At 50.6% G+C, this 212,663-nt stretch overlaps 2 protein-coding genes and 2 long non-coding RNA genes across 23 annotated transcripts, besides 26 other annotated features; 2 read left to right on the forward strand and 2 right to left on the reverse strand.

Moving 5' to 3' along the window:
- Nucleotides 253–975: an enhancer, noted in NCBI's record as "H3K27ac-H3K4me1 hESC enhancer chr7:155201209-155201931 (GRCh37/hg19 assembly coordinates)". NCBI's record gives its function as "activates a minimal SCP1, AML or CMV promoter by ChIP-STARR-seq in primed H9 embryonic stem cells {active_cell/tissue: H9 hESC(primed)}" and the evidence as "EXISTENCE:reporter gene assay evidence [ECO:0000049][PMID:30033119]".
- Nucleotides 6,439–10,568, forward strand: LOC105375594 (uncharacterized). Of its 2 annotated transcripts, none has more exons than XR_928238.3 (4): nucleotides 6,439–6,669; nucleotides 6,958–7,106; nucleotides 7,674–7,744; nucleotides 9,132–9,261. It is a non-coding gene; the product is annotated as an uncharacterized LOC105375594 (long non-coding RNA). The 2 variants fall into 2 exon arrangements; XR_928239.3 differs by lacking the exon at nucleotides 9,132–9,261 and adding an exon at nucleotides 10,135–10,568 and having other exon boundaries at nucleotides 6,442–6,669.
- Nucleotides 10,569–12,944: 2,376 nt separating this feature from the next.
- EN2-DT (EN2 divergent transcript) lies at nucleotides 12,945–48,857 on the reverse strand. The gene is made up of 3 exons (NR_186580.1): nucleotides 48,729–48,857; nucleotides 42,906–43,061; nucleotides 12,945–13,212 (listed from the first exon to the last, which is right to left on the reverse strand). It is a non-coding gene; the product is annotated as an EN2 divergent transcript (long non-coding RNA).
- Nucleotides 32,271–32,486: a silencer, noted in NCBI's record as "fragment chr7:155233227-155233442 (GRCh37/hg19 assembly coordinates)". NCBI's record gives its function as "represses an EF-1alpha promoter that drives an FKBP-Casp9 reporter gene in an ReSE screen in HepG2 liver carcinoma cells {active_cell/tissue: HepG2}" and the evidence as "EXISTENCE:reporter gene assay evidence [ECO:0000049][PMID:32094911]".
- Nucleotides 45,555–46,080: an enhancer, noted in NCBI's record as "H3K27ac-H3K4me1 hESC enhancer chr7:155246511-155247036 (GRCh37/hg19 assembly coordinates)". NCBI's record gives its function as "activates a minimal SCP1, AML or CMV promoter by ChIP-STARR-seq in naive H9 embryonic stem cells {active_cell/tissue: H9 hESC(naive)}" and the evidence as "EXISTENCE:reporter gene assay evidence [ECO:0000049][PMID:30033119]".
- Nucleotides 46,081–46,606: an enhancer, noted in NCBI's record as "H3K4me1 hESC enhancer chr7:155247037-155247562 (GRCh37/hg19 assembly coordinates)". NCBI's record gives its function as "activates a minimal SCP1, AML or CMV promoter by ChIP-STARR-seq in naive H9 embryonic stem cells {active_cell/tissue: H9 hESC(naive)}" and the evidence as "EXISTENCE:reporter gene assay evidence [ECO:0000049][PMID:30033119]".
- Nucleotides 48,530–49,521: an enhancer, noted in NCBI's record as "H3K27ac-H3K4me1 hESC enhancer chr7:155249486-155250477 (GRCh37/hg19 assembly coordinates)". NCBI's record gives its function as "activates a minimal SCP1, AML or CMV promoter by ChIP-STARR-seq in primed H9 embryonic stem cells {active_cell/tissue: H9 hESC(primed)}" and the evidence as "EXISTENCE:reporter gene assay evidence [ECO:0000049][PMID:30033119]".
- On the forward strand, nucleotides 49,868–56,570 carry EN2 (engrailed homeobox 2). The gene is made up of 2 exons (NM_001427.4): nucleotides 49,868–50,801; nucleotides 54,110–56,570. Exons 1-2 carry the CDS (start codon nucleotides 50,117–50,119, stop codon nucleotides 54,424–54,426), a joined length of 1,002 nt encoding a protein of 333 aa, NP_001418.2. The 5' UTR covers nucleotides 49,868–50,116; the 3' UTR covers nucleotides 54,427–56,570.
- Nucleotides 61,343–61,538: a silencer, noted in NCBI's record as "fragment chr7:155262299-155262494 (GRCh37/hg19 assembly coordinates)". NCBI's record gives its function as "represses an EF-1alpha promoter that drives an FKBP-Casp9 reporter gene in an ReSE screen in phorbol 12-myristate 13-acetate-treated (for megakaryocytic differentiation) K562 erythroleukemia cells {active_cell/tissue: K562(+PMA)}" and the evidence as "EXISTENCE:reporter gene assay evidence [ECO:0000049][PMID:32094911]".
- Nucleotides 62,698–63,897: an enhancer, noted in NCBI's record as "BRD4-independent group 4 enhancer chr7:155263654-155264853 (GRCh37/hg19 assembly coordinates)". NCBI's record gives its function as "activates an origin of replication core promoter dependent on BRD2, P300/CBP, MED14 and CDK7 cofactors, and independent of BRD4, by STARR-seq in HCT116 cells {active_cell/tissue: HCT116}" and the evidence as "EXISTENCE:reporter gene assay evidence [ECO:0000049][PMID:35650434]".
- Nucleotides 62,698–64,853: a biological region, named in NCBI's record as "VISTA enhancer hs1418".
- Nucleotides 63,091–64,853: an enhancer, noted in NCBI's record as "VISTA enhancer hs1418". NCBI's record gives its function as "enhancer in: hindbrain (rhombencephalon)[4/5] | midbrain (mesencephalon)[4/5]" and the evidence as "EXISTENCE:transgenic organism evidence [ECO:0001131][PMID:17130149]".
- Nucleotides 73,970–75,169: an enhancer, noted in NCBI's record as "MED14-independent group 3 enhancer chr7:155274926-155276125 (GRCh37/hg19 assembly coordinates)". NCBI's record gives its function as "activates an origin of replication core promoter dependent on BRD2, BRD4, P300/CBP and CDK7 cofactors, and independent of MED14, by STARR-seq in HCT116 cells {active_cell/tissue: HCT116}" and the evidence as "EXISTENCE:reporter gene assay evidence [ECO:0000049][PMID:35650434]".
- Nucleotides 74,248–74,748: an enhancer, noted in NCBI's record as "H3K4me1 hESC enhancer chr7:155275204-155275704 (GRCh37/hg19 assembly coordinates)". NCBI's record gives its function as "activates a minimal SCP1, AML or CMV promoter by ChIP-STARR-seq in naive H9 embryonic stem cells {active_cell/tissue: H9 hESC(naive)}" and the evidence as "EXISTENCE:reporter gene assay evidence [ECO:0000049][PMID:30033119]".
- Nucleotides 74,493–74,542: an enhancer, noted in NCBI's record as "active region_26897". NCBI's record gives its function as "activates an Ori minimal core promoter by ATAC-STARR-seq in GM12878 lymphoblastoid cells {active_cell/tissue: GM12878}" and the evidence as "EXISTENCE:reporter gene assay evidence [ECO:0000049][PMID:35858748]".
- Nucleotides 76,119–76,619: an enhancer, noted in NCBI's record as "H3K4me1 hESC enhancer chr7:155277075-155277575 (GRCh37/hg19 assembly coordinates)". NCBI's record gives its function as "activates a minimal SCP1, AML or CMV promoter by ChIP-STARR-seq in primed H9 embryonic stem cells {active_cell/tissue: H9 hESC(primed)}" and the evidence as "EXISTENCE:reporter gene assay evidence [ECO:0000049][PMID:30033119]".
- Nucleotides 81,625–82,358: an enhancer, noted in NCBI's record as "H3K27ac-H3K4me1 hESC enhancer chr7:155282581-155283314 (GRCh37/hg19 assembly coordinates)". NCBI's record gives its function as "activates a minimal SCP1, AML or CMV promoter by ChIP-STARR-seq in primed H9 embryonic stem cells {active_cell/tissue: H9 hESC(primed)}" and the evidence as "EXISTENCE:reporter gene assay evidence [ECO:0000049][PMID:30033119]".
- Nucleotides 83,158–83,227: a silencer, noted in NCBI's record as "silent region_18847". NCBI's record gives its function as "represses an Ori minimal core promoter by ATAC-STARR-seq in GM12878 lymphoblastoid cells {active_cell/tissue: GM12878}" and the evidence as "EXISTENCE:reporter gene assay evidence [ECO:0000049][PMID:35858748]".
- Nucleotides 85,757–86,306: an enhancer, noted in NCBI's record as "H3K27ac-H3K4me1 hESC enhancer chr7:155286713-155287262 (GRCh37/hg19 assembly coordinates)". NCBI's record gives its function as "activates a minimal SCP1, AML or CMV promoter by ChIP-STARR-seq in primed H9 embryonic stem cells {active_cell/tissue: H9 hESC(primed)}" and the evidence as "EXISTENCE:reporter gene assay evidence [ECO:0000049][PMID:30033119]".
- Nucleotides 89,123–89,826: an enhancer, noted in NCBI's record as "H3K4me1 hESC enhancer chr7:155290079-155290782 (GRCh37/hg19 assembly coordinates)". NCBI's record gives its function as "activates a minimal SCP1, AML or CMV promoter by ChIP-STARR-seq in primed H9 embryonic stem cells {active_cell/tissue: H9 hESC(primed)}" and the evidence as "EXISTENCE:reporter gene assay evidence [ECO:0000049][PMID:30033119]".
- CNPY1 (canopy FGF signaling regulator 1) lies at nucleotides 92,868–138,298 on the reverse strand. Of its 19 annotated transcripts, none has more exons than NR_163158.1 (5): nucleotides 125,499–125,601; nucleotides 100,633–100,836; nucleotides 98,356–98,855; nucleotides 94,760–94,844; nucleotides 92,868–94,614 (listed from the first exon to the last, which is right to left on the reverse strand). NR_163158.1 is itself a non-coding variant. In NM_001393663.1 (5 exons), exons 2-5 carry the CDS (start codon nucleotides 137,666–137,668, stop codon nucleotides 94,807–94,809), a joined length of 438 nt encoding a protein of 145 aa, NP_001380592.1. In that variant the 5' UTR covers nucleotides 137,669–137,682; nucleotides 138,168–138,298; the 3' UTR covers nucleotides 92,868–94,806. The 19 variants fall into 19 exon arrangements, 8 of the variants coding, with proteins under 8 accessions (NP_001380592.1, NP_001356743.1, NP_001356744.1 ...); NR_163160.1 differs by lacking the exon at nucleotides 125,499–125,601 and adding an exon at nucleotides 101,464–101,901 and having other exon boundaries at nucleotides 98,759–98,855; NR_163161.1 differs by lacking the exon at nucleotides 125,499–125,601 and adding an exon at nucleotides 101,464–101,901.
- Nucleotides 98,656–98,705: a silencer, noted in NCBI's record as "silent region_18848". NCBI's record gives its function as "represses an Ori minimal core promoter by ATAC-STARR-seq in GM12878 lymphoblastoid cells {active_cell/tissue: GM12878}" and the evidence as "EXISTENCE:reporter gene assay evidence [ECO:0000049][PMID:35858748]".
- Nucleotides 100,567–101,414: an enhancer, noted in NCBI's record as "NANOG-H3K4me1 hESC enhancer chr7:155301523-155302370 (GRCh37/hg19 assembly coordinates)". NCBI's record gives its function as "activates a minimal SCP1, AML or CMV promoter by ChIP-STARR-seq in naive H9 embryonic stem cells {active_cell/tissue: H9 hESC(naive)}" and the evidence as "EXISTENCE:reporter gene assay evidence [ECO:0000049][PMID:30033119]".
- Nucleotides 101,415–102,260: an enhancer, noted in NCBI's record as "OCT4-NANOG-H3K4me1 hESC enhancer chr7:155302371-155303216 (GRCh37/hg19 assembly coordinates)". NCBI's record gives its function as "activates a minimal SCP1, AML or CMV promoter by ChIP-STARR-seq in naive and primed H9 embryonic stem cells {active_cell/tissue: H9 hESC(naive and primed)}" and the evidence as "EXISTENCE:reporter gene assay evidence [ECO:0000049][PMID:30033119]".
- Nucleotides 133,826–134,626: an enhancer, noted in NCBI's record as "H3K4me1 hESC enhancer chr7:155334782-155335582 (GRCh37/hg19 assembly coordinates)". NCBI's record gives its function as "activates a minimal SCP1, AML or CMV promoter by ChIP-STARR-seq in naive H9 embryonic stem cells {active_cell/tissue: H9 hESC(naive)}" and the evidence as "EXISTENCE:reporter gene assay evidence [ECO:0000049][PMID:30033119]".
- Nucleotides 139,913–140,414: an enhancer, noted in NCBI's record as "H3K4me1 hESC enhancer chr7:155340869-155341370 (GRCh37/hg19 assembly coordinates)". NCBI's record gives its function as "activates a minimal SCP1, AML or CMV promoter by ChIP-STARR-seq in primed H9 embryonic stem cells {active_cell/tissue: H9 hESC(primed)}" and the evidence as "EXISTENCE:reporter gene assay evidence [ECO:0000049][PMID:30033119]".
- Nucleotides 172,331–172,390: an enhancer, noted in NCBI's record as "active region_26898". NCBI's record gives its function as "activates an Ori minimal core promoter by ATAC-STARR-seq in GM12878 lymphoblastoid cells {active_cell/tissue: GM12878}" and the evidence as "EXISTENCE:reporter gene assay evidence [ECO:0000049][PMID:35858748]".
- Nucleotides 181,202–182,023: an enhancer, noted in NCBI's record as "H3K4me1 hESC enhancer chr7:155382158-155382978 (GRCh37/hg19 assembly coordinates)". NCBI's record gives its function as "activates a minimal SCP1, AML or CMV promoter by ChIP-STARR-seq in primed H9 embryonic stem cells {active_cell/tissue: H9 hESC(primed)}" and the evidence as "EXISTENCE:reporter gene assay evidence [ECO:0000049][PMID:30033119]".
- Nucleotides 186,029–186,775: an enhancer, noted in NCBI's record as "H3K4me1 hESC enhancer chr7:155386984-155387730 (GRCh37/hg19 assembly coordinates)". NCBI's record gives its function as "activates a minimal SCP1, AML or CMV promoter by ChIP-STARR-seq in naive H9 embryonic stem cells {active_cell/tissue: H9 hESC(naive)}" and the evidence as "EXISTENCE:reporter gene assay evidence [ECO:0000049][PMID:30033119]".
- Nucleotides 190,554–190,848: a silencer, noted in NCBI's record as "tiled region #10004; HepG2 Repressive DNase matched - State 4:PromP". NCBI's record gives its function as "represses a minimal TATA promoter and a strong SV40 promoter by Sharpr-MPRA in HepG2 cells {active_cell/tissue: HepG2}" and the evidence as "EXISTENCE:reporter gene assay evidence [ECO:0000049][PMID:27701403]".

Below are 212,663 nucleotides of genomic sequence, written 5' to 3' on the forward strand. Positions count from 1 at the left end.
GTGTGGGAGTGTGGAGTGTGGGGTGTGGGAGTGTGGGGTTTGGGAGTGTGGGGTGTGGGAGTGTGGGTTGTTGGAGTGTCAGGTGTGGGAGTGTGGGGTGTGGGAGTGTAGGGTGTAGGAGTGTGGAGTGTAGGAGTGTGAGAGTGGGGCGTGGGAGTGTGGGGTGTGGGGTGTGGGAGTGTGTGGTTTGGTAGTGTGGGGTGTGGGAGTGTGGGGTGTGGGAGTTTGAGGTGTGGGAGTGTGGTGTGTGGGAGTGTGGTGTGTGGGAGTGTGGTGTGTGGGAGTGTGGGGTGTGGGAGTGTGGGGTGTGGGAGTGTGGGGTGTGGGAGTGTTGGTTATGGGAGTGTGGGGTGGGGAGTGTGGGGTGTGGGGTGTGGGAGTGTGGTGTGTGGGAGTGTGGGGTGTGGGTGTGTGTGGTGTGGGAGTGTTGGTTATGGGAGTGTGGGGTGTGGGAGTGTGGGGTGTGGGAGTGTCCGGTGTGGGAGTTTGAGGTGTGGGTGTGTCGGGTGTGGGAGTGTCGGGTGTGGGTATGTGTGGTGTGGGAGTGTGGGTTATGGGAGTGTGCGGTGTGGGAGTGTGGCAGGCCACCCTGAGCTGGAGAGAGCAGCGACGGCTCCACCTTCCCTCCAGGGCTCTCTGCTTCTTCCCGCCCCAGCCACCGTCTCCTTGCCTGGCCCGGCGCCCCTCGGGACCTGACAGTTGTCAACCCCTTAGTGTAGATGTTCTTGACCTGCTGTACCTCCTGGGAATAAAGGAGAAATCGCCTAAAGGAATGAGTGTGTAATAGTGAAGTTCCAGACACAGTGGCACCTACGGCGGGGAATTCCTTGGGGTGGGGCAGGAACCCCCTACTGCCTTCACGCTAACCCATAGTGCCGCTCACGGCTGTCAAAGCTTGTCTGTGGCGCAGCTGTGGAGTCCTGGCCGCAGTGGGGAAGGGAACTGACTGCCGAGGCCGGAGGGCAGCCGGCCTGCCGAGGGGAACAGCTGGATCTAGGTCCAGGTCATGGGTAGGTGGGCGCGCAGGCAGACTTTCGTGATGTTGTGCACTTGACGTGTTGTGCTGGACTTCCACAGCAGACAGGAAGGGTGAACAGAGCAGCCCTTCAGAGAGAAGCACTGGGCAGTCACAGGGATTTGAGGGAGGGTGGAGGACACCCTGCAAGCCCTGCGTGGCCACCAACAGGCAGCGCCCTGCAGCAAGGGGGCCACCGTGTCCCAGCCTCTGCCGCCGCTTCTGTGCCATGAGACACTGGTGGGGGCACGTCTCCTGGGGGATGCAGAGCGCAGCACGCGAGGCGGGCTGTGGGCTCACGGGGCTGCCCCCTCCTAGCCTGGCCCCCAGTATCCGCAGAGTCCCTCCTCCCGAGGCTGTGCTCACCTGGCTCTCACCTGGTTGGTGTTTGCTCAGCACCTCAGCCAGGGGCCAGGAGCCGCACAGACAGACTCCCAGGGTGCAGGGGTTTCATTTGAAAAGATCAAGAACGAAACCCAAGCGGACTCGGTTGCTCAGAGCCATCAGGCCATAGCTTTGAGTGGCAGTCCGGGTGGTTCAGTGACTTTGAAATGGTTTCAGGATGGTGTGTGTGTGCTTGTGTGTCTGCACGTGTGTCTGAGTGTGCTTGCGTGTCTGTGCTTGTGTGTGAGTGTACTTGTGTGTGCTTGTGTGAGTGTATCTCTGTGTGTGAGTGTACCTGTGCTTGTGAGTGTGTCGGTGCTTGTGTGTGTGCTTGTGCGTGTCTGTGTGTGAATGTGTTTGTGAGGGTGTGTGCGCACGCATGTGAGAGCGCAGGTGTCTGTGTGTATAGAAGAGTGTGTTGTGTGAATGCATGCATGTGCTTACCCTTTGTATCCCCCACCTGCTTCCCTGCCTTGCCCACGCTCATGCGGGGAGGGGGCGCGGGGAGGGGGCGCAGGACGGGCCTGGTCCAGGCGCACAGGTATCCTTGGAGAGGGGCCACGCTCCAATGCCCAGGCTCCACTTCACGCACCCTTTGGGACTCCCTGAGGACCCTGCACCTGGGCCAGCCAGCAGCCTGGTGACGCGGGGATCATGCTCCCATGCTAAGGAGAGAGCCAAGGGTCAGGAGAGAGCCAAGGGTCAGCAGGAATGCACAGATGGCCGCGTCTGAAGCCACGGAGTCAAGTCTCCCCTTCCTGCCCTGCGTCACCTGGCTGATGACTTACCTGCACCGCACCATGCAGAGGAAATTGCTCAGATAGCATCTCTCCTGGAAGCAGGGCTGCAGAGATCTGAGGGGTAACCCATCCCCTCTGCTCCCCTGTCCCAGAAGCAGGCTAGTCCTTGTAAGTTGCATTGCCTTAGGGGAGATGACATTCCTCGCCAGATGCCCTTCTTCTTGTAATTACCATGAATAGGAATGCAGCCCCCGCTTCTCCAGACCTGGCCAACTGGGGGATAGCTCCTGGCTGGAAGCCCTGTTGCATATTGTATCAGTTTCCTAGTTTCCTGTGGCTGCTGTAACAAATTACAAGCTTAGTGGCTTGGAACAGCACGCATGCATTACCTTACAGTCCCGGAGGCCAGAGGGCCGGCCCAGGTCTCACTGGGCTAAGGTCAAGGTGTTGGCCAGGCTGGGTCCTTCTGGAGGCTCTGGGAGGGGAACAGTTTCCTGCCTTTTCCAGCTTCTCGGGTTGCCCACATTCCTTAGCACATGGTCCCTTCCTCCATCTTCACAGGCAGCAAAGTTGCCTCTGTCTGGCCATCTTTCCTAGTCACACCTGCCCCTGGCCTTAGCTAGGAAAGACCCAGGACACTCTCCTGTCTCCAGGGCCTCAGTCTCATCTGCAAAGTCCCCCGGGCCACACAAGGCAACAGACCCACAGGTTCTAGGGATTTGATCATGGACATCATGGGGAAGCCATTGTTCTGCCAACATCTAATAATAGAGACCCCCAAGTTTCCTCCCTCTTCTTGGGCCAGGAGTCCCCTGGGGCTCCCTGCCTCCTCACTAACCACTGTGACCTTGCTCCAGGGCCCGTAATGTGCCTCTTCCTCACTGTGACCTTTGCCAGTTCCCGACCAAGGCCTCCCCACCACTCTTACCTCCTTTTCCCAGGAAGAGGGGGTCCCTCCAGGTCATCTGGGGGGTCTCTCCCCTCCTGCTTTCCCACAGCCTCCCTCTGAGGAACTCGGTGAGCCTTCCTCAGAAGGCCTTCCAGAGACCCCTTGCAAAGCCCAGCCCTAATGTGCCGTCCCCCACCTACCACTGAGGCCCCACAGGGCTCACCCACAGCAGACACTCACTGCAGATGTGGAGGTGCCTTAGTGCCTCCCCCTTATTTGACAGTCTTAAACATATGCCCTAAAACCCAACTGTCAGCCCCAAAGATGACCACCACCCATCCACCACATTGCTGGAGCCACAGAGCGACCAAGGGCTGACCCCTCCAGCCAACAGTGTGATCTGGGGAGTTACTCAGTCTCTCTGTGCCTCAGTTTTCTGGTCTAGGAAATGGGGATGATAATAATAGTATCAACCTCATAAGGCTGCTGCGAAGCTTAACTGAAATAATATGAATATTCGGCATAGCAACATGCTCAGTAAAAGTTAGCCATCATCATCACCATCATCATGGCCATCATCATCACCATCATCTTCATTGCCATCATCTTCATCACCATCATCATCACCATCATCTTCAATGCCATCATCATCACCATCATCGTCATCGTAATCTTCATCACCATCATCATCACCATCATCATCGTCATCTTCATCACCATCATCATGGCCATCATCATTGGTATTATTATGAGAATGCAGGTGGTCCCCTGCCAGGACCCGGCCACACAGAAATCAAAGGAGCTAAATGAGAAAGAGGAGCCCCGGGTCTGAGTTGGATTCTGCCACCAACAAGTGCTGGGGCCTGACTGCGTCACTTGTCCCTTGCAGATCCTCCTTGCCTGTGAAGTGGAGTGATGATGCTTTGCCCATGTCACGTGACGGGGTGAGACTCACACATACTAAGCCTGCAACAAGGTCTGAGAAGCCAGAAGCGCAACACAAATAGCGTGGAAGCGAGAGGTGTCCGGAGCAAGGCAGGGCGTTAGAGACGAGAGCAGGCCATCCCACCCCAGGGCCTCACAGCCCGGGCATCCCTGGGCATCCCTCCTTGGATGCTTAGAATAGTCAGGAATGTTCTCACCTCATTCTGTCACCCCTGGAGAAACAGAGGCACAGCAGGGTAGACTGCATGCCTCAGGCCCCCCAGCTGCATGTGGAAGAGCCAGGTCTCCACATGCCGGAAGCAATTCTTGCCTCTCTATGCTGCATGTCGTTCCTGTGACGACAGTGAGATGTCACCTCTGCAGACAGGGACAGCGTGTAGAGCGTGGCTCCATCCCATGCAGGAGGTGCCTGGAGGGCTTGGGACCTGGAATCACCCAGGCCCTGCCCCGGCCCTGGAGAACCTCAGCATCACGCGGCAGACCTGGATGTGGACCCGAATGATTCCAATATCCTGACATGGAAGGTGGCATCGGGTGTGCACACCCTGCCAGGGAGGACGTGGGAGCGCTGCTGTGCCTTGTGTCTGCAGGCACAGGAAAGCCCCCTAGAGGGCGCTTGATCAAGTCCGGAGACTCGCATCTGCCTGGCAGAGAAGGTGAAAGGGAGAGGTGGTCCCCTGGGAAGTCACAGCTGCCGGGGACCAGTGCACCTGCCGCACAGTGTGTGGTGCAGGGGTGTTGGGAGCCAGGCTGGGAGGGCAGGCGCGTGGCACCCACAGCTTTGCCATTCCCTCTGAGGAGTTTGCAATCCATTCTGTGAGCCATGGGGACCGGCTCACTTCTTAGAAGGCTTACTCCAGCAGCAGGGTGAGGAAGGACAGGGGAACAGGCTGAAGGGGACCCGTTCTGGGCTGCTGTGGTGACAACAGGGGAGGAACCAGAGCAGCCACACCAGGTACCGAGGAGGAGCCGCACCCTGAGATGCGGTCACTGCAGGGAGTGGTTGCTGTTCCCGTCCATGACCTAGGGGTAACCCGTGTGCCTCAGGCCCTGGCTCTGAGGCTGATGGGACATGTGTGTCCTGCCAGGCGTGTAGTAGCTGGGCATCAATGGTGGCTGTGATTCTGATGATGACGAGGGTCTCTGGGGAAGGGAGGCGTTCATTGTGGACGGTTCCTGGTGGCTGGTCAGGGAGTGGACAGGCCCTGGGGTCAGAGAGGCTGGTGGGCCCGGTGGACAAGCACAGGAAAGGCAGGGTGCCAGGGCGGTGAGGGTGCTCCGGCCGTCCTCCAGGAATGAGGCAGAGCACCAGCTCAGCAGGCAGAGAAGCCCTCACCTCTCAAAGCGGTTTCTCGTCCAGGTGAGGTTCTAAGGAAAGCAGCCGCTGGGCAGCAGGGGTGGCACTGACGCCTCACCGACTTCTTTCTCCAATGCTGGGAGCCCACCTGGGTGGGGAGCAAGTCCACGGGAGGGGTCCCTAACTTTCCTTTGTGATGTTCACTCATTCCGCAGATACTGGGTGAGTGCCTGCTGTGAGCCGAGTGCTGTGCTAGGAGCTGGCGGTCAGGGAGGAGCAGGAACGATGGATAGAATGAATGAGCGCGTGGAGGACTCGGCCTTGTCCAGTTCAGGAAGAACGCAATCTTGTCAAGTGTTTGTCATCCATGTGTTCATGCACTCATTAGACAGACATTTACTGAGGCCTCCTCTATTTGGGGCACTGCAGTGAACAAAACAGACAAAAGTCTCTGCCCTTGGAGCTTCAATTCCAGGGATTAAAATGAGTAACGATAACCATTGTTCTTCTGACGCTTTTTTCAGAGCAACCACAAGGTCTTCATCTATGTCTGACTCATCAACGAAGCAACCAAGACCCCATGAGCCACTTCATGAGCTCCAGGGAATAACCAGCACTCATGGGCGGAGTCTAAAACTAATATAAATGCTTAGAAATAAAAATACATGATTTTATCTCTCCTTTTTCCCCTAAAATGTTGGTTTCTAAGGAAACGGAAACATGTTTGACTCTAAAACTTCGATTTTAGTGTTTAGCATTGTGAACCCCAAAATCTGAGACAGGTCTCAGTCAATTTACGAAGTTTATTTTGCCCAAGTTAAGGATGTGTGTCTGTGACACAGCCTCAGAAGTTTTGACCACACGTGCCAAAGGTGGTCAGAGCACAGCTTGGTTTTATACGTTTTAGGGAGACATGAGACATCAATCAACATACGTAAGATGAACATTGGCTTGGTCCGGAAAGGCGGGGCCTCGGTGACATCAATCAACATATGCAAGATGAACATTGGCTTGGTCCGGAAAGGCAGGGCCTCGGCGACATCAATTAACATATGTAAGATGAACATTGGCTTGGTCCGGAAAGGCGGGGCCTCAGTGACATCAATCAACATATGCAAGATGAACATTGGCTTGGTCCGGAAAGGCAGGGCCTCAGTGACATCAATCAACCTATGTAAGATGAACATTGGCTTGGTCCAGAAAGGCAGGGCCTCAGTGACATCAATCAACGTATGTAAGATGAACACTGGCTTGGTCTGGAAAGGCGGGGCCTCAGTGACATCAATCATCATATGCAAGATGAACATTGGCTTGGTCCAGAAAGGCGGGACCTCGGTCCAGAAAGGCGGGACAACTTGAAGCCAAGACAGGAAGCAGGAAAGGGGCTTCCAGGTCACAGGTAGAAACAAATGGTTGCATCCTTTTGAGTTTCTGATTAGCCTCTCCAAAGGAGGCAACAAGAGATGCGTTTATCTCAGTGAGCAGAAGGGTGACTTTGAATAGAGTGGGAGGCAGGTTGGCCCTGAGCAATTCCCAGCTTGACTTTTCCCTTTAGCTTAGTGATTTTGGAGCCCCAAGATTTATTTTCCTTTCACAGCATGTGGCGGTTCTTTATTCTCATAAATGATTTCAAAACATTATGCACTTGGGGGATTTTATAATGAAAAATCGCGGTGTCCTATTAAAGCACAAAGAGGCAAAGCAGAAGCAGCAGACAGGACGTCAAAGAACCAGTGCATGGCTGCGCCGGGCCCCGGGGCTTCCCACACGGGTTACTGTCATCCTTCCGAATCACTGGACTTGAAGCCCAGCATGTTGCTGAGTTTTGCTCCAGAGGTGAGTGGACAAATGTGTCCTGCACCCCCACCCTCCCGACCAGGCCTTAGAGGACCGGGCTGGGAGCATGGGCAGCGTCAGACTCATTCCCCATGAGAGGTGAAATGAGAGACTCACTGACTTGCCAGGGGCAAAAGGCTTCAAGGCCAAGAGGGAGAAAGAATCTGTAGGAAGTTTTGAGGTTTGGAACTGGATTCCTCTTAAGACTGTGATTCTCAGATTCTCTGCAGAACTACAAGAAAATGTCCTCCTTATTGAAAGACAAAATGTGGTACTATGATGAGCAAGCCAAAGTATATATAATCACATATATAGCACAGTGTCACAGCCCTATGGTAAACATCATAGGCTCACTCTGTACCTGCAAGAAGCATTAGCAAAAGGGAACATTTTCCTTTTTCTATAAATTTCCACTTTATATACCCAATTAAATTTTTTTAAAGGTAGTTCTATATGGAATTTTTGGAAAGTTCCAGAAATTTGCAGCCTCAGTTTATCCCACTGTCCTGATACATGGTCCAGAATCATTTTCCTTTCATTTCTCTTTTTTTTCTTTTTGATTCTCAGACAATTGCCATTTGTTATTTAAGTGACAAAGGTAACGCATGCCGGCGGGAAGCAATGCACAAAATGTGAAGGTGAGTGGAGACCCTCCCCAGACCCCCCACCTCTGCCACCACCACAAACACGCACAATCCAAGTGTATCCATGCTTCTGTAGACTGATTTTTGCTATTATTTGTTCTTATAAACATGGGGTCCATATACCAGCTTCCGAGGGCTACCTAACAAAATATCACTGACCAGGTGGTATAGACAGCAGAAGTTTGTTTTCTCCCTGCCCCAGAGGCTGGAGGTCTGAGATCAGGGTGTGGGCAGGGCTGGTTTCTCCTGGGGCCTCCCTGCGTGGCTTGTGGACGCTGTCTCCTCCCAGTATCCTCCTGTGGCCACCCCTCTGTGTGTCCGTGCACTCGCCTCTTCTCGTAAGGACAGTCAGATTGGACCAGGGCCCCACCTCATGACCTCATTTTAGCAGACTGTGTGAGAGAACTGTTGCCCACATTCTCACCAGACAGGCGTATGGTTCTTTGTTCTTTTCTCAACTCTTTCTAAGGAAAATCTCAAACATACACAAAAGTCCAGAGAACAGAACAACGAACCATACTCACCACCCAGCTGCGACCACCATCAGCTTTTACTAATTGTATTGCATCTGTTTCCCTGGCCATTTTCTGGAACATATTTAGAACAAATCCCTGCCAAACATTATGGTATTTCACCAACAGACACCCATACGCATTTCTAAGGCACCAAGAGTTTTTAGCAACCTAGGTGCAATCCCGTTAATTCCTCAATATCAGCAAAGGCCACAAGGCTTCTGCTAGTGAGTGTTAGGCTGTGGAGCACTTCAGTAGGCCTCAATTCCATCTCCCTCTTTGCTAGCGTGGTGGGACCACCTTCAGACCTTTGCTTTTGAGGTAGGAGGTGGGACCTGAGTCCAGAGGCGGGGCTCTTGGACACAGGACCAAATTGAAGACTAGCTGAAACAGGGAGGGGCAGAAAACCAGTGTGCCATGTCAGTTTACCATTGTCACGGCAATACCCGGAGTACCACCCCTTCAATAACCTGACAACCCGGAAGTTACCACCCTTTTCCTAAAAGTTCTGCATAAACCACCCCTAATTTGCATATAATTAAAAGTGGACCTAAACATGACTGCAGACCTGCCGCTAAGCTGCTACCCTGGGCGCACTGCCTATGGGGGAGCCCTGCTTTACCAAGAGCAGTCCCTCCGTTGCCGCCGCTGTGCACGGGGCTTCCACAAAAGCTTCTGCCTCACACCCCTGGCCCGCCCTGGAGTTCTTCCCTCCTGGGCAAGCCCCGATTTTGGTGTTTGCCTGTCCTGCATCGCTTTCATCTGGATTTCCTCCCATGTGAAATTAGCTGTGCAGATCCTTCCCTTTTTTTTTTTTCTATTGAATCATTTTCCTCTTATCAATACGTATGTTCTCTTTCTATATGAAGTTATATGCAGATTCAGAAGAGAAGGCTTCAGGCAAGTTCCTTCTCCAGCCCCTGCTCCCATCTCTCTCTTCCCTGTTTCTCTGGCCCTTGCTCTCATCTCTCTCTGCCCTGCTTGGAGGCATCCAGCCTTCTTCACCACAGGGAACATGGAGCTCAAAAGATAACACACACCTTAATGCTGTTGACAGCTGCCCCAGTGGCAAAGGGACATGTTTTCATCACCTACACCTTGTTTGGCCAGTTAGAGGGCTGTGTTTCTCAGAGTCAGGAAGTCCTGGGCCAGGTGGAGGAAAGAAATGGCGCAGCCACCTCTGGCCTCCTCCTGCTCCTCCTGGATCTGGGAGATGGCGCCCAGCCAAGCCCTCCATGCCCTGCCCGTGAGTGGGATGTCTGACTGCTCTCACCGTCTCTCCTTCTCCCCTTAACCCCAGGCCCAACCCCTCCGGGCTCACTGCTTGTGGTTTTTCTGCTTAGGAATTGGTCCCTGGGTGTAGCCCAGGCTTGTAGGGCCCCGTCCTCCCCAGCCCTGCTCCCCACTGTTCAGGGGCAGCCCCCCCACTCCTCCCACCTGCCGTGGCTCTTTGCTGCACCCTCCCTGGCCCAGTCTTGGCATTCGCCCTTATCAGTTCTCCGTCTTCTTTGAAGCTGAGACAGAGTATTGTCCCCCACTTGCTTGCAGATGCTAAGATGGAGTTTAGAGCACAGGATATTGATCAGGGACCCATGCCTGGGAAAGGGGCAGAGAGAGAAGCCCAGCAAGATGCACCCTGGCCCAGCCTCGGCACCCCCAGGGAGCCCTGGGCTGTGGGGCCTGTTAGAGTTGCTGCAGGTGGGCGGGAAGGGCTGGGCATTCATACCCCCCACAGCTGGTCCCGGGTAAGGTGACCATCTGCAGCTGAGGCAGCCTGAAGGAGGGACAGCTGGAGGTATCTGAGGCTGCTCTCCCAATGCTGGAGGGCAGGGCCTTCCCTGGAGGGATCCGAAGGGGCATTTCCATGCCCAGCTCATACAGGAAGCTTATTGGAGCCTCACATCTGGAAAGCACTACAGACCGCACCGCAGACCGCACGACAGACCGCACCGCAGACCGCTCTACAGACCGGCACATGCGCAACCCTGCCCGGCTGCTCTCCCTCCCTGCCTGGCTGCTCTCCCTCCCTGCCCAGCTGCTTTCTCTCCCTGCTGTGACCAGGCCATTTTGGTGCATTATCTGTGCTCAGCGCTTTCCTCCTCTATTTGATGACTTTTCCAGGCAGTGGGCCTGGGGGTGAAGTCCCCTTGACCTTTGGGCTCCACCCAGGCACCTGGAGCCCCTGGGCTCTTCCCCTGCAGGGAACTGTTAGCATCCTGCACTTTGCCCTCCTCCCATCCTGCCCACGGGAGATGCAGCGTGAACTCCTAGTCCTCAAAAAGGCTTAAAAATTGCTCTACATTTTATGTTTAACGTGTGGTTATGTTAAAAAATTCATAACTAATGACTTGAGGCTTTGTTCTTCTCCGTACTCCACCGGTGAGTCCCTGTGGAGCTGGGCACGTCCCTTGATTTATCTTGGTTTCAGTCTCCTCCTCTGTGAGGAGGTGGAGGAAGGAGCGCTTCTCTTCCAACGCAGGGAGTCACCCATGGGACAGTCTCTGGTCTGTGCACCTGGCTGCTGAGGAGGGAGCAGGAGGGCTGTGGAGGGTCTTCTCCAAGGCCCCAGAACCATGTGATGAGGGCTTCCCGCCGCCAGCACCCAAGTCCTGCTCTGTGGCATGGCAGGCGGAGCCGAGCCTGAGGCAGGGCTCCCAGTTGCTGGATATGAAATCTGTCCTCAAACACTGCCAACTGGCTCATCCCCATGTCGGTGGAAGGCTGGGCCACAGCTCTGTGTGCAGGGAGAGTGGGGGCAGGCGGGCAGCTACTCCCATATGGACCCATGGAGCAGGGCCTTCTGATCCCATTATCCCAGATCAGATCTGCATGAGAGGATCTCCCTCTGCCTGGGGAGAGAAACATAGGAGGACAGCCGTGTTCCCGTTCCACATGGACGCATGACCAAAACATATGCACACATGCCACACGCATGCATACATAGGCATTTGTGTTTACACACCATGCTCACACAAAAATAGACATGCACACGCACTTGCACATGAACACCCACACACACACACGTGCAAACACACAATGCAGCCATGTACACACATGCACGTATGCTCACGCATGCACAATACACATCCATAGACATGCATTTACACATGAACACACACATGTGCACACAAACACACACACACACCCAAAAGCTCCAAGCTCCAAGTAAGCAAAGCCCTGAAAGCATGGGGTACATTGCAGAAAGCCCAGAATTCTCCTCCCCACTTAAGTCTCCAGAGCCACCAGGGAGGCGATGAGCCAGGGGAAGGACTTACTGCCTCTGGGTACCTTAGCCAGGCCTCTAAGAACTCAGCAAACCGGGACAGGGGATATATTTAAAGGAATTTTATTATGTTTTTAAAGATACCTTTTTCCTGTCAGGCCTGTGGTTTAATAAATACCTAGGGCTTACCCTTAAACTCTCCAAGGCTCAGGGCTAAGGACTTCATGACAGGTTTGCCCCTCATCTGCGAAGTGGCCTGAATCCCAGCTGTGAGAGCTGATATCAAAGCTCACTCGTCGGCTCCCAAACAAGAGAGGAGCACAGAGAAGCCGGCAAGAGAGATGAGGAGGGTTTGGGAGAATTAGCTGAGGAGACGGCAGCCACACATCAGGAAAACGCGCCAAGAGAAGGGCTTCAAACATAAATCTTTGAGGATAGACAGTCCCTCTAGTTACAAAGCAAAGATGTGCAAAGCTTGGTTCTCTGTTTTCACAGAAGCAGCCTCTTGGGCCCCAGCACAACTGAGCAGGCTCAGTCACGGTCAGCTCAGGGATGAGTAGCTACATGGACAGGCTTCCCATGAGGCCAGGTGGCCGTGGCAAAGGCTCCTGGCAAGGCTGCCTCCCCTGCCCACAGTGCAAATTTCCGAGCAAATTGCCGAGGGCCCTTGCCCTGATTTCATGATCAAACTCCTTGCAGGCGGAGAGCTGCCCTCCCACTGCTCTTCTGCATGTTCCTGGGGCACATGAGGGTCCTCAGCCTCCCTCCCCAGTGGCTCTTCTGGTTCTCTTGCCAACAAAAGTGATGTCTCATGATTTACACAGCTTTCCCATGAGTCTCACAATGGGTAATTGTATGTGTCACCTTGACTGGGCCACAGGGTACCCAGATATTTGGCTAAACATGGTCTGGGTGTTTCTATGAGGGTGTTTCAGATGAGATTAGCATTTGAATCTATGGACTCAGAAAAGCAGATGGCCTCCCCAGTGTGGTGGGCCTCATCCAATCCATTTGGGCCTGAATAGAACAAAAGACTGGGCAACAGAGAATTCACTCTCTGCCTGACTGCTTGAGCTGGGACATCTATCTTCTCCTGCCTTCAGGTGGGGACATATGCCATCAGCGCTCCTGGTTCTCTGCCTTCAGTCTTGGACTGACCCACACCATAGCTTCCTGGGTCTCCAGTGTGCAGACAGCAGAATGTGGACCTTCTAGGCCCCTGAAATAGATGAGCCAATTCCTTATAATAAACCACACACACTCACACATACACACACACTCACATACACACACACACTCACACACACACATTCTATTGCTTCTGTATCTCTGAAGAACCCTGAAAAATACAAGTGTGCGTTTCAGAACCACTCTCTGAGGGCATTCACAGACTCACCTGTGCCATTGCTGGCCGAGTCCACATCTCTCATATGGGGTCTTGCCCTCCTTAGTCCTCTGTCACTTGGGGCACCTGCCACGCCTCTTCCTTCTGCCTGTGATGTTCACTTTCCAGCCAGCTCCTTGTCTCACTTCTGCTAATGGCCCTGCTGTCTTCTTGGGTTGAAACCATGGCATTCTCGGTACCTCTAAAAAGATCCCATCCATTATGGCTGTCTGAGCCTCTCAGCTGGACCTTCTCCGAAAAATGGCCAGGGAAACAGATCCTGCCTGCCACATCCAGTGGAGTTGCAGGTCACTGCTGGCAGGACTGCCTGTTGGCATCAGACCTAGAAAGGGGAGGATGCAAACTAAGCCATTACACCTGTCCTTCTCGCCGTGCTCAGGAATAATCACAGCAACACGTGTACAGCGAGCACCTACTATGTGCAGCTCATGTATTTTCTGACTCTCTGGCTAATATTTTTCTTCTGTACAGGGAAGTTAGTTTTGGCTGCCAGCAGCTTTGTGGGACACAACCACAAGAATGGAAGATACATGGCCATTAGGATTCTCACCTCCGGGACCAGAAGGATCTAGACTCACTAGCTGTATAAATGTAGTCAAGTAATTTAAACTCTTAAAACTACACATGTCCTTGTCTATAAATTGAGAATAATAGTATAGTTGTGAAGCTTACATATTTTAGGTAGAATGTGATTGTTGTTCGGCACACAGGAAATGCTCAATGCATGTCAACTCTTATTACTGTCACCATCATGCATCTACAAAGGGCTTGAGTGACTAACAAAAATTAAATCAAGATTTGCCCTATCATGAGTACTTACCTGTGTTATCAAACTACACTTGAATTCACCTATTCATGAGGTTGACCCTGTCACTCGTGTTCCATTGTGGGCTTTGGGGGGTGGAGTTCACCCGCACACCCTGGGCAGAGCTGTGAGTGCATTTATAGCTTTGTAGTGTAGCCTCCTAAAATGGAAGGGCTAGAGGTAACCTGAGCCATGATCATCTCCGTGTGAAAGATGGGTGCTGACGTCCGCAGACAGCACAGGGAGAGAAGGGGCCGCATTTTCTTCAGGCTTCGTGACTCAGTATGGAGCCACCAGCAGCACTGCCCAAGCTGTCTTGAGGAGCTGGGATCCGAGGCTGACACCCAGTGCTGCCATGCTGGTTACTGCTGGTTAGCACTGTTGGCAAACTGCCACCAGCCCAGCCCCCGAGCACTGCCTCCCCCACTGCTTGGCGGCTGTCCCCACCCTCTACCCCCATCCCAGCAGCGTTGGGGGTGCAGCCTGCCTGAGGCCAGCATCCACTGGAGCAGCCTGTGCCACTCAAACCCTGGAGCACTTTGTGTATCGCCCCTCCAGAGACCCTCAGAAAATGAGGAGATGATGTGAGGGAGCACCGTACTGCCCTTGGAGCTCCACGACCTCCTCACCTGAACATGAAACTCTTATTTTGAGGGAACATGAATTAACACTCCCAGAACAAGTGCGGGGAATACTGTGTGAAATAAAACTCCGGGGCTCCTGTTGGGAGAAGGAAAATATAAAAGAGAGGAAGTGAGCAGGATGTGCCAGGAGACGTGTCAGAGGCGGCTGGGCTCCCAGATGAGGTGTGTGTGGACCCCGCAGGGTGCAGCAGGAGCCTGCAGGACTTCTCAGGGCCTTTCCTGCACTAGGAGACGGCAGGGCCCACAAGGGAACGTGTTCTAAAAATGAGCGTGCTCTTCCGTGGGGCCTTTTCAGGCTCACTCGCTGCATTTTTTGTCTCCAGGCATTTGCTGTATTTTGTGTATGTGCAGTTGGTGGCCTGTGATATCCTGGGCAGTGCACTCAGTTTGGGTGCTGTCCAGTGCCCCCTGGTAGAGGGCCCTCCCGCCCTACACACCCTCAACCTTGAAGCAACCTCGACATTTGGAAACTGAGATGTCATACTGGGCACTCCTCCACATTGGCGACCATCCACAGCCCTGCCTGGTGCTAAAGGGTGGGCTGCATCCCTGCTACCTCTGTGAGCCTGGGAAAGCATCGGCCCAACCACCTGCCAGAGAGCCCCGGCCCGCCCTCCCTGGAGCAGCCCCAGGCCTTCCAGCCCCATCGCAGAATGCTTCCCAAACTGTACCTGCACTGCGGCCTTATCTCCACCACCCCCACCGCTCTGTGCTCCAACAGAGCCCTGTGGAGATGAATGGCTGGAGAACACATTGCTGTCAGGCCTCGGAAAGGCACTGAGACCCAGGTCCCCACTCCAGCTCTGGCAGGTGGAGGCGAGGGAGTGGGAGGAATCTTACCCAGACTCGAGCTTGCCTCCCAGCATGGCTTTCCACGGCCAAGTAACCTTGCACTGCCGACTTCATCACTGTGAGCCTCAGTTTCCTCATCTGTAAAATGGAGCCATGGATTCTGAGGCCAGGAGTTGTGTGCAAGGACGTATTCAGGAAGTGACCCCAGGAGACTGGTCAGAGTGTGGGAGAAGCAGAACGGGGAAGCAGAGGGGGCCGGGCAGGGGGCACTGCCAAGGGCGCCTTCAGCCACGGGGAGTCCTGGGGAAAACTGCCCAGAGTCACCCTCGGCAGAAGCAAAGGAGATGGGCAGCCACAGCCGGCACTGGCCATGCAGGGCCCTGAGGATGGGGTGGAAAGCGGCCTCTCAGGCCTTCCCAGCTCCCCGTGTCCAGTGGGGTCTGGCTCCTTTGGCCTGAGATAAGGTCTCCAGGGAGCTGCCCAGGTGATGAGGTCTCCAGGGAGCTGCCCAGGTGCTGGGCTTGAGAAAGGAAAGTTCACAGAAGGGTAGGGTTTAGAGAGCAGCAAGAAGGCAAGGGTCAATCCATGGAAGCACGGCCATCCCCCACCACTGGGACCAGCCCGCCTATTGCCAGGACCGTGGTGAGGGCCCAGGAAGCTGCCCGCTTCTAGCTGAGGGGCCAGCACACAGGATGCCCCAGCCCCGGGAACTCCGTTCCCCTCCAGGACACCCTCGTTCATCACAGTCTGGCCTCGTCTACATCAGCAGGGTCGGGCATGGGGTGGGCCTGGGCTGTTATTAACAGCTCAAAAAACAATTTTCATTCTGCAAGTCATTTGGCCTGCCCCCCCACCCCATTTGCCCGCCTGTCCATTACAGGTGCCACTGAAGATGAGACTTAAGCTGACCAGCCTCAGACGAGACTTCCAGCCAAGGTTTGGTCTTCACGGACGGGAGGCCTGAGGCCTGTGCCAGTCCCGTGGGGACCGCAGCCACCAATTCACCGTGCGCTCCTCCAGCGTGAACAGTCCTGGCTCCCTCTCTCCTGAGCTGCACTCAGGGGAAACCCGAACAAGACCTCTCGCCCCTTGGCTTGGTTGTGATTGTGGTTGCGGCTCCAGGACAAGCTGGGCACCATGCACTCCCTGGGGAAGTTTCTGGGTAGGCACCATGACGTGGGGTATCCGAGGCCGCCCACCTCAATAGCCATGCCTGGTCTGCAGCTGGACAGTGTGTGTGCATGAAGGTGGCCTCTGGACTTAGGGCCAGGAGTCACCAGTCAATGATTCTGTCTGGGTCTGGCTATTTCAGCCATCTTTGGGGTCCACTGCGACCCCTGTCTGGGATGGTGAGATCCCACCAATTATGTTAAATTGACCAAAAACAAAAAACTGTGAGACTGTTGACTGGACAGACTTGCTATCCATTAGCAGACCTTGAGGATGTCCTTACCCAGCTGAGGCTGCAGATGAGGGGCCACGGGCCCCCCACCGCACTCGTCGGCAGGAGAAGAGAGTCAGTACGTAGAAGTGCACAGACACCTGATGAATCTAAGAGCAAATGAATCTCTTCTTCAATACTGCTCCTTCGAACCAATCCTGCCTAAACACCGAGTCTATCCACCCAGCAGACACTAATGGGTCCCCTCCGGCCTGCCTCATACAGCTGCAGCATGGCGCGTGCTGTACCATTACAGATGGGTCAGCCTAGTGGCCCTGGACCTGGAGACAGTGCCCGCCCTTCTGCTGCAGGACCTCACCTTAATGAATTACATCTGCACCAGCCCTGCTTCGCGGTACATTTCTGTTGTCTGAAGCTACCAAGCTGCAAACCTGGGCAAGGAGTGGAGCTTGGATAAGAATCACCTGGGAAAGGAGTGGAGCTTGGAATAAGAATCACCTGGGCAATCACTATAAACTGTGGCTCCCGAGGCCCTGCCAGAAACCCTGATTTAAGCTGCAGGCTGCAGGTGATCGTGATGAGAGCCCGTTCTATGGAATGGAAGCCTTCCGGCACTGTGCTGGGCAAAGATCATCCTATTTGTCTGTGGGCTTCAGACCCTTATCCTTGCCTGTCAGCCCACAGTTCTCTCTCGATTCTGACCACTGGTCACCTCTGGTTACAACCCAAGCCCCCACCTCAGCCCAGAGCCACAAACACCCCGAACTCCTCTGAGATGGTCCTGAACATCCGCATGTCTGTGCTTCTCCGTCTGTCTATGTATTTACGATGCCTGCTTGAGCCATATCACACCTAACCAGCAGGTGCCTCTGTGCCCAAAATGAAAAATTAATTAAGTTTAAGGCTTCAGGTTATGTAAAACAAATTAGGTCTCTGCTTCATCAATTTAAGTCCCCAAACCTTGCCACTAAGTTTACGTAGGTTGTGATATTGTTCAGTCAAATAACACAAACCTTAAAAAGCAGAAACTGTGTGTATAGAGTGATGACACAAGCTCATCAACTGTAGGAACTAGGTCAGAAATAAGCTTTTCACCCCACATGTGGGAGACTCTGGCCCTTGAATTATTCATGCCAATGTGTGCTCCACTGCTTTAAACGAGCCAATTGAGCATTGGTTTGGAAGGTCATTAACACCCAGGAAAAATGCAAATGGTTTTTTCTCCTTGTTAATTGTCATAGTCTGAGAATCACCCCACATGGAAAGGAAATGAAAGCAGGTTCCATCCCTGGTGGGGCAGACAGGGGCTCCCGCTACTGACAGACTCTTCTTGGATGTCGACTGGAGAAGGTCCCCGTGGGCAGCTGCCTCTCCATGGAGACCCCGGCTTGCTGGGTGAGGAAGCAAATTGAGGTGCTATTTAAAGCGACGTCTAATAAGTGACTAATCGGGACTCTTTCTCGGATAGGGTGGAATTGGGGTCAAAGCTCAATTAGCCTAGAAAACTTCCCCTCTGCCTGACCACTGGTGAGAGCGATCCTCAGCAGAATCTGCAGCCGAGGGAATTCATCCAAGCCCTGCATTTTGGAAGCCCACGGAGGTAGTGGGATTTGCCCAAGCTACTCAAATACTGAATGACAGAGATGAAACCAGAATCCCTCCTTGTCCCAAGCCCAGTGCACCTCTCTCCACACCTCCTGTCCCTGGGGAAGCCCATATTTGAAGGTTCATGGGAAGTAACACTCCATATCAGTAAGTGCAGCTGGAGGAGAGCAGGCTTCCACCCTGCATTGCAATCTGGAGGAGACTCCAAATGGGAACCACAGTGTTGTTCTCCAGATCCCTTCGGGGTGGGACAGAGGGGTCGTGGGTGTGCTGGGCTGGCCAAACAGCTTGGCGTGGTGCTGGTCTCCAGCTGAGAGCCGCCCCCCTTTCCACCCTGGCTACAGCCTCCAGCACAGCCAGGAGGTCAAGGTGCTCCTCACTGGCACTGCCAGGCTCCAAGTGCCGAAACCACGGGCAACCTCGGGAGGGCCCTTCCTCTCCTGTGTCTCGTGGTCCCAAAAAACACAGGTAGTGAGTAAAGAAAACAGGAGCATGTTCACTGATACAGGGTGAGGGGTTAGAGAAGGCCTCAAACAGCTGGTTCCAGTTTTGCTTATCAACAACACATTCTGTCTAGAATAGAGGTGATCAAATCTTAGTGTCTGTAAAACTTACCCAAGAGGCTTCTGACCTATAGGACCTGGAAGGATGATGTGTGGTTTCAAGTCCTGGCTTTGTGGTGATTTTTTTTTAACAGTGGTTTGTTCCAGCAGCCACAGGAATCCCGAACACCCCCCGGTGAGCACATTCGGAGTGGCTCCTTCCCCACCCACTGCTGACTGGGCCTCACCGTGCTCCACTCTGCCTCCAGGGAGCTTCCTGGCTTCACTTCACTTGACCAACAACCAAGAGAGGGCTCAGGGTGTCAGTCTCGGTGCTGTGGAGACTGGGGTGTGGCCACTGCTGCCCGTGGCCTTCCAGCAAGTCCTGTCGCCCTGCGGGATGAAAGCCTCAGGGACGGGGACTCCTCGTTCCACACAGAGCTCCGCCCAGGAGCATCATCGGATGGGGACCAGCTTGGAGGTCAGGCTGCTCCCTTGTCTTAATGAATCCACACCCAGGAAAAAGTGAAGTTCTTCTTGGATCAAGAAGTTAAAGCCGGTAAGACAACCCTCCCCCCAGCAGCTCCCCGGCCGTCCTTCCAAGTCCACATCTGTGTGGCTGCTGTTAGCGTGGGGGGCAGGGGCTCCAGCATGGGGTGGGGGCACTGGGCCTTCTCCAAGACAACGTCAGGCCTGCTGAACTGCAGCCCCAGTTATAGCAGCAGCACCGGGGCTGAGCACGTGTTCCCCCCAGCCACACTCCCTACGGTCTAATCCCACATGACGGGCCAGGTTCTTGACTTAGGTAAGGTCAGTGCCAACTTCGCCTCGCCAACCGCAACCCCCACAGCCTAATCCCACATGGCAGACCAGGTTCTTAGGTAAGGTCAGGGCCAACCTTGACCCCAAATCCTGCCTTGTGGATCATATAGCCCCACACCTGTCACAGGGCCGTGTGCCCACGGGGTGAAGGTATTTATGGAATGAACTGTGTGGAAGGAGTTCGCTGACTCCCCCCAGTCTCTGGGGACTGCGTGTGGCTCCTCTGTCGTCTGTTCCTTCACTTCCCCATGCACTGAGGGGCTCGCCACGGCACGGCTCCTCAGAGCTATGCTGTTTCCTGCACTTGAGGGGGGCCTAGTCACCTCAATTGGCCCCATTAGACATGGGAGGAGAGAAGAGCTAGCTGGTGAGAAGGTGACTTCCTAAACCCCAGCAGCTATAGGAAATTCAGCAATTTCTGGCAGGCGCCTTCCTCCACAGGAGCAGGAACCAGTGTGGCACCAGAAGGAGATCTGGTCCTTGTTTGCAGGATGAAGTGCTGAGGACCAGGGTGGAGAGGCAGCTCACACATCACCCCACACCTTTTCCCATCTGGCCTCACCCGGTCATCCTTGCTCATGCTGCAGCTTGTGGGGTCCAGAAGCTGAGGTGCCGGGTCAGGCTACAGACTCTCAGCTTGGTCCTGCTTTGAGAAGCACACAGGAAATGCTTGCACAGAGCCACCATAAATAAGACAAGGTCCTTTCCTGGTAGGACTCACAGACCAGGACAACCAGAGGAGGAAACAGAAAGGGACCACGCGGGGGACCCAGGCCGCTTGGATTAGTAGAGACGGCTCACAAAGGCTTTGTGGAGAGGGAGACGTTGCCACCAAGTCTTGTTCTGAGCACTCGGGGATCTCCCTGGAGGGGCGGAAGGCAACAGGAGTGTGTTCCCGGCCCGCCCCACCACCCGCAGGCACTCCGTGTGGGTCAGTGCACCATCCTTGGAGGTTCACTGTGGGAGAAGCTAATGGAAGCTGGATCACCTGGAAATACAACAGGGCCTCCAAGATTAAGCACTAAGAATAGCTGGCAAGAGATGGAGCAAGATGGGATAAGCCACCCCCTAGGAGTGACATCAGTGCCAGGGAAAGCCTTCAAGCCAAAGGAACCTGCAAAAGTGTCCCCCCAGCCACACTCCCTGTGTTCATAGAGTCGGTGCAGGTGGGGGGACCCAGAGAGGAGGACGACGGGGAAGGGGATATTCTAAACCTGTGCATGAACCCAGACAAAGCTGTGCACCTCTAAGCTGCACAGGTGTGGCAACAGAGCAAGGGTTTGAGGGGAGACTGAAACAGAGCAATGGCAGGGAGACTGAAACCCCCATCCAAGTCTCTGATCAACCCGGGAGCGACAGGTGTGAGACACACTCAAAGCAGCATAACAAATGCCTTGAGAACTGAGCTAAGATCCTAACCCACTGTATACCGCTCAGATTGGCCCCTCGGTGAGCAGGCACGGCTGAGACAAAGCAAAAGAGCGATGGCTTGGAAAATGAACACAGAGGCAAGATGAAACTTACAGCCTCAACTGCGTGCACTGATTGATTGCCAGACAGGGAAAGAAACCTACATTCTCCAGAGGTTTATCATAAGACCATAAGACCCAGAGTTCATACAACACGACATTCACAATGTCTGCAATACAATTCAAAATTACTAGACTTACAAAGAATCAAAAATATATAGCCAATTTCCAAGTGGAGGTGGCAAGGAGGCCCTAGAACAAGTGCCAGTGATGGAAATGTGGAACCCATGGGCACAGGAGTCCAGGCCCAGGGACCTCTGCAGAGCAGCCTCCAAACTTTGTGCCTTTGTGCAAATTCTAAAGAGCCACCTTAAAGAGAATATTCTTAATGGATGTAGCAGTGCACGTGAGCTTCCTGCTCCTGAGGAGCTTTGCAGAGCCCCCATGGATAGCATTCCTGGTTTACTCCCAGCTACCCTGACTCTTGCCTGCTCACGGATCCCAGCCTCCAGGCATGTACAATGTCTGCAGGTTAGCTGAGGGTCAGGTCGGGGGTGTGGGATGGAGCCCCTGGGAACACCAGTCAGTGAAGACAAGTGTCTTTTGAGAAATCCCAGAGGGTCATGGGAGCGGAGGCATCCATGCACGTGTGTGTGTCCCCACAGGTATGGGCTCGGCCATATGTGCTTGTGTGAGTTTGTGCAGGATGCAGATTTCCTCTGCTGCTTCAGGACTTGGCAGGAGGTGCCCAGAATGCCCACCACCTCCCTCCCGTGCACTGGCATGTAAATTGGGACACCTATATGGTGTGAACTGTGCTGCCTTACACATGGTGTCCTGGTGGGGTGGGCAGACTGACGCCTCCACCCAAAGGCCCTGGGAATCCCTGGGACAAAGGCAGTTTGTGTGTCCCCAAAGAAGAAGTGCTTGCATATATTATTTGTTATTGTTAAATTATTTAATGGAGACTTGTACTTCACACATATCTCACAAATTGCTTCATTGAAAAGAAAGAAAGACATCAAGCTGCAGTGGACCTAGGAATTTGGGGAATTGCTGCTAGTGTGGCACACCTGTCTCTTCTGTCTCCCAGAGATCTGTGCAAGAGCCATAAAACCATCTTGCCTGAGGACCTGGGGGAAAGGGGTCCAGTGTTCAGGCCACACAGCAGTAGCTTCACGGTCTCTTTATCTTATCCACCCAGGGACCCTGAGAGAGACGCTGCCCCCAGGGCCCAGCCAGCAGGAGCCTCCCTAGTAGAAAGGTTTTCTCCTTGAAAATGATGTTGCGGAAGAGAGGAGGGCAGGGGTACGGGAGGATGGGAGGAAATGAGAACCTTCCTTCTTAGCATAAGCAGCTGTTTCTTAAAACTCGGCTGTTGGGAGCAGTTTGAAAACGTGTCCAAACATTCAGTAAGCATTTGTGGTACACAGATCATGGACTCAGTAATGTGGTGTTGGGAGGTGGGAAGCGAAGGGGGTACAGAGGGAATATGTGCTGCTCCCCCTGCCTTTGAGGATGTAGCCCAGGTGCCCAGACCCGCACAGGAAGGCTGTGGAGGGGACAAGGACCCCGCACGGGTGGCAGCCAGGTTCAAGGCTCAGCTCTCCTCACTCATCTCTTGCCCTGCAGCTTTTTGGTCTGCAAATGGAAAGTCAGAAAACCTGCCTGACAGTGTGAGTGTCGGGAGCAAATTAGAAGCGAATAAGGGATGGGGAAAGAGTGCTCATCCGCTGGGGAACATCACACACCGGGGCCTGTCGTGGGGTGGGGGGCTGGGGGAGGGATAGCATTAGGAGACATACCTAATGTAAATGATGAGTTAATGGGTGCAGCACACCAACATGGCACATGTGTACGTATGTAACAAACCTGCACATTGTGCACATGTACCCTAGAACTTAAAGTATAATAATAAAAAAAGAAAAAAAAGAAAGAGTGCTCATCCGCAAATAGCAGGGGGTGGCTGTTATCTGCACGAATGTGTAGGCAGATCCTGTGTTATTTCTAAGTTCCGCCCCATGCCTGAGCCCAGGACAACCAGAGGAGGAAACAGAAAGGAACCGTGTGGGGGACCCAGGCCGCTTGGATTAGTAGAGACGGCTCACAAAGGCTTTGTGGAGAGGGAGACGTTGCCACCAAGTCTTGTCCTGAGCACTCGGGGATCTCCCTGGAGGGGCGGAAGGCAACAGGAGTGTGTTCCCGGTCAGCCCCACCACCCGCAGGCACTCCGTGTGGGTCAGTGCACCATCCTTGGAGGTTCGTTGAGGGAGAAGCTAATGGAAGGGGGGGACTGATGAGGCCAGTGGTTTTCTCACTTAAATGGAAAGTCCTGTGTCCAGGACCCAGGCATCCCAGAGGCATTCTAAAGTCTCCCCAGCATGCAGCCGCTGGGTGGCAGCCAGTGTGAGGGCCATGTTAGAGGAGCTTTAAGATTCTATTATTTGGGAGTCATCCTAGGTAGATGACAATCAGGGGTCCGGGAACATCTTGTGTAGAATAAATATGTAGGTCAAAGGCGCTCCTGCCACGTGGAAGGGCGTGTGAGAGGGTGTGAGCTGGGTCAGGAAGCTCCTTTCTGAGGCCTCTCTCCAGTCTGGTGTCCCAAGAAGCAGCGGCACGCAAGGAGGAGCGAGACCAGCAGAGACAAGAGCAGGAAGGAAGAGGAGCCGCAGTGAGAAGGTGGACCCGACGCCACTCCGTGACCATGTTGGTCATACAGGGACCATACAGGGCCTTTGTCTACATGTGGCGCAGCCTCTGACCATGGCATTCTCCAGGGATTACTCTGAAAGGCAGGCTCCCAGCCCTGCCTCAGCACTCAGAGCCCACGTAGTCCCGGCCAAAAGGGTCAAAGAGACATTGAATGCATAGGTACCGTGAAAGAAAGAAAGAAGGAAGCACAGCAGGGAAGGAAGGAGGGGAAGAGCGAGGGAGACAGGGAGATGGGAAGGGAGGGAGAAAGAAGGAGAGAAGGAAGGGAGGGAGTTAAAATTTCACAAGGGATCTATCTGGGTAAAATGTATGCCAGAGCCAAGCATCTACAAACACATAAATGCCCCCATTTTCCTGACATCTGTTCAGGAGATCCTTAACAGCCCTGACGATCTGAGCCAGCTACATTAGTGGATGTGTCACAGAGCTCAGGAAGAGGCAGTTTGACTATAATTCTGTCATCATCTGGTCTCCTGATGAGACCACAGCACTGCATGGCTGTCTGAGGCTCCTGGGCTCTGAGGGACTGGGTAAGGTTACTCGGTCTGGTGTCTGGTGGTTCCCAGACCTAGCTGCATGTCACCTTGGGAACTTGCTTTCCCCCATATGTTTTGGGTAGGAAGACTTGCTTTTTATTGAAGTAGAACGATCCTACAGAAAAGTGCACAATCTGAGTGTGTGGCATGGTGAGTTTTCACAAACTAAGCACACCCATGTAGGCAGCACCACCTCCAAAGATAACCAAGGTGGCTTCCAACGTCATGGTCTAGTTTTGTCTGTTTTTTACCTTTATATACACAGAGTCATGCACTCTGCACCACGTTGTGCCTGATGCTTCTTCTTCTTCGCGTTTATGAGTCTCGTCCATGTTGCACGTTGGGTGTTTTAAGTCATGCAGTGACTCATTTGCTGTGGCACCTGTGCCATGCGAGGTAAGGTGATAATGTGGAGAAACTAGACACAGGGGTCCAGGGGTCCAGGAGCACTCTGCACTGTCTTCACAGCTTTTCTGCTTATTTAAAACTATTACAAAATCAAAAGTTTTTTTTTTTTAAAATCAGAGGGAGGATTGAGAGGTGAGAGAGGAGACTTTGATTGGGCGTAGAAACCTTTTCTTTGGGGGAGAGAAGGTGCATCTAAATAAGTTCTTTTATCCATGAGCCTTTCTCTAGTGTTGCAGTGGGAAAATGGGATGCTCCAGATAGGCCACTACAAGGAACTTAGCCAAGTAATATGGTATTATGCTTCCAAAAATGAAGATACTGTGGGAGTATTATTAACGGTGCCATCAATGACACTATGCATAAATCATATCATGTACTATATATATGCACACACAGTGACATAGTTTGGATCTGTGTCCCCACCCAAGTCTCATGTTGAATTGTAACCCCCAGTGTTGGAGGTGGGGCCTGGTAGGAGGTGTTTGGATTATGGGGGTGGATCCCTTACGAATGGCTTGGGCCATCCCCTTGGTGTTAAGTGAGTTTGCTCTGAGTTCAGAGGAGATCTGGTTGTGTGTGTGGCACCTCCCCCCTCTCTCTCTCTCTTGCTCCTCGTCTGGCCATGTAAGACGTGCCTGCACCCCCTCCACCTTCCACCATGACTGGAAGCTGCCTGAGGCCTTCCCAGGATCAGATGCCACTATGCTTCCTGTACAGCCTGCAGATCCCTGAGCCAATTAAACCTCTTTTCTTATAAATTACCCAATCTCAGGTATTTCTCTTTTTTTTTTTTTTTTTTTTTGACAGAGTCTTGCTCTGTCACCTAGGCTGGAGTGCAGTGGTGCAATCTCAGTTCACTGCAACCTCCACCTCCCAGGTTCAAGTGGTTCTCCTGCCTCAGCCTCCTGAGTAGCTGGGATTGCAGGCATGTGCCACCATGCCCGGCTAATTTCTTGCATCTTTAGTAGAGATGGGGTTTCACCACGTTCACCAGGCTGGTCTCAAACTCCCAACCTCATGATCTGCCCATCTCGGCCTCCCAAAGTGCTGGGATTACAGGCGTGAACCACCACGCCCGGCCTCAGGTATTTCTTTATAGCAATGCAACAATGGCCTAACACACACAAAATATACAGAGCTGCATGCATTCGCTTAATGAGGCCTTCAATAAATGATGCGAGACCTAAATAGTGAAGTGGCCTTAAAAAATGCGTGAGTGTGTATGCAATGAGTATGTTCAGGGACGTCTTCTGGTACAGAATACGCCTCCTGGGGATGAACTCCACACCCGCAAATGGTGTTTTCTTCTATATGATGGTTCCTTGCTTCATTTTGTTTTGTTTTTACACACATAGTATCAGCAACTAGAGCCCCCAAGTTATTCAGCAGATTAGACTCCAAATGACCTGACATTTCAAATATTTAGAATCACTGTCAAAAAGAAGCACCTGCAGAGGACTCCCAGACAATGCAGTGTAGGCCTGGCTGGCACCAAACAGTGGCCCGGCAGGACTCTTCGGGTGGCAAGTGTTTCTCCTGGTTTGTTGTTAGTGTTCTGGCTTTATTTTGTTATGTGGGAATCATAACTGTTTTGTTGCAGATTTACCTTTTTTTTTCTTTTATGGTGTTCAGGTCTTGTGTCTTGTAGAGAAATAGGAAATAGAAAATTTCCCTACATCGATGTTAGTGTTTTGTCTATTTTCCCCATGCTTATTTCTAGACATTTTGTGTTTTCTTTTTACATTTAAATCTGCAATCCATCTGGAATTTATTTGTAAGAAGTAAGGTAAAAAATCCAGCTTTTTTTTTCAGGTAGTGACCAAAGGTAGTTATTTAAACGCTATTTATTGAATAACTCATCTTTTCCCCTGCTGATTCAAATTGTCACTTCTACCATAAACCAAAATCCCATATATATCTGTGTCAATGTCTAGACTCAATATTTTATGCCATCGACCTTTGTGTCTATTCAAAGTCAACTACAGGAGCTTTATAATATGTTTAATATCTGGGGCTACTCTTCGCTCAGCATTCTTAATTTGCAGGTGTTTTCTGGCAGTTTTTGGATGTTTATTTTCCACAAGAAAGTCAATGGCAACCTTTCTAATTTAAAAAGTATCTTGGTATTTTTGGAAGGAGCTCAAACATGATCTACTATATGAGAAGCAATCTCTGCACTGATTGAAGCATCCTCATCTATCCCCCATCCAGATGTAAATAATAATGACTGTAGCTGTGGCACATGCCTGTAGTCCCAGCTACTCAGGAGGCTGAGGTGGGAGGATGGCTTCAGCCCAGGAGGTCGAGGCTGCAGTGAGCTAGGACTGCACCACTGCGCTCCAGCTTGGGCAACAGAGCAAGACTCTAAAATACTCTGATGATGCTACTACTGATGATGATGATGATGATGATGATGATGATGATGATGATGATGAACTATAACACAGGTTCTCCTATGTTCAAGGGCAGCATCCATTCTGTAAATCCATAGATTCTGCCCTTCTGTCTCTCTCACCAACCTCCCCAAACCCCAGCCTGGCCCTCAGAAAAATCAGTATTGACTTAGAGAGCTATATTTTCTCCAAGGTCTTAGAGGGGCTGTCGGGAGGCAGGAATCATGGACCCCCAGCAACAAGTTAGACCCACCCATCCCAGGCCAAATGCAGAGAAATCATTCAGAGTCATTCAAGATGAACTCGAAGGGTGTTTCTGAGGAAGCTGTTTACATGATCAACGCAGGCCCTGCTGCCATCAGTCACGCAAGGCAGCTCCCGCCCAGGTTAGCTTCTCAGCGCTGTCCATATTTCTCCAGACTGTATTTTCCTTGCCCTTCCCCCAGCTTCTCTGCCCCAATTTTAAGACCCCTGTCCTCTCCTGCTTGCTGCCTTCTGGACATCCTCCAGGCTTTCAGGGTCCCTCCCTCCCTGTCCACCTTAACACAAGAGGCTCAGAGCACATACAGCTTCCTGTTCAGATGTGGTCTGAGCAGTGGACATGAAAACGTCACCTCCATGGTCCAAGCACTGATTTCCTTATTGTCTTTGTCCTCTCTGAATTCCACCAACTCCCTGCCCACCTGAGCTACCTCTGTCCCCCTCCCCATGTCCCAGCCTCCCCCATGACACTGGACGCCCCAGGGTCATGCTGGGCTTTAGTCTGGCCTGGACCTGAACAAGGGCTGCCTGGGACCTTGGTAGACCTCCCATCATTGGCCAGGGGCAGGAAGAAAATGCCGAAATGGGCCAAGAAAGAAGATCATGGAGGACTCACCTGGCCACCTCGTTCTTTGACATCCCCTTCTCCAATAATAACTGTTCGTCTATTCCACTTGGCCACCTGCGCCCACAGTCACTCTGTAAAGCAACCACCTCCAAAACCTCAGCTCCACTCCTGTTCCCTCAGAGCCCCCTCTTAGGCTCAAAGCTGTGGCTGGGCAACCCCCTCCCTCACCCTCTGGAAGGCTCCAGTCCATTCACCTGCCCCCCTGGGGCCTCCCCAGCACAGACTCTCCCACCATCACTGGGATCTTGGAAACACTCTTCCCTGGCTAGCTTCTCTCCTCCATCATTCTCGTCAGACCGAACTCCTGCTCCTGCTCCCTGCCTGCACCCCTTCTCACTGCTTCTGCCATCCCACCATCCTCTCTCACCAGGACTCATCACTGACTCCCTCCTTCCACTCCTGTCCACCTATGTTCAGTACAGCAGCCAAAATGATCTTCTTCCTATAAGCAAATCAGTTCCCTTGGATAAATCCTCCAGGCACTTCCATCCACCACCCTGGACTTCAAGCTCTACCCCAGGGCCTGCAGGGCCCCCCTTCCCTGCTCCCAGAATACTTCCCATCGTACCTTCTGGCACTCCGTCCCCCTCACTGCACCCCACTCCCTTCGGCCTTTTTATTTTCCACAACAGCCCAGGCTGGTTCCCTCTGAGCCCTCTGTACCTGCCCTTCTCTGGCTGGAATGAAGCCTTTCAGTGTTCCTCCAGGTCTCAGTCTTTCCCATCCTCTGGGCCGTCCCCAAATGTCTGCTCCTCAGGGAGGATTTTCCTGACCACCCAACCTACAGGGCCCCCACCCAGCACTCTTGACCATGACACACGGCCCTGTTTGCCTTTTTTTAAGCTTTTGGCAGCATGAAGCTCTCTTGTCAATGTGTTTGTCTGTTTGATTGATGGCTGGACTGTGGGGGGCTAGAAAGAGCCCAGCTCCCTGGTGCAATCCCAGAGCCCGCATCCCAACCCTGTGCTGGCTTCCTTCTGATCATAGAAGAACTCTTAATTAACTGAGGGGACCACTTGGGGGTCCAAGTGGACACAGTTCCTAATAATGCGGGGCAGGTGAGTCCCAGAATTGGGGCTTGGCCCAGGAGGGTTCTTGGCTTCACACAGGCAAGAATTCAAGGACGAGCCAGTGGTGTTGGGCAGCAGCTTTTATGGGGGCGGCAGTGCACAGCAGAGGCAGAGGGGCCACTCCTTGCAGAGCAGGGCTACGTCATAGGCAGTGCACCCAGAACAACAGCTCAGAGGCAGGGCTGCACTCACCTTTACACCCACTTTTAATTATATGCAAATTGAGGGGCAATTTATGCAGAAATTTCTAGGAAAATGTTGGTAACTTCCAGGTCATTGGGTTGTCACCATGGAAAGGGGTGGTAACTTCCAGGTGTTACCATGGCAATGGTAAACTGGCATGGCACACTGGTGGGTATGGCTTATGGAAAGCTGCTTCTGCCCTATCCCTTTTAGCTAGTCCTCAGTTGGGTCCAGTGTATGAGCCCCACCTCTGGAGTTGAGTCCAGCTTCCTGCCTCACTAACAGAGGTGACTCAGAGCACCCACACATTTCCAGAGCGCTAAAGCTTTCACGAATTCTCAAAAGATGGGAAGTCATTTCAGAAGGGGAGCAGGAAGTTTTAGAGCATCTTACTGTGGGCTCCACTTTGAGGAAAGCAGAACCTGAAATGACTCCAGGGGTCCTGAGTAGTCAAGCCTTAAACAAGGAAAAGAGGGGGACACAGTAACAGGTGAGCATTCAGACCTGGAGTCCAGAGGTGAGGACAGCCGACTCCAGGGGACTGCGGGGACTGCAGCTTCCAAGGAGCCCAGAGCCAGCACTGGCCCCCCACCTGCCTGCACCTTTTTCCAGTTAAGCAACTGCTCTAGGCAAACAGGAAATGCACCCCCACATCCCAGGGCTGTGTGGTGACACCTGAGGCCAGGTGAGGAAGGCGGGAGACAGGAGAAGGGTGAGGAAGAGGCTAACAAGGTGCTGGGTCAGCTGTGACAGCCACATCCACGGGGGCTTAGATTCCTGCAGCAAGTGCCATCTGGGAGTCATTTATCCTTCCAGTGGGCTGGGCGCAGGGTTCCCATCTATTCCTCAGATACATTACTAAGTGTAAGCCTGAGTCTTGCCTATGGTGAGGCAAACACAATGGAAGATCTGCAATTAAAGGTCCAGGCCTCAGTTTCCCTATTGGGATCATTGCCGGTGGCATTCTGGACCCTCCCTCAGGGGCCACCCTCCCTCTCCAGTCATCAGATTGGCTTTGCCCCCCACCCACAGCTCCAGTTGTCTCTTTTCTGCCTCCCATGGGGGATCCAGGCTTCAGGAAGGGCTGACATTCCTGTAATGCCCCAGAGGACTGACGGCGGGGTGGAGGAGTCTAAAGTTTGCAAATTAAATGCTTCCTTTTTTATTCCTCTCACCCTCTGAGCTGAACATCAGTCTCTTCCATGCAGGTGCCTGTGTCTTTCTCTGACAAAGGAGAACCAGGAGAAGCCGGGTTTATGCAGCATAGGGGCAGAGAGCTGGAGACAGGAAGGCTAGGCCACTCCGAGTTGTGCCCCCGACTCTCAGGGCCATCCCACCAGGGCCATTCCCACCTCAGGGCCTCTCTGTCCCCCTAGGAAAGAAGGACACCCCCTCACAGTCAAGGGCAGCACTGGAGGGGTTTTCCAAGCTCCCTAAATTCACAAGCCCTTGGCCGTCTCCTTTTCAAGATCAGCCTGATCACGCCATCAGTCCTCTGGGCTAAGCTATTAACTTCTCCTGGTGAGCATGTGACCCAGGCGTGGGGGAGGTGAGTTTATCAAGCGATCCGACCTTGGCTGAGATTCATTTCTTAGATCAGATGAGGAAGGGCATCCTGGGCCACAAGACAAGTGAGCCAGATAAGGAGACCGTGGAGGGAGGTGAGGGTGCTGCGGTGGTGCCCCAGGAGGGCCAGCTACTGGAGGGGCAAAGAATGGCCCTAAATATGGACTTGACACCTTCTCATTTTGTCTGGGGCAGCATGACCAGCTGTGGCCACAGGACAGGCTCGCCAGGAGATAGAAGAGAATGTGCTGTCCTGTCTCTGCCCTCCAGGCTGAAGTGGGGACTTTTTTTTCCCCAACACACATCCAGTCAGTTAGGAGGAACTGCCAGTTTGCTTGTGGAAAACACAATTGAAAAATAAAAAACACCCAAAACACTACCCATGCCCAGTGATTGCTCCCAGGGGAGGGGGAGGTGTCAGGTCACTCTTTGGCGCGGGGCCTCATGCAGGGAGTCCCTTGGGTGGCCCTGCCTGGGCAGTCCAGCTGTGGGAATCCAGGGGACCCAGCACCATCTGTCAACTGCACCCGGCACCAGCAGTCAGGGTGTGAGGAGGGGCGGTGCCCAGGACTTGGCATGTCCCCATCACGGGCACCCTCGGTTTCTGTAAATAAATCTCCTCTGATGTTAAAAAACAATCCGGAGCACCTCACTGCCACCGTAAACCCCGAGAAAAGCTAACCCCCCTTAGGTGGGCGGGAGCACAGCAAATCCTGTTCCCGCTGAACTCTCCTCTGAAGCTCGGGCCCCAAATGCTCAAAACGAACACTGACTCTGCCAAACGCCCGCAGGACCCATGGGCCTGCAGCTGGCACCATGGGCTTTTCTCCGGCCCTTGTGACCTGGCAGGAGCAGCAGCGACTGTCTGATGGACAGTGTTCCTGGTCACAAAGGACCACTCAGTTCAGGTGAAACTTGGGCTCCAAGTGACTGCTCCCTCCTGGAGGAGCCCAGCAGCCCGAAGGCCCCCACCTGGGGCGTGGATTGCTCTAGGATTGAGGAAACCTCTGCAAGAAACAAACGGCAGATGCCTCCCTCGATCTCTACTCCCACCTCTCTCCCCAAAGAAAACCCTTCCAGGGCCCTGTAGGCACGAAGATTCTCAGCAAGTGGTGGCCAGCTGCAGTCTGCTCCAGGAGGGCTGCAGTGATGGGACCCAGTGGTAGGAGCAGCGGCCACGTCAGGTGACTTATTCCTCGGGTGAGCTTGGCTCCGTGGAGAGGCCAGGGCATCACATTTGAGGCTTTGTAACCACACAGAGAGCCTGGGGTCACTTCCTTCCACCTCTGCTGAGTACTTGTTCTGACCTCTCCCCACTCAGGGCCAGCACCACCCAGCCCCTGTGTTGTCCCTGCCAACAGTACCCTCGCTTGACAATGGCAGGTGCATTTGAAGGAAGTGACCGGTTTGCAGGGAACTGCACCACCCTTCTAAAGCGCAGCACCAGACGTTTCCAGACCTTACTGGGGTCCCATCATCTGGGGAATCTGTTAAAATGAAGGTTTCCAAGTCTCATGCCCAGGGAGTCAGGCCCAGTCGTTCTGGGGTAGGGCCCGGGAACCTGCATTTTAATATCCTTACTTTAGATCTGATTTGAGCCTAAATGATGAGTTTTCTGTGTTGACTTGGCAACACAGTACCCAGTACCCAGTGATTCATCCAACACTTATCTAGGTATTGCTGGGAGGGTACATTGTGGATGTGATTCCATCCACACTCGGCTGACTTTAAGTAACAGAGATCCCCTCTGTGATGTGGTGGCCTCGTCCAATCAGCTGACAGCCTGAGGAGCAGAAACTGAGGGTTCCCAGAGAAGAAGAAAGTCAGCCTGAAGGCGGCAGCTCAGCCCCCCATGCTGGTCTGCTGCAGGCATTTTGGATTAACCAGCCCCATAACCACATGAGCCAATGCTTTCAAATACACCTCTCCATACACCTGTGGAGCTCTTCCATCTGCCGTTTCTCTGGAGAGCTCCTACAGATAAGCACCCCTTGGGGCTGTCATGAGGTTGAGTGAACCACAGCCTTCACTCCCCGAATGTGTGGCTCATAAAAAACATGGACACCTGTGCACTGATGCTCTTACAAAACCAATAGCCTGCGTTAATTGTAATAGACAAATAAAGTGATTTGTAATAAAATAATACATAAAAATAAATGTGTAACAAAGTAACACATACTTCCACATGTAATTGCCCAGGCACATCTGCACCAGACGATGTAATCACCAGAGAAAGGGGCATCCGGGCTTTCCTAGCCCCTCAATCCCCAGTGGTCCTGTTGGCGGAGATGGGGTTGTCCAAAAGGAGAGGTAGCCGTTGGTGAAGTTCTAGGAAAGCCCAGCACAGTAATTCCATGATTCCCCGTTGCTTGCATTCATAGCCTAGATCAAAACCACGCAAACAGTGCTTTGTAACTGCGACACACCAGCTCAGAGCATCGCCATCAGCCCCCTTCATCCAGAGTCCAGTGGGATATTCGTCGAGGCATAGACAGGCCTCACTGCACGGCTGTCCCACACATGTCTGGGAAGGGGCCCTACCCGCTAAACGCCAGTGGCATGCCCCTACTATCGTGGCAATAAGAAGGTCCCTGCAGGACGTGAAGATGCTCCCTGAGTTCAACCGCTGGGCTCTTAACCTGGGCTCAAATCCACGTCCTACCACTTCCTCACCCTGCGAACTGGACAAGTTACATGGCCTGTTGTTTCTCAGCCTTGTCAGCTGAGACATGGACATACAAATAATCCATCTCTCGTGGGGTGTGGAAGGAGTAAGTGAGCAAGGAATACTGTCTGTAAGGGGCTTGGGACTTAGTCTGGCCCGTGATGCCTGTTCTACCATCAGTAAATGTTGGAAATTATCGTCACCATCGCCACCACCTGCACTGTCATTGTTCTCATTCGGGGTCCCCATCTCACCACTGACTGCTCAGCCAGGACACCTCCCTCCCCCCTCCCAGGGCTCTGCCACTGCCGAGGCTTACCACTATGCCCTCTCCCCACCCTCCCTGTCAGCTGAGACCCCTCCCCTGGGTCCCATGCCTCTATGCACGTGGCTTCCTCTCCTTCTCAGTTGCCTACAGGCTCTTCTTTCTACCACAATGGGTTGTTCTCCATCTGTGCTGCCCAGGGCCGCACTCTCTGGCCACAGAACATGGCTCATGAGATGAGGAGCTGATCTGACCATTTTACTAAGTTTAATAAGTTAAAATGTAAACAGTTGCATGGAGCTAGTGGCAATAACATCGGACAGGGCAGCTTTAAAACTGATTTTTCCTCCATGCTACTTACCTCTCTGCCACTGGAAAACTCTGGGTGGCTTTCTTCTGCCTTTAGGAGAAATAGCAATACAAATAGCAAAGCAGGCTGGGCGTGGTGGCTCATGCCTGTAATCCCAGCACTTAGGGAGGCCGAGGTGGGTGGATCGCCTGAGGTGAGGAGTTTGAGACCAGCCTGGCCAACATGGTGAAACTCCATCTCCACTAAAAATACAAAAAAAATTGGCTGGGTGGTGGGCGCCTGTAATCCCAGCTACTCAGGAGGCTGAGGCAGGAGAATTGCTTGAAACCGGGAGGCAGAGGTTGCAGTGAGCCAAGATCATGCTATTGCACTCCAGCCTGGGCGACAAGACCGAGGCTCCGTCTTGTAAAAAGAAAAAAAAAAAAAAAAAAAAGCGAGGCTCCTATAGCACTTACTGTGTGCTAGGCACTGTCTATGTGCCTTCTGCATACAGCACATTTAACTCCCCTACAGCCCTGTGAGGGAAGTGCTATGCTCTCTCAATTCACATGTGAGGAAGCAGGAATAGAGAGTTTCAGGAACGTGCCACAAAAAGGCTGAGGTCCTTAGCAAGACTTACAAGGGTGCTGGAATCCAGACACTGCCTACCTCCGTTAGGGGCCGAGCAAAGAGATAACTTAAAGTCCTAATCCCCAATACCTGTGAATGTGACCTTATTTAGAAATAGGATCTTTCCAGATGTAATCAAGGTTAGATGAGCTTATTAGGGTGGGCTCTAATCCGATGCTACTTGTGACCTCATAAGAAGACACAGACACACAGAAGAGGCCACCCAGTGATGACATGGCAGAGACTAGAGTGATGCAGCTGGGAGCCCAGGACCGCCCAGGACTGACGGAGCCACCAAAAGCTGGAAGGGACAAGGGAAGATCCTCCCCCAGAGCCTTCAGAGGGAGTAGAACCCTGCTGAGCCCTTGATCTTGGCCTTCCAGCCTCCAGACTGCAAGAGAATAAATTCCTGTTGTTTCAGCTGTCCAGTGTATGGTACTTTGTTATGGCAGCCATTCACTCCCTGAAGCCACCCACCATACCCTCACCTCACAAAGCAAGGCAGCCAAATCCTATGCTGACTCCTGACAGTGCGCCCGAGTGCCCTGTTCTCTGTAAAATTCTTCTTCCCCTTGTTCCCTCCCCTTATGAGCTCAGACCCGTTCTAGGCTAGCACAACCAACAGAAAGAAAACGTGAGCCACAATGCAATTTTAATCTTTTTAGCAGCCACATGAACACCAGAGACAGGTGCAGTTAATTTAAGTAATATTTTAGTTGACCTAATATATCCAAAATATTATTATTTCAAAAGTAATCAATATACAAATTAACAAGACATTTTACATCCAATTTTTTTTTTTGGTACTAGGTCTTCCAATTCCAGCATGCATTTTACACCTCTAGCATATCTCAGCTTGGGCATTGCATTTCCATGGCAAATACTTGACCTGCATTTAGGGTTCATTAAGCTTGCAGGTAAAAAGGTAGCGTCACACGCCCAAGTTATTTCAGACATCTTTGGGGGTTTCCCAGGAGCTGAATTGAAAATCTATTTGTAAATCTACATTTATGTTAATTAAAATTAAAAATTCCACTCTTCAGCCACACTGGGTACATCTTACGTGCTCAGCACACCTATGGCTGGGGGCCATGCAGTCCCCAATCCCTCCCAAGTGTTCACAGAGGGATGGATGGGTACGGAAAATGTGGTGTGCAAGTGTTGCCTACATACACACAGTGGAATAGTAGCCTTAGAAAGGAAGGAAAGCCCGACACAGGCCACAGCGCAGCTGAACCTTGAGCATATTATGCTGAGTGAAACAAGCCAGACACAAAAAGACAAATACTATAATACAAGATGCCACTCGCATGAGGCTCCTAGAATCATCAAATTCATAGAAGCAGAAAGTAGAAGGTGGTTGTTTTCTAAATAATATTCACCCTCCAGATATCAAATTTGCCAAGACACAAAATTTCTGTTTGAATCTTAGATATAATCATTTTCAATGTAGGAGAAGCCCTGGTAGAACTTGGGTCCTCATAAGTGATACTGGAAAAACGAAAGTCCAAAAGCTGGAAAGTCCCTTGGGAGTTCAGGAATCCAAAGTGGTCCTTCAGCAATAGGGAAGTGGAGATAGCTAATGGGTACAAAAAAGTCATTAGAAAGAATGAATAAGATCTACTATTTGATAGCACAAAGGAGTGACTATAGTCAATAATAATTTCATTGTACATTTAAGAATAACTAAAAGGGTATAATTGGATTGTTGGTAACACAGAGGGTAAATGCTTGAAGGAATAGATACTCTTATCTTCCATGATGTAATTACTGCACATGTTCCTGAATCAAAACGTCTCACACCCCACAAATATATACACCTACTATGTACCCATAAATATTAAAAACTAAATTAAAAAAGAAGTGTATCCCAGGGAGGTCAGGTAAGCTGAGAGGCACCAATAGGTGCTATAGCCCTAGAGAGACAAGGCCCAGAGTCCAGAATGATCAGAGAGATTATGCTGGAATATCAGAGGACCACGCAGAGTGGCCCTGCATGGCCACAGTTCAGAGTGTGTGGAGGACACAAGGCTGGAGAAGGGGAAAGGAATCCCAGGGCCGGGCAGGAAAGGCCTTGGAAGCCTTCGTGTTAGGAGGGCCATGTGGTTGAGGTCACGGGGCGGGGAGGGGAGGGGAGATGACAGAGTGGAAGCTCAACAGGCCCTGGGTGCTCCATTCCCAGCTCCTTCACCCGCCAGGAGACCTTGGCCGTCTGTTCCCCGAGGTACCCTTGTGGAGTGGAGATCAGGAGATAGGCCCACAACCCCTGGTCTACAACTCCAAAATCCAAATGCTTTCAAAATGGGAGGGTGTCTTCCTAACTCCTTGGACAGCAGAACCTGACTTGAACAGACATAGGCTCCTTGTGGCTGTTACCTGCTGGTTCAGCTTTTCCTGTATTTACCACAGAACTATGACTGTGTTAGATAGGGCCCTGCTCACACCCCACGGGGTTAGGTGGCACATGATATGTGCACCACCTGACCTGTCCAAAATCAAAGAAATTCTGAAACGTGTCTGTGGCCCAGAGCTTTAGATGAGAAACTGTGGACATCTAGGATCCACCATACGTGATTGTGTAGGAAAAGTCATTCATTCATTTATGAAATCTCATTTAGTGCAGATCCTGGGGTTCCCTAAGACAACCTCCAAACTTTTTTTTACAGTTACACTGTGAGTCATTATGTAGCTTTGTTGCATGTAGACATCAGCATTGATGTGCAAAAAAAAAAAAAAAAAGTGAGTCTAGCTCCACATGGATGAAGGCCGTTAAACCACTGAGTCCAACTCCACATGGATGAAGGCCGTTAAACCAGTGAGTCCAGCTCCACATGGATGAAGTCCATTAAACCAGTGAGTCCAGCTCCACATGGATGAAGGCCGTTGAACCAGTGAGTCCAGCTCCACAGGGATGAAGGCCGTTAAACCAGTGAGCCCAGCTCCACGTGGATGAAGGCCGTTGAACCAGTGAGCCCAGCTCCACAGGGATGAAGGCCGTTAAACCAGTGAGCCCAGCTCCACATGGATGAAGGCCGTTAAACCAGTGAGTCCAGCTCCACATGGATGAAGGCCGTTAAACCAGTGAGTCCAGCTCCACATGGATGAAGGCCATTAAAGGTTGTTATTGGCCATTGGTAGCAGACATTGTGCTCTTCACAGCCACACACTCACAGGTTTTTTTTTTTTTTTCAAATGCAGGTTTTACTTAAGAATGTTCTTGAAGAAACAGTGAAAAAAAAATAGTTTTATTAAAGCTCAGCTCTGGAGCACATGTCTTTTCAATATTCTGGGTGAAGAAAGGGGGAGCTGTCATACAGAAGAACAGCGGCCATCGAGGAAAAGGACGGGCGGGCTACAGCCATGAGCTGACTGAGCCCGCTTTTTCATGGAGCCTCATTTTACATGGAACGGCACCCAACAGACAAATCATGGTTATTGAGACTTAGGTCTTTGACAGACACCTTTGCAAAAATAAATGAAACTACCCTGTCGTGTTGAGGAAAGTAGTATTTACCACTAAAGGTAAAATGTGAGTTTTTAAGTGAAAATTAAAATTCTTGAAAACTTGTATCCAACATCATGAGTCAGACAACCTCCCAAATTTAAAGAGTTTTCCAATAAGATTAGTGGTGATATTAACAAATGTGATTTTGTGATACTGTTTAAGGAAATAGTTCGACATTTGGAAGACCTGCATAACTCAGTGAACCAATATTTTCCAAATGACCAATATACAGTGGCATGAAATATTTTGCAGGCTGAGGCAGGTGGGTTACTTGAGGTCAGGAGTTTGAAACCAGCCTGGCCAACATGGTGAAACCCCATCTCTACTAAAAATACAAAAAATTAACTGGGTGTGGTGGCATGCACCTGTAATCCCAGCTTCTGGGGAGGCTGAGGCAGGAGAATCACTTGAACCCAGGAAGCAAGGTTGCAGTGAGCAGAGATTGTATCACTGCACTCTAGCCTGGGTGACAGAGAGAGACTCTGTCAAAAAGAAAGGGAAGGGAAGGGAAGGGGAAGGGGAAGGAAAAGGGGAAGGAGGGAGGGAGGGAGGGAGGGAGGGAGGGAGGGAGGGAGGGAGGAGGAAGGAAGGAAGGAAGGAAATATTTTGTGGGCAAAAGAGCCATTCAAAGTGCAAGACAGATAAATGGATTTTAATGTAATAGAGTATGAAATGTTCATTGACATGGTTTCAGATTCCACATTGCAACCAACCTTTAAGAAACCACCATTTGTTGAATTTGGGGGTAATATCAAGGAAAAATGTTCACAATTATCTGCCAAGGCTAATAAAATACTCCTCCAGTTTTCAACTGCATATCTGTGACAGGTTGCATTTTCTTCATATACTTGAACCAAAATAATGGATTGCACAAACAAAAATGAGAATCCAACTATCTTCTATTAAGCCAGATATTAAAGAGGGGTGCAAACATGTACACCACTCTCCAGACTAATTTTTTTTTGTTTGGGGGAATAGAATAAGTGTTCATTAAAATATGTTAAGTAAACATGAAGTGGGTTTTTATTGTCATTGTAAATGAATCAATTAATCAATATATTTAAAACATTACCATTTCATCATACTGCGCAAATCACCGGATAGACATCTAAATCTATCCGTTGCTATATACAAAAGCTCTTTGGGGGGCTCAGTAAATTTCTAAGAGCATAAAGCAGTCCTGTGACCAAAAAGTCTGGGAGCACTGGCTTCATGTTACTGTGTGCCAGTCCCTTTAGCAGGACTGGGGGTACAGCCAGGAAGACGAGGCCCTGCCCTCTGGAAGGTATGTTCTAGATGAGAGACCAATAATAAACGCACCAACACCTTTACAACTGCAAGTAGCCATAAGTGCTGTGGGGAACACACCTGGATTAGGGAGTCATTTTAGATCATGTGACCCTTCTCTGGGGAACAGTCTGTGCCCAAAGATATGGAGAAAGAATGTACCAGATGAACAAAGAGTCAGGACCAAAGGAAAAGAGCTCCCCTGAGGTGGCCATGGCTTGGAGGCTCAAGAACTGGCAAAACTAGACTTAGAACCTCAGGTGAGGGAGGTGGCTGGTGGATTTCATTGTGCCTTGAAGGACATTGTAAGGATGTGTCTAATTCTCATGCACATGGAAACCACTGGTTTTGACCAAGGGTAGGTCTGAGCTGAAGCTTACTCTGTTGTAGGGAGAGCGGTGGACCACAGGGCACATGTGTGAGGTGGAGAGCTGGTTAGGAGGCCATGCAACCCTGCAGGTGGAGGGGGAAAGGGCTTGGGGGCTGGTGGAGGACGCAGGAGTATGGGGGAGCTGTGGAAAAGACGTGGAGGCAGAGCCAGCAGGCCTTGCTAAGGGACAGGAGGTGGCTCTAGAGAGAAAATGAGGGATCAGGGATGTCTCCTGGGGGGTGGCCAGCTGGGTGACTGGGAGAAACTGGGAAGGCGCAGATCAGGGCAGCAGGGGTAGCGGGATCGGGGGTGCTCTGAAGTGAACACGTGAAATTGAAGGTGCTCGTCAGCCTTCCAGTGGAGGCATCCAGGAGGCAGCTGGAACTGGAAGGAAATGGTGACAGTCGTCAGCACCGTAGAGGTGGCGGTGGTGGTGGTTACAGCTGGACCCCTCTGGGCTGGTGGGAAGTGTGGAGGTGAAGGAGCAGGGAGCAGGGGGAGGTGGAGAAGGAAACCTCAGGCTTACATTTTCACCCTATTCTTGGCTGCCATATTTTCAGGAAGTCCCTCTTGAGGCTGGGACAGAGGGTGGGGACAGTTCAGTCTCCCTGAGAGAGTTTATTCTCGGAGGCCTGCGGTGGGAGCCAGGGCGCGGCGGAGAGGGTTTCCCACCTCTTCCCCAGCAAGCGGGAGGGAGGCGCCGGGCTGAGGCTGCGCTGAGCTCGAGCTCGCCGCCCGGGTGGACCCGCCCTGTTCAAGCGCGGAGGGGCGGAGGCCTGGTTGGGTTGTAGCGTGGTGCGGAGCAGGACGCCGCCTCGTGCCATGGTCACTGGAGACGCACGCCCATCTTCCCTCCCGGGCCCGTCGATCCTGCCATCTTCCGCTCCCGGCCGCTCGTGGGTGTTCGTCATTTAGACCTTCCCCGTGCTTCATGGGACGCAAGCCCTCCCCCAGAGTTCGGTTTTGCAAAAGAGGTCTGGAGCCCTCGCTACAGATCCCCTCCCTGGGCCACGGAGGATGAGAAGGGTCACCGAGCCGAGCCGTAATCCTGCGTAACCCCTGACCTCTCTCCTTCCCTGCCCCCACGGCACCCCATCGTCCCCTCCCCGTCTCCGAGGTCCTCCAGAAAACAGCGCAGAATTGTGCAGATGTTTAGGAGATGTGAAGATGCTGGAGATGCTTAGGAGGCGACGGTTACGCGAGGAGAATTGCTTCCAGGTGCGCTTCTGGAACGCACGGAGATCCCCCGGCGGGGAAGGGGCCGGGGCTCGCGTCACTTAGTGTCTGCTCACCGATTTCCCTCTGAAGAGGGGGCCCAGGGCCTCTGCTGAGGGAGCGGGGAGGCGGTGCGGGCCCCTCCCGGGCACACATGGGTGTCCGCTCCTTCCTCCCCCTCCCCTCCCCTCGCACGGAGAGCGGAGAGCGGAGAGCGGAGAGCGACAGGGAGGCAGCCGAAGACTTGAATTTTGAAAGGGGAGCTGGCGGCGAATGGTGAATGAGACAGCTACTTAGGAAGCGAGTCCAGCCAGCCCGGGAGGCGGTGGAGACCCACGCCCGGAAGTAACCGGATTAGGTCTCAGAATGTGATCGCCCCCCGGGTCCCGGGGGAGACGCCAAGGACGCGCAAGCGGAGGGCGCGGAGACAACTGGGAGTCAGAGTCTCCATCACTTGGGCTGGGAACGCCTCTGGGCGTTCCGACGGGGTGGCGGTGGGGGTCGGGGGAGGCCCTTGAGAACCGTGCGGCCCGGGGAGAGCCCACCCATTGCTGAGCCCCGACACAGGCTTTGAAGTTGCTGCAGTGGCTCAGCCCCTCCCCCGTCCGGCCCTGCGCAGCGCGGTGCCGCAGAGTCCAGGCCGTGCCTCCGTTTCGTCGCTCAGAGCTTATTGCGGCGGCTCATTGGACCACGTCGGTGGGGCGATCGCAGCCTCTGATCTGTGAGCTGCAAAGAGCTCCGAGGTTCATTCACAAATCTGCGCCCCCAGCCGTCCCTCCACGCACCCGAGCCACGTCCCGGGACCCGGAGAGCCCGGGGCGTTGGGCGCTGCGGAGGAGGCCCGGCTTCTGTCGCTCCCTTCACCTCCCAGCCCGCGAGGGACTTGGGGGAAGGGGGAGCAAGCTTTCGCTCCGGAAGAAACGTTCGGAACCAAGGAGTCTGACTCCTGGATCCGGGTGCCTGTTGGATCCAGGCTCCCACTCCCGGGCCCTCCGGTCGAACCAAGGGTCCCGACAGGGCCCGAGGCACCCGCATTCCTAGGAGACAGGAGCTCGGCCAGGGCGCATCACCGGGTCCTGCTCCGAGCCAGAGGATGTAGTGTAGACACCCACCCCCACACCGCCCCTCCACAGAGCTCCTCTCCCCTTGGGGCGTCGCTGGGCACAGGGCAGGTCGCTAGGAATCCCCAGTAAAACCACGCTCGCTCAGAGGTTCGCGGCTTCCTCAGAGGGCGCTGGGGAAAGAGAGGGGACCTGATTTCTTCGACCCTCGGAGGAAAAGTGCTCGGGGCCTCCTAGGGACACAGCCCTGGAAGCTCACCTCATCTTAGCTTAGGCCGCGGCGAGGTGGGGAGGAGAGTTAGGAGAGGGGGAGAGGGGCTCTGCGCCCTGCAGAGGCCTTTAATTCTGGAGGAAAAAGACTGGGACACACCCAAGCGAGCCAAGGCCCGAGCCCCACGCACCTCCACCCACCCGGGGCGGCGCACAGCCAGCTCCTGCCGGGCGTGAGCACTCGATCAAGGGAGCAAGTGGAATGAAAATCCAGCTGGGGGGGTCCCCATCGACACAACTGTCCCGCAGTCGAGCTTCTGGATTCCTGGGAGATGTGGAGAGCCTGGGGCCGGCTCCCGCTCCGCAGAGCAGACTGGACTGCCCTAGGTGCCTGGAATGCGCCTGCACCCTGTCCCTCGGACCCGCGGGAGACCCGTGTTCCGCAAGTCCCCCTTCTCACCCTAGTCTGCCCCTACCTACATCCCGCCGGCGAGTGTGCCACCGCGAGGCGCCTCCTTCCCCGGGAAGGGAGCTCCCTTCCGCGCAGACCCGCATTGCCCTTCTTTTCGCTCGGTTTTGTTTTCCAGGGGTAGTTTCTGCAGAAAGGAGATTCTCCTCCGGGCCGAAGGGCTACCAGCCTGCAGTCAGTTCAGCCCCGGACCCTGGGAGATGCTCACCACTCTGCGGATCTTGATCCGAAATCCTTTCTGGCCGCCCACTGCGGAGAGTGTCCTCGTAGAGAGGTTTTCAATCGAAGGAGCCTGGGCTCCACATTTTGTCTTCAAGCCTGAGCTTTCAGGGCTGCTTTGCACGAGGTGCAGATGAACTTGTGTCTGCAAACAAGACAGAAAACCCTAAGTGCCGCCCGACCTTCCTCTTTTGGGGAACCCGCACTTTGTCCTGGGAGCGTGCCCAGCGCCTTAGTACCAAACTTTCTGGCCGGGGCTGGCAGAGCTCAGAGTCCCGCTTCCCCCTAGGCGCGGCCCCCTAACATCTGTAACCCAAATGTTGCGCCGCGGCCAAAATTAGCCCTGGCAGTGCGAACAGAGAACTAAAAGCAGGCAGTGAATGAGAACAGCTCGCATTTCTCCTTCCTGGTAGACGGGGAGGTGTAAATCCCGAGGAATTCTAGGGCATTCGCTCCAAACGTGGGAAATCTTCGCGCGTATCCCGTTTCTTCCTCCCAGCCTGTGTTAATGCTCCAAATGGTGTCGAGTTGCTCAACTTTGCCGTCATCACAGAGGCTGTTGTGTCTTAGGGGATTAACTGATGTGAGACACACAAAACCCTGCAACTCCATAACATAAACTATAGCACAGCCTTTCTGGAGAGGGCTGGAATATTTGAGTGAGTTTCCGAGAGGAAAAGAGGAGTTTTTTAGAGGAGAAACAGAGCACTTCTATAATGTGCCCTAACTGAGAAATCTTGTTCTACTGAGCTTTTCTTTAAGTGGAACCAGAAGTGCTGGGATGAGAGGGAAAGGATGGGAGTGCGTCCAAAGGTGGACAGCAGGTCCCCATCCCTGGTGGGAGTGAGACTGGACGGCATCCCCCGGAAAGGTGGTTTGGGCCTTGGACAAGGCTAGAGGCAGGAGTCCATGATGCAGAGATGACACAGTGCCCCTCCGCGTGTGAGTCCACGAAGGTCACTACTGAGGCTTTGTGCTTGTAAAAGGTCGCCACGCTTCACACAAGCTTCTATACTCAACACAGGGATTGATTGGGTACAGGGATCCCCCCATACCATACATGTAAGCATGTATGTCAATTAAAGATGCTCGTGCTAAAGAAACGGCCAACTTTGTTGAACTCAGAGGAACTGATCAATCATTTAACTAAGTAGAGGAAATGTTTGAATTTAATTCGCAATTTAGTTGCCTTTTTATATAAAACTATATATCTTTATTTATATTTGATGAATGAAAAAAGAAATCAGTTCATGACTTTAACTTAAACATATGTTTTTAAAAATATATTTCCCCCAGCTTAGCCAGTATATAAACTAATTGAGTTCTCCTGGTTAAGCATGATTCAGTTGTGATATTTAAGAGCGGGAGTGGTTGTTTAGATATTTTCTTCCTCACGTGAAACCTAGACTAATGAGTTATCATCTAACAAGCTGTAGGTAGTTTGGCTGGGCTGGATCCAGATGGTTTGAGTTAAATCTAGATTGTACTTGCCTAAAATTCTGTAAACCTCTAGCTACGCAAATCCTATTTCCAAAAATGCTGGGAAGTCACTGTATAAGAGTTTAAGCTACACTAGCCTCTCTGTGATTACTTGTAGCCTTTGGGGAAAGAATAGAAGAAAAGAAAATGTCAGCCTCTGTGAGGTGGGGCTGGTGTTTCAGGGGTTCCTTTTGAACATCTTGTTTTCTTTCCAAAGGTCAAAAGGAAGGCAGTGGATACATACTAGAATTTCTTCCATCTGTGAATGGTCGCAAGGCTGGAGAAGGTGGCTAGTGTACTTCAAGGCTCATTATCCTTTTCTGTGTTTTCCTTCCTGTTTTGGTAGGCTTAGCCAGCTCAAGCCTTGGGTGCCATTCTTCAAATTCCTTTGCCAAACTAATTTTACTTATTTGACTGGATTATTTGAGAGGTGCCACTTTCTTCTGGGTTGCTGTGATTTTGAGGGGGCATTTTCATAAGAGTCCAGGCATTAGGTGGTGAAACAGTCTGTGCTCCCAAACCTGCCCCTCCCAGGGCTCCCGGGAGACTCCAGAGTGCAGGTCTGTCTGGGGAGTCTCAGGGGTGGGCCTTGAGTGGAAGTGGGCCCACCTTCCACAGGAGTCCAAATTTTATAGGAATAAGAACAGCAGTAAAACAGGACAAGAGAGCAGGCAGGGAGCTGCCAAGGAAAGGCGATTCTTGGGAAGGCAGGTCACCCAGAATAAGGCTCCCCTGGCGCTGGAGAGCCGGAAGGGGGAGCGGGCACAGAGGACCTGGTTTAGGTGTGGGGGTTACTAGCACAAGTAGAGCCATCCTTCAGATTCTCCTTCAGAAGCAGCTGCTTTCCAGAGAAACCAGGTGAGGGACAGTTTCTGCATCTTTACACGCCAGCTCTGGAGATCTGCCCACCTGCCCCCAGCCGCCCCCCTCCCCGGGCGAGCCTGGGCTAAGTATCAAGTCAGGACAGAAGGGCGGTCCCCAGTCGGCTCCTGGCCCACTCTGCTTCCCCAACACCTAGGGAGCTTGGGCTCAGCACAGGCGCTTCTCCAGCGATCGGGGCAGAACCAGGACGTGCAATGCGACTGCCCCCCCCTCCCCGCTCCCCGGCAGAGCTTCTGTCCGCGCCAACCCACCCACCAGGCTCTGCCCGCGCCACGCGCGCCCCTGGCAGGCCTGGGGCGGGGAAAGGCGAAGCGCTGGGCACGCGAGGGCCTGTGCACCCCAGTTCCTACGACGCTCCTGGCCCTTTTCAGGCCCGCCGCTGCCGCATTTAACCCCCTCCTTCCGGGGGTTATTCTGAAGAAGTCTCAGACCCTAGACCCAGCCTCCCAGACCCCGTCCCCGAGCTCGCCCGGTGGGCCTGTAGGCCGGTCCTCCTTCGCCCAGAGGAGAGCGCAGACACGCAATGTCCGCCCGTTGGCCCCGCCCGCCCCACCCCTGCTCCCCGCGCCCCTTCGTTTCGGCCTTTGTCTACAGGCCGGGTCGGAACGTCAGCCCCAGGAGCCGACGGTGGCTCTCTGCTCGCCCCGGGGAAGGTGTTGCTCTCCTATCGGCCCCAATTCCCCGCCCGGCGCCTGGGGCTTGGCTGCGGGGCTCGGCTCCCAGCCGAGGGCGCAGGGCTGGCCAGGCCTGCTTTGGCTGAGGTGGAGATCTCGCTCTCAGGGATTGTTGGGCGTCTCTGCCCCGCGAGTAACGAGACCGCCGCGAGCGAACGGCTTTCATTGAGTCCATTTTTCCAAGTGTCACCACGTCAAGCTAGAGAAGCGAGGCGAGTGGAGGGGACGCAGAGGGGCCGGAAAAGTCACCCTTCTCTGGCCTCGTTTTCAGATAAAAACGGGAGCCTGGCTCGGCATCCGGGCGCCCGGTGTCTCCGGGGCGCTTCACTGAGGTTTTGTTTGCAAAACTAGCGTCCGTGTCCTGAAGCGCACGGCGTCTGGAAGCTGCTTTCCTGCTCGCCCTCTCCGAGGCCCCTCTTTGTGCAGCGAGCCTGAGAAATATGGAGGACCGTCCTCCGCAAGCGGGTGGTCGCGGGCGCTCTCCGATTCCTGGGTGAAGCTAGAGGGAAAACGGGGTTCCCGGGTCAGTGCCCCACTTTCCATCCCGGGAGAAACTAATGTCCGGAGAGGGCTCGTCTGATCCGCACAGAAAGGCCGACCTTGAGGGCGGCGGTCGTTCGGGGGAGAAAGCGGAGGCTCTGGGCTCGCGGGAGCGCGGCAGCCGGGGCTGGCATCGCAGAGGAGAGACACGCCACTGCCCCGCATCCCCAGAAAGCGCGAGGCGCCGTCCCAGCTGGGGCAGGCGGCCGAGGCCGGTCCTCATGCGCGCTTCTCGAAGCTTCCTGAAACACCTTGCGGAGTTCCGTGTGTATAGAACTCAGCACCGCCCAGCCCCTGGGCAGCTCAACTTTCTGCAGCCCCATCCCAGCTTCCCCGGCCCTTTGAACGGTGACCCCTCTTACCGCTTTCCCAGAGTTGTTTCGTGTTTGGGTCCACTCTGGGGGGCCCGGTACCCTCTAGTTATCTCTCTCTTCATTTATTTCTCTTTCTCCTATTCCTCCCTCCACCTCTCACCTTCCTCCTTTCCAGGAGAGCGACCCACGAATTCCTCTTCCTCCAGCCAACCCCAGGGCCCAGCCCGCAGACCCTGCGAGGGCAGGTCTCTGCCCACCGGCCCGCCAGGCGCCCTGGAGGTGACGCTCTGCTTCCCAGAGTCTCTGTTGCAGCCACGAATTGGGGTCTGGGTCGCAGGAAAGCACAGGGCTGAAGCCCAGCGTCTTGGGGCCATTTATACTGAGGCAGTCAGAGGCAAAGAGTCCCAAGAATTCAGAAAATACTTCTCAGGAAGCCGCCTAATTGGCTTTCATGGGACAGGTGGAGCCATTAACCTGGGATGGTTTTGCAGGAACCAAAGAGCTCAGGGCCCCTCCTCCCCCCAATATCATGTTCAGGAGACCCAGAGTCGTTGGACCCTCCCTTTCCTGACTGGTGATCATCAGAGTTTCCAGAGTTGCAGAAAATTCTCCCCCCAAAAAACCAAGTAAGCGTCAATAAGACTTCCCACAAACTCTCACCAGCCCTATTTTCCCGGGGGGCAGGTAGACTGTGGGGTTTGATTTTTTGAGACTCGGGGAGGACCCCTGGCAGATGTGTGCCTAGCCAGAACATTTGGTAAGGACTCCTCCAATGAAGAAAAAGTGGAGGAATCCAGCCCCAGCGAGAAGAGGCTTCCCCACCCTGCCCTAGACACACCGGACAGAGGGCACACTCTGACCAGAGCCACGTCCAGTGGCCAGGAGGCCAGCCCAGCACCTCCTCCCCCACCATTCCCGTCCTGGGTGGGGGGGTAATTTTCCTGGGAGCAGCTGTGGGAACTGTCGTTTCTCATCCCAGCCCAGCCAGCACTCTGAAGCCTGCAGGGGAAGGACAGCACGTGGGATGGACACTGGGGAAGGAGCTTCGCAAGGCCAGGGTGCAACCTTCAGGCCCCAGGTGGCCTGGCAGGCCACGCTGCCTCGGAGATGCTTGCCAGACTCCCCAAGTTCACTCAGGGCCTGGCAGCAACCTGCTGGCTGCCTCTGCGGGGGTCTGGGTTGCTGAGCACGGTGCAGCTGCCCAGGGCCAATCAGCCCTAGGGTGTCCGTGCCAGGCTGCGGCCTCCCCGCCTCCCCCGCACTGAGGGTACTCATGGCGTGCAAATGCTCCCGCACCCCCAGAGCTGCCCTATCGGATGTTTCCAGGAATTCACACATTTCCATAAAAATGCATTTTAAATGATGGACAGGCGAGCCTGGGGTAACAACGGGTGTTTGGTGGGTAGACAAGAGCAAATGGGAAGGAGCCCGAGGGAGGAGGGGGAAGAGAAGAGGAAACAGAACTTCCAGTTGGACATTCTGACAACAGCTGGAAGGAAAGTCTAGAAAAGATGAAGAGAGAGGAGGGGAGAAACCAACTGGGGCTCCCACCCTTGCCGTTGGATTCCTAATTCTCGTTTCAAATGGGCCCTGCTCTCCGGCAAAATTAGTTTAAAGGATTTTAAAACAAAGAAAACGAGATGACCGGTCTGGGAGCTCCTCAATCAGAGTAGAGAAGTTAGAGGGGGGCGGGCGACTTGGTTTTGAAGTCTTAGCTGAACAGTCACCCCTCCTCTCCTTGGCAAAAAGGATTCCTTTAGAACCTCCGAGGCTCCTGGATTTCTCCCTTCGCAAATGGAGCCGCATACTGCATTCCCCCGCTCTTTCGGATCGCTAAGCATGTTTCATGAGGGTCGCTGTCCCCGGGTGGAATGCGGCCGTATGCACGCGCCTCCCTGCACACGCACACACACGCACACTTACAATAAGTGTCTGCAGGAGGAGTGTCCTGCGCGCCAGCTCTGCGTTTAAGACAGGAAGCTGCCGGGTTACCGAGTCAAATGGGAGTGACACTATTCCTCTCCATCAGCAAGGAAAGCGGACCACAAAAGTCCCTTTGTATCTCGGCAGCTCATTTAATATTATTTATGCATTTTGTGCAAGGAATTGTGGGATTTCGCCCCACGGTAAACAATATGGAAATCTTAAAAATAGCGATCTTCCTGTGCGTGTCCACCTACGCGCCCCGGGGTGACCTGGCGGGGCTGTCGCCGGGTGACTCACACCCCTGAACCGCGAAGCGACAGGGAAAGCGCGGGCGAGCGCAGGAGACGCGGTCGGGGGTCTCTCCGGGTTCCTGGGCTCCCGCACCCGGAGCGGGGGACGCGGCCGCTTTAAGGGGAGGAGGGGCGGCGGGCTGCTCCTGTCACCCAGCGGCGGCCGGAGCGTCACGTGGGCGCGCGGCGCCGCGGCCATTGGCCCGAGGCACGTGTCCAGGAGACCGGCCTGCGACGTCACTCGAGGGGGCTCTGTTAAAAATAAGAACAAAAATCCAGAGTGAAAGTGTCTCAGGTTGCGCCGAGTGGCCTGGAAATTTCCGAGCCCGCGCGGAGGCCGAGGCGGCGAGGGCGGCGGACGGCCGGGGAGCGCGGGCGGCCCAGCCCGGCCCGGCCGGGCCCTGGCCTCGCGTCTCTCACCCATGCGACTCGGGCCGCGGAGCTCTGCGGGGCTCGGCGGGGGCGCGGCCGCACGCCGGTGGGGCGCCCCGGCCCGCAGCGGGGCGGCGGCCGCGAGGAGGGGGCCTCCATGTGCGTGCGGGCGGTGGCGGGCGCGCTGACCGCGGGCGCCCGGCACCCTCGAGGGCCGGCTAGGGCGTGCGGGCGGGGACGGCCGGGCGGCGGCGGCGGCCGGAGCCGGCCCGGGCGGGCGTGAGCGCCGGGGAACGCGCTGCCTGCATGCGCGCAGCTCTCGCCCCGGGCGGCCCAGGCGGCGGCGCCGGAGCCCGAGGCGGCCGGACGCGGAGAGGAGCGGGGAGCCCGGGAGGCGGCCCGCGTCCCCGCCGGACCACTGCGACTGTCTAGACCCCGGCTGCGCGGCGAAGTCGAGGACTTGGCTCTGTTGAATCTCTCATCGTCTGGGCGAGCGGGGCGGCTCGTGGTGTTTCTAACCCAGTTCGTGGATTCAAAGGTGGCTCCGCGCCGAGCGCGGCCGGCGACTTGTAGGACCTCAGCCCTGGCCGCGGCCGCCGCGCACGCCCTCGGAAGACTCGGCGGGGTGGGGGCGCGGGGGTCTCCGTGTGCGCCGCGGGAGGGCCGAAGGCTGATTTGGAAGGGCGTCCCCGGAGAACCAGTGTGGGATTTACTGTGAACAGCATGGAGGAGAATGACCCCAAGCCTGGCGAAGCAGCGGCGGCGGTGGAGGGACAGCGGCAGCCGGAATCCAGCCCCGGCGGCGGCTCGGGCGGCGGCGGCGGTAGCAGCCCGGGCGAAGCGGACACCGGGCGCCGGCGGGCTCTGATGCTGCCCGCGGTCCTGCAGGCGCCCGGCAACCACCAGCACCCGCACCGCATCACCAACTTCTTCATCGACAACATCCTGCGGCCCGAGTTCGGCCGGCGAAAGGACGCGGGGACCTGCTGTGCGGGCGCGGGAGGAGGAAGGGGCGGCGGAGCCGGCGGCGAAGGCGGCGCGAGCGGTGCGGAGGGAGGCGGCGGCGCGGGCGGCTCGGAGCAGCTCTTGGGCTCGGGCTCCCGAGAGCCCCGGCAGAACCCGCCATGTGCGCCCGGCGCGGGCGGGCCGCTCCCAGCCGCCGGCAGCGACTCTCCGGGTGACGGGGAAGGCGGCTCCAAGACGCTCTCGCTGCACGGTGGCGCCAAGAAAGGCGGCGACCCCGGCGGCCCCCTGGACGGGTCGCTCAAGGCCCGCGGCTTGGGCGGCGGCGACCTGTCGGTGAGCTCGGACTCGGACAGCTCGCAAGCCGGCGCCAACCTGGGCGCGCAGCCCATGCTCTGGCCGGCGTGGGTCTACTGTACGCGCTACTCGGACCGGCCTTCTTCAGGTGAGCCCGCGGGGACCACGCGTCCCGGCTCGCCGCGGGGAGGCCCGCGGAGCTGGGGGGCGGTGCTGGCGCGGGAACTTACCGGGAGGAAAACATCTCGAACCTCCCCCGCGCACACGCACAAAGACTCACGCGACATTGTGTGAAGCTGACGCCGGCCCGGGCAGCGGCCAGGAGTCCAGCGGCAGGACTGATTCGCTAGGGGGTACAGACTTCTTAGGACCGCAGAAGGGACCTTCTTTCTTTCTCTGTCTCTCTCTCTCCTTCCTCTCTCCCTGTCTCCCCTCTCTGTCTTCCACCCCGCCTTGGCGCATCTCTTCCCAGCCCCTAGCCCATGTCTCCCCCACTGTAGTTTTTTTTGGTGGGAACGTGGTGGCTGGAAGATGGGCCCGGAAGTGCACACTCTCATCCCCTTCCCTACGATCTTCCAACTCAGGCCAGGCCGGGGACGCATGCCCCAGCCCACCCCAGACTTGTCCTACCATCCGGTTATCCCGGCTGTGCTCGGGGAAGAAAAGGCGAGGCCCTTTGCCGCTCTGCCTTCTGCCCCTCGGGCCTGCGCTGACCGGTGGGACTCAGGAGGATGCACACAGGGAAGGAGGAAAATAAAGGCGCCCTTTCCCCTTGGCTCCACTTTGTTTGCCAGCGCCAGCCCGCAGTGGTGGGGCTCAGCCCCCTTCCTGCACACAGCGAGGACAAGGGAGGCAGCCGTCCCTCCCGGCACCTGCCATCCCCAAATAGAAAGGACCTTCTCTCAGGGTTTCCTGGGGGCTGCTGATGGGAAAGAGGCAGCATTCGCAGGGGCCCTGCAGAGATGCTGGATATATTTTTTCATAGATCTGCGATTTTAAAAAACTAAGTCCATGTCCTTGTAGAAATCATCAACTGCATTCCATGCGGGTCTGCGGCTGGGAACCGCCATTAGAAGTGGACTGTTTGACCCCGAGCTGGCAGCGGATCCCCGCTGCCCCCAAACCCTCAACTATTTTGCGGGGGTCATTTGCCCAGATCACAGCAGGAGTGAGCCAACCCTTGGGCCGCCATCCCGCAGAACTATGCGTGCATATTTCTGATGAAATTCAGATTTCTCAGCTAGATCTGAAATTTGCTCCATTGTTCTCGTCTTCCTCCTTTGTTAATATTTAATTAACATACAGGCTCACAATGCCGGGCGAGGAGACTCGGCCGGGCTTTGTGCGGCGCGGGAGTTCGCTGAGCCAGCCCCCAACGGCCCGGGAGCTGGGCAGCACCGCCCGGCCCGGCCTGGCCCGGCCCAGCTCAGCCCAGCCCAAGTCGCCTATCTTCATGGGCTTTAAAATATCCCTGCAAGATAATGTTTCTGTTCTTTGGTTTCTCCGAAAGAAAGGGGAGAGAGAGTTTTCTTGGGGAGGTTTGATTCTGTTTCTGAGACTCCTAAGTATTTGTCTTTTGAAAGAAAATCAAGAAAAAAACCTAAAAATTATTATTTTAGGGAAATTTATTGCCATAAAATGGTGTCCTTTTGCGGGCTGCTTCATGAGTGCATTAACAAGAGCCCCAGGACCAGAAGAGTTTGGGGGTAGAGTTCTGGGGAAGGGAGTGGTTGGAAACCCAGACAGAGATGGGCTCTGGGAGCAGGAGGCTGGGGCCTCTCCTGGAGCCTTGTGCCCCATCCCCCACCACCGTTCCGGAGGGCCAACCCCATCTCCAAATCTGCACCTACCCCTACCAAAGCCAGGCCCACTGGCCTGGAGCCCTGGGCGTGAGCAAGACAGGCACTGAGTGTGTACGTGTGCATGGGGTGGGTGCCCAAGTATAGGGTGTGTGCTCTCATGGGTGGTGAGCCTGCCTATGGGTTGCTTTAAAAGCTGCCCTTGGTGCTCCTGAGGTGGTGCCCACAGATCCTCTTTCTCCAGGCCTGTCTCCTGGAGAGAGCACAAGACTCACTTGGCCATGAGGGAGTGCTTGGCATTCACCCTGGGCCTCCAGTTCGTCCCCCACCTCTTGCTGGGCACAGCCCCAGCACCCTAGTTGACTCTCCTGACCTGGGCAGGGTGCAGTCCCAGGGCCTCCAAGGAGATCCACATTCCTCTTCTCCTCAGTGTGCCCGGCAGCTCTCCGGCCCTGAAGGGTGGGGGGCCCCCAGCCTTCTCCAGCCACAGGGACCTGTGATGAAGCTGGGGCCAGATGCTCCCTAAAGCCGATTCATACACCGCACAAATTGAAACCCAGAGGCGAGGTCACCACTCCCTGCCAGTGGCCTTGCCCCCTTCTTCCCCCACAGGGAACGCCAGGGGGTTGAGCCTCTTATCACCAAAAAGAAACTGATGACACTTCCCTCCTTCTGCTCTCCTCCCTCTGCCCTTTCCCCATGGATAGCAGGTCCTAGAAGCCTTACAGCGACCCTGTCCAAAACCTGGGGCAGGTCCACAGGGAGAAGGCCAGGTCAGGTTCATAAGTCTGAATCCCAGTTGGGAGGCACAGTGGGGAGGGTCAGAAGTGGACCTGGACAAGGTCAGCTGGGCTACCCTGCTGCCCACAGTGAAGCAGTCCCATGTCTGGGGAAAGGGTGGTGCAGTCAACACCCTTGTAGAGCCAGGTCCCCTCTCCTGGACAGGAAACCTGGGAGATTTCCAGTGGGTGAAGGACTCACCCACTGTGAGTAGCTCAGTGCCCCTCCCCACCAAGGAGGGAAGTACATGCACTGACTCTTCCTTAAAGGAATGAACTTGGGTCCACAGAGCCCTTGGCTGGGAGTCATAGAGGAGCTTGGGTGGAGGCAGACACTCTGGGCCCCTCCTGTCCTCAGGGCCCACCTGCCCCTGATTCCCACAGCCCTTGGCACCCTGTGGGGTATCCCCATGAGGGTCCCCATCATAGCCCTCAGGGCGCCTCCTGCTTCTGTGACCGCCCTGCAGCCTTTCCCAGTCTTCTCTCCTCCCCTCTCTCTCAGCACCTACCGCCATCCCTGTTCCTGAACAGAGAGCCTCAGAAAGGACTAGGAAAAACCAGGCCAGAAAGTGTGGGGAGTTTTGCTTACATCCAGGAGTTTTACTTTTATCTAGAGACCCCTCATTTGTGGTCAGCCTGCCCACTAGGCCTGCCCCATAGTCCCACTTACATCACACGCAGTCCTCCCTCACCAAGTGGTGGAGGTCCGCGTTGAGCCCATGCCCAGTCCGAAGTCTAGCCCCACATCTGGCGGTTCAGCCTCGAGTGGCCTTGGGCGAGTCACTTCCCTCTTGGGGCCCCAGAATCCTTACCCGGTGCCTATTGGGTGGCACACCTCTGGGTAACCTGACTTCTCTCTGTCCACCGTATCTACCCAGGTCCCAGGTCTCGAAAACCAAAGAAGAAGAACCCGAACAAAGAGGACAAGCGGCCGCGCACGGCCTTTACCGCCGAGCAGCTGCAGAGGCTCAAGGCCGAGTTCCAGACCAACAGGTACCTGACGGAGCAGCGGCGCCAGAGCCTGGCGCAGGAGCTGAGCCTCAACGAGTCACAGATCAAGATTTGGTTCCAGAACAAGCGCGCCAAGATCAAGAAGGCCACGGGCAACAAGAACACGCTGGCCGTGCACCTCATGGCACAGGGCTTGTACAACCACTCCACCACAGCCAAGGAGGGCAAGTCGGACAGCGAGTAGGGCGGGGGGCATGGAGGCCAGGTCTCAGTCCGCGCTAAACAATGCAATAATTTAAAATCATAAAGGGCCAGTGTATAAAGATTATACCAGCATTAATAGTGAAAATATTGTGTATTAGCTAAGGTTCTGAAATATTCTATGTATATATCATTTACAGGTGGTATAAAATCCAAAATATCTGACTATAAAATATTTTTTTGAGTTTTTTGTGTTTATGAGATTATGCTAATTTTATGGGTTTTTTTCTTTTTTGCGAAGGGGGCTGCTTAGGGTTTCACCTTTTTTTAATCCCCTAAGCTCCATTATATGACATTGGACACTTTTTTATTATTCCAAAAGAAGAAAAAATTAAAACAACTTGCTGAAGTCCAAAGATTTTTTATTGCTGCATTTCACACAACTGTGAACCGAATAAATAGCTCCTATTTGGTCTATGACTTCTGCCACTTTGTTTGTGTTGGCTTGGTGAGGACAGCAGGAGGGGCCCACACCTCAAGCCTGGACCAGCCACCTCAAGGCCTTGGGGAGCTTAGGGGACCTGGTGGGAGAGAGGGGACTTCCAGGGTCCTTGGGCCAGTTCTGGGATTTGGCCCTGGGAAGCAGCCCAGCGTACCCCAGGCCTGCTCTGGGAAGTCGGCTCCATGCTCACCAGCAGCCGCCCAGGCCCGCAGCCTCACCCGGCTCCCTCTCCTCACCCTCCTGCACCTAACTCCCTCCTCCTTCTCCTTTTTCCTCCTCTTCCTCCTTCCTCCTTCCTCCTGCTCCTCCTTTCTTCTTCTTTTTCTTCTCCTCCTCCTCCTTCCTTCCTCCTCCTCCTTCTCTTTCCTCCTCCTCCTCACCAAGGGCCCAACCGTGTGCATACATCGTCTGCGTCTGTGGTCTGTGTCGCTGTCCCCAGTCCCACCGCAGTCCTGCCGCAGGCCTAACCCTCCTGCCCTGGGCACTGCCTCCATGCAGAAGCGCTTCGAGGTTCTGGGGCTAAAGGCCTGGGGTGTGTGGCCTAAAGCCCAAGAGCGGTGGGGCGACCCTCCTTTTGGCTTGGCCCCAGGAATTTCCTGTGACTCCACCAGCCATCATGGGTGCCAGCCAGGGTCCCAGAAATGAGGCCATGGCTCACTGTTTCTGGGCGGGCAGAAGGCTCTGTAGAGGGAGATGGCATCATCTATCTTCCTTTCCTTTTTCTTTTCTTCCCTATTTTTTTCTTTTTTTCCTTTATTTTTTTCTTTTCTTGGAGTGGCTGCTTCTGCTATAGAGAACATTCTTCCAAGATAAATATGTGTGTTTACACATATGTCTGCATGCATGTGAACACACACACACACACACACACACCAGGCGTGTTTGAGTCCACAGTTCTGAAACATGTGGCTACCTTGTCTTTCAAAAGAACTCAGAATCCTCCAGGATCTAGAAGAAGGAAGAAAGTGTGTAAATAATCATTTCTTATCATCACTTTTTGTCTTTTCTTGTTTTTTAAAATATACATTTTATTTTTGAAGGTGTGGTACAGTGTAAATTAAATATATTCAATATATTTCCCACCAAGTACCTATATATGTATATAAACAAACACATTATCTATATATAACGCCACACTGTCTTCTGTTTAGTGTATGGGGAAAGACCAATCCAACTGTCCATCTGTGGCTGGGACAGCCCAGGGGGTGTGCCCACGGCTGACCCAGGGGTGTGCACACGGCTGAGCTGGGAGTCCCGCTGGTCTCCCTGAGGACTGAGGGTGAACTTCGCTCTTTGCCTTAAACCTCTTTATTTCATTGCAGTAATAGTTTTACGTTGTACATAATAGTGTAAACCTTTTTAAAAAGGAAAGTATAAAAACAAAAGTTGTAATTTAAAAGTCTGAATAACCATCTGCTGCTTAGGAAACTCAATGAAATGACATGCCTTTTTAGCAGGAAGCAAAGTTGGTTTCTGTTTTTTGTTTTCTTTGTTGTTTTAGTTTATAAAACATGTGCATTTTACAGTTCCAGTATCAAATATTTATAATCTTATGAGAAATGAATGAATGTTTCTATTTACAACTGTGCTTATCAAAATTGTGAACACCCCCACCCCCGCATTTTTGTGTGTTGAAATTCTTGAAGGTTACATTAAATAAAACAAAATCTCTTTATTATAAAATACTGAAGGTCCCAGGTGGAATGATGAGTTTTCTAAGCATGTCTGAGTCCAGAGGAACTGCCTGGGCATCCTCCCCAGTACTCAGGTGCTCATGGCCTTCGCCCCGCCTGGGAGCAGGTGCCAGGTGCCTTTGTAGCGAGAGGTGATTATTATTTTTTTTTAAATAAGACAGTTTGGATATGTCACATGTGAGCACAGAATAACCAAAAGAAGTACACATTTTGTTACCAGGAGGAAGTGTTCAAAACTACGGTGCTATTCCAGTGACTACATTTTTTTAAATTTTGCGAAGTTCAACAGGTCTCCCTCCGGCTGGGTGCTCACTGGCCCTGCCACCCGTGCTGGACCGAGGCGCTTTCCCCTGGGGACAGGAACTTTTTACTCCACTGAGACAAAGAGACTCTCCTTTTCAAAGTGTCATTTTTGTTTACCTTTTGTTGTTTCCCCCCCAAAACAAAAGACTTTGTACAACTTCCTAAGCAGGATTGGGGGAGGGATCAGCTTCGCCTGTGCTGACCGCGCCTCTGGATTCCGCTCATCAGGAAGTGTTTGGGGTCTTTGAGCGAGTGATCTACGCGTTGAATTGCTGTTTTTCCAAACTTTCATGGCTTAAAAATTTTTTTTCTTCTCCCTGTAAAAGAAACTCAGAGACTGGTGATCTGTTACCGAAGACGACTTTTTAGGCGTTTTCTGTTTCCCCAGGCAGCTGGGCCGTTGGCGTTCCCAGGCGGAAGCGGGGCCTCTGGGCTGGGCCTCTGCCCTGCCAGGAAGCGGTCTGGGGGCTGCCCCTCGGGATTTTCAGAACCCTGGAAGGAGAGAGCTGGGGTCTCACCGCGGAGACTCCCGAGTTCTCGTTGCCTGGGCCCGAGCTGCGCCCCAGGGTCATCGCTGATGGCGCGAGACCACGCATTCCCCGCGAACCCCGACTTCTGAACAGTTCAGAAAGTTCGTAGATTAAAAACCAAACAAAAAATACTGGCACAACTTCTATTGCCGTATTGGCCTCTCTCTTATTTTAATAAAAATACGGTAACATGAAGCGATCATTTTTTTAAAAATCTGTTTTCAAAGTATAACACTGAAAAGGGGCAAGGCACAGCTTTGTAAGGTAATGAGTTCCCCGTCCTCAGAGGTGTTCAAGCAGACGCTAGGCTTACAGTGGCATGGAGAGTGTTCTTTCTCTTTGGAACTGGATGAGTCCTCAGACCCTTGAAACGCTGAGTTTTTTTTTTTTTTTTTACTCCTATGTTTATTACATTTTAATCCAACAGCATATAATCTAAGCTGCTCCCTCATGGAGAGCCGCGGCTGTGCCACCTGCCTGCTTTCGCCATGGAGACCGGAGTCAGGCCTGCAGGGAAGTCGGTGCGCCTTTCCCAAGTCCTCTGCCCGCTGGTTCCTCTCGGGCCTCCCGGGCTCTGCGTGCCGCGGATCTGGACCCGGACTGCAGACACCGCCCCACGACTGGGCCCCCGGCCAGACTGTTACCCCACAGGAGGAGGGTTCCCTAAGTGTGCAGAAGAGGAAAGCTCATTTATAAAGTCCTTGCTCCTTCGAGCTGAACGACCCCCGCGCCCGAGGCCTAGCTGTGTCCCCGCCGGGCCCAGGCTGAGCTTACTCCACACTGCTCCATAGCCGGGCAGAGACTCCGCGAGGGTCTGGGAGTCCTGGCCTCGGAGGACCCGCCGCCCTGCAGGCCTGCCCAAGCAGGCGCCCCCGCGAGAGTGCGGGACAGAGAGGGCCTGGCGGGGCTCCTTGGCGCTGAGAGCCCTCCTTCTCCGCTGCACCCAGCTCTGCCAACGGGGCTGGATGAGTGGGGGCTGGAGTCAGAATCCCAGGGTCTACACCCGCCGACAGCAGCAATGCCGACCCGCCCTGCCTTTCTCCTAAGGAGCGGAGGGAAGGAGCCATGTGAATGACCCCAGCCTGACCACCAAGAGGGCGCCAGCATTTCTGTTTTCCTAGAGTGAAAAGGTCAAATCGATGGGGGCTCCTACACCGCTGGACACAGGTGCGCCCGGGCGTCCAGTGCGCGCAACACACGCCCAGACACTCTATATGCAAATATGCCTGCCGCCGCGGAGCCGGCCGGGAGGCAGCGTTTGTTCGCTGGGGTTCTGCTAGAAGTCATTCTGTCTCCCGCTGGTTTAATATCCGCCCTCTGCGGTCTCCGCTCGCCTCGGCGGCTCCCGAAGCGCCCCCGGGAGGGTCCCGGCTCCGCCGAAAACTGCAGCCTGCCAGGCTGAGCCGCCGCGCGCTGGGAGGTTAATAGCGACTGACGACAAAGGGCCAAGGTGCAATTCCTAAAGCGGGGATTCGCCGGGTGAGGCAGAAATCAGCCTCCGGGGAGATGGGTCCCCCCTTCCCGACGCGCCCCTGCACACACTGCTGCCCCGGCGCCGGGCCTCCGGGCGGGGACCCCTCTTCCGGGCATCGCGGCCCCATTCGGCGGAGAGCTAGGCCCTCTCCAGGCCTCCAAGTAGGGAGCGGACGTGGGTGGTGGGGAAGGGAAGCCGCCGGCGGGACGGAGAGTGGGGTCCCCCGGACCCTGGGTCGGGCAGGCCTGGCGCTGGCAGCTCTGTTGCACAGATTTGTGAGCGATGCTGGTGGCCGCATTGCCGCGCGGCGCGAACCCCAAGTAGACCATTCATGTTTTTATTAATAATCTCAAACACTTCATTATATTTATGCTGCCTGCCCAGAGAAAATAAAAGGCCATTCTTGAAATCGCCTGAAATGTAATAATATTCATTAAAGCGCCTCCTAATTATGTGATTTAATCAAGCGTGGTGCGCCCGCGCTCTCGGCTCTCGCTGGAAAGGCTGGCGATGACGGTTATTATTACTGCTGTTGTTAGTGGCCTCGTGATAGCAGCCGGCCAGCTCTTCAGTCCAGGCCCAGTTTCCTCAGAGAGACTCGGGGAGCCCCACTTTGAGGGATGGGGTTCCCCGGAACGACTCCGAAGTCCCGGAGACCAGGCGCGGCCCAGGCCCTCTGCCCTTCTCCAGCCCCAGCCCCAGCCCCAGCCCCAGCCCCGGGCAAACTCTTCCAGGCCGAGGGCAGGACTTTCTCCAGACCCTTGGGGCCCTCTGTGTCCCCTGGGGACGCCCGACCCGGCTTTCTAGGAGGGGGAACTCCGGGTCCTGAGCCCGGGCCCCGCCCCGTTGGCTGTTCCGCCCCCTCCAGGGCTGAGCCCCGCGCAATGCCCGAAGCAGAAACAAAGAGTCGCCGAGATCTGCCTCCTGGGCCGCCTTTTCACCCCCTCAGCCTGGAAGGCGTCCCAGAGAGGCCCCACCCCCAGCCTCCACGGAGACCCAGGAGGGAAGAAGAGCCGGGACCCGGTAGCCCTGAGGGGCTGCCGGGCCTGCGGCGCTTTCTCCGCCGCAGAGGGGTTGGGTGGGAGACGCAGGCGGGAAGGACCCTGTCCCAGCCGAGAGTCCTCTGTGGGGTCGAGGAATGGTGAGGATCACTGTTTGCACCAACCGTCTGGAAGAAACCGGGCGGCCAGCCGCTCGACCCCATCTGTCGAGATGTGAAACTTGGCCGCGCGGTCCGGGCGCGCGCTGCCTGCGCGGAAGGAGCCGCCTCCCTCCTTTCAGCGAACGCATTCGGGGTTCCCCCCTCCCGCCAAGTCCTTTGTCTGGAAGGGGACTGGCAGGCTCTGTCGTCGCCGTGTGCCCCCCTCCTTTCCCCAGCCTCTACCCCCTCCAACTAACTTTCCTTTCTTCCCTTCTCTTTTCTTCCCTCTCTGGATGGGTAATCACAGGCTCCGCTGCCAAGCGCGCTGCGAGGAGCCGCTGCCCGTTCCCGTCGGTGCCCCTCCCCGCGGCAGCCTGGCCGAGTCCGCCCAGCCTGCCTAGGACGTCCCTGACCCGCGCGCTCAGTTTCATTCAGTGGCCGTGGGATGTTGCATCTGAGTTTTTCCTTTAGGCCAAAACTTTGTCCCGAGGTTTTTCTGAGAGGGTTTTATTCTCCAACAGCAACAACAACATGCGAATTCTTAAAACTAGTATTTATTTCGATTCAGGCAGTCAGGGAAATGGCAGAATCACCAGCCGTTTGCAGAATTCTACGCTCGCCAAGGCAAGTACTATTAGTATATTTTCTCCCAACGTTTTCGTTGTAAAATACACATGACAAAATTTGCCCTCTTAACCATTTTAAGTGTACACTTCAGTGGCATTAAATAAACCCACAGTGCTGTGCAACATCGCCACCATGCATTTCCAGAACTCGTTTTATATTGTAAAACTGAAGCTCTGTACCCATGAACACTACGTCCCCATCTCCCCACCCAGCCCCTGCCACCCACCATTCCACATTCCTTCTCTATAACTGACTGTTCTGAGTGCCTCATACAAAGCTCTTACTATGTGACTGCAAGTAAGGTTCCCCAGTAAGTCATGTCCATTATAACACAGAGGCTGCCACGGTCAGCCTCACCATGCCTTCTAATGCTCGTGAAAGTTGAGAAACTCCCAGTCACCCAAATGAATGGTGGAAAGACAGGAGCCTGCCTGCAAAGAAAGCTTTAGGTTGAGCTCTTCAGATGCCCAGGGATTTGCTGTGGCACACAGGCTTAGGACAGTTTGGGTTCTGTGTTTTTCATGCAAATACTTCTGTAGCATCACTTAGCACTGAAAGAAGTGTGGTTCGGTGGAAAGCATAGAATTTTGAAATGACACAGCCCTGTGTTCAAATCACAGCTTGACTGTTCACTAAGTCCTCCAGAGTCCAGCCATTCTCCTCTTTCTCAGAAAGTTCATCTACCTAATGAGTTTCTGGTGAGATTGTTTTGGGAGGTGATGAACGCAGCACCTGGCATAGAACAGAGAGGGGATGGGGAGGCGAAACTCTCCCAGGTGAGCCTCTGCACCCCCCAGCAGTGGCACCCTCCACAGCCCAGGTGCGGTTTTCAGTAGGGCCCTTACACCTTCTTGCTTTTCCCAGCCAATGAGGCATCCACGCTGCTGCTTAGGAGTAGGGGAAAGGATGTAATGCACGCGAGAGGCAGTGTCCACACCGTGAGAAAAAAGTGGGACGGTGGCAGGAGGTGCGGGAGAGTGGGACAGGATTCTGCCCATGAAGCCCAGGATGCTGGAGGATGCTGGCCAGCACTTCCAGGAACAGAACCTTCCTGCTCTTTGGAAACTGCTGTGTGAGTGCTTGTTTGTTGCAGGGCTCAAACACGCAAAATCTTCATTTCAAGATTTTTTTCTCCACACTTGTCTTGACCCCCAAATAAGCAAGGTGTTCTGCCATGGGTTTCTATAGACACCCAGTACTTTACACACCACTCTCTTTTCCATTGCAAGTTATAATGGCCACGCTAAGCAGAATCCCATCATGATGAGAAGGATCTGGCTCAAAGCACAGACAGGAGTGCTTCCCATCTCCAGGCACCAAACTAGGCAAGAGGGCAACGGGCAAAGCCAGCCTTGCCTGTGTGTCGGTCAGTGCACGCCCCACGCACCTTGCCACCCCAACCCAGCTCTTCCTCCAAGAACGAGTGGGCGTCCTAATGGTGGGACGATCTATTTTGTCTAAATAGCGAAGAGTCTCAGTAACCCTTTTAAATTAATTGCTGTTCCTATAGCTAAAAGCATAACAGGCTTTGATTACATGCTAAATAGAATGAAACATAATCCTGAGTTAATTACATGGAGATAATTTTATAATTATATCATTCAATTTAAGAACCAATGTGTTGCTAACCTCCAACTTTAACAGGAGTGATTATTCAAAATAAAAACAGTCACAAATCTGAACCTTTTGAAGGACCCAGCAGAGCCATCTTCTCCTTTCCCTCAAGTGGCAGAGAACGCGCATCACTCAGCCATCCATCGTCCGTCCCCTACCTGCAAGTCCTCCCTCCGAAAAAGTGAAAACACTGGAAACTCCCAGAGGAAAGGGGCTGTCTGCGGAGAGCATTTCCCAGCATCAACCTGCCCTCATCCACTGGAGTAGCCAATCTGCATTTCTGTGCTGCCCAGCTTGTATGTGGAAGTAATGTCCTAGGGTCCCTGACTCCAGGAGCCCCAGGCAGGATGCTCTGGTCTCTCATCAGGTATGAATGGAGTCTGTGGCCAGGAGCTGGGGTGAAGGTCAAAGCCCCAACCACCTCTACAGGTGGCTCACTTCCTGTCCCAAATATTAGTGCCCTTGGATGGGAGTGGCCACTACATCTAGCAGGACCAGGACTGGTAATCAATTTGTACCTGCAACTCTCTGTCGTAGTGTCCCCCACCCCCACCCACTAAGCTATAAAGGAAGAGGCTTTTGGTGGCCCCCTCAGGTGAGGTAGCTTTAGCAGGTGCTACTCCGGGGCCACTCTAGGCCTATTGCCATGACGGGCCTTCCTTTCTGAATGAAGGCCAGAACATCAGGTCTGGATGGAGAGTTAAATGTTCTGATTCTTTTAAAGGTGATCAAAGACCAGCCGGGCCCATTGCCCCTGGGAACTCAGTGAGCCTTAGAATTTATTTTAGTGACTGCATACTGCCTCAGAGTAGGCGATTCCACCAGTGACTCATCACTCGCAGAGAGAAAAACATCTTTTATATGTAGAGACGGGAACGCGCCCTGTGGATTCAGAGCCCCAAGGAAACAAAAACAGCACGTCAGAGGAAGAATGTCATACAAACCCGCTGGAGTCACAAGGCAAAACAGCCCCCATACCTAAACGCCCGGCGTGACAATGGCCTTTGTGCCTGGCGCCGTCGGGGGGAGCTGGGCGCCTAGCGGGTGGGGCAGGCGGAAGTTGGACACATTTCCACGCAGGTGAGGCCATCCATGGGGTGATGCGGGTGTTGGGGCTCGCTGCTTTCGCTCCATGAAGATTTGCAGCCCCCCCCAGCCAACCCACCCCATCCCTTCCCCCCACAAGGGTATTTCATCCACACTGTTTTTTAAATGCTTCCTAGTCAAACTTGAATATGCAATGAGACGCGGGAGCTTTGTGGCGGAAATATAATTAAACTGGGGAAAGATGTAAAAGCTGAAGAATGGGATGACATCAGGCTGATTTCACACTCGGCAGTCGGATCGCTGGGCCCAAGCCGCGCTCTTGCCACGCAAGGCAGATCAAAGTGCCCTGCCACCGCTAAAAAGGCAAAAGGGGACTTAAGTATGCTAATCCCCAGGACAAATATATTTTAATCTTGTTAGAATACAAGTTAATGCTGCAGCTCAGTGGCTGAACTTGGTCAGACTGTAGAGATCCATTTTTATTTTAGCTATGAATGAGCTAGACCTCTTGGTTTATTCATCGGTAATAAAAGTAAATTTACAAAACGAACCCCTCTTTGGGCTGTGTCACCCCCACCTTGAGCTCTCCTTACTGGGGACTGGGGAATTCCAGAGGCTTCCAAGATGGGAGCATCCCTAACACCATCCATCCTTCTCCGACCTGTCCCCTTCTGTAGAGCATCCTGATGGCCGAGGAAGGAACTCTGCTCACGCAGCAGAGAAGAAACAGGGAAACTCAAAAATTAATTAAAAGATTCTCCAAAGCAATCTGTTTCCCTTTAGGCTTGTGGTTTGACAACCAAACCAATTCCTTTCTGTCAGCCCTCTCACTTTAATTTTTGCAATGTCAATTTTCATTACTATTAATTATTTGCCAAGCTCCAACTGTACATTTGGCATTGCTCTGATGAGCAAGAAGCTCTCAGGTTCCTCCCTCTTTAAGTGTCGATTCCTGGAAGATATGAATATGCAAGTTTCTGCGTGTGTGTACATGTAAAATATTGGGCACACATAGAAGAAGAAATGTCAGCCTGTAGAGCTCCCCTTGAAATAAAACCACTGTGGTAAAATATTAAGCAGAACCACGGATATATCTGCACAGAGGAATGTGTGTGTGTGTGTGTGTGTGTGTGAGAGAGAGAGAGAGAGAGAGAGAGAGAGAGAGAGAGAGCGAGCCAGCCAGCGAGCCAGCACTTAACTGTAAGGTTACAGAAGGTTAAACGGCCCTGCAGAGCCTGCCTGCTAAATATTGCTGATGGCAGCCGCGTCTAAAAGGCAATTTCTGTCTTTCTGCTCTAGCGTGTGTTAGAATTCCCTCTGCCTCAGGCAGAAAACCTGACTCCCACTAAAGTGTGCTGCACAGCCCTGCATTCCAAAGCCTGTCTGTGCCCTTCCGGCTCCCTGGCCTCAGCAGGGGGGGCGGGTGCAGGAGGCTATGCGCGCACACACAGTCCCCCAGGCAGGCCAGGCAACTGGCAGCCCGAGGGGAGGGGCAGCTGGCAGCAGTATCCCCCTCCCCCACAGAGAGCTTGGAAGGTTGGGAGGAATCCACCCACCCCTGACTGTCCCTGGTTTCCAGGACTCGGGAATGTCCATCCCTGCCATATTTTTGTCTGTGTGGGAAGCAGACACACTGTCACTACTGTAAGCACACAATTGATAAACGGTGAGTTTCCAAATTCCCGGGAAGAAAAGCTGGACAAAGACCCTAGAAGGGAAGTGTCTCCCATATTCGTGTTTCTCCTAATCCCTTCAGTGTTCTGCCCTTTAGCTGTAGCCAGCTTAGTGCACACTCTAGCACTTCCGTTGCAGTTCGTGTTCTGGAAGTCACATTTCCCAGGCATTGGTGTAATGTCTCTTCCTGTCTCAAATAATAATAACACCCAATGTTGATTGAGTTCCTACTAGGTCTCAGTGTAGGAGTTTCTGAGGGCGGCCGTAACAGTAGCACACACTGAGAGGTTCACACGACAGAAGTCTATTCTCCGAGTCCTGGAGGCTAGAAGGCCAAAATCAAGGTGTCAGCTGGGCTCTCTCTGAAGGCTGCAGGGGAGACCCTTCTCGCCTCTTCCTGGCTTTTTGTGAAGGCTGGCAACCCCTCACTCCAATCTCTGTCTTTGCTGTCACACGGCCTTCTGCCCTGTGTCTGTACCCAAATTTCCCTTTGCTTATAAGGACACCAGTTACATTAGATTTGGGCCCCCCTTAATTCTGTGTGACCTCCTCTGATCACATCTGTATGGCCCTATTTCCAAATAAGGTTCCGTTCACATATTCCCAGGACATTAATGTGGGAGTACACTGTTCTACCCAGGACAGCCAATACTCACCATTGTATGTGGGTTATCTTCAGTCACTCTCATAATGCACCCCACCAGGTGGCTACTGGTCTTAACACCGTTTTACGGGGGAGAGGACTGAGGTCAGGGAAGGGAAGCTATCCGGGCTGGCCAGGGTGTGTGGGGCTGTGTGAGCTCTTATTTGCTGTGTGGCATTGCTCTCCGCGACCTTGGCTGGTTTACATCACCAGCAACATAATCCTGACTTGGTTTAGGCCTGGCCAGACTGCATGTGTGTGTCCCCAGGGAGACGCTGTCCCCCAGCACCGACGACATGCATGTGAACTTGCCTCGTAATCTGCAAGGGTGAAGCAAACACCGATGGCACTGGTGTCATGCCTGCTGTGCCTTTTCCTCTCTGGGCCTTGGTTTCCTCATCTGAAACCTGCAGATAATAGAATTAACTTGAAAGCCTGCAGTGACAATCACATGAGAGAGTGCCCATGGGCACTGGGATCCCGCCTGGTGTACAGTGAGCACTCAGTAAGTGTCTGCCAGGGCTGGCTGTGATTTTCCAACTGCAGACATAGCAAATAATGAACTCGTATGTGCTATCCTTTGGTTGTTTCAGTTCCCTGTAAGTCCCGGCTCCCTCCTCCTCTCTCCTGGAGATCTGAGGCTCTGCAGCAGCCTGATGCCACCCTCAGGGCTCTGGAACCAGCAGGCCAGAGGGAGACACCACGCAGCCTGCCACCGCTCCTTACCTGCTGTGCCTTGGTTTCCTCTATGCTAGATGGGGGAATTAATCTGCCTCAGAGGACTGTTGAACTTAGACACGTAACAAGCCCGGCACAGAATAAATGCTCAGTCAAAGGCAGTGACCGTTCTTACGGAGGCAGGAGCCAACGGGGATCCTCCTTGCCCACTGCAGGTCATGCCATCTCAGGGTTCCCTTGGGTGCTCTGCATTGCACGTGCCCAGTAAGGTGCTGAGACCATGGAGAGCACTCACGCACTCATTAGCACGGAGCCGTTACTGTTGCTGCTAGTATTACTGCTTGGCTGACTTCTCATGCGAGGGAATCTGGTTCCCATAGAGCAGACCCATAAGGTCTAGAGCTGAACTTCTCAAAGTGGAAGCTAAAGAACTTTTTATGAGGCTGGGAAATACAGGAACATAAAACTGAAAATGACTGGACACATAATCTTGCATCAAATCAAACATCGTGTTGTTTTCAGCGGAGAGCCAAGGCAGGTGTTCGATTATAATATTTGGGGAAAAGCTAAGGATGGAGCCCTCCCTTTCCCAGCTTCTTCAGTGGCCCCAGGAGCACATCTGTAGTGGAGACAAGCTGCAGGGCCCTCCCTTGTCTGGGGCTTTGCCTGGCCTCTGTCTTCATCTCTTTCTGGGCTCCACCAAGCCTTGGCCTCAGGGTGCTGAGAGACCAGGGATGCAATACGCTTGCCTCCATCAAAGGGGCACCAATAACAACAATCGTGTGCATCTGCCAGGTGCTCAGGAGCAGGATGCGCTGTGCCAGGCACTTCACAGGTCACCTCACTTGCCGCTCACAAAATCCGGTGAGGTGAGTCCTGGGACTAGTACAGGACAGTCCTAGGGAGGTATTGAGAGGGTGAGCCAGCCATCCAAACCCACAGAGCTGAGATCTATCCCTCCCCAAGTCACTGCATTTTAGAGAGAGTCACTGAGTGGGCAGGGGAGGCACTAATCCCAAGGAGTAGCTAGTCCACGATGGAAACGCAGGCATCGGCACACAAGGACAAGTATTTGGTGAAGAGGACTGTGGCATGGAGTGTGCTCCCCAGACATTCCATCTGCACCTGCCTGTTTCCCAGCCTCCTTTGTCGTTAGGTTGAGGACATCAGCTTAGTACTGACCAATGGTCTGGGAGCAAAAGTGACCCCATAGCACCCTTTGGTCCAAAGCTCTTAAGAGTGGATGTGGTTCTCCATGTCCTTTTTCTTTCCCTGCCTTTACAACTCTGGATGCCTCAAGTTAGATGATGCGGTCAGGACACTGAAGTGCACATTTCCTTGATCCTTGCATGACTGTGTGGAGCAGAGTGCCTCCAACTCACTTTGGACACATACAGCTAGGTCAATGAGATGTTGCAGTTAACTTAGAGCACCAAAGGCCAGCTCACTCTGGCCATACATGACCTACCTGGAACCCTGCACAACACGACAAGGTGACAACAGCCTGGCCCTCCTGACACTAGGGCCAGCCCCTGTCCTGAGAGAAGAGAGATGGCCTCCTTGTCCTGACTCTTTATATTTATATTCTTATTCTTTCCCACTTCTTGCTCTATGTGCCTAAACCTAGACCAGAGGGGGAAGATTATGTTTTGGACATCATGCCCAAATTGTTCCCTTTATGATAATGACTGGTTCCCATTGTTATAACTACTCAATGTTCAATTAGGAAATGGCGAGATGGCTCATCTGAAAATTTTTCTTGAGGGCTGAGAATGTAAAGCTGAGAATGAGTTAAATGCTACATCACGTTTTCCTGGTATGTGTTACATCTGCTGCTGCGTTAAAGCCGTTTGAGTGATTCCACACACCCTTCCCTCACTCAGGGTTCTGATGTGACACTGTTTGAACATGTTGACTTTAGCACCATTCTTGCAATGTCCTTGATATCGTAAAAAGCAAACGCTCATGCAGTTCAGTGCTTTTCCAGTGCCTCCCTCCACTGCCCATGGAAGGTGGTGATTCTGGGTGACACTTGCCTAACTCAAATACATTTATATCTTCATCTCTACTCACTTAGTAGGAGAAAGTCCTATATTTGTGCGGACTTGTATGACCCCTCCACTCAAAAATATAAAGTGTGCACACACTACGGTATACCATAAGCAGTGAGATGTTTTTTTCCTTGTTTTTCAGTGTTCATTGACCTACATTTGGAGTTTCATATTTGCTAGTATAGAGATAGAAGGTGGTGGAGAAACAGGCTGCCCTGCACAGTTGAGCAGGTTGTTCACTGCACAGAGCAGCCCGCTGAGGTGGTTGAGTTAAAACCCAGCTTAGATTCTGTTTGCTAAGCTTTGTGTTCTGGCATAGGGTGGCATCCACTTCAGGAAGCACAAAGGCACCACCCACTCACCAAGGTGTTACTGCCAAAAGAGGGAGAATTCCCCTAATTTGTACAAAGACATGAGTGGGTTCCAGTAGCCTGGTAGAGAGGGGCCAAGGGAGTACAGAAAAAGGGGGTGGAGAAGAGGCAGTGACTACAGTATCAAGACAGGAGTGCCAGCACCTTATTTTTATTTAAAAACAAGATGAAACTCAAAAACAAAAAAACCTCAACAGTCACAAAAACAAACAGCCACTGCCAAGGTCTCTTGAAAATTAGGCTTGTTTTCATGTACAGCGCACAGAGGCAGGCAGACCTCATTTTCTTGTAGCCCACTTTATCGTGCTTCACAGAGAGTGCGTTTTTGCAAATTGAAGGTTTGTGGCAACCCTGTGTCAAGCAAGTCTATCAGCACCATTTTCCCAATAGCACATGCTCGCTTTTGTCCTGTGTCACGCTTTGGTAATTTTCACAATATTTCAAACCTTGTCATTATTATGATATCTCTCATGGTGATCTGTGATCAGTGATCTTTGATGTTATTCTTGGAATTGTCGTGGGGTGCCATGAACGGCACCATATAAGATGATGAACTTAATGGATAAACGTTGTGTGTGTTCTGACTGCTCCACTGATTGGCCGTTTCTGGTCTCCCTCCCTCTCCTGGGGCCTCCCCATTCCCTGAGACACAAAAACAATGTTGGGTTTCAACAACATTGAAACCCAACCACAGCCTGTAAGTGTTCAAGTAAAAGAAGGGTCACATTATCTTTCAGTTTCAATCAAAAGCTAGAAATGATTAAGCTTAGTGAGGAAGCCATGGTGAAAGCCAAGATAGGCTGAAAGCTGGGCCTCTTGTGCCAGTTAGCCAAGTTGTGAATAAAAAGGAAAAGTTTTTGAAGGAAATTAAAAGTGCTATGCCAGTGAACACACAACTGCTAAGAAAGTGACACAAGCTCCTTGCTGATATGGAGCGAGATTTAGTGCTTTGGATAGAAGATCAAGCCAGCCACAACATTCCCTGCAGCCACAGCCTAATCCAGAGCAAGGCCCTAACTCTCTTCAATTCTGTGAAGGCCAAGGGAGGTAAGGAAGCTGCAAAAGAAAAGTTTGAAGCTGGCAGAGGTTGGTTCATGAGGTTTAAGGAAGGAAGCCGTCTCCATAACATAAAAGTGTAAGGTGAAATAACAAGTGCTCATGGAGAAGCTGCAGCAAGTTCTTTAGAAGATCTAGCTAAGACCGTCAATGAAGATGGCTCCACTAAACAACAGACTTTCAGTGTAGACCAAACAGCCTTCTATTGGAAGAAGATGCCTTCTAGGACTTTCATGGCTGGAGAGAAGTCAATAACTGGCTTCAAATCTTCAAAGGTCAGGCTCACTCTCTTGTGGAGAGATAATGCAGCTGGTGACTTTAAGTTGAAGCCAATTTTACCAATCCAAACATCCTAGGGCTCTTAAGGATTACGTTAAATCTACTCTGCCTGTGCTCTATAAATGGACCAGCAAAGCCTGGATAACGGCACATCTGTGTACAGTATGGTTTGCTGAATACTTTAAGCCCACTGTTAAGACTTACTTCTTAGGAAAATGATTCTTTCCAAAATATTGCTACTTATTGACAGTGCACCTGGTCACCCAAGATCTCTACTGGAGATGTACAAGGAGATTAATGTTGTTGTTTGTTTGTTTGTTTGTTTGTTTTGAGACAGAGTCTTGTTCTCTCCCCCAGGCTGGAGTGCAGTGGCATGGAGTGATCTTGGCTCACTGCAACCTCTGCCTCCCAGGGTCAAGCAATTCTCCTGCCTCAACCTCCCAAGTAGCTAGGATTACAGGCACCCGCCACCACGCCCAGCTAACTTTGTAGTTTTAGTAGAGACAGGGTTTCACCATGTTGGCCAGGCTGGTCTCGAACTCCTGACCTCAAGTGATCCTCCCGCCTCGGACTCCCAAAGTACTGGGACTACAGGCGTGAGGCACCATGCCTGGCCTGAATGTTGTTTTCATGCCTGCTCACACAACATCCATTCTGCAGCCCATAGATCATGGAGTCATTTCTACTTTCAAGTCTTATTATTTGAGAAATACATTTCATAAGGCCATAGCTGCCATAGATAGTGAGTCCTCTGATGGAGCTGGGTGAGGTAAACTGAAAGCCTTTTGGAAAGGATTTACCATTTGAGATGTCATTAAGAACATTCATAATTCATAAGAGAAGATCAATTATCAATATTCACAGGAGTTTGGAAGAAGTTTATTTTAACCCACATGGATGACTTTCAGAAGTTCAAGACTTGCATGGAGAAAGTATCTGTAGATGTGGTGGAAACAAAAAGAGAAATGGGATTAGAAGTGAAGCCTGAAGATGGGACTGAATTGCTGCAATCTCATAATCAGACTTGAACAGATAAGGAGTTGTTTCTCGTGGATGAACAAAGAAACTGGTTTCTTGGCCAGGCACAGATTACAGGCTCACCCCTGAAATCCCAGCAACTTGGGAGGCTGAGGCGCACAGACAACTTGAACCTAAGAGTTTGAGACCAGCTTGGGCAACATGGCGAGACCCCATCTCTACAAAAAATAAAAAAATTAGTCGGGCGTGGTGTTGCACACCTGTAGCTACTCAGGAGGCTGAGGCAGGAGGATCACTTGAGTCTGGGAAGTCAGGATTGCAGTAAGCCAAGACCATGCTGCTGCACTCCAGCCTGGGCAATACAGTGAAACCCTGTCTTTTTTTTTTTTTTTTTTTTAAAAAGGCCGGGCGTGGTGGTTCATGCCTGTAATCCCAGCACTTTGGGAGGTCGAGACAGGTGGATCACTTGTGGTCAGGAGTTCGAGAGCAGTCTGGCCAATGTAGCGAAACCCCATCTCTACTAAAAATACAAAAATTAGCCATTCGTGGTGGCACATGCCTGTAGTCACAGCTACTTGGGAAGCTGAGGTGGGAGAATTGCTTCAACCCAGGAGGCGAAGGTTGCAGTGAGCCGAGATCGCGCCACTGCACTCCAGCCTGGGTGACACAGTGAGGCTTCATCTCAAAAAAAAAAAAAAGTGGGGGGGGGGCGGTTTCTTGAGATGGAATCTACTATTACTGGTGAAGAGGTTGTGAACATTGTTGGAATGACAACAAAGGACTTAGAATATCACATCAACTTAGCTGATAAAGCAGCAGGGTTTGAGAGAATTGTCTCTAATATTGGAAGAAGTTCTACTGCAGGTAAAATGCTATCAAACAGCATCACATGCTAGAGAAGTCTTTCATGAAAGGAAAAGTCAATTGATGTGGCAAAATTCATTGTCTTATTTTAAGAAATTGCCACGACCACCCCAACCTTCAGCACCCTGATCAGTCACTAGCCATCAACATCAACAAGACCCTCGACCAGCAAAAAGATTATGATTTGTTGAAGATTCATATGATTGTTAGCATTTTTTAGCAATAACATATTTTTAATTAAGTTTTTTAGAGTTGTTTACACTATACGGTAGTCTATTAAGCATGCAATAACATTATTGTATTTTTTTAGAATAATGTTATTGCAGGCCGAACGCGGTGGCTCATGCCTGTAATCCCAGCAATTTGGGAGGCCCCGGAAGGTGGATCACTTGAGGTCAGGAGTTTGAGACCAGCCTGGCCAACATGGTGAAACCCCATCTCTACCAAAAAAAAAAAAAATACAAAAATTAGCCAGGCGTGGTGGTGCATACCTGTAGTCCCAGCTACTCGGGAGGCTGAGGCATGAGAATTGCTTGAACCCGGGAGGTGGAGGTTGCAGTGAGCTGAGAGCATACCACTGCACTCCAGCCTGGGCGACAGGGTAAGATCTTGTCTCAAAAAAAAAAAAAAAAAAAAAAAGAATAATGTTATTGCATACCTAATAGACTGCAATATAGTGTAAACATAGTTTAAGAAACTAAAAAATTCAAGTGACTCAATTTACTGCAATATTCATTTTATTGTAGTGACCTGGAACTGAACTCACAATATCTTTGAGATATAACTATATATATTTATATATAGGGTATCTATTTCTCAGCCGGTAATCACTTCTCTCCTCCCCTTGACCCCTTCTTTGTGATGAAGTATGCTTTCCCATGCTCTTTGATGTTGAGCTTGGCTATGTGACTTGCTTTGGTCAATGAAATATTTGCAGATGTCTTTGGCTTTACTTTCATGCTGTGGTGATTGGCTATGAAGAGAGCATGCTCCAGGTATCCTGGACTCCAGGATGAACACACGTAATGCAGACCTGAACCCACCCTGCACCCCTGCAGCAAAACCGCCCCACTGAGCTCACGCTTAGGTCAGCCGAACTGCAGTGGACCTACAGACCCATGAGCGTAGGGGGAAATGCCTGCTCTTAGCAGCCACTGAATCCTGTCCTGATTTGTTGATGCAGGATGATGATGGTGGTAGCTGACTCAAATGGCCTCTATCAAAATTAATTCCTTGTCCACATATAGAACTTGGGAACTGATTTTTGGAGGGTTTAAAAGAATCATCCTGACCCAGCTTTAATTTTAAATTCCATGTAAAGTTTAAGCTTGACATTTCAAAGTTTCTGATTTCTATTTAACTTCTTGGCTCTCAGTGGTATCTACTCACTGCTCATTGAGAGTTACCTGTAAATCTCCCCAATTCCATTCACCACTACAAAATGATTAAGTGCTGACTCCCATTGTTCTCTTCCAATGGTAAGGCCAACATGCAGTCTCAGAACAGTCATTAGATGTGAAATGAGGCTGAACACAACTGGAAACCTCGTGGTGCTGGGTCTAAGCCCTCCCAAGTGGATCCCCTTTGTATAAAGTTCTTTCATGTTTTGGGGTGATTTTTTGACCCATATATTTGTCCCAAGCCGTGTAATAAGCTTTGCTCGTGGTATTCCCTAAGACAAGATCAAATAATTTCCCAAAGTTCCTCACCTGCGCTAGAGGACCTGTGTTTCTCTGCTCCTCGTAGCCTGGCAGCAGAGACCCGGAGTGGCCTAGGGCGAGGCTGTGACTGCATCACCTGTCCAATGCCACATCCTTCTTCCTCACGCACATGGCCCATGAAAGCCAGAACATGATCAGAATATGCTCAGAACACGCTCAGAACATGCTCAGAGCACACTTGGAACATGCTCAGAACACACTCAGAACACACTTAGAACACGCTCAGACCATGCTCAGAACATGCTCAGAACACGCTCAGAACAGACTCGGAATACACTCAGAACATACTCAGGACATGCTCAGAATAGGCTCAGAACACAGAACATGCTCAGAACATGCTCAGAACACACTGAGAACATGTTTATAACACGCTCAGAACCGACTCAGAATACACTCAGAACATACCCAGAACATGCTCAGAACATGCTCGAAACACGCTCAGAACATGCTCAGAACACACGCAGAACATGCTCAGAACATGCTCATGCTTAGAAACAACTTGCTCGGAACATGTTTGGAACATGCTCAGAACACACTCAGAACATGTTTATAACATGCTCACAACAGGCTCAGAACACACTTGGAACATGCTTGGAACATGCTCAGAGCACACTCAGAACATGCTTGGAACATGCTCAGAACACGCTCAGAACAGGCTCAGAACACACTCAGAACATGCTTGGAACATGCTCAGAACACACTCAACACGCTCAGAACAGGCTCGGAACACATTCAGAACACATTCAGAACACGCTCAGAACATGCTCAGAGCATGCTCAGAACACGCTCAGCTCTGCTCTGTGTCAGCTTCCTGAGTAGCCCCACCCATGACGCCTTCGTAGGCAAGCGGGGGCTTTCCAAGTCCTCATTCATGCTGCTTTCCGGTGCAAGAATACTGCCTCAAGGAAACATTAAAATTATCATAGAGAAGTAGAGAAAATACCAGGATTTTCAGGAGTGGACTTGACAGACGTTTGCCTGATGTGTGAAACGGGTGGCTGTAGGAGAAGGTGTCCATCACACTTACGGGCAGACGGAGAAGCTCATTCGCTCATGCTGTCAACCCTCGCTGGGTGTCTAGCAGGGACCAGACGCAGGTCTCAGCCCTGGGAGTGCAGGGGGCACATGGTCAGGTAAGCCCCAGCTTTCAGGGAGCTTGTGTCTCAGTGAAATGCCAGGAGAGGGCCACTTGGGGAGCACTGGTCACTTACATGGGATGATAGTGGTGTCCCCCAAGACAGGAAAGCAGGACTTTTTTCTACACACGTGCCACTCTGAATCTAAGCATTTCCTTTGTTTCTTTGATGTCCAGACCCAAAGTGTACAGCGACTTTTCTTTCTTGCTGCTTTTCCTCTCTGCTCTTATCACAAACGAAGTCCTTCCAGCCGGAGCCTCAGTCTCTTCCTCCCTCCATGGCTTCCTGCTTTCTCTTCCACGCTGTATTGATTTTCTTTTCCCCCAACGTTGGCTTCTGTGCTAATGCCTTATTCTAGTGAGGGAGGCTAACAGCGGGATTTCGGGGACTGAGGCAAGGCCATGAGGAACTCGTGGGCGGGGAGGCCTTTGTTCTGCAAATCTTGGCGTGCAGTTTGCACTCTCCGTTCAATTAGGATCAGACTTGAAGAGGAGACAGGGCAAAGGTGACTCATCCTGTCTTTTTCAATTTCAGCATTTTGTGTAACACCATGTTCCAAATCAATGTAAAAACCGCGATAACAAAATTATTACTCGCCATAACTGAAGCCCATCCTGTGGCCCACAGAGAGAGCCAGGGAGTCTCAGGTGTGTGTGCGAGAAGAGGTTCAACTCTTCCCTCCACTGCCTCCTCATAGAGGAAGGACCGGGGGCTCGCACCCAATAATATACAGTGATAGGAAGAACTCCTGTGATATCAGAAGAATCAACTCCAGAGGTGTTCGACAGGACTGCGTTTCAGAGACTTCCTTTTGGTACGCCCAGCCTCTTAAAGCCTAACACATAAATGGAGCCTCTTCTGGAGGGAGGAAAAAAGACCAGAATGCATTGCACGCAATGTGCTGCCTCATACCCGATGTACAGGAGTCTCCGCAGTGGGAATCCTGCCATGGGCACTCGCAAACCACATCTTCGACCACACAATGAGCTTCAGGTTTGTTTAAAAAAAAAAAAAAAAAGCTGGCCCTATCTAAGCAGCTGTGCTGGAAGCTGCAGCTGAGGCCCACGCCACTGTGGACAGCCCAGGCAGCTTCGGATCTCCTGCAGCTGTGCCGCATTGCTACTGCCTGGGACCTGGTCATCTGCCAGCAGGATGACCGCGGGAGTAGGAAACACAGCGCCCTGTCATGACAGACACATGGGCGAGCAGCAGTGTGCACATGTGTGGGTGTGTGCATGTCCATGCATGCGTGTGAGTGAGGCGTTTGCGGGGGCGAGGCTCTGTCTGTTTCCCTGTTTGATGCCAAATGTTAATTGCTTTGAGGACCAGAAATCAAACCGTGATGCAGTGAAAAACAGGACAAAACAGCTTCCCACAGGCATTTGGGGGACTAACTGGGTGGCCACTCAGAGCCTCTGAGTTTCGATCCCCTGCTGTTTAAAGGATGCTGGGGGGACTCCCAGTCTCTAAGACCAGGAAGGGGGCTGGTGATCATCAAGGCCAGCAGAGCTCTTAGGGAAGTTCAGGGCATGTCTGACCTGAACCCCGGCCCCTCCATGGGTCCCCGTGCTGTGTCTGCAGTCAGGCCCAGTGGAACCCCAAAGGCATGTCTGACCCGAACCCCCGCCCCTCCATAGGTCCCTGTACTGTGTCTACAGTCAGGCCCAGTGGAACCCCAAAGACGGGGGTCAGAAAAGGGTGTTCTTCATGGAGGAGGAGTCTAGGGCCAGAGGCTGTTCGCTTGGTCCTTCAGCCCTCACTGCCTACAGGGGTCCAGGGCTCCGGGAGGCGATACAGGGATACAGCAACGCCGAGCTCCCACTGGACAGACGTGACTCTGTTCACCATGGCTCCGTCGCGGAGGCCCGGGAAGGGCAGAGAATCATTCTTACTTAGCACAAGGTGCTTGTTGACCTATACAAAATTAATTTCTTGACTGTCGCTGAGAATTCCCAGCGGAGTTGTTCACATCAGAGAGAACTAAGCACACAATTGCCTGTTATCTGACAGCCTGAACAAAGGCCAGCAGGTACCTGGCTGGCTGGGGAGACTGGGGTAAAGGGAGATTTTTGCGAGTTCAGCGGTGAGGCCTCAAAGAAGCAAGACACGCCTCCATGGCTGCAGCTCCATGTGCCACTCCAGCCACCGCCAAGGTATCCAGAGCAGGGCTGGGGCCAGGGCGCCTGGCTCTGAAGCTTGACTGTGCCTCTCCTAGCTGTGTGCCCCTGGGGATGGGACTCAACCTCTCTGTGCCTCAGGTTTGGCATCTGTAAACAGGGATGGGAAATTGAGTCCTTTCTTCACCTGGGGACTCTTGTGTGCCTTGCCCGCTTCAAATCATCTGCTCCACCTATTGCTTTGTACCCAGGCCAGTGGGCAAAATCCAGCCGTGCCCATGGCAGCTCCGGGCACAGCAGGCTGCAAGAAGCCAACCCAGGAGGCCTCTGTCTCCTCCACAGACCCTACTTGTCACTGTCATCTGGTTCCATGATTGCCAACCTTTGCAGGTAAAAGGATTTCTTTTTGGCTGGGCGCGGTGGCTCAAGACTGTAATCCCAGCACTTTTGGAGGCTGAGGTGGGCGGATCACTTGAGGTCAGGAGCTCAAGTCCAGCCTGGCCAGCATGGTGAAACCCTGTCTCTACTAAAAATACAAAAATTAGCTGGGCATGGTGGCGGGTGCCTGTAATCCCAGCCACTCGGGAGGCTGAGGCAGGAGAATCGCTTGAACCCAGGAGGCAGAGGTTGCAGTGAGCTGAGATTGCGCCACTGCACTCCAGCCTGGGTGACAGAGCGAGACTCCATTTCAAAAAAAAAAAAATCTATTTTTTAATATCTACAGACTTTGAGGTCTATAGCCAGACGGTAGTTATATTTTTAGTACTTTCTGAGAAAACATACAAAGTCAAACAAACAATTCTGGGCTCCAAGGGGCTTTTAAAAGGTTCTGCATTTTGTCAGTCACAATGGCACCCACCTATATATTTGAGGCCTGATTTATATACACATGAATAAGCCTACACACAAACACGTATGCGTTCAGAAATACATACATCCGCGATACATATGTATAAATACATACATCCACAGATACACATATGTAAAGCTTGGGTGCCATAACAGAGTGTCCCCAAAACACAGTGACCTAGGGAACGCAGGAGTTTGCTTCTGTCACGACATCCTCCTGCTGTTAACGGGCCCCAGACTGTGGGGCAGCTGTGTTCCTAGGGGTCATTTAGAAACCCAGGCTCGGCCGGGCGCTGTGGCTCACGCCTGTAATCCCAGCACTCTGGGAGGCCGAGGAGGCCGGATCATGAGGTCAGGAAATCGAGACCATCCTGGCTAACACGGTGAAACCCCATCTGTACTGAAAATACAAAAAAGTAGCCGGGCGTGGTGGCAGGCACCTGTAGTCCCAGCTACTCGGGAGGCTGAGGCAGGAGAATGGCATGAACCCAGGAGGGGGAGCTTGCAGTGAGCCGAGACCGTGCCACTGCACTCCAGCCTGGGCGACAGAGCGAGACTCCGTCTCAAAAAATAAAAAAGAAAGAAAAGAAAAGAAAAGAAATCCAGCCTCCTCCTGGGTGCTGCCTGATGGAACTTCTGTGATGACGGAAGTGACCTGAGCAGGTGCTGTCCCATCCCGTGGCCACCAGTCCCTGTGGCTACTGGGCATTTGAATTGAGCTAGTGCAACTGAGGAAACAAATTTTAAATTTTGTTTAATTTGAATTGGTTTTAATAAAGTGGCACATGGGGCTCGTGGCTACTGTACTGGAGAGCACGGCTCTCCTCGTCCCCAGGGCCTCGCTGCCATCTGCCCGGCCAAAGCTGTGAGTGGCCTCACTGTCCAGACTCCGCGGCTGGAAGTGTGGAGAAGTGGCAAGGCCCACGTCTAGAGGCCAAGCCTGACCTTCCTTGAGAAAATGTCACCACATGGTCACACTCAAGCACGAGGAGGCTGGGAATGTGCTCTGACCAGGCAGCACGTGCTGGCTCCAAGTGCAGGACTCAGAGAAGAGGAAAGGAATCCTGGAGCTCAGGGATCTGAGCCAGGCCATCTCAACCCAACGCCTGCTATTTATTCTGGATCTGAAGGACATTCATCAGGACTCTATGCCTTCAGGGGACTGTGGTGAGAGGGTGGGGAACACTTAACTTAGCTCAGCCTCCTACTCAAGTCCTCATTCATTCAACGCCACAGGCCAGCGTGAGCTACACTTGGGGTATAGGAAGCCCTGGGGAGCTCCCAGGAGATGGTGCAGCCCCCACTGCTGGCCCTCCTCTGACCTCCTTCAGCCTCTGGCACTAAGACATTGTCTGTGGTGTGACCCTCTTTTTAAAAATTGCGTTTTCGTTATTTGGGGTATATACACCCAGCTGTGGAAATGTGGACCATATGGTAATTGTAGGTTTCGTTTTTTGGGGAGCCGTCATCTAGCATTCCACGGTGGCTGAGCCATTTTTCCCTCCCACCACAGGGTACAAGGGCCCCAGTTCCTCCCCATCTTCACCAGTGCTTGTTATTTGCTGGTTTTCATAGTCGTGGTCTGGGCCTCCAGACAGGGCATGGTGTCCTCCCCGCAGCGGGAGACCCCGCGTCGTTCCCTCTCTCCCTCAGCACCTGGGCACCCAGCATGCTGTCTCCAGCAGACGCCCATCGGTGCCCAGTGACCATGGACAGCAAGGAGTTGCAAGCGGTCCTGCCCCTCCCTCCGATCATGCTGGAACAGTGGCTTCTCTGAGGAGGAGGCGGGTGTGGGGCCCTCTGCCCAGGACAGGCCGTGGAGGGACACAGGCTTACAGCTAGCCCCGGCTGAGTCCAGCCATCAGCCCGTGGGCCTCAGTCTCCTCCTCTGTAAAGGAGAGGTGATGGTGCCTACTTTGGCTATTGTGAAGATTAAAGGAAATCATGTTCACGAAAAGCTTAGGGCAGCCCTGGCGTGTGAAGGGCTGGGGAAACATGAGCCGTCGTTATTACCATTGCACAAGTCTGCATCTCTGCTTACAAAGCCATTGTCTGCTATTGTCCCCACACCTCTCCAAGTCCTCCAGCCCGTGTGGGAAACCCAAGGGCATCCTCGTCCTTCTGCTCCCTGATCTGGCCTGGGGGCTGCAGGAGGACCCTCACTCCTTCAGCCCTGCCCTCTCTCCAGCCCACCGCGTTGCCGTCTAGACTCACACTGGGCTTTCCTCCTAACTCTATCACCTGGGTGGGGTGACCTTGGCCCGAACCTCTGTACTCACAAGGGGGCTGACAGTCCAATCGTGCTCAGCGCCCGGTGGAAGAAACAACTCAGGCAGCAGCTGGCTGTGGTCACTCGCACGTTAATGGGGCACCGAGCCGTCAGACTGCACTCTGCTTAAAGGTCTGTGCCCCTGGAGGCCCCCAGCTGAGGGTGAGGGTGGGTGTGCATTTGGGTGGTGGTTGGTCTTGGGCAGGGCAAACTGGTCACCAAGCTAAAATGGTCTGCTTTTCCCTGAAAATTAACTTTTTGCCCAAGACAGACATCCTGGTGGCCCTTGCCCAGGAGTCATCCCTCCAGGTGTGCAGGAAGGCGGCAGAGATCCCCTGGCCCACCCTCGACCATCACCCTTCTGTCCAGCACCCTGGCTGCATCCTTCAGCCCAGCGTGGGCCAGCTCCTCGCCCCCTTAGCCCAGGCCCTCCCACCCTTGGTGCTCAGCTGCTGTTGACATCCATCCCTGCAGCTGGAGGGACACCCCACCCCAGGCCTGGACTCAGCTGGGCAATGCTGCATCCTCCCATTTTATTCTCTAAGCACTCTGAGGGTAAGCCCTTCATCTCATTCCTCCTGCAACCCTGAGAGGGACAAAAGGGCTGTCACCACCTCCCTGTGGGGGACACTGGCAGGATGAGGGGACTGCCCAAGCCACGCCCAGCCACACCCTTTGGAAACGTCCTGCACAGCGAGCTCTTCTCTCTGCAGGGGTTCTGCCTTTGCTGTCTCCACAGCCATCTTCCAGCCCCAGTCCTGTCTGGGACCCTCTCACCACCCACAGATCCTTGCATGTCACATTTGTTACTCGGCCCCTCCCTGCCACTTCTCATTTAGTCTCGTAAGAAACCTGGCTGCTTAAAATTTTACTCAGTCTATAAATACTCTTTGCTGAGCATTTTCTATAACAATAGGAGCTGGAAACCCCCAAATCCGGATGGCTCGTCTCATGTCTGTTGCCCCACCCACCCCTCTGCAACTTCTCAAGCAGCTCACTTTGGATGATAAGCTCCACGTGTGTCTTAGAACTGACACGGCTGCGTCCCAAGTACCAGGTGTTGTGCTGTGTGCTTGAAGTTACAGCAACCCCTCACCACAGCTCTGTGAGGCAGCTGTGACTTCCATCCTTCTTACAAGTGGAGACGCTTAGGCTCCAGCCTCCACGGGGACTTCAGCGCTGAGTTTCCCTCGTGATAGGCAAGGCACTGTGCTGGGCGGGGCAGGTACAACTGATCTTCCAGAGTCAGGAGCATAGGGGTCTGGGAGTGAGACCCCCCCACCGCGCACACACTCTCCTGCTGGGAAGCCTCAGGGAAACTGGGTGCCCACCTCCCCACTTCAGCCAGGTCTCAGCCTCCCGGGGATGCTCTTGAGGCCGACCCTCGGGATGCCGCCCCGTCCTGCCCCTCCAGGGTAGGCCCCCACGAGCAGGGGCCTGGACTCCATGGGTAGACAAGTCTTGTGTGGATTGGGACCGGAGCTGGTAAGGCCAGGAAGGGGCAACTGTAGGCACTGCCCGGGGAGGGGCAGAATCATGCTGTTGCCCAGTGATGCCAGGTACACAAAGGCAAAGCTGGAGGGACAACGTGGAGGCCCAGACTCATTCGGGTGCATTGAGAGTCAGTGGTGGTGTGCAGGGAGATGTGATCGCAGGCCTGCTTCTAGAGACTTCTCTGGCAGCAGGTGGAAGGGCAGGTGGGAGGGAGGCCGCCACTTTGAGGCTGGGACAGAAGGGTGAGGACCTGCACTGGGCATGAGGGCAACCACAGACACACGCAGAGCCATGGAAGCCAGAGCTGTGGAACAGATCTGTGCCCAGTGCCGGTGGGGCAGGCTGGCCCCTCGGGCGGCTCTGTGTCTGTTCTCTTTGGGCCCAGGCTGTGTCCACCTTGCCAGGCAGTGGGAGAGAGGCAGCATCCAGGCACCCCATCCCATACACCAGGGAGCGGCACCGGCTGGGACCATCAAGCTTCCCTGGAAGGACAGCAGAGCGTGGTCACTTTCACACCGCCGAGGGGAGGCTCCCTCAGTCACAGCCTCCCATCACAGGAGGGAACCGGGGACGCAGAACCGGGGGGACAGGGGCCCAGCTCCCGGCCTCGCCCCGCCCAGGGAGGACTGTCCTGAGCACCGCTGCCCAGGCCTTCATGCTTCAGAAGCTACCAGAAGCAGAGGCTGAACGCGGCCGCCCCGGCCACTGCAGAGCCCAGGAAGGGCAGGGCGCTGAATGGCCCGCCCAGCTGCACGCATGGCTGCGTCTTCTGTGTGCCCTGCGTCTTTAAGAGAAAAGGAGGGACCTCTCAGGAAGTGGCGGGGCATCTGCTCCCGCAGGAGAAACTCTTTTACATTTCTAATCAGGAGCCTGGGCTAGGGAGTGTCCTGCCCCCGTGCCCGCAGGGATGGGGGACAATGAGGCTCCTCAACTGTTCCAGGGTAGCCCTTGCAGGCAAATCCGAGAAGGCTACGGCTTCAGAAGGAAAAGAACCAGGGAAGAAGTCCTCACAGGAATAGACCGGGCCTCGGGCGAGGCTGAAATTCTTCCTCTACACCAGGACTGCTACAGGAGGTTGTTTGGTTTCTCTGCTGGTGCTGTCTTCACACACTTACAATTAATATTAGCAGCAAGTGTCACTAAGGAGCAAGGAGCGATTTCTCCAGGAACCGGAAACTCCCCTCTGCCCCCCTGCAGCACCCAGCAAGCCGGGGCTGCCTAAAGGCCTGCCACAGGGGCTGGGTTTCTGGAATGTTCTTTCATCCCCTGGGAGTCCTGGGCTGCTCCGTCCGGCCCTCCCTCCGTGAGAAGGGGAAGCCGAGGCTTGGATGAGCTGCCCTGGCCGGCTCCGGGCTCCACCCCCCGCGCCCTGGCTGTTGCCATGGTTGGCCTCAGGCATCCGGCTCGGCCTACAGGAAACACGCTTGTAGGACTCGCTAGGGCAGGAGAGAATGGGGTAACGCGGAAGATGGATTTTTTTTTTTTTTTGAAATGAGCAAACAGTCTAGAGAACCCCACAGAAACAAAAGGGGAAAAGAAGGAGACGATCCAACAAAGGCCATTAGAGCGAAGAGCATCAGCGACATAGACGCAGCTACCAGGCGACCAGGCGCAGGAAGGGTGCGGCCGCAGCGGGTGTCGCGACCGCAGGAGGGCCAGGGCGGGGCGGCAGAGGGGCTCCCGGGACCAGGGTGCAGGAACCCGACAGGGAGGGAGAGACGGGGTGGGAAACAGGTGGACAGACAGACCTCCGGGGCTGAGGCGGAGAAACAAGACCCAGGCTGGAGAGGGGAGGGCGAGAGATGGCCACCGCCCCAGCACGTCGGAGTGGGCGCTGGGAGTTCATGGAATCGTGGAGTAATCAAAGGAACTCAGAAACCGCCCCACGAACCCTAGATTTTACCGGGTTTCTACAGAAACTGAAGCCAAGGGGTCCAGCACACAGCCCAGGGCCATCCCTTCGGCCTGAAGCAGTGTCCTCACCACACTAGGTCTCCGTGGGCAGCTCCTTCCCTGGCCCCACCCGGCTTGCTTTGGAAATACCCAGATGTACTTGAATACTGGGATTAAAAAAAAACATGGAAGGAGAAAGGAAAATGCTGAGAGGGGGGAAGGGTTAATCCAAGAGGGAAGAGACAAGCAGAGCAGGAAGCAGGAAGGAGGAGGAGGCTCGGGGCAGAGAGGAGAGGGACCTGGTGAAGTGGGGGGCTGAAGGCGCGGGGACCACCCCAGGCATTCTGGGTGCCATCTCTGTACGTGACAAATGTCCACACTCAAGCTCACAGCGGCCTCTCTCAACCGCCTCCGCGCAGCAGGGTTATCCATGGCTGAGACTCCGGGGACAAGGGGTAGGCAAAAAGAAACACAGCTGAGATAAAAGTCAGGGGACGGAGAGAGGAAACCAGTCCGGAAATGGCAGAGAGGAAGAGTTTGCTTCCTCCTGGGAAGGTTCCCTGTAAATGGGTTAGGACGTCTTTATTATGGAAAGATGACTCTGTGGTATCATGCAATAAGCTTGGTAGTCATGGAAAAGAAATCTGTATGGGAAATTATACTTTTGACTTATGACAGAGTGAAGAGTCACGTTGCCCATCCTTTCATTCAGATTATTAGTTAAATGAGGAAATAACCACAGACTGTTCCATTCTATTTGGTATACATTTCTAGAAGTCTATGAAATCAATCTGTATTTGGGAAGACCACTTCCTTCAGAGCACTTTATTTTGTGAACTATTTTGGCACCTGAGGATCCAACGGTCATGGTCCCCTTTGCCATCAAAATACAATAAGTGGAGCTTACAACTAACTTAATGTATACATGTCCATTTCTTTTAAGTGTGGATGTTGGTCTGAAGGATTTCTTCAAACAGTCTTGTCACTAATTTTATCATGTGACCAAAAATGAGCACTGGACATTGGATTTTCAAGATTTTCCCTGATAAAAATGAATCCTCTAATCCTCCCCTAATTGAACAATTCTGCATGTGATTTGGGTTTGAATTGTAAATTATAACCCTTTTCCTATTTTCTAAAATGCTCTTTTAAAAGTCTTGTAAATTCACCAGTAGTCTTCATCATTTGAGTAGTAAATGTAGTCAATTAATCTTTTTGGAAGCATTTTAGGATGAGACTTCTGGATTACTGTTCATTTTAAGACCAAGAGTTAATGAGGAAAAAAAGCCTTCCACCTCTGCAATTTTAGCTGACGGAAATGTTCTTGAATTTGCTAAATATTCACTTACAAAAAAGTTAATGAGGAAAAATGAGGACGGCACCGGCCAGGCAATGTATTCAACAGAAGCTCTAATTTGCTGTGTTGTCTTGGGCCAAACACTCAGCCTCTCTGTGCTTTGGGCTCCTCTAAACAGGATTACTTATTTCTGTTTCCTTTAAAGCGGGAGTTTTAAATCTGGATCCTGTGAACTTGGATGGGAAAAGTTCATCCTTGTTTTTGCTAGTCCATCTCTAACTGGAATCCACTTTTTCTTTTCATTATGAAGTAGACATCAAACCCTTGCACGGTTTAGCAGCGCCTGTGAGATTGCGGCTGATTTAAACCACGGATATTTTCATGTCATGTTATACCTACAGATATCTCAGAATATCATTTCCGCTCGTCACTACTTTAAAATTTGCCAATAGACCTGCTGCTAGATCTTGTTATTAAAGATATTAGTAAAGAAAGATGCATCACAATGAAAATATATTTTGTAACTATTTAAATCTGACTGGTTCCTTTGAAATCCTGTGTATCTTACTGTATGCATTTAAATATATTCATCTCAGAAGGCTGTGTCAATAGGCATCCCACAGCTGCCAAAAAGATCCATGGCATTAAGAAAGGTGAAGAAGCTCTGGTTTACAGGAATATGGAAAGGCAAAATGAATATTTGCTAAAAGGATGTCAGCTCTCTAGAGCAAAAACAACAACGACGACAAAAAAACAGAGGAAAGGTAAGGTCAACAAATCACTGCTACCACGCTGAGGAATCCATACAATCAATAGCTGTGCCAGGAAAAGGGCTTGACCCTGTGGCCACACCCCAAAATTATTTGTATTCAAAGGAGTCAGTCCCCACAAGGAGGATTTCTGACGCACTTGGCCCTACTGTTCCTCTCTGGGTCAGCGGTAATATGTGGGCGCTGTTTCTGTTCCCCACGACCAGGCCATGTGGGGCCTCGGGGACCCCGAATGCCTCGTGCTGCGGCGGAGGCCTTGGAGTGAGTGCCGGTTCCATGGTCTGCTCTGCCGCAGCCACGACGCTGGGCGCCCAGCACACCCGTGCGGTATGTGTTCCTCGGGGAGCCCTCCTGCCTCCTCTTGTTGGCATACATGTTCACACCATGATATTTAAGAGAGATGTCACCACAGACAAGCCCATGTCCAGCCTGTCCTAATAAGCAGCCGCCGGGCTGCCCAGAAAGTCACGGTCTTCTCAAAGGAAATGCTTCAGTGCTGATGTGTGACCCCACCAAATCCGAGTGAGGAGCCCTGCAGCCTGGATCTCCGTCAGAGCCGAGGGCCGCAGGCACCGTGGTCCAACCACTGCATTTACAGGGTCCGGCCCATGAGAGCAGGGAGGGCACGAAGCCCAGGTCTGGGGTCTTTCTCCGCCTGAGCGGTCCCTCAAGGGAGGCACGCACGTGCTGCAGAGCCGGGAATCTGGCCTTTGACCTGCGCCACTTGTAAGTCTCCAGACCCTAGTCTGTTCTTCCCAAGTTGGAGATGAAAATGGCATTTCTCTACAAAATTGTTGCAAGGATGAAATAAAATAGTGCCCTCGGGAGGGACATATAAACTGTAAAGGGCAGTGCTGAGCTCACCACCATCGCCATGCTAGCAGGAGCCGTGGCCTCTGGGCTCACCCGGCCGAGGCTCAGCAAACAGGCCTGCTGTGGAGCCTGGGCGGCGGGTTCGGGGCGGGGTTCGGGTCCGTCCAGGTTCCCTGTCCTGGAACTGAAGATGGGAATCCTGCTGCAGAGCCTGGGCGGGTGGGGTTCGGGTCCGTCCAGGTTCCCTGTCCTGGAACTGAAGTTGGGACTTTCCCATGGGCAGGACTCTTCTCCTTCCTCACCTGCCCGATGCCAGGTCTCCCTGGAGGACTCAGCGTCACTGGAAATGTGGCTCCAAGTCTCCCTAGACCTTCCTAGAGCAGCAAGAAACCTGGCACCACGGGTGGAAGCCTGGCCTGCCCTGAGCCAGCCTCTCCCACCGTCACCAGCTTCCCAGCACTGACTTCCCCTGGGAGCCTTCCACCTCTGCAATTTTAGCTGACAGGAATGTTCTTGAATTTGCTAAATATTCACTTACAAAAATTAATCTCTGCATTGTTCTCAATAATAAACGTGAAAATAATCGAAACGACCTAATACAGGAGATTTGTTAAATAAATGTGGCTTGCACGTGAAATAAACACTTTGCAGCCGTTAAATTTTATGCTGTAGAAGAATCTGAGTGACATGAAGATTCACAATACATCAAGTGAAAAGGCCAGGTCATAATATGGTAGATAAGATATAATCTAATTTACAGATGTATGTATATACACACACGCGTATTAACAGATATGCGTGTGTATATATATGATGTAAACAATTATCTGGGTGATGAAATTTGGAGACTTTTTATTTTCATATTTTTAAAATCTGTGTTTTCTAAATATTTGTATTTCTCTTAGAAAAAATATATTTTTTTTTCCAATTTTCATTTTGTTTGATCTGGTTTTAAATAAGAAACCCAAGCTAAAGAGGTTGGCCACCCTTTTCCTCTGTAGTTTCCCTGCCTGAGCAGCCTGAAGTGGTAGAGGCCGCCTGCCCCGTCCAGGCTGGGCCTGCTCTGGTCTCAATATCCCTCCAGAGGAGCAGAGTCCCAAGGCTCCCCAGAGCAAGGCCCGCACAGGCCCACCCTGCTCCTCTGAAAGGTTGGGGAGGGCAACTGGGACAGTCCAGGTGCGTCTGCAGCAGGGGAGGAGGCTCAGATGACCAAGAGTTGGTCTCTGAAATGGATGCAGTAGAAAGAATCAGAAACGTCCCCTCGTGGGCACCAGGCAGGAGGCTGAGCCCGCTGATGAAGCAGGTCTCAGTAAGGAGCTCCACGCAGTGGCAGTGACATCTTGAAAGGAGAGAATCCCCTGTCCCAGGACCCTCAGGTACCAGCCTGAGCTGGAGACACACTCCCTAGGCCCGGCTTTCAAAAGGAAGCTATCAGGATGCAAATTGGCTTCAGGCCCACCACCAAGTCCATGCGCGCTGAGACAGGTGCAGCGACCTTACAGTCAGAGTCTGTGTTTAGCTTGAAGTTTCACAGCACCTGTCCTCCAAGGCCTCCGGGTTATCTGAGGGCACTTCCTGTGGACATCCTGTTCCAGGCATGGCCCCTGGGGTCTAGGCAGTGGTGTGTGGGCAGGGGGTGGTGCCTGGAGCTTCCTAACACTCTTAGTCCTCCTGCAAAACCAAGACCCCACCTGAGATCAGGAAAAGTTCTCTATCACACAGCCTGGGAACACTTGCCTTGGATTTTGGCCTAGGACAAAGCCTGGCTGGGTGACGCATTCTGGGCTGCCATGGGGTGGGGGGAGGGTACAAAGTCCCCTTCTGGATCTTCCCAGCTGGGTGAGGCATTCAGGCCACATCGGGGGTGGGGTGGGGGGAAGTCCCCTCCTGGGTCCTTCCAACTGGATGAGGTGTTCAGGGCCGCCATCGAGGGTGTGGGGAAGTCCCCTTCCGGGTCCTCCCAGCAGGTACTGATCTTACTCCTTCGTTCTCAGGCGGGACACTCCAAGGGGCTCCCTTATCCCCGACATCACTGGAGCTCTTGGCCTGGCCTCCTTCCCTCATGGCTACCACAGGCCACCCAACCAAAGAACACATTTTTTGCCTTAAAGTTCTCCCATTTTGGTGTTTTGTGTCAGCGCTTCCAGACAGCCAGTGGCCTGGTCTTTCGTGGTCCCTGCTCTCCCCGCAGCTCAGGGTGGAGGCCCTGTCCAACTAAGCACAGCACCACCCTCCACACTGAATGTCCTCACCAGGCCGCAGCACAGGCCGCCCTCCCGCCGTGCTGGTCTGACCTCGGGGGCCCCTCTCCCCACGAGGACCTCTGTGCCCCGCCTGCACCACTCCTGTATCCTTCTCGGCGCCTAGCACGGGGCCTGAGGTGCACTAGGGCTTCCTGAGTATTTGCTTATTTGAGCACAAACCCAAAAAGGCCAAGGGCAAGGGTGTGTACGTTCAGAACAGTGAGCACGGCAGGTCTTAGGGGGCCGGGCGCTCAGAAGGGCCCGCCGGGCATCTGAGTTCTGCGCGGAAGATTAAACCAAGAGGAATCTCAAAGAGGAGCGGTGGTTACTTGGAAACCATCATCGGCTACCAAGCTCAGCTGCAAGACCCCACCCAACTGTTCCACAGTCCTGGAGGGGCTGAGGTGCACTGCCCCCAAGCCAGGGGTGCGGAATTGGATCACCGGGAGGCTCCCCCAGCCCCTTCTCAGGATTCTGCACCACAGGTTCCATTCCATTGCCCAGCGGGAAGCGCTTCTCCAGTGCCGACAGTGGTAACTGATAACTAACAGGAAGCGCGGACTCATTCTGCCAGCTGCGAGAAGGGCCCTGAGCTGGGCTGGGGCCTTTCCCAGGTACAAATCAATGTGGGAATGAAAGGGAAGGAAGCAGTGGGCTCACCCTCCTCCCCGAGATAAAGCTTTGTTTGAGCCTACGCTGTGGCGTCTGTTCCTTTGGGATCCACCTTGGCGGGGTGAGGATAGCCTACGCTCAAGGGCCCCGGCAGGGATGCAGGACAGCCAGGGGACCCCGAGGCACAGATGCCGCGGCGGCCAGCCTGGGCTTTCTGCCCTCACTGCCTGTGCCCAGGGGCTCCGCCTGGGCCAGCCGGCCCTGGGCTAGGTCACCCGGCCGGCCTATGCAGGGCCCAGGCTGGGGCCTCTGCGCCTGCTGCCGCCTGGGCTGAGGTATGAGGCTGAAGGTACCTTACTCAACACTGTCAGTGCACGGGAGAAAACGCCCCTGGTGTGTTAATAAATCACTAGTTACTAGAAGGGAAGCACAAGAACTAGAGATGCTATCATTTTCCTGGACTTGAGACTCAGTCATCAGGTACAAAGGAAAGCATTTCTTAACAACAACAAAAAACTCAAACGTGTTTCTCTCTGAAGCCCCTGTGCGTCCACCCGTTGGTTAGTAAGGGGAACAGCATCTTTTTACTGGGCTTTGTTTCAGAAGGGGATTTCTTGCAATCAGCCCTCTCTTCTGACCTTGACACAGCCATCTTTCTACAGTGGGATCTTGCCATAGGGCCAGTGCATGCTCACAAAAACGGTTGGGATTTTTGCGGTTTGGAAAGAGAGAGCCACACCACACCCACGGGCACACACGAGCTCCACCAGGCACAGCTGACCCAGATCCCTGGAATTGAGTGAGGATTTCCAGTGTGGCTTCCACTCTCGAAACTGGTCAAGGTGTCAGTATCCACAGCATATGCAAAAGTGAGCTAACCTGCAACATTTCCTGTTTCTCACTTAGGGGCACTGCTTCAAAACACGCATGCACCCAAGACCCTTTCATCTTAGGGCATTCATATTTCATCATGGCTTTGATTGCATATGAAAGCAATTCAAGGGTATATTTTTACCTAAAGGTCTAATAATTTAATAACACTTGTTGAAGCCACATTTGTATTAGATTTCACTCTGTTTTAATACCACATTGCTTTACATAGGGTCCATCTTTAATAGGGACCAAATAGTCTATTTTTTGGTTCTCCGCTTTCTTCTGTAAACCACAGGGCATGAAGGTAGTTCATCAGTGCCCTTTGATGAAGAACAGAGCCATGAAGATGACTTCTATCAGACAATGAAAATTGCCTGATTGAAATCTTCTCTGTCTCTGTTGACAATGGTGTCACCTCGTGGATTACAGTCACCTTTTATCAGCCAATATCAGAGAATACGCTGTAGAGAAATTCCCACTTGTTCAGAAAGCTGCTATGAGGCAAACCCTTAATATCAAACTCAGGAGCACAGTCTAACTTTTCACAGCCAACATCGCTATTCATAAAGTTTGAGATAGCTATTCACATTTTTACTTATAGTATATCAGATCTTTCTGAGCCCTGGCCATGCTTAATCAGCGGACATTGGGCATCCGATGCTTCAGTACGTAACTTGCCTTCCCTAGATGCTGGTGTGTTAACAATCCCGAAAGGAGAAGAAAGTTACTGGAGCCCTTATCAGCTCCACGGGAAGGCCATGTCCCTCTGGGTCACATCTTGGATTCACTAAGCTTGTGATTTGTGAACCTCCCCCTGCCCTGTGGCTTTGAGGGAACAGGACTATCAAACTGCTCACCTTACTGTACTGGGCTTTTACTCTGTGCTATTATGCTTTAGAGGGAAATTATCTAATCCATGGTTTACTGAAATCCATGTTCCATACAGTGACACATACTATAAGATTCTAAGCTAGTTCCAGTGCAGCCTCATGGCATTTTTGTTTTCCAGCAACTTCATAAGAGATTAAATATGTTTTACGAATTTCTTACTGTGGCAGGGTAGAATCTTTTTTATGTCCACTGTAATTTTTTTTTCTTTCATGAAAATCTTGAGATAATTCTCCAAGATAAGGAGCATAGGAATGTTTCTTTAATTAAGGAATTAGAAATAAAGACCCTATTTTTTCCCTGAGATCTCCACACTGGAAATTCGAAGCTCTAGCTGATCTCCGTGTCCTCTCTCTATTATGTATGTCCGTGTCTGTGTATTTGTATGCATGTATCTACATTTCCAAGTTTCTATCTATCTGTTTATCTATTTATCCATCCATCTAATTTTGGACTTTCCTGAAGAACCCAGAAGGGTAGAGAGCTGTATGTGACATGTAAGACTCCTCTTCCACAAACTGTCCTTCTGAAGCAAAGCCCCATGTTTCTGGTGATGGCCCCACAAGTGAATGAGCCAATATTATATTAAATATCATCAGCACCTCCTGCCGTTGGGGCAGATCGTGAAAAGTGGACTACAAAGAGCAGAGCCTCTCTCCTCAGCAAACATACATTTAGGGGAAGGGGCAAGAAGTTAAACTTTGCGTGAGAGCAGTATCAGTTACTGTTATCTTTCCCTAGGTCATTTAAGGGCAGTACAGTTTTACAACTTCCATAATTCTATTTCATTTATTGTATTTGATCTTTTTATCCACTTGGTTTCTTGCTCTAAAAGCAACTAATCTGAGGAATTTAAGAAATGTATAAAGGGGAATTAAATTATAGCTAGGGAATCATAATAACACACTTGTATGTCACAGGTGCATTCATATTGTGATGGTTTAGTATCATTGTTAATTGCATCTTGGTATCAAACTATACAATATCCTCTTGCGTGAGCTTCAGCACATTTAACATTAGCTCACAAATTTGTACCAAGTTTTAAAACAGACCACAAAATCACATCTAAGAATGACTTTTCTCATATTCCATGACAATCTGAATTTTAAGCTTGATATATAGTTTATCATTTTTATTTAGATATAGTGATTACGTATGTGAATAAATATCAACCTAAGCCAAGAAACAGATATAAAAGCACAGCCAGCTATCGACTCTATTTTTTTAGGGTTGTCTTAGTAAATAAAGTATTGATCTTTCCCGTTTGGGACTTCAGCACAATCCCGCTCTCCACTCCTCAGTAAAATGGATTCATTGTCCTTGGCTTGTTCTTAGCAAATAGTAATCCACATCACAAAAAATAAACTGGCCATCTCAGCCAATTTGGTCTTTTTTTTTTTTTTTTTTTTTTTTTTTATGAGAACAGGTTCACGTGTCTTCATGGAGACCCAAACCAACCATCTCATAAAAGAACAATTTGAAACCATGCAGCCTCAAACAAGTCTTCTCTCCTCATTATTTTAATAAGCATTACACACCCCACCCCGTGTTTTTCCAGGGATTTTTTTTTGGACATAGAATTAGGCAGCTTTTCATCAACTCTGAGAAACGTTCTCTCACCCTATAATGTTGCCTTGTTTCTTTTATTTTGTTTTTGTTTTTGTTTCCTCCCCATGACTTGTTTTATTTTGGTTTTGGTCAATAAATGTGACTTACAAGGCACCAAGGTGGCTAGGAGGATGCTAAAGTGAGTAGCTACTCTATCTCATTGTTCATTAGCAAAAGCAGCACAACCTAACAGTGGCCCACAGGGAAACCTAAGACTTCCTGAAGCCAGAAGAAATCCAGTGGTTTAGGTGTTATCACTCAAATACAGGTTGAATCAGTAACTTTGTAAGCTACGAATATTTACATGAGTTTGGCAAGTTTGATCTGGAAAAAATTCTGGAAAGAAAAAATACACAAGTCATGAGATATTAAAAATTTGCAAGATACAAGACTATTTTTAATGGGAAATCCAAGAAAAAAACCTGAAATGCCATATTTATCACAACCTTAGATAGTCACTGTAAGTCAAGGTTCCTCGCCCTCTCCATTCAAAGCAAAGCATCACTGTCCATGAAAGGCACCCCTCAGTGACAGGAGGTGCACCTCCCCACGTCCGTTTAGTTACAAACAGGAGCCCACATTTTCTTAATTTCTATAATTAGTGTTAGCATTGCCTACATTTGAGAATGTTTGATGATGATCAAAGAGAGTATGGAAACAGATTTGGCAACACTTCTACGGTTACGACCGTGAACAGTTTTCACTGAAGCTTACTTAGTGTCACAGGTCCCGCCATGTTCCTGTGAAGGTCACTAGGTTTTCAGGAATAATTGTCCTGTTTAGTGCATTTCCCAAGAAAATCCAAGTTAGGAGAATGTTCCTGATTTACTACTTTAAATGCCAAATTAACCTTAACTAGATACGTTTAAATAAAGCTATAGGGACTATGTTTTAAATAACAATTGTCCTACCCTACTGGAAAATAGTGTTAATTATTATTCAGTTCTATTTCCATCGTGTGTCAGCTCGGGTGCGAGTTCGCTGGGTTATGTAGGAGCCATCAGACTTAAGCAGCCACAGACAAGACAAAAAAGAAGCACCCAAGTAATTAAGTGACATTAACTCACTAACTTTTAATCAGAGTTTAGGTGGGGAGGGGGCATGGAAAGCCCTTCCCCTTAGCTTTGGTAAATTTTCCTAAATTTAAGAATTGTTTCCTGCTGAAGAGTCAGGAGAATGATTTAAACACATAATGTGCTTTTTAAGCAACTAAGTAACAATATGGCAAAGAGTTTTGGGTCGGGGGGGTTGGGGGGGGGATTTGTAGCATCCTACCCACTTGATTGTCACCAAAGACAATGAGAATCTCTTTTTAGAAACTGGTGTAGACCATACCCTGACATTTTTAATCATTAAAGTCAGATTCCATTGAATGCAAATGTAACAGAGATAAAGAAATTTCCGGGAGTGATTGTTACTAGACTTTGTATATTAAGTGTGGCCAAAAGATAATTTCCCACCAGGTCCCAACTCTTTTTCCATTCCTGTAGAAGAATGGTAGATTATTTAGTAGTAAACTCAACACACTAAATGTGAGCCAAAAAAAAAACGTTTAGAAGAAAAACAAACAAGCCAGAAGAGTTTGGAGCGAAACAAAACGCAATCACTAGTGTCATCTTTTAACACCTGATGCAATAATAAATCAACTTTCTAAGCCACTTAAACTCAGAATGGTGTTTGAGAGGCCAATATAATTATTGTTTACTATAAATTAAAGCATTCATTAGTTTTTACACATTCCACTAAATTTTAGAGATGGGTTTTTAAACTTGTGGTTTCTAAAAATTTTAATTTCATTCCTGATAAAAAGTGGGTTTCTTTCACTAATAGCCATATCTCACCCAGAAGGCCACATTTTGAATTTGTTGCCATGTATTTCCTTAAATTTATAGGCAATCAAGTATTTGAGGATTCAAATCCAGTTCTTATCAGACAGCCACTGCGCTTGCATATGTGCACATACACTGTTATAAAATAAGCAGCATACATTATGAAATCCCTATTTTGTTTATGAAATGTCTTCGCTTTTTTCCTCAATACAGAATTAAATCCTCTATTGTCAAGCTTGATTTATCAAAATCTGCAAAGGTTAATTTAAGTTTCATGTACTCCTCAGCTTCACCTATAAAAAAACGCAGGGTTTGTCATGATGTCAACCAACAGATTTTCAAAATGAATCATAAACGGAGACAAACACGGTATAAACAAGAGACAAAATTTTTCTTATCATGAAAGACAACATGCAAACATAAAATGCAGACATTGACCTTTGGGTGTGACTTTACTCCTCTCTACGACCAGCAGAACGGCACTCCTAGAGCTCAGTATGATTAGCAGAAGTTTCACACAGATCTGGAAAAAAAAAAAAAAGTAGATAGCATCATTATCACTTTAGACTCCAGCCCGTTAAGTCATTTACATTATGCAAAAACTATGTTCTGGTAGAAGCATATTTTAAAAACTTTTATTATGGAAATTTTCCCAAAATGTTATTATAGAAATTACCCAAAAGCAGAAAGAAGGGTGTAATCTATTCCCCTGCACCCCAAACCCAGCTTCAACAAAGATCAACACTGCTGTTCTTGCCCATATTCCAGTCTTTTTTGGCTTTAGGATTTAAAGCAAGGCCAAGGTATTGTGTCATTTCACCCATGGCTCCACTCAGAGATATTTCACAGCCTGTAATGGGCACAGGACATCTGGCATTTAACCCAAGGACCACAGAAGCAACTAGATACTTTGATAATGCTACTTTTCCAGTTGGAAGCAATTAATGCAAACTCTATCGAAAAAGGCTATGGATTACTTTAGCTACATAACTTTTAAAAAATATGCTAGCCTTTGAAAGCAATTATTTTACATATTAGAATTTAACATTCCCATTAGTTTTGAGAAGTCTACATAAAAAGGGAAAAATCTTTTACTTTAAATGTAGGCTGAACATTTCTAGATACTTGATCTCATCTTCATACGCTGCATTTGAAATTGTGATGTGGCAAATTCATCAGTGATGATGCTTTTAAATGTTAAGGTTTGATGTGGAAGCAGAAGAGATACATACAGAATATATTTGTGTATTTATTTATGCCTTCATATATTCTATTTAACAAATACTTCCATGAGTATTAGAAGATCCATTCATTTCTAAGTTACAGTGCTCTGTTCCATACCTTGAGTGGCACAGAGCTGCACTTTTCATCACGACCCTATAGCACATTAAGATTTTAATCATTTTGACTCCAAGACATCAAAATGACATTCTGGAGAAGTCTGAACTATATGCCCCAAGATATTCCACCAGGAACATCTAATGAACTTGCCTTTATGTCTTGCCTAGGAAAAAAAGAGATTATCTGAGGAATAACCCCCTGTTACTCTGTCTCACACTCCAAAAACAGAGTACATTTGATGACTTTTATTCTATCCAGTATATAAACTGCAGTGGCAGCCACAGATTCATTTGTAATCCTATAACCTTTCATGGATATTTTTTTTCACTCATCAAAAAAATGACACATAATGTTTATGAAAGTCTCAGTGATGTGTTATATTTTCATCCAAACACAATCATCTTAAATCTGACATATATATTTTCTCCATTCTTCCCCACTTATTTTTGTGTATTGGTGAATGTTAGAACTTCAATATTTTGAAGAGTCTGTGAATGTGCCCTACTTGCCAGCATGTGATTATTATAAATAAAGAGAAATAATCTACATTAAGAAGAAAAAAAGCGAAACTCATATATAAACAAGGTGTATGTAAAGTGTAGAAAGGAACTAAAGTTTCAATAAAACCTCTAATTCTACCAATGTCTATTTTCTAAATATTTATCTTCCTAAAAGCAGTGTGTGAATATTTTAACAGCATAGAGCGTTGCACGTAGTATACACTCAGTAAAGAGTTATTGCTTAATGTGCAGTTTCATACCCCCCAACACACACACACACACACACACACACACACACACACACAGTCACATCTTTAAGACACTGTTTAAACTCTGGAGTGTCTATCACAGCAAAGCTGTTGGGCAAGATCACAAGGAAAAGTATCGCCTTCACAAAGCAGAGTATGACTGTCATATTCTGGTTGTAAACTGGCTGTCCTTGTATGTTAGATTAGGCACCAGTGCATCTGGAGTCTTCTACGGTACGAACATCTCACCCTTCAGTTGTCTGAAACCATCCCAATGTGTTAAGATGCATGAATTCTCTGTTGCTTCAGTCACTTATCAGAGTTTTTATCATTGATGTGTTGCTTGAGCTTTTTCTAGCAAAAATTGTTCAGTTTGAAGAAGCTCTCTTCCTTGTTATCGTGCTATTAACTCACTTCAACAGTAGGGCTTTTTGAGTGGGTGGGAGAAGTCCAGTCTCTCTCTAGGATTAATTTATTCTCGGTTTTTAACTTATGAGTGGTTTAGAACACCCATAAATATGTTTCATGAAGAAACATTACCTGAAAGGACTCACCCCGCTTCACTACGTAGCGGCTCAATGGTGGCTTGCACCTTTGAGTATCTTTTACACCTTTTACTTCCAGTACTGCTGTTCATAGTGGTAAGGACTTAATCAGTGTTTTAAAAATCAAATGCCAATTAAGAATTATCTCATCAGGTTTCATTTTATACTTGCAAAATTGCACCTATCTTAGGTTTATTCTTTCAGCTTGCATTTTCTCAAGGTTAGTGTTAAGTTTTATTCCAATTATAAATATGCAGAAGGAATGAAGAAAGGTAGTTAAGATTATTGAAATTAAGTCAAATTGACAAACTTGGGAGCAGTCTTTCCCCAGGATCTTATTATTCGGGGTGACTACTGCTGGGACTAGTTACTGGAACCCTCTCTAGTCCTCCTGGAGCATCTGAGAGAGGGCCCATGTAGCAGTGGATCTGCGTTTGTCATAGACCACGTCCTTTATGAGGAAAAAATAGGGAAATTAATATTTCAAATATTGTTCATCACATTTTTGCTTCTATCTGAATGCCTACATACATCTCTGAATTGTTTGAAACACTTTAAAAACATTTCCTGTGGGAAGTTGTGGTCATGGACATCACACATTTCTATAGTATATCTCCCACATCAAAGAAAAATACCCCAAATGCCTGAATAATCCTGACTACGTCGTCTCACTGTATTCTTTTGCAAGCTTCATTAAAACTGGATTTTAAACAGAAACAACCCAATTATCTACTCAGAGTATAAGCAAAAAAGACAAAAACAAAACCAAAAACAAAAAAAACAAAACTTTACCTGTTCTGTTAATGGGAGATTTGTGTACTTCTTGTTTAATAACTTTTGATGACATGAATATTTATCTACAAATGTTCAGTAGCTGTTATTTTAAGGACTTTGGCACTACATTTGATATAATGGATGTAGGTGTATTATATACTTTATTGTAAACAACTGCTGAATGCTAATTGTCTCAAACTTCCACATTGTTTAAAAGTACCCCACTGGCTTTAAATCATTGTCTTCATATCTACTCACTCATTTCTTCCCAAAGATATCCAAAAGAATGCACAACTGTGTACTCCATTCTTATAAATGTATTAAACAAGCATCCAAGTTAGGGGACTAGAAGGTCTACGTACAGCCAACAGAGCGGAGAGTCAGTGACCATCGCTTTCAACTTTGTATATTATAAATAAAATTCTGCTCATTTTTTCCAGCTTCTGAGTGTGTGTATATGCTTAAGAATTAACTATTATTTTCCACCCTCTGAGCCAGAAAAAAATTTTTTTTAAGAAGTAGATACAGGAATGGAACCTGGAAAAAAATCCAGCATCCCCCCAAACAAACAAACAAACAAACAAACAAAAAAACTTTAGAAAGTTCTTACAAAATAAAAATCGCACCTTCTGCTGCTGTAGCAGATACTCAAGCCATGAAGTGAGGGTCTCCTTCCCTGGTCCAGGATGGAAAAATCCTCTCTCTCAAAGTTTTTAAAAAGAAAGTGCTTTGGAGTCTTCTAATTCTGAACAAGAATTTTCTCCTTAACTGGAAATCAAGAATGTTTGAATTCACTTAATATATAGAGGAAAGAAAGTACAAAGAGGAAGGCCACACAGCCCTGTGGTTTCTGTTTATCTGTTTTCTCTCACATGCTGTCGTTTCTGATTCAGCGGAGACGGGGGATCCTGTGTCAGAGCCGTGGATCGCAGAGGCAGCGAGGCTCGGTCTGCAAACAAGACGCTGCAAGGCTGAGTGAGAGAGAGAGGGTGTGCGAGCAGCGAGCACATGTTACATCAGACACAGTACCTGATTTTTCACTGCACAGCTTGTCAGCTAGATAGTGTGTCTCCTGGGCGATAAGTGAGGATATTTCATCTTCATACTCTTCTATTATAGTTTCACACTGTAGAAACATAATAACAACATATGTGGATAGACGCACACTGGCGGGGCACTTTGTTAGGAAGGACTTTGCAACAATTTATTAGCTAAACATAGGAAATCATGTAACCAAGGTGGTCCATTTTTATTCGCCCTTTTGGTTTAATACATCATTGCATTGGATTAACCCTCTTCCCAGAATGTTAATTGCATCATTTTCCTGGGGCTTAAGTAAATGATGAGTTGTGTTGGAAGACATGGGAGCCTGAGGAAGGAACATCTCTTTGCATGTTTCGCTTCCTTAAATCGGACTGGAAGTCATAGGAAGAAATGGACCTCCTATCGAAGGAGCTGAAAAGTCCAACGGTTTTTAAACTAAAAAAAAAAAAAAAAAAAAAAAAAAAAGAAGACCACAGCTCCCCGAAATGATTAAACCAGTTTCCTTGTGATTTAACATAATAATCCATTTTGTGGCTTGAAAGTGTGAAAACAATTAAGCCTTCTCAGCAATCAAAACAAACGCATCTTCAATTTCACTGTGGAGAACACCCTTGACAGTTACTTCGGGAGGTGTCTTTTCATGCTGTTTAGAGATCCATCCAACATTTCACTTCACTTAAAAAAAAATACCTGACCTTTCAGAGAAGAGGGTGCTCAAATACACCCCTGCATTTGAAAATCTTAAATTCTAACTGAAGTATGTTTCTTTGTTAAGGAACTACCAGGTTATACTTTCGGGAGCTGTGAAGTTACCTAGTGGTATTCACCAGAGACTTGTAAATCATTTTCTGAGTTCATTAAGCAAGACTCTAAAAATGTTTAATGGCATTTTAAAAGATTTAAATTCGACTCTAATGTGCCTATTTAAAACCTGTGAAATACAAACACACGTATTCATTGTCATTCTTATTCTGTAGTACTTTTAACCCTGATTATTGCCTTTACTTTCTAGTTAAAATAAAATCTTTAAAAATCGGCTAAAGCCCTTATTTCAAGGTTTCAGCAGGCCTGGTATTTTGGCCAATGTGTGAACTTAATACATTTTTTAAAACAGGACTGCCCATCACTTTGTCTGATTCAACAGCATTGACTAAAGTGAAAAATATTGCAACGTATTTTGCCAAGCATATTCTAGCAAGCCAGAGACTAGCATTCACAAAAAATCAACATTACACTGGAAGGAAATTTGGCATCAGGCTAACTATCATACCTAAGCCTTTGTTTAACTTAGTTTGGGCTAGAATATTCGAATTAACTCAGGATACAATTCTCCCTCCTCTGTCAAGCCTTAGAAAAAAAGAGGTGGTTGCATCACTCTCCCTCTGTCATTTGGCTGTAGATATTTGAAAGCGGCATTCGTTTTAATTTGGCTTTTAACCTAGAAACCACAGCCCCTGATTCCTTATGTGGAAACCTGTGAGAGACCTTCCTTGCACCAGCACTGACTAAGACCACTCTGGAGTCCCCACACGAGCAAAATGGTTTAAGCAAAACGTTCTGCAAAACTGTCTTAAAGTCCCCGGGACTTGTGCACAGCACCTTCCGTAAAGTATCACTGAGACGTGTCCATTGATCACCATAAATTGCCACAACCCCTTAGGTGTCTCAAAAGTCAAGTTACTAAACGCATGGTGAGCACTTAAGCAGCAAGACAACAAAGTCAGCAGATGACATTTTAATGTGCATTTTGATGTTCCATGTCTTGAAACTCAACCACAACAAGAGTAGAAAACAACAAAAAAGAGTTCCAAAAACACGTTTCTGGATCATACGATTCATCTGCAAGGAAGAGAGCTTACCGCAAATTTCAAAGGTCTGTAAGCATCAGAATAAAAATACAATTTTTTAAATTCTTGGTATATTTTGTCTCCTTTCCTAGGAGCGAATCTCTTGAAAGTTCTCTCCTTCGTCACAGGGTCTTCCTCAAGCTTGTAGTCGTTCATTCGCTCACAGACTTTCTCCAAAAGATCCGTTAGGAACGCCTCCGACTGAGCTAGGGGGATCTAAGAAGAAAGACAGGGCGAGGAAACTTGTCTTAATGTTAATGTTACTTCAAAGACCTTCCGGCGAGTCCACATGGAAACGCCACACTCTCCCTGAATGCAAACGTGTGCCACTTCCCTAGCACGGGCCCAGAAGACGGTACCGCAGATTGTTATTACAATGTAACAACGACCTGCTTTACATCATTACGGGGCTAGCGTAAATTCCAGTTTTTTAAAAGTGCATATATTTCAAAGTGGCCAGAAAAAAAATACATTCAAACTAGAAACTATACCTCTACATAGAATCATGTTTAGAAATCACTGAGCATGTAGCAAAAAGCATGACGCATAGAAAATGGCAGTTATTATCCATCTACTTGTCAGACAGAGAGAGGAGAGAGAGAGGAGGGGGAGAGAGACAGAGAGAGGGAAAGGAGGGAGAGACAGAGAGAGGGAGGGAGAGAGAGCGAGAGAGAGAGCGCGCGCTCAGCTGGCTTCAGATCCCCTTAGTCGGGGAGAAGTTGGGGAGGCCCAAAGTCTGGCCCTCCCCGGGGCTGCCCTTGGCTGCGCGTCCCCCACGCTGCAGCCGCGCGATGGCCCGGGCTGGGGTGGACGTGGGGCTGGGAGAGGAAGGGGCTCACGGACGGGCGCCCCATCTCCCAGGCGGGCTCCTCGGCTGCTTTCTTTGGGAACAGCTGGTGCACGTCCCCGCGCGCCCCTCTCCCTCCGGAATTCGGCGAGGATTCAGCTGGACCCTTTGGCCACCACCTCCGCCCCGGGCGCGGGTCAAAGAGCACCCCTCGCCCTTGGTAACGGAGACAAAACGTTCGGGGCCGTCTAGACAGGTCAAGGTGCAGGATGCGGCGTCCCCGCGGCTCCTTCCGGAAGGGGGCGTGGAGCCGCCAAGGGCGCCGGACCGCGCCGCAGCCCGGGCCTTTGCGGGCTTTTTCCCTCTCCACCCTCTGCTGATCAAAGTAGGAAGTTTGCATGACAACCGCAGTGAAAGGGGCTGAATCACAAATGAACTCGATTTCTGCAGTGTTGATCTATCCAGCCTCCATTGTCCCCTTTCAGGCGCAGTATGAACCCTTCCGGTGCCAGCGGCCGCGCTACATTCACAGGCGCGCTCGGGGCGCACAAAGGGTCTCCGCGCTTCACCGCCATCTGGCCACAAATCTCATCAGCGGCGCGGCGGCGTCCCCTTGAAAGCGCGGGCGGAGGGTGCGCTTGTGTTCTTGAGACCCAGGTTCCATTACAAACCACCCAGCATCGCCACCGGCGCCCCCCGTTTCAATAAGGAAGCCACTTTGTCAAAACATTCTAAAAGAAACTTGGGAAGAGGACGCGTCAGAGAAATACCGCCGCCGATTAACTATCAGCTGCGCCTCCCCTGTGCACAGGTAACATCCCTCCTTCTCCCCCACGACTCGGCTGGAGCTTGATTTTGAGCTGCTCTCAAGGCCCAGGCACTCGAATCGGAAGTTAAATAGCTTATGGACTATTTAATAGAATATACCACCACACGTATCTAATCACTCAAATACCACGCTTTTAAAACTCATGAATGTTTTAATCGCTAAAAATGTCTACAGTCAAAAACTGCAGCCTAAGTGGCTCAAAGTGCACATTTCAAACACAAGTAGCGTTCTACTTACGCTTTAATTATGCCGTTCATTAATTTTCATTAAGTTGTAAAACATGCAAAGAATACGTAGATTAACAAACAAAACTGAAAATCTGTTTTATTAATTTACAGAAACAAATAATTAAACACGTATTAATCACTGGAAAAACTATAAAATGCAGAGGCAGATTTTAAAATGTAATTTAATCAAGACAGATCATTAGCGGAAAGATTACGGAGGTTTTCTTTTTCTGTGATGCATGTATTTTAGGTATTATTTCCTTAGCTGATACATATACAATATATTCATAGTAGTTTCTGGATGTCAACAGAGTAGCATTTTACTTGAAAGTGAAGAGTAGACGCTGTCATTTAAAAATATCTAACTGTAATCAAGAAATTCATTCTCTCTCTCCTTTCCTTCCTCCCTCCCCCACTCTCGTTTCCCATCTGAAAAGTAAACATACTTGATACTTGGGGGGATGGGGACAGAGCCAGGAGGAACCAGGGTCTGATCGCTGGGGGCTTTCAGAAACTTAGGCCTTCCTTCCATTAGAACACCAAATTCCATCCTAATACACCACTTAATTCATGTTGAGTAGAGGCCACGCTGAAAACTAATTTTTCAATTCACAGAACATTGTGAGCTATTTGCAAAAGTTGCTGAGCATATAAGTTTTGAGCAAAATTGTAATGTTTGTGTGTGGAAGGCCTTCCACAACTTACTTCTGTGGGCCACTTGATTTATTTCCTAGGTTGCACCTTTTGGAAACAGTTCCCCATGTTAAAACTTTCTACCTACCAGTGGATTGTTTTTATTTTGAAAGTGTAATTTGACATGTTTGAATATGCTACTGTTTTGCCTATTTTAACACAAATATGTTATGGCAAGGTACAAACGTGTGAATTTCTACAATTTTGTCAGTCTATGAAGGCTGACTGGCTTTTTGATGTGATTCGCTAGCCCTTTAGAGTAAACATTCTTTAAAAGTAGAAAATGTTTGCTGGCAGCTAGCTCGGAGACACTACCTTACGATGTTCGTTAAAAACAGGAAAGGGAAAACAGCCAGCATGAGACGAGTGGAGTTCATTTTTGCAGAAGATTAAGAAAAATTTTGATCCTGAAATCCCAAAGCATCAATTTTTTTGAGAAAGTATTTAAGAAAAAGATACTTATGCATTACAGCTCTTTATACATTTATTCAAATGTACATGATTAGAGTTTAAAATGATTCTAAGTAGCTGAACTACGTTCAGTACATTTAAAGACTGTTCACAGAATAACTGGGCTTTTTTTTCCCCCTCAAAGTGTTTTGATTATAAGAGGCCAATAAGGATTGGGACAAGTGGAATAAAACGAAGTCTTTCTATACTGTGAAGATTTTGAATAGTACTTGTCAATAAAGCACCTCCTATTGTAATCTTAGGGAGCCTTGCCTCTGCCCTCCAAGGACTGTCTCAGAGATACTAACCTCATTAAAATATGAATGAGAAGGCCTGTGTAGCCAGAGAAAACCCACGCACTGGCACAGTTTTCTTATCTGCCATTGCTTTTACATATGGACTTGTTTGGTACAAGTTATAAGTAGAAAAATGATCCATGATAATTTCATTGCTATCTTAGAGTACCCAAGCACTCCAAGTCAATCCTAACTTTTCCCAGATTTGAACCCCACCTATAACTCTTAATCATACTTCCTAAATGCAGTGCCTATTTCTCCCCCTTTACGTTTCTTCTGACCCTGTGCTTGTTGTGTGAGCAATGGAATGGGGGTGGGGAGATACCCATAGCCCTACTTTAGAGTGGAAAGAAGTACTTGAAAGTTCTGGCTTTGGCTTCTCCAGAAGAGAAGAGCTAGGGAGTTTATTACAGACCTCTATGATAACACTTTAATAACGGCCAATTACAGCATGCCTCCATGTTTGTTCATTACTGTGTCTCTGTTAATCTTGTAGTAAATTTCTTGCTTGATAGCTGTCACAATCAGCAGGAATACAATTATGTTACAGTGGAAACTGTCGTTGTGGTATATCTGTCTCTCCCATTACAGTCTGACAACCTCCAATAAATTTCACTCATCTTTATCGTTATTTTGGAGTGTCCTTCAGATATGAAACCAGTACTTAACCTGTTTAGTGACTGATAATTAATTTCACATTGTAGCAAAGATTTTCTTTCTAGAGGTTTAGTTAATGTAAAATTTTAATTGCATTGTAGCAATATTGCATCTAGTTTAATCACTAACTTTTCATCCATAAAAATTGAAATCACTGCTGATATTAGTTAAAAGTCAATATTTAGAAGTGAAAATTCAAAGCTCCTTTGCTCTAGGCTACAACAGGGGAAGCATGAATTCAGAAACTCTTGTAAGCTGATGAGATATATAATTAGCTTTTATGTTAATTGACTGCTATGAGTTTGTTGTATGACACTTCTTCATATAATATGCAAATAGCATTGACTGTTTAGTTTTATTAGACAATATAATTAGAAATCTAAAGGCACTCATTTCGATGAGGAATAATAAAGGCTGATACATTTCCAGTGTTCTGTATATCAGAAAAAAATGAATTGCATCTGGACGTAATAAGAGAGGTTTTAGCTAGACATTATTTAGGGAGCCCAAACCACATATAACGGAATTAATAGGAGTGCTTCCAGCCACCGTAAACTCCATATTTAAACACGTGAATTTGTGGTGTCCATAAGACCTTGGGGGGAAAACACAAATGTTTCAGTACAATTTACCACAAATAATAATATACTTAATGAAAATAATACCTAAATGTTGCCTGCTATAATTAAAGTGAAATAAGTCATTCTTATTTAAAACAAAATAGTTTGCGAGTAAGTGTTCCAGTTCTTGTTACTCACAGACATTACCAGTAACATATATGCTTAGGTTGTTCAAAAAAAAAAGGTAATAAAATAAGAACAATGTGATTTTGGGGGGATATTTTTCCAGAATTCATTTTTCTTTTTAATTTCTGGAGCTTATTTTCAACTTAACAGTGATCAAACAGAAAAAAAAAAGGCGTAATGAATCAACATTAATGATCTTTCCAAATGGGGGTCATCTAACAATTTGATTCTTTATGAAGTTAAAAAACACACTTTCCTTTTATTATTAAATGCAAAATTGGTACTAGCATTTGCTTTCCTATTTTAAAACGTATTCTGCCAGTTTGAAAAATAAACCCTTTAATTTTTGAACATTTTAGGTAGAATGAAAAGAAATACAATCTGTCACATGAAAAATACCATAAGCTTAACCTCTGTTAAAAAATCTTCTAAGCAAGGACTTTGGGCACCCAATTCACACTGCACCTCTTGGCTGTGCCCTCCGGTGGGCACCGCTCAGAGGGCTCCTACTGCTTTCCAAAAACTCCTAAGAGGAGAAAGTGACAGTACGTAAAAAGGCAGAGGCAACAATATTGCGGCATAAACGGAGCATGATGCGAATGTGTTCATTCATTCAACAAATATTTACTGAACTCCATCTAATGTCAGACAAATACACTTCTCTAATTCCGACGTTTAAAAAGAGGACGCTTCCGTGATTCTGCATAAAAATTAAAATAAAATTTTTGGAAAAGAACATGTGCCCAGTGGAAGTCCAATAAACATGAATTAATGATAATATAACCCTTTGTCATCGATTGTCGTCAACTGTTTCCTTATTTTACAGTTTTCTGCCCAACAAAGATCTGCATGTTTCACCGTCTTGTTACTGAGAACATAATGGTTGATGAGTGATGATCCGTTTGGAACCACCTCTGCAAAACATTTCCCCAACCTAGAAGAGCGGAAAAGTCCTATTTTTGGAATCTGTTGGGGCATTTCCCAACTTGGTCTTCTGAATACTTGCGGGCATATGGCAAGACTTCCTTATAAAATGTTAGACGTCTGGCTGGGTGCAGTGGCTCACACCTGTAATCCCAGCACTTTGGAAGGCCGAGATGGGTGGATCACCTGAGGTTGGGAGTTCAAGACCAGCCTGACCAACATGGAGAGACCCGGTCTCTACTAAAAATACAAAATTAGCCAGGTGTGGTGGTGCATGCCTGTCATCCCAGCTACTCAGGAGGCTAAGGCGGGAGAATCGCTTGAACCCGGGAGGTGGAGGTTGCGGTGAGCCGAGATCGCGCCATTGCACTCCAGCCTGGGCAACAAGAGCAAAACTCTGTCTCAAAAAATAAAGTAAAATAAAATAAAATAAAATAAAAAATGTTAGATATCTAAGAGGAAAAGGGACAAATGAACTGGATGATGAGTCAGGAAATTCTGCGTGCTTCATCTCACAGATGAGAAAGCACACACATACTGCACACACGCACACACCACGCCATGCATATAGGCACACAGATGCATGCACACACATGGATTATGCAGAAGGGGCCAGCTGGCTTCTGGCAAGCAAACCAGAAAACATTGTATGGCTTCCGGGGAGGCAGAGACCGCTGCAAGCAGAGGGGCTTCAAGGTTTCCTGACCCTCTGCTCTTCCTGACCTGTGGTCCATGCACAGGGCCACACCTCAGGAGAGTCCCTGCTCATCTGGCCTCCACACCCTGGTCCTGGTCTCAAGGCCGCCCCCCCCCCCCCCGGCCCCGGCCAGGAACTCTTTCACATCCTAAGAACAGGCCTCGGTGATTAGAACAAGAGGCTCTTCCACCTCCCAGACCACCAGGCCATGTCTGAAGCCACACCTGGAGAGCTGCTGCAGGGTGCTGGGCTCCCCCCATGGGAGACGCCTCACCCACTGAAATAGACACGATTCACCTCCCCCACCCTAGGGACCCGGGGACCGCAGGGTGTCTGTGCATCCCAGATGCCCGACATGACCCCCTGATGTCCAGTCACAAATCGAGAGGTGTGGAGGGTGGAGGGAGAGACCAGGCTGCCTGGGGAGTCGACTGGGGGAAACGAGGAGATTCGGGGATTTCTCGGAGGTGCATCTCTTGGCAGATTTGTGCTGCTGACTAGGAGTGCTGGGGAAAGGGAGAAGTTGTCTGGAACTGGGATGAAATGAGGCTTCTCTGCAGCAGGGAGGGTAGAGCCTCTTTTCAATGAGCGTTCATTTTCTGGTTCCCAGGGTCTAGAAAGACAGCTCTTTCTTTAAAAACATTTGTTAATGGAAAAAAGTAATACATCAATTTGATTTCTTTAAAACAAAAACAAGAACAGAAGGGTAGAGTAAAATCTAAGGCTCATCCCTCCCCCAGACCCCTTAGGCCCCCAGATCTCCTCCCGTGAGAAACATTCCAGTTATGTGTCTACATGTGTGAGCAAATGAACGTGCACGCGTGTGTGTGTCCCCCCTCCTCTTTTACACAGATTAAAGCATGACATGCACCCTGTCTATTGCTTTGTCTTTGTCCCTTGATAGACCTCAGGGCTAAGAGGACTCATTCTGTGTCCAGGATTCGAAGGGAATGGTCCACTGACCATACCCTGAAACAAGTGACTCAAAAGTCAAATCCACCCCCATGGGAGACAAGAGTTAAAGAACACCATCCACCCAGAGGGCAGTTTCAGGAGGGGTATTCCCAAGAGTTCTGAATGATGGCAGAATATGGCTAGAACATTTGTGAAAAATCAGTTATGTTGTTTCAGTAACAGTGTTCGAGAAGTTTTTGCATCAAATTTACTTTAACCTATGCCAAAACAACAGTCTCAGTGGGAGAGGATGAGAGTTTTTAACCCCACTTCCCAAGTGAGGACCCCAGTGTTTCAGGGCTGGCCAGCGAGGAGCGGGCTGGCACAGGATGACAGCCAGAGTGGAACCGCGGGGACCTCAATAGGAACTCTCAGATGAGGAGGCTGCGGTATGACCAGGAGACGCGGTGTCCTCAAGGAGTCACAGGCTAAGCTGGATGGAAACCCACACAGAAGACTGCGACCCCAGCCTGGGGCACACCCAGTGCCTCCAGAACGCTGGGTCACCCAGTAGGAGCAAGGGTTACCTCAGCTGACCGGGAAGCTGGTGATGGCCCAGCAGGAGTCTACTTCTTACAGTCACAATGCCTCAGACCCAGTGTGCCATCCCCAGGAATGTCCTGGGCCCAGGGTGACACTCGGGCCATTCCCTTGGTCCCGCCTGGCCACCTTCTGTTCCCTCCTGGTGACTCCTCGGCCTCCTAGAACCTCAGCAGCCCTCCGGGAAGCCCTTAGGTTGGGCTGAGCTGTCGTGGGCGTTGCCTCTGTTGGCCTAGCAGATGGGCTGAAACTGCTGTGATTGGGGTCTCCGCCACCCTGGCCTTTAGCTGAGACATGGCCGCTGGTCCTTGGGGCATTCTATTTCCTAATCAACTTCTGCAGCAGCTGCTGCATGTGCCGTGCCCTCCACAAATGACCAAGTAGGGCCATAGCTGTAGGCTGAATCATGTCCCCAAAATCCATATGTTGAAGCCCTAAACCCCGGGACCTCAGAATGAGACTGTATCTGGAGATAGGATCTTTGAAGAGGGGATTAAGATCAGATCGGGTCATTGAGGTGGCCCCTTTTCAAATCTGGCCAGTGTCCTTGTAGGAAGAGGACATTAGGAAACCGACACGCACAGAGGGACGGCCATGTGAGGACGCAGAGGGAAGACGCCATCTACAAGCCAAGGAGAGGCCTCAGGAGAAACCAGCCCTGAGACACCTTGATCCTAGGCTTCCAGCCTCCAGAGCCATGCAAGAATGAATTTCCATTGTTAGTGGCTCCTGTCTGTGGGACTTGTTATACAGCTGCAGCTGTATCCACAGTCACAGCGTGACGTCCTCCTGCCTCAAGTTCTGCTAGGTGCAGCCCAAGCCCATGGATCTGAGCATTCACCAAGAACAGGTGACTCCACCTCCAGGAAGCCTGGACACCATGCAGAGGCGGCCAGCAGGTCCACCCCACACGCCAAGCAACACAAAGGTCCCTGCAGGGCTGCACCTGCACATGCAAAAAATGGTTCATCATCTGAATTTCTCCTGCAACACGGCAAAGTGGGGGCACTGGGCTCGGGGTCCGCCCAAACACCTGAATGCTAGCCTGGCTTCACTTTTATCCACTGGCCATGGGCGGGGATAGCCACACATCTTCTTGTCTTCTAGCATCCTCCTCTGTAGAACCAGGGCGATGATATCCACCTTAATCAAGTAATTGGTTGGAAAATCCTTCAAAACATTTGATGCGATACAGAAAGGTGCAGTGTTTTTATTTTATCTCCGATAGCCATCATTGTCTTAGATCTTAAACACCTTTAAAGTGGCAGGCATTTAAGCAGCACAGTGATTTCTGTCCTCTCCCTTCAGGTGAGGAGCAGGAGGAGGGACACCGTCCTGCATATGACCCAGAACCAAGGCCCACTGGTCCCTTCACACCAGCGGGCATTGAAGAGCTTTCCCGTGAAGCTCTCTCTGCCGAAACCCTTCTCCTCCCATCCTCTCAGGATCTGGGAGCTGCCAGGAGGGGTGGCCAGATCCACAGTGCTCAAAGGGTGGTCCTTGGGCCAGCAGCATGGCTTCCGTGGGAGCTCATCAGTCATGCAGAGTCCCAGGTGATTTGTGTGTACAGCCAACTGTGGGCAGTGCTAGTTTAGGAAGATGAGGAGGAGGAAGAGGAAGAGGGTGGCTACCTGCTGACTGTTTTATATTCTGCTTTTGTGCTTTATCTAGAAAGCATGCAGCAGAGATCAGAGGAAGGGCCATTTGGTCCAGAGAGACCCTGATTCACAGCCTTGTCCTGTTCCAAGCAATGTTGGGATGAGCTGAAGAAGATGCCTCCGTTCTCAGACCCAAAAGGCACAAAGACGGCACCTTTGGGAGAGCCAGGCACTACCAGTGTCTTGAGTGCTGAATATTGTGCATTCGAAAGCAATGAGAGCTCTAGGGTGGACCTTTCACTGGCACTCAAAGAGAACCAAGGAAGCAGAGAAGGATGATAAATGGCATCTTAGTGGTTCCTGGCACCTGTCTTAAGAGTAAGATCTTTTACTGTATTACAAGGCTGGGCATTTTCCTAAAATTGTTTAGATCCTTCGTGTCATTATTTTCTCTCCTGCATTTCTGGTCTTCTGCAGCACACTCCCCAGGTGGGAGAGTGGTGTCCGGGGTCTCACCCTGCAGGACTGGATTCCAGTACTCAGGGACGGGCAGCCTGTGTGGTGGAAGGCTACCTTGCGCAGGCACATGCCAGCCAGACTATCCAGGAAGAAATGCCGGGAAGAAAAAGGGGTCGTGTTTTCTCTGATCCACCAAATTCAGGTCATTCTAGAGCCAAATCCAATTCCAGTTTAGAAATGGGTTTCAATGCTTAACACACCGCATCTTATCCTGGCTGCAAAATTTTTTGTCTAAGAAATACCAAGTTTTGAATAGGCTGTGACCAGACATGTCATCACTTCAGGTAGAGAGAGGGCAGGTCATCAGCGAACACCTGGAGTGTTTGAAGAGGCCACCACACCCCAGGGGCCGGGAAAGGGGTGACCTGTGTCTTGCTGCTTGCCTAGTGCTTCCTGGATCCCAGGTTCATACCATCTTTGCCAGACTGGAAAGAATGGATGCAGGCTGGGTGTAGTGGCTCGTGCCTGTAATCCTGCACTAGAGAGGCCAAGACAGGAGGATCCTTTGATCTCTTGTTTGAGACCAGCCTGAGCAACATAGTGAGAGCTTGTCTCTACAAAAAATAAACAAAATTAGCTGGGCATGGTGGCGAGCACCTGTGGTCCCAGCTACTTGGGAGGCTGAAGTGGGAGAATCACCTGAACCCAGGAGGTCAAGGCTGTGGTGGACCGACATCGCACCATTGCACTCCAGCCTGGGTGATGGAGCAAGACCCTGTCTCAAAAATAAATAAATAAATAAATAAATAAATAAATAAATAAATAAGAAAGAAAGAAGAAAAATGGGTGCAAAGTATAAAGAACAGATTGAATCCAAACCTGACCTGTTATTGGTGGCAAAAAAAAAGACTATTAATAAGTTAATATTGTTCCTGTTAAATAAAATCTTTTGTGTTGTTTGCCTGTTTACTCAAGTAATGAAATTCACACCTGAAGGGAAACAATGAACTCACAATCTTAGCATCCTGACAAATCAAAGTGTCTCTTTCCAGCCTTCACCCACATGTAGCTCTCATTCTCTATCCTCCACCCCACATATTCACACTGAATTCAGACATTTCCGTGGTATTACACAGCCTCCATATCCACAGTTAGTGGTAACAGAGTGCTCAATAAGAATTCATAGCTCCTCTCATAGTTCCTTGACTTTGGGACATTTGGGGTATTGACAACATTTTAAAAATGATCAGTAACTCTGCTATGAGGATTTCTGTATCACTTTTTCCTGTAGAATTATTTTTGCGGAACATATTCCTAAGTTTGGGGTAACTAGGTCGCCGTAGGTATACATTCCCGTATGCTCATATTTCTGGCCGAGGAATGGAAGAGTGCTCAGCTAAGACAGAGACATCTATAAAATAAGCTGCAAGCCAAATCACACTGTGAATTTCTGTAATGGTCTCCCCTCTCGAAAGAGGAACAGGCAGCTCATTGCTTGGGATTCCTCTGAAACCTCTGGCTCTTGTTTATCCTCTCCACTTGGAGGCGAGAGCCCATGGTAGAAGGACAGATAGTGTGAGCTTCGTTGTGCCGGCCGAGAGCACCCACATGCGGTCCCAGGGCATTTCTTAGCGCCTGCTGGGAGTGGCCACCAGTTGTCTCTTTTTCTTTTTCTTTCTTTCTTTCTTTCTTTTTTTTTTTTTTTTTTTTTTTTTTGAGGCAGAGTTTCACTCTTTTCACCCAGGCTGGAGTGTAATAGCATGATCTTGGCTCACTGCAACCTCCGCCTCCCCAGTTCAAGTGATTCTCATGCCTCAGCCTCCCGAGTAGCTGGGATTACAGCAGTTGTCTCTTTTAAGTCCTTCACGTCATTTGTTTCCATTTTGGCCCCTGCTTATTTTTTAAAAAGCAGATAGATGTGAGATAATTTTGTTCCATTTGAACAAAACTTTTTCATTATTTAAAAATTAATAATCTCAAAATGACATTAAATGTCTTCCCTCTTGATGCTGTGCATTGGACTAAGGGTTCTCTTTATGTTCGTTAATACCCAGATCTTGAAAGAGGGTTATGTTTCTAAATTTGGGGTATGAAACATTCCCCTTTGACTGGGTGCAGGGGCTCATGCCTATAATCCCAGCACTTTGGGAGGCCGAGGCAGGCGGATCACTTGAGGTCAGGAGTTCAATATGAGCCTGGCCAAGATGGCAAAATCCCATCTCCATTAAAAATATAAAAATTAGCCTGGCGTGGTGGCACATATCTGTAATCCCAGCTACTCACAAGGCTGAGGCATGAGAATGAAAAAAAAAGAAAGAAGGAAGGAAGGAAGGAAGGAAGCAAGGAAGGAAGGAAGGAAGGAAGGAAGGCTGGCTCCCCTCCCCTCAGAAGCTCCTGAAGAGAAGAAATCTTAGTCCCGTATTCTTCCAGGCCCAAGAATCCTCGGCTGTGGGTGGAGCGAGCCTTCCAGGAAAGTCGCCGATGGGGCTCTGTGATTGTAGAGATCACATGCATTCCGTAAACTCCACCCAGGAGCTCTGTGCGAAGGACTGACATGAACAAAAACAAGTGGTGTTTCTAATGGGAAGGACCAGGTTTCTTTACATGCAGGGGACCCAAGAATGACAGACAAAGAACCTCCCCAGAGTAGAAAGTCTAGTGCACGCCATGAAGCCAAACGCTAAGATCCCCTTGCTTGCTCATGGCCCCTGAGCATCCCCTCTGCACAAGGGTCCTGCTGGATGTGAAGATACAGCAGTGGACAAAGTGAAGGGGTCCCTGTCCTCCCAGCACTTGTGGTCTGGGCCTGAAATCGCCAGGCGGCAGCCTCCCTCTTATACAGAGTCCCTGGGCCGCCGCCTTGTTTATGTACAGCCCATGAGCTGAGATTGGTTTTTACATTTATAAAGGATTGAAAAAAGGTCAAAAGAATAATATTTAATGACACATGAAAATGATGTGAAATTCAAATTTCATTGTCCATACATAAAGTTTCGTGGGACACAGCTGCGCCCACATTTGCGTACTGTCCCCAGCTGAGCAGAGTGGTGGCAGGGGCCTGGCACCCGGCACCCTGAGCTATGGACTATGTTTAGAGAAGATGCTTGCCAGGTTCCAGCATGCCAGCCTCACTTCAGCGGCCTTGCACCTGCAGTTTGCAACCTGTGCCCTGCCCTGCGGCTGACATCATCCTATCTCCGGAAGGGCAGGTCCCCAACTGCTCATGCCCCTGCCAAATCATCTTCCTTTCTCTGGAGGCCAACAGCACTTTCCTCCTAGTGGGCACAACCGAGGTTCCTCTAGACGTGTTGAACACGCACGTGCACACACGTGCCCACATGCATCCACACACACAGCTGCGGCACCACGTGGAGAGTCGGGCTGTGCTCACCCAGGCGCTGCATCTTCTACCTGTTGGCATTGACTGAGGATGCCTTCTGGGCCAGGAGCCATGAATGGGGCTTTGCACATATAGAGGTGCAGTCTTCTGTGACAGCCTGGCGGGGTGGGTATCGCTACCGCATGTTGTAGGCCAAGAAACCGAGGCCCTGAGACACACTTCAAAGTGGGGGAGGCCCAGGGTGTGACTGTCACGCCAGGCCATGTCTCTGCCCATGCCATCATGTGGCGCACACTCTGTAAGTGCCTGTTGACCTGGTTTCCTCGTGGCCTAAGGTGGGTGGGCAGTAGCCATGTCAGGGTGTCCCTGCTGGGGGCTTCCATCCCAGCTCCAGTTCCTACCCTGAGGTTGGCGGCCCACCCCACTTCAGAGAGGAGGAAACGCAGCCTTCGAGAGGGTGAGTCTCTTGCTCAGGGTCACAAAACCAGGTTAGATGCTGAAGCCAGAAGATAAACCAGGTCTATCTGGAGCCAAAGCCTTTCTCTGAGTGTCAGGGCCAGAGGGGGTGAGCACCTCGTCTTCATGGAGGTGCTGGGATACCTCCACAGTCCTCGTAAGAGCCACTATACCTGTCTACACCACCATGCACACTCCCCTGGTTACTTCTTACAGCACGCTAGTCACGCATAGCACCAGGCAGGTGCCCCCAAATGGGTTCTAGAACAATCAGTGTCACGGAACTCAGCCTCCCTTCTCTTTTTCCAAGACAACCAATGTATCACTTTCCTGCCAAACGTTCTATGGAAAGAACCATTTGAAAACAGCCAGACTCAAAGCTGAAGCACATTAAATCCAGCCTCCCTGTATGGGAGCTGCACGGTGCCCACTGTGTCTTCTAGCTCCTTTTGTCCTGGGGGAAAAACACTGCAATCCTCTAAACACATCCCATTATCCTCCATTCTTTACCCGATTTGTGGATTCAAACAATTCTTATTCAGTGGAATAAGGAGCAATTAACAGGACTAGGGATTTATTAAGGATAAGTCATGCCAGACAGTTTTGACAGCTTGTTTTGAGGGTGACAGAATTACAAAATCCGAGGCTAGATGCATTATGTATTTAGACTTTTGTGCAGCATCTAATACCAGGCTTGGGAAATTATTCTTGCCAAATGGTCTGAACCCGCCTGGATGAGAACAGTCTCATGTACCGGAAACCGACTCAAAGATCAGAGACAAAGGATACATGACATTCAGCCATGCACGGGTCGGTGTGGCGGGGGCAGGGAGTGGTGTTTCACGAGGGGCTGCAAAGGTCAATGTTAGGGTTTGTTTCCCGTAACATCTTCATTATTATCTGGAGGGAAGGGCACACTGCCGGCCACCAGGGCCGTGTGGGAGGGTGGGAAGCTCCAGCCTCTGGGAGCTGATGCTCACCCTGCAGCTGCTCAGCAGTGACCGAACATGAAGAGGCCACAGAGGGACCGGAGCAACACGGGGGCTGGGTCGGTGCCCCCAACACCCCTGCCACCCAAGAACAACCCACAGAAGGTGGGCGGGGACAAAGCCCATCAGCCTCATGGACTTGGATAGTGGAGAGTGCCCCAGGATCCCCCAGTCATAAAACCTCAGTGGGTTGGGCTGTGTCCCCCAAAGAGACACTCAAGTCCTAACCCCAGTACCTGTGAATGTGACCTTATTCAGAAAAAGGGTCTTTGCAGATACACTCAGCTAGGATGAGATCATATTAGGATAGGATGGGTTCTAATCCCATGTGACTGATGCCTTACCAGTCACATGGTAAGAGACCCAGACCACACGGGGGAGAAAGGCTGTGGCACTACAGAGGCAGAGGCTGGGGTGATAGATCTCTAATCCCAGGAACACCAAGAGTTGCCACCACCACCAGAAGCTAGAAAAAGCCACAGACTAGATTTTCCCTCTGAGCCCCCAAGAAAAATATGAGCCTGCCAACACCATGGTCCTGGACTTCTGGCCTTTGCCCCACGAGGGAATCATTTCTGCGTAAGACATCTGGATTGTAGTGCTTAGTTATGGAAGCCGGAGGTGCTAACGGAAGTCTGATTTCAGAAGTGAAGAATTAATAATGGAGTCCAATGGCCCCCGCTTCTGCCCCGAGGCTAGAGGTGGGGTGGTAAACTCAGGCACTGCGCGAGCCACACCTGCCAAAGTGTAGATTCATTTTCCCTCCAAGATACGAATGACAAAAGAAGAACTTTCCTGTAAGGCAGGGGTCCTCAACCCCCAGGCCTTGGACCAGTACCAGTCTGCAGGCTGTCAGGAACCAGGCTGAACTGCAGGAGGTGAACAGCAGGCCAGTGAGCAAAGCTTCATCTGTATTTATAGCTGCTCCCCATTGTTCACATTACTGCCTGAGCTCCACCTGCTGTCAGATCAGCAGCGGCATTAGATTCTCATAGGAGTGTGAACCCTATTGTGAACGGCACATGCAAGGGATCCAGGTTGTGGGCTCCCTATGAGAATCTAATGCCTGATGATCTGCCACTGTCTCCAATCACCCCCAAGATGGGACCAACTAATTGTAGGAAAACAAGCTCAGGGCTCCCACTGATTCTACATTATGGTGAGTTGCATAATTATTTCTTTATATATTACAATGTAATAATAGAAATAAAATGCACAATAAATATAATGCACTTGAATCATCCCCAAACCATCCCCCCCACCCTCCCTGGTCATTGGAAAAATTGTCATCCATGAAACCGATCCCTGGTGCCATAAATGTTGGGGACCGCTGCTCTAAGGGGCCTGAGGGAAGACTCATAAAGGTTAGGGACCACTGTTCTAAGGGGCCCAAGGGAAGATTCAGGTCTATTAGGTGGTGGCTAGCACAACCCTCAGCACCTGGCAGCACAGCTGCACCTGTTGTATTTATGAAATGGAACACACAGGCCATCAGCACCTGGTGAACTACCCCTAACTCCATGCTATGCTACCATCACCTTTCTCTCTCTCTCAGCACTTCACACCCTCAGATGATGGTTATTTTTGTCGTTCAGGAATCTTGAATCGCCTGTTTATTTCTTCTCCCTGAGGATAGTATAGCATTTCATCTTTCTTTCTTTTTTTTTATTTTTTGAGACAGAGTTTCACTCTTCTTGCCCAGACTGTAGTGCAGTGGTGCAATCTCGGCTCACTGCAACCTCCGCCTCCTGGGTTCAAGCGATTCTCCTGCCTCAGCCTCCCGAGTAGCTGGGATTACAGGCATGCGCCATCACGGCCGGTTAATTTTGTATTTTAAGTTTCTCCATGTCAGTCAGGCTGGTCTCAAACTCCTGACCTCAGGTGATCCACCTGCCTCGGCCTCCCAAAGTGCTGGGATTACAGGTGTGAGCCACCACACCCAGCTCATCTTTCTTTATTCCCAAATTCTAAATGCAATGTTTCCCCCTCTTAAACAGAATATTTGGTTGATCAGAACATTGCGCTTCTGCTCATGTAATATATTCTCCTACAGATTTTCAAATTTGTCCCAGCCAGTACCGGTAAGACCACAGACTCCATCTCAGGCCCACACCCAACAGGGCTTAGTGTACTGCAAAGCTACTGTCTGGATAAACAGGGCTTCCTAGACCCCAAAGCCACACTATTTGTGTCTTATCTATGAAATACCAATTCTGATCTTGTGGACTCTTTTTATATCATGCTAGTCTTGATCAGCTAAAACCTGACATCCCAGACACAACGTCATTAAATTAAATACCCAGTAGGTGAACAGGTGCCTAACTCCTCTGTTTTTCTTGACATTGTATCACTTTCCTAGAGTCGTCACAAAATATCAGAAATAGTCCCCAACTCCTCATAGAATTAACATGACATAGCTATTATCAACTACTTATTCTTTCATTTTCCAGACATTGAGAACCTATTATGAGCAAAATCTTGTGCTAGGGAATGGGGGTACAAGATTAAAAATGTAATTAAGGATAGAAATGTGTTACAGTACATACACAGCTAGAATAAAATGCAGAATTTAACAAATATCCTAAAAAATGCTATCAAAATACTTTTGATGTTCAGAAGGTGTGAGAGAATATCTGATATCTTATTTTTCCACAAATTCATCTTTGTAAAAAAGTGACACAGTGTCATTCCAACTCAGTGTGGGGGAGCAAGGCTTATTTGATAAACGGCTCTGGTACACGCTGTGATGTTCACCCAGGAAACACCCTCCATGTCGACTCCACAGGTAGACGGAAAAGAAAAGCATGCAGTAATGGAAGAAAATTCAGAAAGCGATTTGTGTAACAAACGGCTGGCAGGGGACATTCTCAAACAAGACGGGGTGCCCAATGCCTTCGTGGACGGGGAGGTGTCCATGGGGGAGAGGAGCCACCGCACACAGATCACAGCCAGAGGAGGCATGCATCAGGCGGGACAGGGAGAGTTACTATCCCCACATTCACAATGGCATAAAAGACAAACCACCCAGTAGAATACTGGGCAAAGGCTACAAATACACACCTCGAAATAAGAAATCCAAATAGCACGCTGGTGGAAAGATGCTTAACTGCACTGGTAGTCAATGAAAGGGGAATAAAGGCAATAGCGAAATACCATCTTTCACTGGTTAGATTACCAAAATTAAAAGAATGCTATTACCCAGCGCTGGCAATATGCAAGAAAGCAGCCTCTGTCACCCACTGCTGGCTGGAATATCCATGCTGCAGCCTGCAGAGAAGCAGTCCAACAACATGGGTTAGTGTTAAAATGTTCCTACCTTTGACCCCTGCCTTTCAGGAATCTGTCCTGGAGAAATCCAATCAACAATACCTAAGGATGCAGCACCACGGAGGCTGCAGCGTCACTGTGTGGTGGCAAAACACCAGAAACAATATGTGTCCATCTGTAGAATGGTCTTCTTAACTGGAAAATGTCCATATCCTAGGCAGCCATGCTTTTCTTTTCTTTTTTCTTTCTTTCTTTCTTTCTTTCTTTTTTTTTTTTTTTTTGAGACAGTCTTGCTCTGTTGCCCAGGCTGGAGGGCATTGGCATGATTTCAGCTCACTGCAACCTCTACCTCACGGGTTCAAGCGATGCTCCTGCCTCAGCCTCCCAAGTAGCTGGGACTACAGGCACCTGTCACCATGCCCAGCTAATTTTTGTATTTTTAGTAGGGATGGGGTTTCACTATTATTTTAAAACGTCGAAGCCAAAAACCTGCATAGCTGCTGCCTGGTGTCTGAGCGACTGCAGTGCTGGCAAGGGCAAGGCTCTTGACTCTGATGGGAATGGAGCGGGGTCGGGAGGTAGACATGCGTCTTTTCTCTTATCTCTTGCTAAAATCATCATGTGTTATTTTGATAATTAATTTCTTTTTTTTTTTTTTTTTTTTTTTTTGAGGCAAGTTCTCACTGTCACCCAGGCTGGAGTGCAGTGGTGCAATCACACAGCTCATTGCAGCCTCGTCCTCTTGGGCTTAGATGATCCTCCCTCCTCAGCCTCCTGAGTAGCTGGGACCACAAGTACACGCCACCACACCCTGCTAATTTTTTTTTTTTTTTGTATTTTTTGTGGAGACAGGATCTCCCTGTGTTGCCCAGGCTGGTCTCAAAATCCTGAGTTCAAGCTATCCTCCCGCCTTGGCCTCCCAAAGTGCTAGGATTACAGGGCTGAGCCACGGCAGCTGGCCTTAACATTTTTAACAAAGAAATATTTGAAAACCCACATAGAGTAATGAGACATGTGAGTATTCAGCCTACCTGATTTGCACAGGGCCTGGAAAGCCACACACAGGGGTCCCGGCCGCTGCTGGGCCAGTGCAGGGATCTCCAGGAGCCTCTCCTGAGGCGTGGCCCTGGTGGCCCCGAAGGAGTTCAGGCTCCTTCCCCAAACCTTCAGGCAGCTTGAGAGCTCCTTTGCTAAATAGATGGGCTTATTAGTGGGCCTCAGGAACCCCCTCAAATATTAGAAATCACCATTAATCCTGCATCGTTGTAGAGAAGGGACAGCAGAGCTCTCTAGAACACATACGCCCAGTCTCCATGTGGCTGGAGAGGGCTCCTTTCCTCTGATGTTTTCAGAAAGTTCAGGAAAAAGGACATGAGAAGGGCCCAAAGAGCCTAATTAACTTTGACTTGACTTCAACAATGGGCAGGAGAATAAGACCCCTTTTAATATAAAATTAAAACCTCTCCACCAGAGCCTTATCCTCGCCAGCACTTTCTTTCATTGCTTTAAATTGGTCTTCTCGGCCTTGTAGGACTGTGGTGGGCGGGCCCAGGAGCCCAGACTCGCCCATTCTGGGCAAGTGTGTTCACATAGCTCTGACAATGCCAGCTCTCGGTCATTGTCACGCTTCCTTCTCTGTCCCAGGTTAAGCTACGCCGTGGGGGGATCAGCTGCTGCCAATGTGGAGGCCAAGCTGGGATCACTTCTTCATTCTAACTGGAGAGAAGGGAAGTTCAAGTCCAGCAGAGGGTGGGTGGGTAGACAGTGGCACTCAGAAATGTCAGCTGGACCCCTGTCCCCGCATAGGCAGGACAGCAAGGCTGTGGCTCTCCAGGGCCAGCTGAAGAACAGGACACTGTCTCCGCTGCCACAAAGCGTCAGAGACTCCCATCTTTGAAGCACGGCCTTCTTGGTCTTCCTGCACTTCCCTGTTCTGTTAGAGACCTGGTTATAGACAAGGCTTCTCCACCTAAGAAAAAACAACTTTGGGCTGGGCGCGGTGGCTCACACCTGTAATCCCAGCACTTTGGGAGGCCAAGGTGGGCAGATCACGAGGTCAGGAGATCAAGACCATCCTGGCTAACATGATGAAACTGTGTCTCTACTAAAAATACAAAAAAATTAGCCAGGCATGGTGGCAGGCGCCTGTGGTCCCAGCTACTTGGGAAGCTGAGGCAGGAGAATGGCGTGAACCCAGAAGGCGGAGCTTGCAGTGAGCAGAGATCGCGCCACTGCACTCCAGCCTGGGTGACAGAGCGAGACTCCATATCAAAAAAAAAAAGAAAAGAAAAAACAACTTTGTCCCAGCCATGAGTATTCTGGGCTTCCGAACCTGGAGGTTCCGAAGACCCCAGGAGAGGGAACTGGACAGTCAGCTCCCAGCGAGTAGCCAGAGGCTGGAAGTAGCTGTTTCCCAGTCTTTCATGAGAAACCAGAAGTCCGACGTTCTACGTGAAATCTTGATCCACATTATGTGGGCTGGATTTGGACCCTGAGCCTCCAACCATCCACGTGGCTGGGTCCTTTGGCCATCACCCTCACCCATCACAGCTTCAGATGCCTCTGGCCTGTGTTTGTTTCCTAACCTGCTGTAACAAAGTGTCCCAAGCTAGGGCCTTGAAACAACAAAAATTCACTCTCTCACAGCTCTGGAGACCAGGAGGCCAACACTGAGGAACCAGCAGGGCCGTGATCTCTCTGCAGGCTCAGGCAAGGGTCCTTCCTTCCCTCTTCATGGTTCCGGTGGCTGCTGGCAACCCTCGGCATTCCTTGGCTTATGGACGCATCACTGCCCCTCTGCCTCCCAGGGCCCTTGGCATTCTCCCCAGTGTGTGTCTTTGTGTCTCCATCTTATCTTCTTATAAGGATGCTGGCCACTGGATTAGGCCCTGCCCCACCCCACCCTGCTCCAGTATGACCTCATCTTAACTGACAACATCTACAAAGGTTCTATTTACAAATAAGGTCACCCTTCAAGTTTCTTTTCTTTTTTTTTTTTCTTTAATTTTTTGAGACAGAGTCTCACTCTGTCGCGCACGCTGGAGTGCAGTGGCATGATCTCAGCTCACTGCAACCTCTACCTCCCTGGCTCAAGCGATTCTCATGCCTCAGCCTCCCGAGTAACTGGGATTACGGGCGCCTGCCACCACGCCCAGCTAATTTATTGTATTTTTAGTAGAGACGGGCTTTACCATGTTGGCCAGGCTGGTCTCGAACTCCCAACCTCAAGTGATCCACCCACCTCAGCCTCCCAAATTACGGCATTATAGGCATGAGCCACTGCATGCAGCCCACACTTCAAGTTTCTGAGTGGATGCAAATTTGAGAGGCACTGTTCAATCCAGTGCACTGCTTCACCGGATTTGGGGCACGGTTCCACAACCACCTTAGCCTCTTCCTGTCCTGCTGATGTGTCTCTCTCCACATCGGCCCTAACTATAGTCAGAGGTCCACAACTGGCAGCAAAGGTTTTTAAATGGAAATAAACACACATCACCAGCAGGGTCTTTTTTTTTTTTTTTTTTTTTGAGACAGAGTCTCACTCTGTTAGCCAGGCTGGAGTATAGTGGCGCAGTTATAGCTCACTATCGCCTTAAACTCCTGGGCCTAAGCAATCTTCCTCCCTCAGCCCCTCTCCCCTCCATGACCCCTGCACCTGCCCAAGTAGCTAGGACTACAGATGTGTACCACCATGCCCAGCTATATCTTTTTAACAAAGTTTTTTACAAATGGGATCTTGCTATGTTGCCCAGGGGTCTTGAACTCCTGGCCTCAGGCGATCCTTCTACCTTAGCCTCCCAAAGTGCTGGGATTATAGGTATGAACCACTGCCAACGGCCAGGCAGCCTCAGATCATTCTTTATATGGCTACAGCCACAACTTCCTCTAAACATTGGCATGCTGCATTTGAGTGAAGAAAATTCCTGACTTTCATAGAACAGGGTTTCTCCACCCTCAGCACTACTGCCGTGGGGGACCCAGTGATCCTGTGCTGTGGGGCCGCCCTGTGCACTGCGGTGCTGAGCAGCGTCCCTGGCCTCCACCCACTGCATACCAGGAGCCTCTCCTCCCCTCCAGTTGTGAAAACCAGGAATGTCTCCAGCCACTGCCAAATGTCCCTTGGGGAACAAAACCATCCCCAGTTGAGAACCACTGGCATAGAACCTAGGTCCAAAAGTAGAAACTTGGGCTCAGTCATTCTCCTGGGACGAAGGCTGTCTGCTCTCCAGTCTGATGGTCTCCCTGCCTTGGCCTTCCGCATAGTTTTGTTCAGGTGGAGCCCTTTGTGCAGTTTGTCTTGACATCCTTGGCTATAAACTGAGCACAGAACCAATCTGACTGTCCCCAGACACAACCCGCCTAGTTCCCACAGGCATGCGTGCCCTGCGTCCTCAGGCCCCAGCTGAGAGCCGGTGCTGCAAACGGTGTGACCACTCACTCTCTCCTCTAGCTGTTCACAGGCTTCTCATTCCAGAAAGCCTTTTTTGAAAGGAAAATTTGGGCTCACACTATGCCAAAATTCTTGACAAGTAATTGCCTTCCGTGCTAAATGTTGATGTTTTTAGAAACTGAGATTCAAGAAATAGAATCTAAATAACATGTAGGTAATTAGGCTAGCCACGACATTTAAGTTTGAGAGGCTTCGACAACTAATTTAGAAGTTTTAAAACAGTGTCTGGATGGCGCAGTCTGGTGTTGGACGCCGCCAAGCCTTCAACCGGCTGGTCCTGACTTATAGGCTGCTCAAAGTGGGTCCTTCTCTTCCTCTCTCTGCAGCTTAGGATATCGGCACTTCCCTGTCAGATGGGGTTGTGCCCACAGAGACACAGCCAGCGTTCAGAGAGGGGATAATTCCTTATTTGTACTTCTGTTTCCTAAGAGCAGCCCTGTTGACCCTTTGGGAGCTTTCTCTGCATTCAGCTTCACACAATCACACCAGGCAGACAGCAAACAGGGAATCCCAGCAAGAATGTCAGGCCCAATGGGTGCCGGCCTAAGAGAGAGCCTGGGCAGAGCTCCAGGGCGGTGCCTCAGAAGTGGAGAAAAGGCTCGTTTTGCTTCACCAGTTCCCCAGAGCCACCTAAGCCCTGAGCCTCTGGCCACTGTCAGCCCGGAAGCAACAGCAAGAAGCCCCGAGCAAGATGAGTGGCCCTCACTGTGCGCACTGTCACTCCCCCTGCGTGGATCAGGTTAAAGTGTGAGAACCGGATCAACCTGGATTCCAGACTGACAGCTTGAGCAAATAAAGCAAGATATGCGTCAGCATCTGCTCAAACTAATACATAAGATTTTGCAGAGATCAATGTCTAGGAGGATACTTCATAAGTTAAAATGATACTAACATTTAGAGAGGAAATATTGGTTCTGAAAATTCAGCGTGATTGGTTTTATAGCTGATTGATGACAAAGCTAGCTTCGTGGGTTCTGCTCACAGAAGAGAGCTGTGTCTCTGTGTGTCCCTGCAGGCTCTGTGTCTTCCTGTAGGTCACTGCCTTTCCCAACTGTTCTTAAACAGCCTTCTCCAGCTCTTTAGAAGGAGGACCCCAGATGGGCCCGGGGCCGTGGCTCACGCTTGTACTCCCAGCACTTTGGGAGGCCGAGGCGGGCGGATCACAAGGTCAGGAGATCAAGACCATCTCGGCTAACATGGTGAAACCCGTCTCTACTAAAAATACAAAAAATTAGCCGGGCACGGTGGTGGGCGCCTGTAGTCCCAGCTACTCGGGAGGCTGAGGCAGGAGAATGGCGTGAACCCGGGAGGCGGAGCTTGCAGTGAGCCGAGATCGCGCCACTGCACTCCAGCCTGGGCGAGAGTGCGAGACTCCGTCTCAAAAATAGAGGGAGGACCCCAGATGATCCACTGCTATATTTTATGGTTCCTACCACCTCCTCCTAAAATAGGTTGCTGAGAATTTTTTTTTTCAATCAAATCCAACTGAAAAGAATTTGAATTTTAAAATCCCATAATACCTCTACAATATCTTCCCATATTATTACAATGGAAAAACTGCCTCGCTCATGGAGTTCGGTCTGCAACACACAGACCGAACTTGTGTGCTTGTGCCTCGCCGTCTCCTGGCTATGCGTGTTGGGAGTCCCTGGGAACCATGACGGATAAAGTTCATCTCATCAGTCAGGAAAATTCATGCCCTCACACACCACCCGTCTGAGTCTACAGTCAGAAAACAAAACGTGCTCATTTCTCCTTTACCGCTATTAACAACCAAAAGAATCCCAAATCGATACCCACTCAACGTCCTTCTAACAGGTGCAAGCTCTGCACATCGCTAGAGGATCTTCTATTGCAGTTAGAGTAACCAAGCATACGCCGTACAGTGACAACATCTGCGTGGCTCACACCACACAGGCAGCCGCAGAAACAGCGCCTCCCAAACGGCGCGGCCTCGCTCACCCTCAAAACCCACTCCGCGCCCGACGGGAACGGCTGGAGGGAGGAAAGAGCCAGGCACCTCTCGTTCGGGGTCTGACATTGTCACCTGGCAGATAAGTGAGTCTGCTCGGATGTGCCGGCTCGGAACATGCCCGTTCGTCAAAGAGGGAGGGGAAACAAAACGAGCTTGTGCCTCATTCCCGGTGGCTCTCCACGCAAAGTTAACGTTTGTTTACTCTAAGCATATGCCCAGGTGAGGCCTGCACAGCCACCTCGCCGCGGGTGCAGGGCGCGCCTCAGAATGACAGCGAGGTGCACGCTCCGGCCCGCGCAGAGCGGGGCCAGCTCCGCCACCCAGCGCGCGGGAAGCCCCGCAGCACCAGCAGGGCCCGTCGCTTCGCTCCGTCCCGGTCCGGCGTGAAACCCCCGAGGGGAAAAGCGGGTATCAAATGTGAATTCCACTCGTCCACAGCGCCGGGCGTTATGAAAATCTGAGCACCTTTGACCGGAGAAGCAATAGCTATGGGATTAAGGCGAATTTCTTACGGAGAGGAGAAAGATGTGCAGTTTGTAATTACCTGCTCCCTGTAGTACAGTCCGTCCTTCACGCCTGGATCTAACGGGACAAACTCTCAGCGGCTTTGCTCTCCCGGCATTGTTTCAGCACCCACCAAGAGGATTAAAAATAATCTCTTTCCCTTTTAATTTTGTGTCCCCCACATCCCCTCCTCCTCCCCACATCCCCTGGGGACAGCATAAATTTTTAATCCCTGAGGTTTGGGAGGGGGAGGGGGTGTTAACCCCTTGTTGAGGTGGCGGCCGGAGGACTGGAAGCCCGGGGGGAAAGGTCCCCCTGCTGGCCCCGCCGGGAAGAGCACTGCGTCCCCCTAGGACACTGACATGCCTGCCCTGTATGTGCACTGCAGCGGGTTAGGGGCCCCAAAACAGGTAAGCAGGAAAAGCCGCCTTTCCTTTCCCCTGACCCAGGCACAGTCTCCTGATGGCCTCAGATGCCTCCTCTGGTGCCCAGATAGGCTGCCAGCCCACGCAGCTGCTCCACGCCTTCCCTGTCTCTGCTCTGAGATAGGTGACTTTGAGCTCACACACACACACTCACACGTGCATGCACACACACACATGCACACACACGTGCACAGAGGCACACATGCACACACGTGCACACAGGCACACACACGCATGCATAGACACACATGCACGTGTACACACGTGCACAGACAAATGCACATGTGCACTTGCATGTGCACACACAGACACACACACACTCGATGCGAACACTTGCTCCTCTTCCCCCAGGTGTGAGTTTCCACCCTGGCCTGATGACGTCAGGCCTTAGCATGTGGGACTGACCGGGAAGGCGGATCAGCTGCAGGGGCTGAGGTCTCAGCCTGCTCCACTCACAGCGTCGCGGGATGGCCCACTGCACTGAGCGAGGCAGCCCTGGTGGCAGGTCCGGGCAATTCATAGAATTGGGTCCTGAACCTCCCCTACTGCCCCCACAGCAGCAAGGGGCTGGCGTGGAGACTGGAACGTAATGGGACTCCGGCCTCCGGTGAAGGCCACAGTCAGGCCACAACTAACATGCAAAGCACAGGGCTTTCTGGGCACTGAGGGAGCGGGCGCTGGGCGGCTCCTGAGCAGGAAAGACCAGGCTGGGGAGTCAGAGCTCAGCCTCTGCTCGGTGTCTGTGGACAAGAGATGCTGGAGGGCATCACCTATCTTCCTGGGAGGATGTGACTGAGGAGGTCGGCGGTTCTCTGGCTCTGGTGGGCACAGGACCCCAGCTTGGGGAAAGGGAGGTTGAGACAGCCCAGCGGTGACCTGGCTGATGTGAGAGCAGGGCTGTGTTCAGCAGAAAAGGCAGCTGGATGCACAGCACATTGCAAAGGGCACGGAGAAGGCTCCGCTCAAAAACAAACAAGTGGCAAAACACTCCTGCATCCCCAATTCCCTAATGCCAAATCCAACATTTGTGGGGCTCCTGCCTTTGCCTGGTCAGTATGCAAGCACTTGTGGGATGGACCCAGCATTGGTGCCAGGGCTTCAATCATCATGGAGTATTAATGCCAGCTGTTCCTATGTGCCCTGCCTCCAGGAAGGTGAGCTGTGCCGGACCAACAGCAGAAGCTTCAGGGGAGAGCCTTCTCAGTTTGAACACTTGGGAGAGGAGGAAGGGAGCATTTCAACTGCAGATGAATCATGATCCAGAGATGGGAGAAGCCAAGAGCTTACAGGTGCACACACTCAGGCACAATGGCAGCCGAACACACACAAGGCATAAGGATACACTCAAGAAATGTACAGAATCCACAGGAGTAAGACAGAAAAGCTTTACCAAAGGACATGAAGGAAGCCGGGAATGAACAGAGCACATATCATGAGACAGGTCCAACCAACTGCCTCCCCAAAACCCCTTCTCCCTTCCTTGCCTACACACGAGGCCTGATTTAATCCTAGAAGGCTTCAAATAGGGAGGTGACACTCAGGGCCCATCCTACCTTCCACGGGGCTGCAGAGGCTGGAAAGCAAAGCCCTACACTTCCAAGACTCATTTGCAGCTGGAGGGTTCTATGGGATCAGGGTCGTGTCATTGGATGCATTCATCTGTGATTTGGAAGGCGGTGGACGGAGAGCCAGACTTCTCACCGATTCTGCTGTTCTCTGGTAAGCATCGTCTGCTATCATCAGGATTTTCTGGAGAAGACTACAACATCTTCTCATGGGAATCAGGTATGGGGAGGGTATTGTGGTATGAAGAGGCAGGTAAATTCCTTTCCATTTAAAAGAGCTCAAGTGTTTCTGAGATTTGCAACTGGAGGCTGGCAAGTATTTTATTTGGTGCAAGGTTTGGCTGTAGGTAGTAAACCCTCCGGGATGATATTCTGGGCTGGGCTGTCCTCACCTGGCGGGGTCAGAGGCAGTGGGGATCCAGGTGCCATTTGAAATGGGATGCTGTAAATCCATGGCATGCAGTGGTGAAACAGGGACTTGCAGCATTACCTGTGGTTACCTGGAGTGAAGTCCCCAGGGAAGGGGAGGCTGTGGATGACTGATCACCCACTGCAGCAGACAGGTCCTGGGCGGGGCTGGTTATTTCTGCAGTACTGGGAGGTTAGAAAGCCTACGGGCCGCTCTGTGCTTGAGACCTATAGTCATAGGTTTCAGGAAACTTCTCAGGTCACCAAATGCATCCAGGGCCATACTGAGGTGCCTTTCTTTGTCCCATGCTACCAGGCTTCTCTCCAGTGACCAGTGACCTGCTATATGGTCACCACACTCCACTTCTTCCTCCTCCTGGACACACAGCTCGACTGTTTCCAGCCCTTCTTCCAACTAGGTGAGGACATGTGCTGGAGTCCCAGCCGTGGAACGTAGGCAGAAGCAAGGCCCCTCCCTGTTAGCCCTGCCTGTAAACATTTCCCACAGAATCCTCCATGCTCTCTCTCCCCATCCACCTGCTGGATGAACAGGACTCGGGCTTGGAGGAGGAGGAGCCACAAGACAGAAGGGCCTGGGTCCCTGAATGACCAAGTGGAGCAGAGCCCCGTGCCAACCCACACTAGACTACGACATGAGCAAGAAGTCAACTCTCAACGCTCGTGGTGATCCACACTGACACCAGGCAGTGTATGATACTTAAACTATTCTGACAAACACCATCAGTAAAGAATCATGCCAGCAATTTAAATAAAAATGAGTGATGGTGTTTCTCTTTTTAAATAAGATAAAAGAGAAATAAAATAGAAGATGGTACACAATAAAAGCCACCAAATAAATTAAAAATGTATACAACCCCCAGTCCTAGGGATGTAAGGACCAGAGCATCCATCTGTTGATGCTTCTTGCTCTTCTTTGAGAGGAAAGGAACATGAGGACTGTAAGTAAAGGAGCCGGGGCTATTTATTACTCCGCATGCTAACATCTTCTCATGTCCTCTAGATGGTTGAGAGATGAGACCCACGTGTCTCAGAAGAGCAGGTCCTTGGCCAATGAGAGTTATGGAAAGAAGAGAGAGTAGCAGCAGAGATAAAGGGGGAAGCTACCTCCCTTCCAGCCTCTCCTTCCGAGGACTCTTAAAGCACCAAAGGACACATGCATGGAGCAAAAATAGAGGATTGCATCGGTTCCTGAGGCTGCTCCAGGGCCAGTGACACCACCAGGAATGAAGCTGGACAATTCAAGGAAGGGCCACATCACAGCTTTCTGTGGAATTTTTTTTCTTTTCTTTTTTTTTTTTTTTTGAGACGGAGTTTCGCTTTTGTCGTCCAGGCTGGGGTGCAATGGTGCGATCTCAGCTCACTGCAACCTCCGCCTCCTGGATTCAAGTGATTCTCCTGCCTCAGCCTCCTGAGTAGCTGGGGCTACAGGAATGTGCCATCACACCCCGCTAATTTTTTGTATTTTTAGTAGAGATGGGGTTTCACCGTGTTGCCCAGGCTGGTCTCAAACTCCTGACCTCAGGTGATCCACCCGTCTTGGCCTCCCAAAGTGCCGGGATTACAAGCATGAGTCACTGCGTCCAGCCTCTGTTGAATATTTTATACGAAACAAAATCACGTGTCTGTGTATAGTGTTCCATCTTCTTAAGAACAATGCTACTTTTTAGAATAGGAATTTCTACATTATCATGGAATTCTTTTGATTTCTAAAAAAAAACCTTCAAAACTTTATGTTTTAAATTTAACAAGTAATATGTTTATTATAGAAAAAATTTTAACAGATAAACAAAAAAAGAAAGAAAGGAGCTCAGCAGTAATACGCAGATACAAGAACTGTGACTATTGTCTCAGTGTATTTCCTGAGGCTCCCTCCTGCAGTGAACAGACACAGACACGTAAGAGGGCATCTGTATGTGCGGGTTAATAACCTCTTTTTTGCACTTAATAATAGGAAAATACCCTTCGGATTTTTTCACATGGCAATTTACAGGTTCCTGTGAACATCATTTTCTTGCACCATCATCTTTCTCAATTGTTGCTGAAGTAATTTTCTTATTAAGGTGGCATCCATGGGCCAACAGCCCTTGCAAAACAATTTAGGGGTGATCCCTGAAACTCCTGGTTGCTAAGTGTGGCCTCCAGCCCTGCAGTCCATCTGCACACCATCCCTTCCTCTTGTGCTTGCAAGAAAATGCAAGTAAGTACTAGGGACTGTTGCCACCAACCTCATTTTCAGACACTGGGGACCCTGCAGGCTGGTCTCACTGTCTCCTGGGCTCTCCGCCTTCACCCGCGTGTGACCCTGAACTGTGGCAGATCTGGGGACCATCCACCAAAGAGCCCTCCCACCCCCCTCCTGCTAACCCCAGACTCTGCCCCTCCTCACGTGCCCAGGACAGGCCACGCCCCCACAAGGCCCTGAGCTTGGGTCTGGATTGATCTGAGGGACGTCTGCGAATGCCCCACTTGCCCCGCAGTTGGTCTAGCCACAGGCGTTAGAGGCCCTCCTGACCCATGAGATATGAGGGGGAGTTCTGGGGGCTGGGGGTGGGAGATCCTGGACAAATGTCCTCCTTGTTAAAAAAGAGACCCCATGCAAAGCTGTTCACTTTTCTGCTCTGAGCACCGCCATGGGCTGACTCGCGCCCCCTCCTATTCACCTCCTGCCCACCCCACTCAACTCACCCTTCACTCTCTGAGACGTGGCGTTCACACTGGCGGCTGCTGAGGTCTCTGGGTCAGAGTGTGAGCTCCTATGGGGGAAGAATTCCTCCCCTAGTCCACACCACATGTAGACCCGGAATGCTGATCCAAAGGAGACCAGTGCCAGGGCACATCAGCAGGAATCTGAGCCCCAAGGCTGCTGCCACCAGGGGCCAGGAGCCAGCTTCGGGCCCCTTTCTTTGTCGCTCCCCACCCCACCCTGCCCAGCTGCGGTCCCTTGGTCCATAGAAAGCGTAGGCCGCTAAGCCAAAGCTGTCACTGCTGTAATATGAGGATTCAGAGGAGATGTTCTGATTTTCTTTCTGCAGAAGGAGTCAGGAATTGTTGTGGCATTGTTTGGGTATTAATAATCTTCCTAAATCAAATATCTTTAGGCTACCGTATCATGCTGAGGACAGCCATCTGCTATAGTGGCTTCCAATTTTTTGGACATGACCCACTTCTTACACCAAAACCCATTATATAAAGTGTCACAAAACATACTTTCCTTTTCTATAAGATGTACTCTGATATTTAATATATATTTCTACATTCTTGTATGCCACTACACGGATTTCATGGCCCTCTAGCGAGTAGGAAAATTGCTGATGGACTGAATCCCCCTGCACCTCCTGGCTGGCCTGATAGAATAGCCAGCCCTCTCATTTTGTCCATGTACAGTTGTGCAGGTTGCACACTGCACAGCTCCAGGATGTTATAGTGCCCTGTTGTTTCATAGTACATAATGGGATGGGGTAGCTCTGTCAATAGTGTGGGAGCAGAGGGAAAGCTTCCCTTCTGCTCCCTGTGAAGGCTTGCTGAAATGACTGAAAAACAGATTAACGGGGGGAAAAAAGCAGACAAACATTCATGTGTGTTAGCATGGGAGCCATATGAAATATGAGACTCCAACAAGGGCAAGATGGTTGAGACTTAAATACCCTTTTCATGGAGGAGAGGGAAGTGGGGGCCCGTGGGCCATTTTAGGGGAGAGTCAGTGATTCTTAGGAGAAAGGAATGGACGCAGGAGGCAGACATTATCTTGTCAACGATTCTCTTAGGAAACTGAATAGGACCAGCAAGTTATGGGAAGGTGAGGGGTAGAACTGCACCGTGAACACAGATTTTCTTCTTATGTGACAAAGCCTCCAGGGTCATCACTTTGAGCTGCCCTCAGAAGAACAGATGAAAAGTCTGGGGGTGGGGGTGACCTTTAGGCTTTTCTCTCCTCTGGTGGCTAAATCTTTCCTGGTTATTTGATCAGATTCCTCGGGAAGAGATCTTAAGACAATTGTATTTCTTTTGGAAAGAAGTTTCCTAAGTCGGATAAGGAAATTCCAGGGAGAGGCTCTCTGCACTTGGGGGCTGGAGGAGGAAACAAGGTTAGAAAGTCCAGAATTCTGAGACAGCTTCGAAGGACTTCCAATGTCCTTTAATTCAAGTGCTCGGCTTTGCCAAAGCACCGTGCACTGGGGTCTCGTTCTCCTCATCTTAGCGCTAGCAAATGGTATTGGAATTTTTCTAAATTAACTTATCAGCAAATTAAATTAATACTAATTTGTCAAAATTAAGTGAGTCACTAAAGCTTTCTGGGCCTCATCTGCATTTCTAAAATGAAGCTAATTACAGTGGCCCAGTTTACCTCCCAGAGTTGTGTTTTAAAGCTTAAAGAAGCATGAGGTGTTGGTGCAAACCGGATATTGGCCTCGTCCTCACTGTTGCTGTTGGTGCTTTCTGTTTGAACTTTCCAAGTTTCGCAGAGAGCGAGGCCTTGCTCTCACACTCAGCCGAGGCAGAGGACGCCCCTGAGCTCTGCTTCATCATTTACAATTCCCTCGGTGAACACACGTTTCCTGGGTCCCTGTGGGTAACACACGGCTTGCCCTGGTCATCCTGTATCCAGTGACTGGAGCTCGGAGGTTCAAAATCTAAAAGCAAATGTGAGCCCCTCGACTCCAGCTCCCTGACCCTGGGTGCCCCGCTGAGAGCAGCAGTGCATGCGTACCCTCATTCGGGAGGCCAGCCTTTCATCACTGGGAGAGGAGACAGGTAAGCAAATGTGAAGTAACTGCCTCCAAATTGTCTTGTGCTGTGTTGCCCTGTTTTAGGAAAGGTGCCATTAATCCAATTTGTTTAAAAAATAAATAAATAATAGGGAAATAACCGCAGTGCTGAGATGCTGGCTGCATTTTGCTGAACAGACGAGGCTTTGTGCCAGTGTGAGGAGCTACCGAGTGAAGACATCCCACCTACGGTGGCAGCAGGGGTGGTCTCCCACCTGTCCCCAACAGCCCCAGGCCAAGGAGGCAGCTCTCTGAACTCTGGACTTTAGTGAGTGCTCCCCCGCTGAGCCTCCCCGTTCCCGCTGTTCTGAAGACAGAGACCTCCGCGAGCGGAGCACGAGCTCCCAGCCTATCATGAACATCGAGCAAGACGTGGCACGTGAATTTCATTTCTCAAGGAGAATGGCACTAAAATCCTTGGCTAGGGAGAATGTTTCCAACAGAGCAAGGCAGTCAGTCCCCGGGAGCTGAGGTCCCTGTACATCGTGTATTACTAAACAGCTGCCCCTTCCATCCTCTCTGCTTCTACAGGCTGTCCCATAAAGTTGATAACATTGAAGACTTCTGAGCTAGCTTGAGAATGATGTTGATTACAATAATGAGCCTTATTTTCTAATCATTCCCCACACCACATGACCCACACCTTCCTCCCTTCTAGCCTGCTTGGCAGGTCAGCCTCAGATGATGAGGAGGGAGGCCAACCGGGCCTGGCTTGGAGGCTCCCCAGAGCCCCCGCAGTCTGCTGAGTGTGGGGCGACTGTCCATGGGTCTTGCTCTAACTCAAGGGAAGCTGGAGCACCCTTCCTCGAGGGTCTTGCTGCCTGGCTGGCCAGGAGGACAGTGTGGATGGAGCCACACACCCTGAGGTCCTTCCCAGGAAGGGAAGTCTTCCAGCCTCGCACCAGCCTCTATAACCATCACTCAAAGGTGGGTAAGCAGCCCTGGTACTCAGAAACCACGGCAGCCCTATAGAGGGGATGCTTTGCTTGAAGGGGCCTTTTAGTACTGTCTTTGCTGGGATTCTCCCAGGGCTGTTTACCTGGAAGGTTCTGGAAACACTAGAGTGGAGGGGAAGTTCTACTGGAAGGCAGCCAATGAACGCTGTGTTTGCAAGCCGGCTGCCATGACAGGGGCAGGGTCGGGGGGGCAGAAGTCTGCTGGGAAAATCCTAGAAGCCGGTGCAGAACACGTGCAGTGGGACGCTCGATGTGGAGTATTCACAACCCCTGCTGTAGGGCCTGAGAGCTGATTCCCTCCCTGCCAGGCTGAGTGCTGTCAGGCAGGGAAGGCGGAGCTGGGCAGGGGAGTCAGGCAGGCAGGGAAGGCGGAGCTGGGCAGGGGAGTCAGGGGAGCCCCAGGGAAAGCAAGTCCTGCTTGGTCCTGCCAGCTGCTCCCCGGACCTACGGGTCTGGGAGTCACCAGGCTCCAAGGAGTGACCCCCCAACCATGGTCAGAGCACCCCTTGCTCATGGGCGGGCGTAGGGAGCCAAGGAAGGAAGGTCCTGGGTGTGGGCATGGAAAGGCTCTTCATGGAGACCTCTGCTTGCCCTTCGGGGCTCACCCAAGCTTCCTGACTGATGCTGGGGCCTCACTGCTGGGCCTCACGTGGAAAGAGCCACTGCACACCCCTGGGGCTGGGGGATTTCTGTCTGAGCCACAATGCTGCTAGTGGCAAAGTATGCAGAGTAGAAAAAAAAGCGGGGTCCCCACATATCCCGGGGCTCCTGTGGTGCAGCCGGACCCCAAGACCCTCCCGCTGCTGAGAGGACATGCAGGCTGTCGTGGGCACCTGGCCCTCCTCTGTGTCTGTCCCAGCCCCACATCCACACCAGGGACTGAGCCAGTGCGGGCAGAGGCCCGCCTGCGGCCACAGCCCTTTCACTGGCTGCTCTCTGGGGGCCTCCTTTGACTCTTCTTCTAAGCAAGGGAGGCCTGGCCTGAGAGAAGCTGGTTTGCACATCTCCCCTGTCCACACTGCCCTCCCAGACCCACCCCCGCCCGAGGCTAGACGGAGAGAATAGCCCGGTATGGACACAGGCCGCTTTGCACACACTGGGTCCGCACAGTGCCGAGAGGCCACTCACTCGCTTTGCTTCTTCCCGTGGCTCCCCTTAGGAACTCGGATTCTCGGGGGAACCCGCCTCACCCCTCCCACAGAGGAACAGCCTCTCCAAGGACCCTGTGGCATCAGCACCCTCAGCTCTGAAGACACGGCCTGTGTTTCTTTCCAGCCTGACTGAGGTCCAGAAAGGAGAAAAAAGCAGGCAAGGGGTCCTGCCGCTCTGTGGCCAGCCGGGCCGGGCTGGGAACACCTCTGGCTTCAAGACTCCTCCAGGCAGGACAATGGGGGCCCGAGACCCCTCTCATTTGGCAGCTGTGTGCCTTCTTTTGTTCTTCACTGAAGGCCAAGCTGAGCACGTGCTCTGTGAGCTGCTGGGTGGAAGGAGGAGAGTAGCCCCCGCAGTAACACCAGCCTGGCCCCCATCCAAGTCCAAGCAGAGCAAGGGCAGAGCTGACTTCACACTGCCAGATCCCCTACTTCCGAATTTGGCCAAGTAGCCTGCTGACGGAAGAAAACAATGCCACAGGAATGTGAATCACAGCAAGGAAGAGTTTTCTAAGTGGGAAGGATGAGAGACCTTCTAGAAGTTTCCAGGGGAAGACAGTGGAGCTCTTTGAAGCATGAGAGTGCTGGGACGTGAGGGGGTCACTCTGCTGTGAGTTAGCCAGAAGCAGGAACTGCTGAGCCACACACCCACCGCCAGGCCATGCTGTTCTCCAACACAAGGGCTTTAAAGACGAGTTCTCCAACACGAGGAACCCACCCGCGCGCCTACAGGGTGCACCATGTTTGCAGAGAGAAGTCTCCGTGTGATGCTGGCCTGGGCTACTTCTGGCTGAGCAGGAGCCCTGGGCAGAAAGATCACCTGAGATCAGCACCAGCTCCTTGTAGCTGCGACTCTAAGATTGCCTTAGGCACACTGGTGAATGTAGCCGTCTAGCTGCTTTCAGTTGCTTTGCAGACTAAGTGTTCCTGGCAAAATCGGAAAAGCTATTTCAACTTGATCGCCTTGAAGTGGAACATCCTCCAAGACAACAGAAAGCAGGGGAGGGTGTGGCCCATTTTCTCCAGGCAAACTTAATTCCATTCTGGGATTAGACACACTGGAAAGGCTCAGGACCCCCAAACGTGGACTCCTGGGTCGCATCACTCAAGGATGCAGTGTGAATTTGAGGAGGGTGGAAGGTACAAGGTGCTGCCATCCCAGTCCCTGCACGGCCCTCCATCCGCTGTGGGAGCTGCGGCCACTTGGCCTGACTCCCCCCGCTCTCATCAGTAATGCAGAGATGCTATTCTTTCTGCAGGGTCATTGTCAGGACTAGAAAATCACTTAAAGGCTGTCGCCCAGCAGCTGTCAATAAAGAAGGGCCACCCGGCTCCTCCCCTTCCAGCCCCTTCCTCAGGGCTCTGCGGTCATTTCCTTGGCTCCCCTTTGTTGGGCCTGTAGAGAAAGACTTCCTTTCTGCTGGCCCAGGAGCACTAATGATGTGTCTGATAGCCCAGATTGAAGTTATCAAAATATTAAGACTCAGCTTATCTTCAAAGCTATGCTGGCTGGCACACACCCCCACATTACACATGTGGACACAATGCACACACAGACAGGCACTCACATCTTCCCTGGCCCTGCTTGACAGTGGGAATCAGCTCCCGGCTGGTGTCAGGGACCAGGACTGTACTGGATTTTATGGAGGCACATGTCCTGCATTCAGGTGACCACAAAGGACCTTGAGATTCCGGGGTGCAGGCGTCAGACCTGCAGCAGAGCAGCCAGTGGGCCTGCACGGGGTCCCTCCGGTGGACTTGCCAGACACGGCTCTTGAAGGATCCATCCTTGAGTGTGCCTTTGGGGAGGCAACGAACCCAAAAGGGACCCCTGAGAGCCCAGCCCTCTCCTGTGGGAGGTACTGACCTGTGGATGGAAATTCCTCCCTCATTCATAACTGAGGCGCATTAGAAGCCTGAGGTACTTTCTGTAAGGGCTGCCTGTCACAGCCCCACAGTTCAACCACGGCACCTGTCTGTGACTCTCCTTTCCTGCCCTGTCCTCTTCGGATGGGCACACAGCTCCAGGAAGACACGGACCCCACACAGACAGCCTAGTTTGCATTATTTAAGACAGGTGCAGTGCATCACAACAAAAGAAAGCTGCAAGAAATCCAGACCCACTTCTGTTTAGCTTTGAGTGAGTTGGATGATATTGGGGAACACCTTTCTAATAATATTTCTCTTAGAATGATGCTGAAATTGGCTTATGTGTTCTGGGCACCTAGTACCTGAGGGCTCAGAGGGGAAGGTGTCCCCTAATGGGTCCCGCCTGGTGTCTTAGACTCCACCCTTCCAGCGCCCCACTCACTGCCTCTGATCCTCAGGGGGAGCCCCTCTCTAGGTTGTGCAAGAACGTTTCTTCCTTCTCCATAGCCAACTGTCCGGTCTATTCCAGAAAGTGCGTCTTACAACCTGCACCCCCAACTAGAAATCTGCACATCTTGCAGTGGGGGAGGGAGTGTGGTACCCAGGAGAGGACTATTCTGCTTTGAGTGTCTCTAGGCCGCCCCTTTAGCCTCTTCTGGGCCCCCTGCTGGCCTCACCAAGAACCACAGACGCGCTATTTTTATTCTGATGAAGAACAGTGCCGAAATGTCTTTCGACTTGACGAGACACAAAATTTAGGTGCTGAGAGAGATACTTCAATTTCAAGCTTAAAGATTACTTTGGGTCCCCCAGGACTCAGAAGCAATTTAGAGCTGATACCCTGAACAAGAGAAAGGTTAGAAGATTAAGACCAACTGCTGTTTGGATAAATGGTTGGTAATTGCCCATATCCGCAATTATACACTGGCACATAATATCTTTTCCACTACCTTTCTCCTCTCCTGAGTCCCATCGGGATTGATTCGGAAGGATCCCACCTTGGTCTTCTTCTGCCGAGCCTTGGTGATGTCGTGCTCTATCTCGTCCATCAGCGCCCTGCACGCTAAACAAGACACAAAACAGCTGTGATCAGAGGAGGAGGCGAGCCAGAGCCGGGCCTGTGGAGTGGCTTCCTCTGTGCCACCCTCTAGCTAGAACAGGGACAGTGCCGACGTGCCCAGGACCTGGGGAGGACTCTTGTCCTCTGCAGAGTTTTCAAAGACAGTGAGACAGAGACGACTTTTTTTATGTTCCCTTTTGTACTTTGTGTTTTCAAAACCATATACAATTTACTTTTACATTTAAAATGTGCTTTTTTTTTTTTGAGACAGGGTCTCACTCTGTTGCCCAGGCTGGAGTGCAGTGGCACTATCTCAGCTCACTGCAGCCTCAACCTTCCACACTCAAACCATCCTCCCATTTCCACCTCCGAGTAGCTTGGACTACAGGCATACGTCGCCACACCCGGCTAATTTTTTTTTTTTTTTAAGAGACGGGGGGTCTCACTATGTTGCCCAGGTAGGTCTTGAACTCAAGCCATCCTCCTACCTTGGCCTCCTGAATTGCTGGGATTACAAGTATCAGCCACCATGTGCAGCCTTCAAATGTGCTTTCCTATTTATTCATTTATTTATTTTTTGAGACAGAGTCTTGCTCTGTCACCCAGGCTGGAGTGCAGTGGTGCAATCTCAGCTCACTGCAACCTCCGCCTCTCAGGTTCAAACAATTCTCCTGCCTCAGGCTCCTGAGTCACTGGGACTACAGGTGCTTTCCTGAAACACTGCAGATGCTCATCCTCTGAGTCCACAGGACTCTGGAAGCCCCTCTGGGTTGTCATAATTACTCCCAAGTAGCTTCTGCACTGTGGGAAAAGTGGGTCAAAACTGGGCCCTCCTCCAAAAGATACATTTTTGCTGGATTTGAAGTCAAAGGGGACTCTCTGAAATTTATTTTTATGGGAAATGTAGCTGGTTTTGTCCCCTAAAATCCCTTCTCCCCAGGCTGTGGCTGCCCAGTGGAGGCGGCTGAGCTGTGCCTTAGGGTCTGAACTCTCACAAATAAAAGATAAATGAGGTGATGCCTCCAATATCGGCCTCATTTGCTGAACTGAAAACTGATTCTGGCTTTCCTCTCTGTGGTTGGAAGTCAGCATGTCAGGACCAGCCCAAAGGGATGTGGGAGAAAAGAGACAGCGATGTCAGTGTCCTGAATGGCCACGGAGCAGAGGCCGCCTGCCCATGTGGACCGCTCCCCTGGCTGTGAAACGAGACCCAAAGCTTCCATCTGAGTCACTCTCCCTCTGTCTGTGTTTTGGTCCCTGTTAGAACAGCATAGCCTTTCTCTGCCCAGGACATGACTTTGGCACAGGTGACATTGCGTTTAGTGCTCCCTTCTCATCCTGTGTCCGAATGCGGGCACTGAGGGCACAGGCTGTGTGGATGAGGACAAAGGCCAGTTGTGGGCGTGAAGCTGGAACACCAGCATGTTCACTGCCTTTAGGTGTTGCTGGGTGTTGCATTCCACGTGTCGTGCCCTTGTGGACTCCAGGACCCTGTGGTGGTGATTCCAGCACTATCCCCATTTCACGGACGTGGCTTGGAGAGATGGAGAGACTTTCCCAGGTGTCTCCCTTACCCAAGGTACTACAGAAATCAGCAGCCGAGCCACTGTTTGAGGACACAGATGGCACTCAGTCCTCAGAGGCACACAGCCCGCGCTCCCTCCCTACCCTGCTCTTAGGGGTCAGTGACCTTCAATCCATGTATGAGATCATTGATCACTATGATTACCTGTTAGTGAGCAGTACATCTAACGATGTACTGGGCTCCTCTGGGGCCTGGAGGTCTCTGACAGAGTAGCCTGTCTCTCTGAGGCTTCCAGGAGGAGAAGGAAGTTTTCATGGCAGAGGCATGAAAACCTGTGTCTCGGGTGTCCACATCAGCACTTACTGTTTGGACTTGACGCAGTGCACAGGGGCTCAAAGCTACTGACCACAGGCAAGCCCCTCTTCTCTAGGAGCAGGACTTACAGCTCCAAGAACAAACACTTCCTTTCTGGCTCCCTTGAAGCTAGGCCAGGGCCTGTAACTTGGTTCTACAACCATGTGTTCTGGAATCTTCCTAAAGAGCCAGTGCTCGCCCTCTGCCCTCTCTGACCCACTATAGGTCGGAGCTCAGCTCAGGCCCCAGGACCAGGGTGGCCTGGGAGATGTCAGGGTGAGGAACTCAAAGGCGGGTCCTGGGGCCTGCAAGGGGAGAACTCTGTGCTGACCGGGACAGCACCCTCCACCCTTACGAGAGGGAGACAAGCATCCAGATTGTCTAAGCCATTGCTATTTTGAGTTCACTACACTCACTCACCTTCCACCTCTGGGATGGAATAAGAAAGGACCCTCCATGGTCAGTGCTCCCCAGTGGGGGATCTCGGTCAGCGCAGGGCCAGGGCTGCCAGGGGAGCGTGGGCCCAGAATCCCGGGCCCACAGGTGGTGAACAGCCCAGTAGGCTCAGATGAGGAGTCCTCTAGGAAGAGCCGGCGGTGACCATGTTACTGCTGAGAATGGGGCCGCCTGGGACCCCTGAGGACAGCAGGAGCCCAGCTCCCACACGAGATTAGGAGGAAGAGGGATGGGATTGTCTGATGTCCTTTACCCTGGCTCCTGAGAGAGGGCAGATGGTGGGAAATGGTGTCTTGGAAGCAGAGGCCAAAGCAATCAGCACAAAGGAGGGGTGGCCTCTGGCCTCCAGGCCAACTTCAGAGGAGAAATGCATAGCCCGAGAGGATGGCCGCCAGCCGGGTGTGAAGGTTCCCCGAGAACCGGGGTGGGCCCAGCCCAGCATCTCCAGGGGCCCAGGTGGCCTCTGCCCTGACAGCCTCCTCCAGCCCTTCCTGGTGGACCCAGGAGCTGGAGATGGTGCGTCCTCACCTCCTGGCTGGCAGAGGACAGTGCTGGCCAACAGAAAGAATGTGGCCTTGCCGTCAAGTGCCAGCGTCAAACCCTGCTGGGCCATGGATGAGCGTCACCCGGCTCTACCCAGAGTCTCTCCCATCGTAGGGAGGGTGTTGCATGAGTCTGTAAGTGCCTGCCAGGCGTGGCCTGCCTGCTGTCCCCTTCCTGGCCCCACTGACTGCTTGGAATCCCTGACTTGGGCTCAGTGACTAGCTTGGGACCCCGTCTCTCCTCGGCATCTCTCTGCTTTCTGTGCCTGCAGACCCGTGCCCAGACTCCTGCCCAGCCGCCCCACCCTGAGCCCGGACGCTCCCTGTGCTGTGGTCACTGTGGGTGTCCTTGGCTCCCTGGATCCCTCAAGGCTGGACTTGCCGGCAGAAGTGGAAAGGGGCCGGTGAGTGGGCTCAGCTCACAGGGCTCTCTGGGTCAATATTTTAATGTTCTGCTGCCTTCATTTCAGGCCCACATTTCACAAGCACCAAGATAGGCCGTGAAAAGGCAGAGCCCCTTGTAGTGCACACCTGTCATCGAGCATCCCCAAATGCCCTGAGCATCGGGATGGCAGTAGCAGGACCAGGGCACAGCACCCCGCCCCCCGTGGCCATGCAGGGCTTCTTGAGGTCAGGGTGGCCCCGTCAGCAAGGAAAGGTGCTGGGCTTCCAACAGGACAGGAGGCCCCCAGGCCTGCCATCCCTGACCTCCCCTCGGAGGGGCCGCTCCACAAGAAAAGATCATTTTAAATTTCCGCCCCAGGTCACAGAACAAGTTAACAGTCACATCAGCGACCTGGGCTCCAGATTTCTAGTCCGGCATTAATTTAAATGTTAATCTGAAACCTTCACTTAAATCACAGGAGTTTAGAGTTTATTAGAGCAGGCGGCGGGAGTGGGGCCTCATGGGGGGATTGGTGGGTCACACTGCCTGCCAGAGGGCAAGCCCCCTCCCGCTGGGCCTACCAGCCCCTGCCACTATGGCTGTCTCCTTCCCTCTCCCTCCCTTTCTCTCTTAGAGGAAGATTTGGAAATGGGAAAGAGATGGAGGTAGATGTCACGACAGATTCAGATGAGCCTCCGGTGGCTCAGGTGCCGGAACCATCTCAAGGGGCTTGCAAGAGCAGATGGCATGTGTGCTGCTTCCCAACTCCACAGCTAGTGACATCACACAGGTAGCCCGGATCAACAGGGGTGGGAGTATTTACACAACAGGCATAGGCAGATGCTACAAATCAGGGCCCCGCCACCACAACCCTCCTGCCCACACTCTGCACATGCCCACAGGAGGCTGCATCTCCCTAGAGGTGAAGGGATCAATGAATATCTGAGCATTTGCCATTTTCAAGGTTATGAGCAAGGCCCAAGGAAGCCACCGAGGTCTGAGTCCCAGCCCGTGCCCTCCAAGGAGCTCGCATGTGGTGGATGCCGTGCCTCCATTCCTCCAGGGGTGTCTGGGCCACTCTCCCCACCAGCAGGAGCGGCTATGGGAACCAAGCCATCCAAAGCTGCAGGCAATGTGGATTTTCCTCCAGTGGCCTTTAGGCCACAAGCAGAGGTGACATCAGAACCACGTGGGGAGTTGCTAGAAGTACAGACCCAGGTCCCAGCCTGGGAGACTCTGAGTCGGGTCTGGGTTGGGCCTGAGATCTGCAAATGTCTTTGACATGCAGGAGGTCATTGTGCTCTGCAATGGGGGCCCTACCTGTCCCAAGGTGCACTGGCTAGTGGCAGCTCTCCTGCACCCTGCACCTCTCCGGAGCAGGTGCTGCTGACCAGTAAAGAGGGGTGCAGGGGCCACTTTCTCTGGTACCTCAGAGAACATGGCTCAATTCTAGAACAAACCATTTTCTAGCAGTTTCTATAAGCAAGGCAGGAGCCCTGGTATTACGATGGTAGTGATTAGTGCCCATGCAACTCCCACCACTCACATTGCATCTCCTGCATGGCTGTGCCCCCCACACTCCTTTGAGGGAAGATGAAGCCCCGACTCCCAAGGCTGCAGGAGGCCAGCAAGGCAAACGTGACGGAGGGGTGGCTCCCCCCAACCAACACTCCTGCTCCCCAAAGTGGAAATGGCTGATGCCACAGTCTTTCTTTAAGCCTGGTCTCTAGACATCCCAAAGTGTGGCGGGCCCCACTCTGTGCTACGAGGAGGCCATGAGAAGAGGCTGAAACCCAATGACGAGCTGCGCCTGTGCAGAGGCCGGGGTGAGCTGGATGTTGCTGTGCACGGCCTCCTGGGCGCCCCAGGCCTGGCTAACTCAGGAGCATCTCCCACTGCCCACAGGATATCAGGGCCCATGATGGACTCACAGCATCGACCAGGCCCGCCGCTGTGCCCGTGGCTCAGGCAGGTGCGGGAAGGAGAGGGGCTTTGGAATCCAGTCTCAGCTTCACCACACCCAAAAGTAGCTTCCTTGCTTCCTTCCTTCCTCCTCTCCTTACTTGCCCTGTTGGCTGCTTCTGTCCCCCAAAAAGATAAGCTGACATCCCAACCCCTAGTACCTGTGAATGTGGCCTTATTTGGGAATAGGGTCTTTGCAGATGGGATTGATTCAGACCAAGTCATACTGGAGTAGGGAGGGCCTTGATCCACCGACGGGACCTTCTAGAAGAGGAGAGACACAGGGAGGTGACCTCACAACATGGGAGAAGGCCACGTGATGACAGAGGCAGAGACTGCGTTGGTGTCTACAAGCCAAGGAAGGCCCAGGACCACCAGCAACGCTAGAGCTGGAAGAGTCAGGCACAGATCCACCCCTCCAGGTTTCAGAGGGGACGCAGCCCTGCCCGTCTTGATGATAGACTTCAGGCCCCCAGAACAGGGAGGCTCCACTTCTGCTACTGAAGCCAATAACAATGGGGGTTGTGTGTGGGGACAGCGCAGCAGGCTCAGGACACTCACACACTCTCTGAACCTTGTGCTGCTCTGGGTCAGGTGTGGGAGGTGCAGCAGTGAGGGAGGCCACAGCCCCATCCTCGAGGGTCCCAACTCAGCCACAAAAATCCCATGAACAAGCTTGGCGAGCTGAGTGTTACTGCAGAGAAAGAGAAAGTTGCAGGAATGCACAGTCCTGGGGAAGACCTCCAAGGACAAGCAGGAGTTGCCAGGAAGAAAACCAGAGGGCGCGGCTCCCAGGACAAAGAGTGCACGCTCCTGGGAGGGCCCGGCCGGAGCACACGGTGTCTGAGCTAGGGAAAGGCATTCTTTATGTGCGTCTTCCTCATTGCTTCTTATTCATTTTTCTGTCATAAGGATTTTCCCAACTTGGGCGTGGTTGTTGCCATTTTAAAAACTGTTACGTAATATCCAATCAAGCAGATGCACCATCATTTCCTTAACTTTTCTATCTGTGCTTGTTAGATTGTTTCAAAGGCTTAAAAGATGGATAATTTAGGCTTGTAAAGGATCCTCATTTGAAACATAGCTGTTGTTTCAAGTTAACCTAGAGCATGGCTGCATTTCATTTGGTCATTCAACAAACTTTAAGCACTTTTCTTCCGAGTACTGTGTCCCAGGGTGCTGGAGATGTAACGATGAGTGGGAGGAGCCACCATCACTCATGGAGTTTGCAGATGAAAGAGTAGCATCTACAAGTTCCACAAAGGAGAAATGCAATGTGCTAAGCAAACCCACATGGATAGGGTGGCAGGTTAGAAAAGAAGACCGAAAGAAGACTGCAGCGTTTAGCCATCTTCCATGAAGAGTTGGTGTGTATTGCCCCACTCAGGTCTGGGCTGGACCTGAGACCTGCTTTGGCCAGTACCTGTGGCAGAGGTGACATGCCAGCCTCCAGAGGCATCACCAGCCCACGAACCTCCCAGCCCACTCTCAGCTTGGGAGAAACAGTCAGCTGATGTCTTCAGCCTCTGGCTTGGGGTAAGTTACCCAGCACAAGTGGGCTGGACCTTGTCAAAGAACACGGGAGGCTTCCCTAAGAGCATGACAAGTAGGACCTGAAAGATGATCAGGCATTTACCAGGTGAAGAGCAGATGAAGGTGTATTTGCCAAAACACCCTGGTGGAAAAGTGCAAGGTGAGTTTGATGCACAAGAAAAAATAGTAGCCCACAGTGGCTCACTCCTGTAATCCCAGAACTTTGAGAGGTCGAGGCGGGCAGATCACTAGAGGTCAGGAGTTTGAGACCAGCCTGGCCAACATGGTGAAACCCTGTTTCTACTAAAAATACAAAAATTAGCTGGGCATGGTGGCAGGCGCTTGTAATCCCAACTACTTGGGAGGCTAAAGCAGGAGACCTGCTTGAACCCGGGAGGTGGAGGTTGCAGTGAGTCAAGATCATGCCACTGCACTCCAACCTGGGTGACAGAGCAAGACTCCATCTCAAAACAAAAACAAACAAACAAACAAAAAACCAGTAGCTCAGATACCTGGGGAGAAAGGAGAGGGAGAAGTGTGCTCTGTGCTGAGGCTACAGAGGTTGGGGGCCAGGCCAGGCAGAGCCCTGCAGATACAGGTAGGGAATTGTGTATCTATTCTCAGCCAAATGGAACTACTGCAGTATTTTGAGTAAGGTGAGATTTGATGAGATTGCATTTTTCTTTTTTTCTTTCTTTCTTTTCTTTTTGAGAGATTCTTGCTCTGTCTTCCAGGCTGCAGTGCAGTGGTGTGATGTCACCTCATTGCAGCCTCGACTTCCTGGGCTCAAGTGATCCTCCCACCTCAGCCTCCCAAGTAGCTGGGACTCCCAGCATGCACCACCAAGCCTAGCTAATTTTTGTATTTTTTGTAGAGACAGGGTTTTGCCATATTGCCCAGGCTGGTCTCAACTCCTAGGCCCAAGCAATCTGCCCACCTTGGCCTCCCAAAGTGCTCGAATTATAGGCATAAGCCACCTCACCCAGCCCTAAGATGTGCATTTTTCAAAGATCATTTAGGCTGCAAGCCAGGACAGCAGACTAGAGAGGACCAGGGGGCATGCTGGTAAGCCAGTTATTGAGCTACTGCAATGATCCAGGCAAGAGATTACTGCACAGTGGAGGAGATACAGAGATGTGGATGAATTCAAAGCTTTTGGGGAGGTAAAAGCAATAAAATTAGTGATGAGTTGGATGTGAAGGTTTGGGTGCACACTGCTGGTTGCTGCCTAACCAACATCCCCCTCCCACTCTCTTCTCAATTAATAAAGTACCCTCCCTATCCAGTCACTGTCATCCATGTGTATCAGAGAAACAGGTTCATTCCAAGTTCAATTCAACCACAGCAATTCCATGCATCTTGCCAACTGCTGGTTTGGGATGGGTGCGTGTCATAATTGTGGAGATGGGATGTGAGAAGGGGTGGCTGGCAGGCTTCTAGACAGGCATTGTTCTTCTCTTTTACAAAGTGGAGACATGTAGGAACATCCTCACACCTCGTTCCTGCCTCTGGATGACATCATCTGCAGGTGATCGCTGGAAATGTGGCAGCCATTCTGGCACCATGAGGGAGTCGGCCTGAGGTTCACAGCAACAGGCTGAGTGGGGCAGGGTAGAAATGTGGACGACACTTGGGCTCTGGTGACACTGCTGAGCCTCCATGGGCTGCTTGACCTCCTGGCTTCATACATGTACTTTCGTCCATTTTCTCCTAATTGTTGAAGCCATTTTGAGCTAGGGACTATGTTCCTTACTCCCTAAGCCTATGTTGGCTTCAGCATGGTATTGGCCTGCTCAGGTCACCATAACAAAGTACCAGAGCTGGGGGGCCTAAACCACAGAGACTTATCACTCACCGTTCTGCAGCTGGAAGTCCAAGATCAAGGTGTCAGGAGGGTTGGTTCCTTCTGAGGCCCCTCCTTGACTTGCAGACAGCTGTCTTCTCCCTATGTCCTCACGTGGCCGTCCCTCTGTGTGTGTCTGTGTCCTAATCTTCTCTTCTTATAAGGACACCAGTCATAAGTTTAATATGGGCCTTGTCTAAAGGGCCCACCCCAAGATCCCATGTTACCTTAATGACCTCTTTAGAGGTCACTGGGCCCATCTTCACACACAGTCACATTAGGGGTTAGGAATTTCACATGAATTTGGGGCAGACACAATTAAGCCATAACCAGCAGTAAGGGGAAATCTCATGTCCACAGGGCAAGACGTCCACAGGTTGGCTCGTCAGCACTGGTGGCCTCAGCCCCTCAGGCACCTCCTGACTCTGTCTCCACCTCTCTGCAACGTTCTTGGTCTTCCCACAGGGATGTCAGATGGTGTCCGCGGTTCTAAGCTTCAAACCCTCAGAGCCCTACATCTGGAGGTGTGGAGGATCACTACTGCCCTGTCAACTTCCATTTGTAAGGAAAACGTTGCCTGACACCCCCGCAAGCCCCTTCCCGCTCCCATTGGCCAAAGCTGTCCCGCAGCCTGGCCCAGCCCCCGTCCTGGCGTGGAGACGCAATGATGGTGTTTGGCTGAGGCCAATGGGGCCGCACCCTCAGGGGCTGGGAAGGGCCAGCCAGTCCTCTGCAGCTCTTGGCAAAGCTGAACAAAATCAGGGTTCTCTCAGCAAAGCTACTCCCGGCCCAGAGACCCCAGGACATGCCACGATGCTCAGAGCGCCGGGCAGCGATTCAGGGCGGCAGCCGGCAGGAGGGTGCTGGGCAGGGGCGCGCGGCCAGCTGGCGCGGAGGCAGATCGAGCCCCGAGGCTCCTCGGGCCGCGCGCCCCAACACAATCTCCACGGCAACCCGTCTGCAGGAGGGACTCCCCATTGAGTTTTAACCCAAATTATATTTTCCAGGTCTAAAATCAGAGCCACTGTGGAAGCAAGTACTCATGTTAACAGCTTCGAGATGCTCTGCATGTGAGGACCGGCGGGGAAGCAAGACCTCGGAAACAGGATTTTAAATGGAGCAGCAAGCCTCGGCCGCTCAGGGCCCAAACTGCCCTGCGCTGCTATGTTCCTTTAGAAAACAAGGCAACGCAGGAGGTTGTGGTGTTGGTGCTTGTTTTCAGGGAGAATTCTAGTTTCAGTATAATTCTATTTACCTCCGGTCTTACTCAGTTACCTTTGACGTGCAGGAGAATGGCCTTTAATCATATGATCAGCAAACACTGTTTCCTCTGGGGGAAATGGGGACAAATCCACAGTTGAGAGATTTTTTTATCCTAACAGAAAAGGATAGCCTTCTTTTGGTTAGCCTCCAGGTAACCAGAAATCCAATCCATGTCTTATTTATTTATTTATTTATTGAGACAGAGTCTTGCTCTGTCAACCAGAAATCCAATCCACATCTTATTGATTGATTGACTGATTGATTGATTGATTGACTGAAACAGAGTCTTGCTCCGTCACCCAGGCTGGAGTGCAGTGGTACGATCTTGGCTCACTGCAACTTCTGCCTCCTGGGTTCGAGCAATTCTCCTGCCTCAGCCTCCCAAATAGCTGGGACTACAGGCACGTGCCACCACATCCAGCTAATTTGTGTGTCTGTGTGTGTATTTTTAGTAGAGACGGGGCTTCACCATGTTGGCCAGGCTGGTCTCGAACTCCTGACCTCAGGTGATCCACCCGCCTCGGCTTCCCAAAGTGCTGAGATTACAGACGTGAGCCATTGCACCTGGCTGAATCCACGTTGTTTAAATCTCATTTTTTATCTTTCTTTTATTCCAGTAAATCTTTTTTTTTTTTTTTTTTTTTTTTGAGACAGAGTCTCACTCTGTCACCCTGACTGGAGTTCAGTGGAACAATCTCCACTGACTGCAACCTCCACCTCTGGGGTGCAAATGACTCTCCTGTCTCACCCTCCCGAGTAGCTGGGACTATAGGCATGAGCCATCACGCCGGGCTAAATTTTTGTATTTTTAGTAGAGATGGGGTTTTGCCATTTTGGCCAGGCTGGTCTCGAACTCCTGACCTCAACTGATCCACCTGCCCCAGCCTTCCAAAGTACTGGGATTAACAGGCGTGAGCCACCGTGCCTGGCATGATTATTCTTTTAAAGTTTTTTATGCCAAGTTTCTTGAGTACTAAATTTATCTTCTGTACAATATTTGATAATGTCAAGAAAAGTCTAGAAAATAGCAAACCAGGTTGCTTATTGTTACCTATTTTCCCAAGGCACCCAGCAGAGCTATTTTTGTGTTGGCTCCTTTCCCCTGGGTTCTTGCCAGTGAAAGTTCCCATTATGTGATTAAAGAGGCTCAGGGGCAGTCACGTCTACAGTGAGCCGGGGGACCAGGGGCCCTGAAGCAATGACCACACTTTCCTGGGCGCAGCGCTTCCCGCACGCACGGCAGACACCTGCTGAGAATGCCACGGGTGCCATGGTGAAGTCAGGGATAGACTCTCTGGGACAGATACTGTTCTTATCAAGCCCACTTAACGGACAGGAGAAACTGAGGCTTACAGCAGATAAGCACAGTGCTTCAGGTTGTCCCTGGCTGCAGAACCAAGATTCAAAAGCAAGTCTGTCTCCAGAACTCAGTCACCCATCACCCAGGTGCTGTCTGTGCAATAGAGAGGCCCTCAAGCAAGCGCTGATGGGGAGAGAGCTGGAGGGAGAGTGTGGTCCGAGAGCAGTGTGGAGACGTGTTTCTAAAGCCGGAGCGCCCCGGGCCAAGCTCCGTGCACATCACAGGGCCCCTCATTACCAACCAGGAAAGTTTTGTTATAGAAAGAACCTTACACGTACGACTTGTGTGAGTTCTGATAAACTGATAAAGAATGATGAGGCTGACCTCAAGTCTCATACGGCGAGCCTGGCAGCCTCTGCCACCTCGCGGCCCCTTCAGCCCCGTCTAAAGGAATCCCACCTTTCCCAGCAGACTCAGGCACTTGCTCGCCTAGGAAGAAAATAATTTCCCAAGAAAGCATCTAAAGACAACAGAATGAGTTCCAGCTAAACTCACAGCTGTCCGGCCTAAGGGAGGGCGGCCGGGTCTGGCTGAGGAAGCAGAGGGGCAGGTGTGTAGACAGCCAGTCCCACTCGGGATAAGGTCACACAGTTACTGTCGCTTCATTAGGAAACCACATTTTGAGAGCTGGGGCATAAACTCCTCTTCAAAGGGGCAGCTTGGTATCCTCCATGGAAAGGGCCCCACCCGTAGAAGGATGATGGGAGAAGCCCCCTCCCAGCCCCCGTGCCGCTCACGGCTCTGTGGTGCCACCGACTCTAACAAGTGCTGTACCTCTGACAACGTCCTGGTGCAGAACCCAGGCAAGGCCAGCGAGGCACATGGTGTCTGCTGCCTGTTCAGGCAAATCACTAATTTCCAGGTCAGCTCCAGGTCAAAGGCCACCATGTACTCCAAGACAGTCCAAAGCCTCCCTCATCCACTGTGGACAAATTGGTCAATCTTGAGAACTCGGAGCTGAAAGAGGGATTCAGGGAGTGAAAGACGACAGGGACACACAGGCCGAGAGCCAAGCACCAACCAAGCCAGCCCCTCCCAGGACATCCCCTTACACAGGAACCTGGGGAATGGCCCAGTCCCCCAACAACCCCCATCTCAGAGGACAAAAGAAACCCAAAGCTGAGCCATGGCATTCTTTTTAAGCAGGGTAAATAACCATTATCCTGTCTCCATGCTTTAAATGCCGTCTTTATGCATCTGAGTATAGATTTGAGTCACAGCGAAAAAATACTTGAAAAGCAGGCATTTTGTGCGTGGTTTACATTTTAAAATCAAGTGCAGAGGACTCAGGGAAAGGCCCACCCGAACCATGGTCATCACCATCCATGGCACCGTTGGAGTGGGGACCTGCAGTGACCATTCCCAGAACACAAAGCCAGCCCTCGCCTTTACCAAAGGGTGCAGAAGGTACACGTAAACCAGGATCTTGTTTTACTTAGAGAGGGACTGAGCCAGGGTTCCAAGGAGAGAGGCCGTCCCTGAGGAAGAGACCATGGGGAAGATGCCGCCCTTGCTTGCAGAGCCTGGCTTAACTGTCAGAGGCAGAGAGGGCTGAAGGGTAGGCTCAGAGAAGAGATTTCAACTCCAATTATGAAGGCTAAAGAAAAGGGGTGAGTCATGTGGCCTACTGGGTTATCATCCAATTGTCCCCAATTTTTTTACCCCTCCATCTCAAGCCCCTTGCTGTGTGACTTTGCAGTTCTTCCCAACTTGCCACTGACATTGGGCTCGGCCATGTGGCCTGCCAGGGGAACATGGTAGAAGGGACAATGAGGTACATAACTTCACCTGCTGCATGAAAAAATCATGGTGAGAACCATCAACCCAAGAGGCAGAAACAAAACAAACCGGCAATCATGTGACTCGGAGTTCACTGTGACGTGGAGCTGGCAGGCGGCCTTTGGGTCTGATTTTCAGCTTGGCCAATTGAAGGGACCCATCCGTGGGAGGCAGAGAGAGTCCCCAGAACCAGGGGCTCCAGGTGTGACTGGGCAAACGGCACATGTCGGGGTCCTGCGAAGCACGGTGTGGTTCCGGCATTGGGGCAGGAGACACTCATAAGTCCAGGCACACAGACTGTCTGCATCCATGACCAGGCTCCTGGGAGAGACTTGCGAGGGGCGGCTTCATGACCAGTGACCTGTGCCCAGAGCCCACTCTCAGAAGGGCCCTGTGCCCAGGGCAGCACTCTGCGGCTGCCATCGTGAAATTCTTACTGATGTTTCACACCATTTTCATTTTGCACTGGGCCCAAAAAATTATACAGCCAGTCTGGTCACAGGGGACTAAGTAACTAAGAGCTGACCAGCGGCTCAGAACACGGCAGTGTCTGAGTCCATTCTGGCCACTATAACAAAATACCATAGACTGGGTGGCTCAGAAATAACAGAAATGTGTTTCTCACCATTCCGGAGGCTGGAAGCCCAAGACTCAGGTGCTGGCAGATTCAGTATCTGGGGAGGGCCCATTTCCTGGCTCACAGAAGTCTCACTGTGTCCTCCCGTGATGGGAGGGGCGAGGGGCCTCTCTGGAGGCTCTTTTCTAAGGGCCCCGTTCATGAGGCTCCACCCTCCTGGTCTAGTCACCTCCCAAAGGCCCCACCTCCCAATACCATCCCCTAGGGCTTCAACATCTGAATACGAGGGGACATGAACATTCGGACCATAGCAGTCAGCCCCCTGCGCGGGGCCAGGCATGTGGGGAACCCGGGCCTGGGGAAAGGGGGTGCCAAGGCTGACATGTGGGTGACCTGGCTTGGTCAGAGCAGCCTGGGTCCGTCAGAGCAGCAGCGGGCAACCCACAGCCCCACAGCCGGCAGGTGCAGGGCCTCCCACACAGTGCCTGGGTGCTTCCCCTGTGCCAGTCACACTGCTTCATGGGTATTATCCACAGCTCCCCATGAATAAGCGGCATCACCTGTACTTTACACATGGGGCCTTGAGGCACAGACAGTGTCAGTCATTTGTCCAGGGACCCACAGCCAGGAAGCAGCCGGGACTCAGGTGGTCACCCTCCTGTAGGGAACACCATCAGAACCAAGAGGATCTTTACTGTTGCCTAATTCCCAGTGAACTTGTTAAAGTTCTATAAAATGGAGGGAAACTGGGTAGAAAATGGCTGAGCTCCCAATGGACAAACAAATAGAAGGACAGATGAGGAGGCTGAGACTGCGCAGCGTGGCTGCGGGCCATGTGCTGGAGGAGTGGGGAAGAGGAGGCAGGGCCCCGGAAGCAGGGGAGCCCTTTGTCACAGCAGCCACCCAGGGCTTCTGAGCCCAAAGCCCTGGCAGACAAGGCAAGGGGCTGGAAATGGAGCTTCTTTCGGGAGGCAGCTCCACAGTGTCAGGCTGTGCGTCCCAGAGACGTGGGGATCTACCAGAGAAGGGCTCTCTCCTGTAAAGAACACCATCAGAACCGAGAGGATCTTTACCATCGCCTAATTCCCAATGAACTTGTTAAAGCATTTTTAGTGTAATGAAAACATTAGATCAATCCCTAGCAGGGACCGTTGTCATTAAATCGATAGCCCGGGTGGTCCATCACACTGACAGCTGACGCGCGCAGGAAGGTCGGTTCACAATGAGAGTCACACAGTGCCCTCCACAGCGACTGGAGTGAGGGAGGGGGGCCGGGAGAGATAAAAATCTGCTCCGTCTGAAGCACCTTGAAAAGAGAGGACGGATAGGATTGTGTCAAGGTTGCAGGCGCCCTGGAGAAGAGCAGGGTGACCATGGCAGCGGCTCACTGAGAGCCGCACCTGCGGGGGTGGCTGTTTCAGTGGGAACAGAGCAGGTTCTTACAGTGTGTGCAGCGCGTGCACCACTAGGATTCCTGCCACACACTCCTTCATCGTCGCTCCAAATGAGTCCCACAGACCAAAGAGAGGGACGGGGAGAGTAGGGGCAGAAGTAAATCCTATAAAAGAAGCCCAGGGTGAGCGCTGGGAGTAACCTCGATGGGAAGCCAGGAAAGGGAACGTGGGGCCCGGCCGTTCAGGACAGGCCTCCACAGGCAGCGGCTAAACACGTCACCCAGGAAGTGTGGGTTTCGAGAATGCATACACTGGGTCTGGAAGCCTCATGGCCTCATGTTTTCGGCTTTCTAAGAAGGGATCTTACTAAGAGAAAGGGGAATGGGGATGGGACGATGAGAACCGCTGTTCAGCACACCGATGTGTGTACCCAGGAGCATTATAACCATAACTCTCCAATATATGCATATATATGTGTGTACACACAGGCACACACGCATACACACAAGCACATGCACACATACATGCTCATGCACATGCACACACATGCCATGTGGGCAGCATCTGGGATGGACTCGAGTTCACCACTAGACCTTAGACAGAAGCACAGAGGACAAGGGGCAGAGCTCAGCAGGGTGGCATCTGTGGGTGAGCCTGGGGGGCCCAGCAGCTGTGGGCCTTGCAGAAATCGGCAGATGAGGGGGTGAAAGCCTGGGGTCCCTGTCAGCATGGGAAAACATCCATCTGGGGAAGTAGAACACACTAGAGAGGGAAAGCCACTGGCAAGGTGTGAGCCTATTGGTGGGTTTCTGCAGATGGTCCTGGAGAATGTAGACAAATCCACGGAAAAGACAGCAGAGCACTTCGAGAAGTCAGCCAAGTGATGACGAAGTGTACAAACAACAGCCAGGACAGCCAGTTAGAAAACGAAAGACGAGGCCGGGTGTGGTGGCTCAGGCCTGTAATCCTAGCACTTTGGGAAGCCGAGGCAGGCAGATCACCTAAGGTCAGGAGTCAAGACCAGCATGGCCAACATGGCGAAAACCCATCTCTACTAAAAAAAAAATACAAAAATTAGCCAGGCGTGGTGGCAGGTGCCTGTAATCCCAGCTACTCAGGAGGCTGAGGCAGAATTGCTTGAACCTGGGAGGCGGAGGTTGCAGTGAGCCAAGATCATGCAAAAAAAAAAAAAAAAAAAAGGAAAAGAAAAGAAAATGAAAGAAGAAAACATTCTATTAACATCAACAAGACAGGGTAGCCAGAAATAAATGAAACAATGGTGCTTTAGGGCACTGAAATGACTCTGTGCACCTCTACAGTGAGGAGAGCACTTAGTTAGATAACCCACGGAGTGCACAGCGCCAGGAGCCGGGCACCCGGGTGGAGCTGGACTTCAGGGGAGGAGGTGACGTCCACGTGGGGTCAGCGATCCTGACCACTGTGCCACTCTGGTGGGGAACGCTGATAGCGGGGGAGGGTGTGGGGAACAAGGGGCCCATGGAAAATCTCTACACTTTCCACTCAATTCTGCTGTGTACCTAAAACCACTCTAAAAAATAAAGTCTATTTAAAGGGGGGAAATTTACAGGATGCATTTGAAGAAAACCTTGAACTCTACTGGGAAATGGCAAAAAGATTCAAGCAAAGGAGACTGTTCTTAGATAGGAAGGCTAAGCATGGTAAAGATATAAACATCCATTGACATACATCTAATGAGATAAAGATCAAATAATAACCTTTTTGACCTTTATAAAATAACCTGAAAGTTAATAGAAAATATAAGAGTAATATGTAATATTAAAATATAAAGGTATAATAAGAAATATCTATAATAGTGGTGCAGAAATAGTTAAAAACAGCAAAGAGTCTAGAAACTTCCATGGAGTCCAGACTCTAACGCGTATGGGAATTGATTACAAGACATTATTTAAAATAATAACCGTAAGGTGCTAAGCAAAGACTTAATGAGTGTATATTGTACTCCAAAGGTCAACTCATTAGCCTCAATTTCTACCACAACCCTTTACACCAAAATTACTTCCAGGTGGATTCAATATGATTTTTTGAGGTAATCTTCAAGTATGCTTAGTTTTACCAGGTGGGATCGTGCATGCCTGTGGTCCCAGCTACTTGGGAAGTTGAGGTGGGAAATGGCTTGAGTCCAGGAGTTCCACTACACTCCAGCCTGGGCAACAGAGCAAGACCCCCACCTCTCAAAAATAAAGAAACAGGCCAGGCGCGGCAGCTCATGCCTGTAATCCCGGCACTTCGGGAGGCCGAGGCGGGCGGATCACCTGAGGTCAGGAGTTCGAGACCAGCCTGACCAATATGGAGAAGCCCCATCTCTACTAAAAATACAAAAAATAGCTGGGTGTGGTGGTGCATGCCTGTAATTCCAGCTATTCAGGAGGCTGAAGCAGAAGAATCGCTTGAACACAGGAGGCAGAGTTTGCAGTGAACAGAGATCATGCCATTGCACTCCAGCCCGGGTAACAAGAGCAAAACTCTGACTCAAAAAGAAAACAAACAAAGTAACAAAAATGTGTGCCTTGTTTTTATAAACATGAGATGAAACCAAGAAGTCATGAGGAAAAATATTAATAAATTATATTACATTAAAAATTTGTAGAGAAAAAGCACCATGAACAAATTAAAAATATAAATAAAAATCCAAAAGCGTGCAATACCTATGAGAAGAACTATTTTAATTTTGCTTAAAAGGCTCTTATAAATTATTAAGGAAAAAATAACAGCCTAATTTTTTTTAAGTGAGCAAAGACAGGCTTAGAATAAGAAATAATTCTAAGCCTGCCTCTTCTCTTTGCTCATTTTATACTATTTATACTATGCTCATTAAATACTATTTATTTTTTATTCTAAGAAGAATGGTCAGGTGAAAATATATCAATCTTACACATAATTTAAGAAATGCTAGGGCCAGGTGCGGTGGCTCACTCCTGTAATCCTAGCATTTTGGGAGGCTAAGGTGGGCAGATCACTGGAGGTCAGGAGTTCGAGGCCAGCCTGGCCAACATGGTGAAACCCTGTCTCTACTAAAAATATAAAAATTAGCCGGGCGTGATTGTGGGTGCCTGTAATCCCAGCTACTCGGGAGGCTGAGGCAGGAAAATTCTGCCTTGAACCCAGGAGGCAGAGGTTGCAGTGAGCCGAGATTGCACCACTACACTCCAGCCTGGGCAACAAGAGCAAAACTCTGTCTCAAAAAAAAAAAAAAAAAAGAAAAGAAAAGAAAAGAAAAAGAAAAAGGAAAAAAGAAAGAAAAGAAAAAAAGAAATGCTAATAAAATTAAGTGATGACTTTCTTTTATCAGACTGGCAAAAATTGAAAATATGCAGAGTTGATTGAAGAATGTGCACAAACCATCACATACTAAGTGTTAGATAGTGAACTGGCAGAAACGATGGGAGGTCCACAAAAATTGTCAAGAAAAGAGCTCCAAAACCCTGTTAGTAAAAAATACTGTTAAATAATTCCGTGTATAGCATGTAATTTGTGTTTAAAAAACAAAAACCCAGCACCTCAGACCTTACTAGTAAGAGGATAGCTACTATCAAAAAACCTGAAAACACCACGTGTTGGCGAGGAAGTGGAGAACCTGGACCCCTGGACGCGGCTGCTGGGAGTGTAAAACCAGGCAGCTGCAGTGAAAAACAGTGCGGCGGTGTCCCAGCAAGTTAAAATAAAAACTCCCATAGCGCCCAGCAACTTCCCCTCTGCATATGGACAGAGAATTGAAAGCAGGATCTCAAGGAGATACTTGCACTCCTGTGTTCGTAGCAGCAGCATTCACAGCAACTAAAACATGGTTGCAAACCAAACGCCCATCAACAAATGAATGGACAAACACAATGCGGTCTGTACATGTGATGGAATATTACTCAGCCTTAAAAAGGAAGGGAATCCCGACGTATGCCACAACCTGATGGACCTCAAGGATATTTTGCTGAGTGAAATAAGCCAGTCGCCACAGGACAAATACGGTAGATTCTGCTTACCTGAGACCCCTCGAGTGGTCAAACCCACAGAGACAGAAAGTAGAACCGTGGGTGCCAGGGGCTGGGGGGTGACAGAGCAGGGAGTTTGTGCTTCATGGGGACAGAGCTCCAGTTTGGGAAGATGGAAAGTTCTGGAGATGATGGGGTTGAGTGATGGATGCTCAGCAATGTGATTGTGCATAATGCCACAGAACTAACTGTACGTTTAGATGGTTAAGATGGCGAATTGTAGGTTATGTGCATGTCACTGCAATTAGAAATGAGACCCGAGCCTCACGGATCCATGTAGTATTCACACAGTTGCACCAGAGACACTGTCGTGGGATACCCACCCTGGGGTGGGCAAGTGTAACTGGCTGCAGCTTTGGTTCAAGCCCAGGAGTGGGCAAGTAGGGGTGGAGAGGAGTGGCACCTACGTTTTCCACGGCAAGCATGTACACATTTTGTTATTATTATTATTATTGAGATGGAGTCTTGCTCTGTCGCCCAGGCTGGAGTGCAATGGCACAATCTCAGCTCACTGCCACCTCCGCCTCCTGGGTTCAAGCAATTCTCCTGCCTCAGCCTCCTGAGTAGCTGGGATTACAGGTGCCCGCCACTACACCTGACTAATTTTTGTAGTTTTAGTAGAAATGAGGTTTTGCCATGTTGGCCAGGCTGGTCTCAAACCCCTGACTTCAGATGATCTGCCTGCCTTGGCCTCCCAAAGTGCTGGGATTACAGGCGTGAGCTACCACACCCAGCCCAGACTTTGTAGTTTAAAAGGAGAAAGAAAATGATCTGACACCTGCAGGAGGAACGGCAGCCAGAAAGAGCCGACAGCGAAGGCGTGCCGCTCAGCGGAGACCCCACCACTGGGCAGGGGCCCTCTTGGGGCAGGCTCCAGCAGCCCCCTGTCCACACCTGCTCCCTGCAGCCTCCCCGGCAGTGCTTTCCTCCTAAGGGTGGACATTCCCTCCCACAGACCTGGGGAGCCGAAGCCTGCATCTCCTGAGCTTGAGGCCAGGAGTAGCACCCACGTTCTCTTCCCAGCATCATTATGCTTATTCCATCAATAGGGTGTGGGCCCCTGAGGTGTGCCAGCGCTGGGCCAGGCACAGAGATGACACTGAGAGACAGCAGGGAGACGGCACCACCTCAGCAGTCCCACGTGGATCCTTTAAGGGGACTAGTGGCCTAGAGACACGCATGGCCCACTGGGCAGAGGCCTGTTGATGAGCAGCCGAGGCGAGGCCATGAAGGAGGCCGCTTGTTCCCGAAGGCCTCCGTGCCCCTTCCTAGCCCATTCCTGCCACACCCTGCCAAATGGGAAACCGACAATGGCCTCAGGTCCCGCCCGTTTCAGAGGCCACCAGCAGATCACTGGAGGTCAGCGAGGGCCCCTGGCGGTGCCGGCCCCAGGGTTGACAAAGAGTCCCGCAGCATGGGGGACGCTCCCCAGTCGGAGCCCACCTTGACCCTCCAGACTGTGGGACGGCAGTAAAAGCACAATGGCTGGGGTCGGGAAAACAAAGGAACAAGGTCCAAAGGGCCTTCTCCTTCCAGGGCCGGGTACCACGAGGGGGTGGTCTAAGCAGGGGCCTTGAACTGAGACCCTGGTCACCCTCAGGGGTGCCCTGGTGGAGGATGGGCAGGGGTTGGTGGTGCCCAACACGCAGGGGCGGGCAGAGGTAGAGCAGCCAGCAGGGGAGGCTGGAAAGGAGGACCCGAGGATTGGCCATGAAAGCCAGAGGTGCACGGCAGCCCCGACGCAGGGGCGCTCACAGAGGCCAGGAGGGGCGAGGGCCATGAGGCTGGGCCCCCATCTCTCACCACATACAAAGGTCAACTCAAAACGGATTAAAGACTTAAATGTGAGATGGGAAACTATAAAATTACAAGGAGAAAACATAGGAGAAACACTTTATGACATTGGTCTGGGCAAGAATTCGGGAGGTAAGACCTCAAAAGCACAGGTAATAAAAGCAAACATAGACAAATGGGATTCCACCAAACTAAAAATCTTCTGCACAGCAAAGGAAGCAATCAACACAGCGAAGGGAAAGCCTGTGGAATGGAAGAAAGTATTTGAAAGCCATACATCTGATAAGGGACTAATAACCAAAATCAATAAGGAACTAAACTCAACAGCAAAAATCAAATGATCCTATTTAAAAATGGCCGACAGGTATATGAAAAAATGCTCAACATCACCAATCACCAGGGAAGTACAAATCAAAGCCAGAGTAAGACAGCACTGAACACCTGTGAGAATGGCTCAAACCAAACAAAAAAAAAGATGGCAAGTGTTGGCGAGGATGAGGAGGAAAGCAAACCCTGTACACCATTGGTGGGAATGCTAATTGGCACAGCCATTACAGAAAACAGCGGGGAAGTTCCTCAAAAAATTAAGAATAGAACTTCCCTATGATCTAGCAACCCCACTGCCGAGTACAGACCCCAAGGGAATGAAGTCCCTATGTCAAAGAGATACACTGAAAAGTCACAGCGCACCCATAGATAGGCACAATGATTAGGAGTCAATTAACAATTTAAAAATTTAAAAGAAGTGTTGGCTCTGCCAGCCCCAGCTAGGTCAGATGGCCCATTGGACCTTGTATTGGTCCATTCTCACATTGCTATAAAGAACTACCTGATCATTGGCTCACAGTTCTGCAGGCTGTACAGGAAGCATGGCTGGGTAGGCCTCAGGAAACTTTCAACCATGGCGGAGGGTGAACCCAGACATGCCGAGTTGTTTACGGATTTTCTATGGCTGCTTTTGTGTTCCAAAGACAAAGTTCAGTAATTACAACAGAGATGGCATGGCCTGCGGAGATGGAAATACTTACCAGCTGACCCTTCACAAAAACAGGTGGCCGCAGAGCCATGTTCAGAGTCATACCACGCGTGGCAGGGAAAGAGCCAGGGCTTTAGCGACCGACTTGGACTTTGGCCCATGGTTGTTGAGGGCTGTTCCTGGGGGCGCTAACTCCCTGGCACTTCCAGCCTTCTTTGCACTCAGCAGAGGAGGCCACAGGAAGCTCTCAGTGCCCAAATCAGGCAGCAAGTGGGTGCTAGGAGGTGTCAGCAGGGCACCAACAGGCTGGTGACCCCTTTACCTCGGAGGGAGGCAATCCACACAAAACCCGTCACCACTGCTCAGAGATGGCAGCTGCCAACGTTAGGCATGATTTCAGTTTTCAACCACGTTAGCCTCTTCCCATAGGACTTACGAAGAACAGCCCAACACCACAGAATTCCATGGAAGGGGCTCAGCTGCGATGTCACCACCCAAATATTCCAGGAAGGAAAACCGGGTCCAGGGCTGTGACCTTTGCCAAGAGCCTCTCTCTCCGAGAAAATAGCAATGATTAGCGAGAAGGTGGCAAAGAATGCTGGTTTCATGCATTTTATTGCTAATATGACGCCTGGAAGGAGGGCAGGCAGGATGCTCACTTCCCCCTGAGTAGGTTAGGTTTTCTGTATTCTGTTTTGTGAGGCAGGATTAGGAGAATCGCTTCAGGACATGGAGCAGCGGCGCTGCTGCCTCTGCATTCACTGTGAGTACTCAGGGCTGTTCATGCCAGAGAGACAGAATTCAACCAAATTGAAGGAGACGAGATGTCTCTTCCCAGGTTTCCCTAAATGGGTTGGCTTCAAATGGAGGAAAATACTGAAAGAGATTTTAAAAGAGCAATGCAGAATGAGATAGAAAGAATAGAAAAAGAAACCCCTAAGACAGTAGATCTCATCATCATGGAGTTGGAGCTGGACCAGGTGAAACAGTGAGATCCAAGAGGGGCCTGTGCCACTGCCCCCTCTTTCCCGGGGGTCTTCATTTCTCTGTCAACCTCCCATGCCCTGGCCCTGGGGCTTGCCGACTTCCTGACTCCCCACCCCACTTCTCTAAGCTCCGCCTTTGCACCCACCTGGCATGCCCCAGCCCTGCACCTGGTGTGTTCAAAACTCATCAGCAAGTCAAAATGTCTGAATGCTCGAATACATGTATATTTGCAATTATATGCACATGCTGCAAAACACTATTAGGGACTATGTCCAGTTTTGAGAGAAACATGCCCAGGAGTTCTAATATTTCCTCCTCAGCCCTCAGGGGCTCCTGGCCTCCGCCTGGCCTGCACCCTGCGACGCGCACAGCCCTCTCTGGAAACCTGAGGCCAGCAAGCGGTCCTGCCTGCACCTGCTCTTCACACCACTCTCATGTATGGGGAGGGATCCGTTGCCAAGATGATTTTGAAAACCTTTTAGGCCTTTCCAAAGCATCCTCCCCAAAGCTTATTCCCCCCAGAGCACCCAGCGCACTCGCCTTGGTCTGTCCCAGAGCACTGACAAGCTCATCTTGGTCTCTTCCAGAGGCACTGCTAGGGCCCGCAGCCTGGGTTATGCATTTGCATTTGAGCAGCAGCTTCCTGGAAACAATGCTTTAGGGTGAAAAGCAGGCCCTAGGTCTGGACAAAGAATGTATTTTGGGTGATAGATATCTTTTGCTTCATCTCCAATCACCCAAACCCCAGGGGGTGCCTGCTGATGATGTGTGAAGTGGACATGGGGACTGACTCTGAGAAGGTTCTTGGAAAAGGCCCAACTGACACCCACCAGTGACACGACGGGCCCTGTGTGGAGACCCCTGACTCACACCTCCTCTGACACCAGCCCCTCCACTCTCACACCTCAGCCCCAGCCCATTCCCCCTCTAGCAGCTCCCATGGGATGTGCCCTTGGTTCATGCAGTCTCTGTGGGTTCCCAGCCCTGCCTTCCCCTCCACACCCTGTCCCCAGCCCCTGGTGCCCACACAGGACACCTGAAGCCACCGCCCCTGTCCTGTCCCCCTCTTGGTCCCAAAACCAGGCTGGAGAAACCAGCACCAGTAAGAGAGCCAGCCTCGAACTGCCCAGGCAGTCCTTGTTCAGTCCTGCCTGCAACCCAAGGAGCCAGCAGCCATCCAGAAGCAGCACAGAACGTGCAGAGGTGAAGGGCAGAGGCCGCACCCAGACCCAGCCGAGGCCAGGGCCAGCGGAGGCACTGGGGGCTCTGTCCCAGCCTCAGAGACTCTTCTTCCCAGGTGCCCAGTCCCTGCCACAGCGGGCCCTGTCCTCCTCGCTGGGACCACCGATTCGCTCAAGGCTCTTACACTGCCCACCGTAACCAACATGACGGAGGCCGCCTGCTCTCCCTTTGTTCTCTGATCAGCTAAAAGCCACCCACAAATTCCTGCATCGAGAGGGCGAGCTTCAGCCAGGAGATCTGAGAGTGTTTTTTAAATCAATTGTAACTAACTGGTGTCTTGTAATCAGCAGCACGTGAGAGATGTCGTCCGAGGCTCAGGAACAGGTGCTGCCTTCCCCGGCCGCCAGCCTGAGCCATGACCCCAGCCCACCCCAAGTGAGCTCAGAGAGGTGAAATGCCCAAGTTCATGGAGCCAGGGCACAGCGGGGACAAGGCTGGAATCCAGGGGACCCCAAAGCAGCTGCCCTCAAGGCTGGACGCCAGGCCTGGACTGGAGGTGCTGAGAAGGACCCCCAAAGGGCTTCTCTTTGAGTAGCCAGGAGCCGGGTAACAGGGAAAGACGGTGGCCCAGTGGCCTGGCCCCCTTGGGGAAGGGTTTGCTGGGCTCTCTGGAAGCCCCTGGACCCCTTTGGCACCCACCTTCATACACACTCACCTCCACAGAACACCTCCGGGTCCCGGGCACTCCGGGCCAGCGCAGGCCCCAGCAGCAGGGCCAGCAGAGCCAGAGGCAGCAGCATGGGCCCCATGCCAGCTGTGCCGCCGCACACCGGCCTCCTTCCAGGCCCCTCACAGGCCCCTCCGCGAGTGCTGGGCGTGCAGCAGACAAATGGCATACAAAGGTCCTCGGGCCGCACCGCCCTAGATACCCGCCCTGCCCTGTGGTGCTGCACCTGGGCCCCTTCCCAGTGAGCCACCTGCACCACACAGCTGGTCCCTGCCTGGTCCCCGCCCCCGCCCCCGCCCCCACCCCCGCCCCTAAACCTGCCCTGTCTTCCCTTCCCTCGGTACCCAGTCACCCCTACCCCATGTCGCCACATCTGTCTAAGGTTCTCACACTTGTCTCAGGTTCCCACACCCTCATCCCCATCCCACCACCCCCACCTCCCTCCCCACCCCCACCCAGCCCTGTAGAGGCTGGTGCTGCACCTGGGCCCACTTCCAGGTGCCCAGCAGCCTCAGCCCACCTGGTCAGCGCCCTGTGCCTACCCTCACCCCTAGTCCCCCATCCCGGCCCTCCTCCTCCACCCCTTCCCGATTCCACCCCATCCCTGGTCCCCACTCCACGGCCAGGTCCCCATGCTTTGGTCCCCAGCCCAGTCCCATGATCTCCATTACCAGTTGAGGTCTCCACACCCATGTCCCTGTCTTCAACCCCACCCCGTCCTGTCCCCACCCCCTGCAGCCCTCATCTGCCAGGGTCATTTTACCGTCCCTTGTGGACCACAGGTATGAGCCACAGAGCTCAGGCCCTGGCACTCAAAGCCTGGAGGGCAAACCCTCCCCCTGCAAGTAAAGGTGTGAGGTCCCTGGGCCCTTCTGGCCAGGGGGACATCATCCGGGGTTCTGAGAAGCTCTTCCTTTGTCTTCCTGGGGACCTTCCCAGCCCTATCCCACTCTCCTTCTCCTCTGTACCCTCCCATGGCCTCCCCTTTCCCCACTTTATCCCCGCACACCCCATAAGCCTCTAAGTGGGAGGAGCTTATGAGTGTGCACTCTGACAGGACCCTGCCCTGAAAGCAGCGGCCCCTTCTCAGAGGAGCCGGGCATAAAAAGCAGCTGAGCACCAGGCGCCCCCCGGCCACCTCCCCTGCAGGAAGGCTCCGCGGGGTTAACACGAAGCCTGCACAGGTGACCTCCCTAGAGCACCCCGCTGTGGACTCAGTAGGCCCTGCAGGGCACAGGCTGGTGGAGAGGGAAGGCTAAGTGTTTAGTGCAGGGAGGAGATGCTGTTCTGAGTAATTGTCTCCACATTCAACTCATCTGCATTTTCCCTGGTGCTCTGTTTGCTTCTGAGCACTCGGTCCCTAAAATAATGCTGGCCCCATCGAAGATGACAACAGGGAGTGACATTTAGAAGAAAATGGAGGTGAGGAAGGAGAGGGGCATGGGGAGAGAGGAAGGAGGAAAGATAGAAGGGAGAAAGAGAGGAAGGAAGGAGGGAGGAAGGAAGAAGGGAGGAAGGGAGGGAGGAAAGAAGGAGGGAAGGAGGAAAGATGGAGGGAGGGAGGAAGGAAGAAAGGAGGGAGGAAGGAAGAAAGGAGGGAGGAAGAGAGGAAGGAGGGAAGGAGGAAGGAAGGAGGGAGGAAGGCAAGGGAGGGAAGATGCCCCAGGATCTCCTGGTAACCACTGTCCCATCATGGACTCTGCATCCTTCTGGGGACCCTGGCACCTTTTAGTGCAGAACAGCATCTGGAAACCAAGCTCGGGGTCCTCACTGTGTTCATTGCTGTGGGGGTGTCATGGCTCCCAGGCTCTCAGGGGACAGAAAGAGGAAATATCTGTATATATCCATATAGACAGACACGCTCACCCCAACACACATGTGCATGTCTCGCTGTTTCTGGGTCCATGTGTACATTTTAATGAACCTGTCAGTTGACACTGAGACCCCAGTCCCAGTCTTGCCACCTCCAGTTCTTTCTCATTTTCTCCCTTTCCAACATTAGTAGGCCCTTCTCTGACAGCAAGAAACCGGGCTCCTGTGGAAAGGTTTATTTGCTCCATTCTCTGCATATCTCCCCAGCCCCCGCCACTTCTTCATGTCACTTGCTCCCCTCCCCAAGCTATGTCATTTACCAGGGCCCAAAGAATGGGCTCCATAAACAACAGCCTTGTGAGATCTTTATGGACAGCTTGCTGGGTGCCAGGATCTGTGCTTTATGCAGGGATTCATCTTTAATTCACTCAATATCCCCAACCTGTAGATAGGAAACCGAGCCTGAGGAAGATGTAGTCATTTGCGGAAGTATGCTCGCTCACATGGTTAGTGGCATCGTTTTATTTTTAGCCGGGGCAGCAATGTGCTCAGTTCCTGGTCACCTTGCTCCTGAGTATGGCTAGGAGATGAAGCTCTGGCCAGTGAGATGTAAGCAGAGGTTGTTGGTGAGGCCTCTGAAAAGTTTGTTAAAAGTGGGAAGACTGGCCGGGCATGGTGGCTCACACCTGTAATCCCTACACTTGAGGGAGGCCGAGGCAGGCGGATCACCCGGGGTCAGGAGTTCAAGACCAGCTGGCTAACATAGTGAAACCCTGTCTCTACTAAAAATACAACAAGTAACCGGGTATGGTGGCAGGTGCCTGTAATCCCAGCTACTCAGGAGGCTGAGGTGGGAGAATCGCTTGAACCCAGGAGGTTGCAATGAATCGAGATTGAGCCATTGCACTCTAGCCTGGGCAACAAGAGCAAAACTCCATCTCAAAAATAAAGAAAACTGAGTAAGGATGTGAGCAAAAAGAATAGCAAAATTAAGAATTTGATAACACAAGGAGTTGGTAGTGGTCTGATGAAACATCAGTCTCATATCACTTGTGGGAGTGTAATTGGGTACCGCCTCCAGCGAGGGTAACCCGGTAATAGTCAAATAATCATTTAAGTTCTAAGCACACATCCTGGGTGACTCAGTGATTCCTCCTGCAGGAATTCACCCCACACATACACTCGCACACTCCTGCGGGAATTCACCCCACGCATACACTCGCACGCTCCTGCGGGAATTCACCCCACGCATACACTCGCACGCTCCTGCGGGAATTCACCCCACGCATACACTCGCACGCTCCTGCGGGAATTCACCCCACGCATACACTCGCACGCTCCTGCGGGAATTCACCCCACGCATACACTCACACGCTCCTGCGGGAATTCACCCCACGCATACACTCGCACGCTCCTGCGGGAATTCACCCCACGCATACACTCGCACGCTCCTGCGGGAATTCACCCCACGCATACACTCGCACGCTCCTGCGGGAATTCACCCCACGCATACACTCGCACGCTCCTGCGGGAATTCACCCCACGCATACACTCGCACGCTCTTGCGGGAATTCACCCTACGCATACACTCGCACAGGTATACAGTGGTTCATGTCTGAAGTTATTCATTGCAGCATTGTTTGAAACAGCCAGAGATAAAAAACAATCTGCCTTCAGGAGGAAACGTGTTAAAGTGTGGGGCAATGAACTACTGCATCAGGGAAAAGAAAGGGAAATTTCCTTTTTTTTTTTTTTTTTTTTTTGAGACGGAGTCTCGCTCTGTCGCCCAGGCTGGAGTGCAGTGGCGCAATCTCAACTCACTGCAAGCTCCACCTCCCGGGTTCACGCCATCCTCCTGCCTCAGCCTCCCAAGTAGCTGGGACTACAGGCGCCTGCCACCTTGCCCGGCTAATTTTTCTTTGTATTTTTAGTAGAGACAGGGTTTCACCGTGTTAGCCAGGATGGTCTCGATCTCCTGACCTCGTGATCCACCCACCTCAGCCTCCCAAAGTGCTGGGATTACAGGCGTGAGCCACCGCGCCCAGCCGGGAAATTTCTTTATGGAATGCTATAGGATAATCTCCAAAACGTATTTTTAAGTTTAAAAAAAAAAGAATCCAAACAGTGTGTATATAGCAGGTCCTTGACTTGTGATGGTTTGACTTGTAATTTTTTGACTTTATGAGGGTGTGAAAGCGACATGCAGTCTATAGAAACCATACTTCAAATTTTGAGATTTGATCTTTCCCAGGCTAGTATATGCATCACGAACTCTCTCAAACCTGGGCAGGGGCAGCCGCAGCCCCCAGTCAGCCCTGAGACCACGAGGGTGAGCAACCTGCCCTCTGCAGTGGGCTGCGCTGCCCAGCGATGTTGCCAGCTGTGGGCTGATGTGAGTGTTCTGAGCAGGGTTAAGATAGGCGAGGCTAAGCTGCGATGTTCCCTTGGTTGGGTGTATTAGATGCATTTTGACTTAAAATACTTCCAACTTATGACGGGCTTATTGGGATGTGATGTCATCCTAAGTTAAGGAGCATCTGTAATGTAATATGCTACTCTTTGAGTAAAATAAAATCTTTCTGGAAGGATACCAAGATCAGTCTCCTCTGGGCAGAAAAACTGAGTGGCTGAGGGCCCTTGGATAATACAAAATCTGGCCTTTGTCCCAGCACTCTAAGTCCTGGGAACTTCCCAAGTGGTTAAACTGTCTTCATTATTCACATTACTCACAGTGGGCCCTGGTAGCTTATACTAATGAGGTGAGCCAGCATGGTCCCTGGATACCTGCAGGATGGGAGGTGGTCACTAGCAAACCCAATCATATGATTAGAGGGCTAGGACTTTGGGCCCAGGGCTATCGGCCCAACCTGCTGACCTCTGGGAGGCAATGGAGGAGGCAGAGACTGAGTTTTCCCCAGCTTGGCTGATCACTCAACCAGTCGTATTTATGGAACGAGATGCCAATAAAAGCTCTGATGCTGAGGCTCCGTGGAGGGTCCAGATGTGCCTGGAAGGTGATGTGTGCTGATCCACAGGGCAGGACATGGAAGCTCTGCATTCAGGACCCAACCAGCCCTCACCCCATGTGTCTCTTCATTTGGCTGGCCTGATGTGTGTTCTTTATTATGAAAATGGGATCGTGGCCAGGCACAGTGGCTCATGCCTGTAATCCCAGCACTTTCAGAGGCCAAGGCGGGTGGATCACCTGAGGTCAGGAGTTCAAGACCAGCCTGGCCAACATAGTGAAACCCCGTCTCCATAAAAATACAAAAATTAGCTGGGCATGATGGCGGGGGCCTGTAATCGCAGCTCCTCAAGAGGCTGAGGTGGGAGAATCGCTTGAACCCAGGAGGCAGAGGTTGCAGTGAGCCAAGATCGTGCCACTGCATTCCAGCCTGGGCAACAAAGCGAGATTCAAGTGCAACACTTTCGAAGGCTCTGGGAGTGTTCCAGTAAATTATAAAACCTGAGGTCATCAGGGGAGCCCCTGGATTTGTAGCAAGTTGGTCAGAGGTGCAGGTCGCCTGGGGACCTCACTTGGGGGTGGCATCTGAAGCAAGGGCCGTCTTGTTGGGACCCTACCCTTAACCCATTTATGCCAGAGGTCGCAAATATTTTTTTGTGAAAAATCAGACCTTGGCAATGACCTTGAGCAGTAGGCTATAAGTAAGTCCCACAAGCTTAGTGTTCCACTAATGGAACACTAGGCGTAAGTGGGTGAAACCTGTGGGGATGCTAACTGGGTGGCAGTTTCAAAACGGAAACAAAAAAAGGGAAATGAATTTTTGCTATAGACATTTTGTACCTTTTTTTGAGTATATTTCCTATTTACAAACAAATATAAAATAAAAAGAAAGGTATTTTTAACTCTAGGAAAAACAAACAGTTGTAGATGAAAGCCGTGGTGCAAACGTGAAGCCGACTAAAACGTGGCCTGATTTTGAGCTACTGACAGAGCTTAAGAAAAAAGACTTTCTTCCCGCGGACAGGGGAGCCCTCTCCTTCGAGTGGGGAGTCTAAAGCTTCCCTCCTGCTTCATGTGCTTCAGAAGCTCTAGCTTTCATTCTCCGTTCGATTTTACCAACCAGCCCTGAGCAAACAGACCTCCGACCCTTGAAGTCAGGAACACTTACTTGGAGTTTCTCCGGGCGAGGCACAGGTGGCCGGGGCCAAGCTGCCCAGGTGAGGAAAGTCTGGAGGACTCACGCCTTAGGTGTGTTTGATTTCACCACCGCAAGGAAAGCCTCCTCACGTGCACCGCACGGGCTTGCAGAAAGCAGCCCCAGCCCGGAGTAAGGCGTTCGGAAAAGCGCGCTCTGCTCCGTCCCCGGACGCTCCCTCTTCCTGATATCCTTGCAGCTCTCTGGTTGGGGTTTTTTTCTTTCTCTTTGCATCCTCATTTCTCCTCTGGGCTTTTCTGTTGCACAAAACAGAAAAAAATAGAAGAAAAACACTTTGGCAGATTGTTTTATTCTGTGGCCAAAGGAAATCAGAGAGGACTAAATGCGGAAGGAGCTGAGCGACTCCAGCCCACTCATTCGGTGTACAGAGCAGCTTAGCAAGAAGGCGTGGACTGCTGGGCTGGGCTTGCATTCTACAAAACTCCGCCATTCACCGGGGTCACCCTGGGCGGGCACTCCAAGTCCATGGCCTGTGTCAAGTGAGTCACACGGTTGACGCTACCTGGAGGCACTGGTGTCACCTTGGGTGTGGCATTGGTGTCACTGACTCTTCCCCATCTGCTGGCCCAGACTTTTAGGCCTGCGCTGTCCTCTGATTGTCTGTGGTCCTCCCCCAGAGACAGGCTCAGTCCTGCCCAGCGCTGTGGAGCACCTACCCTGGTGGCCATTCCAAGCTTCAGCCCCCTGGGCAGGTCCAGGCTGAAACACCACAGGAAGGCCAGGGGAACCTCTGTACTTCCCAGACAGACCCCATCCCAGCACCAGACAGACCCCATCCCAGCATCCACTGAAGCCCCTGGACGGCTCCTTCGGGACTCTGGCCGCTGCTTCCTCTGCTTGGGGCAGCATGACGAGGCTGTGCAGGGCTGAGGAGGGGCGGGGTCCTCAGAATGACAGGTGCATCCACGCCACACCATGTGGCACTGTGGGTGGCCTGTCCCCCTTCTTAGCCAACCCTTTACCTGAGCATCAGCGCAGCATCGTTTGGGCCGGGATGAGCGTAGAGTTTAAATAGCCATGGTCCCTTCTGTCTGCCGATAGTGACTCCGGGGCCTGGTGGGGCCGGGCAGGGCACCCAGCTCTGAGGAAAACGCTGGCCTGTCCCCTCGACATCCCTCCCCTCAAGCCCACCTGCCAGCAAGACAAGCATGAGCCCCAGTCCCCGACGAGGCTGGTCTGACACCTCTGACCTGCTCCCGGGCTGCAGTGAGGATGGAGCGGGGAGCAGCACCTGGTTCTGACCTGCTCCCGGGCTGCAGTGAGGACGGAGTGGGGAGCAGCACCTGGCTCTACCTGCTCCCGGGCTGCAGTGAGGACGGAGTGGGGAGCAGCACCTGGCTCTACCTGCTCCCGGGCTGCAGTGAGGACGGAGGGAGGAGCAGCACCTGGCTCCAACCTCCTGGCCACACAGGCCTGCCTACTCCTGTTAGGGACCAACTGGGTCCGTGACTTAGCCCCTCTGAGACTCAGTTTCCCCAATCTGTAAAACAGGATGTGAAGGTGAACTTTAGGTGATGACTTGACTGGGGAAGGCAGGCCCGGGTAGCTGGTGTGGTGTGTCTTCAGGTGTGGGTGTGTCTGGAGGGCATTTCCGGGAGAGGCTGGCGTTGGAATCAGCGACTGAGGAAGGATGCTCAGCCCCCAGCCTGGGCCGGTGCCACCCAGCCGCTGCGGGCCCACAGCACACAAGGCCGAGCGCAGGCATATTGCTCGCGCTCCCTCTCCTGGGCTCTCACACTCCAGGCTCTCTGGCTCTCGGGCTCTGGGACCCCCACCAGCAGCCCTCAGGGCTCTCAGGCCTTGGGCCTTGGACTGAGAATCATACCATCAGCTTCCCTGGGTCTGAGGCCTTCAGACATGGCCTGAGCTGTGCCGTGGGCTTCCCTGGGTCTCCAGCATGCAGATGGCTGGTCCGGGGACTCCTCAGCCTCACAATTACCCTAAGAACCCCCTCATATATCTCCATCTATCTACAGAGCTATCTGTGGAGTCACATAACTAAACCCCTGTCTATCTACATAGATATCTAAACCCCTGTCTATCTAACTAGATATCTACGTATCCACAGAATGACATCCCTGTCTATCTACATAGATATCTACGTATCCATGGGAAAAAATCCCCATCTATCTACATAGATATCTATATACCCATGGAATGAAATCCCTATCTATGTAGATATCTATGTATCTACGTAGATATCTATGTAACCACGGAGCGAAATCCCTGTCTATCTACACAGATATCTATGTATCCATGGAATGAAATCCCTGTCTATCTGTGTAGCTATCTGTGTACCCATATGTCTACATCTCTGTCTCTATCCATCCATCCTGTTGGTTCTGTCTCTGGAGAACCATGACTAATATACAAGGATGAGAATAGCCTCCATCTGGCCATGCACGGTGGCTCACGCCTGTCATCTTAGCACCTTGGGAGGCCCAGGCAGGTGAATCACTTGATGCTGGGAGTTTGAGATCAGCCTGGCTAACATGGGGAAACCCTGTCTCTACTAAAAGCACAAAAATTAACTGGGTGTTGTGGTGCATGCCTGTAATCCCAGGTACTTGGGAGGCTGAGACAGGAGAATTGCTTGAACCTGGGATTGCAGTGAGCTGAGATCATGCCACTGTACTCCTGGGTGATACAGCGAGACTCTTTCTCAAAAAAAAAAAAAATAGGCTCTGTCTTCCGGGGCTGCTGTAGGGGTTCTCACGTGTTGCAGGTAGTAGCATCCTTGGTACCGTCCTTGGCCCAGCATAAGTGTTCTGTGAATCTCATTGCAGGTAGTAGCATCCTTGGTACCGTCCTTGGCCCAGCATAAGTGTTCTGTGAATCTCATTGCAGGTAGTAGCATCCTTGGTACCGTCCTTGGCCCAGCATAAGTGTTCTGTGAATCTCATTGCAGGTAGTAGCATCCTTGGTACCGTCCTTGGCCCAGCATAAGTGTTCTGTGAATCTCATTGCAGGTAGTAGCATCCTTGGTACCGTCCTTGGCCCAGCATAAGTGTTCTGTGAATCTCATGATGCTTACAGCGATGGTGCGATGCACGCTGTGGTGACTGTTCATGCAGCAGACCACATGGAAACCCGAGCTTGCCTGGGAATGGCGGGGCCTCTGCTGAATGGCAAAAGTGGGCGGAGGAAAGATCGGTAGCCTCTGAAAGGCGGTTTGAAGAGGAGAGAGACCGAGGAGGCCAGGGCAGAACAGGGCCAGGAAGTAAGGTGGCAGCCAAGAGGTGCCCATCAGTCCCATGACAAGGCCTGGTGTAGGGGGCTCCATGGAGAGCCCCCAGCCACTGCCATTCTCGACTATGTTTGTGGAGCTGGGTGGCACGTGATGACTTTGCCAAGCTCCGTGACATGGAGCTTCAGCCTCTGCAGCAGAGCAGGTGGCAGAGTGCGAAGGCACTCTGTGCTCTCTGCATTTTCCCATTCCCAAGTTCCAAGTAGAGCCAGATCCAGTGCACCTTCCTCCCAGGGATGCTTGGGATGTAGCCCAAGGGGACACCTGTGTCCCGGGCATGTTTAGGAACAGCCTGGGAAAACAGAATCAGGTTATGTGGCGGGCTGGGGACTCTGGGGAAGTCCTAAGCCTCTGCAGCACAGAGAGGAAGAGACTGGAAGGCTGATTCCCAGGATGGTGAGGGGTCTGCAGTCTGCGCTCCCATCCCAGCAAAGCCTCAGACACCCAAACTCCCATGGAGATGACTCCTCCAGGCAGACCTGGGGCTCCTGCACCTGCTTGGTAAGAGTCACTGGGACCAGCTGCCTTCCAGGGTCGAGAACAGGAATTCATGCATGGGGAAAGTTTAATAAACGTGTCAAACAAGTGCATTGCTCATGTACTCAAGTTTCTGAATATAAAGCCAGTCTCTACCCCTTCCAAAGAGGCCCAGGCACATGGTGATGACATTTTCAGTCATCATCATGGTTATTCTGTGCATGTGGTTTCATGGGGGAGGCATATCTGGCATTAGAAGACCAAGATTCAAGACTCATTTTCACCCACGTGGAGGCTGTGTGGCCAAGGATGAGTCACCAAGTCTCTACTGTCCTCCATTTGCTCACCTGTAAGTGGATTAACAATGCTTTCCATCTGCAGGGTGGTGCAAGGGGTACTTAGGATTCTGTACCAAAACCACTGTGTAACACAGAGATCAACACACAGACACAAGCCAGGGTCCTCTCTCCATCAGAGGAGAGCCCAGGACCACACCTGCCCTCTGCGGTCACTTTCCTGGGGTAGTATCTGCTCACATTCTGCTGTGTATGTAGTCACAGGGAACAGGCTAAATGAAAGCCTCTTTCATTCAACCTGAGTTGTCCACCCAAGGAAAGACTCCAGCAAGCTTGTCTGGAGGCATATTAGAGCCCATGACCCCAAACAGTTGGCCTGAATACTGGGCAAAATGAAAATTCCTGGGTGTCATTCTGGCCAGATGTCCAGGAGCTGGTGAGGATAAAAATGCTAAGTTGGGGAGAGAGATGGGTCCCTCCTGGGGAACCGCAGAGCTGCCTTCTGCTAACTGCACCACCGGGCACCTGCCTATTGTTCTGGGAGGAGACTCAGGAAGGAAAGTCTGCTTTTCTGCACTGGGTAAGTAACTTTCAAGGTCAGGATAACCTGACTGCACTCACCGAGCCTTTAGAACAATGACCACTGTCTGGCACATCCCAGGATGAGGCTGTTTATCCCGAGGCTTGTTCCATTTCCGACAGATATTGATCACACCCCTTCTCCATGCTAGGTGCTGGGGATGCGGGGATGAAAAAGCACAGCCCACACTCCTCCAACCACCCGCCAACCCGAGCATGAGTTCCAGCGTGCTGGCACCTGCAGAGCCCTACATCCTGATACAACCTGTGGGTGGGAAGAGGCCACACAGAGGGAGGGTCAGAAATTCCAAAGCAAAGAATCTGATGCCTCAGCTTCCCAGGGCAGGAGTCACAGCTTCCCGGCAGCAACGGGGAGCAAGAGCAGTGGTGGGTGCTGGACACGCCAGTGGCACCTGGCCAGAGTCCACAACCACCTGCAGCCTCAGAGCTGGCCCCTGAAAGCCATCAAGACAGGGTGGCCAGAGCCTCAGATTCTCAGGCCAAACCAGTCTCAATGCTGGGCAGCCTTTTCCATGTGAAATTGCTAGATCCCATCTTATAATGGATACCATAAATTTGTATTAACATGGCATCTCACATTTAAGGAGTTTTTGAGGCAAGGTAGTGTTGAAAGTTTCCCCTCCAGGCAAAAAAGAATGAATAAGAAGAGAAAAAGCCAATAACCTCACCCCTCTGAGGTTTAAAGCACCGGCTCGTTTACTGGGATATATATTTTTCTTTCATTGAATTGTTTTGTCTCTTTTACTTAGATTGAAAACCTCGTGGGCAGGGATCACGTGGCCCTTTTACCCCCGAGCGTAACCAACAATAATCACTCGCTTTAGATAAATGCGTGTAAGAGTGAAGGCCTGTATGTCTAGTAGCTACGCCAACACCTGTGCAAGTGCAGAGAAAGGCTGCGGCCTCCCCTCTGTTACATGTTGCTTTCCCTGTGCAGACAAGAAGTGAGCCCCTTTTCCTGAGGGGGTCCTTGGGTGCCAGGGCCGGCCAAGAAGAGTGTGGGGAGGTCTCACCACCCCCTATTTGCACAGGTGACTGCCAGGCTTGGAGGGAGCCCATGGAATAGCAAAGCCCTGGAGAATGAATTCAACTGAGAAGGTGAAGGAGTGATCTTCCCCTTTTGGCATAAGGAGGGACAGGGCAGGAAAGGGGCACCTGCAGAGGACAGGTGTAGAAAAGGCTACACTACAGGGAAGGTTTCTATGAGGGTCTGAATGTCTGTATCCCCCCAAAATCCACATGGTGAAACTTAAGCCCAAATGTTATGGTATTACGAAGTAGGGCCTTTGGGAGGTGATTACTCATGAGGTCAAAGCACTAATGGAATCAGTGCCCTTTATAAGGAGGCACTTTATAAGGAGTGCCTCTTTTATAAAGAGGCCCAAGAGAACATATTCACCCCTTCCACCATGTGAGAGCACATCGAAGGTGCTCTTTATGAGAAACAGACCCTCACCAGATGCTGAAGCTTTGTGGCTCTTGATCTTGGACTTCCCAGTCTCTAGAATGGTTAGCATTACATATCTATTTTTTTTAAGTTACCCAATCTAAGGTATGTTGTTATAGCAGCCTGAAGAGACTAAGAAAGAAATTGGTACCAGTAGTGGGGATGTTGCTATAACAAATACCTAAAAATGTGAAAGCTTCTTTGGAGCTAGGTAATGGGTAGAGGCTGGAAGAGTTTGGAGGTGCATGCTAGAAAAAGCCTACATTGCTGTGAACAGAACAGCAAGGATGATTCAGGTATAGGCACAGAAGAAGAAGAGAGCCTCTGAGAAAACCTCAATCTTCCTCAAGATTGATAAGAGGTCAGAATGAGAATGTTGGTAGAAATATGGGCAGTAAAGGCCATTTTGATGCAGTTTCAGAAGGAGGAGAGGAACATGTTATTGGAAACTGGAGGAAAGGCCATCTTTGCTATGAAGTGGCAAAGAACTTGGCTGAATTGTGTTCATTCCTAGTGCTTTGTGGAAGGATGAATTTGTGAACAATGAAATAAGGTATTCAGCAGAAGAAATAACTAAGCAAAGTGTTGAGGGTGCAGCCTGGCTTCTCTTGACTGCTTATAGTAAAATGAAAGAAGAGAGAAATGAATTAAAGATGAAATTTATAATCAAAAGGGAAGAGAACCTAAAGATTTGGAAAATTTTCAGCCTGGCCACATACAGAGCAAAAAAGCATGTTTAGGAGAAAAATCAAGGGTGTAGCCAAGCGACCGCTGATAAGGAGATTGGTATGGAGAAAAGGAAGCTGGATGCTGCTCATCAAGACAGTGGAAGAGTGACCCCAGGAACTTCTGAGCTTCTCAGGGCTGCTCTGCCTGTCACAGGTCCAGAGCGCTAGGGCCTTGGGGATAGAATGATTTCAAGGCTCTGCTGCCCATGTTCCAATGCAGTGCTCCTTGGCCACCCCACCTGGGCTCAAGCCCACCTAGGCTCAAGCAGGCCCAGGTGCAGCTCAGCCCACCCCTCTGGAACTCACAAGCAGTAAACTCTGACAGTATCTATGCAGTGCCCTCTCTATAGGAGCTGTGGTGACATGGTTCCCTCCATCCAGATTTCACAGGATGGCCTGGAGAGCCCCAGCTCCCACGGAGAGAACTGACACAGAGGTGGGGCCACCTCAGAGAGTTCCCACTAGGGCAATGTCCAGTGGAGTTCTGAGGGCAGGAGTGCCCACAAGACTCCGGTACTGTAGATCCAGCAGCAGTGTGCAGCCCCAGCCTGGGAGGGCATGGACCTCCAACCAGGGAGAGCTTCAGGAGTTACCATAGACCACCACCCTCCCCGACCCCTCCATTCAACCACTGAATCTCTCAATAGCTTCCAACTCACCTCCTCTTCACCCCCATCCTCCTCCCTCTTCTGGATGACTGCAGGCCTCTTTTCCAGGCTTCTCTCCCCACTCCAGGCTCTCCACAACATTCTCCACAGTCATGCTGCTGAAAACCAACCCAACTGTGACCCAAAGACCCGAATGCCCAAGTTCTACCAAGTTCCACCAAGGGTTCCCACATTACCTTAAGGATAAGGGAGATTCGTATGGAGAGAAGGAAGCCGGATGCTACCCATGAGGACAGTGGAAGAGTGACCCCAAGGGTTATCCTCTGCATTGGCATAAAAGCCCTGCACGAGGGGCCCCTGGCTGCGACACGGCAGCACCATCCTCTGGGCACCTTGCTGAGAGCTCTGTACATGCACTGCACCTCTGCGCACAGGCTGCCCCTCGGTCTGAAAGGCTGAGCCACCCTTCCCAGTGGTTCCTAGTCCTTCAAGACTTAGTCAAGATCAGCTCCTCCAGGAAGACTTCCCAGAGCACCATCCTGCCCCTCCTTGTGAGTCTGAGCCTGGTTCCAGCACCTCCAGCCTCCATCGGAACCCCCAACCCACCAATCCTCCAGAGAGGGGCTCCCTGGGCTGGGCTGGGCACCACTCTCCCTGGACCTTGGCACTGGACATAACTTCCAGTCTGGGACACAATGGACACCCAGTAGAAAGTGTTTCTGAAACATCAATAATGGACTGACGTGGAGCAAGTCACAACGACCCCAGGACTCCACGTTTCCACCAAGTGAGGGGATATTACTCAGTGAGCTACAAGACCACTTCCAGCCCTGCTATTGCACCAACTGTCCTTGAACTAAAGCCACTGAAAACAAAGCTTGGCATAAGACGGTCTTTCTCAGATGGAACATAGCTGCTCTCATGATCTGTCATGCCACGTGACACGCCATATTCTGCAGGCTGCAATGCTGCAGCATTCGTGACCTTGGGAACCACAATTCTGACAAAACAAATTAGACACTAAGCATCTCTAGCTATCATTAAACTTCCCCAGCAGCAGGGCGATGATCGGATCAGACCTCAATTCTGCTCTCAGTTGTAATAGGAGTTTACAGCCATATGTGCCTCGTTGCCTGAGGCACAGTAAGGCTGTGTTTAACAGGGCTCACGCTAGGGAAATAATGTTCCAACGGATCATAAATAATATTGCATTTGCATCGTGCATGTTTTTCCCTGTTTCCTCTCATCATAAGAAAAGCTGTATGCATTTGGTTCATCCTTCCCCAGAACACATCCAGCCTGTGTTATCAGAAGCACACAGGGAGGAAAATCTACTTCCATCTGATGGACGCTGTTAATCTGAGCACAGCTGAGCTGTACCTGGGGCTCCAGCCAAAAGCACATGCCTCAGAAATGACGGCAAGCACACCCAGACCAGGGCGGGAATGAGGAACTTCAGATCAGCCAGGCTCCTCCTGCAACATGGCCCGTCAATTCTCCACTCTAGGGGGCTCACCTTTTCTCTCGGCCGATTCTTTGACGTTTCAGGCTACACACAGGGGAGACAGAGTGTGTGTGTGTTCATGTGTATATGTATGTGTTTATGTGTGTATACGTATGTGTTTATGTGTATATGTGTGTTTGTGTGTTTATGTGTTTGTATGGGTGTATGTGTGTATGTGTGTTTATGTGCTTATGTGTGTATGTGTTTATGCGTATGTTTATGGGTTTGTGTGTGTGCGTGTGTTTACGTATGTGTGTTTACGTGTATTTATGTGTGTGTTTATGCATGTATGTTTATGCGTGTGTTTATGTGTGTGTTTGTGTGTGTGTGTTCATACTGCGGTGCTTTTTGGGGGATATCAGTTATCCTTTTAATGTTTCTCAAAGCAGCACATGTAAAACCTGGCCCCCACTGCACCTGCAGTGCTCACTCCCCAGAAGCAACACTTCCAGCTTTGCAGATTGTTTCCTACTGAGCTCCACATTTCTAAATAAACAGCCATGTACTGCCATCTCTTAGCATTTCAATGTTGCACTCACTGAACTTCCTATCTAGGATGAGGAATTACCTCAGTAACCGCCCCCGACACACACACAGAGCTGCACGCACACATACACACACACAGCTGCACACACACACACACAGTTGCACACACACACAGAGCTGCACACACACGAAGCTGCACACACATGCGCTGTGGCAGACACATATTCACATGCCCCCCTGTTCGTTCCCCCAGCCTGGGCATGTGCTTGTTTTTGTTAAATCCATGCCCAGCATTGACATTATGATTGTGGAGCTACCTCTTACCACTGAGTCCCTGCACTTGATTACATTTCCTTTCTTGTACAAATTTTGTATATCCTGGAGTTAACTGACTTTTTTCCTCATTCGCTTAATTTTCTATACCCACCTTAAATTCATATCCAGCTTTTCCGGCAGAGCTCAACCTCCCTCTCAGGGTAGTAAAGCACCCCTTGATTAGCTGAACCAGGCACTTCCCCATCAGCTCCCCCATGTCCTGGATTCCATGCCTCCCTTCTTGTTTACTCCCCTCTTTAAATGGAACAAAATCTCCAGGAGCTTCAAAAAAAGGGTGAAGATTTTTTTTTTGAGGCAGGTTTCACTATGTTGCCCAGGCTGGACTCCAATTCCTGGGCTCAAGCGATCCTCCTGCCCCAGCCTCCCAAGTAGCTGGGACTAAAGGCACGCACCACCACACCACAGTGAAGATACTTTTTGAGACCTTATAAAATTATAAATATTCCACTCTCATACCTGATTGAGGATTTACTGGGTAGGGGATTCCTGGTGGGAAGTCACGTTCCTTCTGAATTCCAAAGGCTTATCATGGAATGTGACCTTCTAGCTTGTGCTTGAAAAGGTGTGGAGCCATGAGAATGCCCCCCAATGCCTCCACCCCCACACCTGCTCCTCCACCCACCACCTGCGCCTTCATCCTCCCACACATGCCTCCTTCTGCCCCCACACTTCCATCTGCACCTCGCATTTCCAGCTACCAGGAGCATGGTTGGCTCAGAGTCCCAGCTGCACTGCTCTGAAATCTGTGGCCACATCTGTGCAGCCAGGGTGGCACATGATGGGGTTCCAAGGCAGCGCTGTTCTTGGAGGTCCCTCGTCTCCTCTGATGGCCGTGATGGCATGAGGACCCCCATGACCTTGGGCTGCCACAGGCCACGGCTCTCCCCCGTCCTTCCTCCCATCTCCATCACTGGGGTGTCCTCCTTTGAGGCCCAAGAACCTTTCCCGCCCCATCTAATTCTTGTCCCGCAGCCGCGTCGCCCTGCGGGGTCCCTGCACACACAATTATGTCTTCTCATCCGCTTCTCACAGCAACCAGGTGGACCCAAAAGTCATATGTCATTTTCCTTTGAGTATTTGTTGGACCTGCTTTTTCTCTGGAAGCTTTTAGAAGCTTCTGTTCATCACTGGTGTCCTGAGACGTTGTGACAATATGCTTTTGTGTGAGTTTTTCCTCCCTTACGGGTCTGGGCGTTCAAGGGGCCTGTGTTTATTTCCCATGGCTGCTGAAATGAAGCACCGCGGGCTGGGGCTCATCCACACCTGAAATGCATTGCCTCCCAGCTCTGGGGCTGGGAGTCCCATTTCAAGGTGCCAGCAGGGTTGGCTCCTCTTGGAGGTCCCTGGGGAGGATCTGTCCAGGCCTCCTCCTGCCCCTGGGGTGGCTGTCCAGCCGTGGCGCTCCCTGGCTTGTGGCTGCTTCACTCCTATCTTCACACGGCGCTATCCCTCTGCAACCGTCTCTGTCCACATGTCCCCTTACAAGGATACCAGTCATATTAGACTGGGGGCCCGCCCTACTCCAGCAAGGCTTCATCTAAACCTGACTAATCACATCTGCAAAACCCGGTTTCCAAATAAGGTCACCCTGGGGTTAGGATTTCAGCATCTGAATGTGGAGCAGGGCACACAGTTCAACACAAACCAGGGGCCTTTCGATTTGGAAACTCAGGTCCTTCCACTGGCCTTGTGCTCCAGCCTCACTTTTGGGAGTTCCCACTTGTTGGATGTTGGGCTGCCACAGTGAGCGTCTGATTTTCTCGTCTTTTTCATGTATTTTTAAATGTTTTGTCCTTTTTTTCCTGGGAAATATCTTTTTGTTGTTGTTTTTAGAGGTGAGGGTCTCAAACTCCTAGACTCAAGCGATCCTCCAGCCTTGGCCTCCCGAGTAGCTGGGATTACAGGGCACTCACCATCGTGCTAGCTGGGAAATGTCTTCAGCATGTTTGGAGCTATTGAAATGTTAACACTCTGCCGTCCTGTGCTGTCACTGACAGGGCATCATCCCAAGCTTGTTTCGGGCCTGGCCCCACTCTCACCTCCGCTGGGTGCGGGTTTCAGCCACCCCTACTCCTTGTCGGTTTCCTTTTTATGGCCCCTGCTGGGGTTGTTTGCTTTATCTGTTTATGTTTTATACGTTCCTGTCTATAAGTGTTCACTTTTCTGTATGTTCATATCTGTTCCTGTCTGCATGTGTTCATATCCGTTCCTCTGTGTGTTCACATCTGTTTCTGTGTGTTCATATCCATTCCTGCCTATATGCGTTCCCATTTCCGTGTGTGCTCATATCCATTCCTGTGCTTTATGTGTTCCTGTCTGTGTTATATGTTCCTGTGTTTTATGTGTTCACGTGTGTTTTGTGTTCCTGTGTTTTGTGTGTTCCCGTGTTTTGTGTTCACACGTCTGTGTTTTGTTTTGTGTTCACATGTGTCTGTTTTGTGTTCACGTGTTTTATGTGTTCACACGTGTGTCTGTTTTGTGTTCACGTGTCTGTTTTATGTGTTCCTGTTTTGTGTGTTCCTGTATGTTTTGTGTTCATGTGTTTTATGTGTTCACACATGTGTCTGTGTGTGCTTTAGGTGTTCCTGTCTGCATGTTTTTATACGTGTTCCCTCACTTAGGAGGGCAGCTCTTTTGGGTCCACATGCTGAGCAGATGGGGCAGAGCCCAGGGGCTGTGGCATCCAACTGGCCACCAGTGCTGCAGGGGCCGTGCTGGACCTCAGAATGGAAGCAGAGCCAAGCTGCAGCGTGCCTCAGCTCACCACAGGACATCAACCTCATCGGCCCCTCAGGATCCAGTGGCCAGCCACTGGGTCAGAAGGCCCCAAAGTAAGGGGGATTGTGGCGGAAGCAGTTTAGGGGGCTGGGGATAAGCAGAGGGCTGAAAAGCCTCAGTGTCAGTGCCACAGAGAGGCAGGCAGGTGTGGCTCACTCCCAGTGCCTGAGGATGGGGACAGGGATGCAGAGGGCGTGGGAGCGGGAGGGCTATGGGAAAGTAGCCACTCCACCTGGAGCCGGCCCTCGTGATGCAGAGACACAGTGTGTGCTGTGAGCACAGGCGTGGGGCATGTCACTCGTATTTCTTTCTGAGAGGTCATAGTGACTGTGATGAAGTCAGGTGTCCAGAGGCACAAGCACAGCCAGGCAGTGCTTCCCATGGGACAATGAGCTCACAGATCGCGTCCTTCCAACTCCCACTGCGCTTATAATCTTCACACAGGCACTTAATTAGTCCCCAGTGGTTTCAAGTTCGGTAGCTGGGTCTGTTTACTGACAGTGTCTACCTCCATGCAGACGGGTCTGCTCCCGTCGGCTGCAGAGCCCCGTGCTGCCTGGCACCAGCCTCCATGGGGGCACAGCGTGAGGACCTGCCAGAGCGTCCAGTCTCTGGCTCCTCAAAGCCTGGTGGGACACCAGCAGCACCAGCATCGACTGGGCACCGAGAAATGCAGCTTCACAGGCCCCGCTATAGGCGGTTCTACACAGACAGGAGCCTGGCCGGGACTTCGCATACAGCTTCCAGTCTGGGAAGTGCTGGCCCCGCTCGTCCTGGGCTGGGAGTCGTATGGTACAGGGTGGACCTGCAACTCCCCTCCCTCCTCTGGACCTCAGCATCCTTCTGTGGGAGGTGAGTCTGTCCAAGCTGTCTTCCCAGGACCCTAACGGTCTGCGATAAACTGAAGGAGCCTCCGAACAGAGCAAGGAGAGCCTGCAAACATTTGCTTCTGTGCAGGGGCCCACCCGGGACCTAAGTGGACATAAAGTTGTAATTTCTTGCAACTTAATTATTTTATAGAATTTTAGAACTGGCAGATATCTCAGAGATCATGTACATTGCACCCTTGACTTTTTACACATGAAAGAACAGAGGGCTACATCGGTTATGTGGCTCATAAGAGGCCAGAGAAGCCATCGGCAGTGGTGAGAGCCTGGATATGCAAATGGACAACAGCCAGACCAGTTGTGGACACAGAGCCTGGAGATACAAGCTGTAGCCACCAGCCCAGACCAGTTGTGGACACAGAGCCTGGAGATACAAGCTGTAGCCACCAGCCCAGGAGCTGGCCCACTGTCTATAAGCCAGGAGCACAGGAAGTGAGGCCACTGTCTCCACAGCAACCAGCCCAGGAGCCAGCCTGCTATCTACAAGCCAGGCTTGTGAGAAGTGAGGCCACTGTCTCCACAGCAACCAGCCCCGCTATTTACAGGCCGGCTCCTGGGCTCATTGGAGAGGTACGGGAAGTGAGGCCGCTGTCTCAAGCAGCCACTCAGGAAGCCAGACCATAACCCCTGCAACTATTGGCCCCAAATGGCCCGGGCTTGCTTCATAACTGCCGCTTCCCTAATTGTTGTCCCCACTTGCAACTCAGGACCAACCAGAGAAAGCCAAATGTGGCCCCAGCCAATCTCCTGGTGAGACAGGACACGATCCCTTGACCCCTTTGAGGACAGCAACTGGAGTGGCTGGAAGCTGCCCGTGGCTCGCCTCTGGCGGGAGCGGGCTCCGTGAGGGCCCCGCAGAAGCGTCCAAGCATGTTACAACCAATGCTCTTTCAGCTCTGCTGTCCAGGAACAGCCAAGTACCAACCAGCTCAGTGGAGGGTCAGGGTGGCAGCCCCTGCCCTCTCGGCACCCGGGTTCTTGTCCAGTGCCCAGGAAGAATCAGGTCACGCGAGCTGTTCGAAAGGTGATGAATGCGGAAGACTTTACTAAGTGATGTGTGGCTCTCAGCAGAAAGGGAGGCTGGAAAGGGGATGGGAAGGTGATCTCTCCCAGAAGCCCGGCCCTCTCTGAAGCCACACCATCTGAAGTTAGCCACGTCTAGCCACAGCTCTGATGCTCAACTGCTTGTATCCTCAATGCTCAGCTGCTTGTGTTGCTCTGCCAGCTGAAGTCTTTTATGGGCAGAGGATGGGGCGGGGCAGGCCAAAAAGGCAACGTTCAGGTGGAAAAATGAGTCAGCTGTTTTCACTTAGGGCTGCGCTTCCAGGCTTAAGGGTGGGGGTTAGCCAGGAGCCCAGCCCTTCTGTATCACTGGGACATGCTGCTTCTGAGCCACCTCCAGGTTCCCACGACGGCAGCCTCCAGCCAGGGAACTGGCCTGGTGCTCAGGTGGGAGCCTTCTTTTCTCACGGTGAGGCCCACCCATCCCCTGCCCACATTGGGGTCTCTGCCAAACATAGGTGAGGGAGCGGCCCCCTTGCTGGAGAAGCTCCTGAGTTGTAAGCGGGGGCAACAATTAGGGAAGTGGCAGTTATGAACCAAGCCCGGGCCATTTGGGGCCGATGGTTAGAGGGGTTATGGTCTGGCTTCCTGAGTGGCTGCTAGAGACAGTGGTCTCACTTCCCGTACCTCTCCAATGAGCCCAGTGCTCACTGTCCCTAGCCTGGTCTTGAGTTGTTCCCACAGCAGTGAAGCCGGGATTAGATGTCAGGCCTCTGGGTCCTTCCCCAAGCTCTCTCCATAGCCACACTGCCCAGAAGGAAAATATGGGTAGTTCCGACAAGTAAGTCGTGGCTGCTGTTTGCTAGCGACTGGGCCTCTGAGGGCCGCTGGGAGGCCCCCAGCAGTTCTCGCGACGTTCCTTTGGAGACATGCATTCTAAGGCCCAGACAATCCGTTGACCACTAGACTTTGAGAATTGTTTTCCCTAACGTGGCACTAGCCGGCTGCATGAACCCATAGTCACCTGCCTCTATGTTGGAGTCACATCTCTTACTTGCTGTCACACAGATTTTACTTTACAATTCTTCTCTAAAATGGGCCCCACTCCCCCCACCTCTGCACAGTCTGGGTTTGGCCTCCCAGTTCTCTCATGGAGGCTGAGACGTCTCAAGAGCGTTTCTGTACTCCAGCTGCGCGTCCCCAGGCACGAGCGCTCGTTAATTTCCCTGAGATGCCGTGCCTAGTTTGAATATTTTTTCAGTCACTGTGCAGCGTGACAGTCAAAAACACAACTGACTCAACTAAGTCAGATGGGTACAGAAACCCTTCGCATCATTTTAATATTAAAATTCCCCCAGGTTTACAATGTGGTCCATTGAAAAAAGGGTTTAAAGACATAATGCAGTTTACAATCCTAAACCCAAACTCCTCCTAAAAACAAATATTTCAGGGAACGAACCTCAGAGGAAAAAAAAAAAAAGTACAAAACCCCAGCATCTAACGAGGTGAAGGACACAAATGATTGTGATTTGTGACAGAAGGTTCCCACGATCCGAGGGATTTGGGGGTTCTCTGCTGCCGCCCCGCAAAGCCGAAGCACGGGAAGGAGGGCACAGGATTATTGACTTTGATCCTGACCAATCACCTGCCCCCGTGAATGACCTTTTCTAGCTCAGTTGCCCGGCTGGGCTCAGTTGCACTCCAGGGAATGTGGAGTGCTTTTCTCCCGCTCAATTGGAATTCCATCCCACCCATGACACTGGCCTCCCTCTCTGCGGGCCCTGGTTTTCCAAACTGATAGCTCCCTTCCTGCCACCCCTACAACCCACACTACAAGAGAAGCTACCAGGAACACGCTTGCGCTCAGGTTTGTTAAGAACGACTTCACTGGTTCTCCAGTGAGGCCCGGGGGATGGGGTATTGGATTCAATATTGGAGGCTTTGCAAAGCCCAGAAGCTTGGGTCTCTGGTCCCTCTCCAAGGGAGGGCAGACCAGGCAATCTCAAGTCAAGAACTCTTCAAAAATACCCAGGAACCGTGGACAGACACACTGGCTGTTTCTCTACTGTCAAAGCATGGGAACAAATCACGTGGGTGCCCTGGATAAAACATGTCCTTGGCCGGGCACAGTGGCTCATGCCTGTAATCCCAGCACTTTGGGAGTCCGAGGCAGGTGGATCACTGGAGGTCAGGAGTTCAAGACCAGCCTGGCCAACATGGTGAAACCCCATCTCTACTAAAAATACAAAAAAAAAAAAAAAAAATAGCTGGGTGTGGTGGCGAGTGCCTGTAATCCCAGCTACTCAGGAGGCTGAGGCAGGAGAATCACTTGAACCTGGGAGGCGGGGAGGTTGCAGTGAGCTGAGATCATGCCATTTGACTCCAGCCTGGGCAACAAGTGCGAAACTCTGTCTCAAAAAAAAAAAAAAAAAAAGTCTCCTTAAGACACACCAAATCCATGACATCAGGTTAAAATTCACATCTGAGACTGCTGAATAGGAAAGCAAGTGAGGCAGCACTGGAGAAGAGGGAACAGGGCCCGGGGGCCGGCGGACTTGCCCGCGGGAGGGCGTCACTGTTTGCATCAGCTCCTAGCACCGTTCACCACAGCCAAGCCCCACCCAAAACCTTGGAAGCCTCCCTGCCCCTGTAAGCCCCGGGAGCTTGCCCCCAGGAGAACTGATGAGGCAGGAAAGTGCAGAGGTGTTTCTAATACCTCTGTCCTGTGTCCCCACAAAAAGCATCAAATCACAGGATATTTCATAATCTAACTTGGTGTTACACCATTCAGCCACTTCTTCCTATGCCCTGCCCTTAAAGGAAAATGTCCCCACAAAGCTGAGCTCCTCGGCCCTCTGGCTGGTGCTGCCACTGCTCTGCCAGCTCTGGGGTGCACCCAGCTCCCCGACTTGTGTGGCCACTCCTGTACCAACCAGTGGCCAGGAGAGCCAGAGCTCCCGCCAAGGCCAAGGGCAGCTGGTCAGCTTAACGCATCCTTCTGCAGGGCACTCGGGCCTGCATCTCACTGACTGCTGTGTTCTCACACCTCACCCAGTACCTAGCACAGGGTGGGGATCACATGGCTCCCCAGACAGTGCAGCTCCTCGAGGCTCTCTGGTGGTACTGTGTCTACCTGCTGCCTCCACCTCCCAAGACCCCGGCTCTCCATGGGACTCATGGGAGCCCACCCAAGGCAGAGCCAAGAGCCAGTCCCAAGGACAGACGCTGTGGTGGTCCCAGGATCACCCCTGCCCTTCCCACGCCGAGGCCAGGCTCTCAGACTCGCTGTACATGAGAACCACCGGCAAAGCTTAAACATTCCAGCTGCACCCAGACCAGCGCCACCCAGACCAACAGTGCCCAGACCAGCTGCTGCACCTAGATCAGCTGCTGTATCCATACCAGCTGCTATACCCAGACCAGAACCACCCAGACCAGCAGTGCCCAGACCAGCTGCTGCACCTAGATCAGCTGCTGTATCCATACCAGCTGCTATACCCAGACCAGCAGTGCCCAGGCCAGCAGCACCCAGACCAGCTGCTGTACCCAGACCAACTGTGCCCAGATCAGCTGCTGCACCCAGACCAGCTACACCCAGACCAGCTGCACCCAGGTCAGCTGCACCCAGACCAACTGCAGGAGCACCCCAGGGCTGGGCCCCTGCACAAGCATTTTCAAAGCTCCCAGGAGACTCTGCTGTGAGCCAGGTTGAGACCCTCAACCCAAGACATCCTTATTGTGCCAGGCTTAGGATGTCCACTCCTTCTTCAGCTAGTGCCCTCACCTTTGTTGTTCCACAGTCAGGCCACAGTGCCCACAACTGTTTAGATTAAAATGGAGACCACTTCCCTTTACGTTTCACCATGAATCCCTCTCCCCCACAAAAGCTGTAATCCAGCAAACAGGTGGAGAATAGCGTGCTCAAAGACTAAACTAAATGGGAGAGATCAGGTTTAAATTAACATCTGGGATGGCTGAAAGGGAAGGGAAATCACACAGAGGCAGGAGGGGAAGGAGGAAGGCATGGAGAACAGTGGATACGCCCCCACCGGAGGGAGAGGGTGTTGTTTCCATCCACTCCCAGTTCCCTTTACCTGACTGAATGTTGTAACTACAGATTTCCTATGTTGAAACCCTAACCCCCAAGATGAAAGTATTTGGAGGTGGGGCCTTTGGGAGGTGATGAGATCATGAGGGTGGAACCCTCGGAGCCTTTCCACCACTGAGGTCAGAGCAGAAAGATGACCCTCTGCAACTTGGAATAGGGCCCTCCCCAGAACCTGGCCACACTGTGCTGGCACCCTGGCCTCAGACTTGCAGCCTCAATAAATGCCTGTTGTTTATCAGCCACCCAGCCTGATACATTCTTCCAGCAACTCAAACAAACTGAGACATGAAAGCAGTGTTGTCCGTCTGGGGTAGTATCTGAGGTTCATTGCCTCATGCCAAGGAAATCAAGGACATGCACACACAAGGAGTGAGGTTAAGAGCGAAAGTTTAAGAGGCGAAAGAAAGAGAAAAGCACTCTCCTGAAGAGACAGAGGGTCCCAAGTGGGCCTTCTGGTCTGAGGTGAAGTGCACGAGGTTTTATAAATGAGCTCGAGGCAGCACTGTCTGATGTACATAAAGCACAAAAGCTTGGTCGCATCAGGTGTGCCATGTGCATAGCACGCAAAGAACTGGTTAGGACTAGGTGTGCCATTTGCATAGTTCATGAAGAAGCTGGCCACCCCAGTCTTATTTTTTATTTTATTTTATTTTTTTGAGACAATCTCACTCTGTCACCCAGGCTGGAGTACAGTGGGTGCCATCTCAGCTCACTGCAGCCTCCGCCTCCCAGGGTCAAGCGATTCTCCTTCCTCAGCCTCCCAAGTAGCTGGGATTACAGGTGCCACCACCACGCCTGACTAATTTTTGCACTTTTAGTAGAGATGGGTTTTCACCATGTTGGCCAGGCTGGTCTCGAACTCCCTGACCTCATGAACCAACTTCCTCGGTCTCCCAAAGTGCTGGGATTACAGGCATGAGCCACTGCACCTGGTCTGCCACCCTAATCTTTTATTATGCAGGTGGGTTCTCTACCTGGCTGGCGCCATGTTGCCGGCCTCGTTACTGTACAAGTGATGACAAAGGAAAGGGAAGATGGCGCCTCCATGCTGAACATGCCCAGCCCTCAGGTAGCCCTTTTCTGTTGGCCCAGCTGCCGGCATTCACCCATGCAAACTTCCAGCTTGCTTATCTGTGTTTGCAGCTCGATTTTTCAGGCTTCTCTTTGTTAGAAAAGCAATGATTTGGGGACTGCTTCTTTTTAAAAGGGAAACCTTGCCGAGGACTCCTTTACCCTCACTATCTACCTAAATTAATTTCTTTCTAGCTCCTGTATCAGCATCCCCAGGCCTCCCTCCCTTTCACCTGGTCCCTGTCCCGCTCCACCCGGACACTCACAATTGGCACCAATTTCCTTGATTGCAGAGATGCCTGGGAGCCCCAGAGCAACCTGTACCTGGACCCCAAAAACCACAGAACCTAGGAGGGGGAGCAAAGAAACGATTAATTATCAAAAATAAATTGCACACATTAAAATGATGGTCACAGGAGGGCAGAGAAGTCAAGAATTTAGGCTTTACATTTTAAAACCACAGTTTTCTGACTCCAAAACATCTGGTTTTGCAACTGAGGAACATGGGAAAATGCCTAGTCTCTCTCCAGGGAATCCCACATCCAGCTATTTTATTTGTTTCAAAGCATTTTCATCAGATTTTAAAGATGGTTTACTGCCTGAAGATGAAAGGAATGCTTGTCGGAGTAATTTTTCATAGTTCTGCTCTTTCATCTAACTAGATCAAGAAACTAAGCAGGTGTTTAGGAAAACGGCTGCATTTTGTACCTGTGGGAGCTTCAAAAAGCAATGGAGATGCAAAACGGTTCTAAAATTATCCAGACACATTTTGCATCTAGAAATATGTGCATATTCATTTACCTTCAAATTCCTAAAATGATGCCTTCTGAAGTTGCCACAGTTTTCCCTTCTGTTTGCAGTGTTGATGCCTCATCTCCAGAAGGTGGGGAACGTTTTGTTTTGGTTTGGTTTTGGTTTTTTTAGACGGAGTCTCGCTCTGTCACCCAGGCTGGAGTGCAGTGGCGCGATCTCGGCTCACTGCAACCTCTGCCTCCCAGGTTCAAGTGATTCTCCCACCTCAGCCTCCCAAGTAGCTGGGACTACAGGCACATGTCACCACGCCCAGCTAATATGTTGTATTTTTAGTAGAGACGGGGTTTCACCGTTTTAGCCAGGATGGTCTCCATCTCCTGACCTCATGATTGGCCTCCCGCCTTGGCCTCCCAAAGTGCTGGGATTACAGGCATGAGCCATCTGCCTGACCTGGAAGGTGAGGAATGTTCTTTTTGCTGCCCAAAGCAGGCAGGATTCCTGAGACTTACTCATCGGCCAAAAATATTCCTCAACTGCAAATCTCTTAAAGGCCACCTGGATCACCTTAGTCCCAAGCCTCACCCAACTGGACACATCACACAAGCATCTACCAACAGGGTGTCTAGCTTTGGAGTTCTTCCGAACCACAGCAGCAAGCTCATGAATGCCTCCTCAGCACTGAGCAGCTGGGGGGTGTCTGTGCTGAACATCCTGTGTCTCCGTGTCCCATCCAAGCTGTCTGGGGTTGGCCCCTATGAGAAGGGCTCCTCACTCATTAAAAACACGTAAACATGGCAATGTGGGGTGGAGAGTGACAGCCCAGGCCTACGTTGAGGTTTGGTTCCCAAAGCTCATTTTGATTTTGTTTTCTTTCCTAATAGCCATTTGATGGACTGAGAGCTCCTAATGAGAACACAAACTTAGACTAAATAAACTACTAAGTTGAGAACTTGGATCTACAAGCAGGCATATCTTTCTAAACTGTGAATCATTAACTGGGTCTCAGACTGGCCTTGCCAAGTGTACTGCATTTTTGAAGTGGCCTAAATGGGCTTGTTCTGCTCCCATAGATCAGTCCTCATGCTTTCCCAGCAGGAAATTGATTGTGAAAGAAAATCTTCTGACTAGAAAGGAAAAGAAAAATGTGCATCTTTCATCAAATACTAAAAGGTATTTGATGATTCATATTTCAGTTTGAAACTGACTTGCAGATGCGTCTCCTTTTACTTTCACCATTTAACCCATGCAAAATTTGCATCTAAGAATAATAAAGATTGATAAGATCTTGCATTTCAAAGTAGGTTTAAGATACTGGTGTTTCTGCACCCCCCAAAATGAATGATGTTATGAACAATGTGTTAACCCAATTATTTTAAGTGAATAAAAGATATTTGAAAGAAATAGGAAGCATATTTTCCCAAACAGAAGAATTCCTTTGTAATGCAATTAATCAAGTGCTACTTTTAAGTTATTCACCTTATGAATTCGAGTTTTGAAAATCTGATTTTTCTAAAGCAGAATATACCTACCCAGCCTGGTTTGAATTTCCTATCCCCTGCCCCTGATTTCCCTTTGAACAGACGAAACAAAGAAAGTCTGCAACCTTCAATGCGATGGCTTCCCGAAGGAGTTCCAGTTACTCAAGCATTCTCTAAAATCCTATACCAACTCTGCTGTTCAAGGACCTTTTATATAACGTCAACAAGATCTCTAGCTTTTCCTTATCATCATCACCACCATCACCATCACCAGCTCCACCACCATCAAAGTTGTTGCAGAGCCAATATGGGAGCATCAAACTGCAAATCTGGATTGTTCCGGAGCATTTGTTCAATTTTGAGTGAATTAACAGGCCATATTTAACAACATATGCTCATATTACATATTCTCCAGAAATATAAAACAGGCTTAAACCCTCAGTCATCATTTCAGCCCCATATTCTAAAACTGGTCCTTTCTCAGGAGCCGTTCACACGCAGTGCCGAGGACGGCCAGCAGATGGCAGCACCAAGGCTCAGAAAGAGCAGAAACCAAGCGGGAGCTCAAGGAGCGTTCAATGCCCACCGTGATATCGTCAGGACACCTAAGAAAGGCAAATGATGTTCTCTCTTCGTTATTTTCTTTCTAAACACATTTGACAACCCACCTTTTATTAACACGTCTGCATCCTCTGAGACAATGCTTTTGCACCACCACGCTCCTGCAGCGCAAGGTCTCAATCAGGGATTAAGAAAGCTAAGATCCTATATAAAGAATATTTATGGCTTAATTGTCTTGAAAGCTTGGCATGGTAATTGAAGAATTCAAAGGTCAAAAAATCTACTTTGTCTTTCTTATTTTTCAGAAAATCAAGAAGCCAACAACGCCAAGATTGATGGAAATACATTTTCCTTGTCTCTTCCGCACGTTATACTAAGTGGTAATGTCAAACTGCCAGGACTTTCTGATGTTTTCTCTCTAAAGGTGAATATGCCTGAGTGTGCCCCGATAGAGATGCTCACTTATAAGTAAAAGGAAAAGCAGAGAAATCGCAAAATAGGTCATCACAAAGGATAGTAAACATTGGAAAAAATGTTTAACCTCAATAGCAATCAAATCCAAAAAAAAAAAAAACCCACCGAGATGTCATGATTCACTATCAAATTATTGCACATCAAAATGTATTAATAATGAGTCCTACATGAGAGAAAATAAATTGATCCAAACTTTCTGGAGGGAATTGGAGCCAGAGACTCAGGAGCTTTAAAAATATTCATAGTCTTTGACTTATTAGCAACCGTCTTGGGACTCTAACCCAAGAAAAAAATCTAAAATCCAAAATATGGAGTCAAGATTTTTCACTCCAACAGTACGTGTAACAGTAAAACACAGGACACATTCTAAATATTGCAACAGAATAGTAACTCAATTATAAAGTATTTATATGACTGCTTATGTTTAGTCAATAAAATAATGCCCATACATACTTTCAGAGCTAAGCATCTGAAAGGATATAGGCAAGCTGTCTCTACATAGTAGGATTAATGATATTTCATGCTATTCTTTTGCTCATCTATGTTTTTAAGTTTTATGCAACAAACTTGTTTTAGGAGGAAGAAAACCATTAAAAGAGACTTCATTTAAAAAACCAATTTACTGACAGTGTATGAGCAAGTATTTCTAATAAAGTATTAAGTGGATAAAAGGGAGATACAAATTCTATGTACAGTGTGGTCTGAACTATGTGAAACATACACTGTACATAAAAGAGGGAGATAAACTGAAAGAGGTTCTCACTTATGGCTGGGCTCTGGGTAATTTTATTACTTTCTCCATTTTATGTTTTCTACAATGAGCCTACATTACATTTTATATCAGAAAATAATAATTTTAATCAAAATTTGAACTGTGATCCATAATAAAAATTAACTCAAAATAGATCATTCATACTTAAATGTAAAACGTAAAATCATAAAACTTCTTGAAGGAAACATAGAAGAAAGTCTTGGCAACCTTGGGTTAGACAAAGATTACTCAGGACACTAAAAATACAACCCACACAAGAAATTGAAAAACTGGACTTCATCGGAATTTAAAACTTCTGCTTTTTTGAAAGACACTTAGGAATATGAACAGACAAGCCAGGGACTGGAAGGAAATAATTTGCAAAGCACAGAACTGATAAGGACTTGTATTCACTTTATAAAAAGAATCGTCAAAACTTGATCATAAGAAAAACCAATTTAAAAAATGGGCAGAAGGTTCAAACAGACATGTCACCAAAGAGGGTATATTATATGGAGGGCAATGGCGCTCCTGGAAGAGCTCAATACCCCAGTCACCATTTGGGAAAAGCAAATTGAGCCATAATGAAATACTACAACCCATCTCTTAAAATGGCTTTTTTTTTTTTTTTTGGAGTCTCACTCTGTTGCCCAGGCTGGAATGCAGTGGCACGATCTCGGCTCACGGCAATCTCCGCCTCCTGTGTTCAAGCAGTTCTTCTGCCTCAGCCTCCCGAGTAGCTGGGACTACAGGCACATGTCGCCATGCCAGGGTTTTTTTTGGATTTTAGTAGAGACAGGGTTTCACCTTGTTGCCCAGGCTGGTCTCGAACTCCTGAGATCACGCAATCCGCCCGCCTTGGCCTCCCAAAGTGCTGGGATTACAGATGTGAGCCACCGCGCCCGGGCTAAATTATTTTTTAAACCTGGCAATACCAAGTACTGACAGGGATTTAGAGCAGCTTCTGCCACGTTCTGCTGGTGCAAGTGCAAAACGGCACAGGCACCTTGGAAACCGACTGGCGTCTTTTTATAGGTAAACATAAGCTTCCTTACTACCCACAAATTTCACTGCTCCTATTCACCCAAGAAAAATGAAAACTTAGGTCCACACGAAAGCCATATGCAAAGGTTTCTTTCTTATTTCTTATTTCTTTCTTTCTTTTGAGACCGAGTCTCCCTCTGTCACCCAGGCTGGAGTGAAGTGGCACGATCTCGGCTCACTGCAAAATTTGCCTCTCAGGTTCAAGTGATTCTCGTGCTTCAGCAACGCAGGGCTGTTGTCTGAATCTAGGTGTGGATTTTTGGAAACAAGGCCAATTAGGTCACTAATTAATTTCATTCAGTAGCCCAAGCAGAGGTTCCAGTCAATCAGATTTAAAACTTACTTTTAACACATACCTCTGTTCCATTAATTTTCATTTCAGGTCTCCCACATGGAGAAGAAAAGCATGCCTTTAACTTGTTATTTGAGGATCTTTTTAAGGCTTTGTTGCTGCCCTAAGGAAGAAAAGGAATTCTCCTTCTCCTTTATCCCCAGCGTCCCAGGAAGGAGCCGGGGAGTAGAATGACAGCAATATTGGAAATTACTTTCCATCTGAAGTGATTCGGTACAAGCAATGGCCCTTTCTGTGTACAGACAACAGAATATACAGAGCTCTGTGAAAAGATTGAAAGGAATTGCATTTTTTAAAAAATGCTGCTCAATTTTGCATTCTCAGAAAGCCTCTGCTTCCCTAAACTCTGGGTTTCCCTTTTTACTATGCCATTAATGATGAGCTGAAGTACCAATCGCTCTCCCAACAAACTTCCAAGCAACTCTAGCACAGTCGCCTTCTTTTTCTTCAAACTGTGACTTCCAAGGACTTTCACACTTCGCCTGGTGACATGGAACACGCATGCTATACACATAGGGAACAAAGTTTCATGAGAAAACACTTGAGCTGGGCGCAGTGTTTTCCGCTAGTTTTCATGCTGTTCTATACAGCACGTTTCATTTATCAATTTGCTGGTCGAGACCCTCTAAAAATTCGATCCCTCACAAAGAAGTAGAGTGACCGATGATGTGAAAAACACAACCCGGTGAGCCCGGCCGCACGACGCTTCACAGGAAAACACAACCCGGTGAGCCCGGCCGCACAACGCTTCAGAGCCTCATTACCGGCTGTGGCTCGCTGAGGCCACGGGCTTCCGGCAGCCAGTGGTAGCCGGCGGCTCTCCTGACCGCACTGCTACTTCGCATTATTCTGTTCATGGCCTTCAGTGTGATTCAAACCGCTGTTTCTTTAAAATAAAAAATAATCTGGCTGGGCGCGGTGGCTCATGCCTATAATTCCAGCACTTTGGGAGTCTGAGGCAGGTGGATCACCTGAGGTCAGGAGTTCGAGACTAGCCTGGCCAACATGTTGAAACCCCATCTCTACTAAAAATACAAAACATTAGCTGAGGAGGCTACTTGGGAGGCTGAGGCAGGAGAATCGCTTGCACCCGGGAGGAGGAGGTTGCAGTGAGCCGAGATCACACCATTGCACTCCAGCCTGAGCAACAAGAGTGAAACTCCGTCTCAAAAAAAAAATCTTATTTTTCTCATCATTAGACCAAAAAAAAAAAAAAAACCTGCAACTAGGTCAAATCAAATCAAGTAGGAATTCATCAAGGGGATGGGTTTTGTAAGTTTCCACTGACTGCACAGAGCAGGTCTGGGCTCCCCTGCACTTCCTCCCTTCTGTCTGGGAAGCCCCAGGTGAGGCTGCGCTCGGGTGGCTTGAGTCTCCCGGCCCCTGGGAGAGTTGCCCCCAAGGCTCAAGTCTGGAAGCAGCCCTCCAGGATGCCCACGCTGGTGCTCCACACTCGGGAACCCCCAGGAGCTCCACGGACTCAATTCTCAGGCAATGGTGATTTCAAAATTCCCCAAGTTGAGGCTTTCCTTGACTGACAGAGGCACGTTCTTGCTGCCTCCTGGCACTTCCTGCTTCCTGGGGGAGGGAAATACATGTCCTCCTGCCCTCCACTCTCCAGAGACCACCCCTGGTGATTTGGATGTTTTCTGAGGGACACCTTTAAAGTGTGGGTTAAAATTCCAGTAGCTGTCTCTCTTCTACCTTCTTTTGAAGACGTTATCTCCCAGCTTGTTTCTTCGCATTCAAGCAGGGCACGTGGCCTGCAGCCTCGGCCTGTTAACAGCATGGAATTGTGACGACGGTGTCCAGGGCAGACTGAGAGGGAGGGCGTGCCTGACACTGCCCAGGGACCGTCTGCTTCTCTCGTTCTGTGGCAGAGCTTCCCAGATCATGGGAGACATTCACGCCACTGTTGGGGCACCCCTAGATAAACAGGAACCCCAGCCAGGAAATTGCTCACTATGGCTTGTGAGTTCCCGGGAGCTCTGTGCTCCAAACGTCAGCTGAGCTGACAGCAGGAAAGGAAGGAGCTGGAGAAGCATCAGCCACCCAGGCCATCGTGCGCCCAGGAGGGAAAATGTGGAAAGGTCCTGGGTGTGCAGTAACACAGGACACCAGCGAAACATAAGGGGCATCCAACGGGAATCCACCCCAGTCTTGTCACTGCAGCGGTGGGAAACTCATACGCATGCACTAGATTCATCTCCTGGTGATAGCTCCGCAGGTAAGGAAAAGAAAATACCACCACAGTTTTTCAAAATGCAGAACAATGTCATCAAATAAACGAACTGGATGGAATTCCTACTTTGCTCGTGGGAGCCAGAATCTTCCTCTGTGTATACTTGATCTTAACTCAGAAACATTAGCCAAAGGCAGCTGTCCCCTTGGGGGCACCCTGGCTTCTCAGCCCGCCCACTCAAGGTCACCCTGACTCCTCTAGGAACCCCTCCACCCACCCCAGAATCATGCTGCCGTCCAAATACTGCAAGGGAGGAGGGAGAGGGTTGACATCTTGGTGTTCCGACGGAGGGCCAGGGTGTGAGTGTCAGTGTCGGGCTGAGCTGTATCTGGCCTCTTTGGACCTACAAAAAGGAAAAATTAATTTCTCATGTTTTGAGGTAGCCTGAATAGCGGGCCCTGGCCCCTGCCCAAGATGTTCGCCTCCTAATCCCCAGAACCTGTGAATATGTCACCTTACATGGCAGAAGGGACGTGGCAACGTGACTGAATGAAGCATCTGGGTATGGGCAGATCATCCCGGGTGGTCTCGGAGGACCTTTTAGGAGAGGGGCAGGCGTCAGTGCTGGGAGCTCTGAGGATGGAGGTGAGAGGGTGGAGTGATGCGAGGAGGGGTTCGGGGCCTCAGGAGCGCAGGCAGCCTCCAGGAAGGCCTGCCAACACCTTCACCGTAGACTTCTGGCCTCCAGAGCTGTAAGGGAATGAGCCTGTGTTGTTTAAGCCAGTGCACTGTGGTGACTTGTTACTGCAGGGGAGGGAAACTCATATGAGTGCGCCAGATTCATCGCCAAAAGGAGGCTCAATTTTCCACCCTTCTCTCGGATCCATGCCCCTGCTCCCCATCCCTTAAATGTGGCTGGTTTCTGTGACTGGTGGTCAGGACAGCAAGCTAGTTCTGAGCCGAGGCCTCTGGAGACCTGGGAGCCTCGAATTACCCCTTGGCACCAGCCTCTGCCCCTGGAATCACCCCATGGCACCCGCCTCTGCTACTGGAGAAAGAGAGCCTGGCATTGCAGCTCAGGCCACATGGGCCGGCCAGCTGTCTAAGCTTTTTCCTTTCCCCCATATCAGACTTTGGAAGTTAAACCCAATATTTATACTTACTTACCAATGGCTCTCCGGTAAATATTCCTGGAAGTCAGGGTGCAATCAAAATAAGTAGTCAGGTTCAATAAGGGAAGGGAAATTGTTATTTTCTAAAAGCTTTCAAAAGGCCAAGTGCTTTCACTTAAGATCCCACTTAATTCACAAGAGAATTTTGATGTCCATTTCAGAGGTTAGAATAAAAACTTGTGACAATGAATGGAAACAATACTATAAAGCTTCTTTAAAGAAAACAGTGCAGTGTTGATACGTGAATAGACAAACTGAAGAGAGGAATTGACTAGAGGGTCCTGAAATGACCAAAACACGTGGAAAATCAGTGTCCGGCAGAAGCGGCATCTCACACCACTGGGGTAGGGACAAGTGTTTTAATCAATTGACTGAACAGTTGGTGGCCTTTGAGAAAAAGATAAAATTAAATCCATATGTCACACCAAACATAAAGATAAACTCCCAGTGGATCAGGGATCTAAATATTTAAAAATAAAATAATAAAAGTACTAGAAGAAAATATGGTTAAATTCCTATTCAACCTCCACATTGAGTCTTTCTAACTATAACCCCAAATCCAGAGGCAATTAAAAGAGAATAATAAATTTGACTACATAAAAATAAAATAAAGCTGTGTGGCAAAATATCATAAATGAAACAAAAAAGCCTGATAAATTGGGAGAAAATATTTGTAACGTATATCACGGATGAAGGACTCATGTCTCCAATCTATAAAGACGTCTTTAAAATTGAAAGAAAAGAACCAAAAAAAAAGAGAAAAATTGGCCAGGTGCGGTGGCTCACGCCTTTAATCCCAGTACTTTGGAAGGCTGAGGCAGGCAGATCACGAGGTCAAGAGATGGAGACCATCCTGGCCAACACGGTGAAATCCTGTCTCTACTAAAAATACAAAATTTAGCCAGGCGTGGTGGTAGGTGCCTGTAATCCCAGCTACTTGGGAGGCTGAGGCAGGAGAATCACTTCAACCCAGGAGGTGGAGGTTGCAGTGAGCTGAGATCATGCCATTGCACTCCGGCCTGGGCAAAAAGAGTGAAACTGTCTCAAGAAAAAAAAAGAAAGAAACATTTAGAAAATATATGAACAGATAATTCACAAAAGAGATGTCAAAATGATCCTCGCCATACAAAAAATGTTCTACCTCACTCACGACTAGAAATATGTAAATTGAAACCACACGGAGATAGCATTTCTTGCCTATCAGATTAGCAAAAATCAGTATGAAAATCCCTTCTTCCTCTTCTTCTTCTTCTTCTTCTTTTTTTTTGTCACCCAGGCTGGAGTGCAGTGGCACAATCTCGGTTCACTGAAACCTCTGCCTCCTGGGTTCAAGCAATTTTCCTGCCTCAACCTCCCAAGTAGTGGGGATTACAGGTGCACACCACCACGCCTGGCTAATTTTTGTATTTTTAGTAGAGACAGGGTTTCTCCATGTTGGCCAGGCTGGTCTCAAACTCCTGACCTCAAGTGATCCGCCCGCCTTGGCCTCCCAAAGTGCTGGGATTACAGATGTGAGCCACTGCGCCTGGCTGGCAACGCCTTCTTCTGATGAGGCCATGGGGAATCAGCACCCTCCCACACTGCTGGTGGGAGTGAAAGCTGGCACAGCTCTGGGAGGCAATTCGCAACACCTAACAAAATGAGATCTGCACTTATTTAGAGTCACCTACTCCTAGGATCCCACTCTAAAAACATACCTCCGACAGCATGAAACTACATACACGTGAGATTACTCACTGCGGCACTGATCGTCATCAGAATATTGTGGGAATAATCGAAACGGCCATATGTAGGACAGGAGTTGAGTAAACTGTGGTGTCTCTACAGGATGAGGTCGCTTTCACGTAAGAAGGAGAAGAAAACATACCGTGCTCTCTGTTCATCTGCTGTTTAGTTCCGACTTTTAGAACCAAGCTAACCATTCCAGGTAAATGAAATAAATAAATAAGCCGGAAGGACCCACGTGGAATACAAACAGAAACTAACCGACCCAACTGTATTAGAAAGAGATGCCAGAGGCTGGGCACGGTGGCTCATGCCTGTGATTCCAGCACTTTGAGAGGCCGAGGCAGGTGGATCACAAGGTCAGGAGATCGAGACCATCCTGGCTAACACAGTGAAACCCCGTCTCTACTAAAAATACAAAAAATTAGCCGGGCGTGGTGGCGGGCACCTGTAGTCCCAGCTACTCGGGAGGCTGAGGCAGAAGAATGGTGTGAACCCGGGAGGCGGAGCTTGCACTGAGCTGAGATCGCGCCACTGCACTCCAGCCTGGGTGACAGACAGAGGGAGACTCCGTCTCAAAAAAAAAAAAAAGAAAAAAGAAATAGATGCCAGAGGCCAGGTGCAGTGGCTCACGCCTGTGATCCCAGCACTTTGGGAGGCCGAGGCAGGCAGGTCATGAGGTCAAGAGATCAAGACCATCCTGGCCAACATGGTGAAACCCCTTTTTTACTAAAAATACAAAAATTAGCCAGATATGGTGGCATGCACCTGTAGTCCCAGCTACTCGGGAGGCTGAGGCAGGAGAGTCACTTGAACCCAGGAGGCGGAGGTTGCAATGAGCCGAGATCACGCCACTGTACTCCAGCTGGGCAACAGAGCAAGACTCCGTCTCAAAAAAAAAAAAAAAAAAGAAATGACATAGCCACACTGAAGGGGAGTGAGCAAGAGAAGAACCAGCCTAGGTACGTTTGGGAAATAGCATTTTTACCAGATTCTCTAAAACTCGAAGGGTTTTCCAATGGCCAAATCTGTGACATTTTGAACATCATAAGTAATGATTATAATGAATTATAATTCATAGAATAAAATGGAAAATCAGGATTCCATCTGGCATAAAGAAAGAATTGAATGCTTAAATAAATGGGAAATAGCGAAAGCTCTTCCTTGCAGTAGCATCACAAGTAATACATGCAGAATTATGAAGTTGTACAGTCATCATTTGGCACCCATCATCATAATAATTCAGCAAGAACCATCAATGGATGCTAAGCTTGTGGGGGAAGTTTGATTAGGAACAGCATATTCACACAGCCTCGAAGTATCTCTCCATACGTAGATACATATTACACAGGGAAAAGGGAATTCCCAGTGGAAAGACCTGGCAGACACCCTATTGACCGAGTGAGAAGAGTTACCATCAGCAGGAACAGGACAAACCGACTGAGGCACAGAGAAGCATCCCTCCTGGGGTTTCCTGCCCAAAATGCATAGCGAAGCCCTCAGACAAACTGAGCAACACTCTGCAAAATAACTGGCTAGCGCTCTTCGAAAGTGACAAGGTCGTCACGAAGTGACAAGGTCATAATAAAATGAAGACTGAGGATCTGTTCCAGATTAAGTAAAAATTAAGAAACATGACAACTGGCCAGGCGTGGGGACTCACGCCTGTAATCCCAGCACTTTGGGAGGCCAAGGCGGGCGGATCATGAGGTCAGGAGATTGAGACTATCCTGGCTAACACAGTGAAACCCTGTCTCTACTGAAAATACAAAAAAATTAGTTGGGCGTGTTGGCAGGCACCACCAGTCCCAGCTACTTGGGAGGCTGAGGCAGCAGAATGGCATGAACCTGGGAGAGCTTGCAGTGAGCTGAGATTGCGCCACTGCACTCCAGCCTGGGCCTCCGTCTCAAAAAAAAAAAAAAAAAAAAAAAAAAAAAAAGGAGAAAGAAAAAGAAAGAAACATGACAACTAAATGCAACATGTGATCCTGAATTCGATCCTGGACCAGAAAAATGCAGATTCGTGGCCCTGACCCAAGACCTCCTGAATCAGAACATCTCATGTTAAGGCCCAGGAATCTGAATTCTAATTGGCACCATGTGACTCTTCAGTGCACTAAAGTTGAGAACGATATGGCTGTGATCTTATCACATGACAGGCATGACTCAAACGATCCAGCAAACATATCCAGGACATTTACAAATGGCGAAAGGTGTTGTGAGGGAAAGGTGGAGGGAATGATGACCTCAGACCACACAAAACACAGATGGGATCAGATGGGAACAGGGGAAGGCTTGGGGAAAGTCTCCCTGAGGAAGTGGCCTTTGAAATGAGACCTGGGAAACAGATGGGTCGAGGAGACACAGAGATGGGGAAGAGCGGCCAAGACGGAGAGAATCGCTGATGGAGAAATCCTAAAAAGGAAGGGGACGTGGAGATTTGGAGGAATTGATGTTAACCGAGGATACCAAAATTGCAACCCAGCCTTACTCAGCTCATGAAGGTGACAAGTGTGGCTCTCGAGGAGTTTCACAAGCACCTGGTGGGCTTCCCGGCCCTTGAACTCAAGGCCTTGTCTTCACACTGAGAAACTGCAGAAAATTCCACGATGAGATTCAAACACGATTAGTTTAGCGTTTTCTCTTCCTGCCTGGCATAGCCTCAACATTCAGCATATGTCTTCAGCGGGGAGCAGGCCGAGTGTTTGAGACCCATCAAGTCGCCCTAATCCCATGTGGCTGCTGACACCATGCTGTCCCCCATCCCCAGCAGCAGCCCTGTCCAGCCTGAACTCACATTTGCTCCCCAGAGCCCTGCCCTGCACCCTCGGCCCCTTGGGTTCACATCACTCCCGTGGCCCTCGGAAGCTTTGAGAGAGATTACAGTGGAATCGTATGCACTCACTCAAGCTATGTTATAAGGAGTGGTTTATAAAGTCATATAAAAGATATTATCACGTTAAATGAAAAAATATACAAACTTACTTATAAAATATTATTATAGTTTATTTTTAAATTAATAGCACTATAAATTCTCCCGTAAGGACACCCTCCCTTAACCAGTCAAACATCAAAAGAGACTAGCCAGGGCTTGCTACTCCATCCACTCCGCAATGCTCTGCAACCTGGCCAGCTCTGCTTCAGCCCCTGTAGGTCATGAGTGGAGGATGTAGAAGTCTTTGGGGACTGGATCCAGAGTCCCGAGAAGTCTGGAGACCAGCCCCAACAATGGACTAAAGACCTTCAGGGGGTCAAATCTGGCGGCCAAATGCAGAGCGTCCAGTCCACACCCGTGTGGCCCACCCAGGAGCTCGGCCTAAATGAGGCATCTCTGTCTGTTCAGGCTGTGATAGCCCAACACCAAAGACTGATGGCTCAGACAACAGACATTTCCCTCTCACAGTTCTGGAGGCTGGAGGCTGCGATCAGGTGCTGCCATGGCCGGGTTCTGGGGAGGGTTCACTTCCTGGTTTACAGAAGGCTGGCTTTTCTTTGTATCCTCACATAGCAGAGAGAGGTCATCTTTCTGGGGTCTCTTTTAGAAAGGCACCAGTCCCATTCACGATGGCTCCACCCTCATGACCTAATCACCTGCCACCGACCTTGCTTCCAAATACCGTGCCATCGGGGGTTGTGGTTTCCGGGTATGAATTTGGGAGGAGGATGCAAACACGCAGTCCATAACAGGAGGCATCCAGATATGGTGCAGGGTTGGTCTTCCACCAAGGCAAAGCAGCATGCATGGGCACCCATGCTGGGAGCCACCCAGGCTATTTTCGTTTGGCTGCTGAGGGCGTGGGTAATGACACGCCTCAAACTCATCTGCAGCACTTCATGAGAACGATTTGTGTAGAAGTTGCCAATCACCCCCTAGTTGCCAAGTCTGGTCACCTTTTCAGTCTGTACCTCACTTCTCTATGGCCTTCCACACTGCAGACCACTTTCCCCTGGAAACCCACGCTGACTTGGCTTCTGTGACCCCCCTCCTGCCTGTTTCCTGCTGCTCTGCTCTCCTCCTGTCCACTTCCCCTAGACTTTCGCATTCCCTGGGTCTCCACGTGCAGCCTCTGCTCTTCTCACACTTGCTCCCCCGAGGCTATCACCTTCAAAGCCATAGCGTCCCGCAACACTCACACCTGATGCGGGAAAATCTACGTCTCCCACTCAGATGTTTTGCTAAACGCCACACTGGCCATGGACACCTGCGGACCAGAATGTGACACAGCATTTGGCAGTTCACAGGGTCGGGATGTTCCTCTCCTGCTCACTCCCTGCTGCTTCCCCTTTTGTGTTCCCTCCCTGGGTCCTGGAAGCCATCCCAGCCTCTTTCCTCCCACTCTCCTGCTACATCCTACCCAGTTGGTTCCTAAGTGGTGTGGATTCTGCCTCTCAGATCTTCCTCCCCCGTTACCACTGCCAAGTGTCTTTGTTTACTTTGCTCCTAAATAACCACATAGCTTTAGTATCACTTAGGGGTTTTTGTTGGTTTTTGTAGCAGACAAGGTGTTGAAGGGAAGGCACACAGGTGAGGAGCTCACAGAAGGACAGGGACGCCAGGTAGGATGGAGAACCACACTTGGGAAGCACAGGGCGGGGCAGCTCCAGGTGGGAGAAGCACAGGACCCCAATTGTTCTTCATCCTTGAGCCAGTCTGCTCAAGATTCCAAGCCCTGGCACGAGAGGAGGTGTCACATGCTCACCTCTCAGCTGCAGGAGGCAGCCGATGGGAGACCCCTGATGGGAAGCCTCCGACCTGGGGGAGAAGGGATTGTCCAAAAAGGAAACTGAAGCACTGTTACCAAAGAAGAGGCGCCCCACATCAACCACCACTCACTACAGCCTCTTCTTGGCTTCCCCAGCCCTAGTCTTCCCCTTGCTCCACCCACCTGCTTGCCCCATGGACTTCCTTGATCTTTCATAAAAGTCGATTTTGTTGTTTCTTTGCTTAGAATCCTTTCGCAGCTCCCCACGGCTTCCCATGTAGCCAAGAATATGCACGATGTTACTTGTCCATCCTTCCCATCCACACTTTTTTTTTTTTGCCACAGAGTCTCTGTTGCCCAGGCTGGAGTGCAATGGCTCCATCTCAGCTCACTACTACCTCCGCCTCCCGGGTTCAGGCAATTCTCCTGCCTCAACCTCCCGAGTAGCTGGGATTACAGGCGCCCACCACCACACTCGGCTAATTTTTTGTATTTTTAGTAAAGGTGGAGTTTCACCATGTTGGCCAGGCTGGTCTTGAACTCCTGACCTCAGGTGATCCACCCACCTCAGCCTCCCAATATGTGCTGGGTTTACAGGCTTGAGTCACTGCGCCCAGCCCCCATCCACACCTTTGTTCCACTTCCCAAGCTCCTTGCCATTTATTTTGAGTTCCTTCCTGCCTCGATGACCAACCTGGCAGCCTTTAGGGGTGAAGCAGTCAATTGGTTTCCTGAGGCTCAATTTCCGCAGGGCACTTTTTAAAAAACCCTCTGGAAATGTAAAGTGATGGCCAAAATTCTATTACTAGAATTCCACTCAAGAGGAGTACTACTTTTGAAAAGTACTTTATGCCACTCCCTCCCCACCTAAAGGACAAACAGGAAGGCCTTGAGACTGCCTTCTGAAGATGGTGGGCTTGGCTCCTGCAAGCTCCCGAGGTCCTGCCATGAGGCCTGAGCATTTGAGGGCACTTGACATAGTGAAGGGGAGCTGAGGGTCTCCTTCTTCACATCTCTATCACGCATAACTTGGTTTCTTCTTTAGATAAATTATTTTTAGCCTGGGCAACATAGCGAGATCTCATCTCTCATGAAAATAAAAATAAAAAATTAGCCAGGTGTAGTGATACGTGCCTATAGTCCCAGCTCCTCTGGAGGCTGGGGCAGGAGGATCACTTGAGCCCAGGAGTTAAGGCTGCAGTGAGCTATGATCACACCACTGCACTCCAACCTGGGTCAGAGATAAGAATAAAGTCACAGCACTTGTAGCACTGTGGCAAATGCCTTCTCTCCACCCATTTTCCTTACTAGTTTCTTCCCAAACTCAGCTGTCCCCTTTGGGCAGCTCCCGACAGCCACTGTGCAGCCCCTCACACCTCTGACCCACTTCTTCAGTTGTCTCCTGTTCGTCTACTTCCCCTGGGATCCTGAAGATTCTGGATGGCAGGAACGAGCTCTTATTTGACTATTTTCACCCCTGGCCATGTGCTCAGCACATCAGCACGTGCTCGATGGATGTGCAGGTGCACATTTGCTTTCTGTTGTTGGAAAATCTCGAACCTCATTTCTAAAATATCAGTTTTCCCGAGAAAAACCTTAATGACTTGTTTTGGGTTACTTTTTTTTTTTTTTTTTTTGAGACAGCGTCTCGCTCTGTCACCCAGGTTGGATTGCAGTGTTGCCATCTCGGCTCACTGCAAGCTCTGCCTCCCGGGTTCACGCCGTTCTCCTAACTCAGCCTCCCGAGTAGCTGGGACTACAGGCGCCCACCACCACACCCGGCTAATTTTTTGTATTTTTAGTAGAGACGGGGTTTCACCGTGTTAGCCAGGATGGTCTCGATCTCTGACCTCGTGATCTGCCCACCTCGGCCTCTCAAAGTGCTAGGATTACAGGTGTGAGCCACTGCGCCTGGTAGTTTTGGGTTACTTTTGATTCCAAAGGAGATTTCAGAGAACTTTGTGTAAAAAATAAGGTAGGATGGATCTTCCTACAAAGCTCAACTCAACCTAAAAAAAAAGTTCTTGGGTAGTTTTAATTCATTGAAACATCTCAAATTAGCTCTAAAAATCAATGTCCAGCTGATAAATGAAAAGTGTGATGGGTGGCCTCCATCCCATCTCCATATTTAACTCAAAAACAACTTTGAATAAAACATTGCTCTTGGCAGGGTGTGGTGGCTCACACTTGTAATCCCAGCACTTTGGGAGGCCAAGGTGGACAGATTGCTTGAGACCAGGAATCCAAGGCCAGCCCAGGCTAGATGGTGAAAATCTGTCTCTACAAAAAATTAGTTGGGTGTGGCGATGTGCGCCTGTAATCCCAGCTACGTGGGAGGCTGAGATGGGAGGATCGCTTAAGCCAGGAGGAGGAGGTTGCAGTGAGCTGAGATCACACCACTTCACTCCAGCCTGGGCGATGGAGCAAGAGCTTGTCTCAAAAAATAAAAAAAAATAAAAAAAAAAAGACAGAAAAGAAAAAAAATGCTTTTTGATTTTTCAAATGTTAAAGATTCCAGACTAATAGAGCTGATGTTTTCTAATATTTATAGTGATAAATGTTTACAAATAAAACTAATCCATGGAAAACAAGGTACTGTGACAGAAAGGAATTCACAGACTCCAGAGATGCTACCATCACAGGGATAGAGAAGGAAAGCCTGCTTTCTTTTATGATGATGCAGTCCTACAGACATCCAACAAGTCTTAGAGGTTAATATAACAAACCTAGTCTAAAACACGTTGAATTCACTATGAACCACCATCCAGCGCCTCCCCATGATGTCACCACTGTGCAGAATGTCTGTCATGCTTGTACACACCTTTATACTTTGGCTTTATGTGAAAGGTTACTTTATATATTTCTAACCTGTTGTTTGATACTTTGTTTCTGAGCTCTTTCCATGTTGGTGTGCAAAGCTCTCGCTCATTATTTTGTGATTTTATCACAATCTGTTTAACCAGGCTTTTAAAAAAATCAGGATTTAGATATTGTCTTTTATGTTTTTATTTGTTTGGGTTCTTTGCTTGTATTTTCTCCTATCAACAACACCGCAAGGGCCTCTGTTTCACATCTTCTCCTGTGTATGCAAGAAAGTCTTTAGGGGCTGTAACTCGTAGTGAAATTGCTGGGTAGAAGAGAATGTTCCAGTTCAACTGCATTAGGTATTGCCAAGTTACTCTTCAAAATGATTGCTCTAGTGCAGCAGTCCCCAAACTTTTTAGCACCAGGGATCAGTTTTGTGGAAGACAATTCTTCCATGTATGGGGCATTGGAGGGATGGTTTTGAGATGAAACTGTTCCACCTCAGATCACGAGGCATTAGATTATCATAAGGAGCACACAACCTAGATCCCTTGCATGTACAGTTTGCAATAGGGTTCTCACTCCTATGACAATCTAATGCTGCCGCGATCTGACAGGAGGCGGAGCTCGGGTGGTTATGCTGCCTTGCCCGCCGCTCACCTCCTGCTGTGTGGACTGGTTCCTCACCAGAGGTTGGGAGCCTGTGGTCTAGGGTATGCTTCTACCAGCATACATGCTCTCACTGGCACTCATTATTGTCCAGCTTTTACGTTTCTACCAACCTGATGGGTGTGAAGTGGTATTTCTGTGTTTTAATGTGTGTACTCTGATGGATGTGAAGTGGTATTTCTGTGTTTTAATTTGTGTTCCCTGATGGGTGTGAAGTGGTATTTCTGTGTTTTAACGTGTGTACCCTGATGGGTGTGAAGTGGTATTTCTGTGTTTTAATTTGTGTACCCTGATGGGTGTGAAGTGGTATTTCTGTGTTTTAATTTGTGTACCCTGATGGGTGTGAAGTGGTATTTCTGTGTTTTAAGGTGTGTACCCTGATGGGTGTGAGGTGGTATTTCTGCCTTTTAACGTGTGTACCCTGATGGGTGTGAGGTGGTATTTCTGTGTTTTAAGGCGTGTACCCTCATGGGTGTGAGGTGGTATTTCTGTGTTTTAATGTGTGTACCCTGATGGGTGTGAGGTGGTATTTCTGCATTTTAACGTGTGTACCCTGATGGGTGTCAGGTGGTATTTCTGTGTTTTAAGGCGTGTGCCCCGATGGGTGTGAAGTGGTATTTCTGTGTTTTAAGGCGTGTACCCTGATGGGTGTGAAGTGGTATTTCTGCATTTTAACGTGTGTACCCTGATGGGTGTGAGGTGGTATTTCTGCATTTTAACGTGTGTACCCTGATGGGTGTGAAGTGGTATTTCTGTGTTTTAAGGTGTGTACCCTGATGGGTGTGAGGTGGTATTTCTGTGTTTTAAGGCATGTACCCTGATGGGTGTGAAGTGGTATTTCTGTGTTTTAAGGCGTGTACCCTGATGGGTGTGAGGTGGTATTTCTGCATTTTAACGTGTGTACCCTGATGGGTGTGAAGTGGTATTTCTGTGTTTTAAGGTGTGTACCCTGATGGGTGTGAGGTGGTATTTCTGTGTTTTAAGGTGTGTACCCTGATGGGTGTGAAGTGGTATTTCTGTGTTTTAAGGCGTGTACCCTGATGGGTGTGAGGTGGTATTTCTGTGTTTTAATTTGTGTACCCTGATGGGTGTGAAGTGGTATTTCTGTGTTTTAAGGCATGTACCCTGATGGGTGTGAAGTGGTATTTCTGTGTTTTAAGGCGTGTACCCTGATGGGTGTGAGGTGGTATTTCTGTGTTGTAATGTGTGTACCCTGATGGGTGTGAGGTGGTATTTCTGTGTTTTAATTTGTGTACCCTGATGGGTGTGAAGTGGTATTTCTGTGTTTTAAGGCGTGTACCCTGATGGGTGTGAAGTGGTATTTCTGTGTTTTAAGGCGTGTACCCTGATGGGTGTGAGGTGGTATTTCTGTGTTGTAACATGTGTACCCTGATGGGTGTGAGGTGGTATTTCTGTGTTTTAACGTGTGTACCCTGATGGGTGTGAGGTGGTATTTCTGCATTTTAACGTGTGTACCCTGATGGGTGTGAAGTGGTATTTCTGTGTTTTAAGGCGTGTACCCTGATGGGTGTGAAGTGGTATTTCTGTGTTTTAAGGCGTGTACCCTGATGGGTGTGAGGCGGTATTTCTGTGTTGTAATGTGTGTACCCTGATGGGTGTGAGGTGGTATTTCTGTGTTGTGACATGTGTACCCTGATGGGTGTGAGGTGGTATTTCTGTGTTTTAACGTGTGTACCCTGATGGGTGTGAGGTGGTATTTCTGCATTTTAACGTGTGTACCCTGATGGGTGTCAGGTGGTATTTCTGCATTTTAACATGTGTACCCTGATGGGTGTGAGGTGGTATTTCTGTGTTTTAAGGCGTGTACCCTGATGGGTGTGAAGTGGTATTTCTGTGTTTTAAGGCGTGTACCCTGATGGGTGTGAAGTGGTATTTCTGTGTTTTAAGGCATGTACCCTGATGGGTGTGAGGTGGTATTTCTGTGTTGTAACGTGTGTACCCTGATGGGTGTGAGGTGGTATTTCTGTGTTGTAACATGTGTACCCTGATGGGTGTGAAGTGGTATTTCTGTGTTTTAATGTGTGTACCCCGATGGGTGTGAAGTGGTATTTCTGTGTTTTAAGGCGTGTACCCTGATGGGTGTGAGGTGGTATTTCTGCATTTTAACGTGTGTACCCTGATGGGTGTGAGGTGGTATTTCTGCATTTTAACGTGTGTACCCTGATGGGTGTGAGGTGGTATTTCTGTGTTTTAAGGCGTGTACCCCGATGGGTGTGAAGTGGTATTTCTGTGTTTTAAGGTGTGTACCCTGATGGGTGTGAGGTGGTATTTCTGTGTTTTAAGGTGTGTACCCTGATGGGTGTGAAGTGGTATTTCTGTGTTTTAATTTGTGTACCCTGATGGGTGTGAAGTGGTATTTCTGTGTTTTAATTTGTGTACCCTGATGGGTGTGAAGTGGTATTTCTGTGTTGTAACATGTGTACCCTGATGGGTGTGAGGTGGTATTTCTGTGTTTTAATGTGTGTAACCTGATGGGTGTGAGGTGGTATTTCTGTGTTGTAATGTGTGTACCCTGATGGGTGTGAGGTGGTATTTCTGTGTTGTAATATGTGTACCCTGATGGGTGTGAGGTGGTATTTCTGTGTTGTAATGTGTGTACCCTGATGGGTGTGAGGTGGTATTTCTGTGTTGTAATGTGTGTACCCTGATGGGTGTGAGGTGGTATTTCTGTGTTGTAATGTGTGTACCCTGATGGGTGTGAGGTGGTATTTCTGTGTTTTGTGTACCCTGATGGGTGTGAGGTGGTATTTCTGTGTTTTAATGTGTGTACCACTTATACCAAGTGAGGTTTAGCAGCTTCCCATGTAGTTTCCCATGTTGCCATTAAGCATTTGAGTTTTCTCATCTGTAATTTGTATATTCATATTCTTTGCCAATTTTTCTATTGCACTATTTGGGGTTTTAAAAATTCATTAGTGGCTGGGCGTGGTGGCTCACGCCTGTAATCCCAGCACTTTGGGAGGCCAAGGCAGGTGGATCACAAGGCCAGGAGTTCGAGACCAGTCTGGCCAACATAGTGAAACCCCATCTCTGTTAAAAATATGAAAAATTAGCCCGGTGTGGTGGCAGTCACCTGTAATCCCAGCTACTCAGGAGGCTGAGGCAGGAGAATCGCGTGAACCCAGGAGGTGGAGTTCGCAGTGAGCCGAGATCGCGCCATTGCACTCCAGCCTGGGTAACAATAGTGAAACTCCATCTCAAAAAAAAAAAAAGATTCATTAGTAATAGATATCTGATTTGAACATTACGTATTGTACACATGTATCAAAGTATCACATAGACCCCAAGAACATATATAATTATGACATATCAATTAAAAAATATGTATATACATTTTCTGGGTACTAATTATTTGTTAGTCATATGTGTTGCAAATATCTTTTCCCAGTTTACAACTTGCTTTTTTGTATTTAGGTGATATCTTTAGATACAGAGCGGTTTCAGATTTTACTGAGTTCAAATTTATCTATCTCTGCCTTTATGTTGTTTTATGTTATCTTTTTAAAAAAATCCTTCCTTATCTACCAAATTAATGTGACTATACTACTAGGCAGATGTTCATCAGAACATTGATATGTTCTCAGTACCAGTGTAGGTCAAGGTGAGATTTACTCCTGGCTTTCCCAACATACTAGCATTGATTATCTGTCTCATCACTTTGTCTAAAATGTTAACACACTTTTTCTAGCAGCAAAACATTTTTGTAAGTGGATTTAAGTTCAAACAAGATATCTGATATAGAAATGATTTCTTTTTACAGAAGATGATGCTGATGGCCAGATCTTGGAACTGCTCTGGCAAAGAGCTCAATACTGAGGGCTTGGAAATTAGCAACGGCTTTGCTGTGTGCATTTTGATATGGATCACGCTATGGTCCTTGGCCGTCTACGCTGCCCTTGGCCGTCTACGCGGCTATCTTCAGAGTGCTTCCCTCTCTTCTGCCACTCCTGTCGCTGGCTGTTTTTATGTTCACTGCCCCATCATCTCTTTAGCCAATTAAAATCTCCGTCTGGGCAAAGGTAGCTTACACTGCTCTCTCCACTCCCTGTGCTCTGCGGGGAGTGCTACGTGGTAGCTGGGAAGTGAGAAACAAACACTAGGCAAATGCCTTTTGGACGGGACTGTTCAGACTTTGTACTGCTGGCTAATATTTATCTACTGCTCGGAAGCCAGCAGTCCACCTTCCTTTCATTTCCTGCTGGTGAAAATTCCATCTTCTGGGTTGCACAATAAGTTAACCTGATTTTGAAGTCGCAAGGAGTTTTTTGGACCCTAGTCTCTCCTTTCTTGCTCTTCCTTCCCTTCTTCTGAGCCTGGGATCCCCTGGGGAAAGGACATGTGTGGCCGCTGGCTCCTCTCAGGCCACATTCTCCCCCGATCTCACTGCTTAAAAGGCTGGGGACACCCCCCAGCTGCAGCAGACAGTGTCTTGAGCAGGGCCTCCAGCTTGGGCTAAATGCCCGCCCCATGGCCAGTCTCTGAAGACAAGGCAGGGAGAGCAGGCAGGTGATGAGATTCCATCATGTGCTCAGTTGCTTGAGTCATGCCATGCCTGGCCAGCCACAGGGGGCAGGGGTCAGCAGCCCAGCAGTTCCCACTGGCTACATGTGGGGCTGTGAGGGCAGGGGAGGGAGCAGCTCCCCCAAAGAAGGAGAGTGGTTTTCCTCTACTAGATGGACAGAACAATAAATGTTCACCACCCAGGAAATCAGTCCTGGCTCAGACCCTTCTAGGTGGTGTGACCCCAGCCAAGTCCTTTATTCTCAAATGACCCCCAGTTGCCTTACACTTTATAAGGTGGCCTTCCAATTTTGTTTTGTGTTTTAAGAAACAGTATCTTGCTCTGTTGCCCAGCCTAGAGTGCAGTCGTGTGATCATGGCTCAGTATAGCCTCAAACTTCTGGGCTCAAGGAATCCTCCTGCCTCAGCATCTGGATTACCTGGGCTACAGGCCAGCCTAATTCTGAAATCCTGTCATTCTGGCCAGGCACAGTGGTGCATGCTTATGATCTCAGCACTTTGGGAGGCTGAGGTGGAAGGATTGCTTGATCCCAGGAGTTGGAGACCAGCCTGGGTAACACAGTGCAACCTTGTCTGTACAAAAAATTTAAAAATCAGCTGAGTATGGTGGCACATGCCTGTAGTCCCAGCTACTCAGGAGGCTGAGGTGGGAGTATTGCTTGAGCCCAGGAGTTCAAGGCTGCGACGAGCTATGATTGTGTCACTGCACTCCAGCCTGGGCAACAAAGCGAGATCTTGTCTCAACAGAAACAACTGTATAGTACGCTAATTGTGGAGTGGGGATGTCGCTGTGTGCCTTAGGAAGTGTTAATCTCTCCACTTTAAGCTCCAGGCATGTTAGGTGACCACCATGAGGTCGCTTCACATCATAAAAAGCACCCAGGAAATGCTGAGGACACTCATGGAGGCATGGCTTCATGAGGTTTGTCATTAGCCAAAATGAAAAATTAGTTTACTTTTTAAATTATAATAAAAATGGCCAGATTTATTTATTCAACCGTTAATATTTGAGGAATTAAACTCATGGTTATTAGAATGGCAGCACCAGCTTTTGTACATGTCCCTCGCTGGGAGGGGAATTTAACTTCTTTCAATAAGAACAGGTTTTAATAACTCGATCCTGCAGATTCGCTCCATGACTGGGCTGCTCTAACATCAGCTGCCGAGGGCTGTTGGTTGATGCTCAACTGAGACTCCCTGTAGTGGGGAACACTCTTGTATTCACTTTTGTGCCCCGACTGCCCAGCCCCAGGCCTGGAATATCTCAACGTGTGTTTGCTAGGTGAACATCCAATGTTAACGAGAAGCAAATACACTCACCCCCTGGAAGGCAGCCCAAAGGCAGAAGGGACACAGGCTAGTAACTGGTGGTGAGTTGGCATAGGGGGAGCATGGATGTAAGAATAATGAATGTTCAGGCAGTACACACAATTTGGACTCAGAAAAATAAAACAATGTTAGAAAGAAAAAGATGGAAGTTTGAATGTTAGAAGCAAAGGTGTAATATGGACAAATGGTAAAAGATGAGTTATATTCAAAAG

Source organism: Homo sapiens, chromosome 7 (assembly GCF_000001405.40).
Source record: "Homo sapiens chromosome 7, GRCh38.p14 Primary Assembly".
In the NCBI taxonomy this organism is placed as follows: domain Eukaryota; kingdom Metazoa; phylum Chordata; class Mammalia; order Primates; family Hominidae; genus Homo; species Homo sapiens.

Excerpts from the sequence above, each read along its gene's own strand:
- CNPY1 (NM_001393663.1), bottom strand. The coding sequence starts at position 137,668 with ATGGACGAGATAGAGCACGACATCACCAAGGCTCGGCAGAAGAAGACC. Across the intron at positions 100,837-137,569 it reads GGACTCAGGAGAGGAGAAAG|ATCCCCCTAGCTCAGTCGGA; the intron begins GTAGTGGAAAAG and ends CTTTCTTCTTAG. Across the intron at positions 98,856-100,632 it reads ACAGACCTTTGAAATTTGCG|TGTGAAACTATAATAGAAGA; the intron begins GTAAGCTCTCTT and ends ATGTTTCTACAG.
- EN2 (NM_001427.4), top strand. The coding sequence starts at position 50,117 with ATGGAGGAGAATGACCCCAAGCCTGGCGAAGCAGCGGCGGCGGTGGAG. Across the intron at positions 50,802-54,109 it reads CTCGGACCGGCCTTCTTCAG|GTCCCAGGTCTCGAAAACCA; the intron begins GTGAGCCCGCGG and ends GTATCTACCCAG.